The sequence below is a fragment of the Loxodonta africana genome, chromosome 6 (assembly GCF_030014295.1).
Source record: "Loxodonta africana isolate mLoxAfr1 chromosome 6, mLoxAfr1.hap2, whole genome shotgun sequence".
Taxonomy (NCBI): Eukaryota; Metazoa; Chordata; class Mammalia; order Proboscidea; family Elephantidae; genus Loxodonta; species Loxodonta africana.
This window is the reverse complement of record NC_087347.1, coordinates 58,784,695-59,073,052: the sequence shown is the minus strand read 5'-3', so window position 1 is coordinate 59,073,052 and position 288,358 is coordinate 58,784,695.

Here is a 288,358-nt window from a genome sequence, read left to right as displayed (position 1 = left end):
TCTTCAGATGGTCTCTAAATTCAGGTGGGATATACTCAAGGTCATATTTTGGATCTTGTGGACTTGCTCTGATTTTCTTCAGTTTCAGCTTGAACTTGCATAGGAGCAATTGATGGGCTGTTCCACAGTCAGCCCCTGACCTTGTTCTGACTGATGATATTGAGCTTTTCCACCATCTCTTTCCACAGATGTAGTCAATTTGATTTCTGTGTGTTCCATCTGGCGAGGCCCATGTGTGTAGCCACCGTTTATGTTGGTGAAAGAAGGTATTTGCAATGAAGAAGTCGTTGGTCTTGCAAAATTCTATCATTCGATCTCTGGCATTGTTTCTTCACCAAGGCCATATTTTCCAACTACTGATCCTTCTTCTTTGTTTCCAACTTTCGCATTCCAATCACCAGTAATTATGAATGCATCTTGACTGCATGTTCGATCAATTTCAGACTGCAGCAGCTGATAAAAATCTTCTATTTCTTCATCTTTGGCCCTAGTGGTTGGTACATAAATGTGAATAATAGTCGTATTAACTGGTCTTCATTGTAAGTGTATGGATATTATCGTATCACTGACAGTGTTGTACTTCAGGATAGATCTTGAAATGTTCTTTTTGATGATGAATGCAATACCATTCCTCTTCAAGCTGTCATTCCCAGTATAGTAGACCACATGATTGTCCAATTCAAAATGACCAATACCAGTCCATTGCATCTCACTAATGCCTAGGATATCTATCTCTATGTGTTCCATTTCATTTTTTTATGATTTCCAATTATTCTAGATTCATCTTTGTATATTCCTGGTTCTGATTAGCAATGGTTGTTTGCAGCTGTTTTCTTCTAGTGTACCCAAATATTTCCCCCAGAAAAAGTATTTTTTAAGAAAATATCTTCTTCATATTGGTCACATCGGTTTCCTCCCCAACTTCATTCTGGAACATATTTCATGAGTAAATAAACACCTTATACACATACAAAAACTGGAAAATGAAAAAGGAAGACAGGAGAAGAATTCATGCATTCAGTCTGTGGAAAGACCACAGATGTCTGGAAAAGGACATCATGGTTGGTAAAAGCAGAGGGGAACTGAGGGAAGCTTTCAGTGCTATCGACTGACACAATAGCTGCAACAACGGACTCAAATATACAAACAGGCATGAAGATGGAGCAAGACAGGGCAGCATTTCATTCTGTTATATGTAAGTTTACCATGAGTTGAAGCCTACTGGATGGCAACTAATAACAATAACAACAGCCCACTTCATTTTATAACCTATGTTTGATCTACTTACTATTTACTTAACTATAGTCCCTGGGTGGTGCAAACAGCTGAAGTGCCTTTCTGCTAACCAAAATGTTGGCAGTTAGAATATACCCAGAGATACCACAGAAGAAAGGCTTGGTGATCTACTTCTGAAAAATCAACCATTGAAAACCGTAAGGAGGACAGGTCTACTCTGACATACATGTGGTGGCCATGAGTCAGAATTGGCTTGACAGCAACTGGTTTGGTTTGGTTTAATTATGTTTACATCTACTCACCCACTATCATGAAACCTAATTTTTTTTTAAATTTAGTACCTTATTAAAACAAACTTAAAAACAAAAATCATATGTTAATAATAATAACACACTCAAAGGCATTGAATTGCAAATTAATACTATACAAGAAACTATAATAATATATATTCATTTACAACTTTTCTTTTTCACACTAAGAAACTGAAATACCCTCAGTTAGGTGTGGCTATGAGAATTGCCTTGCATGTCCCTATGGGATATCCTTTGCTTCTAATATTGATCAAGTACTTCTGAGTCTGTGTTGTTTGTCCTGTGTTGTCCTTTGCACACGCTGATTTGTGCTGCAATGTCTCTTTCTCATGTTCAAACCATTATTTTCAACAGAAAATTCCTATAATCTGCTTATGTGATATCTCACAGTTTATTTTTTAATGAGTGTTTGTTAATTCTATTGCTCTAATATGGATAGTGACTGCTACAAATTACATATTATGCAATTAATAGCTTCTTTTCTGCTTCTCTTTGTAATCTTATAGGCTTATTTCTCTGCCCTTACCTCCCTGTCCCTACGTATATCCGCTCTCTGATTTTTAATGACTGGATTGTGCTCTATCTTCAGCGTTTTCTATTCTTACAATAAAATGAAAATGTTGTTAGTTGTGGTCAAGTGGATTCTGACTCATGGTTACCCCATGTGTACAGAGTAGAACTGCTCCATGGGGTTTTCAAAGCTGTGACCTTTCAGAAGCAGATTACCAGGACCGATCTTCTGAGGCTGAACTACCAACCTTTCAGCTAGTAGTTGAGCACTTAACTGTTTGCACCACTCAGGCCCAATAGCTGGTTTTACATAAGAATTCCTACAAGAAATAGATAGCTCATGTACATTTGGATAATTCAAAAATAGTTTATTTTCCAAAGGGCTAATTACAAAGGTCTGACATAAGAATAGTGCAGGGATCCAGGCCTAATATTAACTTAGCTGTCAGTACCTCTAGAACTAACATGTCAGAGGGAGAGAAGAGGGGACTGGAATCCAGAAGAAAGAGAGTCTTTTAGAGAAGACTGCCTTGAGTGGTGCCACCTTGACAGTAAATGACCTTTATGTGAGGGACACACCCCTCAAGGCAACGTTAGAATGAAAAAAACATGAGGTAAATATCTTGATTCCTCTCTCTTCCCTTCCCTTCTCTTATTTCCCTCTCTCCCTCCCTCCCTCCCCCCTCGCCTTCATCTATTTTCCTGGTTTTTTACCAGGACTCCACAAAGACAGAATCCAACCCCAAACTAGTGGCAATGGTAGCCCTGTTGATGTAGTCCATAGATATCAGCCTCCCAAAGAAATAGAACACGATGGAGAAGGGTTAGAAATAAACCTAGAAATGTAAAGAAACCTGGCACAGTCTACCTTTTTTGCCTTTGAGTATCCAGTCTTGTCTTCTTTCTGAGTGAAAAGTTTGTGCTGCCAACATAAGGAAGCATGAAGTTTCATCAGCTACCTTATCATAAAAGGGAGACATAAATTAGGTCTTACTCCCATCTGAAACTTAAAACTTTAAACTCTGTCGTGAAAAAAGAGTTGTGCTGGGAAGAACTAATTAATAAATATGAAGTATAGCTACTGTAGCCCCTGCCTATGTCATCATTCATGAATTCATAGTTGACAATTACAGCTGCCTTCCACAACCATTCATGTTTCTGTTATACTCTGCTTGATTCAAATGAAACTCTTCACCTTTATTCCTGCAGTATTTGTGTCTCTACTGGTTCTTTGCTCACTGTGTTGTTTTCCATGACTTAATATTATGTACACATGGATGCTAAAAAGACACCCTTCCAAAAAAGGCACTAAAAAGATACCCAAGGGCATTCCCTGGATTCCAAATATAGTTTTCATTGGTCTCATTGAGTAGGGGTAATCCAAATTTCCCCCACTAATCAGTGTCAATTATCCTGTACAGTAAAATGACGCTTTTCACTACCTGTTGGTTCAGTGTCACAGGAGATCAAAATGGCCAGGGGTAGTCTCAGCTTCTACTACTTTGGAACTACGACCATTTCCAAGGAAATATTTTTTCACTGGGCAATAAAATCGCTAAATCTATGGAACCAAAGGTCTTCATGAAGGAAGATACCAATATCTATATCCATGTTTATATCTATATCTAGATGTAGTTAGGTCTAGATCTATTTTTTTTTTTCCTAGCAGTTATTGAAGACCAAGAAAGAAAGTCATTGTCTTAGAATCACAGGCTTGCTCATATTGCCAGTAGGAAATTTGGCACAATATATTGGCCACCGGCCTATGGCATATTTAGCAATCTGTAGGATAGCATGCTGGAAGCAAAGGTTTAATCTCTCAGTAATCACTTTAAAGTCTTCAGCTTTCCATTCCCTATCAAACATGTTACTTCTGAGAGATGTGATATATGAACTCCATGGATATGAATTTACTAGCACATTTTCTTTGTTAAAAATGGTGCCTGTAGCAGTGGGATGCAGACCTCAAATTCTTGTAAAAAGACCAGACTTAACGGTCAGACTGAGACTAGAAGGACCCCGGTGGTCATGGCCCCCAGACCTTCTGTTGGCCCAGGACAGGAACCATTCCCAAAGCCAACTCTTCAGACAGGAATTGGACTGGACAATGGGTTGGAGAGGGATGCTGGTGAGGAGTGAGCTTCTTGGATCAGGTGGACAGTTGAGACTATGTTGGTATCTCCTGCCTGGAGGGAAAATGGGAGGGTAAAGGGGGTTAGAAGCTGGAAAAACGGACATGAAAAGGGAGAGTGGAGGGAGGGAGTGGGTTGTCTCATTAGGGGGAGAGCAATTGGGAGTATGTAGCAAAGTGCATATAAGTTTTTGTGTGAGAGACTGACTTGATTTGTAAACTTTCACTTAAAGCACACACACACACACATACACACACACACAAAATGGTGCCTGTGACCTGAGGTGATTTTGTACAGGATTCCATAATATTGAATGTATTAGTTTCCTAGGGCTGCTGTAACAAAGTACATTAAAGTTGGTAACTTAACATGACAGAAATGTATTGTCTCACAGTTGTTGAAGCTAAAAGTATGGTTTTAGGGTGTCAGCAGGGCCATGCTGTCTCCAAAGCCTCCTGGGGAAGATCCTTTCTTGTCTCAGCCAGCTTCAGATAGCCCCAGGTGTTCCTGTAGTGCTTGCAGCCACACGTTGCTCCATCTCTGTCTTCACATGGCCCTCAGTGTGTCACTGTGTTTCTTCCCCTCTTTTATGAAGACATTACTCATATTCAATTAGGACCCACCCAATTCCAGACCACACATTAACTTAACCGACAACATCTTCAAAGACCTTGCTTCTAAACAAAGTCATATTCACAGGTACCGAGTGTTAGGACTTCAAGATATCTTTTTTAGGGGCACAGTTCAATCCATAACAGTGGTTAAAACATTCTGTAAGGCCACAAACGGTGGTGCTTGCAGAAGCACTGAAGCCCAAGAAGGCATGAAGATGTAGAGAAGAGAAAAAAGAAGAAATCTGGCACAAGTCACTTTTATTGGGAAGGGTTATTTCCCTGAGGGTTTTAAGATATACACATGTTTGTTCTGCCGAAAATATATGTCATAGTAATTTCTAGGTAACAGTAGTTTTTGGATTTTTAGATCTATCTGGTCAAGTACCATTCTATTTAAAAATAAGGTGATTTAAGCAGAATACCAAATTTTTATTTTTGTAAGACAATTATAGTCCTTCCATTTACTTTAGTCAATGAAAGAATATTTTATCTTTTAAATAGAAGAAAAAAAATCCCAGAATAAAAGATGATTACTTAAAGGGAGTAGTTTTAGCTTAATGAATAATTAGCTATAGTGTTATGACTTTTCTTATTTTGCTGCTAAATATTTAAGAAATCACAGACCAGTGCTACATTGTCATTTTAGAATCACTGATATCTAGCATTATTTAATTGTCCCATTGTCCCATCATACCCCCAACATCCTTCTTAAAATTAATAGTTCAGAGATGTTACTGATTGACATTGTACCCACAAATATGGCATGCATTTGTGTTGGGTGGTGAGAGAGTAATGGAGAGAGACAGAATTAGTTAAAGGAATATTAGAGCCTGTTAAGAAACTTCAGGATTTTGACTACTGTTTCAAAATCGATGGAGTTGCTGAATAATTGATATATCCTAAAATATCTTGTCTATTTCCTGTATAACTTAATAGTATAAGAAAGGGGGTTTCTTTCTTTCTTTTTTTTTACCACTTTTTCCTAAGCAAAATAGGATGTAAAGGAATACTGTGTTACTACCACATTTTCACTTGCCTGTCAAGTTGTATAACAATTTCAAATGTTAGATACATTATGGAGAAATAAGTATAGTAAAAATATATTTTCCACCATCCTTGTTCTGGTCCCAGTGTAGTGCATTGAGATAATTTGATATGAATACACTTTTTCATTATTGTTATTAGGGGGAAACCATCAATTTTACTTAATTTGCATACATGATAATATACAAGGGAAAAGGATATTCTATGAAGAATTACAGTAATAAAGAAAATGAGAAATTTTCTGAAATCCTAAAGTTAGAGCAAGCTTGTTCGTATATCCAAAGAATCCAAAAAAGCCAAAACTGAACCTGTTGCCATTGAGTCGATTCTGACTCATAGCAACCCCATAGGACAGAGTAGAACGGCCCCATAGAGTTTGCAAGGAGATCCTGGTGGGTTCGAACTACTGACGTTTTGGTTAGCAGCCATAGCTCTTAACCACTAGACCACCAGGGCTTCCATCCAAAGAAAAGGTTTTTTATATTACACTGAGTTTTTTATGTAAAACTCAGAAAGCTTTAGGATAAAATTAATATGGAAATTTTAGTTTTGAAATATCCAATGCTCTATTGCATAATAGTTAACTGATGGATAGGAAACTGTGTTGCAAATAAGAGATATAAAATATCTCACTTAAAACATATAAAACACAACCTCAGAAAATAGCAGTCTTGTCTCTGAAATTATCCTTTCTTCATGATCCAGTCTAACTCTCATTCTTTTGGGTATTTGACCAAAAGCAATGAAAATCTGGGGAAAAAAAGTTTCGATATCCTGTGCTGTAATTCTTCACAAGTCGGCGTCAAAAGCTTGGTGAAGACAGTAAGGGCTTTAGGGTTTGACAGATCTAGGTTTTAATCTTGCCTTCATCACTCAATAATTCTGGGACCTCTGGCAAGTTACATAAACTTGTTGAGAATGAGATTTATTATTTGTAAAATGAAAAAACAATTTCGAGTTTGATACCTAGTTCTAACATTCATCAACTATGATACTTTGGTCAAGCCATCTAACCACTCTGTGGAGCAGTATCTTCTTTTCAAAATGGTAATAATGATAGTATTTCTTGCCTGAGGCATACTTACCAAATGGCTATTAAGAGCTCCTTCCAAGATCCTGTATCTAATTTTATATTAATAATGTTACATGATTTTTCATAAAGACTGCCTCTCAAATTAAAATCTTCAGAAAATTTGTGTCTTCCTCTGTCTACTCCCTGGGGTAGTTTTAATATTACTATTCTTTTTCCTAATTACTATTACCTTTCAGGATTTGGTGTCATTATGTATTTTGTTTGGAGCAAAGTAGGTGCACAATGAAAGGTAGCTCCAATAATATTAGCAGTTTGTTATTGTTGTCATTCTATGAAGACAAAGTCATCTCTTTTGCTCTGACTGCAGAGTTTTTGCATATGCAATTTATGATACTTAAAGTTTTATTTAACCAAAGAAAGTTCCTAGTTCAGTTAATTCTCCTTTGGAAAAGTATTCTTTTGACATGACAGTTATGTATTTTGTTAGTTAATGAAAATAATAATGGTTATTTTCACTGTCATCATAGCTAGCACTTACTGAGTGCACTAAGCTCTTAGTGCTACTTATATTAATAGTAGATTATAGAGAAATAGTAAATAGTTTATGCTATTTCCTGACCTACTTTTTTTTTTTTAAAAACTTCATAATAACCCCCATGGAATTAACAAAGGAGTACTATGAGGATTATGAAACACATTCAAAATCCTAAAGCTTGAAGAGGCAGAGCTAGGATGTGAATGCAGGTCTGTCTGACTCTAGAGACCATATTATTAAAATACTACTCTCTAACGGTACTTAAGGAAACCCTGGTAGCATAGTGGTTAAGAGCTACGGCTGCTAACCAAAAAGTCGGCAGTTCGAATCCACCAGGTGCTCCCTGGAAACCTTATGGCGCAGTTCCACTCTGTCCTATAGGGCCTCTATGAGTCAGAATCGACTCAGTGGCAACAGGTTTTTAGTGGTACTTAATGTTCATGAAGAACTTAAATATATAAACATGTTACAGAGAAGAAATCATTCACTTTAGTTATAAAATATCCATCATTTTCTACTACTTTGCCTGCCTAGCATTCATTTACCCCTTCTTTGGCAACTCTGATTTCCGTTTTTAGCTGTATTTCATTCTTACTTTGGGTGGACTTAGGGGGAATGTCAATCAAGACATACTGCCCTCTGCTAGGGTCTTCGTTAGAGCGTAGTAAGGTAATGGGGTTTTTCTCACGTGAGGGGCCTCTCTGTCCAGATAAGTCTCAGCCATGGCCTTTAGATTCAACCATTTTGCCATAGAGATCAAATTTGCAAACCTAGGGCATATTGGAGGTTTGACCATCAAAAAGTAAGTTTTTCTGACAATTTTCAATGTATATAAATAAAAAAAAAGTGCTAATTGTAAAAGATATTCTGTAAACAAATTATTGTGGTGTAGAAGTGAGGATCTTCTGACAACTATTTTGTTAAAATATTGTTGCTTGAAAAGTTAGATGTTGAATGAATAAAAAATGTCATGGTTTTCCCTTACAGTCAAAAAGGTATAAAACTAAACACTAGAATGAGTTACAATCAGGAAGTAAAAGCTATCTTATATTGAAGACTTTCTTCCAGGGTGCCACATACTGTATGGATACAGTGCCACATTTAATGATACATTAGTTTCTTAAAATAGTATACAACCCCCAAACTATGCAGTAATCTCTGACTGATAACCTAAACCACAGGAGACTTTTAGAATAAAAGAGAAAATTCCTCCAAGTAATCACAGAGAATTTTTACGTCAGGTCTGGTTGATGTTAATGAGTAATGATACTGTGTGATGACTGAGCTTGGTAATTGCTATGGTCAAACAGTAGATTGCTGCAAGGCCTCTAAAGGAAGATGAGAGTGTCCTTGATTAAAGGAGGCAGGCTTCAGCAGATCTGCAAGATGCCTCCAACTGTGTGGGACTCCATAACCGTTCATGGCTGAGCTTCCAGTACATCGTGTAAAAGTTTTAGATAAAGAATTTCTGTTAACAAAGGGAATTTTATCCAGTAGCATATAGCGCTGACTTCTGGAGAGGTATCAGCACTTTTCAGTCTTCATTTTTCCCCTTCCGCGATATGAATTTATGTAGTAACTCTATCTATGGAGTATATAAGGAGCCCTGGTGGTACAGTGGTTAAGGACTGGGCTGCTAACTGGAAGGCTGGCAGTCGGAACCCATGTGCCACTCTGTGGGAGAAAGACGTGGAAGTCTGCTTCCAAAGATTACAGCTTTAGAAACTGTATGGGGCTATTCTACTCTGTCCTACAGGGTCACTATGAGTCAGAATAGACTGTCAGCAAAGGGGTACAGAGTATACTCAGTAGAGGGTTTTTTTTTTTTTTTTTTGTGGTCAACAACCGGACTGCTCCTCTATGCTATCTTTTACTGGCCATTAATGACTTTGAAAATGCTCACAAATGACTGATAAGCACACTGCTTTTGGTAGTATGCCAGATAGAATTGACCTAACATGCAAACGGTGATCTCCTAGAGATAGGTTTTAAGGGGAAGAAGAATATCTGTTTCACTGTGGCCTCAAATATTTCCTGTGGCTCTGGACATTTCTCTATGCTTTTGGCAAATTGCATTTTAAAACAATACTGCACGGACAAGACACAAAAAATGAAAATCAAGTGCAAGATGACTGAACACTAACAACGTTTTATTTTTAAATTTTTCTACAAATAACCTATAACTTACATTGAGATATTTGCTCACCTTTAGCTGTGCATAAGCATATAAGCTACATAATTTTGGTTTATATAACAAACTAATGGATCAAATTTGCAGATTATTCATGTTATTATATTTTTAAACGTGAGAAGTCTAAGGAAAATATAAAGTTCCTAAGGAAAGGTTGTATCTATTCTTATCAACATATGTATTAGTATTAATATATTTATGCATATAAACATCATATCAATATTTCTACAATATATTATAGGAGAAAAGAACAAGTTGTTACATGTTGAAGATAACATTTTGGTTTTAGTAATTTCTTTGATAAGGATTTATTTTGTGACCCCTAGTAAATAAAAAAAAAAATACACAAAAATTATTCAAAACATATCCCTTTGCATGTATTACTTGTATTCTTAGTACCTCCAGTTGCCCTGGTATCCTACATAAGAGATAGTATTTAGATTTGTGGATGAACATCCTATGTTTGTCATGGGTCTTTGAAGAACTCTCTACTTTGTAGAAATAGTGCCAGCGGTAAGCCTGCCCAGTTAGTAAATGGCCTACAAAGAAAAAGAAAATCTTGTAACTCCTCTAAGAGGATATATGTAGCCTGAATGGGTCATTATGAAAGAGAAGTGATTACGTTGGTCTCCGGAAATCACAGGTATGAGCAGAGAGGACTAAGTTAATAGGCTGTGTTAGAGATCTATTTTTCATTTGGTCCATAAATTCTGGGCAAATAGTCCCTGCAAGTTATAATTTAGAGTTTAATTATTACAAAAGAGGTTAAACAAAACATGATTATTTACTCAATAGGGCAGGCAGCCAATTGATTTCTCTAGTATTAACTTGTCTAAAAGAAGCTTTGGTGTACTTACAGCTAGCAAGCTATTGATATCTCAAAAAAAAAAAAAAATAGACTTGCTGTATTACACTGCATTATATGAGTTATTGTTACCTAAAAGTAAGAACTGAAATTTCTGGATATTACCATGGGCAACAGTAACAAGCCAAAAGAATTCAGCACTATTTATTCAGGGACAACATCCATAATATTTAATCGAAGAGTAATAACTCTTTTGTCGGTAAGATCCCTTATAGCTTCCTGATGCAACTTGTCAAAGAAGGTGAATTATCTCCCGGTTTTGAAATTGTAAACACATTGAGGTGTCACATCAGTAAGAATAATGACTGCTAGGAGAGTAATAAGATAAGCCAATGGGGTATTTTTAAGAATGGAAAAGTCAAGAGCAGTCCTCGTGTTAATGCCGAACTATTATTACTTCCATTTTTCTTTTCCCCGGTCAGTTTCCTAACTTAGGGCTTGTGATCTTTTATAAACACCTCATATTAGAATTTTTATAAAAAAATTAAATTTCACAGAGGCATTCTTTTAAGATTTTACGTGTGACAATTATCCTTAAATTGAAAAAAAAAATCCCAATTTTCAAGGTTTTAGCAGATATTCTGGAACAGCCAAGAACAAATTTTACCCTTAAAATGACTGTAGGTAAGTTGTGAAGTTATTTTTCTTTTCATTTTTATATCTGAGGTCATCTGACGAGAGTGCTTTAGGGGTTTATAAGATCTTAATATCATTGAGTCCAGGGGCTGCCTGCTTTGCTCAGAATTTATTCCTCAGCATCCCACATAGCACCTAGCTAGGTAGTGCATACTATGGGCTTAGTGCAAATGAATACACAAACAAAAGAAAATTAAGGTATTTATTAATTTGACTAGAGAGAATAATTTAAAAAAGTAATTTTTAGTTTTCCATTTATAAGACACTGTTGTATTTTGTATGCATTAAATTATATCATCCTCAAAATAGATCTGTGATTATTGCTATTTTAGAAACAAGGAAACTGAGGCAAAGAGCAATTAAGAAATTTGCCCAAACACACCTAGCCAAGTTAGTAAAACTTTTCATCAAGCCTAAGCCTAAACTGCTTCACACCCCCCACCCCGCAATCTACCTTGTAGGATTATTCTGAGGATTGAATGAAATGATACAGGTAAAGCATTGAACAAATTGCCTGGCAGGTATGAGCACTCAAGAAACATTTGTTCATTTGTTGTTGTCTCTCTCCAAGAATATGAAAGGAATGGGTAATTTTCATCAGTTTGGAGGTACTTGTCTGTAGCAATGTTCCCCTGACTCTTCTCCAACTTCTAGAACTTTCTAACTTTCTTGGAAACACTAGCTGGAGAAGAAGATAAGTTATTTTGTATTTCTGTTTTAATTTATTGTTTCCTGACCTGCTTGGAAAACTCAAGGGAGAATTGGAGATAAGCCTTGCTCTGCAGAGATTTGCCAACGTGACCCAAATAAGCCCTAATTTTTAATGGCGGGCCAGAGTCTCAGGATGCTGGGATATATGCCCTGATAAATCTGAGACTAGGAGTTATGAAGTCATATGCACCAGAATAAGAAAATAAATGCATTGTTTGAGGGAACAAGTCTTTCTTCTCTGAATGGTGAAATTATTATTTTTGAAGTTCAGTTGAAAACATACAATATTGAGTAATGTATTTTCCTGGTGACAACTTTTGAGAATGTCACATTTTACTAAAATTGCTGAGGCAAAACTAAAATTTATATAATATTTGTGATTTGGGGACATTATTAGATATTTATGGTGTGGTATGGGAACACATGGAAATTTTTTTAAAAGTTTAACAAGCTGAAGATATAGCCAGCTACAAGTAGTTTTTCTTCTTTATTTTTGTTTATATATTTATTATTGCTTAATAAATACTAATATTATGTCATAAGGAGTCCTGGTGGCACAGTGGTTAAAGTGCTCAACTGTTAGCCAAAAGATCGGTGGTTCAAACCTACCAGCCACTGCATAGGAGAAAAATGTGGCAGTCTACTTCCGTAAATAGTTACAGTTTTGGAAACCCTATGAGGTGGTTCAACTCTGTCTTATAGGGTCACTATTAGTCAGAGTCAACTCAATGGCAAAGGATTTGATTTGGCTTGGGTAATATTATGTCATTGTCATCAAATGAAGAGTGCACATTGCCATTAAAAGTGTTTGAGGAGGCCTAATTATTCTCATGTGTTTAAGGTAGTAATTACTAATTTTATGGACTAACTGTTAAATGTATGGGTTGTTTCTTCCTAGTTCCCTATGTAACTTTTTATTGGAATATTAAGTGAAGTAGAATGTATTGACTAAATCAGGAAAGATAGCTGCTCAAAGCAAAGGCTGTCTTGCCAAAGTAGATGACTGTTAACCAAGCCTAACAAAAATAACAGTTCAAGTGATGAGAACAGCAAAAATAAAGTTGATAAAGTGTGAAATTAAAAGTTAAGCTGAGTAGCTAAAATGGGCATAAATGGATTTCTTTTTAAATCACAAACTAAAACCAATTATGCCCATCAATTTGTTAACAGTAAACACATTTTGTATACTTCTGGTGATGCATTTCAAAATCTCCCCCTAAAAACTGAGAATGTAACTGTGATATTTTTTGCATCTGTTTCTGAAGCAAACTTCCAAAGCAGAGTTAGATTTTAAAATACAACGTAATTCACAGATTTCCTCATTTTAAGGGAAAGTAGACTCTCACAAACCTTCCACAACACCGTGAAGGCAGGGAGGAAAAGGAGGACACTCAGCTCTCTAATGGAGTTTAGGTGTTTTGGAGTCATACGTGGTGCCAGGAAGAGTGTTGGAAGAGGAAATGATGTGAGCATAACCAAGGACATGTTGGAATCAGTGTGGCAGCCTACTTCCTGTAGGGATTCATGTTGGAAGCACTTCCAATAATTCTCCATTTTTCCCATTGTGAAATGACAATGACAGAGATCACTAGCTTAAAAAAAAAATGACAGAGATCACTAGCTTACTTTATATAAATCACTAGTAGCTAAAGAGCTTAGTACAGCATAGTGGTTAGAACTGTAATAACTAGATGGGTTTCCTTGGAAAAGTTATTAATTACTTCCTCTGTGTCTTATTTTCCCTCTTTTATAAGCTGATGCTCATATTACCAATGTCAGTGTTCTGTGAGCCTTAAATAAAATAACAAATATTCTTTAGATTGTGTCTGATACTTGGGTGTCTTTGTTAAAATACACATATGCCTGGGATTTACAATACCTATTGGTATTGTGGAAACCCTGGTGGTGTAATGGTTAAGAGCTATGGCTGCTAACCAAAAGGTCGGCAGTTCGAATCCATCAGGTGCTCCTCCGAAACTCTATGGAGCAGTTCTACTCTGTCATATAGGGTCTCTATGACTTGGAATCAACTCGATGGCAGTGAGTTTGGGTTCTTTTTTTTTTTTGCATTGTGGATTAAACCTCTTCATGTATATTTTTTCTTTTTTTATTGTTGTAAAAATATAGACAATATGATATTTGCCAATTCAACATTTTTTCATGTGTACAATTCAGTGAGACAAATTACATCAGCCGTATTGTGCAACCATCATCAATATCAATTGCCAAATTTTTTATCACCACAAAAAGAAACTCCCTGTTCCCTAACAGGGATTTCCACTTTGCCCCTTCCTCCTACCCATAAAAAAAAAAAAAAAAAAAACCACTAAGAAACTCTAATCTTTAGACATTCTGGGTATTTCATATTAGTGAGATCATACAATATTTGTCCTCTTGTGATTGATGTTTCACTCAGCACAATGCTTTCCAGGTTTATCCATGTTGTAACATGCATCAGGACTTCATTTCTCTTTATGGCTTAGTAATATCCCATTGCATGTACATGCCACATTGTGTTTATACATTTATCTGTTGATGGACATTTTTGTTTTTCCACCTTTTAGCTATTGTGAATAGTGTTTCCATGGACGCTGCTTTTAAGTGGAATTGCTGAGTTATATAGTGCCAAACCGTTTTCCATAGCAGCTGTAAATTTTGAAAGAAGCTCCTGGGAGATTTTGTGAGTATAATTAAAGAAAGCATAAGGGAAAAAAGGTCATGAAAGTATTATTTTCACCTGTCCTTCACAAGGTGCGATACTAGGATTTTCACATGCCAAAGGGAAACTTTGATTTGAATCACTGAGCTCCTTTATTTGAGACTTTGATTTGAATCACTGACCTCCTGGTATGTTGTTGCCAGCACAGCAATCCTTCTGATTTTGTTGCCTTGCTCTGTACTACTCTCAATTATTCGCCATCTCTAGGGTCTCTATGAGTCAGAATCGACTCAACAGCAATGGGTTTGTTTCGGGTTTTTTAACAGTGTAGTAGTCATTGATTTGTTAACTATTGGTTATTTCTCCGTTCTCTAATTCCACTCTTGACTGAAATTCCTGTCATGTCCTTTAGCATTCACCTAATGGAAGCCTAGAATTTTAAAATATCTAACCTCAAATTAGTGACTCATGCAATTCCAAATTAATGAGCCAATCCAATTTCTTCACTTGCAAAAAAATTCCAATTTATTTATTTATGTGTAATGAATGTGTGAAATGATTCTTACAAATTAGGTATCGATATTTTTAAAGAAGGTGGGGTGATGATGTAAAATATAATTTAGATGTATTATAATCAATAAAAATATGCCTACAAATAGCTTAAGAATAAATTAAATTTGAAGAAGTGAGTTTTAAAAGAATATTTTGTGGTACATTTTAGTTTCATGCTTTTCTCTTTTTACTTATTAAAGTATGAAGGCTTGCATATTTTATTAGTAATATATGATGATTGTAAACTTTACACTTTTCTCTCAAAATGTTACTTTTAAATAATATTGAATAGAATTAAATACAGAGAGGAAGAGGAAGGCATAATATGTAGGTATAGTAAGAAAGATCGAGTACTTTAGGAATGGATACTTTTAAAAGCAAAAATTACACAATAATGAATCTTGCGAAGTGTGCAAGACTTCTCTACTGATACCATAAAACAATGTTGAGAGAAATTAAAGAAGACTGAAACCAAAGGAGAGATCCATCAAGTTCATGGATTGAAAGTCTCACTATTGTTAAGATGTCACTTTCCCCCCAAATTTATCTGTAGATTCAACACAATCTCAATCGAAATCTCAGCTGACTTTTGTGTAGAAACTAATGAGATAATTCTAAAATTATATGGAAATGCAAAGGACATAGGATAGAAAGAAAAAAAAAATGAAAACAAGGAGAACGAAGTTGGAGAACTTACCCTAGAGCATTTACTAAAGGTGACAGAAATTGAGACTTAAAACAAAACAAAACAAAACAAAAAACCTACTGCCGTCGAGTTGATTCCAATGCATAGCGACCCTACAGGATAGAGTAGGACTGCCCCATAGAGTTAATTGAGACTTAGGTATTGGGAAAACATAGATGGGTCACTGGAACAGAATAGAGGCTCAATGTATTCAGACTCCATGTATTATCAGTTGATAATTCAACAAAGTTGCTAAGGATTTAATGGAGAAAAAAAAGCTCCTTTCAACAAGCACCTACCCTTTCATGAGTGTATTATCTATTACCGTGTAAAAATTTTCACCAAAACAAAGTAGCTTAAATAAAACACCCAAACAAACCAACCAACCAAACAAAAAATCCATAGTTATCTCACACAGTTGCTGAGGGCTAGGAATTCAGGAGTAGCTTAGCTAGGTCCACTGGCTTGGGATCTCTCACAAATTTATAGTCAAGCCATCAGCTGGGCCTAAAATAATCTCTCAACTCAAATGAGGCTGGAGAATCCACTTCCAAACTCACTCACATGGTTTTTAACAGGCCTCAGTTCCTTGTGGGCTGTTTTCTGGATTATTTCCTCTCTTTTCATAGGGCTGCTCACACCATCTCAGCATGCTTACCCCAGAGTCAGTGATGAGAGAGAGAGAGAAAGATGATTGATAGATAGATGATAGGCAGGCAGGCAGGCAGGCAGGCAGATAGTGAAAGTCCAAGAAAGAAGCCTCAGTCAATTATAATCTGAGCAGGGAAGTGGCATAGCATTACTTCTGCTGTATGCTATTGGTCACAGAGAACAAACCTGGTTCAATATGGGAGAAGACTACACAAGGGTACCAGGAGGTGAGGATCATTGATGACCATCTTGGAGACTAACTACCACATGAAAATAAAGAAGGAAATTAACATGTATAAAGCACTCAGGATAGTTTCTGACATAGCAGAAGTACTCTACAAATGTTCCTATTCCTATTATGATTGAGCTAATTATTTTGATATTAGGTGATTCAATAATAGCTTCTGCCATTGAGTTGATTCTGACTCATAGCAACCCTAGAGGACAGATTAGAACTGCCTCATGGGGTTTCTGAGGAGCAGCTGGTGGATTTGAACTGCTGACCTTTTGGTTAGCAGCTGTAGCTCTTAACCACTGTGCCACCAGGGCTTCATGTGATAATTAGGGTATTATTTTTGTGTTTATGACACATTCGTAATCATATAATATTTTTCTTTGTAATCAGTTGAGGCGTGATTAGTAGTTAGATTCTGCTCTAAAATTGAAAGTTCACTGGATTTTATGTTTTTAATGCAGAGAAACCACTTTAGTATTTAATGTAAATTTCTTAGGGTGTCATTATTGAATAAATACAAGAACTGTCATTTCAGTGTCAATGTGAATTAGGAGAACTGCCCTCATAATTACAGCCTGACTGTGATTGCATCACGTTCTATGTTGAACCTTTATCCTTCTAAATTTTGTCAGGCGATGTCATGTGCCAGTTTCTAGTTTCAGTGTCAGCAAGTAGAGCCAGTATGCCAGGTACAAGCGAGATGATGTTTCAATACACGACAATTTGTATGCCAATGCCAGTGCTTTACTTCCTCTGGGTCAGTTCATCTTTCTGACATTGAGCTGTTACTAGCTCAGTGCTCTGCTGATATGAGGTCAAAATAAATGGAAGACATTGTAGATGACTTTTGCTGGACACATATCTTTGTGCAAAAAGTTGTTAACTTTATTGCTTCTCCCTTTCAAAGTCAGAATTGTGACCTCTTGGAAATTTTCATAGGTTGAATGAATGAATTTATAGCATATTTGAGTTTAATAGATCTACTTATAAAGGTAGGGAATCATAAAACTTTAGATTTGAAAATAGATAACTGGTCCAATGTTAAGGGAAGTGCGTTTGTCAGTGCTATAGTTCTATAGGATGTTAATAGCTGTTATATGATTTAGTACGAGACAGACTTTCATACACATGTTTTATTGGGGAATGCCTTTCAAATGAAGACAACATGAGAGGAAAGAAAATGAGGCAGAGAAGGAGGAAAAGGAAATACAAGACAATCCAATTCCAAACTGGCTACTACCCCTAAGAAAACCCAACTGGCAGCTTGGTTGTGCAGAATACCTCCAGAGAGGCGGAATAAAACCAATGCTCATTGAACTGTCCCATCTCCTGTCTCTCATTAGTCAAAGCTCATCCTGTCTGGTATTAACTCCTCCACACTTCTGACAGCATCTGGAGGAAGATGGAGCCTCCACTGGTATGCAATTTTTGCTACTGGAGTTGCTGTGACTCCTACGGTGATGCTTGTAATGGAGACGATGGAAGCCTTCTCCTCAACTCCAACATAACTGTCGTCTGTTACAAAACTGTGCCTTTAAGATGGTGAGGACTGTGAGAACTACTGCTTGAAACTGCTGGCTAGCAAGCAGTGCAATCAGGAGAAGCCTAAGAGGCAGGTGGTGCTAAGCTAGTCTATGGAATGCATAAAACCGGGTCTATACATAGGATGTGTATTTATTTATCTTGGGCAGGGAGATTCTACTGAAGTCAAAGAAACCAGATCATCCCATCCCCTAATCCTTATTCAGTCAGAGACAGGAAAATAAATGAGGCAATTGGCCATTTTGGAAAAGAAATTTGCAACCCTTGGCTTCTCAATCTCTTGAGTGTATAAAAGTTATCAAGTTGAAATAATTTTTAAGATAGAGCCATAAATTTGTTTTGAGGAGGACATGCTTCCTCCTTACCTCAGATATAATGATAAAGACAAAACTCCTTGAAGAATTTGGTCTAAGTATTGCCAAAGTTTAGAAGCTTGAGGGATACAAGGAGTTGTGTTTTCATTCTTGGAAAAACGAATAGTTTGTGGCAGTGAAGAAATGGACTGGGGTGGTTTGGAAGAGGACTCCCACAGATGGCTGGTCAAGAGGGCTGAGTTCTCATGAACTATTAAGGGGAGAAGGAGTGAGGAAAAAAAAAAAAATTCAGTTTAAAGAGTCTATTTGGGTCAGAAGCTGAAGGGAGTGTCACACATGTCCAGGCAGAACTTGCAATTCTTTCCGTTAGTACTGCAGATGAAAGATCTTAAGAAAGATTTTATATTCATTTAAATTTTCTCCTCCATGTGTCTCCAGTTCTGGAGGGGTTAGAAGCTACAGCTAGCTAGACTGGGTAAGAGGAGAAGCTGGCTTAGTTGGAATACGGAAGAATTTTAACTTTGAATTCACTCAAGAGTTTTGATTATTACTATGTTCAGATACATTAATTATAGAGTGAGACTGTTTTAGTAAAATAATTGGAGAATTTTGTTTACTAAGAGTGAATTTTTTTTTTTTTAAGAGTAAATAGATAAGCTATGGGGCCTTCCTAGATTTTATTTCAGGCAGAGAAGAAATAGTCTCACATATTCGAATCCACCAGGCGCTCCTTGGAAACTCTGTGGGGCAGTTCTACTCTGTCCTGTAGGGTCGCTATGAGTTGGAATCGACTCTATGGCAGTGGGTTGGGTTTTGGTTAGTGAATTTTCAGGGGCAGCCTTAAGAAAAAGGTAAGGTTGTGTGTGACACCTGCTTGTCAATGTACTGATTATGTAATATTTATTTTCTGATTTCCTGTTTGCAGAAGTGAGTTAAGAGGATCTCTTCTTTGTGATCCATTAATAATAAACTATCATCCCAAACATGGGCTACACTTACATGTTCTTTTTGCTTCACTATTGCCATTGACGATGGAGTGGTTAAGAGCTAAGACTGCTAACCAAAAGGTTGGCAGTTCGAATCTACCATGCACTCCTTGAAAACTCTATGGGGTAGTTCTGCTCTGTTGCATAGGGTTGCTATGAGTTGGAATCAACTCGATGGCATTTTTTTTTCCTATTAAAGTCTCTTTTAAAATATTTATGTCTGATTATGAGATAATTATCTATTATAAAGAAAGTTTAAAAACTATAGGAAATTTCTATGAAAAAGATATTTTAAAACACCCGCAAATAATGCAATACCCAGGAAGAATCACAATTATTATCTTGTTTTATCTCTATCTATAACTATATCTGAAGCTCTGGTGGCACAGTGGTTAAGAGCTCAGGCTATTAACCAAAAGGTAGTTCAAATCCATGAGTCATGCCTTGGAAACACTATGGGGCAGTTCTACTTTGCCCTATAGAGTCTCTGTCAGTTGGAATTGCCTAGGCAGCAATGGGTTTTTGGTTTATAGTTGTATCTGTGTCTATATCTATGTGTCTGTATATAATATACAGCTTTTTGGTACACACTATATTTTTAAACTTATTTTAAATATTACTTTTAAAATGTAATCATTAAAATTAAAAAAATGTATTTCCCTATAATGTCAATTTTAAAGGTTCTAATGTATTTTGATGAAATAAAAGAAGTGAACAGAAGATTTCAAAGAGCCTCTCCAGAAGACAAAGTATTATAATGACATGTGCAAAGAGCTGGAGGTGGAAAACCAAAAGGGAAGAACACGCTAGGTGTTTCTCAAGCTAAAAGAACTGAAGAAATAATTCAAGCCTCGAGTTGCAATAGTGAAGGCGATGCAGGAAGCATCAAAAGAAGATGGAAGGAATACACAGTCTTTATACCAACAAGAATTAGTTGATATTCAACCATTTCAAGAGGTGGCATATGATCAGGAACTGATGGTACTGAAGGAAGAAATCCAAGCTGCTCTGAAGGCATTGGCAAAAAACAAGGCTACAGCAATTGACGGAATATCAATTGAGATGTTTCAACAAACAGATGCAGAGCTGGAGGTGCTCACTTGTTTATACCAAGAAATATGGAAGACAGCTTCCTGGCCAAGTGACTGGAAGAGATCCATACTTATGCCTATTCCCAAGAAAGGTGATCCAACCGAATGTGGAAATTACAGAACAATATCATCAATATCACACACAAGCAAAATTTTGCTGAAGATCATTCAAAAACGGCTGTAACAGTATATTGACAGGGAACTGCCAGAAATTCAGGCCAGTTTCAGAAGAGGACGTGGAACCAGGGATATCATTGCTGATGTCAGATGAATCCTGGCTGAAAGCAGAGAATACCAGAAGGATGTTTACCTGTGTTTTATTGACTATGCAAAGGCATTCGACTGTGTGGGTCATAACAAACTATGGATAACATTGCAAAGAATGGGAATTCCAGAACACTTAATTGTGCTCATGAGGAAACTTTACATAGATCAAGAGGCAGTTGTTCGGACAGAACAAGGGGATACTGATTGGTTTAAAGTCAGGAAAGCTGTGTGTCAGGGTTATATTCTTTCACCATACCTATTTAACCTGTATGCTGAATAAATAATACAAGAAGCTGGAGTATATGAAAAAGAACAGGGCATCAGGATTGGAGGAAGACTCATTAACAACCTGCGTTATGCAGATAACACAACCTTGCTTGCTGAAAGTGAAGAGGACTTGAAGCACTTACTAATGAAGATCAAAGACCACAGCCTTAAGTACGGATTACACCTCAACATAAAGAAAACAAAAATCCTCACAACTGGACCAATGAGCAACATCATGATAAACAGAGAAAAGACTGAAGTTGTCAAGGATTTCATTTTACTTGGATCCACAATCAACAGCCATGGAAGCAGCAGTCGAGAAATCAAAAGACGCATTGCATTGAGCAAATCTGCTGCAAAGGACCTCTTCAAAGTGTTGAAAAACAAAGATGTCACCCTGAAGACTAAGGTGCGCCTGACCTAAGCCATGGTATTTTCAATCACATCATATGCATGTGAAAGCTGGACAATGAATAAGGAAGACAGAAGAACAGTTGATGCCTTTGAATTGTGGTGTTGGAGAAGAATATTGACTATACCATGGACTGCCAAAAGAACGAACAAATCTGTCTTGGAAGAAGTGCGACCAGAATGCTCCTTAGAGGCAAGGATGGCGACACTGCATCTTACATACTTTGGACATGTTGTCAGGAGGGTTCAGTCCCTGGAGAAGGACACCATGCTTGGCAGAGTACAGCGTCAGTGGAAAAGAGGAAGACCCTCAACTAGGTGGATTGATACAGTGGCTGCAACAATGAGCTTAAGCAGAAGAACGATTTTGAGGATGGCGCAGGACCAGGCAGTGTTTCGTTCTGTTGTGCATAGGGTCGCTATGAGTCGGAAGCGACTCAATGCGACCTAACAACACTGTATTTTATTTATGTACATCGTCTATACTTATTTAATATTTCCATATTTTGAGATATTTTAGTAGTTTCTATTTTTAAAATAACACTGACATGAATATTCTTGAAGATAAATTTTATTTTGATTTCTGCAGTAAGCTTTCTCTGAAATTTATTTCTACTTCCTATATTTGATGTTTTTATCCTTTGTTTTTACTCTTTGTTCATATCCTTGTGGCTTTTTCTTTGACCAGACCACTCATTTTGAATGAGGAGAACTCTGTCAGGTGCATGGAGTCATCCTGGATTCCATAAACACTTTACTTGATTGCTATTGGAATCCTCCTTTTTAACTGTAAACTTTAGGGTCTGCTTTTTGCTCAGTGATGCGACAGCAGTAGGTGACAGGGACAGAGTTGGAGTAGAGTATTCCTAGAAAGAAAATGATCTGTTTTTCAACTCTGAACTTCAACATTATGGACTGAAGGTCTATAATTTGGCCTTAAAAAAAAATAATAATAATTTGGCCTTACATCTCCTTAAAGTTCATGATTATGGATTCTTTCCTACTCTATTATCAATCAGAATAAACAAGAGGACTTTGGAAAAGCCAAGTCAGAGGAAAGCCCTAATACCCACAACTTTCTGTTTGTTTATACTTATGACTGACTTTACAACTCCTTGTCCTGTTACTTCTGTATGATGTTTATTCATAGAGATGACTTGGCTCCTATATGCCTTTGTTCTTCACAGATGTAATTTACGAGGCAAATGGAGAGAGGTAAGATGTAAGCCATCTGTATTTATGTGTTTCTCAGAAACCCCTAAATCTTCTCTTATATACTTTCCTTCCCTTTTATATTTGGGTAGTATTGGTTTGAGAAAAACAAAATCACAGAATACTGATTTTATATTGCTTTTACAAACATCTTTTACTCCGTACGTATTCAGTTAATATAAAATGCCAATTACCATATATTCAATCCAACCTATCCCTACATTCATAATTACGTTCCATTTTTTTGAATGACTTAACTGTTTTATGCATGAATATACGCTTTCCTATATCTAGAGATTGCCCTTGTATATCTACCTTACACAATTCTTTATTAAGCTTAGCTCAATAAAATCCAGATCAGAAAATGCAAAATGAAAAGTAGTTCTCTTATACACTTTATGTGTTATACATGTATGCATAAAGTATACATATATACTTGATTTAAATATTATGTAAATGAGGTTAAAACATTGACTAAATGGGATTTTATAACTACATTGGGGTATCACTACTTACATATTTTTCCTTTTAACTTAGATAATTAAAATTGCTTGAAATAACAAAGGTTTTCTCATTTATATCTTTGCTTATCTTGTGAAAAGAAGCTAGACCAATTCAATATTCCAGCAGTCTATCCAAAATTAATGATTGGTTGTTTTTGTTAGGTGCTGTCCAATCGGTTCTGACCCATATCATCCCTATGTACAAAGAACAAAACACTGCCTGCTCCTGTGTCATTTTCACAATCATTGCTATGTTTGACACCATTGTTGCAGCCAATGTGTCAATACATCTCATTCAGCGCCTTCCTCTTTTTATGCTGACCCTCTGACTTACCAAGCATGATGTTCTTCTCCAGGGACTGGGCTGCCCTGGTAATATGTCCAAAGCACGTGAGATGAAGTCTCTCCATCCTTGCTTCCAAGTAGCACTCTGGCTGTACGTCTTCCAGGACAGACATATCTGTTCTTCTGGCAATCCATGGTATATTCAATACTCTTTGTCAACACCAAAATTAAAAAGCATCAATTCTTCTTTGGTCTTCCTTATTCATTGTCCAGTTTTCATATGCATATGAAGTGATTGAAAATATCATAGCTTGGGTCAGGTGCACCTTAGTCCTCAAAGTGACATCTTTGCTTTTTAACACTTTAAAGAGGTCTTTTTCAGTATATTTGCCCAACGCAGTATGTCCTTGGATTTCCTGACTGCTGCTTCCATGGGCATTAATTGTGGATCCTAGTAAAATGAAGTTCTTGACAACTTCAACATTTTCTCTGTTTATCATGATGTTGCTCATAGGTCCAGTTATGAGGACTTTGTTTTCTTTATGCTAAGGTGTAATCCATACTGAAGACTATATAGTCTTTGGTCTTCACCAGTAAGTGCTTCAAATCCTCTCTGCTTTCAGCAGGCAAGGTTGTGTCATTTGCATATTGCTGGTTGTTAATAAGTCTTCCACCAATCCTGATGCTGCATTTTCTTCATATAGTCCAGTTTCTTGAATTATTTGCTCAGTATAGAGATTGAGTAAAAATGGTGAAAGGATAGACCCCCAACAAACATCTTTCCTGATTTTAACACACTATGCCATTGTTTTCTTGAAATGACTGCCTCTTGGCCTTTTTACAGGTACCTTATGAGCACAATTCAGTGATCTGGAATTCCCATTCTTTGCAATATTATCGAAAATTTGTTATGATTCACACAGTCAAACGCCTTTGTATAGTCAATAAAACACAGGCAAACATCTTTCTGGTATTCTATTTCAGCTAAGATCCATCTGACATCAGCAATGATATCCTTTGTTCTACATCCTTTGCTGAATCTGGCTTGAATTTCGGCAGTTCCCTGTCAATGTAATGCTGCAAACATTTTTGAATTATCTTCAGAAAATATTACTTGCATGGGATAATTTCCCCTTTCTGTTGGATCACCTTTCTTTGGAATGGGGACAAATATGAATCTCTTCCAGTTGGTTGGCCAGGTAGCTGTCTTCAAAATTTCTTGGCATAGATGAGTGTTTCCAGCATTGTGTCCATTTGCTGAAACATCTCATTTCATATTCTATCAGTTCTTTCATGTGATCTCCAGCATCGTTTCTATCACCAAGGCCATGTTTTCCAAATACTGATCCTTCTTTGTTCCAACTTATGTGTTCCAATCACCAGTGATTATCAATGCATATTGATTACAAAATTGATTAATTTCATACTGCAAAAGCTGGTAAAAATCTTCAATTTCTTCATCTTTGGCATTAGTGCATAAATTTGAATAATAGTCATGTTAACTGGTCTTCCTTGTAGGTATATGGATATTATCCTATCACTGACAGCGTTATGCTTCAGGATAGATCCTGAAATGTTCTTTTTGATGATGAGAGTGACACTATTACTCTTCAATTATCATTCTCGGTATAGTATACCATATGATTGCCTGATTCAAAATGGCCAATACCAGTCCATTTTAGCTCACTAATGGGATATATATTCAGCTCACTGCCTAGAATATTTATGTTTTATGCATTCCATTTCATTTTTAATGACTTCCAATTTTCCTTGATTCATATTTTGTACATTCCATGTTCTGATTATTAATGGATATTTGCAGCTGTTTTTTTTTCTCATTTTGAGTGCCACATCAGCAAATGCAGGTTCTGAAAGCTTTATTCCATCCACATCATTAAGGTTGACTCTATTTTAAGGAGGCAACTCTTCTCCAGTCATATCTGTAGTGTCTTCCAACCTGAGGGGCTCATCTTCCAACACTATATCAGACAATGTTCCACTGCTACTCACGAGGTTTTCACTGACCAATTTTTTCAGAAGTAGAATACCAGGTCCTTCTTTCTAGTCTGTTTTAGTCTGGAAGCTCTGCTAAAACGTGTCCACCATGGTTGACCCTGTTGGTATTGGAAATACTGGTGGCATAGCTTCTAGCATTGCAGCAACATGCAAACCAGCACAGTCTAACAAGCTGACAGACATGTGATGGTTAATTATGAGAAATTTATTAGTTAATTACTAATTAATACTGATGAGACCCTCAAATAATATTGTTAGTTGTTTGCTTATCTAATGTCAAATTTCTGAACATTTAGAAATAGCATTTCAAGATTTGTTTCTAAACTTTTCCTTCATGCCCAGTGGATAATGTTTTAAAATATGCTCTCTATTCTTAAATTAGGCTTTAACTATTTAAGTACCTTAATTTATTTTGATAAATGCTTCTGATTTTCTAAAATATAATGTTTTATAATTGTTTGTATTTAATACATCATAATTTGTTTTGTTTGTCATTTCTACCCTTCCTACAGATAAAAACCAAAAACCAAACCCTTGTCATTGAGTCGATTCTGACTCATAGTGACCCTAGGGGACAGAGTAAAACTGCCCCCAGAGGTTTTCCAAGGAGTGGCTGATGGATTCCAACTGCGGACCTTCTTTTTAGCAGCTATAGCTCTTAAAGCCATAGCACTTAAACACTGTGCCACTAAGGCTCCAGTAGTTTGTTTAGGTGGAAAAAACTGAAAAGTTGTATCTCAATAAATTTATTAGAATAAAATATTATTTTAATCAACTCAAATATTGCATATTGAGACACATTTCTTACTGGAATTTTACAAACCTACCCATTTATTTATTTATTTATTCCTTTCAACATGTTACTGAACATTTATATAATAAAAAACCAATTATTATACTTCAAGTATAAATCATGTTCTTCAAGAACGTGTAATTTTTTATCTACTTGATGCAAAACAGAAGGAAATATCATCCCCCAAAATATAATATTCAAGAACAGAGAAGAATTAAGAGTTGAATTTTAATTCCTGATTAAACTGTGGAAATCTCTAAGAAAGGCTGGTTCAGAGATTGACTGAAACAAGTTGATTGATGATTTATAGGGATGTAATGAGCTATATCTCTGGACATAGGGATTCTTCAGGTTAAAAAGAAAGCTGTTTTATCTGTGTAATAAAGATTATATGCAGTAATAGCCTATGAAGTGAGAAATATGGAAAACATACATTGAAAGAGAATGGTTAATTAAAACAAATGAATAGTAAATTGTTTATTTAATAAAATACTATGTTAATAAGTGTATGGTACTGAACTTTGATTTATAGATGAACAGTGTGTCTGCCAGGGTTACAGAATTTACATTACACATATTGTATATTACCAAACTGTGTTCTTTACATACTATGTTGAATATCTATCTCATAAATGGAGGTACACTTTTCAAATCCCAACACCATTTATGTTGCAAGGCATCAGGCAGGGTGTGATGGATTGTGATTCAGAAGACTTAGATTTAATACTAATTTTGTGATATAAATAAAACAACAGCAGGAACAACAACAGCAAGAACGACAAAAACCTAAACATTCTGATCACTGTTGATTTGAAGCCCCACATCATTAAAATGATGGGTTTAGTCTCAATAAGTGAGTTGAAAGAATGGAAAAGGAAAACTAGGTCACTATCTATACATTCTATCACCCAATAAGATGAAACCAATTGGGAAAAATTTTAGAATTAATTTTTACTAGCGAGCAGAATACGTAGAACGTCCACTAAAGTATAATTACAGCAATTGTTTCCTGCTAATCTGGTATGTGGTGCAGTTGCTGAGAGCTATGGCTGCTAACCAGAATGTCAGCAGTTTGAATCCACCAGCTGCTCCTTGGAAACCCTATGTGGCGATTCTACTCCATCCTGTAGGGTCACTGTGAGTTGGAATCATCTCAACGGCAGTGGGTTTTAATCTGATATGTAACTGGAAACAATGTCTACCAAATTACTAAAAATATGGAATATTTTTAATTACTATGTTTTATACTATATATAAAACCCTTGCCATCAAGTTGGTTCCAACTTACGGTGACACTATATGCTTCAGAGTAGAACTGTGTTCCATAGGGTTCGCAATGACTGTGATCTTTCAGAAGTAAATCTCCAGGCCTTTCTTCTATTATGCTTCTGGGTGGAGTTGAACCACCAGCCTTTTGTTAGTAGTTGAGCACAAACTGTTGGCACCACACAGGCACCTCATATTGTACATACACATATAATAATTTAATTTCAAATATAAAATACTGAATATAGTATGGCACATATAACTGTATTTTTCCCAGGGGAAAAAAAAAATACGTCTAATAATCATGAAAACATTTCAATAAAGAAGGAACAGTGAAAAAAAATACTAAAAAAATCATGTGTTGAAGCAGATTTGTCAAAAATTTTTCATCTTGCTCTGCAGACATAGTCACTGATACTGTCATTATTTTCTGACTCACCAGCTCTGTTGGGGAAAACGCTTATGCCCAAATCCTCATTTTTCAGAGAGGAGAGGGAACTTGCTGCTACAAAGGAAAGAAAATGTGGAAGAATATGATGACAACTTGTAGCCCTTTTCTTCACATCTCCACACTTATTCCTTCCCACAAGGTGTATCTTATTGACTAATGACCTTGGTTCAGGAAACTGGACATTTCTAAATTAGCTCTTCTGGATTTTCTCTTTAGGAAACCCCTGTACTCAGAACCACCAGTTCTGTGTTCATATATGTGAAAAGTAACCCAGGACAAGCTCTATCCCTGCAAGGAGAAAGCAATTTTAGAGCACTATTTTTCTTTTTATTCTTCTCTGACACATATGGGGTCATCATGAGTCAGAATCTTCTCGATGACAACTGGTTATGAAAGTGTGTGAGTTCTGTATTAGTTTCGTAGGGCCGCAGTAACAACGTACCACAAAGTGGTTGACGTAAAACAACAGAAATTTATTGTCTCTTTGTTCTGGAGTCAAAAAGTCTAAATTCAAGTTGTTTTACTTTCTCTGAAGCTCTAAAGGAAGGTCCTTCCTTGCCTCTTCCTAGCTTGTTGCTGTTTCTGGTAGTCCTTAGCATTCCTTGACTTGTAGATGCATCAATTAATTTCTGCCTCTGTCTCCACGTTGCTGTCTTTCCTCTATGTCTCTGTCTGTGTCTCTTCTCCTATTTTTATAAGGGCTAATATTGGATTAGAACTCACCTTATTCCACTATGACATCATGTTAAATAAACTGATAACATCCTCAAAGACCTTATTTTCAAATTAGGTCACTTTTATAGGTACTGGATTAGGACTTCAGCATACTTTTGGGGATATGCAATTCAATTCAAAAGAGTCTTTTTATGAATAGGTCAAGGACCTTAAGGTATGTAACTTAATGTCAAGATAGTGAGTCCATTTTTTACTAGGTTTATCACTTCCTCTACACTTCGAGTAATTTGTTTTTACTGTATCTCAGTTGTTCTCCACCCACTCCCCCTCCCCCAGTCTTTGCAATTTTTGGTTCACTGTTTAACATCTCTGTTTCTGTAAGCTGGTTTCTTGACACCTATCATAAGGCTTCTCTATTTCTGATATCCTATCTACTGCCTAGTAAAGCATATGATAATACAAGTATTTATGATCAGATGAATAGGAGATAGAGTTAATTAACTGTTGGGTTGGAAACACAGTTGGGGAATTATGATGTCTGCTTTTTGGCTTTTGGCTAAGATAAGGGTGGTAGAATTTATGATAATTGTTTAAATTCCTAAAGTGCTTTTAGAGATCCTTCAAGCTTAGTTTCTTCATTGATAGTTTTATATTGATTACATAGCCAAAACCAAAAAAAAAAAAAAAAAAAAAACTCATTGCCATCGAGTCGATTTTGACTCCTAGCAACACTATAGGACAGAGTGGAACTGCCCTGTAGAGTTCCCAAGGCTGTAATCTTCATGAAAGCAGACTGCCACATCTTTCTCCTGAGGAGTGGCCAACCTTTTGGTTAGCAGCCCAAGGCCTAAAAACTCTGCTTGGTACTTCCGATTTGAGCTCTCTGAAAGCCAAGATTCTTTGCACAGAACTTGATTGTTCAAACTGGAGACAGAGCAAGGTCAATGTGTGTGATTAAAGACTTATGGGGATCTTGCTCATGGGAGGTCTTTTGGAACCTCATTGTTTGTCTGTACAGTATTCTCTTTTGCTACACTGCATCAATTTAACAAGTAATTGCTGACAAGCTATGAGCCATTGTTTGGCTGGAAAAAGTCCTTGACTATCAGTTGGAGAGCTGGTAGTGCTGTGATGTTAATTTCAGCAAATTCAATATGAGTTTTAACTCTCCTACAGCGATAATAAGTATATGACACGCTGCCCCCCCAGGCATGAAACATATTGATTAATTGTTGCTTTGCACATTTTTTCCTTTGTAACCATGGGTCTGATAATACATGGTTTGTAGTAACTTGTTAGCACTGTTTGTTGATTACAGTGAGATAGATGATTTGAAGTTGGGCTCAATGAGATCCCTAGAGGACTCTTGTGGAAGCTGGTTATGTAGCAAGAATATGAACCACATGACCAGCCCTGAAGTTCTATATCATCTTACATTTGATTTCCTGGTTTTGAAGTGTTCCACGCATATGTGTTAATGGTTTCTGTCATGGATTGAATTATGTTCCCCCCGAAAATGTGAATATCAAATTGGCTGGGCCATGATTTTCAGCATTGTGTGGTTGTCCTCCATTTTATGAATGTAATTTTATGTTAAAAGGATTAGGGTGGGATTGTAACACCACCCTTACCCAGGTTACATTACTAATCCAACGTAAAGGGAGTTTCCCTGGGGTGTGGCCTGCACCACCTTTTATCTCTCAAGAGATAAAAAGGAAAGGGAAGCAAGTAGAGAGTTGGGAACCTCATACCACCAAGAAAGAAGCACCAGGAGCAGAGCACGTCCTTTAGACCCAGGGTTCCAGCGCAGAGAAGCTCCTAGTCAGGGGAAGGTTGAAGACAAAGCTCTTCCTTCAGAGCCGACAGAGAACAAAAGTTTTTCCTGGACCTGAAACCCCGAATTTGGACTTCCACCCTACTAGAGTGTGAGAAAATAAATTTCTCTTTGTTAAAGCCATCCACGTGTGGTATTTCTGTTATAGCAGCACTAGATGACTAAGAGAGTTTCCTTTTGCTGTTTTTCTCCACCTAAAGGAAGCATAGATCTAGCATCTATTGTAGTGCTTTCCTATCCATCTGAAATTTTTTACGTTACCTTTCCTACATCTATAGATTGATCTAATCTTGAAATCTTCATTTTTACTAGTGTAGCCCATTCTATGGAAAACAAAATAATATTTCTCATAAAACTAACAAGAATAGAAAAAACAAAACAACAACAAAAACCTTTGATCAACTGTGCAATTATAAAGCCCAAAATTTCTTAAACATGCCTAGAATTAACTTTTCTATGCTAAGACAGGAGCCCTGGTGGAGAGGTGGTTAAGGGGTATGGCTGCTAACCAAAAGGTTGGCAGTTCGAATCCGCCAGGTGCTCCTTGGAAATTCTATCAGGCAGTTCTACTCTGTCCTATAGGGTCACTATGAGTCGGAATCGACTCGACAGCAATGAGTTGGGTTTGGATGTTAAGATAACAGCATTAATATCAGAAGTCAGAACCTACAGACTTCTGCTAATTGGAAAACTATGTTAATTTGAAATTTTGGATATTATAACCTTAAAAATGGAAGAGTAGGTTGTATTGGTGCTTCATAAGACATGGATGTCCCATCCTGTAACTTCACCTCTTATAGTTAATTCATTCTGGCTGTATTCAAAAAATGCTCTGAAAGTTTTTGCCTTTATGCTGCCCACCACAAGGAGAAAAGAGTCTTCACAAAGCTTGATCAAAGAACTCTAATTGTCTACCTGTTAATGAAATCAATAGGGAATATTCTTAACTGCTATAACATTGGTTCAAAACTGTTAAATTGAAGTTTTTTCTAACATCTGGTTTATATATAATTTGAGTATGTTCATGCAAACTTGTATGCATCTTCACTTCATGTGAAATCTCCTAAAAATGATTGCATATTCTCAAATATATATTGAATTTAATTTGATCACAATGAATGTATATGTAAGAACATAAAAAAATCATTTAGGGTGTGAATTTATTCAGAGAAAAAGGAGAATGTTTAAATTATTGCAAACATTCTTAAGCAGTGAAAAGTAATGTCAATAAGTTTAGTATTGAGCGATTAATTAAAATAAGCTTAAAATTCATCCATAAAAAGACTTATTTCCTTTAGACATCAGTTACCTTCTATTTTTTTTATTTAGACCTTTTAGTAGTTTTATAAAAAAGCAGAACAATCAATCCAATTCTTTCAAGAATTGTGTAATTTAAAATACATTTTCTTTTATCAAATCTAGGGATTCATGTCAAATGTAAAAGGCTCTTATTGAAGTTTTCAAAGGAAATCCATTCATAGAGCAAGGATTACAAAATGGTTTAGCTTTATTTCTTATCATTTTTAAGAACTAAATTATCTTTGAAATTTCAATATTTTCCTATAAGTCCTCAGGCTCTTCCAGTTTCTAAATTTTTAGTGAGTGAAGACATTAAGGGACAAATGTCTATATTTTTTAACATTTCTTGAAAACTTACTTCAAAGTATGGAAGATAAATTGTGACTTCCTAATTGACATTTAAACCTATCACATACCCAAAGCATACGAAGTAACATTAAAGAAATAGAAACAAAAAAAAGTGAGTGTAAGTAAAACTAAGACTATAAGGGAGAACATTTCTTTTTTTAAATAAGAGAATTATATAGGAAATACCATTTTAAAACATTCAAATCCTGCTGTGTTTGAATGTCAAATTAATTTCTCCTAAAAACTCCATGTATATTAACTTCTATTTCAAAACTCAGTTAGTCTGAGTTGCATACTGCACACAAACAAAACCACCCATTGACCCATTTTTGTTGAGTCAGTTCTGACTCATAGCAACCCTAGAGGACGCAGTAGAACTGCCCCATAGGGCTTCCAAGGAGCGGCTGATAGATTTGAAGTGCTGAACTTTTGGTTAGCAAAGGAGCTCTTTAACTACTATGCCACCAGGGCCCCAAACAACACTAAGAATCCCCTAAAAGGGAAGGACATTTTTTCCTTTGCAGTTCACAAATTAGGTTCTATGAATTGGAATCCTATTTGATCCATCCAGAGACAGTGGCCCAGAATAGCTTCTTCCTGATAATACTTGCAAACTAGAGAGAGACCTGCTCAGTCATGCCAGCCAAGCAGAATCCTGAATGACAATGGACCCATTCCATTTTTCCTGCATACTCTGCTAAAGTGTTTGAAGAGTAACTGCATTTACTTATACCACTTTTTCTTCTCCTTCTCCTGCCCCACTCTCTCCTTTTCCTTCTTCTTCTTTGATATAGTTGTTGTTGTTGTTAGATTCCATTGAGTTGATTCCCACTCACAGCGGCCTTGTGTACAACACTGCCTGGTCCTGCACTATCCTCACAATCATTGTTAGGCTTGAACCCATTGTTGCAGCCACTGCATCAGTCCATCTCATTGAGGGTCTTCCTCTTTTTTTGCTGACCCTCTACCAGGCATGATGTCCTTCTCCAGGGACTGGACCCCCGATAACATGTCCAACATTACTGGAGAGGGAGTCTCACTATCCTCACTTCTAAGGAGCTGGACTTCTTCCAAGACAAATTTGTTCATTCTTCTGGCAGCCAATGGTATATTCAATAGTCCTCACCAATGCCAAAATTCAAAGGCATCAATTCTTCTTCAGTATTCCTTATTCATTGTACAAATTTTGTATGTATATGAGGCAATTGAAAATACCACGGCTTGAGTCAGGCACACCTTAGTCCACAAGGTGGCATCTTAGCTTTTTAACACTTTGAAGAGGTCTTTTGCAGCAGATCTTCCCAATTCAGTACGTTGTTTGATTTCTTGACTGCTGTTTTGATGGGTGTTGATTGTGGATCCAAGTGAAATGAAATCTTTTATGACTTCAGGATTTTCTCTGTTTATCACGATGTTACTTATAGGGTTGCTATGAGTTGGAATTGTCTCAAGGTCAATAGATTTTCTTTAGTATGGTTAGCCATAAATCAACATTATCCTTATTGGTTATTATTGTATATATATTTAATGAGTTCTGGCCAATAAGCTGTGTGATTTGCAAACTAAAGAATTTAATTTATCTGGTAGTAAATTCTGGATCTATCAAATCATTATAAAAGAATCCAACTTCAAGAGTGGAAGACATTTAACAGTGACTTAGTAGCGCTTGAGGGTCATGTGTAAACAAGGGTACTTAAGAATTCATCACTATCTGTGTGACAAGGAGTAGAAGCTTAAATTCATTTTGGTTTTGAGAAACCATTTTAATTCTCCTGGAATCCAGATTTCTGGCTTTCATGGGAGTTGGGTTAATCCGTAGAGTCCATAGCTCTTAGGTGTCCTTTTGAAACTTGAGCCCCTAAAAGACACTTTTGAGTCAAGCAATGGTCTAGATAAACTGGTAAGACCATTTTGCCTTGGGCATTGTGCTCTTTTGAAGAATTCACTCAGTTTCGGGAAACACACTCCAAGAGTCAGACTGGGAGCTATGTTTAGGGTAAATCAGTAATTATTTTAATTGTTCTTCAAGACAATGCTGTATGAATAGCCTTCCTAACCACAAATTTCTTTATCAGTTCTGTTCTGACCCATTTTCCCATGGCACTGATGGTAAGATTTGGTATAAGAGTGTTTCGAGGTTCTCTCATCTTTGACATATTTTTGATTTTAGTCAAAATGTTACCCTGATTTGCAAATCATATATTAAATAAACCAATCAATTTCTATTATTGGCTTAATATTATTTTTGCTTTAACAGTTTACATTTTCAAGACTCTATAATAACTTGTTATAACTTCTATTCCAAGCCTTTCTTAAGGTTCATTAGCCCCTGATGCTACCGGGATAAACATCTTGGTGTGAGATGAGAGGGTATGAATGAGAATGCAGGGGATTTGTAGGGTTTGGTTGCCTACTTACTGTACTGTAGTTTACAAATGTAAATGCTTCTAAAGAAATTTAATTCTGTCATTTTTGGAAGTTTTTACTCCTGTATTAAAAATGAATCAAACAAAAAAAGCTAATTGATATTATCGTTAGAATGCTTGAAATAGAATTATACATCAATAATAGGTAAGTGGAGCCCTGTTGGTGCAGTGGTTAAGGGCTGTGGTCTGATCTGAAGAACCAAGACAACTATGTTGGAAAGGAGAAAAGTAAAAGCACAAATGCATTGAGTGCCATTTAGCCATACACATTTTACTTGAATAATTTTTTTTTTCTGACTGAAAACTGGTTTTGTGGGATTATTTTCTTACCAAAAGAATAAATTATATAGCTAGCATTAGATGAAAATATGTATTCTCTCTGCTACCAACTTACTATATGAGATCTTGCTACTTAATTTTTTTTTGTATAACAGATTCCTTATAATTTAAATAAAATTAAAATATTATTTTCTATAGTAGTAGTCTGAGCATTCACTAAGATCAGAAGTATATATATTAAATCCATGATTATGAATATAAATTATTTTAGGTAAAATAATTTCTATAAATAATAGACAACCTTAAAATTTGCAAATTATAAAAATTTAAATTTTGTGTGATGAATTGAGTTCATCATCTATGTTAATATGAAGCTGAGAGGTGGCTATTGCAAGTAACCCAGAATACTCAGAACATCTTTCCTTGATTTTGAAAAAGCTATAATTGAATTGCTCTTGAAATATAATTGCGATACAAGCCATTTTCTGTGTGCACAAGAAACATTGACTCATAGTCAAATCACTTATACTTAGCCATATGGCCATGAGTAGCTTGCAGCTGACTATGTATTTTACATTACAATCAGTGAGGACACATTTTCAAAGCCCTCAAGTGGAAATTTTATTCTCTATACATCACATTTTTAATTTTGAGGTATCCAAATTCATATTTTAAAAAAAAAAATGAATCTTTCATCATATTTCCAAATCCATATTTAAGAAAAAATGAAACTTCCATTATATAAATATTATATGTAGTACCCTTCAACATGTCTAACCACTAAGAGAGTGAAATTTTACTGAAAAAGGGATGATTGAGGGGGATATTAGAGGAAACAAAATACATTTGATAGCGATTTGAACATAATAATCCATAGATCCAAGAATAGTTCCTATTTAAAGTGCATATGTATATAGCTTCATAAATCTAATTATGTGCTTATAGATTCTTGCCTTCCTAGTGATGGTATGCAATAATATATTTCAAGTAAGTTTCCAAGAAAAACCGTAACCTACTGTTGAAAAGAGCAGTGCTTATTTAAGTGCTGTAGTGTTTTTTTCCTCTTCCTCATAATTTCCTAGAACTATTATGATCTAAAGAAAATGTCCTAAATGGAGTTTGGGTAGGAAAAAAAGAAATTTGAAATGTTTGTTGGGGGTAAAGATTTTCTAAAATAAAACACAGACAATAAAGGACTATGGCACCTTACTTTTATCAAGTAGTTGTGTGCTGCAGTAGAAATCTCTAGAAGGGAAAGAGGGAACATGAAATGATTGGAATTAGTGGTTCAATTCCCTGAGTGAAATCCATGGAAGGCCTCATTTGGCCTGGTACCATATTCTGTACTCACACATGTGGGTAAAGGCAGTGGCTAAATAATCAATCTGAGCTAACGTAAATGGCTTTTTTGGGTTACACATATTTGGCAGAGGATTCCATGTTTTCCCATACCCTAGGTAATGATGAGGGAGGTTGCTGAAGAATGGGTCACAGAGATGCTAATAATATCCATGAATCCTAAGAGCACTGTAATTGTAATGTGGAGGCACAATGTTCAAGGCTTCTTATAGTGAATGGAAAAATCTCAAAATCTACTTCTCACTCCATAAGGGTCAATGAAATCAACCCAATTCTGATCCATTTCTGTTCTGACATCAGCTATATGGCAGCACTTTCTACTCTGACCATAACCACCCCAAGTTAGTTCAGACCTCACAAATTATAGAATGCAGTCCTCCCGACTGCCAAGTCTATCCAAGAATTCAGATGTCAGCCACAAGCTTTAGAGTTCCTGGAATACCCGTGAGAGTTCCTGCAATGCTGGCTTCAAATGTGATATTTTCCCGCTACGCTTCAAGGTGCCAGCCTTAAGGCTGGGAGTTCCCAGAGTACCCCTTACTTTTGACCTGCTGGCTCCCATTATTCCCTCAGATTTGGTAGTTAACTAGAGCAACTCACAAAACTCATAGAAAGTGCTATACTTAAAATTACAGTTTTATTACAACAAAAAGATACAAATGAAGATTCATAGGGCAAGGCCCAACTTGGAGCTTTCATGTTCCAAAAGGGAATGTGCTCATCTCCCACATGCATCTGTACCTTTCATCAACCAGGAAGCCCATGGAACTTCCCTATCCAATGCCTTTACTGGAGCCTCCTTACATAGTCATGATTGATTGAATGATGCCCCCTCCCTTGAGGTCAGCTAATATCATGAAGTCATCATTCTGGCATGGTCAGTCCTCACTGAGTCACCTCGTTAGCATAAATCCCAGTGTGGTCTAGAGACCTCATCAAAGACACTTAATCACTGGGGACATTCTAAGGTTTTAGAGGTGATTTCTCAGGAACCAAGGACAAGGACCGAATTGTTGGGTGAAGTTAATTTTAAACCCCACAAACAGTTAAATGGATAGGATCATAGACTTAAAAGTGGTTGTCAGCATCTAGGAGCCCTGGTGGCATAGTGGTTAAAGCACTTGGCTACTAACCAAAAGGTTAGTTGTTCATTCAAACCCATTAGCTGCACTGTTGGGGAAAGATGTAGCAATCTGTGTCCATAAAGATTAAGGCATTGGCAATTCTATGAGGCTGTCTTACTCTGTCCCATAGGCTTGCTATGAGTTAGAATCAACTGGACAGCAATGGGTTTGCCACCTTATTGAGACTGCTTACACCTTGACTAAATGGTAATGAATTTTGGGGTTTTCGGTAGATACTAGGCCAGGGACCAATGAGAAAAACCACTCTAGATAAATGTTTGACCCCAGGGACCTTTGAAGAGAAGAGGAAGGGGTAACAAAACCATACAGTGAGCATTTAACCAGAAGAAACTGTTTGAACAGGAAAAGAGTGAAATGCCATTAATTTGTTAATTACCAAACTGAAGTCCCCCTTTCCACACTTCTTTGTTTATACTGTTGAATATATATCACTTAAAAAATGTAAAGAAGTAGAAGTATGGCGTGACTTAAATGATTGTCCTTGTTACTGTATTCACCCTGGCTTCTATTCAGTCATTCTTTGCATTAGAGTGAAGGCATATTTTCAAATTACAAATCTACTCATGTCATCTCCCCATTTAAAATGTTTATGGTTTTCCTATTGTTTTTTTGATAAACACCAAAATTTCTTCACATTGCCTACTTGGACTCACAAAGTCTGGCCCCAACTTTTACATTGAGCCTTGTATTTCACACTCCTCTGAACCTTCACTTTAGCTATACTGAGGTTCTTTCAATCAAGCCCTCCATACCTGCTCCTAACAGGTTTTTATCCAGGGTGTACTGTCAGATTGGAATACTCTTCCTTCTTTCCCTGATTATTTTTTCATCAAATATTAATAAGGTTAATGTTCCTGATACACAGATGTTATTCATTTTGGTGGCATCATCTTCAAGTTTGATCTGACCATGTACCACTGCATAAATGGTATTATTTTGTACTTACAATCTCCTCTTTAAATTAAGTCAAATTTTAGTTAATGTATTTATTTCAAAAGGGACTATGGCAAAAGTAAAAACAAAGCTGATCAAATAAAATCACTTTCTATGAATAGAGTTAAATTGTTAAAAGTATTTTTAAAAATCTTAGACCTTTCTAGTGACACCGAAAGCTTAATCTTCTTTTATTAAGAAGGGAGATTAGGAAACAATAGAACACAGTACATTAAACTAAGACTTTCTTCTTGACAAGATCAGAAGATTTGAAATAAATAAAAGGAAGTAATGCTTTTCTAAGATTATCTAATTTTTAATTCAATTACAATTTAATTATAATTTAATACAGTGTCTATGTACCATGTGAAATAATCTTCTGTACTTCCCAAATTAATTTTTTGTAACTAACTGTACTGATGTTAAATATTTTATGAAAAACTATCCAATTATATTCACTATCTACTCTCCCCATTCAAATGATAACTTTTGTAGCGCTTATCACAGTTACAGTTTTATATTTATTTAGCAAACATTGTCTACTTCATTACATTCTAAGTAGAATAGTGATAGGAAAATTTTGTATTTTTTTACTCACTAATGTGTCCAAACCTGTCTTGGAAGAAGTACAACCGGAATGCCCCTTAGAAGCAAGGATGGCAAGACTGCGTCTTATATACTTTGGAAGTGTTGTCAGAAGGGATCATTTTCTGGAGAGGGACACCATGCTTGGCAGAATACAGGGTCAGCAGAAAAGAGGAAGACCCTCAATGAGATGGATTGACATAGTGGCTGCAACAATGAGCTCAATCATAACAACGATTTTAAAGATGGCACAGGACTGAGCAGTGTTTCGTTCTGTTGTGCATAGGGTAGCTATGAGTTGGAATGGACTCGACAGCACCTAACAACACAACAACAATGTGTCCTCAATTCCTAGGATAGTATATTTGCATAAACCAAACCAAACCTGGTGCCATCAAGTAGATTCTGACTCACAGCAATCCTAAAGGACATGGTAGAACTGTCCATAGGTTTTCGAAGGAGCAGCTGGTGGATTTGAACTGCTTGTCAATCTTACTTAGCAGTTGAGCTCTTAACCACTATGCCACATTTGCTTAGAAAACACAAAAGAGGTACTTGTTTAATTAATTATTGAATAAACAAATAAAGGTCATTAATTTATTGGCCATCAAAGACACAGACTACATAGATCAAATAGGGAAAATAAATAGTGATGGAAACGGGAACTCCATTAAGGGATGGTTAGAAGAATAAATGCCTACAGAGGAATAGAGTCTCAAAATAAGAAGGAGAAAGACTTACAAAAATAGCAAAAGGATGATTTAACGGAAGCCATGGGGTGTACCATTCACATGTTGCCCTAGTCTTCTAGTGCTGTTGTAACAGAAATGCCACAAGTGGATGGCTTTACCAAACAGAAGTTCATTCTCTCATAGCCTAGTAGGCTAGAAGTCCAAATTCAGGGCATCAACTCCAGGGAAAGGCTTTCTCTGTCGGCTCTGGAGGAAGGTCTTTGTCATCAGTCTTCCCCTGGACTAGAAGCTTCTTTGAGCAAGAATCCCAGGTCCAAAGGGCATACTCTGCTCTCCTGACACTGCGTTCTTGGTAGTATGAAGTCCCCCTGTCTCTCTGCTTACTTCTCTCTTTTATATCTCAAAAAAGATTGGCTCAAGACACGATCCAGTCTTGTAGGTTGAGTCCTTCCTCATTAACATAACTGCCACTAATCTCACCTTATTTACATCATAGAGGTAGGATTTACAACACATAGGAAAATCACATCAGATGACAAGTGGTGAACAACCATACAATACTGGGAATCTTGGCCTAGTCAAATTGATACACATACTTTTGGGGGACACAATTCAATCCATGGCACTTGTTATACTTAAACTATCATGATTCTTAAAGACATTCCAGACCTATGAGCAATCTTGATCTTAAAGAAAATTAATGGCATGAGAAAGTCATAGATACTGGCTAATATTTGTAAATCTTAGGGCAGAAAAGAGATGTAATTTTTCAGAAAATTTGATTTTTTGTAATTTTCCAAAGGGTTTAATCAACCAGATCCAAAGGATGCACTCTGCTCCTGGCACTGCTTTCTTGGTGGTATGAGATCCCACTGTCTCTCTGCTCTCTTCTCTCTTTTATATCTCCAGATACTGCCCCAAGACACAATCCAATCTTGTAGGTTGAGTCCTGCCTCACTAACACAACTGCTGCCCATCCTCTCTCATTAACACCATAGCAGCAAGATTTACAGCATGTAGGAAAATCACACAATACTGGGAATCATGAGCCAGCCAAACTGGTACACACATTTTTGGAGGGACATAATTCAATCCCTGACAGATCTGAAAGATAACCACATTGAAGTTGGAAAGTTGTAGCAGTAATTAAGAAAATATTTAATGGCAAAATGGATGAAGAATGGCTGTCTGCTGGAATAAAATATGATAACCATAAACTTCAAGCAATATGATATTGTGTTATTTTGACAGAAAACACTATAGGGAATTCCATGGTGTTGGCTAAGAAGAAAGTAGCAGTAACTTTCCTTCCATTGATTTAGAAGCACACAACCCAAGGAAGTAACACTGGTTCCCAAGGCCAGAAATTTATTCAAGGCCATGTATCTGCTTTATGGTCCCTTCCTTTTCTGAAGTTATGTCAATTAGCTTACACCACTTTCATGAAAATTACTACCTGTGAATAGTGTTAATGGTATTTTCTCTCCCGTTTTATTATGCTCTGTGAGTCTCATAATACTCTTGGTTTATCTCTATATCTCATGCAGTGGTGAAAAACTGTAGACGGTAGACACTCAAAAGATATGCAATCCTTTTAAGTTAAAACATTAAAATTACTCTTAACTTCAGACCTTTTGAAGAGGATATGACAGATTTTGCTTTTAGGGTCATAAAGAGAAACTTATATTTCTTTTTTTTTTTGCAAACTTTTTTTTATTCTTTTTTTATTATTGTACTTTAGATGAAGATTTACAGAACAAACTAACTTCTCATTGGTTACCAACCCCAGGACATGTCCACACTCTCCCTTCTTGACCTTGGGTTCCCTATTACCAGCTTTCCTGTCCTCTCCTGCCTTCTAGCACTTGCTCTTGGGCTGACGTGCCCCTTTAGTCCTTGGCTGAAGGGTAAATATCAGGAGTGAACTAAAAGGGTGTCTGGGGGCCATACTCTTGAGGCTTCTCCAGTCTCAGTCAGGCCAGTAAGTCTGAGTTTTTTTTGTGTGTGTGTGTGAATTAGAATTTTGTTCTATATTTCTTTCCAGCTCTGTCCAGAACCCTGTATTGTGATCCCTGTCAGAGCAGTAAGTGGTTGTAGCTGGGCACCATCTAGATACGCTAGACCCAGTCTGGTGAAGGCTGTGGTAGTTGTGGTGCATTAATCCTTTGCACTAAACTGTCCCTTATTGTTGCCTTCGTTCTCCCTTGCTCCAGATGTGCTGAGACCAGTGGGGTATCTTAGATGGCCACTCACAAGAGACACTTATGTTTTCTATAGGATTATTTTAACAGTATTATTATCTTACCCCCAAATCCCACATGTAGTATGTCTAGAAAATAGTAAGCATTTAATAAATCCCAGCATTTAATAAATACACCCTTAATGCATCAGTGGCAATTTGTTCCTGCTTTAAATGAGAAATTTATGCAATGGTTATTAAGATGACCAAAACAATTTCATGATAATCATAAGTCATGTCATTTACACAAAGTGCATATTAGAAGGAGAAATGATGTTTTGGTGAAGTAATTATAACTGTGACAATACTGATTATACTGTTCATTCCGAGTTCAGTTATCTAAGTTTCTTAATTTTAATATCATTATTACTGCAGGAGTAATCAGCTTTCATTTTAGAGAGTGTATACACAATTTTATTGATCAGGCAAAACTGTTACTTTTTGTAAAAGAAATACATAGCCAGAATACCTTTTGGGGAAATGTCATTCTTCAATAGATTGCTTTGTGAATAATTAACGGTCTCGTGAAGTACAATAAATTTCAGTACGTTTTTTTTATTAGAAAAACAAAAATATTTTAGTAATACATAGTGCAATCCATCCACTTTCCTTCAATTTTGACCATAAAAAATACAAAATAAGTAGATAAATCTACCTTTGATGAAGGAATAAGTACACATAATCACTGTAACTTAAAGCTCACACACATACTCATTTTAAATAAACATATATCTTCAGAGTAGAGTTTCTTAAATACAAACAGCACTGTATATTTGTTTTTCTCTTGCATCATGCCAAATTACATTATTAAACAAATGCAGACATAAATATATTTCATAAATGTAATGAATGTTTAGAGTCTAAAACCCAAGACCAAAATGAGTTTTTAAAAATATACACCTGTTTAGTGATAAAAGTGAGGAGCACAATTAAAAAATAAATAACCATATTTTATTTAGAAACCTTGTTGGCGTAGTAGTTAAGTGCTATGGCTGATAACCAAAAGGCTGGCAGTTTGAATCCGCCAGGCGCTCCTTGGAAACTCTGTGGGGCAGGTCTACTCCATCCTACAGGGTTGCTATGAGTCAGAATCAACTCGATGGCAGGAGGATTTTTATTTTATTTACGTCTGAAAAAGAGATGATTCTGAAACAGTGATTGCTTTGATCCGGTTTTAATTCTGTAAATGATCATCTATGTAAGCTGATTCCTTTTAAAGAAGCGAAATTTATAATCAATAAGTTCTTTAAATGACTAGAAAAGTAAAATCACCTTGAAACTGTGGGTCTCGATATAAATTCTTGGATTTTTAAAAAAATGATTTCAAATTTACAGAAAAGTTGAATGTGCAGTACAAATGAGTTTTTATCACCCCACCCTGAATCATTTGAGACTAAATTTCAGAACTGAAAGCCCCACGAAAAAACACTCTCTTATACAACCACATTGCAATCATCAAAAGTCAGAAAATTAACATTGATACGTTACTGCCATCTAATACTAGCACTGCATTCAGGTTTCACTCAAAGTCCCAGTAATGCCTTTAATAACAAAATAATCCAGTTCAAGACTATAAAATGGATTTGGTTTTTACGTCTTTTTAATTAATCTGTTTTGGCCTGGATTAATTTTTCAATCTTTCCCTGACTCCTTTGACCATGATGCCTTTGAAAATTACAACAAAGTTTGCAGAAAACCCCTCTGTTGATGTTTGATGTTTCCTCACATTAGATTAGGTTATTCATCTTGGCAGAGATATTACAAAAATGATACAGTGTTCTTGTTGCCTCCTATAAGTTGGCACATTGTTTTAATTTTCTGCATTATTATTGATTCTGTTTTGAGGAGAGCAGGCACTCTTTTCTCATTCCCAAATTTAGAGGGAAAGTTTTTAGCATTTCATCTTTGTGATGTAGGATTTCAGGCCTTTCTAATATGATATTTTATAAGATTATGGAATTTTTTATTGTATTGCTAGTATGCTAAGCATTTTTCATCATAAAAATATATTGGATTCTTTCAAATACTTTTTTTGCATTTATTGGGTTCATTGTATAATTCTTCATTCTGTTGAAATGGTGAATGGTATGGATGGGTTTTTCAAATGTTTAACTACATTTATATTCCTGGAATAAATGCAAATAGAATGTGGTGTATTGTGCTTTTTTATGTATTACTAGGTTCAGTTTCCTAAATTTTTGTTTAGAATTTTTTGTCTCTATATTAGTGAGAGAAATTGGCCCCAATTTTTCTTTTCTTCATCTTGTTGGGTTTTGGTGTGAACTTATACTAGCCTTATACAATGAAATTGGAAGGTTTTCCTCTTTTCCGGGGGAGTTTTGTACAAGATTAGTAGGATTCACTTAAGAAGCCATCTGGCCTCAAGTTTTCTTTGTGGATGGTTTGTAATTACATATCCAAATTTCCTGAAACCATATTGGACAGTCTCTTCATGGTTTCCAAAATGAAAGCAGATCCTGAGACAAAGACTTGGAAGAAGATAGTTTATTTAGTTAGCTACACCATAGAATAGGAGTGAAGGGCTGACCAAATTTGAGACAGAAAGAGAAAAGCCAGATTTGCATAATTAAGCCATTTACCACTCTGGGCACCTGGAGTTTATTCCCCTGGAGCCCAACAAGTAGGTGTGGAGAACACACCTCAGAATTACCTGCCAAAGTCCTGGACGTGAGAAATGTTCCTTCATTAGCTCCTACGTCCCATTGATCAGGTGAGCGAAAGAGCCACGTTGGATTGCCTAGCTTCTGCTGGGATGTGAAGAATTAAAAAGTCCAGGTGACACCAGGGCTAATGTCCCAAACATATAATACTTGAACTATTCCAGCTATCCCCAGGTGTCTGAGCCACACCAGTCAGTCAATAGTCATCATGAAGTAGAGATAACCTGACATCAATATATATTTAGACACTCAAAATGTCATTATTATTACTGTACACAAATCTGTATCATTTGGATTGAAACATATTTAATCTTTTCATTGCTCTTCACTTTCTTGCTTGCTTTTGTTTGAATAATAATTTCCTTTTTTATTTCTTTAGAATTCTTTTGCTGATTATTAATAATAACAATCTCATATTTAAAAATATCTTTATATTGCCTTTATTTTCCAGAAAATTATTTCTGAGTATTTAATTCCAGATTGAAAGCTAGATTTTCAAAGCACTTAAAAATGTCATTTTGTTGTCTACTGTGCTTTTTCCAGCTCAAATTTTCTTTTTCAGAGTAGTCCTTTTGAAATACCAATCAAAAGCTTAGGATTTTTGCCAGAACCTCTCCTTTCAAACAGAACCTGAAGGCCAGTTTTTGTTTTTTCTTTTTCCTCACCTGTAACCAAATGAGGCTGCCAAGAACTCTTCAACTCTTCAGCTTCCCATATGTAGTTTTTCCTTTCAGAATAGCCTATCGTCTTAAGAAGATTTGCAACCCAACATTGGATCTCCTTCTTGGCTTTCATATTCTTTAGGGAGCCTGCTAATTCTCCTTGTTTGAGGGTCACAAGCTTTCTGCTGCTTTCAGGTAGAGAATATATATATATTTCGCTGTTCTCAGCACAATATTGGTCTGAAACAACTAGTCACCGCTAGAGATGGAACTCTGAAAAGACACTTTAAAAATTTGTGTTTTGAACAGATCCCACCCCTAAGGATACACTCCAATCCAAAGTATTGAGAAACTTGTTCAAATTGGATAAAATATTGTTGTAACTGGGATTTTGGTGGACATGAATAGTTGTTGTTGTAGGTCCCAAAAAGTTGATTCTGACTCATAGCGACCCTATGTACCACAGAATGAAATGCTGCCCAGTCCTGGGCTCTGCTCACATTGTTATGCTTGAGCCCATTGTTGCAGCCACTGTGTCAATCCATCTCATTGAGGGTCTTCCTCTTTTCTGCTGACCCTCTACTTTACCAAGCATGATGTCCTTCTCCAGGGACTGATCCCTCCTGACAACATGTCCAAAGTATATAAGACGCAGTCTCGCCATCCTTGCTTCTAAGGAGCATTCTGGTTGTACTTCTTCCGAGACAGATTTATTCCTTCATTTGGCAGTCCATGGTATATTCAGTATCTTCTCCAACACCACAATTCAAAGGCTTCAATTCTTCTTTCATCTTCCTTATTCATTGTCCAGCTTTCGCATGCATATGATACAATTGAAAATACCATGGCTTGGGTCAGGCGCATCTTAGTCTTCAAGGTGACATCTTTGCTTTTCAACACCTTAAAAAGGTCCTTTGTGGTAGATTTGCCAAATGCAATGCGTCTTTTGATTTCTTGACTGCTGCTTCCATGGGTGTTGATTGTGGATCCAAGTGAAATGAAATCCTTGACAACTTCAATCTTTTCTCTGTTTATCATGATATTGCTTATTGATCCAGTTGTGAAGATTTTTGTTTTCTTTATGTTGAGGTGTAATCCATACTGAAGGCTGTGGTCTTTGATCTTCATCAGTAAGTGCTTCCTCTTCACTTTCAGCAAGCAAAGTTGTGTCATCTGCATAACACAGATTGTTAATGAGTCTTCCTCCAATCCTGATGCCCCATTCTTTTTCATATAGTTCAGCTTCTCGTATTATTTTCTCAGCATACAGGTTGAATAGGTATGGTGAAAGGATACAACCCTGATGCACATCTTTCCTGACTTTAAACCACTCAATATTCTCTTGTTCTGTCTGAACAACTGCCTCTTCATCGATATACAGGCTCCTCATGAACACAATTAAGCTTTCTGGAATTCCCATTTTTTGCAATGTTATCCATAATTTGTTATGATCTACACAGTCAAATGCCTTTGCATTGTCAATACAACACAGGTAAACATCTTTCTGATATTCTCTGCTTTCAGCCAGGACAAATCTGACATCAGCAACGATACCCCTCATTCCACATCCTCTTCTGAAACCAGCCTGAATTTCTGGCAGTTCCCTGTTGATGTACTGCTGCAACCATTTTTGAATGAGGTCCAGAAAATTTTACTTGTGTGTGATATTAATGATATTGTCTGATAATTTCTGCATTCTATTGAATCACCTTTCTTTGGAATGGGCACAAAAATGGATCTTTTCCAGTCAGCTGGCCAGGTATAGACGAGTGAGCTCCTCCAGCGCTGTACCTGTTTGTTGAAACATCTCAATTGGTATTCCATCAGTTTCCAGTAGCTTTGTTTTTCACCAGTGCCTTCAATGCAGCTGGAACTTCTTTCAGTACCATTGGTTCTTGATCATGTGCAACATCCTAAAATGGATGAATGTCGGCCAATTCCTTTTGGTACAGAGACCCTGTGTATTCCTTCCATCTTCTTTTGATGCTTCCTATATCATTTAATATTTTCCCCACAGAATTCTTCAATATTGCATCTCAAATCTTGAATTTTTTCTTCAGTTCTTTCAGCTTAACGAATGCTGAGTGTGTTCTTCCCTTTTGCTTTTGTAACTCCATGTCTTTGCATATTTTATTATAATCCTTTGTCTTTTTGAGTCACCCTTTGAAAACTTCTGTTCAGCATTTTTATTTTATTTTTCATCCTTTCGTCTGCTCACTTATCTACTCTACATTCAAGAGCAAGTTTCAGAGTCTCCTCTGACCTCCATTTTTGTTTATTTTTTCTTTCCTGTCTTTCTTCGCATATAATATCCTTGATGTTATTCTACAACTTGTTTGGTGTTCGATCACTAGTATTAAGTGCATTTAATGTTTTCTTGAGATGGTCTCTAAATTCAGGTGGAATATACTCAAAATTATACCTTGGCTCTCGTGGACTTGCTTTAATTTTCTTTGGCTTTCATGGACTTGCTCTAATTTTCTTCAACTTCAACTTGAACTTGCAAATAAGCAAATGCTCTATTCTGCAGTTGGACCCTGGACTTGCTCTGACTGACGATTTCAAGCTTCTCCATCATCTCTTTCTCCAGATTTAGTCAATTTGATTCCAGTGTGTTCCTTCTGGTGAGGCCCATATGTATAGTCATCATTTATATTGTTGAAGAAGTATTTGCAGTAAAGAAGTCTTTGGTCTTGCAAAATTCTATCATGAGATCTCCAGCATCAATTCTATGACCAAGGCCATATTTTCTAACTACCATCCTTCTTTGTTTCCAACTTTTACATTCCAATCACCAGTAATTATCAGTGCACCTTGATTGCAGGTTTGCTCAATTTCAGACTGCAGAAGCTGGTATAAATCTTCAATTTCTTTGTCTTTGGCCTTAATGGTTGGTGTGTAAATTTGAATAATAGTAGTACTAAATGGTTTTCCTTTTAGGTGTTGGGTCTTATCTTATCACTGACAATGTTGTACTTCAGAATAAACCTTGAAATATTCTTTTTGACCATGAATGCAATGTTGTTTATCTTTAATTGGTCATTCATGGCCCAGTAGCCCATATGATTGTCTACTGCGAATTGGCCAGTACTAGTCCATTTCAGCTCACTAAGGTCTAGGATATAGATCTTTACAGGTTCCATTTCATTTTTAATGACTTCCAATTTTCTTCAATTCACACTTTGTGCATTTCATGTTCCAATTATTAATGAACGTTTGCAACTATTTCTCATTGTGATGCATGCAACATCAGCAAATGAAAGCACTGAAAGCTTGAGTCCATCCATGTCATTAAGGTTTACTCTACTTTGAGGAGGCAACTCTTTCCCAGGTTGAGTTTGAGTACCTTCCAGCCTGAGGGGCTCATCTTCTAGCACTATATCAGACAATGTTCCACTGTTATTCATAAGGTTTCCACTGGTCAGTTCTTTCATATGTAGACTGCCAGGTCCTTCATCCTAGTCTGTCTTAGTCTGGAGGGCCCACTGTAACCTGTTCACCATAGGTGACCCTGCTGGTATCTGAAGTACTAGTGGCATAGCTTCCAGCACCACAGCAACACAAAAGCCACCACAGTACAACAAATTTATAGATTAATGGTGGTGCTATTATTTATTCTGTGTTTTAAAATTGTGAGTATATATCACTGGACAAAGGACACTGATTTGATTTATAAAACTAAATACAACATGAAGACTTACTGTGATTTAGGAGTTCATGAAATAATTTTAAGATTGTGAAATCATTGTTCTATGCCATTAGAAAAGATCATCTTCTTTGACCTAAAAGTAGCTTGTGAAGAGTTGACCATATAGTGGAAAGAAAGGAGAGGAATGATGACCAATTCAGCCAAATCAAATGATAATCAATGAAATTAAATAAGGTAGTAAGCAATGAAATTAAATATGGTACTATAAGATCACTTTTATATCTGCATCTTAGTTTTTTGGTTTTTTTTCTACAAATATCACTATTATTTTCTTTTATAAATGTGGTATTTTATGTTAATAAATAATGTTGAATGTGTCTTCTTTTATACAAATACATTCCCTGATAATTGTGCTTCTATTTGATTTGATAAAACTGTCTCATCTAACCTATTAGCTAATTAAAAAAAAAAGGAGTCAGGGAATAGGCTCATAAATTCTGATTTATTCATTCAAAAGAGAAGTGGTAGAAAATCTGATGTGGTATATGGATTATAATTAGTGTCTCCATACCCTTTGTTCTACTTAGTGTCTATGAGAACTAAATTATAATTTTAATTTGTTAACCAATCCACATAAAACTGAACTTATTTTCAGTATCACATCAGAATTTACAACAGGCCTTGATCTGCATGAAGAACATCATAACCCCAAATTTTTCATTAGCCCTATGGTGTAATTTCCAATTCAGCAGTAATCTCTTCAAACTAGTAGTTATTAACATTATATCTTATTCAAACTTACTTTTTTAGTTTGCCCTTAAGTAATTGAGGCCAAATAATGTCATGCAATTAAACAAAAAGGCAATGAAAGAGGTTATTGAAACAAATGGCCCTTTAAAATCACTGCTATGTATGTTTCATACTTTCAACTTGTGAATTCCTAGGAAATAGAAACTGAACTTCCTCTTTAAACTAGGTAAACATTTTTCAATATTCATTTTGATAGCATGATGTGAGAACACATCAATTTTTGAACATGAAATCTCTATTTGGTAAATATTTACATACTGACATTGGTTTCTTTTTAAAAAGCTGAATAGATTTAAGTACATAGATTAAGAAGAAAATACAAAGAAAGTATAATTGGTATACTGACTTTTCATTGTATACTATAAAAGTAGCATCTTGATAGACAGACTAAAAACAAACAAAATTATAAAAATGGTAGTATTTTTAAAAGGATGAGGAAGAGGAAAGTATTGCTTCAAAAGATAGAAAGTGGTCACAAAATTTTAAGTGGAGTGTCCATTAAAATTTGGGGGAAGCGGGTATTGCCTAGGAAAGATGTTATGGTTTCAAAACTCAGTTATCTTGAAACATTTAAACAAATTTTATATGATTCTGTTTTGGATACCTGAGTGGTAAGACAAAACTTTGACCTCTTCCTACTCCTTAAGTTTCTCTTGTTTAGTGACAGTGAAGCAGAAATTCTAATTAAACTAATTAAAATGCTGTTTGAGATGATGAATTTTGTTTATAGAAAAACTAATGAAGGTGCACTGGTCAGAAAAATGAATCATTGTCTAGTAAAAAATATTAAAAAAGACACATTTCTCTGTCTTGACACTATGCAGAACACCTTTCAAGAATTAAAATTTTTCCCTTCCATTTTAGCAGGTTTTACATTTACTCCCATCTGTTTAGAGTTGACATGGTGTTGATGTCTAATCGGCTAATGCACATTTTTCACATGTAGTTTTTCCTGAGTCATAAAGAGTCTTTAGCCAATAGCATCCTGGGTCACTAATGTTGTTCAGTCATTAGGCTTCAGGAGCAGTTCTCAGAAGAGAACTTGTGGTGGTCATAATTGTTGTGAGCCAAATATCCCCAGCGTCTCTCGTCCCTTACAGGCTCACGCTAGGATTGTACTGTCTCTTGGGTTTGGAAACAAGTTGGTACCTAGTTTGACCGTAAGCATTTAATTGCTGAAGACAGTGGCATAACTAGGGTTGATGTCACCTAGTGCAGTAACTCATGGTGTCAGCCACTCCCCCACGGATGTCCTCCCATACCAGACCATATAGGATCCTTAGTTTTTTTTTTTTGTACTATTGTTGCTCGTAAATCATAATTCCTGTATATCACTCCTTCTTTTCCTTTCCTTACTACTTCATTCTCAAAAAAGTTATTGAAATAAGTTCACAAATACTAATTATCACAATATTGTAGCTAAAACACCAGAAAATTTGGCAAAAACAACGACTATAAAAACTCTGGCAGCAATAAAAACATTTTGTGCTTCTAGTGCATGCAGAGGAAACCATGTGATTCCAAGCATCATCATAATTAAAGACAGTTCTGACCAGAGCGCATTAAAAGGTTCACAAAGTAAAGTAGTAGTTTTAGTCTTGTTGATATATTGATACATGTAAGCTGAATAAGGAAGACTGAAGAAGAATTGATGTATTTGAATTATGGTGTTGGCAGAGAATATGCAACGGACTGCCAGAAGAATGAACAAATTTTTATTGGAAGAAGTACAGACAGACTGCTACTTAGAAGCGAGGATGGCGAGACTTCATTTCATGTACCTTGGACATGTTATCAGGAGGGCCAAGTCCTTGAAGAAGAACATCATCCTTGGTAAAGTAGAGGGTCAGCAAAATGAGGAAGACCCTCAGTGAGGCGGATTGACACAGTGACTACAACCACGGGCTCAAGCATATCAGCATTGTGAGGATGGTGCTGGCATTTTGTTGTGCTTGCATTTTGTTGTTCATGGAGTCACTATGAGATTTCCACAAACCTTACTTCAGACCTGATTGGATCTGCATTTTGTTGTGCATGGAGTTGACTTGATGGTACCTAACAAGCTGAGCTTACAGAGAATGTTTTTGTTGTTAAAACTAACTACAGGCTAATTTATAAAAAATAATAAATTTCTACTGAAGCACTGCACAAAAATTTTATAGACAGTCAAGTTCGTGTCATCCCCTCTGATAGTGTCATCCTGTGCAGTCTGCACCCCCTGTTCCCCCCTAGCGATGCCACTGGCTTAAGCCAGAAGCTAGTATTTACTTGCTAGAGCAAGAACTCTTAGAGGCTTCTTTTTCCTCTGTCTTGGAAATCTATGTCATGTGCAATGGTGTCTACTCTATCATCCTGAGCTCTTGAGTGATTGCAATAAGCAAAGGTCCTGGGACAGATATACAACATGAACAAGAAATAAATCTTTGTAATTTTAAACCTCTGAGATGATGGTGGTTGTTTGCTACTGCAGCAATTGTCAGCTCAAGCCCCCGTCATGTATGATTTTCAAAGCAGGTTTATATCCCTAAGAGTACTGTACTTTGTTTGGCTGAGACATAGAGGCTTGCTGTCTTGATGGAATGATATTTTGTGCCAAGGGCTCCAATTTCAGGTAAATTTACTATTAGAAAAATCATCTATATATCCTTATTCATATTACTTCAGCTGCTTTTTTTCTGGAACCCCTCAAAAAGAGTTTTATTGTGGAATAATAGGTTCAGAGCAGTGTTACGTGGTTCACTTTCAGCAGCATCACAACTCATGAGTTTGCTTATTAAAAATGCAGATTCCCATAAACCTTACTTCAGACCTAATTGGATCTGAGTCACAGGAGAGTGGGGGAAGTACAGAAAATCAGCATTTTAAACAAGTTCTTTAATTGTTTCTAGTATATATGAAAATTTGAGAATCATAGCCTTAGAGAATATTTTATACAAAAATTTTACACAAAAAAATTATGTTTATTTCAAGTCCTGAAGTATCAGCCAATTCATGTGTAATTTCTAGTATTAAAAGGATTGATGGTTGACAAATTTGTAAAACTGGGATAATTAACAGTATTTTAGATGCCAAATGGGGCATTACTTTTTTTTATAATCTTGAACACTTGGAAAAATTTTTGCATCTGATTTAACTTTTGCTTACTGACTACATTGTCAGCTTGTGTCCTTCTACATCCAATCTGACCTAGCAGAGTTTACATGATGGATTCAGGTTTTTTTCACCTGTGAATTGTCAAATTCTCCAGAGAATCCTCTCATTTTCTTTGCATCAGGAATATCATAATAACTTTCCTGCATTCCCAGGGCTATTTTCAGGACTGCAGTATGGTGCCCTCATCTGAATTTACATTCGTTTACATGGCCAAATGTGAAAATTATTTTGTTCCTTATACAAATCAAGTCATGCTTTCATCAGAATTCTATTTCATTTTTGAAGATAGACACTACGTTACTGGCTCCACTGACTTCTATTGCTCTCAAAGACATCATTATCAATAGCATGGGGTTGACTGGTGAAATTTCATTGTTGGGGAAAACAAATGTTTGTGCTGATAAACTTCTTCAGTTTGGTTAGGATGCCAGGATGCATACAGATATAGTCTACTTACATACATTACATATTGCCACGCTAAACCAAAAAAATACCCATTGCCGTCGAGTCGATTCTGATTCATAGCCACCCTATAGGACAGAGTAGAACTGCCTACAGGATTTCCAAGACTGTAATCTTTACAGAAGCAGAAGGCCACATCTTTCTCCCACAGACTGACTGGTGGATTCAAACTGCCACTTTTGGTTAGCAGCTGAGAACTTAACCCCTGAGCAACCAGGGCTAGGATACTTTTAAAAGAGATAATCAATAGCTAAGTATTTATTTAAGCTTTACCTGGAAAAAAATCATTATGAATGATAGTGCTTCTACAAATATCCCCCAAATAACCATTCAGATGATAGTGTCACGCTTTATGGTGTAATAATATAATAGTTAACGTTACTGTTTTCTTTGTACTGTTTAGAATAAATTATCTCATTTATTCTTCACAATGACTCTATGAAGTAGGTACCATTACTACCTCAGTTTTATACATGGGCAGACTAAGGCTCAGAGAGCAAAGTAAATTTCCCAATTACTTTATGTTTTCACTGTTCAGCTTAGTATGTGGCTTTCCCTTTACCAGGTAATAAAATCAAAGAGGAATTATTTAAGTGTTAGATGGTATCTTTGAAGATTTATACTGTCAGTTTTAATGTCAAGCTACATACATAAAAATTATAAATTTTTTCTAAACAAGAAATATCGTACAAATACATCTTAGATAAAAATAGGTAAAAAATAAATTTGGCCAAGTCTTAAAGAAACATTGATCCTAAAAATTATTTCCATTTCAATAGAACCACCAATTTATATAGTTATCTTTGAAGCCTCAGAGGTAATTTTTCCAGAGGTAATTTTTATGTTCTGCAATACTCTTTTGGAATTGTGTGTATTATTATTTGTCTTTAGTATTCTTATTTAAAGTTTTATAACCATACACCTTCTCCCAAAATTGATTGTTTCTTGAGGATCGGACTCTGCCTATATCATCTATGGCCTGAAGGATGCATAAGATTCAAATACCTTTTTTCAACAACATAAATAGCAACTATACATGTGTACTTCACCAGAAGGAACACACAGGAATCAAATAGACTACATCTGTGGAAAGACATGATGGAAAACCTCAATATCATCAGTCAGAACAAAGCCAGGGGCCAACTTTGGACAAAACTATCAATTGCTCACATGCAATTTCAAACTGAAGTTGAAGAAAATTACAGTAAGTCCCAGAGGGCCAATGTACGATCTTGAGTATATCCCACCTGAATTTAAAGGCCATACCAAGATAAGATCTGACATGTTGAATGCTAAGGACCAAAGACCAGATAAGTTGTAGAATGACATTAAGGACATTATACATGAAGAAAACAAGAGGGCATTAAAAAGACAAGAAAGAAAGAAAAGATCAAAATGGGTGTCAGAAGAAACTCTGAGATTTGCTCTTGAATGTCAAGTAGTTAAAGTGAAAGGAAGAAATGATGTAGTAAAAACCTGAGCAGAAGATTTTAAAGGGCAACTCGAGAAGACAAAATATTATAATGAAATGTGAAAAGACCTGGAGATAGAAAATCAAAAGGGCAGAACACACTGGGAATTTGTCAAGATGAAAGAACTGAAGAAAAAATTCAAGCCTTGAGACGCAGTGTTGATTGAAGGATTCCATGAGGAAAATATGAATGATGCAGGAAACAGCAAAAGAAGATGGAAGGGATGCAGGGTCTCTGTACCAAACATTTTGGCTGATGTTCAACCATTCCAGGATGCAGCACATGATCAAGAACTTAAGGAAGAGGTCCAATTTGCACTGAAGGCATTGGTGAGAAACAAATCTCCAGGAATTGATGAAATACCAATCGAGATGTTTCAACAAATAGATGCAGTGCTGGAAGTGCTCACTGTCTATGCCAAGAAGTATGGAAGACAGCTACCAGGCCAACTGACTGAAAGAGATCCGTATTTTTACACATTCCAAAGTAAGGTGATTCAACAGAATGTAGAAATTATTGAAGAATATTATTAATATCACATGGAAATACAATTTTGCTGAAGAACATTCAAAAGAGGTTGCAGAGGTACTTTGACAGGGAACTGCCAGAAATTCAGGCCAGATTCAGAAGAGGATATGGAACAAGGGATGGCATTGCTGATGACAGATGGATCATGACTGAAAGCAAAGAATACAAGAAAAATGTTTACCTGTGTTTTATCGACTATGCAAAGGCATTCGACTATGTGGATCATAACAAAGTATGGATGACATTGCAAAGAATGGGTTTCCAGCATCCTTAGTAGTGCTCATGAGGAACCTGTATTCAGACCAAGAGGCAGTCATTGGAACAGAACAACGGGATACTGCATGGTTTAAAGTCAGGAAAGGTGTGCATCAGGGTTGTATCCTTTCACCATACTTATTCAATCTGTATGCTGAGCAAATAATTTGAGAAGCTGGAATATATGAAGAAGAATGTGGCATCATTAAAAACCTATACTATGCAGATGACACAATCTTGCTTGCTGAAAGTGAAAAGGACTTGAAGCACTTACTGATGAAGTTCAAAGATTACAGCCTTCAGTATGTATTGCACCTCAACACAAAGAAAACAAAATCCTCACAACTGGACAAGTAAGCAGAATCATGATAAATGGAGAAAAGATTGAAGTTGTCAAGAATTTCATTTTACTTGAATCCACACTCAATGCCCATCAAAACAGTAGTCAAGAAATCAAATGACGCATTGCATTAGGCAAATCTGCTGCAAAAGATTTCTTTAGAGCGTTAAAAAACAAAGCTATCATTTTAAGGATTAAAGTGAAGCTAACCCAAGCCGTGGTGTTTTTAATCTCCTAATATGCATGTGAAATCTGGATAATTAATATGGAAGACTGAAGAAGAATTGATGCTTTTTAATTATGGTGCTGGAGAAGAATACTGAATATCCCGTGGACTGCCATAAGAATGAACAAATCTGTCTTGGAAGAAGTACAGACAGAATGCTGCTTAGAAGCCAGGATGGTGAGACTTCATCTCACCTACTTTGAACATGTTATCAGTAGGGACCTGTCACTGGAGAAGAACATCATGGTTGTTAAAGTAGAGGATCAGTGAAATAGAGGAAGACCCTCAATGAGAGGTATTGATACAGTGGCTGTAACAATGGGCTCAAACACAACAACGACTGTGAGGATGGCGCAGGACTGGGCAGTGTTTCGTTCTTTGTACATAGGGTCTCTATGGGTCAGAAGTAACTTGAAGGCACCTAACAATAATAACATATATTTATTTAAGTAATACTGTAAATGCTGTTTTTATTTCTCTTACATTTAGGGTAGGAATTTCTGAGACAGAATAAAAATAAAGGACAACTAGTAGCAAGAATCTTGAGTGAGTGCCTCTTGTTTACAGTGCTCTTCTTTAAAAATATTTGCAGGAAGCTGTGCTCCTAACATGTTTTGAGCAATAATAGACAACTGTATTAGTCATGATTGCTTCTACTGTTCCTTAAATTAATTACAAAGTGAGATTTCTCTGAAAACCCATAAAACAGAAGGAGGACAAACAGTTCCATGCGGAGATATTGGTATAAGTTGTAACGATTTGTTTCTCTTCTTATGTTGTTTTAGCCAAATAAACAAAGAAAACTGGTAGAATTGTACTGCCTAGAAAAAGTGCCATGAGTTCTATTAATGAAACAATGCAAGTGATGTCTGTATATGAAGTTTTCCTCAGATTATGAAAATTTGATTTGAAAATTATCAACTTGCAAACTGAGATATTTGATCATTAACTTTTTAAAGGATCCATCACTGATTTTCTTTAAGTAGGCAAATTTCTCTTTCAACATTTCAATTAAAACTCATTTTCTTTCACTTTCCCAAAGCCACCTTTATCAATTTTTATGTAACTGTTTAGGGACAGAATGGATTTTACCAGGCAACATACACTCAAGCAGCTAATACATGCAGATATAAAACTTAAGAGTCGGTTTGTTTCTGTGTGGCACACTGTTTTAGTTATCTAGTGCTGCCATGACAGAAATACCACAAGTGGATGGCTTTAACAAAGAGAAATTTATTTGCTCACAGTCTAGTAAGTTACTAGTCCAAATTCAGGGCGTCGGCTTGAGGAGAAGTCTTTCTCTCTCTGTCAGCTCTGGAGGAAGGTCCTTGTCCTCAATCTTCCCCTGGTCGAGGAGTTTCTCAGGCACAGGGACCCCAGGTCGAAAGGATGCGCTCTGCTCCTGGTGCTGCTTTCTTGGTAGTATCAGGTCCCCCACTCTCTGCTTGCTTCCCTTTCCTTTCATCTCTTGAGAGATTAAAGGTGGTACAGTCCACATCCCAGGAAAAATCCTTTTACATTGGATCTGGGATGTAGCCTGAACAAGGGTGTTACATCCCACCCTAAACCTCTTTAACCACAGGCAGAGATTATGATTTATAATACATAGGAAAATCACAAAATGGAGGACAACCACACATGGCCTAACCAATTTGACACAAATTTTTGGGGGGACACAATTCAGTCCATGACACATACCTCACAAATAATGAGAACAAAAATGAGTGAACAAAATTAAATTAGCCCTACAATTTTAAGTTGAACAAAATGATATCTGTGAGATATTACACAGCGGTACTTTAAAAAAAAAAAAAAAAAAAAACTTCAGGAGTGGAAAAAATTTTAAAAGAAAATTACATAAATTTAATTGAGCTTCATAGACTTCTCTGTATACCAGTAACATATTTAAGCAATAGACTAAAAATCTTAAAATAAATCTAAAGAAATTGAAAAAGATACAGAGGAAAATCAGAGAAATACCACAGACCTTTCATAAGAAGCTCTGAAGAAAAATTACTGTATTGGGATTACTCCAGGTAGAATATTTGGGAGGGAAAGTCTAAACGACATTTTATATATGATAGAAGGACACACCAAGAATGGGAACTATTCCTTTCTCTATTTGGATTTTAGTCCTGGAGCAACATGATAAGTGATGAAAAAGGTTTTAAGGATTATATACGTAAGGGCATAGTTGAAAGAAATGGTATATTGGAAGAAAGAGCTAAGAGAAACAAAACTAACCCCCTGGCAATTATTGTAACTGATTCTATTTCATGTAGTCCTGAATCCATTCTTGGGACCCACACACATATCATAGTCTACAGCCAAAAATAGTTCATGTGGCCAATACTTCCATATCTTAACCTGGATTCCACATCTGAGCACAGCTGAAAGACTCCAGGTCAAATCCATGTGCTATTTCTTCTGGCCTGCTCTGCAAGGGGTAAAGGTGGAAAACACATACAACATCTCTGAGGAGATATGTCACTGAAAATATGTCTCCTGATACTTAATGAAACCATATTATGTGTGTGTACATACATAAACACAGAGACAATATTATATGGAGATTGGCTTTAGTTTTCATTAATGTATTTCTTTTATCTTTTGATCAAGTGTTGATTCCATTTATTTATTAAGTACCTGCTTAGTAAGTGAGCATATCATTATACGACCTGGATAGAATATCAGAGGAGTAGAAATGATACCTCTGTTAACACTTTCAAGAAAGAGGTCTTAATAAAATAAATATGTATGCAAGACAAAAATAGAAAGCAAAAGATAATAGATATAAAATGTACAAACCTAGAGAATTTCAGAATAAGTCCAAGGAGTACAAGTAAGAAAGAGGCCTTATGGGGAAGGTAAACAAAATTTGGAAGAGAGAGAAGAGTGTATCCAATGACCCTTGGGTAGGAATAATCAAGATTCCAAAATTAGGTAATAAGGTAATTGATTGGGGGAGGGCAATAAATGAGATAAATGAAAACAGATCAAGTTAGATACGTATCCAATGATATAGTGACAGAAGTAATCTCTGCTTTATTCTTCTCTTCAATATCCTTTAAAGTCAAATGTGGGTGGTTATGATGATGAAAGTAGTGACAATGAAGTGATGGATTAAGGGAATTTTTATGTTTAACATTGGCATTGAAATACAAAATGTACTTGGAATAAAAAAAAAATCCAAAGCATTAATTAGGAAAACTAAGAGAATACTGCAGTGTTGCCCCTCCTCTACTGCTTCCCTTGCACCCGACCTTGTGCTTTCTCTCTCTTTCAGCATTTTCATTGTTCTACTGTTCTGTTCTAGGATTTAACAATTCCAGTGTTACATTCTATTGTAGTAACTGCTGTTCAAACACTTCAAAAGAAGCAAAGTGGATTTGCTAGCCAGCTATCAAATGCAGAATTCACAGTGCTCATCTGGCCAGCTGCCTTTGGATCAGGCGAAGCAGGAAATGCAAGAACAGTAACGTGCAAGCAGTATGGTCACCAAGTTCAATATGAGAGCCTTAGTGTGTGGGCAGGTATTCAGAACTTGATTATATGTTCAAATAATAGCCCTGGATGGTTTTCAAAATAAGGTGAATGTAGATGCCTTCTCTATCAATGGAAAAAGCAATTACCAACTCTAGGACAACAAAAATTGCAAGGAATCCATCATTTAAAAATGAAGCAAATGGCATGATTTTGAAAAATAGATTTTTGTGTAGGAGAATACTTTTTTTATTGATGTTTGTAACACTGTCCTCTGGAATCTAATTACATTTTTTGGTGTTGCAATGGATATTACTTTCACTATCATTTACAATTTAATTGTGGTTAGTGTTTGGTAGTAATAGAAGTGGCTGCAAGACTTGTTGGGTTTCCTCAGGATAGATTAAGTCTAGGTTGCAAACGGAAGAGAACAAAGCCATGCCTTTCACTCAGTGGGCAACTCTATCACAGGAAGAGCCAATATAAATAAGACTAGTAGCATGGAGGACATAAAAGTGAACAATTTTAAATGTGAATATCCACCTAATTGTAGGGCTTCTCTCTAAATACTGTAGAGGTTTTCAAACAAAACCAAATTGTATTAAATTAATAAATATAACTATGTTACTATATTTGGTAAAATTATATACAAATTGGATCTATAGTTAAAATATTCACTAATATTTTGCTTTTTCAAAAGAAGTTACATAAACTTAACTCTGTTTTTGGCATAGCCATTTTTTTTTGCCTATAGAAAAATGCTTTCAAGTATTTTTACAAAATAAATAATTTTTATGTTAATGCTAAGAAAAATATTAACTTAAGTATATTTATTAAAGCTGTGGGCAAATGCTATGGTTCACATTAAAGCCATAATATTGCATCAAGGGCCCCACTGTGATTTGAATGCTCACATTTTTATTATGTCTCTTATTGCCACAGCAACGCATCCCATGGGTTTCAAGACTACTGTAATAATGTCATCCATTCTCAGCTACCTCGACAAAGCAAATAAAATGCCAAGATTCAACTTAAATAAGGTCCATTTTTTATGAGAAGGCTCTATCATAAAAAACCAAGACCAAACCCCATTGCCATCCAGTTGATTCCAACTCATAGTGACCCTATATGGCAGAGAAGAACCGCCCCATATCGTTTCCAAGGAGCACCTGGTGAATTCAAACCACTGGCCTTTTGGTTAGCAGTGGTAGCTCCTAATTACTACTCCATCAGGGTTGACAATGCCAATTCCAGGAGTGAGAATATGAAAGTATTTATCAAACAGAAGCACTATAGGCATGGTTTAAATAAAATACTAATGAGTATAATTCACTGTTTGTGCTATCATTGTATATGAATAAGATTGAAAGTAAATAATTTTTTAATTAAAACCTAGGGTGAAGTAATTTATTTACAATTCACACTAATGACCATGTTACAATCTTGGAATACATATTTCAAAATTTAATCAAATTCTTAACTTTATATGTAACAAATATGTCACATTTACATTACTCTCTTATTTCCAAAGGAATTCCTTAATTTTCAGACTGACTGCTGGTCATATTAATACAAAATAATAAATATGCTGTTATGAAAATAGTGTTCAAAATCACAGAAAATGTAAATATGGCTCAAATTGCTTAATTCCTCGTATTCATTTTATAAGCAAAGAATTTAGTTATATAATAAAAGATTCGCTGATATTATCACCTGTGTGTGTATGGCATTTCGATCAGTAGGTAATTCTGTTTTTGATTTTTCTGCCACCAACTCACAGTAAGTGGGGCTGTTTTCCTGGCTGTGCAACGCTGATCACTCTACCTCAGTACCCTCCCTCTTCTATATTCTTTTTATATATTCAATGCACACCTAATGGCATCAACTCCATTTTAGGAACAAAGGTTTCACAGTGGACAAGCCTTACATTTTAGTGTAGAGGGATAGATAAGGAACAAGCAAACACCTAGATGAGATAATTTTAGATCATGTACTCTTATTAAGGTGCTTACCTCTGTTCTTGATAAGGCTGTCAAAGGTTTAACAGTGATTTGAAGAGCTCCTTTAGATAAGATTGTGCCTTTCTGGGCAGCTAATAATTGATTCAAAACCAAAATATTGAAAAAGGACAAAGGAATGTGATGAATGGAGAATTCCAGAAAAAGAGACAACAAATACAAAGGCCCAAAGCAGGAATTAACTTTGTGAATACAAGATTTAAAACAAATGCTTTTGTGGTTGGTCCATGGAAAAATATATAGCGCTATGTAGGCCTGGTACTATAGGAAAGTGATTTCGTGCTAGAACATATTCCCTGACACTGATGGACAAGCAATCATTAAACTGGTCATCTGTCTACATCTTTCTCTTCTGTGATATTTCATTCACATGAATGCATGTTCTCTTGACTTCTATGCCACTTAGTGGTTAGTATCTCCATCTTCCAGAGGGAATATTTACAAAGGTGCAGCAATACATCAAGTAGTCCTCTTTGATAGACCTAATTGATAGATACTAAATTTAACAGTTAGTCAAATTATTTCTAGTTACAAAATTCACCTTTGAAAGTTTCCATCTATTCATATTCTTTTGCTCCTCCCCATGACTTTTTTCCTGCCTGCCTGCCTGCTCACCCATGGTCATATAACTGATTTTAGGCTTTCACCAAAAGGCTGACAGAAACTGAAAGATGAAGTGCATTTCAAATTATTACACATAAAAAAAAAAAAAATTCCTAGATTCTCCATTAAAAGATTAGACTGGGAAAGAGAGTTATTTGCATAATGTAGCATTTAAAATTTATTTTTAGATTCCAACAGATGATGCTATTTTTGAGCCCAATTAACATGACTAATGAAAAGTGGACTGCATTCCTTCACATGTCACACTTTGCTGACAGTCTTGGTAAATGGCCAGTGGACATCAGTCACTGCCAATCATATTTACTTAGCCATAAACAGGTCTATAACTTTCTTCTGTGTGGTGAGGCCCATGAATTAGATAGATCTTCAACTGCAGTAGGGTTAGAGGGAAGACCAGGAATACCTAGGCAGTTGGCTCCTTTTCTTCTTAATTTTTTTGGTCACTTCCTCGAGAGGTGGCTTTACATTGGCTACATTGTTATCTAAAATCCAATGTATTCAATGAGAATGAACAAAATACGGCTATGGGAATGGAAACATTGTCTCACCTGTTTAGGACTATTCTCGAGAGCATCAAGATCCCACATTTGAGTGAGGAAGAGGGACTTAGAGGTAAAGAGTCTTGATGTTATTTAAATTATTTCATCTGAATTTGGTAGCACTCAGAAAATTATTCTATTTTTTGTTGTTGTTGCAATGTCCATCTTCGAGTAGTAAGGACACAAATGTTAATCAGGTACGGTTTTTACCGGAGAATAGCCTCGGTTCTTGTCTTCAGAGTAGGAAAGAATTCAAACACTGAGGCAGTGTCAAGCAAGCAAGGAGTTTTATTAGTTAGCAGAGGGTTAATAGTGAAAGTACACTTGACCAGAAAGCGTCAAGCGGGTTGCTCAGAGGGAGAGTCTGAGAGCCCCCATAGTTGTTTTCTACCCTTTTTCTTTTATATCTCCCTGTTAACGTTTAACAGCCAAGTCAGGTACCCCTGTAGAGACTATTTCCTTGGCTTATCGTTTAATTACCTAGTTAGGAATCCTATCAAGTTAGGGACCCCTATAGGGACCGTTTCCTTGGCTTAACGTTTAACTATGTAGGGACCATTTTATTGAGGAATGTCACCACCCCCTGACTCTTCCTTCTCCGGAGTGCAAGCTCTCCCTCTCCCCCTTACATCTTTCCTATAGGGACCATTTCCTTGGCTTAATGTTTAACTGCAAACCCTGGTGGCATAGTGGTTAAGTGCTACAGGTGCTAACCAAAGGGTCGGTGGTTTGAATCCACCAGGTGCTCCTTGGAAACTCTACAGGACAGTTCTTTGGGACCATTTTATTTGAGGAATGTCACCACCCCCTGCCTCTTCCTCCTCCTGAGTGCAAGCTCTTCCCCTCCCCCTCCCCCTTACACAGTCAGTACCCTTATGTGGGACTAAACACAGAAATAAATAACAACTAAGGTACAAGAAAAAAAAAAATCAATGTATGTTCCATCATGTACAATTCCCCTTAATATAAATATAAAATTGTATATTTACTGTATAGATTGTCACTATGTAATTTTATCTTTATTTATTAGCATGTTAATAAAAATACTTAATGTTTATTACCAAGGATTAAAATATATAAACTACTTAAATTCTTAATACTTTTATTTTCCAATGTGATAAAACATATATATTATTTATAACACATGCTATGTTTTCAAAAAGTTCATAATATCTGTTTCTGAATCTAATTTTCATGGTAGAAAATTACTAAAGAAATATATACATATGACTTCATAATTTATAAGCTTCTCTAATGTATTTAAGAAGTTGTATATATACACAAACACCCGTAAAACAAATAGAATTATGAATTCAGGAAGCAGAATACAAAAAAATCTATATTATTTAAAAATGTATTTGAAATATTCATCACATTTAAGATATATAAGTCAACAAAATAATTCCCAATACATTTTTAAAATATATTGTCGTGTACATATTATTCACTGACAAATGCAATAAAATAGAAATTAACTACAAAAATATAGCCAGTTCCTTTTCAACTGGGAATTAGAGAATGAATTTCCACATATATCCTCAATTCACGAGGAAATAAAAATGGAAAAATAAGCTATTTAAAACTGAATTATAATGTAAATGCTACTGTATTTTACGCAAATAAGGGATGTCTTCTACATTTGTTTGCCAATTGTATCCTCTCCCTGCAAGGCATTTTTGTAAGTGCTACTATGCCAATTTTTTTTAACATGCTGCTGTAAAAAAAAAAAAAAAAATTAGCATAACACACTTACAAAATACCTCATGGGGAGAGGGTATGGTTGGCAAAGAAATGTAGAAGATGTGCGTTATTTGCGTAAAGATATGGTAGATATCAAAAAGTATAGGAAAGGACAGTACAGTTCTCAAAGAACAATATATAGGCTCAAAATCAGGAAGCTTGACAATATTAAACAAAAATGAAAGAAAAAACAACAAAACTAGTAAGAAAATATTACAGTTTACTAATAAAAATATGAATAGTTTATAAAATCAAATGATCGGCAATGTATGAGCTGTCTCAGGCAATGCAGAATTTTGGGTGATATAGTCTCATTTTAGAAGGTAAGCAGTCCTTGATACTAAAATCAGACAAGGACAGACCCTGGTGGCTAGTGTTTAAGAGCTTGGCTGCTAACCAAAAAATCACCAGTTCAAATCCACCAGCTGCTCCTTGGAAACCCTATGGGGCAGTTCTACTCTGTCCAATAGGGCTCCTATAAGTCAGAATCAACTTGATGGCAACAGGTTATTTTATATATATATATATATAAATATATATGTATGATATCTGTCCATATAGATAAAACCCAACCCAAAATAGATATATATATAGATATCTATACAGCTATAAATACATATATATAGATACATATATAGATTTAGAGAGAGTGTGTGTGTGTTGTTTGTGTGTTGTGTGTGTGCATTAAAAGCCATGTTTTATAAGAATAAGAAAGGATGAAGTTAAAATAGCTGTATCAGTTACTGATGCCACATTCATGCAACAAATCCTACAAATTCTTGGTGGCACACAAGAAGCGTTTCTTCTCAGATCTGCAGGTTGGCTGGGGATCAGCTGACTTAGAACAGGCTTAGCAGGGTGACTCTGCTTCATCCTGTGGTAACTAGTGTGAGTCTGCTCCTCATTGCAGGTCTGTGGATAAGCTGGTATGGTTCAGTTCCCTGATCTGCCATCCTCCTTGGAAAACATTCATTAGGGCATGTTTCTCTGAAGACAGAAGCAGAAACAGAAGCAGAAGCAGAAGCACAGAGAATAAATGAAAACACAAGACACTTCTTAAGATATCAACTCCAAACACTCACACAGTGACTTCTATGCACATGCTACTGGTCAAAATTCATATGCCCAGTTCGAAGTCAGGAGGTGTGGAAATACACTCCTCCAATAATGAGGCCATGGCAAAAGTGTAATTGAAGGGTGGATTGAAGATTCATGCCAACAATTCCATTGACTTCGAGTCTCATCATTAGAAAGCCTGTCAAAGGATTAGAATACACTAACAGATGGAGAAAGGAGCCCTGGTGGCACAGTGGTGAAAGCATTCAGACACTAACTGAAAGGCTGGAGGTTTGAACCTGTTGAAAATGGTTCAATAATTGCCAAATCAAACAAGCGCAGCAGAAGCATTGCATAGCCACCAAATTTGTTGCCAGTCAGATTTTGACAGGAGTAGGAAAGAGTTGTGCCCCCCTCAAAGATGGCAGCCGACTGTGCCATTTTGAATATGTGCTGCTTTTCACAGTCCTGCCAATAATCTAATCTTCCACATGGATTCCAAAAGTTTCAGTAGCCTGGAGTGGGAGATGTGACAGTCTGTTGATTTATCAAGAATCAACATGTGAAAATCAAAAGTTTTCTTTCATGCAAAAAATTAGATGATTCCTTAGAAAATATAGTCTAAACACAATAAAAAAGAAAAAAACATCTTTATAAAGAAAACTATAAAATTTAGAAAAGGTTATAGGCATCCTGGATGGGCTAGTAACCTAAAGGTTGGCATTTCAAACCTACCCAGCAGCCCTGTGGAAGAAAGGCTTGGTGAACTGCTCCCATAAAGATTACTACCAAGAATACTCTATGGAGTAGCTCTACTCTGTAATACATGTGTTGCCATGAGTCAGAATCGACTAAATGGAAGCAAGTTTGGTTTTGGTTTAATAATGGTCACACACAAACACATATAAGTTCGTATGCGATGAAAGTAACATTTCAAATGAGTGGGAAACCATGGACTATATAATAAATTGTAGTGGGCACAAATACAATGATTGATGGATGCTGACATTAGACTCTGTGACAGATCGTTTAAGTTTCAGAGTTCCCTGTGGGGTTGAATGAGACTGTGGGGCCTGCAGCATAGCTTGACTTCCTCCTCTGGAGATCCCTTCTTCTTTCCATTTTGTTAACAGGTGTTAATCCCTGATGAACATCTTGAACACTTACCTGACTCAGAGTCTGTTTCACTGAGAACTCATTCTATTACATGCCTACAGGCAAGACATACACCATATCGGGGATAAGACATATTTTCCCACCTTGAGGTCAAGAAATTTAGGAATGGCTTGGTCATTGAATAATTAGATATAAATTCTATATTTCACAAGCTAAATCACACAACTGTGAACCAAGATTGAAAATACTTGGTGTATAATTCTTTGTTTTCCTAAAAGTTCTCTTCCTTTAAAAAAAAAAAAATTGTGGTAAAATAGCGTATCTTTACACAAATAACACATATGTTCTACAATTATTTGCCAAACTTATCATCCCCCACAAAGTTTTTCATAAGCACTATGCCATTTTTTTTTTTTAACATGTTACTGTAAAAAAAAATGCACAGTGTGCTAACAAAAATACTTCCTGGGAGAGGGCAGAGTTGGCAAACAACAGAATACATGTGTTATTTGCATAAAAATACAGCATACACAACATAAAATTTGCCATTTTAATCATTTTCAAACTCATACTTTATGCAACCATCATCACTATAAGTTTCCAAAACTTTTTCATCACTGCGAACAGTACCCATCAAGCAATAATTCTCTATTCCTCCATCCCCAGGTGATAGCTGCCAATCTAGTTTCTGTCTCTGTACATTTGTCTATTGTAGATATTTCATATAAATAGGATCACATAATATCTCTCCATTGTGTCTACCTTATTTTATTTAGCATAATGTTTTCAAGCTTCATTCATGTCAGTTGTCCACGATGAACAAAATATTACTGATATTAGGAAAATATTTTCAGTAATACGTATTTTACTTATATCAAAAGTTTTAGTTAGAATAGTTTGCATTATATAATAATCTGAACATTCTCTTGCCAAAATTTACTTAGAAAGAAAACAGAAAATCAATAAATACTTCAATTATGGACTAACTATATCATAAGTTCTATTGTTGGTCTGGTCTAGAATTTAAATGTTTCTAATTATCTAATTTATAATCTTTTCCCACATTCATCTCCTCCACTTTAACAACAGAGGATGAAGGTCAAAAATAATTCAAGAGAGAGTTTTTTAATTAGCTTGAATAGTATGCAACTTGGTGCACTGACAACTCTCAGTTAAGAGAATTTAACAGGCTTCTTACAGGTCTTGTTATCTCTAGGAGTAAAATATCAGTATAATCTGTCATCTCCTATAGTAGTTCTTACCAGTCACTAATGCATTTAGTAGTTTGATATGCACTCCTTTTATCAATAATGTGTCTGGCATGACAGCCCAGCACGAAACTTGTTCATTCTTGGAGAAGTTCATGGCAGCTAACTTCGAGACACTACTGGTTCATACCAACCCTCTCTATGAAACACCTCTGAATTTAGAATTATGCAGTCTGACTTTTTGTCCTGGCTCTTCCTCTTGCTAAACAATATGATCTGTGATTTACAGAATCTACATTTTATTTATATAAATCTGCCTGGTTCAAAAAAAGGATCCTTTGTGACACAGTGGTTAAACACTTGGCTGCTAACCAAAACTTTGGTGGTTCAAATCCACTAGCTGTTCTGTGGGAGAAAAATGTGGTAGTATGCTTCCGTAAAGGTTAAAAAAACAAACAAAAAACAACAAAAAAAAATTGCCCTCCAGTAGACTCAAAACAATTCTACAGGACAGAGTAAAACTGCCTCACAGGTTTTCCAAAGAGCGACTGGTAGGTTCACTCTGCCAACATTTTGGTTAGCATAGCAGCTGATCTCTTAACCACTGTGTCACCAGGGCTCCAACCTTGGAAACCATGCGGGACAGTTCTACTCTGTCACATGTGGTCATTATGAGTCCGACAGCAATGGATTTGGTTTGGTTTTGGTGCTGAAAAGTACTTTCAGTGGCTTACAAAAATATATATAATAAAATAAGACAAACAATAGGTTAAAATAAAGCATGGTTACAATGATTACCTGAATTACCTTGAAAAACTACCAAGTCTATAATATATTGATTATATCAGTATTTATATCATAAAGTTGTGGCAGAGATTAAATGGACAAAAATACATTAAGAGCTCTCACAATTGTGTTCAATAAGAGTTAACTTCATTTTTTACTAGTTAAACTAAGCTATGTTTGGTTTTGAGCATTATGCTCTTTTTAGAAATATCTATATAAGATCAAATTGATGACAACAAATCAAGAGATTAAATAAGAACCTTAGGGGGCAGTGAGTTTATGTTAATGGAGGAGAAACAACTCAGAAAAGGAGGGTGAGAATGGTTGCACAACTCAAAGAATGTAATCGATGTCATTGAATGGTAGAATGGAAGCTGGTTAATTGGTGTATGTTTTGCTGTGTAGATTTTCAACAACACCACCAACAAATAATTTTTTTTTTTAAGTTAACTATCATGGCTATAAATTCATAAGGAGAAAGAGAATGACTCTTTTAAAGACTGTCAACTCTTCCTCTCCCAAATAAAAAAAAAAAAAAGCTAAGATAAAATAAAAGTAGAAGTGTAAATGAGATTAAAGGAAAATTTAATGCATTAAAAAATTTAATTTCATACTATATTATTAATGTATATGAAAAATGACATCATTGAATCTTTCTGTACCTTCTGTAAAAGTAGAAAACTGGAGAGGGTGATTTCTAAGCTCTCTGCTAAGTTTTTAGATCTATGCATGCACACACATACACACATTTTGTAGGATGATGTTAAAGTGTTAGAAAAGGGAATAGATCACTACCCTTTAGATTAAATATAAAAGACCAGGACAGGAAAGACACTGATCCTTTCATTGAAATAAAAAATACATGTGTATATATGTGTGTGTGTGTATAATTTTTAATTCTTGTTTATTAAGCAGGACAGTATGTATGTGAATATACATTTCACATTTCTTTAGTGTGAGAATGGTTGTGTGTCATGTTTTCCCTTTAACCTCCAAGTTGTGAATATGAAGATGGTGAGGAGGACCAAAAAAAAAAGAAAGGTATTTTGATCTTGCCCCAAAGTATACACACAACTTGGCACATGCGGCTGCGTGCCAAAGGCTTTTTAAAATCCTTTTTAAGAATTTGTGTTTAGGAAAATAAATTCTGCTTCCAGGAAAAACTTCGTGGAGCCTATTTTAAAATAAGCATCAGCTTTGTGGACACTTCTACCAGAGCCAAGAATCTTAAATCCCTGGTAGATGGCATCTTATGTTTCTGCTTTGATATTTCTAAAGGGCTTATACTTTGGGCTCAAACTCAGTTTGTATTTGTGCTGCCAGTAATTAAGATGTTGTGGTGTACCTCAAACTTTTGTCATTCAACAAATGTCATTTAACAGAAGTAGAACATCTAGTTGAGGTAGAATATTTAATATGTATGTGTGTTTTTACATACATATACACCCTATACATATTCTATAAAAATAAGTGAACTATTGGAATTAAAAAAATGATCATTTTTATTTGCAGCTTACCAGACACCAAATTCTGTCTAATAAAAATAAAATATATTGCCCTCACAGTAAAGGAAGAAATGCATAACAGTAACAATAACCATGTATTTTCAGTATGTGTTCATACTCACCTGATCCCTGTGCTTCCCTCTACTTGTTGGTTTTCTCATTGGGGGATATGGCCACAAACAAACATGTTTATGCTAACATCCTGAAAGCTCCCTTGCCAGGGAAGAAAGGGACTTGTACCATCAGCTCTAGTATGAAATATTCACAAGTAGGCCGGTGTACCAGCACTTGAGGGACTTTGTCCAACTTTGTGGGCAAATAACCTGCTACCAGATAATGGGAAGACTGTGCAGGAATGGCCATTTAGGGAGTCCTTTTTTTGAGCAGTATCTCCTGTTATATGACTACAGTGGTTGAACTAAATGCTTTTAGTCAGCAGGAAAGCAAATGAGTATCATGCTCATGAAATTTATTGTTCAAACTGGGACACTAACTGAAAATGAAAAGGGCTGCTATTTGAGAATGAGATTTTTGGCATGTGTAAACCAAGACTATAGTAGACCAAGAGGAATGTATGGTTACCTTATAAAAGAAAGAGAAAAAGAAAATTGCCATCAAGTCATTCCAATTCATGGCTACCCCACGTGTTACAGAGTAGAACAGAAAGAGACTAATAATGGTTTTGGGAAACTAAAGAAAATACATTCCATCTAAAGGGTTATTTACTTCAGCTGCAATTTTGACTCATTGTTCCTAGGTCTAATTTATCAAGAAAAACTGGAAATCTGATTTTTACATAAACTTCCAATTATTGCCATTAACCTATTCCATTTCTTTCATCAGCACTGTACTGTGCTGACAAATCTGTATTCAGCCTGTGAGCAAGTGTTCTGTTTCTAATCTAATACATTAAGCAAGATTATTTGGACTCTTTTCTGCTCTACTAACAAAAGTATCTAATATCCTCAGTACTCCTGTCCATCTCTACCCTCCATACGTTTTGATTTAAATCATAATATGCGTGTAAATCATAGTGTGTATATATGAATCATTATGTGTACGTAAACTTATGTGACAGAAATTTATTTTATTTTGTTGTAATGCATTATGGTCTAAAATATAGGGATATTATATGTCTGGCATAAAGCAATTTTTCACTCTCGGGCAAGTAGCACTGAATATATACACTCAAATACATGGAGCTAAGCATGAGTGCATGCAGTGCAGGACAAGCAGTAGGTATGGTCTAAAAGGAAAGAAAATTGTTCCTGATTACAAAAATAGTGGGCCCAAGAATCCTAATTTTAGACTCCAATCTCACCCATCTCTGATGATATCATAACTGGAAATGTGTGGATGGAATGTTTAATGAAAGAGAGGAGACCTCAAAATATGCATAGTTTTCTAAGAAAATTATTTAACGTCTGAGCACTCTGAATAGCAAAGGCTCAGAGGAAATCTCTTTTTGCTCTATCTGAAAGCAGCCTCCCCAAGCAAGGTATTTCATACTTCAGTTAACTCTCATAATTTATCATTCCCAAATAATATGTCTGAATGACATACTATAAAATATTTTCGGAAGGAAAAAGCTAAGGGTTTATCGATGGATTATAGAGGAAATTGGAATTTGTTTAGCTTACAGTGTATAGTATCACCTACATGTTAGCTTTTGAATTATGTCCTCTCTATATATTTTGAAGCATGTTGTTTATATGTTTTCCAAAGAAACAATTGTTGCTGGTTACAAAGGATCAGCCTAACCCACACTTGCAACTATAATGTGAAAATAGTATACAAAAAATAAAAACTACAGCCGCTCTTTCTATATTTGTAAAAGATTGTTAAAAATGATTACATATTTTACCCACATGACTTAGTATTTTAAGAAAGTTTATTTTTATGGCTGTATATTTCACAGTGAAAAGTGGTTCTTTGTAATTTATTATATTTTTACAACTTTACTTGTATGCTATGTTCATGTAAAATACAAGAACTTAAAACTTAGTTTGTACTCACTTGTTGTAGACACACAGTATCTGGTCAGCTTTTCTAACCTATCTCTAACATGTAAATATTCAAGCAGTTTCATTTTCATTAAAAAAAAAAAATGTTCAATTACACATTGATTTTATAAATTGGGATCTTCTTATGAAATAATTTGGGTAGAAGTAAGTTGTGTACACAGTTTAGGCTTTGTAGTGTCACACAGTTTTATTCTAATAATATTAATTACTTCAAAATATTAAGTAGGTGATGGAAAATGACTGATGTGCTAAAAGGTGCTCGACACCTGGCCTCTGTTCTTCAGTCTCAGCAAAGATTAAACCAAAAACTAGTTGCTGCTGACTTGATTCCAACTCAATGAGGCCCCATGTGTGTCAACAGAGAACTGTGCTCCATAGGGTTTTCGATGGCTGATTTTTTGGAAGTAGATTGCCAAGCCTTTCTCCTAAGGCCTCTCTGAGTAGACTTGAACCTCCAAAGTTTTGGTTAATGTGTCCCAACTGGATGGAGAAACAACTGAAAACCTAGACCAAAAAGGTTGATGCGGTTTTGAACAATGGGTATTTCAGTGGCAGCTAATGATGAACACAGACTGGATGGACCTCCCTAAATTTTGCAGTGTTGCAAACTTCAGGGCCTTTCACAACTCTGGTCATAGATTGGTAAGGAGCCCCAGTGTAGATGGAGGTAGAATGAAGTTTCGGAGTCAGAAATAATTTCCTTAAACGACATAAAATAATGTACCATTTCTTGCCCACCCAAGCTTGTGGAGTAAGTATCATAAAATTTCATGTACATGTTTTCCTCAGTTAAGGTATCTAACTTTTTTTTCAATGCTTCTAGTGTATTAAAAGGTATGAAGAAACTTTCTTTCATTTTTCCAAACAAAAGCTTTTTGAACTCCTCTAAGTTAAAAAATGCATAAAACACTCATGGATCAAGGTGCCCAAAAGAAAAGTAAATTTTTCAACAATTTTTTATTCATCTGAATATGTCATACTTTTACTTACTTTTTGTTGCTGTTGTTGGTAGCTAAAGTCAGCTCTTTTCTGCCAGAAAGAGATCTTTGTGAGGAATACTAGAACAAGGATGATAAAGTAAGAGTCATCTTTACTTTAGCTTTCTCAAATTTGATTACTAACCATGTAAAATATAGTCTGCTCATTACTCAAGGTCACTTGCACTCCTCAGTGTGGTACCTGCCCTTATTCAATCCTTTGCATAGTAATTAAAAATGTCAATATGCTGAAGTAAGCTTTATTTCTAGCCAGAGGAAAAAAATACATGAATTCATTACCATTTATTTTAAAGTCAGTCTGGTTCTATATAAGGTAGCTAGATATGCTGTGGTTTTAAATTATTTAAAATAAGCTACAGAAATGTGAGCTAGGTAGCCTCAGGAGATAGTGGGGGAGAAGGAGTAGAAAACAGGGAATCGACAACATGCAAAGGGGGAAATTATACTGCAAATTCTTACTATACCATTCAAGGATCATTGTTAGGAAACAGATTAAGGATGTTCACTCTTACTACATGTACTCACATTTTACAAATGTCTTAGCATCATAAAGACAGGAAGATAAACAAAAGGCATATAAAAGGGAAAAAGTAGAGAGTTTTGTCATTTTTATTCCCAGATGACGTGATGGTTTGTTGAAAATCCTATGGCATTTATAAATTAAAAACTCCTAAAACTAAAACCTAAAGTAAGCAATGTCTCAGTACAGAAAGTCAATGATATCATTTGTATTTTCATATGTAAGCAATGAATAATTGAAAATGAAAATAAAAAAAGTATTTATACTAGAATAAGTGGACAGATTTAAGAAAATGCGCAAAACTCCCACAGTGAAACTAGGTGATATTTCTGAAAAAAAATTTAAAAGACCTTAATAAATAGAAAAATATTCTCTGTTCCCAAATTGAAAAAATCAATATTGTTAGGCTGACCATTCTCCACAAATAGATGAATAAAATTAATGCAGTACCCAAAATAGGCACATCAACTCCATTTGGAAATGCTCAAAGTGATTATAAATTTTATATTCAAAATTACTAGAGTAGTTAATGTTGTATTGAAAAAGAAGAAAATAGTTGGAGGAATGAAGCTACTTAATTTTAAGATTTACCCTGTAAAGGTACAGTACTTCAGTCTGATATTGTATGAGAATAGACAAATATATCAGTGGAACAGCAAAGAGAACCCACAAATAGAATCTCCCATACGTTGTCAATTATATTCAACAAAGATGCCAAAATAATTCAATGGGAAAAATTCAATGAGAAAATTCAATGAGAAGTGGTGCTGGAAGAAGTAGATATCACATAAGAAAAAGTAAACTTAGACCTCCTAGCTCACACAACATACACACAATAATGTTTTAAGCTGTATCAAAGACCTAAAATTAAACATAAAACCATAAAACTTCTGGAAGAAAATACAGGGGACTATCTTTGTGGTCTTGGGTAGGCAAACATATTAAAATTTGTAAGTTACATTTCATCAAATTAAAACTTCTATTTATAAGAAAACAGTCTTAAGAACATGAAGGTATAAACTGGGAGAAAATATTATATTCATATAATATATACGAACACCATACACACACATATATATATATATACTTCTATTTGTCAAAGGATTTGTATCTAAAATATGTAATGGATTCTTACAAACTCAAAAGTAAAAGACAAACCACCCAATAAAAATGTACAAAGGTCTCTGTACGCACAGCTCAAAGAAAGGTATACATATAGCCAGAAAGTTCATAATATGATGCTTAAGATTATTAGTCGTCAATGAAATGAAATACCATTACATATCTAACACACAAACCGAAAAAAAAAAAAAATCAAACCCCATTGCCATCGAGTCGATTCCAACTCATAGCGACCTTGAGGGACAGAATAGAACTGCCCCATAGGATTTCCAAGGAGTGGCTGGTGGATTCAAACTGCTGACCTTTTGGTTAGAAGTCATAGCTTTTAACCACTGCAGCACCAGGGCTCCATCATATCTACCCTGATAGCTACAATTGAGCAGGATTGCACATTCTAAATGCTGGCAAAGATACAGAGCAAGGAGAGCTCTCATACATTTCTGGTGGATGTGTAAAATGTCCCAACCACTTCCAAAAGTAGTTTGCCAGTTTCTTGTGAAGTTATACATAGATTTCCTTTGTGACCCAGCGATTCTTCTTCAAGTGCAGAATAGATAGATATTTCTCTTCCATCATGGTTGGGGCTTTGTGAGGTGAATGAAATGGAGAATGGAGGAAGCAAGAGAATTGAGGGCATTTAAAAGATAGTGTCTGCAATAATGAACCATGGAATGAAAGCTACAAAAAAAAAATATATGTTAGTATAGTATATAGTGACTGCTGGTTTAACAGTTGTATGATTATTATTTTTTTATGATTATTATATTCAAAAGACTGAGAAGTGAATGAATCAATGGAATGGTAGTATTAGGGCAGGTAAACTATAATTCTAAGTTGTTGAGGTCAGAACATAGAGTGCTTGTGGTCAAGATTATGAATGTAAAGGAGATATTGGAGACAAGAAGGTTAGGATGTGATCAAGAGGTTGGGAACTGAGGTGGAATAAAATAAAATATCATATGATGGGAGGACATCAGGGAGTCATACGGCTAAGGTTTTGGATGGATCTTCCAGCAGGAGCAAATTAACCAGTAAGCATGACATGTACCAGTTCACAGTAAGCAAAGGTAGGCATGGGCTTAATTGTATTTACTTACAACATATGTGCACTGCAGATTAGTGGGTAAGCACAAGTAAGTCCATGTGCACCTAGCTTTTTGGATAATCCATTCCTGGGTTCCACCTATGTTATAATCACTATGGATAAAGTTAATGAGTAGGGAGGAAAGGAAATGAATGAGCTCTGTGCTAAAATCATTCAGTAATAGAAGAAGAGTAGTAAAAAGGGGCAGAAATAAGTGATAGTAATAAAAGGGGTAATGGATGGTAAAGTGCAAGGGCATGGAGTTTAAAAGAACTGCGTTTTCTTAAGAAGAAAAGCAGGTACCTTTTACAGTAGAGAGATCGAGTCCTATTTTGAGACCAAATGTATGTAAGCTGAGATGGGAACTAAAATGTCAGCCTTAGTCACTATTATGAAGGCTGGAAGCATTGAAAGTGAATGGTATACTTTTGGTATGAGGTTTAAAGATTGAAATTTTCCTTGAATCTAAAAATAGCTTATTTTAATTAGCAAAATGCTTATATTTTGAGCATTGTGCTCTTTTTTTAAATTAACTTTTATTGTGCTATAAGTGAAAGTTTACAAATCAAGTTAGTCTCTCATACAAAAATTTATATACACTTTGCTATACACTCCTAATTGCTTTCCCCCTAATGAGACAGCACACTCCTTTCCTCCACTATCTATTTTCCTGTTTATTAGGCCAGCTTTTGCTCCCCTCTGCCCTGTCATCTCCTCTCCAGACAGGAGATGCCAACATAGTCTCATGTGTCTACTTGATCCAAGAAGCTCCTTCTTCACCAGTATCATTTTCTATCCCATTGCCCAGTCCAATCCCTGTCTGAAGAGTTGGCTTTGGGAATAGTTCCTGTCTTGGGCTAACAGGAGGTCTGGGGACCATGACCACTGGGGTCCTTCTAGTCTCAGTCTGACCATTAAGTCTGCTCTTTTTATGAGAATTTGGGGTCTGCATCCCACTGCTCTCCTGCTCCCTCAGGGATTCTCTGTTGTGTTCCCTGTCAGGGCACTCATCGGTTGTGGCTGGGCACCATCTAGCTCTTCTGGTCTCAGGCTGATGTAGTCTCTGGTTTATGTCATCCTTTCTGTCTCTTGGGCTCATAATTACCTTGTGTCTTTGGTGTTCTTCGTTCTCCCTTGCTCCAGATAGGTTGAAACCAGTTGATGCATCTTAGATGGCCGCTTGCTATCATTTAAGACCCCAGATGCCACTCTGCAAAGTGTGACCATTGTGCTCTTTTAAAGAATTATCTATGTGACATCAAATTGACTTAGCAACTAGAAAGGTTTGATGGAAAGCTTAGGGAGCAGTGAATTTAAAATAATGGTGCTGGAATACTGTGGAAAAGGATAGCGAGAGTGGTAACACAACTTGAAGAATGTAACCAATGTCATTGAATTATACATGTATAAATTGTTGAAATGGTACTTCTTTTATTGTGTATATTTTCACCAAAAAAAAAAAAAAATTAAAAACAAAAAAGTGAATAGGAAAGAAGTAAAATCAAATAGTCTTGTTTTCTGGGTTACACAGATGTTCAAATAAAGACAGTTCAAAGCCTAAGGCATATTTCAAACTCCTAACAAATAAAAGTGTAGAAGAGAAAAATTTAAATTAATTTTGGAAACTAATATTAATAACCCCCACATGTCTGTCAGGTTTAAACTGAGTTTCCAAACTAAGAAAAACCAGGAAGAGGAACCTGGCGCTCTGCTTCTGAAAAAAATTATCCAGTGAAAACCTTAAGAATAGCAGTGAAACATTGTCTAATGTAGTACAGGAAGATGACCCTCTCAGATTGGAAGTCACTCAAAATAAGACTGAGAAAGAGCTGCCTCCTAAAAGTAGAGTTGACCTTAATGATGTAGATGGAATCAGGCTTTCTGGGTTTTCATTTGCTGATACGGCACGGCCCAAGAAAGGAAGGCACAGCTACAAACATCCATTAATAATTGGAACATGAAGTGTACGAAATATAAATATAGGAAAATTGGAAATCACCAAAAATGAGATGGAACACATAAGCATCAACATCCTAGACATTAGTGAGCTAAAATTGACTGGTGTTGGGCATTCTGAATCAGACAATCATATGGTCTACTATGCCAGGAATGACAAATTGAAGAGGAATGGTGTTACATTCATTGCTAAAAAGAACATTTCAAAATCTTTCCTGAAGTGCAACACTATCAATGATAGGATAATACCCATTTGCCTACAAGGAAGACCATTATTCTAATTTATGAATCCAACACTAAGGCCAAAGATGAAGAAATTGAAGATTTTTACCAACTTCGGCAATCTGAAATTGATCAAACATGCGATCAAGATGCATTGGTAATTACTGGTGATTGGAATGGGAAAGTTGGAAACAAAAAAAGAAGGATCAGTAGTTGGAAAACATGGCCTTAGTGGTAGAAATAAAGCCAGAGATCACGTGATAGAATTTTGTAAGATCAACGATGCCTTCATTGCAAATAACTTTTTCAACAACATAAACAGCAACTATTCACGTCAGCCTTGCAGATGGAATGCACAGGAATCAAATCGACTACCCCTATGGAAACAGACGATGGAAAATCTCAACATCATCAATCACAACAAGGCCAGGGGCCAAGTGTGGAACAGATCATCAATTGCTCATATGCAAGTTCAAGTTGAAGCTAAAGAAAATTAGAACAAATCCATGAGAGCCAAAGTACAATCTTAAATACATCACACCTGAATTTAGAGACCATCTTAAGAATAGATTTGATGCATTGAACACTAATGACCAGACAAATTGTGAAATGACATCAAGGACATCATACATGAAGAAAGCAAGAGGTCATTAAAAAGACAGGAAAGAAAAAAAAAGACCAAAATGGATGTCAGAAGAGATTTTTAACGTAGTTCTTGAATGTCGAGGAGCTAAAGTGAAAGGAAGAAAGGATGAAGTAAAAGGGCTGAACAGAAGATTTCAAAGGGTTCCTAAAGAAGACAAAGTATTATAATGACATGTGCAAAGACCTGAGGTTATAAAACCAAAAGGAAAGGACATGCTCAGCATTTCTCAAGCTCAAAAAACTAAAGAAAAACTTCAAGCCTCAAGTTGCAATAGTGAAGGATTCTATGGGCAAAATACTGAACAACATAAGAAGCATCAAAAGAAGATGGAAGGAATACACAGAGTCACCGTACCAAAAAGAATTGCTGATGTTCAACCATTTTAGGCGGTAGCACATAATCAAGAACCCATGGTACTTAAGGAAGAACTCCAAGCTGCACTGAAGACTGGCTAAAAACAAGGCTCTAGGAATTGATGGAATACTAATTGAGATGTCTCGACAAAGGGATGCAGCACTGGAAGTACTCTCCTGTCTATGCCAAGAAATTTGGAACACAACTACCTGGCCAACTGACTGGAAGAGATCCACATTTATGCAAATTCTAAAGGAAGGTGTCTTGGTCATCTAGGCCTGCTATAACAAAAATACCACAAATGGGTGGCTTTAACAAAGAGAAATTGATTCTCTCACAGTCTAGCAGACTACAAGTCCAAATTCAGGGCATGAGCTCCGGGGTAAGGCTTTCTCTGTCTGCCCTGGAAGAAGGTCCTTGTCACCAGTCTTCATCTGGTGTGGAAGCATATCAGCGCAGGGATCTCAGGTTCAAAGTATGCGCTCTGCTCCTGGCACTCCTTTCTTGTAGGAATGAGGTCCGCCTGTCTCTCTGCTTGCTTCTCTCTTTTATATTTCAAAAGAGATTGGCTTAAGACATTATCTAAACTGCCGCTAATCCATTTTATTACATTGTAGTGATAGGATTTACAACACGTAGGGAAATCACATCAGAGGGTACAATGGTAGGCAATCATACAATACTGAGAATCATGACCTAGCCAAGCTGACAGATTTTTTGGGGGGGCGGGGGGTAAAATTCAATCCATAACAAAAGGTGATCCAACCCAATGTGGAAATCACTGAACAATATCATTAATATCACATGCAAGTAAAATTTTGCTGAAGATCATTCAAAAGCAGTTGCAGCAGTACATCAACAGGGAACTTCCAGAAATTCAATCCAGATTCAGAAAAGGATGTGGAACCAGAGATACCATTGCTGATGTCAGATGGATCCTCGTTGAAAGCACAGAATACCAAAAGATATTTACCTGTGTTTTATTGATTATGAAAAGGTATTCGACCATGTGGATCTTAAGAAATTATGGGTAATGTTGTGTGAAGAATGGGAATTCCAGAACACTAAATAGTGCTCATGAGGAGCCAGTACATAGACCAAGAGGAAGCTGTTACAACAGAACAAGGGAATACTGCCTGGTGTAATATCAGGAAAGGTATGTGTCAGGGCTGTATCCTTTCACCTTACTTATTCAGTTTGTATGCTTAGAGAATTATCTGAGAAACTAGACTGTATGAAGAAGTAGGCAGCATCAGGTTGGAGGAAGGCTCACTAACAACCTTCGATATGCAGATGACACATTGCTTAAAAAACAAAGTGGATTTGAAGCACTTACTGGTGAAGATCAAGGACTGCACCTTTCAATGTGGATTACACCTCAACATGAAGAAAACAAGAATTCTCACAACTGGACCAATTAGGAAAATCATGATAAAAGATAAAAGATTGAAGTTGTCAAGGATTTCATTTATCTGGATCCTCAATCAACGCCCATGGTAGCAGCAGTCAAGAAACCAAAGAACTCATTGCATTGGGCAAATCTGCAGCAAAAGACTTCTTTAAAGTATTAAAAAGCAAAGATGTCACTTTAAGGACTCAGGTGCACCTGACCTAAACCATGGTGTTTTTAATTGCCTCATATGCATGCAAAAGCTGGACAATGAATAAAGAAGACCAAAGGAGAATGGGCACCTTTGAAATATGGTGTTGGGAAAGAATGTTTGATATATCATGAACTGCCAATAAAACAAACAGATCTGTCTTGGAAGAAGTACAACCAGAATGGTCCTTAGAAGCAAGGATGGCAAGACTTTGTCTCACATACTTTGCTTTTTTTTTTTATTTAATTTTTATTGCGCTTTAAGTGAAAGTTTACAAATCAAGTCAGTCTCTCACACAAAAACTTATATACACCTTGCTACATACTCTCAATTGCTCTCCCCCTAATGAGATAGCCCGTTGCCTCCCTCCACTCTCTCTTTTTGTGTCCATTTCACCAGCTTCTAACCCCCTCTACCTCTCTCCAGGCAGGAGATGCCAACATAGCCTCAAGTGTCCACCTGATCCAAGAAGCTCACTCCTCGCCATCATCCCTCTCCAACCCATTGTCTCTCACATATTTTGGACATGTTATCAGGAGAGTTCAGTCCCTGGAGAAAGACATTATGGTTGGTAAAATAGAGGATCAGTGAGAGAGAGGAAGGCCCTCAATGAGATGAATTGACACGGTGGCTGCAACACTGGCTCAAACACAGCAAGATTATGAGGATGGTACAGGAATGGGCAGTGTTTCCTTCAGTTGTACGTAGGGTTGCTATGAGTGGGAACTTACTCAAAGGCATCTAACAACAACATCTGAGTGAGTATGTCTGTGAAATACATTTTAATTTATCACAGGCATATTAAGTCTTACCTTTGAATTCAGAGTATGGAACTGCAGTGAATTTTTTAAAAAAGTTTCAGTACTACCGGCAGAAGAAAAATGACCAAAAGATTATTCAAATTGTATAATAAATGAAAGCTTGTTAATGCATTTAATTTCTACAAAATAATGCTTAAGGAAACATCCCCCCTATAATCAACATTAAGTAAAATTATGTCGTCTTTTTTTTTCTATGACTTTAAATTGATATTATGATTTACAAACTCAACTCATGTGAAAGAGTAGCAGTGAAATTTATATTGGCAAATGGTACAAGGAAAGAGAAGAATGCATAGCAAAAAATTGTGATTTTAGTGGCTTAGAATATTCTTGGTAACATTCCACAAAACTTTAATATTCACATAGCTGTCAGAACTCATTGAAATTTCAAAAAAGTTTTAATATTTCTCTTTGTGGGAACTGCCCTATTGTGACATAATACTTTGTCTTAGTCTAATTCCTTCTTTTGTGCTGTGAGTGATTTAAAGTCTGAAAAATCTGAATTAAACATTCAAATAAAATCCTGTATATGAAAATACTTGGAACTGAAAAAAAAAACTTGTCATACAATGACATATTATATAATACATGAAACCTCAGTTTGGGCTTTTTATTTTACAGTTGCTTTTGAGTGTTGTAAGTTAGCAGTTTGTTCAGTACCAGTGCCTTGATTAGAAACCTTCAGAAACAAAGCTAAGTTTTCCAAAATTGGCTCTGTATATACCATTTCATATTTCTTTTGCTATAATGATGTGTCTACTAATTTAATCTGTTGATCACAAGTTATAGATAATTTAATATAAGAATTATTAAAAACTTCCATTTCAGTTTTTTAAATATATTTTTAAATATTACACATTTAAATGTAGAAAAACAGAGAAATAATAATTTTTAAAGCATATTTATACCTATCATGGTTAAAGTTGTATGTCAACTCAGCTGGACCATGATTCTCAGTGGTTTGGCAGTTATGTAATGATGTGATCATCCCCCATTTTAATGATCTGATGTAGTCATCCTCCATGATGTGATCTGATGTGACCAGCCAATCAATTGTAAAGAGAGATTCCTTGGGGATGTGGCCTGCATCCAACTTATATGGATGTCTGTCAAATCTTGCTTGCTTGTTTGCTCTGGATCCTGCATCTGGCTTGTCATCATCTGACTTCTGGCTCTTGGGAGTTGAGGCAGCAACCTGCCATCTGACCTGCTGATTCTGAGATTCTCCAGCTTCTGCAGCCCTGTGATCCAGCAGTCAATTGTCTGATGTGATTCGCCAGCTTCCACAACCCTGTGGGCCAGCAGGCTATCATCTGGCTTGATGATTTGGGTTTATCAGCATCTGCAACCAAATAGCCCAGGCTGACACCTGACCCACGGATTTGGGATTTGCCAATGCCCACAACTATGTAAGCAATTTCCTTGAGATAAATTCTCTTTATATATGTGGAGAACCCAGTCTAAAGACAATACATAACCAAGATTAAATATTTTAATGTATTGACTCTAAATTTCTTCTTATGTGAAAATATGTATATATGGTTACTGATATAACTAAGTTCCCACTGGCAACTATTTGCACTCCCACCCCAGAAATAACTACACTTTTTAAGTTACTGTATATAATTCTAAGCATGTTTTTTTCTAATTTAAAAACACATACCCACCTGCCACACTCTCCCCCTCTGACCCCCTTACATATATGATTGTGGCTGTGTTTACAAATACATATATAGTATCATACTTTATAATTTTTGTAACTTTTTTCAATTAACATAACAGTTTTAACATTTATTCATTTTAATACACTTAGATCTAGTTCATTAATTTAAATGTTATAGAGTATTTACTTTATAAAGAAATTACAGTTTTTCCATTCCACTACTAAGGGGCACTAAAGTGTTTCCATGTTTTCATCATCGTTAACTGAACTATGATGTAGATCCTGGTATGTAACTCTTTGTTCACATCAGTGAGTTTCTCTAGCTGAGACATCTAGAAGTGGAACTCTAGGATGTGTGCATCTTCAGCTTTACCAGGTACTACCCAATTGTTCTTCAAAATGTTAATAATTTTTGCTTCCACCAGCAGTAGATTTCAGGCTTCAACTTTAAAGAATGTGAAATTCTTCATGTTTAATTGATTACCAGTTGCTGCCAACTCAATCATCTTTTTATCTCTGTCTCCTAATAAGTATGAAATTTTTTCTTTTTTGAGGGGAAGAAGTTGTATAGCTCCAGTAAAATAAATCTTAGACTAGATTAATATTTATCTTTCATGCTTATCTTATAGCAATTTATTTGAGGAATTATATCTTCTATTAAATCTGATACATTTTATTAATTATTGCTTCAAGTATCACTGCTTCTCTCCTCCTAGAACTCTTTTCATTCTATTCATCATGTCTTTTAGGCTTCTCTTTATTTAAATTTCCTTAGATCTACCTTCTAGTTCACTAACATTGTCTATCTAACCTGTGTTTAATCTATGGATTAAAATTCTGTTGCAATGACTCAATTATTCTTAATTTCTAGACTTTCTTCAAACTTGTCTTTATAATTTCATAGTTGTTCTTTATTTATGATTTTAATTTTTTATATTTAATTATTTAAAAATATTATTTTATATTCTCTATAAGATCGTCCTATTTTAATGAAATTTTATGGTTTTAAATTTCCTGTTTGTTTTGTCTGCTGATTCTAATGGCAAATCTTTACTCATATATTTTAGAGTTTGAAAGATTGTGAGTTCATCAAATTCTGCTCAGCTTTATATAAGCTTGTTTCCTTCAGGAGTTGTATCTGGCAGATGGCCAAGTTTATCATAGCCTGAGACCACTTTTATGAACATTTACCAATTTCTCATTTTGAGAACCACATAAAAATAAAGATTCTGACCTCAGGCCCACTAGACAGACCTTTTTCCTTCCCACATCCCAGGCAGACATAGAAGAGCATCCTTGCCATTTCTCCATGTCAGGTGGATCCTGGTTTCTAAGACGTCTGTATTTACGGCTGTTAAAGTTTCTGCCTTTAAATAAGGATCTCAGTTCCAGTTCTCACCCTGAATGGACTCAGGGATAATAATCTTGTGCCTGCATGGGCGTAAAATTCCAAGCTTATGATCTACTATCATGGATTGAATTATGTTCCCCCAAAAATATGTGTATCAACTTGGTTATGTCATGATTCCCAGTATTCTGTGGTTGTCCTCCATTTTGAGATTGTAATTTTTTTTTTAATTTTATGTCAAAGAGGATTAGGGTGGGATTGTAACACCCTTACCAGGTCACATCCCTGATCCAAGGTAAAGGGAGTTTCCCCAGGGGTTTGGCCTGAACCACCTTTTATCTCTCAAGAGATAAAAGGAAAGGGAAGTTAACAGAGAGGGAGAACCTCATAACACCAAGAAAGCCTTCCAGGAGCAGAGTGCATCCTTTGGACCTGAGGTTCCTGCACTGAGATGCTCCCAGGCCAAGGGAAGATGGATGACAAGGACCTTCCTCCTGAGCCGACAGAGAGAGAAAGTTTTCCTCTGGCGCTGATGCCCTGAATTTGGACTTCTAGCCTACTAGACTCTATGAAAATAAATTTCTCTTTGTTAAAGCCATCCACTTGTGGTATTTTGTTACAGCAGCACTAGACGACTAAGACGTCTACCAAGCATGACAAGCACTTAAACATATGTGTTCCTATTCCATACACGCAAACACATAGATATATATGTACCTAGGGCAGTTAGAGTTTTATCTTCTAGCTGTGAAAATAATTCTTTGTTTCTTACATCTGGATATACCACTTTGTTTCTTATGAGTGTGATTTGATATATTTTAGCCAATATTTCTAGAAGTTTTAGTGGAACGGTTTCTAGGTTAATTAGTTTCTTTTATATTTTTAAAGTACATTTAAAGTAGTATAAGCTTTAATACTTCTGTATTACTACATCAAAAGCTTGTATTTAGACTTATGAATGTTAAATTCAAACGAGGTACTATCTTAGGTGTAATGATTCTTCCAGGTTTTGCTGATACTTAAATTCTACTTTCTTTACTCTGTTTACCAGTAGACACTCTTGGTCTCGACTTCTGGATGTAATGTCATTTATTCTCTTACATCATTAAAAAAGGTTTAATATTATTGTTGGTTGATGTGTCCTAAAGTCCATTTAGGGCAGTGTATGGAATTTGAACTACTAAAATATTTGTTATTGCAAATTGTGAAATTATGCCTTTTCACTAGTTAAGTAATTTAAAGTATCTTCAAGAAATTGGCTAAATTTTGGATTGATAAACTAGAGAACACAATAACATTGCGCCTAATCTACTTGGTTAGCTGTCAATAAAACTGATGCTTCTATTAGAGTTACTTGGGATGTGGATGTCATATTTCTATCAATGTCTTCACTTGCTAACCTCAACTCTGATTTTTCTTCTTTTAGTTTAAAGATTCAGAGTAACTATATTTCGCTTACATTTAATGATTTTTGCTTGTATTTAATGATTTATATACTGTGTATGTGCTCTTTAGTTGACATCCCAGACTATATCTATATGCCTTCCATAAGTATTCCCCTTTTTGGTTAGGAATTTCTAAAAAGAAAACAAGTGCTATTGTGTGATATATCTCCTTTGTTTACATAGGGATTACTTTGCTTTATTGCTTTTATGAACTATTACTTCAAGCAGATGTATTACAAAATTAAATTTTCAAAATGCCCATAGGCATCCCGGTGCTACAAAGCAGATTAAGTAGTGGCATCTCAGTACTCTCAGACTGACTGATGAGACTAATAGAAAATTAAACAACCAGTAGGGTTTGCTCTATGCAATTTCAAAGGGAAAACTTTCAGAAAAGTCAACAACAGAGACAGAATTTTGATAGTCAACCAATGTATTTTTCCCTGATATGTGATGTATTCACTTACATTTAGAATACTTTTATTATATATATGTATATATACATACACATAGATGCACACTTACAGGCACATGCATTATCATTCCTGCACCGTAGTTCCTAGATACCTAGATGTTGGTATTTTTCTAGGGAAGTGAGTAAAGGAAAATGTTCTTCAGAGCCTCTTCTATATGAACTTTTAGTCTAATATGTATTGTATATAAGATGTATAAGTTAATATATGTTATTTTCCAAGAGTTCATATCTACATGGACAGTACCTTTTTTTGCTAGTTTTGCATATCTCTTGTCCATATTAACAGTTTATATCTCTTATGGACACACCTATACCCCATCATCTGGTACTCTTTTTAGTCAGCCTTTGAAGAATTATAGGTAAGTTTTCCAAACAGTATTCTATATGAAAGGATATTCTTTCATTAGCGACTCTGCTGACTTAATTTTTTCAGCTGGTCTTTAGACAGTAAAATTTATTCTCATAGAACCTGAAAGCATTTCCCTTGAGAACGGGAACCAGACAAGGATGCCCTTTATCACCGCTCTTATTCAACATCTTACTTGAAGTCCTAGCCAGGGCAATTAGGCTAGACAAAGAAATAAAGGGTATCCGGATCGGCAAGGAGGAAGTAAAGTTATCACTATTTGCAGATGACATGATCTTATACACAGAAAACCCTAAGGAATCCTGCAGAAAACTACTGAAACTAATAGAAGAGTTTGGCAGAGTCTCAGGTTATAAAATAAACATACAAAAATCACTTGGATTCCTCTACATCAACAAAAAGAACATCGAAGAGGAAATAACCAAATCAATACCATTCACAGTAGCCCCCAAGAAGATAAAATACTTAGGAATAAATCTTACCAAGGATGTAAAAGACCTATACAAAGAAAACTACAAAGCTCTACTACAAGAAATTCAAAAGGACATACTTAAGTGGAAAAACATACCCTGCTCATGGATAGGAAGACTTAACATAGTAAAAAAGTCTATTCTACCAAAAGCCATCTATACATATAACGCACTTCTGATCCAAATTCCAATGTCATATTTTAAGGGGATAGAGAAACAAATCACCAATTTCATATGGAAGGGAAAGAAGCCCCGGATAAGCAAAGCATTACTGAAAAAGAAGAAGAAAGTGGGAGGCCTCACTCTACCTGATTTCAGAACCTATTATACAGCCACAGTAGTCAAACAGCCTGGTACTGGTACAACAACAGGCATAGAGACCAATGGGACAGAATTGAGAACCCAGATATAAATCCATCCACTATGAGCAGCTGATACTTGACAAAGGCCCAGTGTCAGTTAATTGGGGAAAAGATAGTCTTTTTAACAAATGGTGCTGGCATAACTGGATATCCATTTGCAAAAGAATGAAACAGGACCCATACCTCACACAATGCATGAAAACTAACTCCAAGCGGATCAAAGACCTAAACATAAAGACTAAAACGATAAAGATCATGGAAGAAAAAATAGGGACAACCCTAGGAGCCCTAATAGAGGGCATAAACAGAATACAAAACATTACCAAAAATGATGAAGAGAAACCAGATAACTGGGAGCTCCTAAAAATCAAACACCTATGCTCATCTAAAGACTTCACCAAAAGAGTAAAAAGACCACCTACAGACTGGGAAAGAATTTTCAGCTATGACATCTCAGACCAGCGCCTGATCTCTAAAATCTACATGATTCTGTCAAAACTCAACTACAAAAAGACAAACAACCCAATCAAGAAGTGGGCAAAGGATATGAACACACATTTCACTAAAGAAGATATTCAGGCAGCCAACAGATACATGAGAAAATGCTCTCGATCATTAGCCATTAGAGAAATGCAAATTAAAACTACGATGAGATTCCATCTCACACCAACAAGGCTGGCATTAATCCAAAACACACAAAATAATAAATGTCGGAGAGGCTGCGGAGAGATTGGAACTCTTATACACTGCTGGTGGGAATGTAAAATGGTACAACCACTTTGGAAATCTATCTGGCGTTATCTTAAACAGTTAGAAATAGAACTACCATACAACCCAGAAATCCCATTCCTCGGAATATACCCTAGAGATACAAGAGCCTTCACACAAACAGATATATGCACACCCATGTTTATTGCAGCTCTGTTTACAATAGCAAAAAGCTGGAAGCAACCAAGGTGTCCATCAACGGATGAATGGTTAAATAAATTGTGGTATATTCACACAATGGAATACTACTCATCGATAAAGAACAGTTATGAATCTGTGAAACATTTCACAACATGGAGGAACCTGGAAGGCATTATGCTGAGCGAAATGAGTCAGAGGCAAAAGGACAAATATTGTATAAGACCACTATTATAAGATCTTGAGAAATAGTAAAAACTGAGAAGAGCACATACTTTTGTGGATACGAAGGGGGAGGGAGGGAGGGAGGGAGAGGGTTTTTTATTGATTAATCAGTAGATAAGAACTGCTTTGGGTGAAGGGAAAGACAACACTCAATACATGGAAGGTCAGCTCAATTGGACTGGACCAAAAGCAAAGAAGTTTCCGGGATAAAATGAATGCTTCAAAGGTCAGCGGAGCAGGGGCGGGGGTCTGGGGAACATGGTTTGAGGGGACTTCGAAGTCAATTGGCAAAATAATTCTATTATGAAAACATTCTGCATCCCACTTTGAAATGTGGCATCTGGGGTCTTAAATGCTAACCAGCGGCCATCTAAGATGCATCAATTGGTCTCAACCCACCTGGAACAAAGGAAAATGAAGAACACCAAGGTCACACGACAACTAAGAGCCCAAGAGACAGAAAGGGCCACATAAACCAGAGACCTACATCATCCTGAGACCAGAAGAACTAGCTGGTGCCCGGCCACAATCGATGACTGCCCTGACAGGGGGCACAACAGAGAACTCCTGAGGGAACAGGAGATCAGTGGGATCCAGACCCCAAATTGTCTGACTGAGACTAAAGGAATCCCGGCGGCCATGCTCCCAGACTTTCTGTTGGCACAGGACAGGAACCATCCCCGAAGACAACTCATCAGACATGAAAGGGACTGGTCAGCAGGTGGGAGAGAGATGCTGATGAAGAGTGAGCTAATTATATCAGGTGGACACTTGAGAGTGTGTTGGCAACTCTTGTCTGGAGGGGGGATGGGAGGATAGAGAGAGAGGGAAGCTGGCAAAATTGTCACGAAAGGAGAGACTGAAAGGGCTGACTCAATAGGGGGAGAGCAAGTGGAAGTACGGAGTAAGATGTATGTAAACTTATATGTGACAGACCAATTGGATTTGTAAACGTTCACTTGAAGCTTAATAAAAGTTAATAAAAAAAAATTTACTCTCATATAATTCTTTTTTTTAATTGATCTATTTCTGATCAATTTATTGGTATATCTGTTTTAATTTCAACCATTACTGCAATCATATGTACCATGGATTCTCATAGCTCTGTTTTGTAATCCTGGGCACGTTACTCAAACTCTCTGTCCCAATATCCTCATTTGTGAAATGGTAGTAGAATCTACCTTATAGTATTCTGGTGAGGGTAACTTTTAATATGTGTGAAGTACTTACAACAGTGCTTGGCACGCAGTAATCGCTGAGCAAATGTTAATTATTTTACATGTGTTACAAAAGCTAACATCAAATATGATATCACAAATTATTGTACATGTTACATTTTCTGGTATTCATTGGATTACATCCTTTCATTTCTACCTGTATTAAGTTTGGGAATCTCAGGATTGATCAAGGAAGAGACAGTAAGGCAGAGCCACTAGAGGTAGTAACAAACAAGCTTTTGAATTTTTTTTATACCTTTAGAGCCTACCTACTTTATATATCCCACAAAACTGTACTATATGTCTATTAATCCTATGTCTAAAGTAATTTGTGAGCCCTGGTGATGCAGTGGCTTGAACTCACCAGCCACTCCCTGAGAGAAAGATGTGGTAGTCTGATTCCTTAAAGATTTACAGCCTTGGAAACCCTGTAGGGCAGTTCTACTCTGTCCTATAGGGTTGCTATAAATCAGAATCAACTTGACAGTGATTTTTTTTTTTTTTAAGTTTTTAAAGCAATTGGATGTAAGAGGATCTGCCAGTTCTGGCCCACTTATAGGACAATATCACAAAAATTTTTACATTTGTCTTAGACATTTCTGTGTCCAAGATCGTTAATTTAATTTAGTTCTTAACATATTACATGGGTTATTGTAATATTTCTGTAGATGATTTTTTTTTGTCTTTCTTGAAGGACCAATTATCTGCATTATCACCATAATTTATTTCTAAAACACCTATCGATTATCAAATTATCATTCTTCAGAAGCTTCAATGGATTTGCCTTATGTGTTTTTTTTTTTTATACTCCAACATCCTGAGCAAGGTACACAAAGTTTTCAGTTGTATTGTGTTGAAGAAACAAATAAAAATAAAATCTCCTGTCAATCCATAAACCTCTCCAAAATATAATTTTTAAAAAAAAAAGTTTTGTTACTGAATAAACTGGACTGTGATGTGCATCATAAACAATTCACCAAAGAGATTGCAAATGCAGAAAAGAAGCTCACTCTTTTATATAGCCAGTCAGATACAACCAATTAAAAAAACCATTGCTATCAAATTGATTCTGACTCATGGTGACCCCATGTGCTATGGAGTAGGACTGCTCCATGAGGTTTACTTGGCTATAATCTTTATGAAAGCAGTTTACCAGGCCTTTCTTCTGGCAGAACCACTAGATAGGATATAACACATTCCATACACATTGTTGTCTTTATCCAAATGGAAAAATAAAACTTCTCATATCTTTATAACAAACAAGAGGTTATAACTAAACAATGAGATACCCAGGCTAAACCCTGACAGAGACAGGGAGACAGAGCACTATTCTCCTTGATGTTCATATTTCAAAGACATGGCTCCAGGTCCCCAAGAAAGGTATTCCTGGGATGAAAATCTGGCAAGAGGCTTATTTGCCTTTTAAGAAGATTTAAATACAAGGAAAGGATTTGCAGCTACAGGCTTTCTAAAAGAAATGTCCTAAGAAAAGGGCGAAGGGAAAAGTTTCATTTCTTTTGACACCAGGGAATATTATTTTTTTCTTTTTTTCTATTTACCCTTACACTTGCTGAAGTTTATAACTTTAGTATAAGCTTGTGGCAGTTTCTTATGCTTCCCTGAATATATATACTAATCCACACCATATCCCAATTTCCTGTACTTTCATGGCTTTATTAACACAATTCATTCCCTTATCCTGAAATATCCTTTTCTTTGTTTTTCTAGAAAAAAAAAAATTCTAGAAAGCAACTAGGTATTATTCAAAAATCGGGTCAAATAACACTTTTGCTTTGTGTATGTAATGACCAAAATATTGCTGTATCTAGTAAGAAATAGAAAAGAAAAACACATTAAAATAAAAAATAGTGTTTCCTAAATAGCAATATATCACAACATCATGGTAGCACACTTCCTGTGATGGGGATAAGTTTGATAGATTTTATATAGAAGATTGTAGGATATATTTTGACCAGACAAGGCAAATTTGTACAGTTACATGAGAAACAAAGATTTTAACTCTTATTCATTTTGACCTAAAAAATCAGGAAGTGAATATGTGGATATAATTGTTTGTGTGTTGATACAAATCTACCACATAAGGTAGCTGAGTAGACTTGAGGACAAAATATGGTAAAATGATGTATATATAGTTTGGTTGTCAAGCCTCCATAATTTAGAGGAGGAGAGAAAGTCATGAATCTACATCAACTGTGAACACAAGACCACAGGCAGCTGCTTCTGATCCCTATGGTGCCCTTCAACTTTCCTTCATCAAGAGCTTCAAAAACAGTAAGATGGATGAGGTGGGGACTTAGAGTTTCCCACTTTTTAGTGAGTCATAAAAATTGTCTCTGCAACATATTCAAAATTATGATAAATGTGCTGGAAATTCACTTTGCAGCATCATCAGCTACTTTTTAGCTGAGAGCTGTACGTGAGCCTACACTATCTAACTTTCTGGAAGGGCATGTTTGAAAGTGAAGAGTCATCATGTAACCCACCCTTCTCTTCACTTTCGACTAGCATTATGTCTGAATCAGAAAATTGAGAAGAAACCCTATATTTAATGTCCTAGAAAGACTTCATTGTTCAATAATATATTTCAGTTTATAACATTGTATAGGAAATTCAGATGTTTTGTTTTTTAGCCCTATGGATATTTTTAAGCATTAGTTGTCAAATGGCATGTGTACTATTATATATTTTTTTCAAATTATGCATAATATTTCAGTTATTTGAACCAGATTGGAATGAATTACTGAAAACCATGAACACTTTTTACAGTGGTTTGAGACTATGATCTAATAACACACGGAAGAGAATTTGTCATTGTTAGGTGGCATTGAGGCAGTTCCCACTCATAGCGATCCTATGTACAATAGAACGAAACACTGCCCGGTCCTGCACCATCCTCACAATTGTTGTTATGCCTGAATCCATTGTTACAACCACTGTGTCAGTTCATCTCATTGAGTGTCTTCGTCTTTTTTGGAAAAAAAAAAAATTTTTTTTTTTTTTTTCTACCAAGCATGATGTCCTTCTGCAAGGACTGGTCCCTCTTGATAGCGTGTCGAAATTATGTGAGGTGAAGTCTTGCCATCCTTGCTTCTAAGGAGCATTCTGCTATACTTCTTCCAAGACAGATTTGTTTGTTCTTCTAACAGTCTATGGTATATTCAACATTCTTCACCAACACCATAATTCAAAGGCATCAATTTTTCTTCAGTCTTCTTTATTCATTGTCCAGCTTTTGTATGCATATGAGGCAATTAAAACACCATAGCTTGGGTCAGGAAGACCTTAGTCCTTAAAGTGACCTCTTTGCTTTTTAACCCTTTAAAGTGGCCTTTTGAAGCAGATTTGCCCAATGCAATGTGTCATTTGATTTCTTGACTACGGCTTCCAAGGGCATTGATTATTGATCCTAGTAAAATGAAATCCTTGATAACTTCAATCTTTTCTCTGTTTTCTATGATGTTGCTTATTGGTCCAGTTGTGGTATCACACAGAAGAGAAATAGATAATGTGAAGTCTGGACACAAAGACTTGCATGTGAAGATACAGTGTGAGAGAGTAGGAAGTGTCTACAGACTTGAGTCCATATTAGGTTCCGGCACTGATTAGCTGCTTGCCCTTGGACTGCTGAATTTTATCTTTGGTGGATACACTTCTTCATCCGAGAAAAACTTGGATCCAAGAATTGTAGAGACCTGAAATGAGATTGTATGCGTTAAATGATACGTCAGTGCCTGGAGTATTTTAAGAACTCAACTAAAAGTATTTCCCTTTGGTCTAAACTTTCTGCTGGAAATATACTTAATGTTTTGTGCCCTTCCAACAGGGCAAGGTGGGTTTGTTTATGACATGATCACATACCTGTAAAATAGATGGTTATATATTATTGATTAGCCAAATTGCAGGTTATTCATTATATATATATATATATGGCTTATTTTCAAATTTTAGCTTTATTATTGGAGAAGTTATATCTCTATAATCCACTGCTATCAGGTGAATTCCAACTCATAATGACCAGATAGGGCCATAATGACCATAATGACCGCAGGTTTTCCAAGATATAAATCTTTACGGAATCAGACTGCCACATCTTTCTTCTGCAGAGTGGCTGGCGGAATTGAACTGTTGAACTTTTTTGGTTAGCAGCTGAGTGTTTTAACTGCTGTGACACCAGAGCTCTCCATATCTCTGTTATCATAGTAAAATATGAAAGAAATGATATTACCTGCCTCGTAGGGTGATTGTGAGGATCATGCTAATATATCTTTAAAAAAAGAAAGAAACAAACAAACAAAATAAAAGCCTAGAACATAGTAAGCGCTCCATAAAAATTTCTGATCAGGCTGTTCATGTTGTTGTTGATTACGATAATTTTGATGATGTTGCTGATGGTGATTATATGATAATGATGAAGTTATCTCTTTATATATATATATATATATACATAAAACATTGAAATGAGTTTATTGCAACCTCATTTTATTATGTATTAACTCTTGGAGGGGAGAAAAATTGATCGTGTATAAACATTTATGCATATATTAAAGTATCTCAGTAGTTTCCCAATAGATTCTCTCTTCCTTTTTTATTTTAGTGTGAATGTAAACAAACCGTCTGTTACCAAGTAAAGCAGAGCTTATAATTGGTAGAATGTATTTCCATGCTGAAACTTAGGAACTAACATTTTAATGATAACACCAAATGGAGAAAAAATTCAAGTGTGTAAATTCAGCACCAGTTTTATGCTGTTGGCAAAGTTGCTGATGTTTAATTGACCATTGGGAGAGATTGCTACTTATGCAATCGCACTAATAATGATTTTGCTGCAGCCAAATGAGTTTTTTGTCATATTAACCCCTCAAATGAAATTCTGCACCAGTTAACTTCTCTTATTCTTTCATGTATCTTTCATCATATCGCATAAAATGTGTTTCCATGGAAACAAAGAGCATTTCCCTTAGAAGGGAAGAGGTGAAAGACTCTTGCCTAATCCTATCATTATGCTTCAGGGACTACTTTATTTTATTACAAGTAAAAAAGCTGTACTCTGCAATTAAGAACAGGGCAGCTTAATCCTTGCAATGAGTCTGAACCAACAGCTGCTAAGGACTATTTTTATTAACTTCCCAGAGGATTTGTAGCTGTACAACTTCAAAGAGTGTTTCACAGTAAACTAAGTTGAAGGAAACATTTTAGTATATTTCAACAACGTATGAAAGGTCAGGAAAGCCCTTGAGGTATATATGAAATATTTGGTCATCTTACATAGTTATCAATAAAGTGACACTGTGTCATATCTGTGTTTACTGTAGACTGACTCTAGGGTGATTTTTTTAAATCAATTTTTAAGATGAATAAAAACATGCTGATAATGATTTATGGCTTCTGGTTGCTCTAGGCATAAATTTATGTATCAAGGGTCACAATCTTTTTAAAATGCATGAAAATTTTGCACATTCCTATTTTCGTGTATTGATTTAATAAAATTACATATAGTTTAAAAATTATGATCGGCAAGCCTGCATTCTTTCATCTGTGCCCTTTAAGTGTTGTCATACAAAAATCATCAATGTCCTACCTCAAATCTCTTACCAAGACTTTTAGGAATTTCTGTTTTTTATAAGCAGTTGCCTATTTTCTGCCTTTATTGTCTCCTAAACATGCATGGAGAGAAACATGGCTTCTGTTTTTTAAAGGAGATGTGAGCAATTTAAAAGTACTCCATTGAAACAAATCTACAAAAATAATAATAGGGTCACTTCACAAAATGAAACACTAGAAAATCCGTTTTGAGAAGGTAAAAATGCCTTTTAGAATAGAGAAATGTTAATAATTCTAAATAAGAATATTTAAGCTAGGTAATAGCGTATAAGATTTGAAGGTAATAAACTACTAAAAGCATAACACTGTCAGATTAGTCCTAAGTGTAAAATGACTAACGGACACTCAAGTGCCACAAATTAGTGATAATAATTTGCTTGTGGTGTGAGAGACCTGCAGAAATTGGTAGACAAATTAATATAGGGACATAACTAAATATAAATGTACATCGAGAAGTAACAAATGTATATCAATGCAATTTAAATCTATTATATTATTTTAAAAATTAATAGCATATTCAATATTAAACATTATAAAGCAAATAGAAAATGCAAAATATTTTATTCAATGAAGAAAAGCAAAATTCAACTAAATGGAACACAGTGAACAGATGTAACTATTATGTTTTTACACCAAACTTATATCTAAAATCATTATGCATGGTAAAGTGAAGAGTCAGTGAAAAATAGGAAGATCCTCAACAAGATGGATTGACAACAGTGGTTGCAACAGTGATTGTGAGAATAGAGCTGGACCAGAGAGTATTTCGTTCGGTTGTATGAAAGGTTGCTGTGAGTATTGACTGGATGGCACCTAACAACAACAGTATCTAAAGAAGAAATCAAACTACACAAAAATTTTGATACATTATCTCAGGATAACATCTTATCTAAAGTCATTCCCTTTATTTGATCATTAGATCCCATCTTCTCTTTCCTACTTAAAGGATTGGCTTCTATAATTATGCGTGATCCATTCTCCATTCTCTACTGGATCGTTCCTATTGGTATAGAAACAAGATGTTATTCATTCCATCTTTTAAAAAATACAAACAACAAATTTTCTTTGATTCTTTTGCAGGAAAACTCCTCAAAAAAGCTTTCTATATTTGTAGTCTCCAAATTCTTCTGCTTCCATTCCTCTTTTCAACTATCCAAAAACATGTTTGCTCCCTCCACCCTACCGAAACTACTCTTGAAGTCCATATTGTTAAGTCCAGTGGTCAATTCCCAGTGCTCGTTTAGTTGATCGTGTGCTCTATTTTAATATAGTTTATTTACTCTGATTTTAGACACCATACACCATTGCTTTTACTCCTACTTCATTAGACATTTTTTAGTTATTTATTTATTGCCAATTCATTCTCTTTTTCCAGAACTCTAATGAGGGATTTATTTGACTCTCCTTTATACTTCACCTATACTCTATCCTTTGCTGATCTCATTCAGTCTCCTGACATATTATCTCTATATCAACAATTTTCATATTTATCTTCAGTCCAGACCATTTTCTATAGCTCCAGTCTCATACATCCAACTGCTTACTTTTCAACTCTGATAGCTATATCAAACTCAGTACGTCTGAAACCCTACCCTACATCTATTCCTACAACAGCTGGACCCATCTTAGTGATGGTGATTCTGTCCTGTTGGTTCATCAAGGCAAAAAGCTTAGTGTCATTACTGACACTTTTTTCCCTGTCATCCCACATCCAATCTGTCAGGAAATCACATTAGTTCTTCTTTCAAAATATATGTAGAATCAGACCTGTTTTCACCATCTCCACTGCTTTGTTCAAGCCACCAGTACATTTTACGTGCCTTATTTGCATATTACCTTCCCAGCTTCCATACTTTCCCCCTGCGTGCATTGTATTATCAGTGTGATCTTGATAAAGTGTAAATCAGATGATATTATTTCTTGCTCAGAAATCCTGAGGGCTCCTCATTTCACTTGTTGCAAATGTTGAAGCCCTGGAAAGCCTTCATGAGCAGGTCTCTTGCTGCCTATCTCATCCCCTCACTTATTGCTCTACCTTAACGGCCACTATTCTCCAGTCACACTGGCCTCCTTTTTCTCCTTCAAACACATGAGGTCACTACCAACCAAGCAAGGACCCTTGCAGTGGCTGTTTCCTCTGCCTGAAATTTCCTTCTAAAGGAATTTGTATAATTTACTTTCTCACCATTTTGAAGGCATCTTCAAACTTCACCTTCTCATCGAGGCTTAAACTTGGCTATGCTATATAAAATTGTCACACAATACCCCTCCCTCCACCATTCTTTTATTCCTCCTCACAGGCACTGCCTTGTTTGCTTTCTTTTTCCGATGGAACTTACCATCTAATGTACTTTATCTTGTTTACAGTCAATCACCCCTAGTTAAACTGTTAATTCCAAAAAAGTGGGGAAATATGTCTGTATTGTTCATTGATGAATTCCAAGAACACAGAAGACTTCGTGGAGCCTACTGAACAGTCAATAAATATGTTTTGACTGGATGAATGGTTTTATTTAAATTGTTTATGTTTGTATTATATATAAATAATTATATCACATGCGTCCATGATTCTTTAATAAATACCAAATATACTTAATCAAATTTAAGGAATAGATAACTCTTTGACGGAAAATATTTTCTCCGATAATATGTTGTGAAACTAATAACGAAAGTAGGGCACACTTTCCGTGGTTATCTTGGAGGTGTTGCTGTTCTTTTCTCCCGCAGAACTGCTGGTGGGTTAGAACCGCTGACTGTTCAGTTAGCAACAGAGCTCTTAACCGCTGAGCCCCAAGGTCCTTCGTCTTGAAGATAGGCAAGCTCAGATCAGAGTTACTGTAATCCTTGAAATAATTTATATTTGTCGACCTAGTTTTAGCAACTTTGTCATTTTCTACACGATGTCACAATTTCTAAGGCACTCTTTCAAAATTGTTTGAATGGACAGAGTCCTTCAGGGTAGGGTTGGGGTTGGGGGTAAAAGCATTTCTTTCAATTTCACTGCGCATCCAAGGCACCGTTTGTATACCCAAATGCCACTGCAGCCAATAAGTATTCTCTGCAGAGACGCTCACAGGTTCCTTTTGATGATGTTAAGCATTAAATAGAAGCAAGTTTGTATCTGGTTATAGTTTCAGTGTTTGTTGTTCAATCTCCCTTAGTTGGATCCATTTTAAATTAAGCTTCTTATGTTTTCTTTTTTATCTTTTGCGTGGCAAATATACCATAATGTGAATATGTATTTTTACTTTTAAAATAATCTCACATTGTTAAAGTGAGTTATATATTCCCCTCACCTGTATTACTTCACCTATTTAAATACAGCAAACAGTTAGAAGCTTGTATCTTGGTTCCAGCAAGCTAATGTTCTCTAGATGTCTAGCACAGGGCTCTATTCACTGTGCCATCAGATCAACAAATCAGAACCCAAGGGACCTTTGTTATGGCATCCAAGCATTCTCTGTTACTTGGGTTTCTTCTACTACCTGCATATTGGGTGGTATTCTGCTTTGTTAAGATACCTCACTAAAGAAATTAAAGCTCACTGTCTTTGTATGTGAGGAAGCCCTGGTGGCATAGTGGTTAAATGCTACAGCTGCTAACCAAAAGGCTGACAGTTCAAATCTACCAGGCGCTCCTTGGAAACCCTATGGGGCAGTTGTACTCTGTCCTATAGGGTTGCTATGAGTCAGAATCGACTCGATGGAAACGGGTTTGGTTTGGTTTCAGTCTTTGTATGTGGCACTTTGTATCTTTGGGATCAAATGTGTCTATCATTCTACCTACCGGCATTCATTTCATTCCTTGGGAATACACAGAATAATTCTAACTATTCCTCTACGTCAAACCCTTGGAGACTATTCTCTTGACTCACTGATTCTTGCACTTCCTCAGCTAAACATCTCTAGATTTTTCCCCAAAATTGGAACATTCCTCAAATTTGATACAATTAAAAATTTAATATCCTTTGAATATTGTCAAATGGTTATCCACTGGTGCATCTTAATAAATGCATTTTCTTTAGTCTGCATTACTCTACCTTCTTCACAATGTTGTCGTGGAAATTGAAAAGCTTGTATAAAATACTTGAAATTTCTGTTTGGTGCCACTTATAAAGAAATTATAGCAAGCCCAGTGACTATAATCAGTGCCTTTAGCATTTAAGAAAGTATCTTGCTTTCTTTTATAGGGACTTAGGAGATCAAGATTCTAGCTCTAGGTCCTATACAGGGTAACTGTATAACCTCAGGCGAAGAACTTTAAAGTGCACATCTTTCACTTTTGAAATAGAGGAAATACTTGCCTTGAAAAAAAAAAAATTTTAACAGGGTGGTTAGAAATATCTAGAGAGAATATGTAAGAGAGGATAAATTAAAAAATATATAAATGTTCTACAAGTACAATAAGTTATTATAATTGCATAAGTTACACATGTATTTTGGTTTTTGACATTGGATTCTGATGCAGTAATGTTTCTCTAAATTCAAATGTGCGCTATAGCATGAAAATAATAAACTATGAAACTTGAAGGGTTTACCAAAGTTTAGCACAAATTTTAAGCACAAAATTAAAAAAAAAATCTTACTGTAACTTTCTTAGTAATTGTTTTAAAAAAAAAAATTCTATTGGAACAGCAAATTGCCCAAAAATACTGGAGAAATACAGCAAATTTACCATTGAATTCATTGAAAATGTGCTTATAATACAAAATGAGCTTTTTTTTTTTTTACTGATATTATAACAATGGAAAGAACAAATTTCATTGTGAATTATATTCAGTTCTGACCACTGTTCTACTTGTTCCTGATGTCTAGCAACTTTCCTTTTTGATTTCCGTAAGGTACCCCATGTCGTTATAATGATTTCTGTTCGTGCCTAGCTGGTTTACATTATGATTTTGACAAGTGCATCCAAAAAAGAGTACAAATACAGTGTGGGACATCATGTTTGCATGGACTAGGCATTTTATACTTACAAGAAACACATGTGATTGGGTACTTTAATTAATGGATGGTTAGTTGAGCAGTGTAGCCAGAGACTGGCCTGCAAAGCTGAAAATAATTACTATCTGGCCCTTTACAAAAAAGCATGTGACCCTTAATTTAGAAGACTAATTCATTATCAAATTGTAAGGAGATGCAGGCCTGGACTGAAGAGGGAGCCCTGAAAATTCACAAGCAGTTGGACATCTGTTATGTGCCAGACACTGTGGGGAAGCTACGAGAGATTTTCTGATTAGATTTAAGTCCTACAGATTAAAATTTAAAACCATGGCAATTTTAGGTATTTAATTATATGTTCACCAAGGGCCATTTCTTAGTCATCACCATCCCTTTGTAGTTGCTGAGTAATTAAGATAATTTTGTAGTTAGATCGTGTCAGGTATAAAAAGCCACAGAAAACTCAACGTGTTGATGTCTTCAGGAAATCCAGATTGTATCCTCCCGTTCACCAACAAAATGACCAATTAAATTTTAAATAATAGCTATACAAAACTAGCTCAAAATGTATTCTAATAGACTTGTTCCCTGAGCAGACTGTTATGATAGATTAATGTTAACTTAAGAGAAATTCTCTCTCTTTTCCATTAGGAAGCACACTGCTTTCCCACATTCAGGGCATAATTGAAATCATTCCTTTTCTATTCTAAAGATAACTTTACAGATTACAGATAACAGAGTCAGCCCTTAGAACTGTCATTAGTTCTGTCCCAAAGAGAGAGAACTAATGTGTCATTTATCACTCATGGCTCATTCACCTCATTTCAGGGCTTCTGAAGTCCTCTGCAGATATTGCGTCCACATTCACGGGATAATCTTGGAGATTTGTCTCTAATATTATTTTTGTAAGATAATACATGAGTTAGATGTAAATATAAATTAACATAATATATAACATTCAGTTTTGAATCCTAGAAAATGAAAATAACATCTCTTTAATGATTCAATACTTTAAGGAATCCATGACATTTCCTTGATAGCCTTTTCAGCACACTGTTCTTTAATAGTTTTATACTGAGATGTTTATTGCCTGCAGAATTTTCTTTTCTTGTTTATTGTGTATTATTTGGGGAGGGGGGGAGCTCTAAACCTTTTATTTTTTTCACAGACAAAACAAGATTTTCATTCCTAAGACTTTTTTGTGAGAACTATAATACCTCCAAGGTGATGGCAGATGCAGTCCAATGACACAATTTCTTGTGAGGAAATCCCAGTACCAATGGTAGGCTTTCATTTTCTTGTTGCTTTGTAGGGATCCATAGCTCAGACTGCACAGGGAACTTCCTATCCTCTCACTTCCACTTCTGTAGTTTCCTCCTCTCCCAGCACATTTCCATTTCTTCTTCCCAAGCAGTCTCATTTAATCATTATCAATGCTTTCCATTTACCAACAATGCCTCCAGTGCTATTTTCTTTGCCATTTGCTCAACTCTTCTACCTCTTCAAACACCTAGAACACTATTTGGTCTTAAGAATTTTTGCCTGAAAACACTCTTTGTCTCTTAACTCTAATTGTTTCTTTACCCCATGCCAGCAGTACTGTATTTGGCGTAGTCCTCTCATCATCTTCGCAGCCCTCTCAATTCCATTGACATACCACAGCTTCAGGGACTTCAACTACCTCTACCTACCTCTCTCATCTCCACAAATGCTACCATTCCTAACACAGCAAAGATCAGTATTTCCATTTTTTGCCTAGATCCCTTAGGCTTCAAACATTATGCAAGTTGTATATTATTATTATTATTTTTTTATATACCAGAGAATATTTTTAGGAAACTATTATAGCTCCAGAAGTTCAGAAATCAGCAATTTCTGAACAACTATTTATATATTAGGCCATTTCTTAAATATCTCCTGAGGACATATTATTTTTCACTAAATGGTAAATTACTTATCCTTAAAATTGCAAAGGACTTTTGCCATTAATTCTCCATCACTATAAAATAGATTTCTCAATATTTTAAAAATGGATTAGCTATTGTGGAAAACACTTATTTAATCAAAGAAAAAATTATTTAATAAGTCATCTTGAAAATTCAGAATTTTAAGCTTCAAATTAGTGAATAACCAGGCTGTCTTAGTCATCTGGTGCTGTTATAACAGAAGCACCACCAGTGGATGGCCTTAACAAAGAGAAATTTATTCTCTCGCTGTCTAGTAGGCGACAAGTCCAAATCCAGGACGTCAGCGCCAGAAGATGGCTTTCTCTGTCTGTCAGCTCTGGAGGAAGATCCTTGTCATCTGGCTTCCCTTGGTCTAGGAGCATCTCAGTGCAGGAACCTCAGGTCCAAAGGACGAGCTCTGCTCTCAGGACTGCTTTCTTGGTGGTATGAGGTTCCCAATCCTCTGGTCACTTCCCTTTCCTTTTTATCTCTTGAGAGATAAAAGGTGGTGCAGGCCACACCCCAGGGAAATTCCCCTTACCTTGGGTCAGGAGCGTGACCTGGGTTAGGGTGGTGTTACAATCTCACCCTAATACTCTTTATCACAAAATTACTATCACAAAATGGAGGAAAGCCATACAATACTGGGAATCATGGCCTAATCAAGTTGACACATATTTCTGGGGGACACAATTCAATCTATGACACTGGCAGTGAATATTTGGATATGAGGACTATAACATATTTTCAGTTAGAGCTCATGACTACAAATCAGAAAATTCTGAAGTTATATAATCATAATATATGGCAAGTAGAAGAACCACCCAACTAAAAATTGTTTGTTACAAAATTATCTTTTATGTTTGATTTTTCTAAATCTTGCGATTCTATAAACACATGACTTATACTTAATCATCCCTTGTGTGGTTCTACATATTAAAAATATAATACAGGCATTTTTCCAAAAGAAAAAACTTTTTATCACTTCTTATATGAAATGCTGGTGGTGCAGTAGTTAAGAGTTATGGCTGCTAACCAAAAGGTTGGCAGTTCAAATCCACCAGCCACTCCTTGGAAACAGTATGGGGCAGTTCTACTCTGTCCTGTAGGGTTGCTATGAGTAGGAATGGACTCAGCAGCGATGGGTTTTTCTTTTTTTAATGAAATGTATTAAGATTCCAGGTTTCAGTTCAATTTTAAGACAATTATGTAAAAGTGACTGATTTTTGAACATTAACTATACTGCTTATAAACAAGGACAATTATTTCCAAATCTTTTCAACTTTCTACGAAAGCAATGAATCATGATCTTTCTTTTTGGAAGGGTCTTCTTATTCTGTCTTCTGACTGAAAAATCTTGATAGTTTTCATGCAAGTTGTTTTGAAAATTTTTCAGGTGATGTTTGTCTTCAGGATAAATCTTCTGAGCTTTTTATTCTTTTTAATTCTCTCTGCTGCCATCCAGCTTTTAGTCCTAATCTCTTTTTCTTCTGCAGAAGTTATGCTTAGCACATGTGTATGTGTGCATACACACACATGCATACACACATTTGTCATTTCAAATTATTACAATTTAATGTTCACCAGCTACTTTCCAGAATAATGCATGGAAGAAAGGGACGTTGTCTTTATAATCAGGGAAATGGCCCTTATTTTAATTCCAAAGTGATATCTTTTACTCTATTACTACTAGCAGACTTCTTTACTGCTTAAAGTAGAGCCAAGAATTAAATTCACTGCTCATTCCTTATTCTCTAGGCAGTCAAAGAAAAATAGTTTCAGAGAATCTCTCTGTCTAATGAATTGGAGAAGGTTTGACTTACATTTCATTCTTTAGAAACGCAAGAATAATAAAATTTAAAAACTTGTATGAGTTATTAGAGTCAGGAAGAAGTATAAATCATAGTTATTTCATGAAAAGTTATCAGCCTCTTGGGGCCAGCTCTCAGCTTCAGTCTGAAAGCTGGATGCTGGTCCCTGAACAGCTGAACAACGATGGCATGAAGAAATATGGGGAGTGGGGATGCTTACTCCAAATGTTTCTGTCAGCATATGTTGATCTCTTCAAAGATGTGTGGTAAGTCTTTTGTAACAAAAGTCCTTTCACTTGAAAAGTACTTGGTATTGCATTTCCTTAGTGGAAGTGGATACGATACAAGGCTGCAGTTAACACAATAACAATCGCCTTCTAATTATCGATTTTCTTTGCAAAATCTCTATTTCATTTAAATCTATCTAACATTGTGAGGGGAATTTCCTTACATTCTACATATGTCATGCTGCTAACCTATTTAAGAACTTTTGATCACTCTGCTTACAGAATAATGTGAAATCCTTTGGCTTAGCATTAAGACGCCAAAATATAGATCCATACCTAAAACCCTGACTTCAGACTGTTTGCCTTACAATTCTTCTATTTAAAAAACAAAAACCTCACTGCTTTTTTTCTTCACAAATCTATAAAAAATTCTCATTGCAACCAAACTGATCCCCTCTTTTAAAGTTATGCTTCAACTTTTTCCCTCTTCTGCGTACTTTTTTGAAATGCTTTCTACCTTCTGAACGCATCAGAATCTGAACTCATCCTTCAAGGTCAACTTGCTCACTGTCTCTATAAGGCCCTCTAAGACTACTTCATCCTATTTATAATCAATCACAATTTCTAGTGACTAAAGATCACTTAATGTGTTCAAAACCAATATTTTTAAAGGTATGTATTTATGGAGTAGGAGGCCATCATCTGAATCCAAATTATTCATGTAGCAATTATTTATCCAGGAACTATTTATTAAAAAAAAAAATTATTAAGCATCTACTAAATACTGGTAATACCACGGGATGAATGAAGCAAACTAAATGCCTTCCCCTCATAAGCTCATATTATAATGAGGGAATAGACCAAAACACATTAGATTAGTAAATTCCATAATATAACTTTCCAGTTGATGTGCAGAGGAAAAAAGGGGGGAAGACAATAAGATAGGAAGATAGAAATCAGAAAGGTAAAGGCAGATTGGCTCAGTTCATGGAAGGCTTTAATGTCTTATTAGTGGACTTAACTTACTTACTTAGATGATAAAACACATCAGAATGTTCTAAAAAGAATTGTGACATTAAACAAACAAACAAATAAATGTTTTAGAAAAAGCCCTGTGGTAGGACTTGACTGATGTGGGAAATGACTGAGGTAGAGTAGTGATGAAGATGCTGCCAGAGAAGACTTAGTAAAAGCTAAGACCAATGGGACCTGGAAAATCCTTGGCTAGGGAGGATCAAATAAATAGTTTGAGGTAGTAGTTTTAATCTTACGTGAGGCTGGGAACAGTAATGGTAGTAACTGAGAGCAGAGGACTGAGGAAAATCTCAGAACAGAGGGGATGGAACGAGTAGATAATTGCATACAGGTTACAAAATGGGAACACATAAGCCAAACTTAGCCCACTGATTTTTTTTTGTTTGTATGTTTGTTTGGCTGACAATTATTTTTATTTGTTTTTAGATTAAGTATTTGTCTATTTCAAAATATCAGGAAAGTTCATCTAAAAAAAAATCTAGATTATTTTTTGACATTTTAACATAAAAAAAAATGTGTCCACTGGTAAGTTAACAATTAGTGGAGCTGAATAGTAGGCACCCCCTTCAGACAAGGCCTGGGGACTTTGGTTTGCACTGGCCCCTGTCCTAGACTTCCTAAGACTGAGGCTGAATCAGCAACCAAATTAACATTTCCCTGAACTTTGTGAATATCTCTACTACAGCTATGGATTACCGTGTCTACATTAGACTGTGAGCCATTCAGTGTAAGGGAATGTCCTTTATTTACCCTGAGTGTTTAACACAGAGCCAGGATCTTTGCAAGCCATTATAGGTTGGGTTTGTTTATTCAGTTCAAAAAGCCTTAGGACCTATATACTGGAAAGACTAATTATAGCCAAACCTGGTTTATTTCAAATCCCAGGTTATTTCGTTATTAGTAAGAGTCTTATTTTTTCAAAGCCTCATTTTCTAAATGGGTAAAATGGGGATAATAACCTTACCTACCTAAGAGGGTGTTTGTAAGACTTTATGGGATAATGTATTTTATGAGATAAATCTCAACACATAGTTTCAAATAATGACCATGAGGTGGTAATCATCATGTCAAGTAAAGTCAAATCCAGTATGTGAACAAACTGGAAATAAATAATGTAAAGAGCAAAACAGTATTCTTCAAAATTGCCAGTCCTCCATCTCCAGTTTTTACTCAAGTTTTCTCTGTTCATATATAAAGACAAAATGAATTCTGCTTGCTTAGGGACATAAGGAAATAATGTTCCTATGCTTAACTCTTCCCCATCTTATGAAAATCTTCACTATGGAATGGAGTGTGACGATATTGAAAAATATATCTGAAACAGATTGGAAAATTTTGTCACAAGATCACTTGGCTTGGTTTATGGTGAATGCCAGGGGCTTTTTTCCTACTATTTTATTTTGTTTGTATATCATGAACATAATTTAAAAATTCAGCAAATAAATAACAGATGTTGAAATTCAAAACTAATGTTTTAAAGGCAATACACAGCCCTCATTTATATCATTATATCGTCTTTACATACAATTAAAACTTCTGAAAAAACTACCCACATCGCCAAAACAGATAGTCCACTCTAATATTTATTTGAAAGACTATTTTAATATTTGCATAAAATAGTTGTTTTATAAGGAGAATATTGCAATGGGAGTTTGAAGGATATTGGGACATCTTATAAACTTGAATAAAAATCTTTTTTTTTTTTTTTTCCTAACGTTTCTTAATTTCATGAAACTGTTTAATCTTTGGTCATTTCTTGGTCTTTTTTAAACAGAGGTGAGAATATAGTTGATTTTGTTCCTTTTTCTAACCTTGATTACCAGACAAAACTTAGATTCTCTAAATCTGGAAACAAAAACCCATCGTTTGTAAATGAGTTTAATTTCAAACTTGACTTTAGAAAAGCAATCAAAGAGATTCTTTAAAAAGGTGCTGACACTGAAGCGCAAGGCTATTTTACCCAGGTAGAGGCAGCTGAATTAGACTCATTAACTACAATTGGAATTGAACAGCCACCTTGGGAAAGCTTGTTGAAGCGAAAATGAGTATAGTTTAATTTAAGGCAAGGTGTATCGGAACATCTAAAAGTGTAATGTGAGGCAAAGCATTTCAGCATAGCCTATTAGTCACACCAAGAAGCCTGTTTTAAAAGTCTAGACAGACAATAAAGATAGTTACCAGAGAAAATAAAGAGAGATTTGTAAATGCTCCTGGGAATTTCCTTTAAGGGGGTATGATTTAAACTAACCGTAAACCACCCCTCACACTATTAAATAACTTCAGGATGGGTTAATTTCAGTGGAGAAGTCACATTTAAATTTTTTCTTATAACATGGCCAGGGTATTCCTTAAAGCCTTATGTCTTTACCCTGCTGTAGACAAAGGAATATTTAAAAAAAAAAAAAAAAAAAACACTTAGGCTCTTATTTTAAATACTCTGTGGGATTTGTCATTTAAAGGGACTACTTTTCCCTGTCATCTTTGGAAACAAAAGATTTACCTGTTATTTAAACTTCTGCAAATCCAGATTTTTATGTATAAATTTTATTAATTTTTCAACTTTTTGCATCAAGTGTTATACCTAAGGAGACTATATAGGTGGATATGCATGTATATATGCATATATTAATCTATCCATTTATATTTTAGGACAAATTCTTGAAAAAGTTTAGACAAATAAAAGTTAATGGTCCTGTGCTTGTAAACTTTTTCTATCTCTTGCCACATGAGGTGCTATCATGGATTGAATTGTGTCCCCTAATATACGTGTATCAATTGGCTAGGCCATGATTCCCAGTATTGTGTGATTATCCACCATTTTGTCACGCGATGTGATTTTCCTGTGTGTTGTAAATCCTACTTCTATGATGTTCACAAGGTGGAATAGGCAGTAGTCAAGCTAATGAGGCAGGACTCAATATACAAGATTGGATTGTGTCTTGAGCCAATCTCTTTTGAGCTATAAAAGAGAGAAGGGAGCAGAGAGACAGGGGAACTTCATACCGCCAAAAAAGCAGTGCTGGGAGCAAAGTGCGTCCTTTGGACCTGGGGTTCCTGTGCAGAGAAGCTTCTAGTCCAGCGAAAGATTGATGAGAAGGACTTTCTCCAGAGCTGATACAGACAGAAAGCCTTCCCCTGGAGCTGACGCCCTGCATTTGGACTTTTAGCCTACTTTACCGTGAGGAAATAAATTTCTTTGTTAAAGCCACCCACTTGTAATATTTCTGTTATAGCAGCACTAGATAACTAAGACAGGGACTAAAGTCACACCTTGTTCTCCTGCAGATGGCAATAGATTCCATTAGCACAGATTTATTTAAAATCCTAATTTCTACTAAACATAAACATCCTCAGGGTCAACAGAAGAAGTAAGGTGAATCTTGCAGAGGCATAAAATTGAGTTGCAAGAGCTGTGAGACGGAATTGGAGCACATCAAGTAACTAGTGAGTGAGCCTCGCTAACCCTCTTCATCAACATCTCTACCTAACTTGTTATGTTTGACCTGTGTTTTGGAAAAATAGCCAATACAAAAGGATGAAACTCCAAGGATAACTGAAAGACATTAATTTGCGAGGTCAGGCTAGGAAAACAGAGCTTGTAAAACTTGATAAAAATGTGATTAAAGAGAGATCCAGGAAGTCATTTCTATTCAAAAACTTGAAATTTAGAACATCCCTAGACAATGCAACTATAAATGTCAAGGTTATACTTCAGAAGCAGGTGCTCAGTCAGAAGAATTAAAAAGATCAAAGAAGAGTTTGGATATTACAAGAACCAAAATAGCTTCAGCATTTTTTCCTGGGGATGCTGCCAGACTCTAAAGTCATTTAAGAGGGGAAAAAAAAAAAAAAAAAAAAAAACTAATCAGTTTATAGTATGGTAGCCTCTGGTGGCCAGAATATGTTATTACAATATTTCTCATATTTATATGTATTTAAAAAAAAAAAGACTATAACGAGGCTTATGTAGTACTCTGTGCATTCAGTTACCAAACCAGTTTAGTTGATTGATCTGATCACATAGATAGTCAGACAAGATACTCTCAGCAATTATTATGTGTTGGATAATTTTGGAAACCAAAAAGCAAAACCCGTTACCATTGAGTTGATTACAACTCCAAAAAGAATATATATTTATTATTCTATGCATTAGATTAGCATTCACCAATACTTCAGAAAATCATATATTTGAAAAAAAAGCCAAGAAAAGAGAAAAATTGATGGATTTAACGTACTCTTATATTTAGAGAAGGACGTAAAACCATAAATAATTATATTAGGAAAATATATTTATTTTATAACACACCTGTTTTTTACCTTACCGTGTTTGGCTAGAGAGAAATCAAGTAGAAACATAATAATAAATAAATAAACAAATAATACACTAATCAGAAAAGTGAATTTTTGCCAAAATTTTAGGCTTATTTTATAGAACACTTTAAAAAATATATTAATAATAGCAAATTAGTAAATGCATATGTTTTTCCAAAGCCAAATTGATATATGTGACTTATAATGTGAAAAAAAAAGTTTTTTTTAAATTACCCTTATCACTTTTTATTTCCACTTCCCAGAAAAAAACCCTATTTCAGTATTTGCCTTGCAACTGTTTCAGTATTTACCTTCAAATTTCAAAATAATACTTTTCCATTGTTTGTACAGGTTTGAATTTTTCTCCCCCAAATATATGTCCAAGTCCTAATTCCCTACCTGTGACTGTGACCTCGTTGGGAAATAGAGTCTTTGCAGATGTCATTAAACTAGGGATCTCCAGATGAGATCATTCTGGATTTAGGATGGGCCCTAATCCACTGACCAAAACTGAAAACCCATTGCCATCAAGTTGATTCTGACTCATAGCAAACCCATAGGACAGAGTAGAACCACCGCATAGGGTTTTCAAGGATCGGCTGGTAGTTCAAACTGCCAGCCTTTTGGTTAGCAGCCAAGCTGTTAACCACTGCACCACCAGGGCCCCAAACCAATGACAGATGTGCTTATAAGATACAGAAAAGGAGAAGCAAAGAGGCAGAGAGAGAAAGGCCATGTGAAGAAGAGGAAAAAATTGGAGTGATGAGTCTACAAGCCAAGGAATGCCAAGTATTGCCAGTAGCCATCAAAAATTAGGAGAAAGGCATGGAATGTATTCTCCCTCTGAGCCTCCAGAAGGAATCAACCCTACTGGCACCATGACTTTGTATTTCTGGCCTCCAGAACTGTGAAAGAATAAGTTTCTGTTGTTTTAAGCTACCCAGTTTGTGATAAGTTGTTATGGCAGCCCTAAAACAAACAAAAAAAATGTGTTACTGACAAGTCGATTTTGACTCATAGCAACCCTATAGAACAGAGTAGAACGGCTCCATGGGGTTTCCAAGAAGCAGCTGGTGGATTTGAATTGCTGACCTTTTGGCTAGCAACTGAGTGAATGCTTAACCACTGCTATTCTATGAGTTTTTAATATTGGGCATTGTCATGGCTTCCTGCTCTGGAAAATGAGGATCTCTCCCTTGTTTTCATCCTCACATAAATATTTCTTATTCCATCTACTCTAAATGTGGTTATATCACACTTTTAGGGGTAAGCTGACATTTATTGTTTAAACAATTTTGAGTGTGTAAATCTTTTTCATATAGGTGTCACATTGTATGCAATAATTCTATTACTACTTTTGTGCAATTTGTTTTTCTTTGAGTTAGTGGTTTCTTGGTTGTTATTAATTAATTTGGATGTTTTTTCATAAAACTCTTCTCAATATACTCAAACATATCTGGTAAACTACCAATTTTTTCCTACTCTTTTGCCTCAGTGGGCAGTTTGTCTCTAGAACTGTTTCATCTCAGGGAATTTGTTTTCATATCAACTTGGAAATTCTATTTGCCTTACTTAGTGATAGCCACCACCCTGGTATATCCCTGGGATATTCAAGGTCTCAGGAAAGTTATTATTATTTTTTTTTGGTGGGGCCTAAGTCTATATAAACAATTCAATTTAACAATATATTGTAGAATTCCTTGGCCCCTTTGCATTATAGAAGTTTATTGATGAATTTAAAATAATTGGTAGAGAAAACCATTACTCATGATTTTACATCATTTATCGTGTTGCTTGTGACTGTTGGCTTCCAAATACTATCTCAAAAGTTGTGTCTTAGTTAATGATGACTAAAAGCATGTATTCTCTGGGGAAAGCAGAAAACTGTGAATGATAATTTGTTTTCTTGGCATGTTGAATTTACCATTCAGAATTGTATAGTGACAATGTAGAAACACACATTTTCCAACCATATCTCCTCTTCAATTCTTTAGGAGAGAGCCACTTCATTTCAGAACATGATCTCCTTCAATGTTGACTATACCCCTGTCTTCCACCACTTTGGGTGAGGACCTCTTGGGGGACAAAACATAAAATGTCCATCTTTTATTCATTATGGTTTAAAACTGACCTGGGAGAGTACATCATCAACACATTCATGAAAGTAAGACAGGACATCAATTAAGAAGGTCTGTTAGAATTGAAGAGCAGTAGCCTTGCAGTCTGCAGATGAAATAGATACCACTCTCACCCAGAGGAGAGCCTGACATGTGTCATAGAGCTTGTAGAGAGAGTAGGGTGAATGTCCTAGGTGCCAGCAGTAGGAGACACACAGGGAAAGGACGCCTGATCCCACCTCTACTAACTGCAGGTACTTTCAGCAGAGGTAGCATCCCAGTCAAAACAGAGATAGATCAGACAAGAGCCAAAGTAGGATCTCACACACATAACTCCATTCCAAAGATCAACAGTGGACAATTGGTAGCCCAGAGCCCTGGAATTATATTGTGTCCAATGTAAGAATCCTGTAAAATTAGGATGTCTACAACAATTTGGCAGTCCAATTGCATGTACTTCCATGAAGTGTTTGATACTCCCCAGATGGCACAATCTTCTCACAAGGATTTTGTTCTGTAACTACCCTGGCAATTTGTAGCCTCAGGACAATCCCATAAGCATAGGTTCAAGAACTCGGAGTGTACAGTGGAATCTGTGCACAGGGAAGAAATGGTACTGGAGTTCATATGGGTCCTGGTTCAGACTCATTTCAGCCTACATAGGTGGTACTGCTGATTCTGACCTGTCTCAGTAATGGAGGAAGCTTTGAAACTTTCAAAGAAGGGATTCCAAAGCATAGGGTCCTTGATGTATGGGGCCCTGGTCGGGGACTTCCTTGTCCAGAACTAATGACAATACTGTGTCCCTCATTCATTAATGTAACTTAAGAGGTATCGCCATTGTAAGTTCAAAATTTTTTACTTCTTTTATATCCTTAGCTGGTAAATCAAGTCTAGTTATATATTTTTAGGGTTACCTTTCAGTCCTTTAGTCAATTCTGCTTTGTGACGAAGTTTCTGATTCTTGGTAATATTAAACTGTGTTCTAGCTGTTAGGGAAGAGAAATCAATACTGTACAAGAGGGAATGGTAACTAAAGTTACAGGGAGAGGAATATACATGAAAATTTCAGAAGATGATCAATGGACCAATAGTCAATAAAGGCAAGGCCATACACAAAATCATAGTTCGAAGCACAGGTTAATTTATAGTAAATCTTTTACTAGTCAGATAATTATTGGATCTAAAGGCAGAGAGTTAAAAATAAAAAAAAAATTGAAAAACATCTCCTTTTTTGCAGTCATCTTTAAGTAGACAATGTGAACATATCTTCAAATGGAAATAGCTGATTTATTCCCTCAGTCTCCCTGAAGTGATCAATCTTTGAGAGCTGAAAACAAAAAGCAGGTATAGCACAAACTGAAATAACTACAAGCTTTATTGTCCATCTCTCTTTGTAAGAGTATTTGAAAGCACAACACTCATGGAGGTCACGTTTATTTATATAACCAAAAGCATCACCATTGCAAACCGTGAACAAGTGTTGACTGCCATACCTACTTTATTTGACCAGAGTTCTATAATAGTGCTTCTCATTTTCTCTCGACATGTTCTGGGCTTTTTCTTCCCAGAAAATCTGCTGCCATAAGGTATCTTAGGACTATGCCCTGGAAGTGGTATCCAACGCCCCACCGTGGATGAATACACCTCCTTCACCATAAAAGGTGGAAATGCTTGTTATCAAGGAAATCATTCATCTCTCCTGGGTCCGCTGTAATATTAGTGAACAATGTAAACAATATAAAGGTGAATTAAGCTTCACAGAGAAGTAATAGAGGGTTAATTAATAAAAATATATTTCAGTATTAACAACTGAAATACAAATATAATTGCTAACATTGTAAGAAAGTTATGTTAATTTTTCCTCTGCAATAAAACCCTATCTGCTAGAGATTGAACTAAATGTATTACTTTAAGATAATTGTTTAAGATGTGATGTTATTTCACAGTATATTCCTGTTTTAAAATTAAACCTTTATTTTAGAGTTAAAAAAATAATGCACACAACCTCTTTTATAAACGCATAAATTGAAACACATTCCTTATTTTCTGTATTTTGTAAGTAAAAAAAGGCATATGCATTGCTTATTTTTAGTGTTCATATGTCTCGAACTTGCAAACAATATTATTTGAGAAAGACATGGGTGATAAAAATGTGACACTTAATTTTGATAGCATCAGACCATACACTGATTTGTATGTTTAGGAGCTTTACGTGGAAATTTAAAGTGACTTTCTGTAAAAGAAATCTGATGCACTCCAGGAGAAAATGTCTTAACAGAAAATTTTATATTCTTATTTGGAAAACCATATCTGGGAAACACTCAAAGCAGCCAGCTGTGAAGGCTTTCCTCACAAGCACAAATACAAAATTTTCTTTTCAAATGAATTGAAAAGAATGTACATTCTGAATAGTTATAAATCGAATGGACCAGAAGCTTTGGAAAAGTCTAAAAGGTCCATGTTCCATAAAATTATGCTCAAATATTTAGATCTGAGAAAAAGCATAAGCATACATAGGTATTTTTCCAAAGTTCATGTATACTATACATTTCATTTTGTATATAAGTTTATTTGAAAACACTTTTTGGAGATATTCTCTAACATAGGCTCTTTACTTTCACTTGGAATGTATATAAACACTTTTTTATATTAGTACATTTTAAAGGCAATGAGTGTATTAAATATATTAAGACATTATCCAGCTTTTAAGACATTAATATGAAAGTTGTATTTCTAGTAGCAGCTGAATAATTTCATCAAGCATGTGTATTTGCTTTTCCCTATTAATTAAAATGGAAAAAAAATATAGTGTTCTCTTTCCAGGCTATGAATAGTTATTTTATAAGATTATTGTCCCCAGGTTATAAAGATACATAGATGGTAGTAGAAGCACACACAACTTGATACTCAGGTAACTCATTGACTATATCCTATCTTTTCGTATACTAACCAATTTTTATTGAAGTATAATTCACACATGATGAAATGTTCAAATCTTAAATGCATCTGTAATCAATTCTCACAAATTTGTTACAAGTGCATTTATTTATGTAGCCTACACCCCTATGTAGATACCGAAATTTCTGTCTGCCCAGAAAGTTTTCTGGTTCTTCTTCCCAATAATCTCTCTATCAGTTATTTGGACACTGTTAAAGTTAAAATAGGCCACTGCTCAGTCTCATATCATATTGTCATATCATAGCATTATGAATAGTGGTCGACAAGACAAAACTGAGTAACTGCTCTTCTGAAATAAACATAATACAAACAGTTACAACACAATGAAGCCAAACATAAAGCTGTGCTTTGGTGAGTAGGGCAAATAAAATACCTTGTTCAAACTCAAAATTCCGTATCCCACAGAAATAAATTACTCCTGTTAGCTGTAGCACTGATTTGGTTCAGGTTTATAGAACACACATGCGTACATACACACACATTTGAATTGTAGATTGTTAAAGACGGAAGTAATTTAGAGATCATTTTGTTTTAAATCATTTTCCAATTTATGATACCCCTGCATCTCAACCACCTAAAACATCCCATATGCCTGGACCACTTCAATACCTCTGTGCTATGAAACATCATCCCCCAGTCATTCCAATTCATTAAAGTTAAAAAAAAATTCAAATTTTTCCTTATTTTGGGCAAAAAAAATCTAAGTTTCTAATTTGCAATTTCTATCCATTGACTTTCCTCTTGCCCTCTGGAGTCATACAGAATGAATCTATCCTTATTTCTATGTCTGAGGAAGTTGAAAACTATGACAGTGTTCTCTACACTCATGTTTTCAACCCCTGACAATATAGTCAAATTATTTCAAGCATTTTTCATATACGAATTTTTCAAATCCATCCCATAATTTATTGCTTTTATATGGATGGCAATGTTTACTTTGAGATGTGGCCTTCTCACCTATTCTCATTATTCAAATTTGTTGAGCCTAATGCACAGATATGCAACACTCAGCTTTCTATACTACAGTTGCGGGTTTACTAAACATTTTCGAGTGAACTTAAGTACATATATCTCCCATTATTTAGCTGCATATCTGATCAATAAGCTCAAATGGAAAATGAATTGGAAGGAGGCAGAGACTGAAAAATTGTTGCAATAATTCTGGTGGAAGATGACAGAAGGGCAAATAGAAGCTGTCTGTGGAGTCATTGCAGACATGTTAATAAACTATAACAGTTGGGCTTCATATTTGATTGGATGTGAAGATGGGTGGCAAAGGGAAAAAAATCAAGGAAGTATAGAGCATTTTCACAGTACAAAATGCTGAGTTGTTACCTCATTGAATCAATTACCTACCAAGAGGTATTAAAAAGATTTCAAGATTCACTTTCATAATACTCTGTTTTCTTATTTGCAGACCTTAATACAGAGGGTTGACTCTATCATGCTTTTCAGTTCATGATACATCACTAGTAATTGAAGAAAGGCCTCTCTTTTGATATGGTGTGTATATTTATATTTATATTTTTTCCTTTCCTCACATTCCTATTCTCCAATTCATAAACAACCAGTCTTAGCTGTATACATACCTCTAACTTTTTATGTGTCCTTGTGTTTCATCTGTCTCCTCTTCACTTATTGGTGAGGGAGGAAGTCCCACCCAAGGATGACAGGGATGGCCAAACACATGACACTCAACACTGGACAAATGAGATCAACAACAGTTTACTAGTTACAATATTCAGAGCCCAGGGGAAGAAGACATCCCATGCCATGCAGGACCACATAGGAGCAGCACTCTGAAGCAAAATGAACCACCAGGGGTTTTGGGAAGCACGCTTTGTAGTAAGAAGAGGGTAGGGTGTCCTCTGCTTTCCATGGGAGCATGTTATTGGTTTGTTTGAATCATTCTGCAGCTGCCAGGAATGTGAAAGCCATAGGTCGAGGGCCATTTGGACTACAGCTGGTCAGTTGACAGGAAAACTAGGTGGATGGGAGCCTTTCCCCCTGGGTGGGGTACACATCTTGTGAGACCAGGGGACCTCACAGTTGGGTCTTTGGGGCCCTGTGAGGCTCAAAGATGTCAAGGCAGCAAAATTTTAAGCCTTACAATTCACCTTGTAAATACATACTGTTGTCTTTTTGTGTGAGAAACTGGATTCTATTTCTCATTGTTGCTGTTTTAATTCAGCATGAATTTTTAGGAACTATCCGTGTTGCTCTTTATGTACTTAGTTTATTGTTTCTATATGCTGCTTGAAATGATTTACTTTTGATCTAGGTAGGACTTTGTATAAAGTAATTAGACTTTTCTGCTTTCAGGTAGACCAAATGGGGATTCCAACAAAACCCCACTTTGTAGTATGTTAAGAATGTAGTAAATATACCAAGCGATGTCTAATAATAAAATCAAATAATCACCTTTTTTATTTGATAGTTTCTTTAGTAGTCGCTAGTAATTTCAGACACCAATACCTTTATTTTATAACTGTATGTCCTAACAGATCATAATTAAATAGGCTGTAACTAATATAGTAAATATTTATTAGTTACAACAGTCTTGTAGATGTCTGGTATGCACGTTTGTGTATATATATATGTGGTATTTTTATTGCTTACTAGAAGCTGCTTCCATGATCTCATTTCTGATAAATGTCACATTTTTTTCTCCTTTGCTTTTCAGATCTGCTCTTGGTCAGAAAACACAAGTGTTCCAATTAGTGGCTGAAAATGTCAAAACAACCCTCTAAATTCAATAATGCTTTGAAAGCTCCAGGATTAACAAAAAAAAAATTATGTTGTCTTAAAATCATACTTTGCTCATAACTTACAAAGTTCTCTCACTTATTTCTCAAAGCAAGTAACTTCAGAAAATAAATTCACTGCTAATTTTCTCTAATAACTCCCTGCCGGGCCCTCTACTATAAGCCAATTATATTTAAGCTCATCTCTTATAAATGATGCTATAAAGTCAAAGACTAGTGGTACACTGAACCATTATCTAACATATTTGAGACTGTTTTAAGAGTTAATATTCATAATTAAAGGAAGGGCAAGTCTCAGCAGAAAAGCAAATAATAGCAATGTATTAGCAAACCTTTTAAACTGGTTTTATGTAGCTTAACTTTCAAATCAACATAAAATAGTTTTAGCAAAGAGAAAAAAAAAACCCCACAGAATTCCACATGTGAAATGGACATTGCCGGTTAGGCTCAGCAATACAGTACACCTGCAAAAGCCAGAAACTCTGTAAGACAGAAACGGTCAGAGAAGGAAAATTCAAACGTTTTCCATTAACAGAGAGTGACAGAAGAGTGGTAAGACTGCACCCTGACAAAGGCAAAAAACTTTTGAGATCCAGAAAAGCAAGGCAGTCCCATTGTGTCCTGGCTCTCCCAGTTTTCACTATACTAAGAAATAAAATCAGCCTTGCCATGAAACAGGCTGTGATAATAGACACTGATAAAACCAGCTGAAAAGTTAACAGCAAAGAGTATTTCTCCCAAGTTCATGCAGTAACATAACAGTGTCATAATTATTCTCTTTATTAGGGTGAATGCTGCTTTCTTATCAATGATGTTCCCAGTCCCCTACTGATACTCCTCAGACAAGATTACTGAGATACATAGTACTAAACTGCCCTCGCCTCAGCACAGTGACAAATCCAGATGTGAAATATTGTAAGACCACATACTAAGCATTCTATCACCTTTACAGAATATTATGTAGCCATAAATGAGTAAGAAACAAAGTTTTCTGAGACTGTGGGGCAAGGCTTTGCTATTAGGTGATAGCTGAAACGATTCTAACTGTACTACTTAAGAGTAATTTTGACAGCACCAGTGCTAATAACTTGGTATGTATCAAATGCTTACCCTGTGATCTGCACTGTGTTATACACAATAAGAGCTTATATACATCATCTCATATCATCCTCAGAAAAACCTATGAGGCAGTGACTACTATGACATCTATTTAAAAACGGAGAAAGTAATTTTTTTATAGGTTAAATATTTGCTCAGGTTTATAAACGGAGGTGGAGTCAAGGCCTTAACTTAGCTTTTCTCTGTTGCCAGACCTAGTAGGTCTTTTTATTGTTAATATCACATTTTATACACTACTGATGACTTCACTACCTTGAAGAAGTTTCATAATGCTGCTTTCGAAAGGATGTGCTAATAGTTGTAAAATAAATTGGCTGCTGTGAATTTCCTGATCAAGGGAGCAAATAAAAAATCACAAAATGTTCTGTTAAGTGCCAGAGAAGAATAAAATTAATGGCCCTCAGACATAATGTTGGAAAAAACAGTGTGTAGGGGGTTAGGGAGAAAGATGTAAGTGTGCCTGTCTGTGTGTGTGTGTGTATGTGTGTGTGTGTTTTGGAGGGTTTTATGCTCCCCAAGGTGAATCAGAAAAAGAAGAAAAGTGGTCATTGTATGGGAAGTTATTTGTCTAGGGTGGTATTTCTGCAAATGGGTTTTCAGAATAATCCAATGAGATTATGCATGGAGCTATGGGAAGAAAAAGTAGGTGAATATCTCTTTGGTCAAATTCAGGAAAGACAAAACAAGAATTTAGATTTTTCCAACCAATGCAAATGGTAACTTCTGAATTAGCAGCCCTTCTCTTATTTTACGTATAAGGAGAAATACATTAATATCTGATACTCTCATATTAAAAAGAATTAAATATTAAACCTCTATATCCATTTTGTTCTGTAAATCAACAAACACAAGCTCCATGTGGATACAAAAATCTAAAATGCTATCAGGATTTTATATAATTTATTTCAAAAGGTGGAAAAGGACTAATTTGATTAGCTTTTTAAAATTAGTAAGATATATTTACATCTTATGGGATTCAGTTAATTTTGCAAGCATAAAAACATGCTTGCATTTTTAATACATTAGTTTAAGTTTTTAGTTACTGCGTGACCTTGAATTTTCCAAGAAAATATACTTGTATTCTGATTCAAAAATAGAGTATTATAATGGTTGCAAGAGATTCCATATGTAGATCATAAACTCATAAGATCCAGTTGGTAGAAACGTGAGGCCTGTTGATAGCAAGTCCTCACTTTCAGACAGAGCAATGGAGATGGAAATCTGTCTAGCCCATTTTCATAGACTTTAAGGAATAAAAATTTTGCGACTGTATTCAGAATAAATATTAATCTCCAGATGTTTTAAAGATCCATAATAAAGCTAACTGATAAATAGCATAATTCAATGTCAATAAGCCTTTGAATCTACCTTGTTATACTTCAGTAACAAAATAACTATATAAAAAATAATCTCTAAATATGTAAATTATCTCAAGGAAGTATATGTACCATATTTTTTAACTTACCATATTACATTATCTTTATAGCATAGTGATGGGTTTAAATTAGAATATTTTATAATTAATTGAGGTATATTATAAAAAATATGAAATAATTAGTGATACACAAGGTAAGTGAAAACTATCTGTTTACTAGTTATTTTCTCAAATACCTTTCCCAAATCAAAGGAGGGAAAGGTAAGTTCTAGGTCAAAACTCTAAGGAGACAGACATTCCTTGCATGTATTCGCATGGTTATTTCCTCAGCAATTTTCTTTTCTTTACTATTTTCCTGAATGCTGAATAATGTTTAATGGGACTTCCACATTGATTTAAGTGCTAGAGCTTCTCTTTATTGGGAAATCTTGAGCCGCTATTACACAGGCAAGGAGTTTAGCACTGATAAATAACAACCATTTTCAGGTCTTTATTTTACTTCTTCCTTTTTCTGTAAAACACAAAGTCAATATTCATAAGAAAGCCTTTTAAAAGTTATTTTTTGTTTATATTTTAAATTTATAGGGCACAAAATTACTGTCTACATATTTTGCAATTATTTTAGGAAATGTTTAGTTACACGTACATTCCATTAAGCAGCTGTAAAAAGTCTAGTAAAACACAAACACTTTGTGATAATCCAATTTTTTGTAACTGGATTCCCCTTTGGCTTTTGTCTGTCAACAGTCCAGTACTCAAATGAGGACAAGCTAAAGTTTTCAGCTTCTGTTGGGTTGAGTGAGGGCTGGTGGTAGAGTAACAAAATAAGTCTTCTGGTAACTTGGTCGTAACTAGTTGGTTGTGTAAATATGTAACTATTTTACTTTTTATGAGGAGACCTACTGAATGAAAAGTACTGTTTTACATTAATAATGTGACTTTGCATTTCATGCAACTCAATAGTTTATCACATCATAGTCAATTTAGAGAATTTTATATAACTATTCTATCTGAAAAATGAAAAATACTTCATAAACTGATTTTCTATTATGGGTTACCTCATATAAAAACTGAATCTCTTCAAATATAAGTCCCAGAATCCCAAAGTACTAAGAATAAAAAGATCATACCCTAGACTTATTTAATAAAAGGTCTACTGATACTTGTTTCATTTAATTATGTTTGCTATATGGAGAACAAAGAAATACAGGTATAATCTCATTACATTTATGATTCAGTATCTTTGAATTTCATGGGAAAAAGAGTCAGAAAAATATTAGGGTCAGACAAGTTAGTCAGCTGGTTGGTTTGTAGTTACCATGCCTTTGGTGCTAATATCATGTACTGTACTCATCTCTGAGGATTCATGACAAATTCAGCACTAATATTGTGCTGAGGTTTAGATTTGTGTTTTCTTATTGGCATTCTTGAATAAATGATGTTCTAAATCCCATATAATTTTACCTAAAGGAAAATTCAAGTATATTAAAAGCCATCCTTGTATTTCCTAAACTAAAGGAGTAAAAAGAAGGGTAAATTATGCTTGCCTTGTCAAGAAGCATCATGTCTACTCACTTCACAACATTTAACTAGCCTCAATCATTTATAAAAGTGGCCTAATTTTATATGAGGAAGAGCCTCGACGAGATCAATAGACACAGTGGCTGTAACAAAGGGCTCAAACATAGCAATGATTGTGAGGATGGTGGAGGACCAGGCAGTGTTTTGTTCTGTTGTTGCACATAGGGCCACTAGGAGTGGGAACTGACTTGATGGCACCTAACAACGATCTTATACCAAGAGGTACTAAAATTTCACCCTATTAATTTGTACTAAGATTTACAAAAATATAGTCATACTATTAAAACTAGGCTTTTCACCAGATACCAAAAAGTGAAATGCACTTTAAAGGCAAACTGTATTCCATTAGAAAAAGTTCTACTTCAATCGCAAACACATATGAACTAAAGGTTTTATATGGTCATGGCGTAGGCATTCTGAGATAACAGATCCTTAGAATTAGTGTTTTCTAACATTAACGACCCCCACGTGTCTGTCAGTTTGTTGTACTGTGGGGGCTTGCATGTTGCTGTGATGGTGGAAGCTATGCCACCAGTATTCAGATATCAGCAGGGTCACCCATGGAGGACAGGTTTCAGCTGAGCTTCCAGAATAAGACAGACTAGGATGAAGGACCCAGAAGTCTACTTCTGAAAAGCATTAGCCAGTGAAAACCTTATGAATAGCAGTGGAACTCTGTCTGATACACTGCAGGAAGATGAGTTCCCCTTTTGAGGCACTCAAAAGATGACTGGGGAGAGCTGCCTCCTCAAAGTAGAGTCGGCCTTAATGACTTGGATGGAGTAAAGCTTTCGGGACCTTCATTCACCGAGGAGGCACGAATCAAAATGAGAAGAAACAGCTGCAAACATCCATTAATAATCGGAACCTGGAATGTACAAGGTATGAATCTAGGAAAATTGGAAATTGTCAAAAATGAAATGGAATGCATAAACGTCGATATCCTAAGCATTAGTGAGCTGAAATGGACTGGTATTGGCCATTTTGAATCAGACAATCACATAGTCTACTATGCTGGGAATGACAACTTGAACAGGAATGGTGTAGCATTCATCATCAAAAAGAACATTTCAAGATCTATCCTGAAGTACAATGCTGTTAGTGATAGGATAATATCCATATGCCTAGAAGACCAGTTAATACGACTATTATTCAAATTTATGCACCAACCACTAGGGCCAAAGATGAAGAAATAGAAGATTTTTATCAACTGCTGCAGTCTGAAATTGACTGAACATGCACTCAAGATGCATTGATAATCATTGGCAACTGGAATGAGAAAGTTGGAAACAAAGAAGGATCAGTAGTTGGAAAACATGGCCTTGGTGATAGAACCAATGCTGGAGATAGAAGGACAGAATTTTGCAAGACCAACGACTTCTTCATTGCAAATACCTTCTTTCACGAACATAAACGGTGACTATACACATGGAGCTAGCCACATGGAACACACAGAAACCAAACTGACTACATCTGTGTAAAAAGACAATGGAAAAGCTCAATATCATCAGTCAGAACAAGGCCAGCAGCAAACTGTGGAACAGACCATCAACTGTTCATATGCAAGTTCAAGCTGAAACTGAAGAAAATCAGAGCAAGTCCACAAGAGCCAAAATATGACCTTAAGTATATCCCACCTGAATTTATAGACCATCTGAATAACAGTTTTGACACATTGAACACTAGTGACTGCAGACCAGATGAGTTGTGGAATGACATGTAGGACATCATCCATGAAGAAAGCAAGAGGTCACTGAAAAGACAGGAAAGAAAGAAAAGACCAAGATGGATGTCAGAGGAGACTCTGAAACTTGCTCTCGAACATCAAGCAGGTAAAGCAAAAGGAAGAATTGATGAAATAAAAGCACTGAACAGAAAATTTCAAAGGGCAGCTTGAGTGGACAAAGTATTATAATGACATGTGCAAAGAACGGGAGATGGAAAACCAAAAGGGAGGAACATGCTCGGCATTTCTAAAGCTTAAAGAATTGAAGAAGAAATTCAAGCCTCGAGTTGCAATAGTGAAGGATTCTATGGGGAAAATATTAAATGATGCAGGAAGCATCAAAAGAAGATGGAAGGAATATACAGTCTTTATACCAAAAGGAATTAGTCGATGTTCAACCACTTCAAGAGGTGGCATGTGATCAGGAACCGATGGTACTGAAGGAAGAAGTTCAAGCTGCTCTGAAGGCATTGGTGAAAAACAAGGCTCCAGGAATTGATGGCATATCAATTGAGATGTATCCACAAACAGCTGCAGCGCTGGAGGTGCTCACTTGTCTATGCCAAGAAATATGGAAGACAGCTTCCTGACCAACTGACTGGAAGAGATCCATATTTATCCCCATTCCCAAGAAAGGTGATCCAACCGAATGTGGAAATTATACAACAATATCACTAATATCACATGCAAGCAAAATTCTGCTGAAGATCATCGAAAAACAGCTGCAGCAGTATATCGACAGGGAACTGCCAGAAATTTAGGCCACTTTCAGAGGAGGATGTGGAACCAGGGATATCATTGCTGATGTCAGATGAATCCTGGCTGAAAGTAGAGAATACCAGAAGGATGTTTACCCGTGTTTTATTGACTATGCAAAGGTATTTGACTGTGTGGATCATAACAAACTATGGATAACACTGCAAAGAATGGGAATTCCAGAACACTTAACTGTGCTCAAGAGGAACCTTTACATAGATCAAGAGGCAGTTGTTCGGACAGAACAAGGGGATACTGACTGGTTTAAAGTCAGGAAAGGTGTGCGTCAGGGTTGTATTCTTTCACCATACCTATTTAATCTGTATGCTGAACAAATAATCTGAGAAGCTGGACTATATGAAGAAGAACGGGGCATCAGGATTGGAGGAAGACTCATTAACAACCTGCGTTATGCAGATGACACGACCTTGTTCGCTGAAAGTAAATAGGACTTGAAGCATTTACTAATGAAGTTCGAAGATCACAGCCTTCAGTATGGATTGCACCTCAACATAAAGAAAACGAAAATCCTCACAACTGGACCAATGAGCAACATCAGGATAAATGGAGAAAAGATTGAAGTTGTCAAGGATTTCATTTTACTTGGACCCATAATCAACAGCCATGGAAGCAGCAGTCAAGAAATCAAAAGACGCATTGCATTGGGTAAAACTGCTGCAAAGGACTCTTTAAAGCGTTGAAGAGCAAAGATGTCACCTTGAAGACTAAGGTGCACTTGACCCAAGCCATGGTATTTTCAATTGCATCATATGCATGTGAAAGCTGGGCAATGAATAAGGAAGACAGAAGAAGAGTTGATGCCTTTGAATTGTGGTGTTGGCGAAGAATATTGAATATACATACCATGGACTGCCAAAAGAACAAACAAATCTGTCTTGGAGGAAGTACAGGCAGAATGCTCCTTAGAGGCAAGGATGGCGAGACTGCATCTTACGTAATTTGGACATGTCGTCAGGAGGGATCAGGCCCTGGAGAAGGACAGCATGCTTGGCAGAGTACAGGGTCAGCGGAAAAGAGAAAGACCCTCAACGAGGTGGATTGGCACAGTGGCTGCAACAATGAACTTAAGCATAACGACGATTGTGTGTTCGGCTCAGGATCGGGCAGTGTTTCTTTCTGTTGTGCATAGGGTCACCATGAGTCGGAACTGACTTGATGGCACCTAACAACAACAACAACATTAATGAATTTTTCATTGTCTTCTTTTCCCAAACTTTTTCATAGTAGAAGAATGACTTATGGTCCCACACCACACCCCCAAGAACGAAAGGATATACTTTAATTTCCATTACTGACTTTCAGAGATAAAAACCAAAACCAAACCCATTGCCGTCAAGTCAATTCTGACTCATAGCAACCCTAATAGGACAGAATAGAACTGCCCCATAGGATTTCCAAGGAGTGGCTGGTGGACTCGGTTAGCTGCTGAGCTCTTACCAGGCACTAAAATCACAGCTTGATTCCTATTTTCCACAACTGTTAAGTGGGCAATAGAGTGAATATTAAAATATGATTTTACTTAGTGATTTTTAAAATATAATCCATTGATATTCATAGATATGATGTGAAAATTATGTTAAAATTAAAGAATTATCAGCTCTAACATCCTACCCAAAATTCTGAATGTTTTGTTTCTTCAGACATGTGAAAGCAGAACACGAAAAGAGCAGTAAGAAAAATTAGGAATTAAATGGTAACGGTAAAAGAAAAAGTGTACCATTTTTTCTTTCTTACATCACTAATCAAATTTAAAAAGAAAATTGGCATTTGTAGTTTTCAAAATTATCTTTTTAATAGGAAAATTTTCACTGTTCTGTGCGAGAGTAAATTACCATTAAAGTAACTATTTGATCAATTTCAGTGTAAATGCACTCATGTATGATGTTATTTACACAATATGCTCAGTTTAGATATGAAGCTGATCTGACAATCTTCTAGTAAAGACCAAAGAATTATAATAATTGATTTCAAACAATTTAATAATTTCAAATGTTTGTTACATTGCTAATGCTTTGGAGTTTTGAGTACTGTGCTGTTACACTATATTTATAGATTATCTCTAGCTTTATAAATTATATTAGTTTCCTTTTGCTATTGCAACAAATCATCGCAGTTCTAGTGACTTAAAACAACACAAGTTTATCAATTTACAGTTCTGACGTTCAGAAATCCAACATTAGTCTTATACCCAATAGCCGTCAAGTCAATTCTGACTCATAGCGACCCTATTGGACAGAGTAGAACTGCCCCATAGGGTTTCCAAAGAGCGCCTGGTGGATTTGAACTGCCAATCTTTTGGTTAGCAGCCATAACTCTTAACCACTATGCCTCCAGGGTTTCCATTAGTCTTACTGGGCTAAAATCATGGTGCTTGCAATGCTGCATTCCTTTTGGGAGGCTTTCAGGAATAATTTGTTTCCTTGTTTATCCAGCTTCTAGAGGTCACCCACGTTTCTTGGATCATAAGCTCCTTCCTCCATGTTCGAAGACAGTACCACAACATCTTTCTGACTGCTTCCATCATCACATCTCTGTCTGACTACTCTTCTGCCTCCCACTTCTACTTTAAAGGGCCCGTGTGAATACATGGGGCCCACCAGGATAATCTCCCTATTTTAAAGTCAGCTGATTAGCAGCATTAATTCCTTTTTGCCATATGTTATGGATTCAATTATGTCCCTTCAAAATATGTTTTGGAATTCTAACCCTCATACCTGTGGATGTAATCACACTTGGGAGTAGGGTTTTCTTTTTTCTGTTAATGAAGCCATAAAGTATAGGGTGTGTCTTAAACTAAAGACTTTTGAGATATAAAAAGAGCAGATTAGACACAGAGACAAACCCATTACAAACCCTTTGCCTTCGAGTTGATTCCCACTCATAGCATCCATATAGGGGAGAGTAGAATTGCCCCGTAGGGTTTCCAGGGAGCAGCAGGTAGATTTGAACTGCCGACCTTTCAGTTAGCAGTCGAGATCTTAACCACTGCTCTACCAGGCTCCAGACATAGACACACAGAGACAAGCAAGCAAAAATCTGGGAAAGGTAGATGCCACCTGGAGATCTCCAAGGAACTCAAGAATGCTGGGGCTAGAGAAGCTGAGACAAGAACCGTCCCCAGAGCAGACAGACAGAGAGCCTTTCCCTGGAACTGGTGACCTTAATTTGGACTTCTAGCCTCCTGAACTGCAAGAGAATAAATTTCTGTCCTTTAAAACCACTCACTTGTTTTATTGCTATTACAGCAGCGCTAAGAAACTAAGATACCGTATAATCTAACATAGTCACAGGTTCCAGGGATGTGGACATTTTCACAAGCCATTATTCTGTCTATCCAATCATTTCAAAATTTTGGTAGAGGAAGAAAGGAACCAGTAAAATTAGTTAAAAAGAATTACTGTGGGTTGACTGGAAGGAATTCCCAAATTGTGGTACAGATTCAATAAAATCCTAATAAAAATCTCAGTGAGTAAATTTTGGAGAATGATAAGATTATTTTAAAATTAACATGGAAATAATTTCCACTTAAGATAAAATGAAATGTAGTATACCATAATTGTTTACATGTAAATTTAAGAAAGGTTGTGGAATACACTTCTGTTTTGGCACAGAATGGACAGATTTTTTTTTTAATCAGGTATATTATTTGTTCCAAGTCTAATATTAAAATATGGCAATAAATATAAATTTTATGTGATATTTTGGCATTCATTTTTTATGAAAAGTAGCTTGATTCTGAATATATTTGTATTTCTATGCAAGTAATAATTTAAATCTAGAACCATAGAATTTCAGAACTATAAAATACCCTAGGGGTTATTTGGTTCAGTTTTTCTTAGACTCACCTTTCTGGAAGCCTAGCATCATTGAGATATCTAACAGTTGTTTGTTATCTGAAGCCAAATTTATTTAGGAAACAGAATGTTAACAAGGTAAAATAATATTTACTTCTTCACTTCTTCGCTTCTTTAATGTGCTTAGATGAATTGTAAATTCCCAAGAGGGAGTATAGTTTGCAATATTTTTAAAACTCATTTGACTATCAAATGTCATACGGGTCTAATATTCTAAACAATGTATTTTGAGAGATGTTGCCCTGGAGAGTGTCCAATAAACACTTTCATTATCCATTTCAAAGTATTCTTTAGAGAGGCATCTGGACAGATAAATGAGAGATGTCCAGATAGAATTTAGCAGAGAAAATTGGGTTATCCTTTGTGTGATACAGCCAATTCAGGAAAAAAAAATCTGTCAAATGGAAAATTTGTCTAAGGCATTATCAGTCTCTTCTATTAAGTCATAGTCATCAAACACCTTTTCAATATCTTTCTACCCGTTATGTTGCTGTTCCTTTCCTCCACCCTTCAGATTCACAGTCTTTGATGTTCTCCCCTTTCTTTCCCATTCTACACCTTATTTCACAAAATAAATCTCTCACCTACTGCATCTCATTATTTATTACATAAGCAATATCTTTTTGTGGACCACTTGATTTGGGCTTTGTTCTGTATTATAATTCTGACAGCCATCAGAATCATTGCAAGGGGTGAGGGGAGATAGATTTGAGAAAAGGCCAAATCTGACAGTTTATACTATGCAGACAAAAACATCTCTTACCAGTTCTGTCTTGTCTGACTATATCAGAACATCAATGTTCTCATATCATTATCTGTTCCCAGGCATTGAGCCATGCATTGGAACCCTGGTGCCTGTCACACGGAAAGTACATAATGGATATGTATTGATTTTTTAAATCAGAGTAATGGAATCATAATATTTTTTTTTTCTTTTGGAGACAAGTGAATATACAGTAAAAAACAGAGTCATTGCTAATAGATATTTCTTGGAGCTAAGGTCAGGGAAATTTTAAAACTAAAACATGAAGAACAATAGATTGGTGAATATTCCATTCATTTTACATAGTCTTATAAGCTACATACACGAAAAATAAATTAAACAGCCATTTTGTTAAATAGATACTAAACCTGATAACCCACAAGTTCAAACAAACACCCCTTAAACTATTGCAGGAGGAATACCTACAGAAACTGTGGGCATCGTAACATGGTTGGCAAGAAATGGTGCATTCAAAAGCACTTCACATAAAATGGTATTTTCAGTTAAAATGATGTTTCCTGAATTTGCCCTTTCAAGATGCACTTCTGATATTCCATCATCAGTAATGTTCTTCCCAGGCACTTAGCAAGTGTCCTGAGAACCTCTTGTTTACATGAATTACACAGCCCATTGTTGTAGCTACTGTGTCAATCCATCTTGTCGAGGATCTTCCTCTTTTTTGTTGACCCTCTACTTTACCAAGCATGATGTTCTTCTCCAAGGACTGGTCCTGCCTGATAACATGTCCAAAGTACATGAGACAAAGTCTCACCATCATTGCTTCTAAGGAGTATCTTGATTGTACTTGTTCCAAGATAGATTTGTTCTTTATCCTGGCAGTCATGGTATAGTCAATATTCTCCAGCACCATAATTCAAAGGCATCGATTCTTCTTCAGTCTTCCTTATTCATTGTCCAGATATCACATACACATGAGGTGAGTGAAAATACCACAGCTTGGGTCAGGTGCACATTAGTTCACAAAGTAACATCTTTTCTTTCTCAGCCTTTAAAAAGGTCTTTTGCAGCATATTTGCCCAATGCAATACATCCTTTGATTTCTTCACTGCTACCTCGTAGGGCATCAATTGTGGATCCAAGTAAAATGAAATCCTTGACAATTTTAATATTTTCTGTGTTTATCATGTTGTTGCTTATTGGTCCAGTTGTGAGGATTTTTATTTTCTTTATGTTGAGGTATAAGCCATACTGAAGGCTTTGATCTTCATCAAGGGCTTCAAATCCTCTTCCCTTTCAGCAAGCAGTTTTGTGTCATCTGTATATCCTATACATCACAGGTTGTTAGCCTCCCTCCAACCCTGATGCCATGTTCTTCTTATAGTGCAGCTTCTTGGATTATTTGCTCAGAAGACAGATTGAATAAGTATGGTGAAAGGATACAACACTGACACACATCTTTTCTATTTTTAAGCTATCCAATATCGCCTTGTTCTGCTAAAATTACTGCCCATCTATGTACAGGTTTTACATGAGTACAATTAAGAGTTCCAGAATTCCCATTCTTCCCAATGTTATTCATAATTATTATGATCCACACTGTCAAATGCCCTTATTGCATAGTCAATAAAACACAGGTAAACATATTTCTGGTATCCTCTGCTTTCAGCCAAGATCCATCTGACATTATCAATGATATCCCTCATTCCCGTTACTCTTCTGAATCAGGTTTGAATTCCTGGCAGTTCCCTGTCGATATACTACTGCACCCATTTTTTAAAAATCTTTGGTAAAATTTTACTTTTGTGTGATATTAATGATACTGTTTGATAATTTTTGCATTCGGTTGGATCACCTTTCTTTGGAATGGGTGCAAATATGGATCCCCTCCAGTTGGTTGGCCAGGAAGCTGTCTTCCAAATTTCTTGGCATTGACAAGTGAGTGCTTTCAGCCTTGTATCCATTTGTTGAAAACTCTCAGTTGGTATTCCATCAAATTCTGGGTCCTTGTTTTTCTCCAATGCCTTTAGTACAGCTTGGACTTCTTCCTTCAATACCATCAGTTTTTGATGATATGCTATCTCCTGAAATGGTTGAGCATTGACTAATTCTTTTTGGTAGAGTGACTGTGTATCCTTTCCATCTTTTGATGCTTCCCTGCATAGTTCAGTATTTTGCCTACAGAATCCTTCAATATTGCATGCAACTCAAGGCTTGAATTTTTTCTTCAGCTCTTTCAGCTTGAGAAATGTTAAGTGAATTCTTCCCTTTTGGTTTTCTAACTCCAGGCCTTGGCATATGTCATTACAATACTTTGTCTTTCAGAGACACCCTTTGAAATCTTCTGTTCAGCTTTTTTACCTCTTCATTTCTTCCTTTCGCTTTAGCTACTCTATGTTCAAGAGAAGTTGCAGAGTGTATTCTGACATTCATTTTGGTCTTTTCTTTCTTTCCTGTCTTTTAAGTGACCTTTTTCTGACTTCATATATGATGTCCTTGATGTCATCCCACAACTCATATGGTCTTTGGTCATAGTGTTCAATGCATCAAATGTATTATTGAGATGGTCTCCAAATTCAGGTGAGATATACTCAAGGTTGTACTTTGGCTCTCACGGACTTGCTATAATTTTCCACAGCTTCAAATTGAATTTGAATATGAGCAATTGATGTCTGTTCTGCAATTGGTCTCTTGCCTTATTCTCACTGATGATCCACTGGGGTAGTCTGTTTGATTCCTGTGCATTCCATCTGATGATATACACATGTATAGTTGCCTATTATGTTGTTGAAAAAAGGTATTTGCAGTGAATAAGTTATTGGTCTTGCAAAATTCTGTCATACTATTTCTGGTGTTGTTTCTATCACCAGGGCCATATTTCCCAATTACTGAATTCTTCTTCTTTGTTTTCAACTTTCACTTTCTAATTACCAGTAATTATCAATGCATCTTGATTGCACGTTCAATCAATTTTAGACTACAGAAGTTGGTAAAAGTCTTCAGTTTCTCCATCTATGGCATTAGTGGTTAGCACGTAAATTGGAATAATAGTCATATAAACTGGTCTTCCTTGTAGGCATGTGGATATTATCCTATCACTAATAGCGCTGTGCTTTAGGATAGACCTTGAAATGTTCTTTGTGATGATAAAGGCAACACCATTCCTCTTCAATTTGTCATTCCTGGCATAGTAGGCTATATGATTGTCTAATTCAAAATGGTCAATACCAGTCCATTTCAGCTCACTAATGACTGCGATATTGATCTTTATGTGTTCCATTTTATTTTTGATGATTTCCAATTTTCCTAATTTCATACTTCGTACATTCCATGTTCCAATTATTGATGGATGTTTGCAGCTGTTTCTTCTCATTTTGAGTCACACTACATCAGCAAGTGAAGGTCCCGAAAGCTTTACTCCATCCATGTCATTTAAGTAGACTCTACTTTGAAGAGACAGCTCTTCCCCAGTCGTATTTTGAGTGCCTTTCAAACAGAGGGGCTTAACCCCCCACACTATATGAGACCATGTTTCATTGATATTTATAAGGTTTTCATCGGCCAATTTTTTTAGAAGCAGATCTCCAGGTCCTTCTTCCCCTTCTGTGTTAGTCTGAAAGTTTCTCTGAAACCTGTCCACCATGGGTGACCCCGCTGGCTGGTATTTGATATACTGGTGACATAGTTTCCAGAATCACAGCAATGTGAAAGCTACCACAGTACAACAAATTGACAGATGAGTCTTGGGATTAAGGGATAGAAATATTATTTTTCAATTTCTGCATTTTTTAAGTAATAAGAGTTGGTAGTTTAGAATCAAATGGCATTGTTCTAACCCTTATTTTAATAAGCTGGTGTCTTCAGTTTTGTTTCCCAAGTGAATGCATTGCTTTTGTTATAAGTGATAAAAAGGTTGAAAAAAATGTGAAGGATCACAGAAACAAATTAAAGGCTGCCAGGGTTGAATGGAGCAGAAAAAAGAAGCAATTGCATAGAGTTAATGCTGAAAAATAATAAGAAAAAAGGCATTCTCAAAGGATGTTCATAAAAGATTTGTAAAAATATTTCAAAGTAAATTTTGTGTATTTTCTTCTTCTTTACAAAATAACTTTATTTATATTGAAATACACCATTATATTATTTTAAAATAAATTGACCTGATGTTGAAACCTCTCAAACTAGTATAAACAGAATAAATTCATTAATATTGTGAATATTTAAATTGAGCTTTATATGGGGAGAGTTTTTTTTTTTCCAAAGGAAAATAATAAATTTCTTTACTTCTGTAATTTCTGGATTTTGAATTTTAGTGCCAGAAACAAAGAATTACTCAAAAAAAGATGGAGGCCTATTAAAAAGACACAAGAGCCAGCTTGAAGGGCCTTCCAATGGTCAAATTATGGGTACTTTCAGTGTTAAAATATATAATGACGGTAATAGATTATGGCACATTAAATTTAAGAATTGTTGAATAAATAAATGGGAAGAAGGGAAAGCTCTCCTGTACAGTAAACTGAGAACTAATACATACTGAATAGTATAAGCAATGAGGGAATGAAAAAATCCTTTCAAAATTTAATAAGCCCTGCAAAATGTTGTTGGTAAATTAAGCAGCTTCATAATCTGTGTTCATTTCAGCTATAATGGCACAACACTGGGGCCTGGCTCTGGTCTGGAAAAAACTGCCTGCAGGTATTGTACAATTTCCACATTGCAAGCTTTCTCCCATGTTAATAACCACACATGAACATGAGTAAAAATGATATCATTAGAGGGGTAACTGTTCCCTGCTGTACGCTATTTTATTGTATCTAAGCCTCAAACTTACACATAGCTGTCAGAAGTAACATGTTGCTTAAAGAAAAAACACTTTCCATCAGTGCCCTCACACTATAAATAAGAGCTTTCACCTAGATATCTGCTACAGTTCTCATTCCACTTAAAATAGAACATCTGATAAATGCTGTTTCCTTGCTGACAATTTTATCTCTCCAAAGAGTGAGCAAAAGTTGAAACTGTTCCTTTAGACAAAATCTCATACAAAAAAGAAAGCATGAAGCAGAAGGTGACATGGAAGTGATGGAAACATTTAGAGATACTAATCATACCATTAAGCTGATTGAAACAGCTGTGAACGGTAATATTAATCATTGTCAGGCTTGCACGGTAAACTTGAGGAAGGAATGTTCTTAAATTTTAAGAGAAATTTTCAATTTTATCCCGTCACAGGACATTTATCTCTCTAAAAACATGCACTTATGATATCTTACTTTAAAATTTGTTAGGCTCCCCGTAACTTGCAAGATAATGTCTGAAGTTATTAGCCAGACTCTTTAGGTACTTAATGGTACAGTCTTGCCTGGTACTTCATCTGTGTTTCTCATTAACCCATTTTACCCATTCCAGTCCCTATAAAAACACACATACATAATATTACCACCCCACATCACACAAATGCATACAAATATGCCCAAAAATTCATAAAATCTCTGTCCAGGCTTTTCATATTTGCAATTTTCTAAGCATGTCATGCCCTGTGACATCTCCACATCTGGGAATTTCCTCTGCTTGGAGTGTCTTCCCACTTCAACCTATCTGATTGCCAAATACTTTTTTTTTCCCCTTCAAGGCCTCTATTTCTGCTCTATGCAGTGTTCCTTGTTCTATGGTACAGTTAGTCACATCACTTTCTTGTTCCCATTACAATTTCTGCATACCTTTCTCAAGACTATCACATAACTTGTCTAAGAATTTAAACCAACTGATTATATATGTGTCTATCTCTGATATTATGAGTTTCTTACCGTTGGGGTCTCTGTTCCTTTTTGACTTCCCAATGACCTTACAATGTAAGGGGCTAGGTTCAAAGAATGTTTGTTGAAAATCAGACTCAAAATTTACATTTTAACAATATAATCACTAAAATATAATCTTCATGAAGACATAGAGCAATGCCTGGCACTCGCTTGGTGAATGGTAAATATTATTTTAATAAACATGTTGAATATTCACAAATGCTATCAAGAAGAGTAAAAAGAAAGAGGTGAACACCTATACAGACCATCAGACTTCTACATGGAATGTTTCAGCAAGCTCAGATTTTAAAAGGTCAAATTCAGAAGGTGAAACTAGCTGGGACAGAGAGAAGAGTGGTTATATCAAACTGTAAACTTTTGACAGGAATTCTAGTACTAAAGTAACTAAAACATATGACAAATATTAAGAACAATTTGCAAAGTAAAGGCCTAAAATGTTTGTTTGTTGTTTGTCTCAATGTCAAGATAGACACTGAGATCGAAATATTAGACTTTAATGAATCAAAGGTGAATGTTGTGATTGTGTGGGTGTTGAAAATAAGAGGAGTTTGAAAAAGTCTAGCAAAAAAGGAAAAAGACAGAAGACATAATAGTAAACAAAAGTAATAAAAAAAAAAAAAAGACAAGAACGGAGGAGTGAAGGAGGAACAGACAGGTAAAACAGAAAACACATAGCAAGATATTAGAGGCACACCTAATTACATTAATAATTACACAAATTTAAATACTGCAGTTAAAAGATAAAAATTTTAAAAAATTAACCTAAATAACATGTTGTTTATAAAAAGACACAGATAAGTTGAAAATAAGAATATAGAAAAGCTACATTATGTAAAGATCACTGAAAATAAAACTGTCCAAGAAAGTAAACTTCAAGCAATAAGTAGTATTAGCAATAGAAAGGAACATATGATGATGTAAAGGTCAATTCAATAGGAAGATATAATGACACCATGTTTTCGCAATGGAAAAAAGAAAGTTTCAGATATTTTGATATTTTTACAGTAATAAAATTAAACACACTGGTAAATGTAACATGGATGAATATTATTAACACAATATTGAGTTATAGAATCTGTCAGTCCATTTAGCTATTCTTCAAAAAGAGGTAGAGTTAATTATGGTGTTAGAAATTAAGATAATGATTGGCTTTGAAGATGAGGGTGATAGACACACAGAGAGAGAATATGGGGCCTCCTGCATTGCTGGTAATGCATTCTGTGTGGTGATCCCACAGCTATATTCCCTTTGTGATATTTCATTGAGATACACATTTATGAATTATGCTTCCTCATGTAAGCCTCAATCAAAGGTTTATTTTCAAAAAGTAAGCTGGTGTGAAAATCATAAAAAATTGAAGACAGCTTTATGAAAGATATAAAATAACAGAAATAATGTTAACACTCAACACCAAATGCATGCAATAAGAGTATTTATATTTGTGAAAATGGTTACCGGCAAAAAAAAAAAAAAAAATGGCTTACAACTTTTTAGCAAATGTCATGGATTGAATTGTGTCCCCCCAAAAATGAGTGTCAACTTGGTTAGGCCAGGATTTCCCATATTGTGTTATTGTCCTCCATTATGTGATTGTAATTTTGTGTTAAAGAGGATTAGGGCGAAATGTAACAACCCTGATCCAACGTGAAGGGAGTTTCCCTGGGGCGTGGCCTACACCACCTTTTATCCCTCAAGAGATAAAAGGAAAGTAAAGCTAGCAGAGAGTGGGGACCTCATACCACCAAGAAGGCAGTGCTGGGAGCAGAGTGCGTCCTTGGAACTTGGGGTCCCTGCAACTGAGATACTCCTCTACCACTGGAAGATTGATGACAAGGACCTTCCTCCAGAGCTGACAGAGAAAACCTTCCCCTGGAGCTGATGTCCTGAATTGGGACTTGTATCCTATTAGACTGTGAGAGAATAAATTTCTCTTAAAGCCATTCACTCATGGTATTTCTGTTATAGCAGCACTAGATAACTAAGATAACTAACAAAATAAAAAAATGCAAGCATGATCAATTATAAGATCCACAGTGTTCGTAAGTTAAAGACAAACTGTGGCCTAAAGTAGTACAAATAACCTTGATTCAGAGACAGAGAGAAAATTCTTTTTCAGCCTCAAAAAAGAAAAAAAGCACAATGAACTGAATATTACCTTCAACAATAACTTTAGAGTAAATATAGGAATGAAGTTCAAAATAATTCATAGCTCAAGTTATTAAAAACAAACAAAAACTATATTTAAGTGATACATTGGGAGAGGTAAGTAAATCACCAGGATAAAGCATTTAAAAAAATAAGCTTTTTTGGCCTATCTAGGGAGATATTTTAATACGTTGCTAAGAGAATGGAACATAATGTTCTTTTTACCCAATGTTTATAAAACTTCACTGTCAAGGTCACATTCCCTAACAAGTAGTTGGAATACAACTATTCTGTGATGCCGGTTTGTACAGGAACATATGCTACAACATCAGGGAAACAGGAGGTAAGATTAACCTCCCCTATGACATGTGAAGAGTCTCACCAGGACAGGTGCCTGACCAGAAGGCCACCACATAGCCACACAAAGGTAGACCAAGACAGCTCCTGCCAAGGTCCTCCTCAAAGAGTAAAAGCTTAGGGTCTGTCCCAGCATACAGATGAATTGGTGATAACGCCCTTAAAGTTCTGGGGAATAGAGGATGATTGCAAAGGTTTGATCTAAAAATACTTCTGTTAATACAGCATCTGTCTCTCCTCTTCCTCTGCTACCACCACACAATCAGCAGTTCCTAAGAGCATTTACTTTGTCACTCTCCCCGCTAAAAGTTTTACAGATATTATCCATTTGTACCCCAAGGAACCCAACAGGAAAGACAACAATAGTCACCAGACAATAAAGGTCACTGTGCCTGTACTGTGTTCAAATTTGTTCATAATTATTCTCTAATTTAATTTTCCCAATACATTAAGAATTACCTTAATCATATCTATTATACACATGAGGAGAATTAAACTTCAGAGAGGTTAGTTATACAGCTAGTAAGTTCAAGAACTAATACCTGAACCCAGGATCATATGATTCAACTTGCGCTCTAATCATTTAAACTGAAGCTATTGCTGTCACCATGTAATTGTTGAGAAGACTCAAGTTTAAAAAGGTGCCATAAATAGGCCAAAACAATTTTTAAAAAACCTGTTGCCTTGGAATAGATTCTGACTCATAGCACCCCTATAGGACAGAGTAGAATTGCCCCATTCGGTTTCAAGGAGTGACTGGTGGTTTGAAACTGATGATCTTTTGGTTAGCAGCCAAGCTCTTAACCACTGCACCACTAAAAAAAACTAGGGCTCCAAAATAGGCCAAATTCACATACAAAAAAACATGAAGTAGCGGTAAATTCGATTCTATTTGACTTGCAAAGTTTGGTAGCAGGGATATGCAAAGTCTTTTTAATATGCTAATATAAATTGTGGATCTCCAGGTGGGTGCTAAAATACATAGCCTATCACGAATGTTTTTGATAATGGAACTCTTTTTATTTCATACCTATTAACATCTCCAGGAATGATACGTGTGGCATACACACACACACACACATTTGCTTGGTAGCAATGATCAATTTGTCATGATTCTGAGAAAGATTCCTCAGCACGCAGATATCTGAATCATCACCTATTGCCTATTTTGGGCATTGTCAGTTCTGCTAGGTCTGTGAATGAATAAGCCTAGGTAACCTTCTAAGGAAACTTGGTGGAACAAGCCGTTAAGTTCTCGGCTGCTAACCAAAAGGCTGGCAGTCAAAACCCACCCCAAGACTGTGCAGGAGAAAGACCTGGCAATCTGCTTCCATAAAGATTGAAGCCAAAAAAACCCCTCTCTGTCAAATGGAGTCACTATGAGTTGGAATGCACTCGACTTGCAACTAACAAGTAACATTCTAAAGTATACAGGAAGTGCACAGCTAAAGAAAGCAAGAAAAAAAGAAGAGCTATTCCTCAAAGGAAACCCCGGCGGCATAGTGGTTAAGAGCTATGGCTGCTGACCAAAAGGTTGGCTGTTTGAATCCACCAGGTGCTTCCTGGAAACCTTATGGGGCAGTTCTACTCTGTCCTGTAAGGTTGCTATGAGTTGGAATCAACTTGATGGCAACGAGAGTTTTATTCCTCAAAAAATTGGCATATAAAAGAACACTTTTTATTAAAGAAGAAATGTTTTGGACTTTTAAATTAGCACCCTCAAACTTCATTTTTTTTTTTTTTAATTAAAAACGAGACAAATTGAGGAGATGTTATTAACTACTGAATTTTTTTTTTTTTTGAGTTTTTTTAGAGGAAATGTATCAAGTTAACTGTCCTAATCCAGAATTTATCCTAAGGGGGTTATCAGGTCTGCCTACTTCTTTGAGGAAGAAGGAGCTTTAGGGTTACCCACCTGGTCATATTGTGCTTGGTAAAATAGACGGTCAGCAAAAAAGGAAGACCCTCAACAAGATGGACTGACACAGTGGCTGTGACAATGGGCTCAAGCATAACAGTGGTTGTAAGGATGGCCCAGGACGCGCAGTATTTCCTTCTGTTGTACACAGGGTCGCTGTGAGTCAGAACCGACTCGACAGCACCCAAGAAGACTCAGTATAGATCAGCTACATGGGGACATAATTGAGCTATGTTGCATATATATTTTCAGTCTGAGGAAGAAAGAGCATGAAAGCTATTTCTAGTAGTTTAATTAATTTCACCAGAAGAGGAAGTTCTTGACAGTACTAATCATTCCCTTATTTCGTGTTCTGATTTTGGTATAAATAGTTCAATCACCTTAAGACATTTATTCTTTATCATTTGTGATTCCAGTAAAAATGTACACGCGTATCTATTACCAACACAGTTCCTGATAGCAAATCGAATGAGGATTCTCAGTACCTAGACTTCGAAGCCCATAGACCTCCTGGATTCCAGAGGAGGTAATATATAGATGTTGAATATCCACATCAAGAATGTAATTGGTAGCCTAGCTTCCTTTTCTCTGAGGAATCAGAAAATGTAAGTTCTCAGAAGCATATGATACAGACAAATAAGTCGCATAAAAATTTAAATAAAGAGGAGATAAATAAATTTTAGCATGTCCTGGAAAGATATTGAGGAGTATTCAGCTTACTTATATATTTCAACAAATAAGAGGAAGGAAACAAATAGGATGCCATGAGGGAAAGTCCTAGAGGATATTATGTTAGAGTGTATTGCCGGGAAAGGTTTTTCGGGAGAAATTTAAGCTGAGACTTAAAAGATTAGCAGAAGCCAATTATGTGAAAAGTGGGATGAAAATATTTTCATGCAGAAAGAATAGCATGTAGAAAAAACCTGAGTTAGAAAAGTACTTGGAGCGTTTAAGGACCTGAAAAAGACCCCGTGGATGAAGCACAATCAGTAGGGCAGAAGCACCGCGGCCAGGCAGGGGCCATGCATAGGGTGCCTGTTAGCTCATATAAAGAAACATAGATATTGTCCTTAAGTGGAAAAGGAAGCCATTGAACAGTTTAGGCACCACAGGAACAAGCAATTTGTTTTTGAAAATTACCACCTTGGTTGTTGTGTGGAAATTCGAACGGACTACTACCCACCGCCATCGAGTCAATTCCGATTTATAGCGACCCAATGAAATGGACCCTATCGAATGGACAGTGGCGAGATAATGAAAGATGAGCCTCCAGTTAGGAGGTTATTGCAGTACTTCCCATGAAAAATGATGGCAACTGGCACTAATAAGGAAGAAGAGTAATGGATGGTATGCATTTTTGTGAAATACAATAAAAATGATTTAGATTGAATAGATTAGACGTAGGGAGACTGTCAAAAGTGCCTCGGGACTGACTTGGGAAACTCCGGGGTTGGTAGTTTCATTTACTGATTTGGCATAGTCTTTGGAAGGAGGCTGTTATGCAATGGCAGGGGGAAGAGAGAAATCAACCATTCAGCATAGTTATATTAAGTCTGATACGTTTTAAAGAAAGCCAAGTGGAGGTTTGAAAAGCCAAACCTGTGTATGCTGTACAGCTTAGAAGAGGTATTTAGGCTATGAGAGGAAATTAAGAGATTTTTTTCTTCTGTTATATGATCTCACATATTTCTAAGCAATTTATTTTTTTATAATATAAATAATGTAACACAATATTATAAAATATATATATTATTTTAGCTCTTGCCAGTGAGCTGCTATATTGTGATTATAATGTTGAACTGGAAGAGAAAGACTAACATTTATTAAGTGTAGGCTATTTGCTAAACATTGTGATAGCTGCTTTGCTTTTTTTTTCCCCGTCTCTCAATAATGTAATACAACAAATTATTCACATTTTACGTATGGGAAAACTGAGATTAAGCAGTTAATTAAATTGCCCAAGCTCAGTTTATAAGTGTCAGACACCAGGTTTTAAACTCAAATTTTTGTGATTAAAATCTACAGTCTAAATACATATTTTTCCTTTTGTACTCAAATGTGAGTTAAGGAATAAAAGGAAATTATTCCCAGAATGGAGGCAAACACAGTGATGTTGCTATAAGAACACGTATTAACTACAGTTGGTACAGTAACCTTCCTTCTCCAGAAGCTATGGCTACTTCCCAGGAAAGCCTGTGAATATTTTCTCAGAGCAGCTGGAGAAATGGGGGTATGAGTTAAGTAGCCTTTTCATTTACTTTCAAACATGAGTATTTTCTAAAAATTCTAGTTTGCCTACAATTTCAAAATGTATAGGAAGTTTGATTACCATGAGAAGGAAAAAAAAAAAAGAAAGCTGTATCTTGATAGCCATTTGTTATTTCTAACCCAGGAACTTGGTATTTTGGAGGCTTAAATTGTTCCTTAAGGTAGGAATTAAGCATTTCATCAAAATTTTGGCACTGTTTACCATTAATATTACCTGGAGGCCTGGTATTTGCTGTCCTTGCTATTTTTGACAAGATGTGAGGGCAGTGAGAAACACTATCTCCTGAGATTTTTCCAAAGTGTGATCATGCATTTGTTTACAATGTGAGGGGTTTTATTCAGTTAACTTATATGATGTAGTCTCATTTGGAATATGAAGTGATTTTTTTCCTTCCCTATCTTTCTTTGAACACTTTGGGAAAACAGGATTATGGCATGAACATACTAGAGATATTCCTTTGTGTTCTTGCTGAAAGATGAAAATATTTTTTTTTTCTGAATATGCTACAACAAATTCTAAACATTCCCTTTGAAGTATTTTCTACTGTTTAACACAAAGAAGTTGACCTATTATACTTGTGTGTGCCATCTCTCTGCCTTTTCGTATTTCAATTAGTATCTGGAGTAGCAACAATGTTGAAGGTATTTTAAAAATTGCAATTCTTCTTGAAATAAAAATCCAGTTATTTTATTCTTTCTCATTGTCTATTGGAAAATCATTTTGGAACACTGAAGTTTTAGAATTAAAATTATATAATATGAAATAACTTCTCTTTGCTTTGAACCCAAAACCAAAACCCACTGCCGTTGAGTCGATTCCAACTCATAGTGACCCTATAGGACAGAGTAGAACTGCCCTGTAGAGTTTCCAAGGAGCATCTGGCAGATCTGAACTGCCAACCTCTTGGTTAACAGCTGTAGCACTTAACCACTATGCCACCAGGGCGTCCTTGCTTTGAACAGAGAAGAAAAAGGAGAAGGAGGGGGATGAGGAGAGCTTGAACTGTTTCAATGAGAACTTTACACCTTTAAGAGATTATGGAAACCTTCGTGGTGTACTGGTTAAGTGCTATGGCTAATAACCAAAAGGGCAGCAGTTCGGATCCACCAGATGCTCCTTGGAAGCTCTATGGGATGTTTCTACTATGTCCTATATGGTTGCTATGAGTTGGAATTGACTAGATGGCAAAGGGTTTGTTCTGGTTTTTAAGAGATTATATAGATAGCACCTTGCAGTTCAGGATTTTTTTTTTTTTAAAGAGTGATTTCAGAATAGTTCATAAAGATTAAACAATAAAAGAGAAAGCTGAAACAATTAGTGAGGAAAGGGGTTGTGTACCTTTTACAATGGTCTGTGGAATCAAATAGCTATCTTAACATATTCATGAATTACTGAGAATGTCAAGAGCCTCTTATTTGCTTTTTACATGTTCTTAAGGATCTGCTGACAATTCACAAATTTGCTAGCTGAAATGGAGAAAATAAAGTCTGTGAAAGAAAATAATTAGAACCAAGCTCATTTGAAAAACAAACATAAAATCAGCTATTCTTACCATGATTCTATAATTATAGACATTTTAAACAATACACAAATCAGTCTTAGCAGAAATACAACTGGAATGCTCCGTATAAGCATAATAATGATATTCCATTATATGGGTATATCACATTTTCTTTATCCATTCTTAAGTTAATGGACATTTGTCTACGGTGGCTTGCCTATTGCTGCAATACTGGAAGCTATGCCACTGGTATTTCAAATATCAGCAGGCTAACCCATGGTAGACAAGTTTCAGCAGAGCTTCCAGACTAAGAAAGACTAGGAAAAAGGATATGGTGCTCCACATCCAAAAAATAACAAAAACCTTGGCCAGTGAAAACCTTGTGGATTGTAGTGGAACATTGTCTCAAATGTATCAGAAGATGAACCCCTCAGAGAGGAAGGCACTCAAAATGCAGCTGGAGAAGTGTTGCCTCCTCAAAGTGGAATAGACCTTAATGACATGGATGGAGTAAAGCTTTCAGGACTTCTTTTGCTGATATGGCATGACTCAAAATGAGAAGAAACAGCTGCAAACATCTGTTAGTAATCAGAATGTAGAATGTAAGAAGTATGAATCAAGAAAAATTGGAAGCTGTCAAAAATAAAATGTAACACTTGAAGATCAATATCCTAGGCATCAGTGAGCTAAAATGGACTGGCATTTGCCATTTTGAATCAGACAGTCATACGATCTACTATGCCAGGAAAGAAAAATTGAAGAGTAACAGTGTTGTATTCATCATCAAAAAAGAATGTTTCAAGATCTATCTTCAAATACAATGGTGTCAGTGATAGGATAATATCCGTATGCCTACAAGGAAGACCAGTTAATATGATTATTCAAATTTATGTACCAACCACTAATGCCAAAGAAGAAAGAATTGAAAATTTTTATTAACTTCTATAGTCTGAAATTGATTAAACATGCAATCAAGATGCATTGATAATTACTGGTGAATGGAATGTAAAGTTGGAAATAAAGAAGGCTCAGTAGTCGGAAAATATGGCCTTGATGATAGAAATGATACAGGAGATCTCATGATAGAATTTTGCGTGACCAACAACTTCTTCATTGCAAATACTTTTTTCAACAACATAATTGGAGGCTGTACAAGTGGACCTCACTGGATGGCATACGCAGGGATCAGATAGATTACATATGTGAAAAAAGGCAATGGAAAGCTCAATATCATCAGCCAGGACAAGGCCAGGGACCGACTGTGGAACAGATCACCAATTTCTCATATGAAAGTTAAAGTTGAAACTGAAGAAAATTAAAACAATTCCACAAGAGCCAAAGTCTGACCTTGAATATATTCCATCTAAATTTTAAAGACCATCTCAGGAATAGATTTGATGCATCAAACCCTAATTACTGAAGATCAGACAAGTTGTGGGACAACATCAAGTACATCACATTTGAAGAAAATAAAAGTTCAGTAAAACCACAGGAAAAAAGAAAAGACAAAACTGGACGTCAGAAGAGACGCTGAAACTTGCTCTTGAATGTAGAGTAACTAAAGTGAATGAAAGAAATGATAAAGGAAAAGAAATGGACAGAAGATTCCAAAGGGTGGCTTGAAAAGACACAGTAAAGCATTATAATGAAATGTGTGAAGACCTGGAGTTACAAAACCAAAGAAGAATACACTCAGCATTTCTCAAGCTGAAAGAACTGAAGAAAAAATTAAAGCCTCAAGTTGAAATATTGTAGGATTCTATGAACAAAATATTGAACAACCCAGGAAACATTAAAAAAAAAAAAAAAGATGAAAGGAATATACAGTCACTGTATCAAAAAGAATTGGCCGACATTCAATCATTCCAGGAGATGGCATATGATCAACAACCTGATGGTACTGAAGGAGGAAGCCTACACTGTACTGAAAAAAAAAAAAAGGGATTGGCAAAGACCAAGGCTGCAAGAATTGATGAAATATCAATTGAGATATTTCTGCAAACAGATACAATACAGGAAGTGCTCACTTCTCTGTGACAAGAAATTTGGAAGACAGCTACCTGGCCAAATCACAGGAAGAGATCCATATACATAATTATTAAAGAGTGTCATTAATAACATACACAAGTAAAATTTTGCTGAAGATAATTCAAAAACATTTGCAGTAGACTAATTAACAACCTGCAATACACATATGACAAAACCTTGCTAAAATTGAGAAGACTTGAAGCCCTTACTGAAAAAGATCAAAGTCTACAGCTGTCAATATGGATTACACCTCAATATAAAGAAAGCAAAAATCCTCACAACTGGATCAATAGGAAACATGATAAACAGAGAAAAGATTGAAGATGTCGAGGATTTTGTTTTACTTGGATCCACAATCAAGGCCCTTGGAAGCAGCAGTCAAGAAATCAAACGGCGCATTGCACTGGGCAAATCTACTGCAAAAGACCTCTTGAAAGTGTTAAAAAAGCAATAATATCACTTTGAGAACTAAGGTGTGCTTGACCCAAGTCACGATATTTTCAATTGCCTCATATGCATGTGAAAGCTAGACAATGAATAAGGAAGACTGAAGAAGAATTCGTGCATTTGAATCATGGTGTTGGGGAAGACCACCAGAAGAATGAACAAATCTGTGTTGGAAAAAGTACAGCCAAAATGCTTCTTAGAAGTGCGGATGGCAAGACCTTGTTTCACTTACTTTGCACATGTTTTCGGGAGGAACCAGTCCCTGGAAAAAGATGTCATGCTTGGTAAAGTAGAGGATCAGGGAAAAAGATGAAAACCCTGGACAAAATGGATTGACACAGGGGCTACAGCAATGGGCTCGAACATAGCAACAATTGTGAGGATGGCACAGAATTGGGCAGTGTTTTGTTCCATTGTACGTAGGGTCACTATGAGTCTGAATCAACTCAAGTGCACCTAACAATGTATGGATTATCACATTTTCTTTATCCATTCATAAGTTAATGAGCATTTGAGTTGTTTCCACTTTTTGTTTATTGGAATAATGCCTCTATGTACTTTGTTACAAATTTTTGTATGGCTATATATCCTTAACCCTGGTGGTGCAGTGGTTAAGAGCTTGGCTGCTAACTAAAAGGTTGGCAGTTCAAATCCACCAGCCCCTCCTTGGAAACTCTATGGGCCAGTTCAACTCTGTCCTATAGGGTCGCTATAAGTAGGAATAGACTTGACACCAATGGGTGTGTGTGTGTGTATATATATTTCTCACGGGTATTATTGTGAGTTGATTTATGCCTCACAGAAAGATATACTGGAGTCCTGATCCTGTGTACCTGTGAATGTGACCTTGTTCAGAAATAGGTTCTTTGAAGATGTAGTCAAGTTATGATTATGTCATACTGATTTGGGTGGTCCTTAATCCTAAGATTCATGTCCTTATAGATCTAGGAAAATTTAGATACACAGATACACAGGGAAGAAGGTCATGTGATGATGGAGTTTTGGTATGCAATTGTTCATACCATTCCCTTTTTTTAATTTTATATATTTTTTATTTATTTTTATTTCACCTCTTTCACCTATTCCCTAATTTGGCCAGTGGTTACTTACTCAAGTTGATCTAGTATCTTTTTGACTTGTCCCTATCTTCTTTGACTGTCTCCTTATTTTCCAGCACACAAAGAAAGGATGTTTTATGGTCATCTTATACTTTCCCTGCCTCAGTCTTGGGATCAATACTTTCCCTGCCTCAGTCTTGGCATCATGCGTTTCTCCAAGGTGTCCTAGTTCTCTTTTAAGGCAGTTTAAGAATATTAAATATAATCTCTAAATGTAGAGAACTCTAATGGAATTTTCTTTCCATTTTTTCTTATTAAAATCTTTTAGTAAAGTTATTTCCTAGCACTCACTCCAAATTTATCTGTGCCAAAATAGGCCTTCTGACTACTGATTATTTTCCGATTCAGCTTAGACTTATCAACCTGCATTTCAAAAAAAGTCATCCCTAAAATAACCCATTAGCATATGTCTTTTCTGTGATGCCAGTTTTCAAACTTGTAACATCATATAATCTACTTCCTTTGTGGGCAAAGTTATCTAACTTAATAGGAAGTAAATAGAGGCTAAAGCTTCAAAAAGATACGTTTTATTCTTTTCAAGAAAAAAAAAATCAAAGAATGTTCTGTACCTAGAGAAATTCAACCTATAACTTTATTTGCTTTATAAATTATCAGCTTTGTGGAAGAGAATACACAAATATATTTACTTATGTCATAAAATTGGAACATTTAAAAACATATAAACTGGGAAAATAATGGAAATATGTTAATGTGGTGTCTAAATTTTATTAAACCTGAAAAAATAAGTCTTTAACAAGTTATTAAAATGCAGGAGTAAGTGATCTATAACATGTTCATATTCTATAAAATTTAGGATTTTTAAAAGTTCTTTTTTTAAATAAATGGAATTACATTGTCGACGTCCTTCAAGGCTGTTTAAGGTCATTCTGTCAAACGAGAGTTGGAAACTCATTTATTTTACACTTGACTTATCTTTGAGTTTTCTTTTAGTTTTTTGACCTAATGTTTGAGGTGGTCATTTCAGATAGATAGCTTTTCCCACATAAAACATTGTTTCCTTCATTTTGGGGTAAAACATTCTTTTCTTCATTTTGGAGTAAAGCATTCTTTTTTTAAATTTGGAGTAAAATATTCTTTTCTTCATTTTGGTGTGATTATTATTTTCTAGTATTAATACTTGGGGAGTTTAAACTAGCAAATAGAATTAAATTTCTTTTTCTAAAGGAACTTTATAGTTTTTCCTCAACTGCACTTGACGGTAACAAGTATTTATTGGACTTGAGACTCTAATGATAATTGTTGTTGTTGTTGTACCAACTCGTAGTGACCCTGTGTACAACAGAACAAAACACTGCCTGGTCCTGTGCCATCCTCACAATCATTGTTATGTTTGAGTTCATTGTTGCAGCCACTGTGTGAATCCATCACTTCCAGGGCCTTCTCCTTTTTCACTGACCCTCTACTTTACCAAGCATGATGTCTTCTCCAGGGACTGGTCCCCCGTGATAACATGTCCAAAGTACATGAGACGAAGTCTCTCCATTCTCACTCCCAAGGAGCAATCTGGCTTTATTTCTTCCAAGACAGACTTGTTCATTCTTCTGGCCAAACCAAAACCCACTGCCGTTGAGTTGATTCTGATTTTCTTCCGCTGCACCGTAATTCAAAGGCATCAATTCTTCTTTGGTCTTCCTTTTTCACTGTCCAGTTTTCACATGTACACGAGGCGATTGAAAATATCATGGCTTGGGCCAGGAGCAGCTTAGTCTTCTAAGTGACATCTTTGCTTTTTAACACTTTAAAGAGGTCTTTTGCAGCACATTTGCCCAATGCGATATGTCATTTAATTTCTTCACTCCTGCTTTCATGAGCATTGATTGTGGATCCAAGTAAAATGAAATCCTTGGCAACATCAATCTTTTCTCCATTTATCATGATGTGGCTTATTGGCCCAATTGTGAGAAATTTTTTTGTTGTTGAGGTGTAATCCATACTGAAGGCTGTAGTTTTTGATCTTCTTCAGTAAGTACTTCAAGTCCTCTTTACTTTCAGCAAGCAAGGTTGTGTCACCTGCATATTACAGATTGTTAATGAATTTTCCTCCAACCCTGATGCTCTGTTCTTCTTCATATAGCCTAGATTCTCAGATTATTTGCTCAGCATACAGATTGAATAGGTATGGTGAAAGGACACAATCCTGACACACACCCTCCCTCTGTTCAAACGACCGCCTCTTGGTCTATGTAAATTTCCAAGCTTTAGTAATTGATTTTTTCACAAATATGAAAATTAAAGTAAATTATTTCTAAAATAACTATTTCAAATGCAAGAGTTGATAGAAATATAATGGTTTTTATAGAATCTTAAAATTAACTTTGAAGACTTTCATTATTTTGACTTAAATTTTTCTACCACTTCATATTCTTTTTTTCACTCATAATCTACCAAAACCAAACCAAATCTACTGCCAGTAGAGTCAATTCTGACTTATAGAGCAGAACTGCCCTGTAGGGTTTCCAAGGCTGTAAATCTGTACAGAAGCAGACTGCCACATCTTTTTCCCATAGAGCAGCTGGTAGATTTAAACTGCAAACCTTTTGGTTAGCAGCTGAGTGCTTAACCACTGTGCCATCAGTGCGCTCTACTCATAACCTGCCAACCCCCCCAAAAGACCCCACTGCCATTGAGTCAATGCCGACTCATAGCGACCCTGTAGGACAGAGTAGAACTGCCCCACAGAGTTTCCAAGGAGGAGCTGGTGGATTCGAACTGCCGACCTTTTGATTAGCAGCCAAGTTTTTAATCACTGTGTCATCAGAGCTCCAAAAGGGGAAAAATTAAAAGATCTTGTACTTTAGAATCTCCAGGAAATAAACCCTGGGTTCAAATACTAAAGATGTGACATTAGGTAATCATTTAGCATTCTTAAAACTAAAATAATAAAATAATGATATCTATTTTTCAGGTAATAATTAGATTATTGTGGTAATATAATGCATGAAGCACATGGCCCATGGTATTTGCTCATGCATTCAGGTTATTATTAGTCAGTATCTTTCATATGCTGAGAGGTATTTCCTTATACAGGCATTGGCTTTCACTCTAATTCAGTTATGTAACAACGTTTACCTGTAATAATAATTTAAAAACTAGCTCTCCACCACGTCCTAGCACTTATTTTTGACTATTATAAGGTAACACCGACTTAAAATAAAACTCACATGCTCTTGAATAAAAAGAAAAAAATCACATGAAGAAATATATTACCTTGACTGCACTTTTAAAGCTTCTGTTGCTGCCTACTTTGTATATACTTTTGTAAATTTCTCTGGTTTATATGTGGTTTCTAAAACAGTGCTCACATAGCTGCCAAAACTAAACGATGCAAAGGAAAGGTCAGACTTCAACAGATAATTCCTGTTTCCATGGAAACTGACTCAAAGCTGTAAGTGCTTATAAATAATCAAGCGTTCAAAAACTTCATTGTCTTCCTTTGACAGTTATAGTAGTCTAAATCTTAACCTGAGAAAGGTCCAATTCATAGATTAGTCCTATCTGAGAAATTCAAAAATTGCTACTAATATATCTGTCTTTAAGAGGCACCTATCCATCCTACTTAGTGCCATACTTCTTGAAATAAAAAAATCCTCATTAAAATCACACATTTTCATCAAGGTAAATTACTTACCTGTTACTCAGGCTTTTTCGCCAACAGTCACAACTTTCATTTATTCTTCTTTATGGAAGAGTGAGCAATACTGAATGGTTTCACTTTGCAGCCTTTGAGGGTTTCTTTATATTGTTGAGGGAATATGTGTTAAACATGCTAGTCCTTTATTTGTATTTTTTAAATAATGACACAGGGAAACTTCACTTACACTGATGCCATGTGGAGCCAAGTAAGAGCCACTTGAATGAGATCAATCATGAATTAGAAATTATTTGGGGATACATTATTTTAGAGATCTACTCATTTGATAAAAGAACTGTTAGTAGCAACCATGCTGGAATTGAATTGAAGCCAGTTTCCAAATTAAATGTTTAATATCTGGAGCAGATTACTCATGGATGGCTTTGTCTGCTTCCACAGTAATGTTTTTATTATTAGACCTATATTGATGCAAGCCCCTTGTGAAAAGTTGTAAGTGGAAATCCTAATCACTCTATTAGAGTCTATTCCTTTCTCACTTTCTTTTTCAAATCCTTTTCCTTATATATTATTTTCTTTCCTTCTCCCTTAAGTTTGCCAAATTCTCTCAAGAATTTTACATCAATAACTACATTAAGTATGAAAAATTCATGAGGATATCAAAAATTATTCAGATTTTTCCAACTACATATAATTTTGCTTTAAGATGGCATCAAGTCTAACTTTGCTTGATCTGCCTTTCTGTAAAGACTCATTAAATACTTTTTTTGAATGAATATTAATAAACTTAAAATGGAAATAACTGAAAATATAATTTTTGTCAATCATTTTTAAGAGTTTGGTGAAATTTCTACTAAAAAATTTAGTTGAAGCTCAAATAAAAATCATAATTAGTTGCTTTTCAGTTGGAAATAGTTTAGAATAAATGGTACAATATGAGTAAGAAGACAGACAAATTCTCCACCAGGCTTACTGCTTGTTTCAGAGATTCTAGTTTTGTACAAAGAAGAAAAATGAGTAAGTTCTTACTTATCCTAGGCTTTTTTTTCCCTACCCTTACCAGAAAAATATATATATATGAAATACATGTGTGTATAAGAAACACATATATATCAGAAATATATATATAGTCAGAAACACATATACACATAATTTCGATTGATGATTCCACCAGAGATGTGACCTGTTATACCACAATTATCCCTCTGTGATGACTTCATATTGAGTAAGCCCTAGCATCAGGACAAATGATGAATTGTAGATGCCCAAGATCAGAGGCAGGGTTAAAATGTATAATAATAGTATTTATTATAATAAAAAAAATACTTAGTACAGCCATATTCCAGATAATAAAGGGCAAGCACCTAAACTAAGAGACTAGAGCTAGGATTAAAAAAAAAAGATGAGAGTGATATGAAGGTAGAATTCCATTGCTCAGTTCTCTTCTTTGCTTTGGCTAAACCTTACTCATATTTTAAAACCTAGGTAAACATTAAAATTCCTGATGAATTTGAAAGAATGAATCACTCTTATGAATCACTCTTTCTGTGTTTTTAAAATACATTGCTCCAAGTTCCAATATATCACTTATCAGAAGGTACAGTTAGGTCCTACCACATTCAACTCTGTAGCACTAGTTTGTTATCATGCCTGTCAAAAAACTGTCACTCAGTACATGTCTTCTGAGTTGAACTGTATCTTCCAGTTCTTTTTTCCCTTTAAATCCAGTATTTGGAGTTTGAAAATAAAATCTGTAAATATTAAAAGAATTGAAGTGAGTTGCTGACTGCGTTTACAATGGTCTTTCAAAAGAAATGGCCTATCAGAGAAATGTGTGACTAGTTCTTAACCCCTACCAAGGTCACAATAACAAGAAGGTTCAAGCTATAAATAATAGCTTCAAAACTGAGGATGTGACTTGGAGAAAGATTGTTTAACTACTTTTTGAAGGGTTCTTTAAAAATATGATTAATTCTCATCTGGAGGGACTATAGATCATTTTTATTAAGTCTTATGTATTATATTAAAAGTATGAAATAACAATGGCTATCTATTTATACAAACCATTAACTTTGAAAATATTCTTTTAGAAGGTTTCATGCTTGTTAGCTTAACATTCTTCAACATAGCTATTCATATTTTGATCAGTTTTTATTACTCCTGTTGTTTCTTTTTTATTGTTTTACCGTTATAAGTATGGTGGCACAGTGGTTAAGTGCTCAGCTGCCAAAGGAAAGGTGGATGGTTTAAACCCACCAGCTGCTCTGCAGGAGTAAGATGTGGCAGTCTACTTCCATAAAGATTACAGCCTTGGAAACTCTATGGGACAGTTCTACTCTGTCCTATAGGATCACTATGAGTCAGTATCAACTAGGAGGCAGTGGGTTAGGTTTGGTTTGGTATGTATTGGGTGTATTGCCAAATTGTGGTAGGGGCATGCTTGTCACTTGGCATTATTAGAGTGACAAGTGTATGTGCAACTTTCATTTTAGATTATTAAAAAAAAAATACTTTAGCTGAGCTGGGAAATATAAGAAGGGGCGTATGTTATCTACAACTTTTATGCTTAAAATGATATTCTCAACTTCAACTGGACTTGAAATGTTTCTCTAAACTACCATATATACTTGAAAAGCATAATAAATCAATATTTTTTGTGGAGAAAACAATAACAAAAATAGTAGGATTAGTGCTAAAGTTCAAAAAAAGAAATCCGTAATAATCAACCACTTCTGATGTCTATAATAGATGTTACAGGCATATTCATCTTCACTGAAAAAAGATTTCTGATTCACTGATCAATTTTCAAAGCCACAGACAGAAATTTGTTTCAATATTATAAAGAAAGAGGAGTGATTCCTTTGTAGTTTAAAAAATAAAATTAAGCAAATTTGATCCTTAAGAAATAAGCATGACACACTCAACAACATTTCAACTTCTTCTGGAAACTACTAAAAAGTCATTCCAAGTGTATTATGATATAGGAACACATTCCATCATATTCCTGTGTATGTAATTAGGCCAACTTCTTGTTATTTCATTTTCAGAGAGAGTACCTAATCTGTTTAGGACCATCTATCAAACTTTTATCATTGCACTGTAGTTCAAGGTGATTATATAAGGAAAACGGTACATCCTTTCTATAATTCTATTCCTACTGCCAGATTATCATATGCAAGATACAAAAGGTGAGACACAGAGAGATCTTGAGTAACTCACCAGTATTCTAAACTGAAATTGTTATCAGAAAAAAAGATGACAGAGCGAAAGGAGAAAAGATAAAGTGAGACATAATTCCAAAGAAAGAAAACAGTAAGTATTTAGAAAGCGATTGTTTTACTCAATTTTGCATTTTTTTCATGAAGGAATATATTAGTACTCAAAATCGTGTCTATATCTAAAATCTATATCTGCATCTATATATCAGAGCCCTCGTGGTGTGGTGGTTAAGCTTTTGGCTGCTAAACAAAAGGTCGGCAGTTCAAATCCACCAGGCGTGTCTTTGAAATACTATGGGGCATACTCTGTCCCATAGGGTTGCTATGAGTTGAAATTGACTTGATAGCAATGGATTTTTGTTTTAATATCTATATGGAGATCCATATCCATATCTGTATCATCTATATCAATCTATATATAAAACATCTTATCTCCTCTGTCTCTCATGTACACAGAACTAACTCATTGCTCACTCCCCTTCCTCAACATTTGATTTGTTTTTTGTTTTAGTCAACCATTATATGGTAAAACAAATATAACTATATATTTTTGCCTCCCCCTTTCATTCTTAAAGCAGTATACTAAGCACATGGTATACATTTTGCTCTTTTTTGCTTAGAAATGTATCTTGGAACACAGCTTACATATCAGTTATGACATTTAAAGAACTTGAAAGTCATCAGTCCTTACACTAAGAAAAAGCTAAACAAATCGCAACTTCAGAGAACTGAGGTTGTAGGTATAACAGCTACACCCAAAACTAGAGGGACAAGAAAATCCAGAGTCAGAGCCAAGACCTCCTTACCTGAAACAGAAGTCTTTAGAATTGAAGCTGATAGGGACACTTAATGATAATTTTGATGAAAGACTTGAGGCTAAGCTGTACTACCATGAGAGTGAGAAACTCCTAAAGCCACAATTGTAGGGAGACCCCATCCTTTTGTGGGTTTTAACTCCAGGAAACCCAGCAAATTCACACAGTGAAGATCTGAGAAAGATTCTGTTTGGTAGCGAAAAGGGAAGAAGAATAATTGTGCAATACATGAAGAGTATTCTTCACATCAAAGGCCTACTTTCCGGGGGAAAGACTGCCCTAGCCTTATTCCAGCTGGACAAGGGGTGTTGATTCCATTCCAGTCTACACTAACCTTCATATATCACCAAGGCAAGGATTAAAAATAAATTTTCCACTGTGGAAACACTTGTAAAGGTCACAACCCAAAGATGCAAGTGCACTAAAAGTCTGAAATTTAATCAGAAGATTATAGAATGCTCCCCCTCTTTAGTTCCTTACCACCACACAACAGCGTTCCAGTATATTAACAGTGGATTATGCCTGAAAGAAGTGCAAGAAATCGACCCTAGTTAAGAAGTTCTAGGGAAACTCAATGACAACTAAAATCTTGTTGCCATCAAGTTGATTCCAACTCAGAGTGACCCTATAGGATGCAGAAGAACTACCCCATAGGGCTTCCAAGGCTGTGATCTTTATGGAAGCAGACTGCCACACCTTTCTCCTGAGGAATGGCTGCTGGGTTCAAACTGCCAACCTTTACGTTAGCAGCTGAGTTCTTAACCGCTGTGCTACCAGGGCTCCTTTCAACAACAAGGGCTACATAAACAAGAAATCTAGAGAAATTAAAAGCCTGTGGCATCTAGAGTTACCACGAACCTTAAACACACCCCAATCCTAGCCAGATCAACATAAATTCTCACACTAAAGCTTAACTTAACTCAGTTCCTATCATCCTTTAAAACATGTTCAATTAAAAAAAATTGCAAGATATGACAAAAGGCAAGAAAAACAGTTTGCAGAGAGAAAGCAAACATCAGAAGCAGACTCAGATATGACACAGATGGTGGAATTAAAAAACAGGGAATTTAAAATAACTATGATTAAGATGTTAAGAGCTCTAATGGAAAAGTAGACAACATGTAATAGATGGGAAGTGTAAACAGAGATATGGAAACTCTAAGAAAGAATAAAAAGGAAATGGTAAAAATCAAAAATATTTTAACAGAAGTGAAGAATGCCTTTGATGGGATCTTTGGAAGATTTCATATAGCTGAGGAAATAGTGAACTTGGAGACTAGATAACAAAAGTTCCCCAAACTGAAATGCAAAGAGAAAAAAAGCATACATTGTTGGGCGGGGGGCGGGGGGGGGCGGGAGGGATGGGACTGAATACGAAGAGCCGGGGGACAATTTTAAATATGCGTCATTGGAATACCAAGAGAAGAAACAGTGTGGAACAGAAGAAACAATTGAAATAATTATGGCCAAGATTAATGGCAGACACCAAGCCACAGTAAGCTCAGAAGAAATTCCACAAAACAACACCTACCCAGAATCAAACAACACCTAGACATACCATATTCAAACTGCAGAAAACCAAAGACAGAAAATCTTGAAAGCGAAACGAAACAAAAACTCATTGTCATTGAGTGAATTATGACTTGTAGCGACCCGAGGAGGGAGTAGAGCTGCCCCATTGGGTTCCCAAGGAATGGCTGGTGGATTTGAACTGCCGACCGACCTTTTGGTTAGCAGCTGAGCTCTTAACCACTGCACCACCAGGGCTCATGAAAAAAAAAAAAAAAAAAACAGGAAGGGGAAAATCACCTCACCTATAGCGAAACAAGGATGAGAATTACAGATGACTTCTTATCAGAAGGACGTCTTGTTTTGACAATGCTATTCAACATCATACTGGAAATTCTTGTTACTGCAATAAGAATGAAAAATAAAATCTGACGGATTGAAAAGGAGGAAATAAAATTTATTTTCTGAAGATGGAATGGTTGTCTATGAAGGAAATCCCCCCAAAATAGACAAAATAACTCCTATTAAAGGAGCCCTGATGGCGCAGTTGTTAAACACTCATCTGCTAACTGAAAAGTTGGCAGTTCGAACCTACCAGCCACTCCACAGGAGAATGATGTGGCAGTCTGTTCCATAAAGATTTACAGCCTTGGAAACCGTATGGGGCCATTCTTCTCTGTCCTATATGGTCGCTGTGTGTCAGAATCGACTTGTCGGCAGTGGATAGCTAATGAGTGTAGCAACATTGCTGAATATAAGGTTAACAGAAGTTGAGTGCTTTCCTGTATGTATTTATATACCAACAACAATTGGAATTTGAAATTAAAACAAAATACCATTTCCAATAGCACAAAAATGAAATATTTAGGTAAAATATAGCAAAATATATACAGGATCTATATGTACAAAACTACAGCTCTGATGAAAGATATCTTGACAATCTAAATAAATGGAGAGGTGTTCTGCAATCATGTATTAAAAGACTCAATATTTTTAAGAAGTCACTTCTTTCCAACTTGAATTACATATATATTCAATGATATCTCAGTCAAATTCATTCTAAAATTACTCATATATATATATATATATATATATTTGAGAAAACCAAACCTGTGCTATCAAGTCAATTCCAACTCACAGTTACTCTACAGGACAGAGTAGAACTGCCCCATAGGGTTTCCAAGGCTGAAAACTTTATGGAAGCAGACCGTGACATCTTTTTCCCACGGAGTAGCTGGTGGGTTGACTCCCTGGTCTTTCCATTAGTAGCCGAGGGCTTAACTGCACCACCAGAGCTCCTACACAGATATACATATATATACTTTATCTAGCCTAAAACACTGTCAAATTTCTAAACAACGGTATTTTATAACAGAAAAAAAGGCTACCATTTTTCATTATATAGTACCTCCTAAGGTCAAGGATGTTAATACATGAACATATGTATGTCTTCCTCCTGATGACAGCTACACAATGCTGAATGTCTCAGTACAGTGTAGGTCCTTGTCTCAGCTTCTGAGTTAAATATGAGTTGTATAATTTAGCAAAAGCAACTAAATTCTGTCAACTAAAGACCTTTATTCCAACAAATATGTTCTAAGATATTTGCCCTTCCAGTACATTTAAAAAAGTATAATTCTTATTATGAAATAAATATAATAATTGTCCTGAGACGGAGGAGAACTTGAGGGAGAAGCATATGTGAATAATTTCGGATAGGCATCTATAAATTTTAATACAAGCCCTCCTTGTATACAGAATATTTTGTATCACTTCTTAAAATTTAAACCTATCTTTGTTGTTCTTTACCTTCTTTTCCTCACTGAAATTTTCTTAGTAAATACAGAAATATTACGTCCCTTTGGGGCACTTTAAAATCACAATTAATTATGCTAATTTCTCATACAGGTTGACCTAATTAAATGTAATTAGTCGATGTTGTTAATTCTAAACATGATCCTCTGAGCGATCTCACACCCTTTGGGTAAGCTAGGTAGAAAAGCCAAGTCCCCACTCATCCTAATATATTGGGACAACAATCATATTACATGCAACTGTTCAAATGGTGTGTTTATAGTCATTTACCAATTGATATTCCCTCTATCCATTTGTTTCAATAAAATGTAGATTTCTGGTGTACATTTTCTCAGATAAATGTTAAGTCTTTAGTAGTAATCAAATGCTTCTATTGAGATCATAGGATCATAGTCAGGAAACAAAAGCCATGATATATAATATGACTAAAATTATCTAAACGGAATATTTTGTAACCTTATTAATATTCTAATTATATCTGTAATATTGTTATGTATACTATTGACTCACTCATTCTTAGCTTTTTGATACTTTTATTCGCTTCCTTTTTCCTCTCTCCCTGTTCCATTTCATGGGGCATCATGTCCTCAGACTAGCACAATTAAATAGTACTTCTAAGGGTTCTGTCCTTGTTTCGTTTTCTCTTTATTGCTCTCTCAGGGTGCTTTCATTTTCCTGTAAAAATAACTTTAATTACTATGTATGTGCTGGAAAATGTCTTTATATCCAGTTTTAAACTTTACTTTGCATTTCAGACATATATCCAACAAACTGCTCAGCATATCAACATAGGTTATCTGCAATCATCAAACACTCCATACATCCAACATTATATTCTTCCCCTGTACTCACTCTCATACCTACTCTCATTGCAATCATTCAGGCCTGAATCATTTCTCACCTGGACTGTTTTTGTCTCTGGGCCTAAATTCTTACCTTCTACTTCATTATCTTTTCTAATAAAATAGCTTCTAGTAAATACCTGGGTTACTCAATTTGAAAGTGTAAACTTATTTGTGTGATGTCACTACACCCACCCTACTTAGAATCTAAAAATCCCTCCTCATCACCTGCAGAATAAAGTCCAATATCATCATCTGCAAGAGTATCTGTGTCTTGGTTCCCATCTGACCCTAATGCCCTAGCGGACTCCATTTTGAAGGGTATGCGCTAGTAATACCAGTACTTTCCTGGCAAAGACATTGCTGTTTTGAACTTCTATGAGTTTGTTGTGGATACTATCTTTAACGTCTGATATACTTTTCTCAGCTTTTTATTGTGTTTTTTTTTTTTTTTTTTAAATCCTGGTAATATATTATTAAATTATATGAAAAAATAGATTAAACAGTAAAGCTATACAGAGACTAAAAAGAGAAAATCTCTTTTATCTCATTCTGTTTCTACCAGAAATCACTAGTTAAGAAAAAAAAAAAAAGATGTATACCCTCCAGACTTTTTTTTAATGATAATATATATTCAGAAACTATATATGTGTACATGTATATGTATTATGGCAACCCTGGTGGCATAGTGGTTAAGAGCTGTGGCTGCTAACCAAAGGGTCAGCAGTTCAAATCCATCAGGCGCTCCTTGGAAACTCTCTGGGGCAGTTCTACCCTGTCCTATAGGATCGGTATGAGTCAGAATCAACTTGATGGCAATAGGCAATGGGTAATATGTATTATATATATATTTCAGCAATTGTCTGATACCTTTAATTAATTCATTTCATGGATGGAAAAAAATCTTCATCTGAGCTTTTTCTGAATCTTATACAGCACAGTGATCCTGATAGTATATGGTCCCTCTTTCTTTCCGAATAGTGATATTACTTACTTGTGATATAAAGCATTTCCTTAAGCTATTAAAAATTATATCAAACAGTTTATGTTCATTTTGAACTCTTAATATCACAGAGGGGGGACCCTACAGAAAAATATACCACATGATTTTTGTTTCTTTTTACAAGTGTTTTCTTTTTTTCTGTAGGAAACAAATGCTTATAGTAACTGCTAAAATTAAAACTGTAATGATTTTTAAAATTATATCAGTGACAATGGTAATATTTTTGTCTAAGAAGGAAACAAATATGACACAATTATGAAAACATAGACCACTTGTGACACAATTATTGTTCACTTTCCCTGAAATTTAACAGGTGACAGTCATTAATTTACCATTAGATATAAGTACTTCCCATGAAAAATTCTTCTGCTAGCCTTGTATGAGTCTTAATATTAAAAATACTTTATTGATGCCATTCTATTTCATAATGGCAAACATCTTTAAAAATCATGATGACTTCTGATTTTTCTTTTCAGGTAAGATGAAGTAGTTCACTGAAGGGTAATACTTCTGCTGAGAACAACCTAAAAAGCCAAATTGTGAGTTATAGCTATTGCATTGCTCAGAGGGATATTTATGCCTTAAAATGTCTATGCTATAAAAATACATACATATAGAGAGAGAGAGAGAGAGAAAGGAAAGTTTTCAACACAAGAGCCTAGAGAAAGAATAGAAAATCAAACTTAAATGTAATATTCTCAAAAAACCCTGAAAGCATGAATTATTGAAAAAAATGTACAGTGAAGAAAATTAAAAAGTCAAGCTTTGGCTCTTCAAAAGAATAGCCAAATAAATTAATCTCTAGCAAGACTTATCAATAAAAATATATATACTAAAACCTGACAAGGACATAATAAAGAGTAAGATAGAACAATTTCCTTCATGAGCATAGATGAAATATTCTAAACAAATATTAGAAAACTGAATCCAGTGATACATGAAAACACAATTTAAGCTTTTAACTCAATAACCTAGAGAAATAATGGTAAACTGAATGTATTCATAATAGACAAAAATTATATCTGTCTGAAAGTCTGTCAATAGAATGGATAAATAGTATGAGGTATTTTCATAAAATTAAATTCTGTACAAATATGATAATAAATAAACTATGCAATACATACATGTTGTTGTTAGGTGCCTCATAGTGACCTCATGTACCACAGAAAGAAACACTGCCCGGTCTTGCGCCATGCTGACAATTGTTGTTATGCTTGAGCCCATTGTTGCAGCCACTGTGTCAATCCATCTTGTTGAGGGTCCACCTCTTTTTCACTGGCCTTGTACTTTATCAGGCATGATATTCTTCTCCAGGAACTGATCCCTCCTGACAACATGTCCAAAGTATTTAATACACAGTCTCACCATCCTTGCTTCTAAGGAGCATTCTGGTTGTACTTCTTCCAAAACAGATTTGTTCATTCTTCTGGCAGTCCATAGTATACTCAATATTCTTCATCAACACCACAATTCAAAGGCATCAATTCTTCGGTTTTCCTTTTTCACTGTCTAGCTTTTGCATGCATATGAGGCTATTGAAAATACCATGGCTTGGTTCAGGCTTTTCAACATTTTAAAGAGGTTCTTTGCAGCAGATTTGCCCAATGCAATCCATCTTTTGATTTTTTGACTGCTACTTCCATAGGTGTTGATTGTGGATCCAAGTAAAATGAAATCCTTGACAACTTCAATCTTTTCTCCATTTATCATGATATTGGTTATTGGTCCAGTTGTGAGGATTTTTGTTTTCTTTTTGTTGAGGTGTAACATACTGAAGGCTGTGGTCTTCGATCTTCATCAGTAAGTGCTTCAAATCCTCTTTACTTTCAGTAAGCAAGGTTGTGTCATCTGCATACCGCAGGTTGTTAATGAGTCTTCCTCCAAATCTGATTGATGCCCGTTCTTTTTCATATAGTCCAGCTTCTTGGATTATTTGCTCAGCATACAGATTGAATAGCTATGGTGAAATGATACAGCCTTAACACACGCCTTTCCTGACTTTAAACCCCACAGTGTCCCCTTGTTCTGTCCGAACAGCTGCCTTTTAATCTATGTACAGTTTCCTCATGAGCACAATTAAGTGTTCTGGAATACCCATTCTTTGCAATGTTATCCATAATTTGTTATGATCCACACAGTTGAATGCCTTTGAATACATAAATTGAGCAAAATAAGCCAGGAAATAGTACAATACTGTCTTATTCTATTTACAATAAGTTCTAAAATAAGCAAAATTTATTATGGAATTAGAAATCACAATTATGTCTATCCTTAGAAAGGTAAAAGGTGTCACTTTAAGGACTAAGGTGCACCTGACCCAAGCCATGGTGTTTTCAATTGCCTCATATGCATGCAAAAGCTGGACAATGAATAAAGAAGATCAAAGAGGAATCAATGCCTTTGAATTATGGTGTTGGTAAAGAGTATTGAATATACCATGGACTGCCAGAAGAAAGAACAAATCTGTCTTGAAAGTTTAGCCAGAGTGCTCCTTAGAAGCAAGGATGGTGAGACTTGGGCTCACATACTTTGGATGTATTATCAGGAGGGACCAATCCCTGGAGATGGACATCAAGCCTGGTAAAGTAGAGGTTCAGTGAAAAAGAGGAACTCCCTCAATGAGATGGATTGACACAGTGACTGCAACAACGGACTCAAGCAAAACAATGATTGTGGGGATGGCACAGGGTCACGTAGTGTTTCGTTATGTTGTACATAGTGTCGCTATGAGTTGGAACAGACTCTTTGGCACCTAACAACAGCAACCACCATAGTGATTATAGAACAGCCCAGTGGGGTGCTTTCTTAAGCTGGTAGTTTTGTTAACTGTTGTATTGGTTGCCTGAATATATTCAGTTTATGAAAAGCTAATTACCTACACACTTATGGTTTATGAATTTATTTGTGAGTGTGTAATGTATATAATGGAGCCCTGGTGGTACAGTGTTAAAAGCTTGTACGTTTTAGTATTTTAAAACATAACATTTTTAAAGAATATATGGAACAAAAGGTATAAATATGTGGATAAATATCCTCACTGGGCCCTGATGCACAGTCTTGAAATGATCAAGCCAAGAAATAAAAAACATGTCTGATCTTCAGGTCTGAGGGGAAAAAAAAAAAAAAAAATCTGCCTAGCTATCTTTTATAGCTGGGAGTTGGGAGAAGAGCCACATAAGCACTGAAGTATTTTCTAGTATCAAAGAAGAAAACTCTGCCCTGCTTCAGATAAATAAATTAATAATCAATCAGACAAACAAACAAAAATGAAATAAAATTAAATTCAGCATGGACTGAAGTACGGTGGGAATTTTTTTTTTTTTTTTTTTTTTCAGTGCTGGTTAAGAGGCGTATGCTACTGGAGAAATGGTAGCATGCAACTGTTCCACATTCTTCCCAGATCTGGGAAGACAGACCTCAAATTTTCTATCACGTTTTAGAATAGTCTCTTTAGAGAGCTTTGGAATCTCTTTGACTCTAGCTTGGCCATCTTGGGAGATTTGCATAACCACTCTGAGAGGTGGAGGATTGAATAGAGAGGTACTTCAACTTTTTTTGTTACCGTATTCTGTACTATTTAAGTTTTTTTTAATAAAAATCTGATTATAGTTGAAAATTTATAGGCCAGCTCTCATTCTGTCACCCATTCACAGTTTGTTTCCCTTGAAAATGATAATTTTATGAAAATTTCAACTTTAGTACTCATGAAAATCTGATAAAATAGATGGATCAAGAAAATTATAAATTTGTATGCTTCTGAAGGAGGAATTTTACATGTTTAGGATATATATCAATATCTCCAATACTAAGGAACCATATCCACAGCATTTGCTCCAAAATGCCCCTGTCAAAATATTGTAGGAATTGGAAAACGTTACAAATATTTTCGAATCTGACTTTAATCAGTTGTGTGGCCTTGGGCAACTTGTTTGTCTTTCTGTGACATCCTTCTTCAAGCTGTGTTCATGAAAACCAAGGGACAAAGTGCCTCCCAGCTCAAATATACTTGAGAAATATTATGTTAAATAAAATAAGATGGGATTCATTGAGGGATGAGTTTTCAGAATGGTTAGCGTGCTAATTTGCAAAACAAACCTCTATCATAGGAATTTAGGATGCAACATCTCCCAGACTTACTTGAACTCTGTTTTTCATGGAACTTATTATCATTTGGAAGGTTACGTCTGGGGAAAAAAGTTTGCAAATCTTGTTTTAGTATAAACTGTATGTTGGTCTCTAAAGCAAATCATTCTAAAAATATTTTCTGCTTTTGATTACAGGCCCAAGAAAACTAGGAATCATTGTCAGATTAATCAATTAGACAAAGAATACAAAAGGATTTGGTTTATTTTGGCATTTAACTGAATGTTAAATTTTATACAACAGGGCAAAAATATCTCCTAGTTAAAGGACAATTAGTTTTCAGGGGCATCACTGCATTACGATAATCAATGACTACTTCTGAGAGAAAATACCAGTCAGTTAATCAACACTGAATTATTAATGAAGAAATTGACAAGGCGCTGAATTATATCCAGAGCTAAGGAAATTTGTCTACACCTCAAGTATAAGTTTAATGAATTGATTATCAAAGTGAATGTGGTTGTATTAATTACCCGTTCAAAGTTTTATTTTCTCAGATTCTTTATGATGAGATTAATTAACTTTACCATTGCTTACATTAAAGAGAGCATTCCACACACATGGTAGTGTGTTCGGAGACCTTAAAAGAATATACTTTGATTTAAAGGTGAAAACTCAATTTTTAAACGATTCCACTGATTAAAAGTATTTCTTTCAATGGATTTTTGTACTGAGGACAGTGATGCTGAATATTTGATTTTTGTTTTAATTCAGTGAATGCTGGCAATATTATTCCCTATTATTACATAGGAGATGACATAGATGGGAATTTACAAACTGGCAGCTTACAGAACAATTCCAGCTCCTAGATCAATTTTATTTGGTCTTCATATCATTCAGTTTTTATTTATTTATTTATTTTTATTGTACTATAGATGAAGGTTTACAGAACAAACTAGCTTCTGATTAAACAATTAGTACACATACTGTTTTGTGACATTGGTTGCCAATCCCACAACATGTCAACACTCTGGACCTTGGATTCCCCACTACCAACTTTCCTGCCCCCTCCTGTCTTCTCCTCCTTGCCCCTGGGCTGATGTGTCCATTTAGTCTCATTTTGTTTTACGGGCCTGTCTAATCTTTGACTGAAAGGTGAACCTCAGGAGTGACTTCGGTACTGATCTAAATGGGTGTCCGGGGCCATACTCTGAGGGTTTCTCCAGTCTCTGTCAGACCAGTAAGTCTGGGCTTTTCTTTTGGTGGGGGTGGAGGGGGCGGGTTAGAATTTTGTTCTACATTTTTTTCAGCTCTGTCCAGGACCCTCTATTGTGATCCTTGTCAGAGAAGTCCGTGGTGGTAGCTGGGCACCATCTAGCTGTGCTGGACTCAGCCTGGTGGAGACTGTGACACTTGTGGTCCATTAGTCATTTGGACTAATCTTTCCCTTGTATCTTTTGTTTTATTCGTTCCCCCTTGCTCCAGGTGGAGCGAGAGCAGTGACTATCTTAGATGCCTACTCACAAGCTTTTAGGACCCCAGACACTACTCACTGAAGTAGAATGGAGAACATTTTCTTTATAAACTATGTTATGCCAATTGAGCTAAATGTTCCCTGAGACCATGATCCCCACAACCCTCAGCCTAGTAATTCTGTCCCTCAATGAGTTTGGATGTGTCTATGGGGCTTTCATGACTTTGCCTTGGTCAAGTTGTGCTGATGTCCCCAGTACTGTGTACCGTCTTACCCTTCACCAAATTTACCACTTATCTATTGTCTAGTTACTGTTTTTTTGAAATGAAGGAGTTTTTAATGCCTCTTTTGGTTCTAGGTCTATGTCTCCCTAATTAATAATTTAAAAAGAAATTAGCAAACTCAGCTCCAATTTAAAGTGATTTTTGAAACTTTAACAGATAAATGTTACCTTCATTAGAAACTGTCAGCAGGTCAAAATGGTACTGCAGCAGTATACATACAGAGCAATTACACCTGTAAGCAAGGTTAAATTTATTTTATTAACCTTAATTCAAAATGCTAAGAATCTTCTAGCGAAGAAAAATTAAAAGAGTGTCTCATTAAGGAATAGAATAGCTGTTATCTTGGCTGCTAAGTACCAAATATTACTACAGTTTATGGAGTCTGACTAGCGGTCATAGCCAAAATCCAAAAACTAAACCAATGGCTTTGAGTCAATTCTGACTCATGGGGACCCCACATGTGCAGAGTAGATTTGTACTCTGTAGGGTTTCCATGGTTGTGACCTTTTGGAAGCAGATCACCAGGCCTTTCTTCCAAGGCACCTCTGAATAGTTTGAACTGCCAACATGTTGGTTAGTAGCTGAACACTGAACTGTTTGTGTCACCTAGGAACTCCAGTTCTGTAATCTTATGCAGGGTACATGGGAGTCCACAGGGACTTTTAGTCATTTTCATGGCAAGATGCATGCTCAAGACAGAGGCCACACTTCTGAGAAGTTTTCGGGCAGAAGGGCCATGAGCTCATAAAATTGTTGTTGTTGTTGTTAGGTGCAGTCAAGTCAGTTCTGACTCATAGTGATTCTATGTACAACAGAACTAAACACTGCCCGGTCCTGCACCATCCTCACAATCATTGTGATGCTTGAGCCCATTGTTGTAGCCACTGTGTCAATCCATCTTGCTGAGGGTCCTTTTTTTCGCTGGCCCTCTACTTTACCAAGCATGATGTCCTTCTTCAGGGACTGATCTCTCCTGGTAACACATACAAAGTATGTGAGATGTAATCTCCTCATCCTTGCTTCTAAGGAACATTCTGGTTGTACTTCTTCCAAGACAGGTTTGTTCATTCTTCTGGCAGCACATGGTATATTCAATATTCTTTGTCAACCCCACAATTCAAAGGCATCAATTCTTCTTTGGTCTTTCTTATTCATCATCCAGCTTTTGCATGCATATGAGGCAGTTGAAAACACCAAGGCTTGGGTCAGGCATACCTTAGTCTTCAAGGTGACAGCTTTGCTTTTCAACACTGCAAAAAAGTCTTATGCAGCTGATTTGCCCAATGCAATGTCTTTTGATTTCTTTTTTTTTAATTAATTTATTTATTTTATTGTGGTTTAAGTGGAAGTTTACAATTCAATTTCTCACATAAAAACTTATACACACATTGTTATGTGACCGTAGTTGCTCTCCCTACAATGTGCCAGCACACTCCTTTTCTCCACCCTATATTTCTAGTGTCCATTCAACCAACTCCTGTCCCCCTTGCCTTCTCATCTTGCATCCAAACAGGGGCTGCCCACACAGTCTCATATGTCTACTTGAGCTAAGAAGCACATTCTTCACCAGTATCATTTTATGTCTTATAGTGCAGTCTAATCTTGGTCTGAAGAGTTGGGTTTGAGAATGGTTTTAGTTTTGGGTTAACAGAGAGTCTGGGGTCATGACCTCTGGGGTCCCTCCAGTCTCAGTCAGACCATTAAGTCTGGCCTTTTTACTAGAATTTGAGGTCTGAAATTCTCTGTTGTGTTCTCTGTCAGGGCAGTCATTGGTGGTAGCCAGGCACCATCTAGTTCTTCTGGTCTCAGGCTGATGGAGTCTCTGGTTTATCTGGCCCTTTCTTTCTCTTGGGCTCATAGTTCCTTTGTGTCTTTAGTGTTCTTCATTCTCCTTTGCTCCAGGTGGGTTAAGATGAATTGATGTATCTTAGATGGTCATTTGCTAGCTTTAAAGACCGGCGTCTTTTGATTTCTTGACTGCTGCTTTCATGGGTGTTGACTGGGGATCCAAGTAAAATGAAATCCTGGACAACTTCAATCTTTTCTTCGAGCTTCAATCTTTTCTCCCTTTATCATGATGTTGCTTATTGATCAAGTTGTGAGGGTTTTTATTTATGTTGAGGTGTAATCCATACTGAAGGTGTGATCTTTGATCTTCATCAGTAAGTGCTTCAAGTCCTCTTCACTTTCAGCAAGCAAGGTAGTGTCATCAGCATAACGCAGGTTGTTAAGGAGCCTTCCTCCAATCATGATGCCCTGTTCTTCTTCATATAGTCCAGTTTCTCAGATTATTTGCTCAGCATACAGATTGAATAGATATGGCAAAAAGATGCAACCCTGACATACAACTTTCCTGACTTTAAAGTACCCAGTATCTGGTTGTTCTGTTCGAATGACTGCCTCTTGATCCATGTACAGGTTCCTCATGAGCACAATGAAGTGTTCTGGAATACCCATTCTTTGCAATGTTATCCACAATTTTTTATGATCCACACAGTCAAATGCCTTTACACAGTCAATAAAACACAGGCAAACATCTTTCTGTTATTCTCTGCTTGCAGCCATTATCCATCTGACATCAGCAATGAGATCCCTGGTTCCACGTGCTTTTCTGAATTCGGCTTGAATTTCTGGTAGTTTCCTGTTGATATACTGCTGCAGCTGCTTTTGAATGATCTTCAGCAAAATGTTACACTTACCTGTGATATTAATGATATTGCTCCATAATTTCCACATTCACTTGGATCATCTTGAAAAAGGGCATAAATATGAATCTTTTCCACTTGGTTGGCCAGGTAGCTGTCTTCCAAATTTCTTGGCATAGATGAGTGAGCACTTCCAGCACTGCATCCATTTGTTAAAACACCTCAACTGGTATTCCGTCAGTTCCTGGAGACTTGTGTTTTGCCAATGTCTTCAGTGCAGCTTGGACTTCTTCCTTCAGTATCATCAGTTCCTGGTCATATGCTGCTTCCTGAAATGATTGAACATCAACCAGTTCTTTTTGGTATAGTGACTCTGTATTCCGTTCACCTACTTTTGATGCTTCCTGCATAATTTAGTATTTTCGCCATAACCCAAACCCACTGCCGTCAAGTTGATTCCGACTCATAGCAACCCTGTAGGACAGAGTAGAACTGCCCTACACAGAGTCCTTCAATATTGCAACTCGAGGCTTGAATTTTTTCTTAAGTTCTTTCAGCTTAAGAAATGCCAAACGTGTTCTTCCCTTTTGGTTTTCTCTCTGGGTCTTTGCACATGTCATTATAATACTTTGTTTTCTCTAGCTGCCCTTTGAAATCTTCTGCTCAGCTTTTTACTTCATCATTTCTTGCTTTCACTTCAGCTACTCAGCATTCAAGAGCAAGTTTCAGAGTCTCTTCTGATATCCATTTTGGGTCTTTTCTTTCTTTCCTGTCTTTTTACTAACTTCTTGCTTTCTTCATGTATGATGTCCTTGATGTCATTCTACAACTTGTCAGGTCTTCAGTCATTAGTGTTCAACTCTTCAAATCTATTCTTTAGATTGTCTCTAAATTCAGATGGGATATACTCAAGATCATACTTTGGCTCTCATGGACTTGTCCTAATTTTCTTCAGCTTCAACTTGAACTTGCATATGAGTAATTGATGATCTGTTCCTCAGTCGGCCCCTGGCCTTGTTTTGACTAATGATATTGAGCTTTTCCATCATCTCTTTCTACAGATTTGATTCCTGTGTATACCACCTGGCAGGTTCCACATGTATAAACCAAAACCCGCTGCCATCAAGTCAATTCCAACTCATAGTGATCCTATACAGCAGAGTAGAACTGCCCCATAGAGTTTCCAAGGACTGCCTGGCAGTTTCCAACTGCTGACCTTTTGGTTAGCAGCCGTAGCATTTAACCACTATGCCACCAGGGTTTCCTCTACTTGTATAGTCACTGTTTATGTTGGTGAGAAAAGGTATTTGCAATGAAGAAGGCATTAGTTTTGCAAAATTCTATCATGCGATCTCTGGTATCATTTCTGTCACCAAGGCCATATTTTCCAACTATTGATCCCTCTTCTTTATTTCCAACTTTTGCATTTCAATCACCAATAATTATCAATGCACCTTTATTGCATGTTTGATCAATTTCAGACTGCAGAATTTGGTAAAAATCTTTAACTTTATCTTTGGCCTTAGTGTTTGGTGTGTAAATTTGAGTAATAGTATTAACTGGTCTTTCTTGTAGGCACATGGATACCCTATCTGACAGCATTGTACCTTAGGATAGATCTTGATGATGAATACAACGCCATTCCTCTTCAAGTTGTCATTCCTGGCATAGTAGTCCATGTGATTGTCTGATTCAAAATGGCCAGTACCAGTCCATTTCAGCTCATTGAAGCCTAGAATATTGATGTTTATGCTTTTAATTTTTGACAATTTCCAATTTTCCTAGATTCATACTTCGTACATTCCATGTTCTGATTATTAATGGGATTTTGCAGCTGTTTCTTCTCATTTTGAGCTGTGCCACATCAGCAAATGAAGGTCCTAAATGCTTGACTCCATCCATGTCATTAAGGTTGACTCTACTTTGAGGGGGCAGCTCTTCCCCAGTGGTCTTTTGAGTGCCTTCCAACCTGGGGGACTCATCTTCTGTCACTGTAATGGACTATGTTCCGCTGCTATTCAAAAGGTTTTCACTGGCTAATTCTTTTCAGACGTAGTCCACCAAACCCATCTTCCTTGTTAGTCTTAGTCTGGAAGCTCAGCTGAAAACTCTGTACCATGGGTGACCCTGGTGGTATTTGAATACTGGTGGCATAGCTTCCAGCATCACAGCAACACATAAGCCCCATAGTATGACAAACTAACAGATGTGTCAGGTTCATAAAATTAGATCCAAAATATTCTTTTGTTTCATCTGTACCTCATTTTATCCTCCACAGCCATGATTCAACACTTTATTTTTTCTTCGACTCTATGTCTACTTTCCTCTACCAAGTTATCATACTGCTGGATCTCTTTTCCTAATTCCCATTTATATTGCTTTAATTCTTTTACTTCAGTTAAGCAGAATTCCCAGGAATATTGTAGAGATCATTTGCTGTTCTTTTTTTTTTTTCTTAATCCAAGTTTGAACATCCTTCCTATCAGGAACATCCTCCCACCACTGTATGATTTTTAGTAGAAGGGACTCCACTTTGCACCATGATGCTGAAAGTTCTAAATCCCTCCTGAAACCCCCCCCCACACACACATGCACCTTCTGTCTACTTCTTGGCATCTAGGATGTGCATATGGACTAATGTGACCAATTGGATGTCTAGCCTTGGAATTTGAGTCTCAAAGGAGTAAGACAAAAATGTAAACATAACTGAGGAATTATGGCTTCAGGGGATAGCCTTTACTGTTGTCTAGTAGTTTTGGTGGTGTTCACAATAGCATCATAATTGATTTTCTTTTGTGGGCTGTGATATTGGCTCTATTCCTTGCTGCCTAGCCACCTGACTTCGTGCCAATTTTTGAGCAGGGTTCTCAAGCTTTTCCCATGATTCTGTGATCTATTAGATATCTTCCAATAAATTCTACTTTGTTTAATTTATTCAAGGTCTTTTTCATTTGCTTGCAACCAAGAACTTTAATATGAAAGATATCTTCACAGAGTAATAAAATTTGACCTGAAATCACCCCACACATTGAACTTCATTTAGCTCTGACAAGGTGAATTCAGAATCTTCTGCATGTCTGTCCACTAAAGAACTAGCAGCCAGAAGTTACGTATAAAACCCCAAAAACTGATGGGAAAACATGCAAGAAAAACTATTATTACTATATTGATTATTTTTCATTGCATAGAAGACAATCACAAAATCTCAGTGGAATACAGGAATTAGCATTTGTTTCTCATACATCTGTTGGTTGGTTAGAGTTTAGCAGGTCTAGGCTGGCTGGCTCTGCTTCAAGGTATGAGTCCAACTAGCTTTGACAACTCTCTGTGGATTGGGATCTGGTCTGCTTCACATTTATTCATTCTGGGGCCCAGGTCGAAGGGCAACAGATATCCAGGGAAAGCTCTTCTTACAGCATCAGCAGGAGCACAAGAGGTGATACATGATACCTCTGAAGGCCTAACCTCTAACTGTATCATTTCGTCTGCCCACATTACACTGGGAAAACAAATCACTTAGAAGACCCCAAAGTAAAGGGGCTGAGAAATACACTCCACCTTTAGGGGAAAGAATGGCAAAATTAACTGTCAAAGAACATGGATACACACACATACATTGTAAAAATGGCAGGGACAGTGTCTGACCTCTTCTATCTTCTCAAAGGGAAAACAGAATCAAGATCAACAGCCCAAGGCTGATTTCTATGAGGCAGAGGTCAGACACGTCCCCTCTCTCTGACATATTTACCAATTCTGACACCAACCTTCCCTCCCACAGCACTCACTACTTCTCTCCTGGGTTCAGTAATTTATTGCAATGGCCACACAGAACTCAGAGACAATACTCATGATTGTGGGGGGTTTTAGGGAAGTAACAATTCAGGTTCAGGAACATCAGGCTACAGTTCTGCCATCAGGACAACCTCCTCCAAAACATACTCACAGGCACTTGTCTCCCTGGCTCTTGGCCTCTGCCCAAAGGCACTCAGCTTTCTCTCTCCGTGGGTCAGGAAACCCACCATGTCATCTGCTGCTACCAGGTCTCTGGTGCAGTTTCTCTGCCACTGCCTCTCTCTCTCTCTGTCTCCTGGTCCCAGGAGCCTCCCAGTGCAGGAATCCTGGGTCCAAAGGACATGCTGGCTTCTGGCTGTTCTTCTTTGGTTGTAGTGGGGTCTTCTCTTTCCTACTTCTGGGGTGGTTCATTTCAAATCCAACAGGATGGCAAAACTGACCAGTCCCTTCGATGGGCCAGAATTACCGTATCTGCATAGACCCACCTAAGCGCTTGGGTGGGAGTTACAAGACCATGGCTAGAAAGGCCGCACAAAAGTGGTTATCACACAACATATATGTTTATAATATATCTGTAAGTTTTAAATACTATAAACTGTATAGAAATGTTTATCTATCTATCTGGAGCCCTGGTGGTGCAGTGGTAAGTGTGACAGCTGCTAACCAAAATATCAGCTGTTCAAATCCACCAGCTCTTCTTGATAACCCTATGAGGCAGTTCTATTCTGTCCTGTAGGGTCGCTATGAATTGGAATCGACTCGACAGCAATGAGCATCTATCTCTTTATCTCTATCTAATATATCATGGACTGCCAGAGAATGAACAAATCAAACTTAGAAGAAATAAAATTGGAATGTTCCTTAGAAGCAAAGGTGATAAGACTTGGGCTTGTCCTATAGGATTGCTATGTGTTGGAATCAACTCGAAGGCAACAGGTTATATATATAATGTTCTAATACATATAATGGCCAACTGGATGTCTAGCCTGGGAATTTGAATCTCAAAGGAGTAATACAAAATGTAAAAATAACTGAGTAATTATGGCTTCGGGGTAGCCTTTACTCTCATGCAGTGTTTTGGATGTGTTCTCAATACATATACATAATGCAAATACCTACACTGATGAATCCATTTAAAAGTTGTGTAAAACCTTTATTTTAAATTTATACCGATAAAATGTAGATGTCTACTTAAATATATATGTGTGTGTGTGTGTGTAAATATATATGTATCTGTGTGTATACTAAAGCCCACTGCCATCAAGTTGATTCCAACTCATAGTGACCCTGTAGGACAGAGTAGAACTACCCCATGGGGTTTCCAAGGCTGTAATCTTTACAGAAGCAGACTGCCATATCTTTCTCCCTCTGAGTGGCTGGTGGATCGGAACAGCCAAACTTAACTGCCAGCACTTAACCACTCTGCTACCAGGTGTCCTATATATACACCAAGGAGAGGTTAATTCTAGAAACACAAGTCTGATTCAATATTCACATCTACCAATGTGATCCATTGTACTACAAAAATAAAGAAAAAAGTACATGGCTTTATCTGATGTTTGTACATCTTGTTAAATGAGGAATGTAATTGTGAACGTGTTTTTAAAAAAGTTGGTTCCATTAGGTTTTTTTTTTGGCGTTTGATGGATAATTTAAATTATCCAGTTATATTAGGGTGTCAATACTCATGTTGCCATCTTTGTTAAAAAGTTTTAGGCTCAGAAACTCTTCTGACCTTATAAAATTCTTAGAAATGAAGACAAGAGAGAATGGAGTAAGGATCTCTGATCGTCAGCCTAATATTCTCAATACAACTGGTGTAACCATTTCTCTAGCTAATTAAAAGCAATCGTTTAGTTTTCCTTTTCATGTGTTATATGGAGAAGGATAATCATGGGTAAAACAGAATTTTGTCTCTTTCGTAGTAACTATACAAATTCATTTATACTATCTCAAAAAAACCAAACCAAACTCACTACTGTGGAATGGATTCTGACTCATAGGAATCATATAGGACAGAGTAGAACTGCTACATAGGGTTTCCTAGGTTGTAGTCTTTATGGAGAAGATAGCCAGGTCTTTTCTCCTACTAAGTCACTGGTGGGTTTGAACTGCCTACTCTTTGGTTATCAGCGGAGACACCCATACTACCAATCAACTATCACTTTAGAAAAACAATTATCAAATTGCAAAGCCCTCAAGGAAAAGAATGAGTCATGGGTTTATTTACTGTTATATTGTATCTTGCAAATTTTAATTAAATTATGAATCTTCTAAAGAATACATCAATTTTAGACTTGCTCACTAAATTTCAGTGAGCTCAGCAAGAACTTAGCTTCATTTTCGTTCTCTCCACTTAAAACTACACATACTGTTCAAAATATTCAAGACATCTTCAAAACAATTTATATTTACAGATTTTCCAACATTGTAATAAAAATAAAATTAATATCACTGCTATTAAAAACTAAATATAATTTTTAAAGTGCACTGAAAAATGAAATTAAATATTTTTTAAAACAAGTTTCATTGGAAACCACCTTAATTTTTGCCTAATAGACTATACTGATTTATTAAAATAGAAACAGTCAAAGATCTGAAAGGACTGAGACAGTAATTAATTTGATTTACAGACTGAACAGGTTTGGCAATTATGACTATGTTTTTCTTAAGAGCTCAAGCTAGTGTGAAGAAAATAGGACATTATCTGAATATAGTCACTGACTGAAACAGAAAACACATTAAATGACTTGTTTTGTTCTTTTTCTTTCTTAATTCACTGCTTGTGTACTGTTTGGAAAAATTACAATATTACACATAATATAGATATAATTTTCTGCATAGTTATAATGTCTAGAATTTTAACCAGCAATATATTTGCATGATATCAAAGAAAATCAACTATTTTACTCAATTAATGAACAAATAATAAATCCACATTTTGTATTACATAAGGAATGCTTACTTTGACAACAAAAATTATTTCTTTGACTTGCTGATTTTAAAATGGTATATTGAATCTTAGCAAAACATATTCCCAACTCTAAATAGAAACTAATTTCCGTATATTTAGCTGGGACATATAAATACCTGCAATTTTTTTTTTTTTTTACTTTGTTGGGCATTGCTATGTATTATCAACATTACATCTAAATATCATTATTCCAAATTACCTATATCATTAATAAACATTTGAGAAAATGTTTATTTTATTTTATGAAAACATTAAGCAATTTTCCATTTTATGATAACAAATGTCATAATAATAAGATTAATTTAAACAAATACGACCATAAGAGTAAAGGAAATGTGACCAATAAAGACATTAAAACATAAAACTTAGAGGAAATATATGGTAGCACATTTTTCTACATGTTGTCCAGTAGACCTTTGATATTTTAATATTTAATAGTCACAGATTCTAATATATATATATATACTATATATTCTCACATTAAACCATAGATTCCTTTGTATTCCCTGCTTAAATATACTATTGGGGTTCTCTATAGGATCAGCTTTTGAGTCGATCTTAGCAAAATAATTATTGGTTTAAAATTAAGATGTTGGATAAACAGAAAAAAATAAGTTAAACAAGAAGCCATACTGATAAGCCCTGTGTGAGAGAAAAGAAGTGGTGAAGTGTAAGTCACATAACATGTCAAAGAGAGATTAGAGGGAGGGAGATATGAATAGTCTGAATACAAGATATAAAATTTGGAAAAGCAAGCTGGGAGGAAATGGGTGAAGACAACCATGTATGTAAGTACTTTAATTGTTGATGGACATGCAGTGTAATCAGGGCTTTTAATTTTGCATCTAGAATTTCTTTAATAAATCTTATTTTATAAATTTGTGAAGGATGAGAACACGTACTAGTAACTGATAGGAAAAGCCATGGGATGGTGCATGATTTTACATCATCCTAGTGGAACAGCGGTTAAGAGCTCGGCTGTTAACCAAAAGGTCTGTAGTTCAAATCTGCCAGACACTCCTTGGAAACCCCTTGGAGCAGGTTCATTCTGTCCTACAGGGCCACTGTGAATTGGAATCAACTCAATGACAATGGATTTTTTTTGGGGGGGGGGAGTGGTTTACAGATTGGTTTGAGAAGAAACTATGAATCTTTTACATATTTATATACAAATGGCTTTATATGCTGATTTGACACACGTGAAGTTGAATTGGAGCAAAAATATATTATCATTATGCTAAGGGTCTCAATTTTTTTTTTTTTTTAAGGGTCTCGGGAAATCTGTGTGGAGCATTGAACAACAAAAAGTTGGGAGGCAGTTAATATTTTCTATCAGGCAGATGGGGAAATGGGCATAAATTACTGTTGTACTAGACAGTCTCTGGTGTGAAGGAATTCATGTATTTCTAAGTGGGCAACTTTCCCTAAAGAACTTTTTGAAGCTGAAAAGAAATATGATATAAACCTATGCTCTTCTTTTCCAGATACCTTCTTATAGAGACATTCTGGGAAAAGCTTTTGTACTTACACAAGGGCTGTGCTGCCCCCTTTCAAGAAAGAAAACCTGTGCTGAGAATCTTAAATTTCTCCACCTCAGATATACAATCATACAATGTTGTTCAGTAGAATATAGATAGATGGGGGATGATGATAGATAGATACATTGATTAAAAAAAAAAAAAAGATTGATAGATATAGGTAAAGATAGGCTTAGGAAACATAGATATAAGCATAGACAAACACAATATTCAATGCAATCTTTTTTATAGTGGGAGTATTAAAAGATCAAAACCAAATCAAAAAGAAAACAAAAGACTATAGCACTTGGCGTATTAACTGGCCATTACCATATAAGCTCTATGCTGTATCCCCAGTGCCTACGATTCATATCTGTCATATTGTAGGTACTCAAAAAACAAAATCACATCCCATTTTCTTCAGTGGATTCTTTTGATGATAAAGTTCCAAGTCTTAGTTATGACATTAGCATTCCTTCATCAGTCTAGCTGCTAATATTTCTGCAACCTCATGCTTTCTGCATCATATCTTCACACAAGTGGTTCTCATTCCCTAGCACGCCTTCTTTCTCTCCTCTCTTCATCTCTAGTCAAAAGCCTTTCCATATTTTAAAGCTAAAGCCAATGACCAATTCTTCTGTAAAGTCTTTCCCAGTACTTCATATTGAAAGTTATTTCTTTTCTGTTCTATCGTGTCTTTTGAACTCATTCACGATGTAATCATTTGCATTCCCACCCTCAGGTTACATTTGTGATGTCTAGCCATGATTGGCACACCCTGTAGACACAGGTCACTTATTCATCTTTGTACCTATATCCCCTACAAAATGGCTAACCCAAAAGGTTTCATTCAATTGAATAAATGCTGAGTGCATTATTTAGCAAAAATGTCATAGTGTTTTATATTCAAAATGAGTTAGCTGAATTGAAATATTTTGCAAAGCAGATGGATTACACCAGGTTGAATAAAGCTTATAACACCATAGAAAGCATTAACAATCTTTGCTAATTACAATCTGGTCAGCTAACTATAGTCATTAGTCATAAAATAATTTTATGAAAATGTTAAGTTCTGAAGCATAGCACCATGTTCTCTGGTGTGGGTGTGTGGTAGACTAAATAATGGCCCCCAAGTACGTCCACAACCTAATCCCTGGTACTTATAAATGTATTACTTTATGTGGTAAAGGGGACTTTGCAGATGTGATTAAATTAAGGATTTTGTAATGGAGAGAGATTATTTTGGATTATTTGAGTGGCCCTAATGCAATCACAAGGGTTCTTATAAGAGGGAGGCAAGAGGATTAGAATTAGAAAAAGGAGATGTGGTAATGAAAGCAGAAATCAGAGTGATGTACTTTGAAGATGGGGGAAGAGCCAAGTGCCAAGGGTTGCAGGTGGCCACTAGAGTGTGGAAAAGACAAGGAAACTAATTCTCCCCTGAAATCTCCAGAAGAAAGGCAGCCTTGGTAACACTTTGATTTTAGCCCTGTTAGACTCATTTCTCTGGGTTAGACTCATTTCAGACTTCTGACCCCCAGAATGGTAAAATTATAAATTTGTGTTGTTTTAAGCCACAAAGTTAGTGGTAATATGTTACAGTAACAATAGAAAGCTAATACAGGGTGTTTCTCATTTCTTGGCTAAGTATTATGGCATAGCTTTTATGCATATCAAGCCTACGAGTACAACTAATGTAGTTAACATATAAATTGTGATACACATTTTACCTTCTTCAGATAAAATACCATCATGTATTTTTACATGAATGTAAGTCATTAAAAATAGTTATAACTGGAATGAAGTATTTAGTTTGGTGTTCAGGCTCAGGAGTTGTGGTATTGACTTTTTGAGCTCAATGAGGATTTCAAAAAATAAAAGATTTATAGAAAAATAAACTTGTATATCTATATTTATCCATGAAAAATAATTGTTCTTCAAGTATTTCTTCATTCTTAGAGGCTGAGGCCTATAAATTTGCCTACAATTTGAAAATAAATGCATAAAAATATAGCCATTAACTCAGATATAAACTAATTATTAATGCATTTTGTATCAGTTACAAGCTTCCCTACAGATTTCAGACATTAAGTAGAGAATTAGAATATCCACCTATTGTTGTTCAAAGAAATGACTCAGATGGTATTTTCACAAAGCTTACAATTTTACTTACATATGGCATACAGCTTAATGATCCAGCACCTTTCATAGCAATCTGTATATTTCTATTACTTACACTTCAGTTTATGTGTGTGTATGTTTTAGATTATCACATTTTTTTCCTGTGGATTGGCTGTGGGTTCAAACCATGAACCTTTTGGTTAGCAGTCAAGCACTTTAACCATTGTGCCACCAGGGCTTCTTATTCCATAAAGTATCTGAAATTTGTAAATATATTGAGTTTTTTTTTTTTTTTAGGGGAGCAGAAGGTTTACCAAGTGTATTATCTTCACCTATATAGCCAAAATGCCATTGTATGTATAGACTTTTAGTTTAAAAGCATTTTAAGGAATCTTCCTTATTTTATAAACATAACCTGGAACACTAAGGCATACTTAATATAGCAGAAAATAGTCTATATACTTAATTGAATAAGTTTTCTCCTCTTCCGAGTCAGCAACAAAGAATGAATCATTGCTAGCCACTGTTGGGTCTTCTTTCTTATAAAATAAACTGCCTACTTCTTTCACAGTGAGAAAAGGAGGCTTCTCAGGGGCGCAGTGGTGGGGAATGATAACTACTATTCATTAAATCTTAAGAGGAATGAAGGAGGAAAGCCAATACATAATAAGGCAGGACCTTTCATTAGAAGATGTATCGATTCAAGGCTGGCAGCATATAGAATGAAACTATTACATAAAGTAACTCAATTATGCCCTTGTGAAAATACTTATTGTTTTAAAATAAATTAAGTATACTGGTTACATTTACCACCTCCAAAATCACACAGCTATCTAACTTTTCCATAAGAAATATTTTTTTTCATTACATTCAATTCACTTCACCAACTTTTCACTAATTTGGACATCCACCCTACAATTTTGGAAACCCCAGTGCCATAGTGGTTAAGTGCTACAGCTGCTAACCAAAAAGTTGGCGACTGGAATCCACCAGGTGCTCCTTGGGAACTCTGTGGGGCAGTTCTACTCTGTCCTAAAGGGTCGCTATGAGTTGGAGTTGACTGGATGGCAATGTTTTTTTGTAATCTTACAATTACTTTTCTCCCTTTCCGTCTTAGTTCCAACATTTCTATTCTCCATTTTTTTTCGTTCATTTTTTATTATAAAAGCAAATAAACACAAAATGGCTGCTGTGGAGTCGATTCCAGTTCATGGCAACTCCATGAGTGTCAGAGTAAAACTGCTTCATAGGGTTTTCAACTGCTGGGACCTTATGGAAGTAGATTCCCAGGCCTTCCTTTTGAGGTGCCTCTGGGTGCACTTACATCTCCAACCTTTCAGTGAATAGTTGAGCGCTTCACCATTTGTGCCATCAAGGCAGCTTCTCCTTATCATACTCACCTGTAAAAACCAACAATGAGTGTAATTCACTTCCCTGTTTCTGAACACATAGGCTCAGCATAGATTAAGAAAATCACACAACCAGGCTGACTGGAAATTCTGTGAAACTATAATCCCCAAACTCAATGATGTCCTCCCATCTTGTCATTGTACTTGCACGTGTCATTTGGGAAATGAAAGTAGTCTGGTGGGGAATTCCTCACCTTCCTATGGTCAATTCCAGAAATCAACCTGTGTCTGCACACTGCTACTCCTTTCTTCTGTCTCCACGGAGAAGGTATGTCTCCTCTTCCCAAAGACCAATACTTCTGTATTTACTTGTAATTTATTTCCTTTAATGTTATCAGGGGTTTTGCTCCATTTTGATTATCTCCTCTCTACTTTGCATTAATAATCCTTCTCTGTCTAGTTCATCATTTATTCAAAAAAAAAAAAAAATCCCTTCAGTTCACCCAACATAAATAAAATTGGATCCTGTATGGAGAAACAAACCCAAACAAACAAAAACACAAAAATTTTGATGGTTCTCACTGTGCTTTGACTACAGTACTTTATCTTGACCTACAGGGACTGAATGTTCTCGGACTCTCTTATACTCTCGACCTCACCTAATGCCATTCTGCCCCTTACTCACTATGTAGTTGCCACACAAGACTTTATATTCTTCAAATCCTGAAATGTTTCAACTGATGAACATTCCTGAGAGCTCCATTTGCTATGGGCAGCATTTCCTTTCCTGGGTAACCTGGAAAGCCGCCATGCTTGCTTCAGAGTCTTTCCTCTTTCTATGCCTTGCCACCTGCTGTGGGAAGATTCCTGTGGGACAGGGCTTGCCAACAGTGACTTTGTCACTTTAAATTCTGTCTTTGGATTGTGCTTTGGCAGGATATCCCTTAGATAATAACTCACAACTAACCTAGATCTCATGAAAAAAACAGAAAATCATACTATTTATGAATGTCATAATCTAAGAGCCACTGTGCCTTCATGATGCCAATCAGACATTTGGTTACAGAAGCCAGGACTATTTATAATCTGATTTCCATTCTAATTATACATGAATAGAACATAGGACTTTCCCTTGGCGCAAGAGGTGCAGAAGGAAAGGGATATAAGCCAAGTCAGGGTAAAGGAAGAGAGATGCCCTGAGCTGCCAGAGAATGCAGGAGCAGCTCTACAGCAGCCTGGGGGAGGCATAAGCAAGAGTCCATGTTTGCAAAGAAATAGCAAAAGGCCTATCCACATCACCTGCTCTACTCAAGCTGGTCTCTGTTTTCTTGTGAGCACAATGAACACCAAAAACGATGGGATCATTGCCCCTAGTCATACGTTGCATCTTTGGTTGCATCAGTGCAACCAAAGAAAAAGTAAACCATGAATAAGGAAAATAAGTTTTGGGGATTTACAAATAGGACAGAAGAATGCTGTCTTTCAAAGTGACCATTTTCTCTTCTGGAACTAGCTCTCTATTCGAATGCATGATTTAGAAAATTTTGAGAAATTAAAGGCAAATGATTAAGCAGCACACAAAAAGAGGCCTAGTGCAGTAATGTTTATTAGAAGAGGTAGAGGAGAAACAACATTAAGTGTGTGGACCTCCTGTTGCCCATGGCATTTTGGGTGACCACACAGGGAACTAACAGGACAGGACATCAGACTCTGGGTGAGGAAGGCTGATCCTTGAGCTGTAGGCTGCAAGATTAGTGAAGCATCAGCCACTTCCTTGCTGTGATCAAGCACTGGATCCAGCAGCAGTAAAACATGTACATGGCAAACACTTAGCACTATTCAACTATACAACTATACAGTTTTTATTGATGGAGGAACACCAGCCCACACTGATGTGATCACTGGGCTGGTGTACAAGGTTTTTTGTTTACCAAAATTGATTGCTTTAAGCACTTAGTTGTAACTAGTTTCCATGGAATGATGCAGGAGGCCAATTTCTTTTCATAGGAGAAGTGACTGCAAGGGAATTAGTCTTGGAGAAGTGAAGTTGCCAATGAAGATGGAAATTATGTACCAGTATCTATGCAGACCCCTGAGCTATTAAAATAAAGATGGTAGATTAGTTGGTGACCTAGAATACCTAGGGTTTGATTATAAAGGAAAGTGAATTATGATGCTCTAGTAAAATCTCAAAGAGCTAACCAGGACTCTAAACTTATAATTCGGGGAAATTTGTATTCACCAAAATAAGACCAAGTCAGCTTTTTGAAACGCTCATACAGACTTCCTTATGCAATGGATTGAGATGGCCTCATGGGTTCCAAAGTAACTAGGACACAGAGGACATGACACCAGGCTGCCCTAGGCAAGGAAGCATATGATTCTAATGTTGAAACATAGACTTTCCAACTTAAAAAGGTTTAACAAAATTAACTACAATGATGATGCTGATTATTATTTTTATTGTTATTTTAGTCTCACATAGCAAGAAGCCTAGAGGTGGAAGAGTTTCAGGGTCAGTTAACATAGTGGTTCAATGTTTTCCAGAAAGGCCCAGGTTTTTCCAACATTATACTCAGCCGTCCTCAGTATTTTGGTTTTATTTTGGAGGATGTCCCCTCATGTCACATAATGCCTACAGTGTTTCTAAGCATCTGAGTCTCACAAATAAAACGTCCAACAGCCATAAGGAGAAAAGAATGTACATTCTTTCATTACGAACCTTTCTAAAACTAAGACAATGCTTTCAGGATCCACCATTAAGCTTTGCCTCAAGTCTTGTTGGTCAGAATTAGGTCACATACTTGTCTTAAAAAAAAAAAAAACACTGATAAGCAGAAGGAAATTACCATAATTTAATTTTCATTTCTTTATACTGAGGTTTCTTCTAACTGTCAGGTACTTGAATAAAACTTGGGTTCCATTACAAAAGAAGGGCAGAGGTGTGAGGCAGAGGACAGCAGAGAAGGGCTATGGGGTAGCAATCAAATGTGTCTGGCACTGTTTTCATACTCAGTCAGTAACACATTCTACACTTTAAATTATTTACATATTCTCTTTAAAGTATTTAAAAACTACTTTTTAAAGTTTTTTTTCCTTTGTTTTAATACTCTAACCTTATAATCCAGTTGTTATATTTATGTCCTCTTAGTTTACTAAGGCATCCCCGGGTGATGCAAATTTTTAAGTGCTTGGTTGCTAACTGAAAAGTTGGTGGAAATGTTGGTGGCTTGCATCCATCCAGATGGGCCTTGGAAGAAAGGCCTGGGGATACACTTCTGAAAAATCATTCTCTGAAAACGCTAGGGAACACAGTTCCACTCTGACACACATAAGGTCTCCAGAAGTCAGGATCAACTCAGTGACAACTGACATTGGTACTTTGCTAAAGAATAATCATCTTGGAGGTGGGACTGTCTTATATGCTTTGTAATCACCACAACGTCTAATACAATGCCTGCAGAGAGAAGCCTCTCAGTAAGTCAGTGTTTAACTTTTCCCTTAAAGTGATTTACAGGTATGCCCCATTTTATACAAGGTAAGGTTCTCCAAAGTTGTAAGCATATAAATGTTAATAAATCAAATCTTTGTTTCCCTTATATGTTTTTATTTTAATTCCTAAAGCTTGTTTCACAGTAATATTCAATGGACAATGATGTGTAATATTTCAGATTTAAATCTCACTTTTCCTCAAATGTTTCAATCAAGCAATTAATGGTCTGAAGTAAATACTTGGATATATGAGGAAAATTCAATATTTAAAGGCAATTGGAATCTTTTTGCAAAAGAAAAAAATTCGTGTCATGAACATTGCACTGAAAGCAGTACTCATTAAAAAAATGAGTTTTAAATTTGGTTTTATTTAATTTGAAACACCTGCATTAAAATATCAGAATTACGTTTCCAAATGCCCATTTATTTTGATTCTGATGTGAGGGCTTATAAATGTACACCGGGGAGATAAAGTTACTATCCTATTGGGTAATGCTTAGAAACCATAATATAGACAAGAAAATTTAACACTTTTTCTGCCCATTTTCTCCTTGAATGTGAATGCTGTTTATAATCACATCACTTCTTCATTGTTCTTCTACCAGCAGACTTAAACAATTTCAGAACTGGAAAAGTCCTTAGCAATCCTTTATTGAAACGCAATATTCATCACAATATTTAAAGGGGACATATAGGTAGTTAGAGAACCCTGGTGGCGTAGTGGCTAAGCGCTACGGCTGCTAACCAAAGGGTCAGCAGTTCGAATCCGCCAGGTGCTCTTTGGAAACTCTATGGGGCAGTTCTACTCTGTCCTATAAGGTCGCTGTGAGTCGGAATCCACTCGACGGCACTGGGTTTGGTTTTGGGTTTTATAGGTAGAAAGTATTTAATTTTTTTTTTTAATAGGAAAAAAATCAAATTCACCTAGTACAAAACAAACAAAAAACAGCAGTATAATCATATGACAAGGTATACTAATTTTAAAAATTAAAAAAAAAATTGTTTTCAGAACTAAGACAACCATTTTGTAAATGTAATCTTATGTATTTGCAGGTTGTGGTTTTGCAACAGCAGCATATCAGAGTTTATGGGTTTTAAATACCTAATAAGATACTCCGTCCTATAGGGCCACTATGAGTCAGAATCGACTCGGAGGCACTGGGTTTTTTTTTTTTTTTAATAAGATACTTAAAAAATACCCCCCCAGTAGAAATATGTATTTGTGCTTATGATTCATGATGGAAAAGTTAAAAAAGGGAATGTAAATATTATGAAAACCATGTGTAAGGGTAAAAGTTTTAGGAAAAAAAGTGCAACTTTCCAAATACCTTGGAACTGAGTTACCGTGTTATGATAGTTTTGGGCTTCAAACACTGAAATCCCTTGCTGTCTTTTTCCTATTTGTAAAAATAACTTTAGAAGATCACGCGAGAAATGGACAGTGGCCAGTTAAACTGTTCTACTTAAAGAGGTTATTTAAGGAACTTGTCGACAATTTTTTTTTTTTTTAGTTTGCTGTTCATAGTTAAATAAAATGTATGTTTCTTCCATAGTCAGGTTTGATTAATCAGAGCTGACAAAATTTCTGTCCAAACAGTTGTTGTAATTTTAAAACCCAGCCAAAGGAGCAGATCATTCAGTCCTACACTCCACCCCTGTATGGGGCTTAGGAGGGGTGGCGTTAAGGGTAATAGAGCACATAAGGATATGTTATATATAAAAAAATGTTATATATATATATATATATATATATATATATATATATTGCTATACCAAGGAAACCCTGGTGGCGTGGTGGTTAAGTGCTACAGCTGCTAACCCAAGGGTCGGCAGTTCAAATCCACCAGGCGCTCCTTGGAAACTCTATGGGGGCAGTTCTACTCTGTCCTATAGGGTCGCTATGAGTCGGAATCGACTCAACGGCACTGGGTTACTGCTATACCAAAGTTCATATCCCATGGAGGAAAACACACACTGGCACTTTCAAAAAGGGTAGGGAGTTTGCAAAGACGTGCCACCATATTTCCTAGAGAAAACCTTGACTTCACCTTAGAGTTACCTGGGAGCCCTAAAAAAATGCCAATACACAAAATCTATCCTCAGATAGTCTGATTCAGTTTGTGCGTGGTGGGGTTTGGGCATACGTATTTTTTAAAAGCTCTCCCAATACTTATAATGTGCAGCCAGGATTAGAAGGAAAAACAAACATAAAAATGTTTCAGCGTGAAATCCCAGGTTTTCTCTGGAGGGATAGTATATCTGGCACAGTGCCTTTACTTCAAACCATCTCCAGGTTTTCTGAGCCATTTCTTAAGGTCTTTCTGCAACTCATGCTTTAATAAGGTCATGCAAGTAACTCAGCACAGGCATTCTTCACCTTGTTTGTGCAGTAGTGGGGGTAAAACTAGAAAGGCACTCAGAACCCTAGAACAATAACCATAGCATGGTGAAGTAAAGTGTTACACAGGGATACTCTAACGTACAGTCACTCCCCCCATCCTGCGTTGCTTTTTTATTTGGTTTATGTCTTTTCTAGTTCCAGAATGTCACCTAAATGCATTACCATTTGGATAATTTCATGCTATCCACCTAGCAGAGCACCATCACCCCATGCTTGGACAGGCTGCATTTTTGTGTTTAAAGAGTGGGCTTCAACTTCAGATTGTCTGGCTTCACAACCTAGTTTCAGGATTACTAGTCATGTTGTCTCAGGGAAGACACTCTACGTCACTGTGCACCAGTTTCTTCATGGGTAAAATGCTGCTGCCTGTATTTCATAGATTAGTGCCTACCACACACTCACCATTTAATAAATTTTTACCTGTCATTGTCCATGGACATCTCCTAAAAACCTGTATCCTCTTCCAGATTATCTCATGGCAATGCAACTCACCGTTCTCAGTTTTCTCCTATCTGTGTGGATGTTTCTAATTACCCCCAAGAAGATCCACCTGCAGAGTAGGGAAAACTACGACTTGACAGTTCACCTCCGTGCCTTGCGTTTGACTTATATTCCACTGCTACTCAGGCTTAGAAAGGGATTTTCATCTTTCTCTTATACCACATCTTGAGTTCTTTCTACCCTGTGGATTAAGGATTAAGTCCACCATGACTGGCTATTAATATGTGAACATGATCTTAAGGAATTCACTCTCAAATTTCTCTTTCAACAATGCCTTTCATTCAAACTACTCTCTTGCTACAGACTCAGAAATATGTTTCCAGATGTCAGACACCGTAATATTGACTCTGCTTCTCTGAGTTTGTGCTGTACCAATCCTAAAGCTCTCTGAGGCAAACGAATAAGAAAAAATCATGGATGATTATTCTTTGCTTTCTCAATAAGGGGAGCTTAGATGATTGACACACTTAATGCTAAACACAGCTGTTAGTTCATTACAGCCCTAAAATTTCTAGGAATAATTTAGAAGAGATTCAGCTTGAAAATATTCAACTGCTAAAATTTGGTCATTTTAATAGTCTCAATATTTAATAGAAAGTCATTATTGTAATTTCTTTCACCCTACTTATCAAAATGCAGATTAAAAAAGCAGAGAAAAGAGGCTTTTATTTAATTTTAACCTGAGTGAGCAAAATGAATAAAGTCAGAGTTCCAATTCTGGCTCATCTGCTAATTATCTGTGTAATTTCCTACGATCACTTTCAGTTTGAAAATGATAATACCTGATAACATGGAACTTTCTGAGGGTGAGATGAAGTACTGCATTTAACATGCTTGTGATAGTTGTTAGTATGTGATAAGTTCAATAACTGGTGGCAATAGGGTAATAATTACTATTATAATTATTAATATAGTAAATTATTAATATTAAAAATATAGTCATTATTTTTAGGAGGAGTATATAACCACCAACAGGAAGGGAAAAGTAGTTGTACTTTATATTCCTCACCTAATTTAGCATTTCCCACCTAATTTAGCATTTTCTACCTAATTTAGTAAACTAATGCTTTAGGTTGCTCTTATGTTTAAAATATATCAGCTTTCACAGTTGATTTATATTTGATTTTTTTTAATGTTAATTATCAAAGAACTTTCAAAAACTTTCAGTTGGACTTGATGTTTTAATGTGTCACAGATCTGAGATGTGGTCTATATCAAATGTTTTATTCGCTTTTAGATCACAGCACACTTTGACAAGCCAGTGAAATCTATTGACAGTCTCCCCAGGACAGTACTAATATACAAAAAAGGATTACTTGAAAGTCAGGATATGTACAGACTTCCTGAAGACTATCTATGCCTACATTAACAGTTTATAGGCTATAAGCCAAGAATTCCCTACCCTTTATAAACTGAGATATTTCACAAAGTTTTTTTTTTTGTAATTTAGGTTACCATGGCTCTAATTTTCAGTATTATGTAATTATGCAACTTTTCCTTTCTGAAGCCTTGCCTTACCTTGCTTCTACTCCTGAGGATAAGTTGTGTCTTTAATTCAGGACAAAACGAAGTCTCGAAAAATCATAATTATATCTTTATCTGTCTATCTATCATCTATCAATCTATCAACCAATCAATCTATCTATCATCTATCTATCTATCCATCAATCATCTATCTATCTATCTACCTACCTACCTACCTATCTATCGAATCTATCTATCTATGACCATAAGTAAAAGTCATGAAACTGTATAGAGGAAAACAGACTTAAATGTGTATGTTTTGTGTATGTGCGCATGAGCATTTTTGTGTATAAGATATATGGGGCAACTTCATACGAAGTCTTCATTTTTCCCCAAATCATATCTAATTTTAATATCGTTGCATTTATGAAGGTGATTTTATATGATATACTTTAAAAAATAGTCACAATGTAATCATAAAATTGCTGAAAATGATGGGTAATGAGGTAAACCTGCATACTAAACATTATATTATAAAACTAGAGTAGGTAGTCATGCAGGAATATACAAATATACAAACAATTCTACCAATATATGGAATTAAAAAAGGAGTCATTTCAAAGCACTAGAAAAAAATGGAACAAATGATACAATTAGCTAATTTCTCAGAAGAAAAAGTTGTTAGACACCCAGCACACATCATTTGCCAAAATTAGTAAGAGAGGAGCTAAAAATTGCCAGTGCTGAGAATAAAAACAGAAGAAAATATAGGTGAATATATAACCTTGGCTCAGGAATTACTTTCAGAGTAAAATTCTGAAGATACACACCAGAGGTTGCAAATTGGTGGCTGGCTGGGAAGCACCAACCTACGAGCCTTCTCGTTTACCAGCATAGAGTTGAAAAATGAATTAGGCAATATTTAAACATTTTAAGATTTCAAATACAAAGATAATTTTCTTGGAAAAGCTACTAGAAGATCTGTCAAAACCAGACAATTATTCCTATGGAACAACTGTCAGGTGGGGCCCCTTTAGAGGGGGAACAATTACGCATTAAATGGCATGCCTCATCTGCTCTGCTTCACACCTTTTCCCTCCAGCCTGTACTGGGTGCGCTTTAAAAACAATATTCCATAGAGATCATCTTTAAACAAGACATTATAAATCAACATAAAAACAACAAAAGACTAAAATACATTTTCAAGGTACATGATGTCTTAACATGCTTATGAAAAGAGTAATCCCAAATGATTTCTAAAATAAGTATTTCAACGATAACTATGAGCCCAAGAGACAGAAAGGGCCACATGAACCAGAGACTTACGTCATCCTGAGACCAGAAGAACTAGTTGGTGCCCGGCCACAACCAATGACTGCCCTGACAGAGAGCACAACAGAGAATCCCTGAGGGAGCAGGAGATCAGTGGGATGCAGACCCCAAATTCTCACAAAAAGACCATACTTAATGGTCTGACTGAGACTGGAGGAATCCTGGTGGTCATGGTCCCCAAACCTTCTGTTGGCCCAGGACAGGAACCATTCCCAAAGACAACTCATCAGACATGGAAGGGACTGGACAGTGGGTAGGAGAGAGATGCTGATGAAGAGTGAGCTAATTATATCAGGTGGATACTTGAGACTGTGTTGGCATCTCCTGTCTGGAGGGGGGATGGGAGGATAGAGAGAGTTGGAAGCTGGCAAAATTGTCACGAAAGGAGAGACTGGAAGGACTGACTCATTACGGGGAGAGCAAGTGGGAGTATGGAGTAAGGTGTATATAAACTTATATGTGACAGTCTGACTTGATTTGTAAACGTTCACTTGAAGCTCAACAAAAGTTAAAAAAAGAATTAGTATTTCATTTGTAAATGAGTTAGGTCTACAAAAGGAATTCCAGGCAGAAACGCAAATGTCAATGAAAACATTTTTAAAACATATTTGAACTCATTAGTTGTTGAAGAAAAACATTTAAAACCACATTGTTTCTGATTATCAGATTGGCAAAGATTAAAACTAGGTTTCTGTGGACTACCAAGCCCACCAACCCACTGCCGCCAAGTCAATTCTGACTTCTAGCGACCCTATAGGACAGAGTAGAACTGCCCCATAGGGTTTCCTAGGCCGTAAATCTTTACAGAAGCAGACTGCCACACCTTTCTCCCTCGAAGCTGCTGCTAGATATGAACTGCAGACCTTCAGGTTAGCAACCAAGTGCTTTAACCACTGCACCACCAGGGCTCCTTGTGGACTACATTTTGGTAATATATGTAAACTGTTTTTCACAAAACTCACAGTAATAAATGCTCTGACAATAGTAATTGACAATTTTATTATCACCATTAAAATAACAGTTAAAATAGTTATTGAAGAATGCAGCCATCTAGAAGGTGATACCTATTGAGAAGATAAAGGCCGTAGATTCTCTCCTTCGTTGCTAGAAGTGTAAATTAGTACTAACTTTCTAAGTAATATTTTGAATTTAACTTTATTTTATAACTTTAACTTAGAACTGTGGTTTCTACAGATTCTAATTTACAAAAATAATTGGCAATTATTCAAATTTTATGTAGAGAAATGTTTATTGAAGTATTGGGTATAGTAAATAAATGCCAGAAAACATATAAATGCCTAAAAATAACTGGTTGGTTAAATAATTTGTTCCATATACTTAGAATAAAATATAATATAGAATATGGAATTTCAAGGAAGTACATTTTATGCAAAATATTTTTAGAAATTTAGGGTAGTAAATTCTACTTTCAAGTTCTTGCACTGCATTTAGTAAAAGTTGAATAAACACATGTATATATGTTTGTGGAAACCCTGGTGGCGTGGTGGCTAAGTGCTATGGCTGCTAACCAAAAGGGCAGTTCGAATTTCGCCAGGCACTCCTTGGAAACTCTGTAGGGCAGTTCTACTCTGTCCTATAGTGTCGCTATGAGTCGGAATCGACTGAACAGCAGTGGGTTTGGTTGGTTTATATATGTTTGTATATCATATGTATGTATACATGTATATATGTATACACATATATGTATGATGTACATATATTTGATATATATGTATACCATAAAAGTTGAATATATATGTATGTATATCACATATATACAGATGTATATGTGTATATCAAACCAATTGCTGTTGAGTCAATTCTGACTCATGGGTGACCCATGTATTTCAGAATAGAACTGTGCTCCATAGTGTTTTCAATACCTCTGAGTTTTTGGAAGTAGATCTCCAGGCCTTTCTTCTGAGGCACCTCTGGGTGGATTTGAACCACCAACCTTTTGGCTAATAGCCAAGCACATAACCATTTGTGTCACCCAGGGCCAAGAAGATGACCTTTATGTAATATTCATTCTGCTGCATAGCATATTTTAATTACTGTGAAGTTACTTGAATAAATATATTCAAAATCTATCTGGCTTTTATCAAATCAAAAGTCAAAATGAATTTTAAATAAGATAAACTATTTGTATTTTTTTGAAATTCAATATTCTTATACTTCCGAGTCTTAATCAAAATTTTGAAAAATTACTGACTAAAATACAGAGAAAGTACATTCTGTTGTTTTTAGCTAAGTACTGGAAATCAGAAAAAAAAATTGAGCTTGCTCTTAACTTTTTATGTAGGTTGAGACCTTGTGTAATAAATCAATGTAATATGTATTGATATATATTTAGTTTCTTATTTCAATCATAAGTTATTTTGTGACATTAAAAGTTTGAAAAGACCAAAAGTTGTTATGAAATTTTGTATTTTCTTTCTTTTCATAGCTCTGTCGAATAAGCATTTAGAGATATTTTGTTTTTTTTACATTTCACTCTTTGTGAGTAATTTTTATTCCTAATATTATAGGTCTCTATTGTAGTGTAAACTTTTTCTGAACCTTTTCATCTCAGAAAAGTTTTATTCACTAAATCAACTATAATTGTCCACTATGTTTCAGGAAATGTTTAAGGGACCAGGTGTACCAGGGTGGACAGCACACAGTCTTTACCCTCCTGGAACCTATATTTTAGCCAAACGGGAGGCAGACAACAAGCTAATCAGTAAGTATGTAGTAATTCAGATTGTGCTAAGGGCCACCCAGAAAAATAAAAATATAAATGTCTAGTAGAGCGTGGGGAGTCTACGGGCAGAGTGATATTGCATATAAGGTAGTCAGAGAAGGCCTCTTTGATGGGTACCATTTGGAGAGAGACCTAGGAAAATAAAGGATAGAGGCCTGAGAATTTCTGGGGAAAGCGTGGGGTTACCACTAGTTTGGTCACAAGCACCATCTCTGAGACATGATATTTTCACTGCCTGTTATGTCAACGGGCAAGGCTTCTGACTGGCTGCAAACACCATCTGCTACCTCTCTGTCATGAAATAGCATCTATAGCTTATAAGAAAATGGTTAAAATATATGAAAGATAGAAAAATAAAAGGGAAGGGAAGAGAAGAAAGAAGTGAAAGAGTATAACAGGTGTTCTCGTAAACAAGGGTAGAGAAATAATAGAAACTGATTTTTTTGTTTTCTTTTGTTCATGTCATCTTTTGCTTTGCCATACACCTCTTCTTCTATCCCACTAGACTCAGTATATTCCAATAGCTTGAACCTTTACCAGTATGAAGGAAAAGAGAATGTTTAGCTAATTAGACAAACAGAAATGATTGGAAAGTACATCGATGCCAAGTTGGCTACTGTGTTGTGTGCTATCACTCTCCATCAATAACACAACTAAGCGTGGAAGTGAGTTACGTGTTCATGCCTTGTAATGCTGAGATGGTAAGAAAGATGAATTGACAATGTCTGTCATATCTGAGTGGAAAATAATATTTCATAATGTTGCTCTTAATGAAATGCTTCTTGTTTTTCTTCAAAGTAAACCTTGTGACTATCCTTGGACCACAATTAGTGTTTGAAAAGAAGGAAGCTGATTGTGTTATCTTTTTAAGCCAAACCTTGAAAATCTACTGTGCTAAGTTTTGACAGTATTGGAAAACTCATTGATCTTAAACTGACATAAAAGCCTACAAATATTTGCCAGTTGACAAAGGTTAATAGAAGATATAAACTGAAAATAATATCCTAAAAAGATACACAATTTGGGTAATCTTATCCTTCCCAGTCTCTTTCTTATGTAACTATATCATGGAAATATGTAGCAGTGGGGAGAGGGACAGAAGGGGAGAGTCTAATTAAATATTGTCATGCATTTCCAGTCACCTTTTTTTTCTTTCTGTCCTCTTTGTTTCAATTATCCAATATATAATTACTCTGTGTACCAGGCTTTGAGACTATAGTTGTGAATAAGATAGACGTGGCTTGTGCCCTCACAAATCTTACAGGTTAATGAAAAAATCTCTCAAGTAAATAGGCAATAGTTATATAATGTAACATAATCATTGATGTGGTAGAGACAGTATGGGGCATTGACAGCAGCAAGGCAGAACACTTATCTATAGTTCGGAAGCGGCATGGGTAAGAATACCATCTTGAAAGAAGGAACATCTAAGTTACAACGTAAAGTACAGGTAAAAGTTATTTAAGAGAAACAGCAGAAATAGCAAGTTCAAAGATTCACAATCAAAAGATAGTGCATGTAAACAAATGTAAATCGTAAGGGAAGGCTGGATTAGACAGTGGCTGAAAGATGTGATGGAAAGCAGGGGCCAAATCATAAAAAGGACTGGAAACCAAATTAAAATTTTAGGCAATATCTTCAGAAGGGCACCACTGAAGCTGTTGAGAGAGGAGGGAGATGCTGTAAGGTTAAATCACTAAATAGATTGTAGGAGCCCTAAACAAATCCTTCTTTTAATAATCTAGGAGAAAAGTGATGAAGAATGAACTAGAAAGATGATAGTAATGTTTAGAAGATAAAATTGATATGTTGCAGGCGATGGATTGAGTGGGAAGGTAAAGGAAAAGTAATTTATAAGAATGGGCCCAGATTTATGATTAAAGTAAATAGATAAAATTATAGAGTATTAAAAAACATAAATTCATCTTCAAACATGTTGAATTTGAGAAGTATATGAGATGGAGTTACCAACTTACTTTAGATATAAGACACATATTCAGGAGAGATGTAGACTAAAATACAATGAGTTTGGAAAGTAAATGGAAAATGAAACAGTGAGGATGGTGATAAATAAAGTAGTAGAACCACGATAGAGTTAGGACACACACACACAGAAAGAGAGATAAAAAGAGATTGGGAGAGAGGGTCAAAGAGAGGAAGGGAAGAAGGGGAAAAAAACTGGGAGTCTCAATAAGGTCAAAGAACATGTGCAACAAAAAAAAAAGCTAAGATGATTGAAAGGACAGAGGTTGAGGTTGTGGACACAGAAAATTGTCTGAGCTTAAAATATCAAGGAATCAATATCAAGTAATGAGAATCCCAGGTGTGTGGTTGTGAGAATGAGTTGTTTGAGAGATGTGGAATTGTAAATCACTGCAGAGGAAGCTGTCCATGAACTGAGAACTAGGGCATTAAAGGGGCCATTCATGGAAATCTTTCACAATTACGGCAGCAATGGGAGAAGACAAAAATGTAAGCCAGGTGTGAAAGTCTGAAAAAAAATGAATGGACCTGATCAGAGGGCATGTAAATGCCAACAAAGCAAAGAGGTAGAATGCGGTTTAGACAAATGGCGTTGAACCCTCAGAATTAGAGATTTTTATGTTGTGTATCTATTTATTTAACTTCTCACACTGTTTTCTCAAGAACTTTTCTTTTTTTTTTAAGTTAACTGAGCAATGAGAACTATAACAATGCCTAGTTAAATGATCGATATCCTTCCTTCTCTCTCCCTTTATTTTCTCATTGCTATGCCTGCTCTGAGCGGAAGAACTCAGGATAGGAGTTCATTTCACACCGAGCACTAGTCTGTTCTAAGGGACCATTAGCTCTTACATTGTTGTAGGTTGGGTTCTTCAAGATAGAAGATTCTGGGACAGAGTTTAGAGTGCAGAGTGTTTATTAGAGAATGCTGTGGGATTAAAACCTTTGGCAAGGAGAGGAAAGAAACTGGGTTAGGCACAGGGAGAAGGCAAGCTGTGATAGAGGCAGGATGACCTCAATGGACTCCATGGGGAGTTTCAGTGAAAATGGCCTAAAAAGTGGTCCTGCCTTGGACCTTTCCACCCTCATTGAGTTTGGTCTTATGATGTAAGCCATCCTAGAAGAGATATTACTTGGATCAAGTGAATTTCTGCCTCAAAGTGTGTAATTTAATATGCTTTGTACATAGCTGCCAAAATAAAATAGTTTAGTTATTGATACACTCTATCATAAGTGGATTGAAACATTCGTGTTCTGAAGTATGAATGGCTTATGATAAAAGTTATGAAACACCAATGTTATGTTTGGAAGTAAAAATATTAAAGGTTTGTTTTTCATGGCTTATATTTGATAAATTAGAAATAAAGTAGAATTAATGATTTGTAGCAAACAACCAGAGAGTATGTATAATGATACTACATGGATCAGTGAGTTCTATAAACTGAATGGAACATGGGAAGTTGATATATGCAGTCCTATTGGGTGTTGTGGCACAGTGGCTAAGAGCTCAGCTGCAAACAAAAGAGGTCTGCTGTTCAAATCCACCAGCCACTCCTCGGAAGCCCTCTGGGGCAGTTCTACTCTGTCCTGTAGGGTCCCTATGAGTCAGAACTGCCTCAATGGCACCTAACAACAACAATGACAATGGGGTTTTGATATACTATGAACAAGAGTTAATAATTATGTTGCTTTTAATTTGTATAAATCAAAAGTCCTGCAACATTAACTTTTTATCTTCTCTACTTTTTCCAAATGTAAACCTTTTAATCCACCAATTAAGCTATTCTGCATAACTAAGCAAAGAAGCAATTGTAGGTATAGCAAAAATAATTAAGGAATAGAGCATGTCTTGAAATCTGTCATGATAAGATTTATTTTGAACATTCATTATTTCTTCTGTGAATATGAAATTATATAGTGATGAGCAAAAGTAATAATGATAACATTTGAATTATTTTATGTCAATAAAAATGATAAGCATGGATCTACTCCCTTACAAACTTGATTATTTCAAATATTTTATAGTTGGTTTTGTTAGAGAAGACTTTTTTATAGGAATGAATGACTCAGACTGAACATATACTAAATGTATTGAAAGTCAGTATGCTACCCAAAAGAAACTTTGAAATAATGATCTGAGCTTCCAAAACAAATTATTCACACAAAAAGATAAGGCTGATCACAGAAACTGGAAAACGTAGACGGCCATGCTTGTGTTTTTTCTTCTGGCCTGAAATCACTCTTAGTTAAAAAAAAAAAAAAAAAAAGACCCAAATAATCTTGGAATGGTGCTTCTGAAAAATTGTTTTGCTACAAATATTTTAACTATTGTTTTCATCATCACCTCCACCACAATACAAATATTTGTGATTCAATGTGAATGGCGCTGAGGAACTGAAGACCTGAAGTAGCTTTCTAACACAGCAGAAAGCCTACGTGGGTTTCTAACACATCTCCCTACTTCTAATTTTTTCTATCTCTACTCTCATTCACATGACTTATACTCATTTCAGTTTATTAATTTATCCCTTCACTCATTCATAAAATATTCTTGCAGTATTTGGGCACCTTACCTAGTGTTGGTTATATTCTAGAGCTACGCTGTCCAAAAGAGCAACCACATGAGCTTTTTAATGTATGTTAATTAAAATGAAATAAAAATATAGTTACTTAGTCACACTAGTCTTATTTAAAATGATCACTAGCCACAGGTGGCCAGCATAGAAATAAAACCTTTCCATCATTGTAGGAGTTGTCTGGGACAGCTCTGTTCTGGATTCTAGGGATACAGAGATCAAAGTTGAAACCTCTACTCTCAAGAAGCTCACAATTAGAAGAAAATATGAGACAAAGTACTCTTGGATAACAAAGCATGGGCACCTAAATGACTCTGAGGAGGTACGTAGAGTCCAAAAAATAAAAAAGAGGGCTGACTTGGATTTAGTTGAGTGCTGAGGGGTTGAGGAGAAGGCATTCCAGCCAGAGAGAAAATCATTTGCAACTGCTCAGGAACAGCACCAAAAAAATATTGTTTGAAATGTCTAAATGTTGACTGACCTTGGATGAGGTTTTGCAAACAGGTCTCGGTTTGTTTTGTTTTTCATCTATAAAATGGGAATAATAGAAATAGTACCTAACTCTTAGGGTTGATGTTAAAATTTAACTATTTTATAAACGTGAAGCACTTAGAGCAGTTCCTGGCATTAACAAGAACCCATACATATCCATAATTATTACTATTAGCATTATTATTCTAGTTATTTTTAGAAGAATAATCAGGTACTTACTACAGAGTTAGAAGCAGAGACACTTCTGATCAGAATACAACACTCAGTGATTGTTAGGTAAAGTATTAAACTAAAAATATCCTAACTCTTCTCTTTCTTTTTGTTGGGTACAAGTGAAGGAAAAAGGAGGTTGCTGCTTCTAGAAATGCTGATGGGGGGAAAAATCACAAGCAATAAAAGAAAAATAAAAGTTAGCTGTGAGAATACATAAAGCCAGAATATTTCCTGATTTTTACATGTGAATGTGTACTTTTAACTTGGAATTATTTCTTTTTTTTTTTTTTTAATTTGACTCAAAAAAAAATATTGGAATTATGAAGCTAAAAGAAAACTGTTTCTGTACTATTTTTTGCTGGCCCAACAGAATCCAGGTTAAAAAACTGCCAAGAATATCCAAAGACAGACTGTTCTTATAAGAATTCTAGTCAACTTTTGCAGACTTGAAAGTTTTGGGTGGTTTGGCTAAGAGTCAACCAAGAATCAAACATCTTCAATGTTTTTTCAGACTGAACTTTTGAACCATTTCATGTTGTTCTTCCACTACTGCACATTATAGAAGCCAATCCTTTTTATATAAAACTAAGGTAAATATCAGCATTGGTTTAATTTTTTAACTAATTTCTTACTATTACATTAAGCTATGAAAGCATTGATATTTTAAACTCATCTGCTTCTAGTTTTAAAGTGACCAATTTAATTCTTTAAGCTATTTTGATCAGTGATGAATTTCACCAACACATGAAGCTGGGTATCCTTCCTTTCTCAGGGAGGGTATATTGTAAAAGTCTGTGGATTGACTAAATTTTTTCTTTTTTTGTAATTAACTTCAATCATTCTATTTGTGTGTGACTGAAAATACAAGAGCTCTGATTTTATATGCAAACTAACTTTTAGGGGACTAAAAAATAGCTTTGAATTTTCCTTTTGCCCAAATTGTTGGCAATGACTTTGCAAATTATACTGTAGCTGTTGCTGTTGTCATTTGCCGTGGACTTGATTCTGACTCATGTCAACCCCATGTGTGCAGAGTAGAATCGCTCCATACGGTTTTCAGAACTGCAACCTTTCAGGAGCAGATTGCCAGTCCTGTCTTCCTTGGTGTTTCTGGGTGGGTTTGAACCAGCCAACTTCCAGCCAGCAGTCAAATGCTTAATGATTTGTGCCACCCAGGGACCCTACTGTAGTTGAGGCTACTCTTATCAACTGTCTTAGTCACAATTACTCAGGACACAGCCCAGAACTTCTAAATCAGAATTTCAGATAATGGAGCCTGGTCCTTTGCATTTTAAAGAATTATGACAAGCAAAACTGATATGTGCACTACTCTTTAAGAAGTAATTTTCAACCCAGTGGACTAACTGCATTTCAGGATGGTAGAAAGAACAGTAAAAACTATTTTTTATGAAAAATATAATATAAAATGGAAAACACGAATATGTACCTATGCCCTTATTGTAATGCAATTTATGTAATAAATCTTAGGCAGTCCTACACAAGATTATATATTACATTAGTCACATATTTCCACTTATATGTTTGGATTTGACAAAAAACAAGACAACATTCAATTGAATGATGTTGACATGGTTTTAAATTCTTAACAAAACTAGTTGCGAAATTCAAATTTTAAAATGCAGACTAATGCAGGTTTGTTGTTATTGGTAATTCCATTACTCAGAGCAGCATTGGCTCCACAGATGGACTTTGCCAAAACTGTGTCACTAAGTAAAGTTCTGAATAAAGTTAAGAACACTGTACCCTCAATTTATAATTACATTACTTTTTGGTCACATGCAAAATGGAATTGTTGAATTAAGTTCTTCTCTGATAATTATAAACAGATTTCATCTACAAGAATGCTGGCATATTATCATTTGAAAATTGTGTGGGAAATGAGACAATTCTTCATTTTGTGGGAATATTTTGAGTATTGCAACTAATTTCCCTGGTATCAAATCACTAAATGCAAGTGTTAACACATTATTCATGTTAACAGAAACCCACGCATTTCCAAAATATCCCATGGAACTGGTACCACACTCTTTGGGAACTCCGTTGCCTTAAAGATATTCTAGCTAGGATCATCATGTATATTTTTTGTAGTAACCCACACTATGGTCAGCGTCTCTAATGGATCCTTAGGAAGTGTTAGGTAATTTGGGAAGTATCAATCCAGATGATCTCATATTGCAAATGAATTTGACAACATGTAATAGGTACAGCAGATGCTGTTGGAACCCCGTCTATATCCTCTTGGCATCCACCATTCCCATATATTTCACTGATGTGCTTCTTACTGCCTGAGTACTTTCTTGTGAGCCACACACTGTACAAGCTACAAAAGACAAAGATGAAACCCGTAGTGATCCTCAATCATTCACTGATCGATGGGAATTGAAGGATGTAAATGTTCTACCTTCCTTGAAGCTTGGATCGAACAACTTGAACATGTTCAATATTGTCTCAGAGAAGTTTCCCTCAAGATTTAGCCCTAGTTGCTCTTAGTGGTGTGGCATAGTGGTTAAGAGATACAGCTGCTAACCAAAAGTTCTGCAGTTCAAATTCACCAGGCACTCCTTGGAAACTGTATGGGGCAACTCTACTCTGTCCTATAGAGTCACTATGAGTTGAAATCTACTCGACGGCAGTGGGTTTGGTTTGGGTTTTTTTGGCCTTTAGTGGTAACCTGGCTAATTTAAACCCTTTTATTTATTACATCGTCTTCCCAGTTTTACTTCCCATCCCTTTAAAATAAAAAAAAAAAAAAACAGTGCTGTCGAGTCGATTCTGACTCATAGCGACCCGATAGGACAGAGTAGAACTGCCCCATAGAGTTTCCTAGGAAAGCCTGCAGATTCGAACTGCTGTCCCTTTGGTTAGCAGCCATAGCACTTAACCACTATGCCACCAGGGTTTCCTCCTGTTCCTTAACTGGCCTGTAAAAATGGTGTGGAATCAGAACTCCTTGTCTAACTTCACACTTCACAAAGGGGGAGGATAATTAAGATCAGCATCAGCCAAAAGCTGATTCCTATGAGGTAGACGTCAGACAGGCCTCTACTCTCCAACCTTATTTACCGCTTCTGACACCAGCTGTCCCTCCCGTGGCACTCTCTGTATCTCTTCTGGGTTCAATAATCATTGCAATGACCACATGGAATTCATAGACCATACTCATGATTATGGGGCTTATTAGGGAAGTAACAGGTTATAATTCAGGATCAGGATGAACTTGGAAGTAACAGGCACAAGTCAGGATACAAGTCTTCGATCAGGCCAGCTTCTTCTCGCCCATGTCCACAGGCAGGCAGGTCTCTGCCACAGAGCCCTGCTTGGGCCTGGTCTCTCACTCTTGGTTTCAGTCCTCAGTCTTGGCCTTAGCTCTTGCTTTCTGCCTCAGCACTCACTCTGGCAAGTGTTACAAAGTTCTTTAGCCCCATCAATAAGTGCCCAAAGGCATCCCACTCTGCCAATGTTCAAAGTATACACTCTACTCCTGGCTCTTCCCCTAACCTCTGAGTTTGGCTCCCTTTATGCCTAGCAGGATGGCAAAACTGACCAACCCCTTTTAAGAGTTCCCTCTACCTTATCTGCGTTAGCAGACTGTCTGATCCCCATGGTGGCCCACAAGCACCTTATTTGCATAGTACTACCCAATCATTTTGTGGAAATTATAAGACCATGGCTAGAAGGGCCATATAAAAAAAAATTCACTGCACCACATGGTGTTTTCTGCAGTTAACTCTTGCACTCAAATTATTTTCTTGGGCTATGCATCTGGGAATTCAGTTTAAGACAGTTGGGAAAGGATGGGATTTGGAATTGTATCACTTATTTTCATGTCAATGAGGACCCCATTGCTTTTGGGAAATGCAGTGGTGATAATCCATGACATGTTGAACGATGTAATTACTGAAGTGGATTGGGATAGAACATAAGTGGAAGGTAAGCACTAGTTTCTGCAGTAGGTTTAAGTGTCAGTTTGAAAGAGTGAGTTATGCTAATTATACAGATTATGAAGCAGGTAGTTGATTGTTAATGATCACAGAAGCCCTGAAAGAAGGAAGTAACACCATATATTAGCAAACCAAATAACTTAGAGTGCAGCATGAAACCCAGAAAGCATCTGAGGCAGCATTTCGGGACACCTTATTTTTTGTAGCTGGAGGCAAGACTATACTGAATATCATGGCTGTTATTTAATTGTAAGATGTGTAGACCTATAAATGAAGCTTAATTTTACTGCGTTAGCAGAAGCCCTGTGCTAAAGCCTGGTAAGGAAGGAAACAGAACCTAAGATAGGACATTTGGGGAGAGAAGCCAGAAATCCTTGAAACCTCAGGTTTCCCTGAACACTCTTTCTTGGCAGGCTGGGAGCTTTCATTCACTTTGCTAAAAAAAAGTCAGCCTCCCATTGACTGGAAATCATGAAAAGGCCTCACCTGAAGGTAATGTCTTGCCAAATGATTCTAGGTCTCCTTTGATGAGTCTCCTTCCCTCATTGCTTGGACTAATAGATAGGGTCAAGTCTCACCACAACTGTAGTGGAAATGCACAGTTCCTGCTATAAAAAGAAGATTATGCACCTAAAGACCTACAGACCCTGACTCATGTGTACTGGCAGGAATCTGTAGAATATGCCAGAGAATGGATCTTGAGGGTGCCGAACTAGGAAAGGTGAAATCAAGGGTGTTAGGAAAGATTTGTTGATAGTGAGGCACTCACTCATGATTTAGAATTTAATAATGCATTAAGAATACTGGAGGTAGGCACAATACATTTCAATAATTGCTACTTGAAGCTTTGAAACACCAAGTAAATGACATAGAGATGTCAGGACTGCCTAAGTAGAATATTGAGAAATCAGGCAAAAAGCCCAGAAAAGTGAGCATGTTAAAACGGATTTATTATTATAAAACCAGACAAACCACCAGCCGACAATGCACCGATGAGCTCAAGGAGCAATCTCCTTTTTAAGAATTAGCATTAAATTGTTAGGTGACATCATAAAGTCAGAGGCATCTGTTCTCTGTAACTTCTTCATTTTAAAAAGTGTTATCTATGGAAATAAAATCAGGTTTCTATCTATTTGTGAGGTAAATTTGATATAGATATAGATGAATGAACAGGTAGTTATTGAATAAAAAATCAAAATATTATTGAAACAGCATTTTAAAATATAGATCAATGTACAGTTATTGATTCCAGAAAATACAACCAAGTATCAGAATGAACATTCGGTCACCTCAAATTGAAAATTTTAAACGATGTATTATGGTGTTGGTGAAGAATAGTGCATATCCCATGGACTGCCAGAAGAATGAACAAATCTGTTTTGGAAGAAGTACAACCAGAATGCTCCTTAGAAGCAAGGATGGCGAGCCTCCTCTTACCTACTTTGGACGTGTTATCAGGAGAGATCAGTCCCTGAAGAAGGACATCATGCTTGGTAAACTACAGGGTCAGCAAAAGAGAGGAAGGCCCTCAAGGAGATGGACTGACACAGTGTTTAGTTCTGCTGGACGTAGGGTCACCATGAGTTGGAGGCATCCGGATGGCACCTAACAACAACAAAAACAGTTAATATGAAGTTAGAAAATATTTTCCAAAATGTATTGTCTAAAAATAATTTGATTTTTACAAAAAAGATTTCATAAACATACCTCATTCAGAATACACCAACAATGTTTTATGCAATGTTTCTATACAGAGTCTTTGATAATCTTTTTTCATTAATCCAGTAATAATTTACAAGTTACTTCTTGATCTGATATTTCTCTGTTTAATAATAATATCTGCTCTTATTTACTGAGTGTTTATCATATGCCAGGCACTTTGCTAAGTGTTACTCAGATTTCTTTTATTTAATCCTCACACTAACCTGCTGAGGTAGTATTATTATTATGTTAAAAAATTAAGATACAGAAAATGAGACTAAGAGAGATGAAGTAATTTGCCTAAGATTATAAAGCTGACTAGTAACCAAGGTTGGAATTGAATTTGGTGTCTGATTTCAAAGTTATTTAATATGATAGTTATAAAAATACATATTCTATGAGACAATGCCTCTGTATATATTAAAAAATTACATTTTCCAAATCGCTAGAGTATAAAAATTATTCAAACAACTATTTCATATGATTCATATGCTAGACTTTTCAACCTTTGTTTCAAATCCCATAAATTTGGATTACAGATAGTAATAAACAAATCAAATGACAGTGGCCTAAAAGACCGTCAGCATAACCTCTGAGTCTTGTGTCTCCTGCAAACCTGTGATCAAAATGCCTCAACTCCTTTCTCTCTTTGCTTCTCCATTTCTCAATTTTCTCTAAAAATAACTGTATCTTGGACTTTATTGTCTTCCACCTACTTGGTTTAAAAAATTCCTATCTCCTGTACTGACCTCGATTTTCCTTGCTTCAGTCATTCATATGTATTAGAGCCAATGCTAGAAAAATATCACTATCCCTTATCTCATTGCTACACTAGAATACCCCATGGGCCTTCTGAAACAAGTACACACTTCTTAATCTGCCTTATGGGCCTGGTAATCTAGACTTGGAGTTCCTGGTTGGTGCGCATGTTTAGGCACTGGGCTCCTAACTGAAAGGTTGGTGGTTTGAACCCACCCAGAGATACCTTGGAAGAAAGGTCTGGCAATCTGCTTCTGAAGGTCACAGCCATAAAATCTCTGTGCACAGTTCTACTCTGAAATGCATGGGGTCTCCATGAGTAGGAATCAGCTTTCAATGGCAACTTTTTTTTTAACATTTTATTGTTGTTTGGATTAAAGTTAGTTTCCCATTCAACAATTTATACAATTTTGTTTTGTGACATTAGTTGTGATTCCTTCAATATGACAGCACTCGTCCTACTTCTTCCCTGAATTGCCCATTTCCATTCATCCATCTTTCCTGCCCCTTCCTTCTGAACTTTGTTTTTGGCAAATGCTGCCCTTTTGATCTGGTATGATTGGTTGTTCTGAGGACCACATTCCTCACTGGTGTTATTGTTCACTTTATAGGCCTGTCTATTGTTTGGTTGAAAGGTAATTTCTGGGAATGGTTCAGTTCCAGTTTGAAGGGTGTTTACGGGCCGTAGTCATGGGGGTTCTACCAGCCTCTATCAGACCGGTAAGTCTGGTCTTTTTTATGAATTTGTATTTTGTCCTACAGTTTTCTTCCACTCTATCCGGGAACTTCTACTGTGATCCTGATCAGAGCTGTCAGTATTGGTGGCTGCTGGATACCATCTTGTTTTTCTAGTCTCAGGCTAGTGGAGGGTGTGGTTTATGTGGTTCATTAATCCTTTAGACTGATTTTTTCCTTGAGACTTTGATTTTCTTCATTCTTCTTTGTTCCAGACAGGAAGAGACCAATAGTTTTACATTAGATGGCTGCTTGCAAGCTTTTAAAACCCCAGTCGTTAGTCACCAGAGCAGGATGCAGAACATTGTCTTTATGGACTATGTTATGCCAATCGACCTAGATATCCCCCCTTCCCCCTGCCCCACCACTATACTCCTAATTGTTTTTTGGTTTAATGTATCCTCTCTTTAATTTCCACTAAATCCCAGCATGCTCTTCACCAAAGCACTGTTCACCTGTTTTGACTTCAGGGTTTGCTCAAAATATTTTTCTACCTGGAATGTTGCCTAATTCTCTAAATGTGTTAAATTCTATCCTTCTTCAGATTTGAATTCAACCTAAGCCCCCAAAAATTCCTCATTTTATGTTAAGCTATAGATAGTTTTTCCTGTTAGTTATGCTTACAATTAGAATTTATTTTGATTTTCTTCAGTCATGTGATTACAGATTCTTAGAGGTGGAAGGAACATAAGAGATTACTTAGTTCTACATAAATTTTAGGTGGGGGAATTGAGGTCCAGCACAGCAATACATAGGTCTGAACTTTAACACATTGCTCTCTCGTTTCCATATACATGCCTTCTATTTTTATTGCTTGTTTTACTAGTGTTTCTCAAAATTTTGCCTGTATCAGAAATATCTGGAGGATTTGTTAAATCACCATTTGCTGGGCCCCACCCCAGAATATTTGATTTAGTAGGTTTGGGGTAGAGTTTGAAAATTTGTACTTCTGAGAAATTCCCAGGTGACGTTGAAGCTGCTGATCCAGGGACCTCACTTTGAGAACAACTGACAAGATTTAAACTGATAGTATAACCATCTATTATTTAAAAAATGTAATAATTCTGTCCTCTTTTATCTTTTCCCTCTTTATTTTTTTAATTTAATATGGATAAGTATTATGTCAGGGGACAAAATAAAATGTTTTTGTTTTCTGTTATTTTTATGTTATTTGATTAGTTAAATATCAAACATGGTATTTTTTTCCTTTTATAGTTAGTTCAATGAATTTAAATACACTAATTCAATAAATAAATAAATAAATAAATTTAAAATTTTTTTTTATTTCAATAATCCTGGTAAGATGTTCTGTGTCCTTACATTAGCAGTGAAAAAATTCATTTATTTTATATTAATAAGATAGAACCCTGCCTGGGTTAAAAAAAAAAAAAAAAGTATAGAAGAGAATGTCTAGATAAAGGTCATTTGTCAGAACCATTTACTGATTCATTTTTCACTCCTCATGACCTGAAAAACTTCCAAAGGAATGTGATGTCGTACCTCTAAGGATTTTCTCAGATGTACAAATGCCAGTCACAGCAGTGCATGAAAGAATGGCTGAACAGAAATGACCTCAGGTCAGATTAAGAGGATGGCCTGCTTCCAGAATTTTCCATGGCTATATACCAAATCCATAAACCTTAAGTTTTTCTCATTAAAATTAAACTAACCAAACAAATGAAAAAACAAAAACATGTACTCCCCATACAACTCAAAACAGAAGTGCTTATCTTCAAGAACAGGTGACTAATACCTGCATTCTAACACTGTTCCTAGAAAAGCTGTATCTGATATCTGTTTGTTACTTTTGTTTATTTTTATTTCTACGTATGTTCGGAATGGTTTAGACATGCCATTGAAAACATAACCTCAACATCACCTTCTGGTATAAATGAAACCTGCCTAGGAAGTTGGAAAAATCAGCCTCTGCATATACACAGACACTGGAAATCTGAGATTCCTTTACCTATATATTTCATATCTCACCTTGAGATGGGGCCCTGGTGGCACAGTGGTTAAGTATTCAATATGTGATTAATAATTTAGAATTTTGAGATAAATATTCTGTTAAAAATAATTATGTATCATTGAGGGAAAAAGACCAAAGTCACTTGAAACTTATACCATCCAGCAATCAAGACCAATTGGAATGGATGTAACCATATTCTGCCATATTTATTTGGCAATCTAAGTGATATTCTGTGCTCAGCCTATATGCTGCTTGAAAAATCCATTAAGCTTATCTGAGAGTTCCAGGTAGCTGACCATTTCTTAATTAGCTAAACAAAGTATCATAAAACTCATGGCATTGGCAAGAAATGATCACATTTTTATTCCCTGGTTTGACCTTTGATTTAAATGTTTAAATGTGGTCTGTTATGTTCATAATGCAGTCCTTAAAATTCTGGCATTGCAAATGGTGAAAGAACACCAAAGGCACTGGAAATTATGGGTTTACTAACTTTTCTAAGGACAGACATTGGCAAGAAAAGAAGGTAGCCCATCCTGTAAATGAGTTTAGGATCAACAGTTTCAGGATTCCTGAAGAAGTTTTATTCTAGGAATGGACACATTTGTTGTCCAGTTGTCATGGTTTGTGTGTTATAGAGGACCTTAAGAATTTTTAGGGGGTTTGTTCTACATCAGTAAAATTAGACATGGAAGCTCCAGCTGGTTCTAATATTAGAACTGATACCTCAGAACCTCAGAGATGTTTGTATGTGTGTGTGAAAGACAGAAAAAGAGAGAGTCAGAGAGATTTAGGGGAAAATAGTGTGTGTGTATGAAGAAGATAGTGGTTCTGTGCAGGAAACACTGAGTAGAAAATCCCACTCAAAAAGAAATTATGTTTTAGTGTTGTCTTTTTTTGCTTATAACTTTCTTCTTTAATTCCCTACTTCTTCTTATCCCAATTATTCCTTAACATTTGACCACTAAAATTATCAAATGTAGACAAGTACATACTAGCACCTTCTACCTTCTAATCCTCTTGGACATCTGAGCAGTACATATGGTATAGAAATAAACCATTGCAGAAGGAAAGGACTTGGCCCACCTTCTCCAATATGTAGTATAGATACATTTGGTTATATACAGGTGTATTAGTTTCCTGTTGATGCTGTAACAAATTATGATAAATTTAGTGACAGTATGAATTTATTATCTTACAGTTCTGGAAGTCAGAAGCCTAAAATCAGTCTTACTGGTGTAAAGTCAAGATGTTAGCAGGGCTAATTCCTTTTTAAGGCTCTGGGGGACAATCTATTTCCTTGTCTTTGCTGGGCTGCCTATATTCATTGGCTCATGGCCTCTTCCTTCATCTTCAAAACCAGAAGCATTTTCAAATCTTTCCCCTTCTCTACTACTGCTTCTGTCATCACAGTGCTTTCTACTCTTTTACAGGCAATTCTTCCTCTTTCTCCTTTTTATAAGGACACTTGTGATTACATTTAGGGCCCACGCAGATAATCCAGGGTAATCTCCCTATTTCAAGATTCTTAATTACATCTGCAAAGTACCCTTTGCCATATGAGGTAACATTCATAGGTTCTGGGGATTAGGGCGTGAATACATTTGGTGACCATTATTCAGTTTATCACTGCTAGTTATGAGTAAAGTTGTTCAGTGGGCTTCTTCACTTATCTCTACTCTAATTTCTTCTCATAATATTCATATCATCTCTCCAGACTGGGAAATATACTCTCTAACTAGATACAAAGCTGATAAGCCAAAGGAAAGAGAACATGTGCAAAATTCCTCTTATGGGGGAAAGAAGAATTTATCAAAGGTTTTATTCTCAGTCACTATGAGTCAGAATTGACTCAACAGTATGCCAGTTTGGTTTTGGTTTTGGGTATCTTTCTAATTAATTGACTTTGAGAGTGTGGTATGGAGAATGGTAATATAGTGAATAGTTGGCAGTAATTTTTCCCCAGCCATGAAATAAATTTCAGTTATGATGAGCACCCACATTAGTTATTTAACATAAAATGCTCATTATTTTCTTTTTATTCTCCTTAGTACTCCATTTTCCTGACTGTATTTATAATCTTATTCAACCTTCATAATGTTATCTCATATTACTTGAAATTGTTGAATATTATGCTAAGAGCAAAGAAACTTTCTTTTCATGTAAAATACAGATGAGACTGACAATTTATTAAGAAGGTAACTTTAACATACTCAATTCCTTACAGATTGAAATAACATTAAATTTATTTTCAAAGTGTTAGCAATCTTTAATAAGAAGATCGCTTAAATAAGAATTTCTGTAAATTATATACCAATTTAATACATATTTGGCAAAGAGTTTTCTACTAAAGGCGCTATAGACAATTCATTAGTTGCTATTACCCCTGGCTACCTATCAATGCACTCTAAAGATGCAACTGAAATAGATGAAACACACACACACACACACACACACGCACAGAGAAACATATTTCATTGCAAAAGAAAACTTATTTCATATTTTAAGCATGCAGTCCTATAATAATTTTTCATTTATGCCTTTTAATGATTTCAGAAGAGCTAACACATGGTGCATTATGAAAAACAAAATGGTAAATAAAAAAGCATTAAAAAAGACAAAATATGAAAGCGGGTCTCAATTGTACGCTGAATAAATAAGTAATGAATGAAGATCAGTTTAGAGAATTTATTTTCCACTTTTAAGTCAGCATAAGGAACCATAGTATTTATTTCCTTATATAGCATTATATTATTGTTGTTGTTGTGTGCCATCAAGTCGATTCTGACTTATATTGACCCTATATAAAAAAAAATTAGAGTAAATAAGAAGTATAATTTCACTGCATTGGGAAATTAATATTTTAAGCTTCATAGCATGCATCATTACATTTCATAAATAGTGAGTTAACATCATTCTATAATATATTATGGTGGAGACTATGAGCTGTTTGCCAGATCCATTCCCTCTTTATATTAGGAAAAAATTTGCGCTTTTTTTCCAGTCTTCCTTTTGGTTAGCTATAGTCATATGATTATATTCTAGCTAGTGGAATGTGAAAACATGTTTACCACTTTAAAGAATTCTATATGTGGCCCTCTATTAGCTTCCGTCTTCAGTTGGTTGGATGCAGCTGGGCAAAATGAGCTTGGAAGCCAAATGTTGATGGTTACATAGCAGCAAGATGGAAGGGGAATACATCTTTGAGTAAGACATTGGAGAAGAGCAATCCACCAATCAGGACTTTTTGGAAGCAAGAAATAAGCTTCTGATATTTCTAAATAGAATAATTTGCAATAGTTTGCTTGAAATAAAAAAAAAATGCACACAATTAAAATAAGCATGTCTTCTATCTTAAAAAAAAATTAGAATTAATCAATTGACTATAAGTTATGCACCTGACTTGAATGAAATATAAAGCAGTATTTCCTTTGTTTTTATTAAAATGGGTTCATGTTAACAGACTTTAATAATTTTTTATTTTTAAAGTAATTTGAAACATAAAAGGGATTGATGAGAGCACAGAGGAAGAGGAACAAAATATTACAAACTAAAGAACGTTTTATAAGCTGCCAGATGTTTGTAATGCTTTATGAAAACAATAAACCCTACTCGTAACTCTCTCAGACTGCTTACATATAAAGCACTAATACTGCAGCAAGCCTAGGGTTATTAGTTTATAAAACCCACCACTCTGAATTCTCTTTATCTTCCTAAATTACATTCCCAGAGTGTACCTGGCAGAACAACATTCTCCCAATTTATACACAGACATAGTCTTTTTTAGGTCAATGTAGCAACGTAGATTTTTATCAAGTTTCTAACCAGTGAGAAAAGGGCTTCTTGGCTTAACTTCAAATGTTTTTGAGATGTTAGAAAGTGCACACACACACACACACACACACACACACAAAAAACATTATCAAGAAAAGCATAATAGGAAGTACATTTCCAACCTCATGATGCAAATAACTTAGATCACAGCTAGGAATTAATGGAGAATAATGAAAGCATTGGATATTATAAGCATGCAAGCCCAGAATAAGGCATACACAATTCATCCTCCTATTCTTTGAAATAAGTCAGTTTTGATTAAGCTTTGGTAAAAAACAAACTGATTTTGTAACAATACCAATTTTCTTGGGCTACATCTAAGATGTAAAAAATAATATAGCATTGCTTTCAATAGCTTAAATGGGAAAAAAAAAAAAGTTCCAGCTTCTAGTTCTGTCTTTTATCATTCAATAAGTTCTAAAACAAATAACTATCACTCATATATCAGTTTTTCTTACTGTGGTGGCTTGCATGTTGCTGTGATGCTAGAAACAATGCCACTGGTATTTCAAATATGAGCAGGGTCACCCATGATGGACAGGTTTCAGTGGAGCTTCCAGACTATGACAGACTATGAAGAAGGACCAGGTGGTCTACTTCTAAAAAAATTGGCCAGTAAAAACCTTACGAATAGCAGCATAACATTGTCTGATACAGTGCCAGAAGATGAGCCTCTCAGGATGGAAAGCACTCAAAATACGACTGGCAAAGAGCTGCCTCCTGAGAGTAAAGTGGACCTTAATGACATGGATAGAGTCAACCTTTTGGGACCTTCATTTGCTGATACGGCATGACTCAAAATGAGAAGAAACAGCTGCAACCATCCATTAATAATCAGAATGTGGAATTATGAAGTTTAGAAAAATTAGAATAGGTCAAAAAATGAAATGAACCACATAAAAATCTACTTCTGAAATTGACTGGCATTGGCTCCTTTGAATCAATCATATGTTCTACTACGCCAGTATTGAAAAATTGAAGGGGAATGCTATTGCATTCATCATCAAAAAGAACATTTCAAGATCTATCCTGAAGTACAGTGCTGTCAGTGATAGGATAATATCCATACACGTACAAGGAAGACCAGTTAATATGACTGTTATTCAAATTTATGGGCTGCACCAACTACTAGTGGACAGATGAAGAAATTAAAGATTTATACCAACTCCTGCAGTCTGAAATTGTTAAAACATGCCATCAAGATGCATTGATAATTACTGTTGATTGCAATGCAAAAGCTGAAAACAAAGAAGAAGGATCAGTAGTTGGAAAATGTGACCTTGGTGATAGAAATAATGTCAGAGATTGCATGATAGAATTGGACAAGACTAACAATTTATTCACTGCAAAAATTTTTTCAACAACATAAATGGTGACTATACACATGGACTTTGCTGGATGGAATACACAGGAATCAAATTGACAGCATCTTTGGAAAGATACAATGGAGAAGCTCAAAATCATCAGTCAGAGCAAGGCCAGAGGCCAAGTGTACGACAGATTAGCAATTGCTCATATTCAAGTTCAAGTAGAAGCTGAAGAAAATTAAAACAAGTCCACAAGAAGAAAATTAAAACAAGTTCACAAGAGCCAAAGTACTACCTTGAGTATATCCTACCTTAATTTAGAGACCATCTCAAGAATAGAGTTGATGTATTGAACATTAATGACCGAAGACCAGACAAGTTGTGGGATGGCATCACCGACATCATATGTGAAGAAAGAAAACGGTCATTAAAAAGACAGGAAAGAAAGAAAAGACCAAAATGGATGTCTGAAGAGACACTGAAACTTGCTTTTGAATGTAGAGCAGCTAAAGTGAATGATGAAGAAAAAGAGCTGAACAAAAGATTTCAAAAGGCAGCTAGAGAAGACTAAGTAATGTATTGTAATGAAATGTGCAAAGACCTGAAGTTAGAAAACAAAAGAGAAGAACAGGCTCGGCATTTGTGAAGCTGAAAGAACTGAAGAAAAAATTCAAGCCTAGAGTTGCAGTATTGAAGGATTCCATGGGCAAAATACTGAATGACATCAAAAAAAAAAAAACAAAAAACCAGTGCCGTCGAGTTGATTCCGACTCATAGCAACCCTATATCAAAAGATGGATGGAATACTCAAAGTCACTGTACAAAAAAGAATTGGATGACGTTCAAACATTTCAGGAGGTAGCATATAATCAATAACTGATAGTACTAAAGGAAGAAGTTCATGCTGCACTGAAGGCACTGGCAAAAAACAAAGCTCCAGGAATTGGTGGAATATCAATTGAGATATTTCAACAAACAGATACAATGCTGGAAGCGCTAATTTGTCTGTGCCAAGAAATTTGGAAGGCAACTACCTGGCCATCCAACTAGAAGAAATCCTATATGTGCCCATTCCAAAGAAAGGTGATCCAACAGAATGTGACAATTATCAAACATTGTCATTAATATTACACGCAAGTAAAATTTTGCTGAGAATAATTCAAAAATGGCTGCAGCAGCACATAAACAGGGAACTGTCAGAAATTCAAGCCGGATTCAGAAGAGGACATGGAATAGGGCATCTCATTGATGATGTCAGATGGATCTTGGGTGAAAGCAGAGAATACCAGAAAGATGTTTACCTGGATTTTATTGACTATGCAAAGGCATTTGGTTGTGTGGATCATAACAAATTATGGATAACATTGTGAAGAATGGGAATTCCAAGGTACATAATTGTGCTCATGAGGAACATGTACATAGACCAAGAGGCAGTTGTTCCAACAGAGCAAGAGGATACTGCTTGGTTTAAAAGCAGGAAAGGTGTGTGTCAGGGATGGATCCTTTCATCATACTTATTCAATCTATATGCTGAGCAGATAATCCAAGAAAGTGAACTATATGAAGAAGAACATGTCACGTGGATGATACAACCTTCTTGTGGAAAGTGAAGAGGACTTGAGGCACTTACTAATAAAGATCAAAGACTACAGCCTTCAGTGTGGATTATACCTCAACATAAAGGAGATAAAAATTCTCACAACTGAACCAATAAGCAACATCATGATAATGGAGAAAATACTGATATTGTGAAGGATTTCATTTTACTTGGACCCATAATCAATACCCATGAAGCAGCAGTCAAGAAATCAACAATGGATTGTACTGGGCAAATCTGCTGCAAAAGATCTCTTTAAAGTGTTAAAAAGCAAAGATATAACTTTGAGGACTAAGGTGCACCTGACCCAAGCCACAATATTTTCAATCGCCTCATATGCAGTCAAAACCTGAACAATGAATAAGGAAAACTGGTGAAGAACTGATAGTTTTATATTATGGTGTTGGCGAAGAATACTGAATATACCATGGACTGCCAGAAGAACAACCAAATCTGTCTTGGAATAAGTACAACCAGAGTGCTCTTTAAAAGCAAGCATGGCCAGATTACGTCTCACGTACGTTGGACATGTTATGAAGAGGAACTAGTTTCTGAAGAAGGATGTCATGCTTGGTAAAGTAGAGGGTCAACCAAACAGACAAAATCTCTCAATGAGATGGATTGACACAGCGGCTCAACAATCTGCTTAAAGATAGCAACAATTGTGAGGATGCTGCAGGACCGGGCAGTGTTTGCTCTCTTGTACATAGGTTGCTATGAGTTGGAACTGACTAGGCTGCACCTAACAACAACAACAAAAACAAAACAAAGAAACAATAAGAAAAAAGACCAAAAAAAAATAAAAAGCTGATATAATATACATCTAAAGAAAGAAGTTAATGTATTCTTCAACCTGATTTCCTAAAGAGTTTGCAAAATGCTGATTTAGTCTATCGAAAGTTGTTATTAACAACTGCATCAGGGATATGCTAATTGTGCTGTCTGGCAGATGGGATGCTAATGATTTGGCAACTGGCAGGGAAGTAGCCTCAACAAATTGCTTGTTACCTCATTGTGATTTTGAAACATCCTCTGGGGAATATTTGTCATTATACTCCTTAATGTTACATTATAACTCATAGACTCTGACATTGTTATTTAGCTGAGGCAGCAGGTTATTAGCTGAAGTGCTGTCAGCGTTTTATCTCTTGTATAATTCCAAAAAGCAAATTGATTAATAAGCTACATCATGAGAAAAGATCCCATCTCTCTATCGATGATTGACTTCAGCTACGAACCAAAGTATTTGTTTTAACAAGTTTAAGTAGTTTGACTTACCTATATGTACGGAGGGAAATGTATATCTATCCAAATGTTGGCTCCAAGACATATCTTTTTAAATCATGTATTGGCGAAGTGTCAATATCCAATGGGCTGATTATTCAGGAGAAGCAGCTGTCTAAATATAGTTGAGTAGCTCTCATTTGTGACTGTGCTGGCTTCATAACAGTATTACCACATCCAGTTGCTCAATAATTATTAAAGTCAATTATGAATACTGGGAATAGCAAATTGAAGAGGGCATTACTGAAGTAGCTGCTGATTTCAGGAGATATTTTAGGCAAATTCCAAAGTAATCACAATACGCACATTAGAAAGAAAGAAAGGAAAAGGATGAGAAAGCTTCCGAATCAATGGAAATAGTCAGTGGTATGCTGGAGTGAACTCCTACCAACTTGTGAGAGTCGATTGCTTCATTTTTAGGTCTTTTGTAAGCTGGTTGTTAAATACAGCCATAATTAAAATTAAATTACATAAAGTTTCAATTAAATTAATGATATTAAAAGTGTAATAAATACTCAAAATTTATCACTTCCTAGTTATTTTACTACATTTTACTTATCTATGCCTATGAAGTTATTCATGCCTACTGTGTATGTAACACGGAAATACTGAATAATGTAATGTAATAATGTGTAACCATGAATCTCTTACCAGGTCTGCATTCTGTAATGACTCATTGATAGCTTCAAATTGGCCAAAGTGCGTGAGTTTATACCACAGAAATAAGCAGATATTCACCTTGATATTTAGGTACTTGAAGATGTTCATTATTTTATTGCAAACCTAAAGGTCTGTTCCAAACACAGAGTCTGCACACTAAATTCTGTGTTGGTAAATACATGGAAATGCCTATAAGTGGTCTAACAATTAACAAGTACATCACGGAGTTTAATTCATGAATTATTTTGTAGGACATTCAGATAAGTGCATGTCTATTAGAATATAAAGTGCAGAGGTTTTCAACAAGTTGGGTTTTAATATAATACTGTAAAATAAAAGCAAGTCCAATAAAAGATAAAAACTGTACTTGGAAGATAGATAAACCCACTGAATTTCACAAACTATGGCAGCACCAATGACTCATTTTGTAATGAAAAAGTGTTTGTTAAAATGTTAACAGGGTAATTTAAATAGCTAAAATTGAAAATATAAAAGTGCCATTTGGGGTAGTACTTCTCTAATAGGCATAAATAAAAATTCTTCAGTCCTCACTACTAGGTTATCATTAATTTTTTCTTTTCACTAACCCTAATTATGTTTTAAATTCTGTGCATTGAGCCTACATGAGAATCTAAAATTCCTTGTAATTCTCCTTAAATATTGTTCTAGAAAGTTTGGTTTAAGTTATTTTAGTGCAATTCTGATTGTTAGCATCTCAGTCATCATGGGTCTTTCTATAGTCTGGGAAAGAGAGAATCTTACTTGTAACTTGCTGTTAAGGTTGATCATAAACCTGCTACACAGAATTGCACTCACTTCTCCTTCCTGTGAAACCTGGAAGTAAAAGTATTCCTTCCTGCCACTCCAAGGAATACTGTTAGTTCCAAATTTCCTGCCTTGCTCTCCTATAGCAGACTGCTGGATTTTTTCTAGCAACACTTTCCTTTTGAGTCAGTTTGATTTCCTTGAATTTCAAAATTAATTCTCAACTAACTTAGCCAAAACTATAATATTTATTTCTCTCATGATTTGTGGTGGTTAAGAGTTTAGCTGCTAACCAAAGTTCAGTAGTCAAATCCACCAGCCACTCCTTGGAAACTATGTGGGGCTGTTCTACTCTGTCCTAAAGGTTCGCAATGAGTCGAAATTGATTCAATGGCAATGGGTTTGGTTACTCGTTTTGTCAAGATTATTTTTAGTGCAGTAAGAGATGATCAATTAGGTGTCTGCTTTGTACATACAAAGCTGTTCTCTCTTAAACTTTCTCTTCGGTCACTAACAGAATTTTTACATTTTTCAAATTCTTCTCCATAAGCCTTGTTTTCAGAAGCAAATAATATAGATTACAGTCTATTAAAAATTTTTTTGACTCAAATTTTTTTAACCATATAAAACTAAGAAACTAAGAATAAATAATAGCCAGTTTTCAAGCATTGAAAAAAAAAAAAAACATACCATTGACTTTCAGAAAGTCTTTTGGAAAGTTCATTTAAAAATGCATGCAACTAGTAATAGACTTTTGAAGTGATCGTGATAATTAGTTAAATATTATTAACATACTGGATTTCCTTAAGTTAATTCATTGACAATGGAATCTTCCTATTTTATCCACTCCTCTGTTTTATGCTGCTGTTTTTGTTGTTCCAACTTTAGACGTTGCAACAGAAGACTTTACAGAGACTACATTGTTTTGGTGCAATGTTGTTTTGAAACCAGAGATAGAAATGCAAAACAAATCTATTTAGGATGGATTGTCAAAACAACATCTGGTTTTGACAGATTTTGCTTAAATTGCTGACTGTTTGGTATCTGAAAATATTTTCCTCTTAGTACTTTTTTGGCAAACTTAAACTTTGCAGCTGAGACATATCATAAATAAATGAAATCAACTTCATTCTGGCCTTTTGACCTTTATTAATGTGAATTATTAGAAAAACCATAAACAGAAGGAAAATAACTCTAAGCAATATATCCATTGCACAAAGCTCTAAATACTGAGTTCCAAACATGGAACATACACACAACACACACACACACATATATATATATAGTCCTGGTAGCACAATGGTTAAATGCTTGACTACTAACCAAAAGGTCAGCAGTTCATACCTACACAGCGGCTCAGTGGAAGAAAAGGCCCGGCAATCTGCTCCTGTAAAGATTGTTTTTGTTAGGTGTCATCAAGTTGGGTTCAACTCACAGCAATCCGACATACAATGAAACAATACACTGCCTGAGTCTGCAGCATTCTCACAACTGTTGCTATGTTTGAGTCCATTTTTGCAACGACTGTAGCAATTCATCTAATTGAGGGTTTCCCTCTTTTTTGCTGACCTTCCACTTTACCAAGCAAGCATGACGTTCATCTCCAGGGACTGCCTATGAAACCCTATGGGGCAGTTGTACTCTGTTACATAGAGTCACTATGAGTCATAATCCACTCAATGGCACACAACAACAACTATATATAAATATGTATCTATATATTTTTTATATATATTTATTATTTTATGTTGTTCTTTGTTTTTATTGTTGTGTTCCGTTGAGTGGATTCTGACTCATAACAACCTGTAGAGCAAATGAGAACTGCCCATGAGGGTTTCCAAGGAGCAGCTGGTTGATTTGAACGGCTGACCTTTTGGTTAACAGCCATAGCTCTTAACCACTGTGCCACCAGGGCTTCAGTTATAAGCTCAATGGTAGGGAAATTAACAAATAAACGCTAATTGCTCCTCATGTGAACTTTGCAAGAAATAAATGAGATAACTCATACGAAAAAGCACTAGTCACAATGTCCGGCATATAAAAAAGGATTTAGTCATCCATGATAATTATTATTTCTGTTGGATTGTTTAAATTATAAATAAAAGTGCACTGCATATCTGTATACATATGTGTTTGTGCTCATGTCAAATATTCTCTTTATTATAGCTTCCTAGAAGTGGAATCACTGGGCCAAAAAGTACTCTTTGACCTTTTAATTATTTTAATACCATTGAGTATGTTAATTTTAATTTATTGAAAGAGAAATGTCTGATATTGTACTTTTGTATTCTGCTCAACACACTACAAAATGTAATTTGGCTACTGACAATGTATTATGACCTTTTATAGTGCAAAACTTGTATATATTTCTTTGAAACTTTAAATACATGAAACAAAGCAGTAATGTTTTGTTTTGTGTTTTTTCCTTATAGAAAGCTAAATTGGTATAAGTGGAGGCATGATACAATGATCTTTTTTTTTTTTACATGAAATTGAATTATTTATGCATTTATTTTCTTAAAAGCCATTGCTATATCCTGAATCCGTGCAGAGAGCTTAGGATGCAAAGGTGACCAAGTTACCGTTCTCAAGGAACAGACAAGCTCTTACTTTGATGCAAATCTAAAGCATACTAAGATTCGTATGTTAAGGAGTCACCACTTAAGCCCACATGCTGCTCCTGAGTTAGCCTTGCCCTCTGTCAGAATCTATTTGCTGATAATATCATCTCTACGCAAAAAGACCCTTGCATAAACTTGTGCAACTTATGTGGTACTAACTTCTGAAGGTCACTGATATGCAATTATTGTGGGCATCAAATATTTTCAAAACAGCTTACTTTGTTCTTCAGTTTAAGTAATGAATTTAAATAGTAATTAGTGAAACTTATGTTAAGCACAAAGATTATGGGGTTAAAAAAATCATTTTTTTAGAGCATGTTTAAAATTATGTCAAAGAAGAAAATGTCGTAATCAGTTAGGAGTGAAAGAAAAGGAGTTTTATTGAGGAATAATATAGCTAAAACTGGGCAGCACTAAGTAAAAATACAAACGACTCCACTGTTCAAGTGAAGAGAAGGGTCTATATGCATACAGAACAAAAGAAAAGTAGAGGGTTAGTGATTAATTATAGGTAAGATCAGCTTCAGCTTGAAATCCTTTGAAATGTAAAAGTTGGCCACTTGGCTGAGAGGGAGTGAGTTACCACCTAGGTGAATGGCACCAGACAGTTTGGTTATACATGATTGCAGCCGTGAACACATTTTTCTCTGGAACAAATTGTTTACATCTTGACACAGTCTTCCCATGAGCAAATGGTTTACATCCTGACCTTCTGCTTCCTGGGAATGCATGTGGGCTCTGTCATTCTTATATCTGACATTAGTGCCTCCGGTTTGAAAGTTTCCCATTTACATTTTTACCTTTTGATCAAGCCTCCACTAGGGGGCCCTGATTATCCATGATTGAGTAGCCTTTCTTGTGCAAGAGCCTTGTTTTCTTAAAGAGCTTTGGTTAATAAAATGCATTTTCTTCACTTTGCTGAGCAAAAAGGCCTCATCTTCAGGGTGAGTAGGTTTTATGGGGACCATCTTAACAAATAAGACCGCATTCAAGGAACATTCCTCAGCCAGGACGGAATGATAGAGGTCAAGATGAAACATACCCAGGGAGACAAAAGGGAGGTGATTAAACAACATGATCATTGGTGAAAGCCTGAGGATACAGCATGATTTTATGTGAAGGAACATATAGTTTTGAAGTACAGCATTTCATTGATAAAATGTATCGAGCTAAAGCAAAACAGCGTTTTATAATTTACGTAATAAGTGGTGAGGAATATAAAGATTCCAAAATAAAGTAGTAGCAATTTTTCCACCAACCATACCAATTGGGAAACCAATTACTTATAATATCAGTTAAGGAAGGAATAGGATTGTTAAGGTGAGATGTTACACGTTGTATATGATTAACATAGAGAGTAATATTAGCACTATTGTCAGGCATATAGACCCAGCAATCAGATTTTATTACAACATGGGTACCTCCTTGGGCTGCAGTGAGAACGTCAAGAGCCATCCTATTCTGGAGTATGACTTTCTCACCATTGCTCTTTTGGTATTGATTTCTTGAAACTCATGGGTACTGTCATTTAGAAAAGTTTGTATATATTGGTTAATATTTCTACATGTGTCATAGCATCTTCAAGTCCTATCTGAGTTGTAAATACCGTTGCTAAATGATCAAGCCAATGAAATGCTGATTGAGATCATTGAGCTCTTAATATGGGTACATTAGGTGATGAAGGGAGTTCAGTTAAAATACATCCTTGAGTCCATCTAAGGCCCAAAGTGCATCTTCCAATCCAACCCGGGTGAAGCCAGGGCCAAAGGTTGGTTCCACATAGCCAAAATGTGTCATTAAGGGCTAATCGGTGACCTGAGTGTCATACCCAGTCAGTGGCAGACAAATTAGTAGCTTGTTTAAGGTTATAATTGATGCACATGCAAAACGCTGGAATCCATCCCATAGGTCTAGTGATGGCTGGGTTATTCATAAGGATGTGGCTAGATTGTTTCAGCAAAGGGGAGCAAACTGACTTATACTTTCCACATGTTGATATGGACCTACAATACAAAGAATACTGTCTGTTGATTTGGAAGATTCTTTAGCTAGCTCTTCTTGGGCAACTTTATTTAATAAAGTAAGTGTTGTGTTAATACTAAATGTTAAGTTATGGACTGGGTTTCATTCAGATTTGAAAAGAGGCTGTTTATCAATGCAAAATCTAATAATAGTATTCTCCTGTAGTAAAGAACTATTTCTCCATTGTTCTTGTATCCATAGATCAAGAGCAACCCAATCAGATGCCCGTAGCGGAGAGACCCACCAGGGAAGGCCAGACTGACTTGAGGTTGGGAGGGCACCACATATGCAACAATTAAACCTTTTAAAACAGTGAATATAAGCATCCGCCGGATATAGGAAAACATTAGTACAGGCATAGTATAACAAAGATAAAAAGAAAAAAAGATAGAGATGCATTTTCAGGCCTGGTCCAGGGTCTTGCCTCAGATGTTGTTTCTGGCTCCAGAGGCGTTTAAGTGTAACCTTCGATTATTTGGTTGGTTGGCTATTCCAAAGAGGAGTCTTAGCCTTTTTCAACTGTGACAGATGGATCCAAGGCTTTGTTCCCTCTAGTTTGGCTGCACATGGATTGATGAGGAAGACTAAGTATGGCTCCTTCCAATGAGGTTCTAAAGAATCTTTTATTTGGTGTCTCTTCCAATATACATATTCTACTGGGGCAATGTTAGGCAGAGTTCAGGAGTCTAGTTTCTGTTCACCATAGGCTTCTCTAACCTGTAAAAGATACTCTTTAAAATACTGAATTAAAGGTTGGCAATACCTCAGTAATTCAGGTTGAATAGTTAGTGTCGGTGCAGGCATCATAAGAAAGGAGCATCCTTCTCCCAGTAATTATTTTATAGGGGGTAAGCTGGTGAGAGCTAAATGTTGTGGACCTCGGATTTAAAAGAACTAAGGAAAGGACTTTAGCCCCGGATAAATTTAAAGTTTCACAAAGCTTTGCTATTTGGGTCTTTTATTATTCCATTAGTACTCTCTAATAGACCAGTAGACTGAGGATGATAAGGGCAATGTAGTCTTTAACAGATGGGAAAAATTTGACACAGTTCTTGGATGACTTGACCGGTGAAATGTGTTCACCAATAGCTACAAAGAGTTTTCGATGCTCTCCAGGTAGGTATGATGTTCTCAAGAATTTTTTTGCTACATAGGATGCAGTAACACGATAGGAGGGAAGGTTTCTACCCAGTGTGAAAATCTACAGATCTTTGCTAATACATATTTATAACCATTTGAAGGTGGAACCTGAATAAAATTCTAGCTGCCATTCAAGCATAGGCCTGGAAGGTAAAGTGTAGGAGTTTAAGGTGTTTCTGGGATTTTAACAAGGGCAAATAGTGCAATGGGTGGCAACATGTTTGGCAGCCTCGAAAAATGTTTCCCACCAATATTTTTTTAAGGTCTCAATTATTTTATCTCTTGTCATGTGGGAACCTTCATGTAAGGCTAGCATCATAGGAACATGTAAGAAATTGGGTAAAACGGTTTTCTTAATAGGCCCAGTCCACAATTTAATCACAGGATCTTGGTAACAGCCTACCTTCTTCCGTGCCTTAATTGTGTCTGTTTCAGCTAATTGTTGGCATTTTAAAAGTCTTTCTAAAGTTAATTCATGGAGGTTGGTGTTATCAATAGACATATTGGAGGGGTCTTTTTTTTTCTTTATCATAAAAGCAGAATAATTTGAGTGGCAGCTTGTCTGGCTACCATATGACCTTTAATTTCTTCAATTTGGGTACTCCTTTTGGCTGGTGAGCTTGTATTTTTATCACAGCAATTTCAGGGGGGAGTAATAGAGCATCTAGAAGGCCAGCTACTAAAGCTCCATTTTTTTAATACTAAAGCATTTCTGGAAGAGGTTAAAAATCTTTTGCTTCCATAACATGCCAAAAACATGTGCAATTCAAAAAGAGTATCTACTGTTCATAAAAATATTAACAGGTTTTCTGGAAACAATTCTGCAGGCTCTAGTAAGGGCAATTAATCTTGCTTATTGGGCTGAAGTGGCTTCAGGGAAAGCCTGACTTTCAAGGACGTCAGTAGAAGTTATAAGAGCATATTCAGCTTGATAGTGAGGACTAGGATTTAAATAGGAACCACCCACAAATAAAACTAAATCAGAATTTGTTAAAGGGACCTTTTTAAGTCTTTCCAAGGGGTTAAAAGTTACTCATTCAAGTCTAGACAATCATGTGTAGGATAGTTGTTCTCATTAGTTGCGAGAAGAAGAGTAGCTGTATTTAAATAGGCGACGAGTATGATCTAATGTTAGTTGCAACCAAGAGGAGAACTTTATATGAGTTGAGGCTGTTGACACAAAGGTGTGTTAAGACATAATTAAATAAAGCAGGCACAGTGTGGGGCACATAGACATCTGAAAGTCTTCCCAGCACTACATCTGCTGTGGTTTCCATGCATTTGGCAGTTAGCAGCCACAGCTCTAAGGGAGGGAGGGTATCCCATGGCTATAAAGTCAACCTGTAGCCTATAATCACCTACAGGTCTTTGTTGTCCTCTATATTTTTGAGTTAGTAGACCTAAAGTGTTTCCAGATATTTTATGTACAAATAAGAAAAATACATAGGTGGTAATTTGGAAAACCTAAAGCGGGTAGGCTTGTTAAAGCCCCATTTAATTGAACAATGGCTTTTCAATCTTCTGGTACAAATTGGAATGAATCAAGCTCAGAGGCTTTTAAATATTTGTACAAAGGTTGAGCAAACAAGAAAAATTAATAATCCAGGTTCAACAGTAGCCACAAAAAAAGAGTCCTAGAAATCTGCATACCTGTTTCTTTGTTTAGGGGCATAGAAAAAACAAAAATAGGTTTTTTCCATTTAAGATCAGTAGAGATGCCTTTTTCAGATATTAGGTGGCCCAAATATTTAACAGAAGGCTAAGCTAACTGTAATTTTTCTCTGGATACTTTATGTCCACAAGCAGCCAGATATTTTAATAAAGCTATACTGTCATCAAGGCAGGCTTTCTGGAAGGTAAGCAAACTAGCCAATCGTCAATGTATTACTGCAATGTAGATTTGTTTATATACATAAAGGCTGCAAATCCACATGCAGAATCTGAGAAAAATAAGGTGAAAAGTTCAGAAAATCCTTGGGACATTAAAATTCAGGTAAATTGTTGACTTTCCCAGGTAAAAGTGTAATAGATTGAATTGTGCCCTCCAAAAATATTTGTCAGCTTGGTTAGGCTGATTCCCAGTATTGTGTGGTTGTCCTCCATTTTGTAATCTGATGTAATTAACCTATATGTTGTAGACCCTAATTTCTATGATATTAATGAGGCAGGATTAGAGGCAGTTATGTAATTGAGATAAGACACAGTCTACATGATTAGGTTATATCTTGAGTGAATCTCTTTTGACATATAAAAAGAAGTGAATAGAGAGGAAAGTGGCCTCACTACCACCAAGCAAGAAGAGCCAGAAACAGAGTGTGTCCCTTGGAGCCGGGGTCCCTGTGCTGAGAAACTCCCAGACTAGAGGAAAATTGGTGACAAGAACCTTCTCTGACGGTGAAAGAAAGCCTTCCCCCGGAGGTGACTCCCTGAATTCAGACTTCTGGCCATCTAAACTATGAGATAATAAATTCCTGTTTGTTAAAGTTATTTCTGCTATAGCAGCACTAGATAACTAAGACAAAAAGCAAACAAATATTGACTTTAAGAATGCACAGGAATACTGGAAAAAGCACTGCAAAATAAGTTGCATCTGAAGGGACATTAAAAAAAATAAATAAGGAATAGGTACTACCTGGAATCCAGGAATAGCTTTATGGTCGATTGCACACAAATCTTGAACAAATCTCCAGCCCTTATTATTTGGTTGTTTAACTGAAAGAACAGGACTATTACAAGAGCTGATACAAGGGACAATTAAACCTTTAGAAAGGAAATCTTGTATAAGTAGCTAGTCCTTCTTTTGCCTCTGGTTTGAGTGGACACTGGGGAATTTTTGACAGAGGTTTAGATAAATCTATTTGAATTTTAATCGGTTCAGTTGACAAAACTCGACCTACATCTGTGGATGTTATGCCCATAAGATTTCAGGAACTATGGAAAAGATGTCATAAGTGAGAGGGCTAGGCTAAGTTGAATTTTGTAGAGGCATGACAAGTGCTTCCATATAGCAAATGGCTTCTTCTTCCTGAATATTGTCTAATTCAGAGCCTGTCACTGTTGGCTTAGGGATACGGACAGGCTCAATATTTTTTCCTTTTCATTAATTTGTAAATGGCAATTCCATTTGGATAAAAGATAGCTTCCCAATAGACTGATGGATGTATAAGGACTGAGCCAAAATGCTGTAAATTTTCAATAGGACCAAGAAATATCGGAACAAGTTGGAAATGAATCAAGGTTTGTTTCTCACTGGTTGCCCTAATACTTTTGAGGTTTTAGTACTCTGGGGCAGCAGCTTTTGTAAACAGGTGGGGTTAATAGCAGGCAGAGTGACTCTAGTGTCAATTAAAAATTGGCATGTTTTCTTTGTTAATATAGTAAAGGAGTTTCTCTGTGTGGATTAACAGCCTACACAGGGAAAGGCACTGTTTTGTTCCCAAATCCCCTCCATTCTGAATCATTTTCTTCTGACACCAGAAATGTCAAAGGAGAAAATATCATACTCTGTTAGGGTTGAAAGAAAATAAGTTTTAGTGAGGAATAATACAGCTCAAGCTGGGTAGCACTAAGTAAAAATAAAAATCACTCTGCTGTTTAAGGGGAGGAAAGGGGTCTATATACAGGAAGCACAAAGGAAAAGTAGGAGGTTAATGATTGATTATAGATAAGATCAGCTTCAGCTTGAAGTCCTTTGAAATGTAAATTCCAGCTATTTGTCTAGGAGGGAGTGAGTTACCACCACTGTGCGTGGGATCAGCCAGTTCAGTTATACATGATTGCAGTCATAATCACATTTCTCCTGGGAACACATTGTTTACATCTTGACACATTCTTCTCATGAACAAATAGTTTATATCCTGACCTTTTGCTTCCTGGGAATGCGTGTTGGCTCTGTCATTCTTAAGCCTGATGCGAGTGCCTCCAGTTTGAAACTCTTCTGTTTATAATTATGAGTAAAAATATATTTTGCCTAGATGAAAGAAACATTTCAAGGCTTTCTCTCAATGAGAATAAATTCAGACACAACATATGGTATGAAAAACATATTCAGTGATCATAGAAACTACACAAAATTGATCAGCGATTTTCTCTTCCTACTTAAAGTAAAACTTTTGTAAAAAGGATATATATGTTTTATAGTTCATTTGTTTTGATAAATTTTATAGAGTTAATTCAGCTAGTTATTCAGGAATCTGAGTATTTCAGATCTTTAAAAGCTGGTTTTGAAAGGATATTTTCATGGATTGAACTGTGTCCCCCAAAGATGTATGTCGATTTATCTAGTCCATGATTCCCAATATTGTGTGACTGTCCACCATTTTGTCATCTGATGTGATTTTCCTATGTGTTGTAAATCCTATCTCTATTTTGTTAATGAGGTGGGATTACAGCACTTATGTTAATGAGGCAGGACTCAATCTACAAAATTAGATTGTATATTAAATTCAATCTCCTTTGAGATATAAAAGTGAGACATAAGCAGAAAGACAGGGAGACCTCATACCACCAAGAAAGCAGCCCTGATAACAGAGTACATCCTTTGGACCCTGGGTGCCTGTGCTGAGAAGCTCCTAGACAAGAGGAAGATTGACCTTCCTCCAGAGCCAACAGGGAAAGAAGGCCTTCCCCTGGAGCTGACACCCTAAATTCAGACTTCTGGCCTAGTAGACTGTTAATGAATAAACATTTTTTGTTAAAGCTGTCCACTTGCAGTATTTCTGTTACAGCACCACTAGATAATTAGGACATACACACACACACACACACATATGCCAAAACCCATTGACATCGATTTGATTCCAACTCATAACAACCTTATAGGACAGAAAAGAACTGCCCCATAGGAGCAGTTGATAATTCAAACTGCCGACACTTTTGGTTAGCAGCCTGAGCTCCTAACTCCTGAACCACCAGGGCCCTGAGATTATATATATTATATAATCTTATATATTATATATATGTTAACCATAATTAGATAAAATGTGAAAAGACATCTAATACAAACAAATCATAATTTTACAGCCTACATTACATACAGTGTATTCAATTTGCAATTGCTAGCATTCTAATATTCAATAATAATACTTACTGAAAAACTAATAAGGCTTTCAGTTTCAATTCTGAATGTAAAAACTCCCAAGTTGCCACTCTCATTTTCTTACAACAGGAAAAGGCTGGATAAACTGAAAATCACTGATTCTTCTTTAAGCCATCAAATAAACAAGGTCACAGGGCAAACCACTAGATAAAATCTGTACAGAAGGCACATCTAGAGAGATATTGGTAAAAATCTACTTACTGGAACAGGTGCTGTTGGGGCCATAAATTGGTGGTTGTTGTTGTCACATGCTGTTGAGTTGGTTCTAATTCATAGCAACCCTATGTACAACGAAAGAAACAGTGCCTAACCCTGTGCTGTCCTCATAATCACCTGGACATAGAGATAACAGAAACCCTGACAAGTGGACCAATAAGCAACATCATGATAAATGGAGAAGATATTGACGTTGTCAAGAATTTCATTTTACTTGGAACCACAGTCAACCTCCTTGGAAATAGCAGTCGAGAAATCAAAGGATGTATTGCATTGGGCAGATCTGCTGCAAAAGACCTCTTTAAAGTGTTGAAAAGCAAAGATGTCACTTTGAGGACTAAGGTGCTCCTGACCCAAGTCATGGTATTTTCAATCCCCTCACATGCATGTGAAACCGGGGCAATGAATACAGTGCTAGGAACACTAACTGATAAGTTCAATGAATTGCTAGAGACTGAGTGCAGACTGGCATGAGAGTGAGAAGCTACTAGGGATTGCTGTTCATGGGGGGACCCTCATGGTTTTTTTAATGTTTCCTCTAGGACCCCTCTAGTTCTAACGGTGAAGATCCTAGAATGATCCCTGGGAGGGAAAGAGTAACTATTCTGAAACACATTTAGAAACTTCATAATAAAAGCCTACTCTCTATGGATGACAACTTTCCTGGAGCCTTATCTCAGCTGGGGGAATGGAATCCCTCCCACTTTAGGCCCTTCTAGCCTTCTTGTCGACAGGAATGGGAGCTTCAAGGAAATAGATTGGGAATGCTGCAGGCTGGGAAGAGAATAGGAACAGCGGATGAAACTAAACACTTGTGAACATTATGGAGTTTCTGGGCTGCACAAATGGTTAAGCACTAGACTACTAACCAAAAGACTGGGAGTTTGAATCTACCCAGAGGTATCTCGGAAGAAAGGCCTGGTGATCTTCTTCTGAAAGGTCCCAGACATTGAAAGCCCTATGGAGTAGTTCTACTCTGCACACATGGGGTTGCCATGAGTTGGAATCTACTTGACAACAACAGATTTTTGCGAAGTTCATAGCCCTGAGACACAAGCCCATTAATGGCTCACATTTAATCGGAAGATTCCAGGATTCTTCCCCCTCCAGCATACCTTACTACCACACCAACAGAGTTCTAGTATAATAACGATGGGTTACAATGGAAAAAGCAATAAGTTACACACTATCTCTGAGGAGTACTTAGAGAAGCCTAAAATCAAGAGAAGATTGGAAAACAAGAACACTAGAGGAATTTCAAGCCTCTCTAGAACCCATAGCTGGAGCCCTGGTGGTGCTGCTGTGGTTAAGAGCTCGGCTACTAACCAAAAGGTTGGCAGTTCAAATCCACCAGCCACTCCTTGGAAACCCTACGGAGCAGTTCTACTCTGTCCTATAGGGTCGCTATGCGTCAGAATCCACTCGACAGCAATGAGTTTTGGTAGAACCCACAGCTACGACAAACGCTAAAAGCAGCCTGATTCACCACCAGATTAACTGTTCACTTTTTTTTTTAATGCCTGCCCAGTGTCAGACACTTCCATGCAGGTACACTTTGGCTCAGCAGCATTCCAAAAGAACCAACGTACATTTGGGGGAGATGTTAGCCCCATTTTCCCTATAGCTGAATAAAATTTGACCCAACAATGAATTAGATAAATTTGAATATTTTTAATTTGATATAAAAATGTATAATGTAATATAACAAACAATAATAATATATTTCCTGATGAAAAGTTTATCATAGATCTTAGCATTGAATATTTGCTAAAGGCCCCTTTAGGGCAACCTATTTGAATAACAAGATATTTAAATCCCCTCAAATGTTTAATTTCAACAAATTTACTTTTCAACCAAAATTATTATAAATATTTTTCAAAGTTCTGAAACTCTTCAGTCTCAGTTGAGTTTTTTTTGTCATAGAAACTCCTTTTATTCATACTCTGTAATGACTCACCACAACCTGTCTGTGAATTTGCTGTATTGTGATGGCTTGTGTGTTGCTATGATGCTGGAAGCTATGCCACAGGTATTTCAAATACCAGCAGGGCCACTTACGGTGCACAGGTTTCAGTGGAGCTTCTAGACTAAGAGTAGGAAGAAAGGCCTGATGATCTATTTATGGAAATTAAGCAATGAAAACCCTATGGATCACAACAGAATGTTTTTCTATATAGTGCTGGAAGATGAGTTCCCTAGATTGGAAAGTACTCAAAATACACAGTGGCCACAATAGATTTGAGCATGCCAATGACTATGAACATGGCACAAGACCTCACACCATTTCTTTCTGTTGTTCATGGGGCTGCCATGAGATGGGGTCAACTTGATGGCAACTAACAAACTCAATAGTATAATGATTCAGTATCATCTTCATTACCAAAACAGGTGATTGCAATAACACATAATTTTTTTTTTTTTAATTTCACTAGAAATTTTCAGGTGATACAAGAGCAAAGCATCAGAAGAAAATGAACTATTATGACATTAGGCTTTTCACAGCAAATTGCATTGACTCACGTTTCCCACCTACTCAATAGAAGCTATTTAAAATCACCTTTACATGTCAGTGGAATGCTAAATCACACGCTATGAAAAGAATCATTAGAATCTACTTGAATAGAGATTGTTCTATTCAAAACTAATTTATTATGATTAAAAATCAACAAGAAGATATTGTATTTTCCTTGAACACCTGCAATAAGCACCTGATTCCGGCTCATAGCAGCCCCCTATATATATATTAAAAAAAAAAAAATTAGACTTTATTAAATTCACCAGACATCACACAACTAAGCGGGTGTCAAGTTTAATGAAGAAGTCACGTTTCTGCCAAGTTATATTTCTGCCATCATTGTTATTAGTCTACATTTTAGTTAACAAATGGCTACTCATCTTTTAGGACATTAAGTATTTCAGGTATATTTGCTGAGGTTTCAGAAAGTTGAAAAAAAGCTATGCAACAATAAATTTTTTTATATTTTTCAGGTACATTGAATGGTTGAGAGGAATATGAACTTCTAGCAGTGTTTTTCTAATTCAGACAACAGTTTCGTCTTATTTCTTTCCCTCAGTCCCTCAGGACTGGCATATTTCTTCTTTTATTCGTTATGGGCTACAGTTTACATCATTTTAAGATTCAATTGAGAATTCTTCAAGAGGAGGTTTACCTTTTACAGACATCTGAAAGAAGAGCTAGAGATTTGATCCAGTATCTGGAAAAAAAAATTGATTTCCCGACAGCCAGTGCCTTATAAAATGAGGATATTCTGTCCTAATCTGCAGTGAGAAATAACCTCCCAGTCACCTTACAAGTTATTTAATATTATCCTGACTAACTTTAAATAATAACAAAGACTACTGAAAATGACATTCCATGGGTAATAATGGCACGTATTTAAATGTCAAACTCCAAACAATAATTTTATTGTAAAATGGCATAAATCTCAGATGCAGGAAATAATTTAGTTACTCCTTCTGTAACTAATCAGAAATGAAGTATCCATAGGGTGACCATATGTCCTATTTTGCCTGGAGTTGTCCAGATTAATTCTAATGGCTCAGCATGTTTATTAATAGTGCTCTCCTAACAAAAGTACCTTTGATAGTTAGTTTTATGTATCAACTTGGCTAGGCTATGGAGCCCAGTTGTTTGGTCAAACACTAGTCTAGATGTTGTATAAAGTATTTACATGCGGTTAGCATTTAAATCACTTGGTCTTAAGTAATGCGGATTACCCTCCATAACGTAGGTGGGCTTCATCCAATCAGTTGAAGGCCTTAAGAGCAAAACTGGGAGGATTCAGCCTCTAGACTATAAGCACACATCCTGGCAGAAGTTCTGTCTCTACCTCATCACCTGACTTACCAATATGGGAAACACGAGTGCTGGAATTTCCAGCCTTTCTCCTGACCTACAGATTGTAGTTTTTATTTATGTTTTGTTTCCTAACAGAGCTCTGGGCTCACTTAGCTCAGGAAAATTTTCTGTTGCAGAGCTGAAAACTTAAGCAGCTTGGAGAATCTTGAATGCTCTCTTTAGTACAAGTCTAAATTCAAGGTAAAAATACAATGGTCTATGTCATGGATTGAATTGTGTCCTCCAAAAATATGTGTATCAATTTGGCTAGGCCATGATTCCCAGTATTGTGTGATTGTCCACCATTTTGTCATCTGATGTGGTTTTCCTCTGTGTTATAAATCCCAATTCTATGACATTAATGAGCTGGGATAGGTGGCTTTATGTTAACGAGGCATAACTCAACCTACAAGGTTGAATTGTGTCTTGAGCCAATCTCTTTTGAGATATAAAAAAGAGAAGAGAGCAGAGAGACAGGGGGACCTCATAACACCAAGAAAAGCACCACTGGGAGCAGAGTACTTCCTTCGGACTCAGGGTTCCTGGGCAGAGAAACTCCTAGACAAGGAGAAGGTTGATGACAAGGGCCTTCCTGCAGAGCTGGCAGAGAAAACCTTCCTCTGGAGCTGATGCCCTGAATTTGGACTTCTAGCCTACTAGACTGTGAGAGAACAAATGTCTGTTTGTTAAAGAGGTCCACTTGTGGTGTTTCTGTTACAGCAGCACTAGATGACTAAGACAGTCTATAAGCTGAACATAACTTGCTGATAGCTTATTTTACTTTTTAAAATTGTTTTATTGTGTTGCTAGCATTTAAATATTCTAGCATTTAGACACCTGACTGTTATTGGAGGCTTTCATGTTGCTGATGCTGAACAGGTTTCAGCAGAGTGTCCAGACTAATAGGGACTAGGAAGAAAAGCCTGGTGATCTATTTCTGAAATTCAACTAATGAAAACCCTATGGATCACAATAGTCTGATCCACAGCCAGTCATGGGAACGAAGCAAGGCCAGGCAGTGTTTTGTTCATAGTGCATGGGGTCATACGAGTTGGGGGTTGACTTGATGGCAACTATCAACAACAATAAGCATTTAAATATAAGGAGACATCACATTAAAAAAAAAATCTGGATTTTGAATTCTCTTTAAAAATTAAAAAATCTAGCAACACCAGGTCCATATTCCAAGATATATTGTTAACTACAGTCCCTGTTGGGCCTACTTCACCTGCAAACTTTGGCCTTGATTGATCCAGGAGGATTTGTTTTTGTATCTCAAAAGGACCTGTTTACTCTTAAGAAGTAGGCAGAAATGTGCTAGTAGTTGTTAGGTATCCTTGAGTCTCTTTCATAGCGACCCCATGTGACAGAGTAAAACGACCCCATATGGTTTTCTAGGCTGTAATCTCTATGGGAGCAGATCGCCGGGTCTTTCTTCCAAGGAGCCACTGGTGAGTTCTAACTGACAACCTTTCAGTTAGCAGCCAAGCGCTTAACCACTGCACCACCAGAGCTTCTTGACAGAAGTATAGAGGAATACAATTTTTTTCACCCCATATCCAAGAAAGAAGAAAGTGTCCTTGATATCTGAGCATAGTGGGAACATGTACCACTCATTGAATGAGCCACAATTAAATAGCCATAAATGGATTTTCATACATAAGCAAAGTGTTTACACATGAACGAGAATGATGCATTTTTGGAACTTTGCAAAATGGATGATAACTGAGTTCGATTACGGGAGGATAAAGGGCTGGTGCCTTCAGCAGTGGTTTGTACAGTAGATATGTTCCTGCGGCAAATAATGGAAATGGATGTATAGCTCTGGTGGCGCAGTGGTTAAGACCTCGCCTGCTAAGCAAAAGGCCAGCAGTTCGAATCCACTAGCTGCTATTTGAAAACCGTGTGGGGCAGTTCTACTCTGTCCTATAGGGTTTCTATGAGTTGGAATCAGCTTGATGGCAATGAGTTTGGGTGTTTTTTTTTTTTTTTAATCTATTAATGGAGTATTTTAAATTGAAATACACACACATATATATGTATATATGTATGCAGGTATGTAGATATATACATATATATATACAAAAGGACCATATATTTTTCAACATTATAACTTTTTTTGGAGTCCCTGGGTAATGCAAATAAATGGTTAACACTCTCAGCTCTAATAGAAAGGTTGACTTTGGAGTCTACCCAGAGGTACCTCAGAAGAAAGACCTGGCAAGCTACTTCTGAAAAATCAACCATTGAAAACTCTATGGAACATAGTTCTACTCTGACACCCATACAGTCACTGTGTGTCAGACTCAACGCTACAACAACTGGCTTTATAAAGCTTTGATCATTTTTTTAAAATAATTACCCTTGATGTGTTATATAGTATTTTGTCAATTCCCTCCCCCTCATATTTAACATATCTGACATCAGGATGTGTCTTATTGCTGTTGCGTGCATTAAAGTTAGTACTTCTTTTTCCTTCAAGAAGCTGTTATTAAATTGATGATATATCTTTAGAAATAAATAATTATTGTATTTAAGGGATGGGGAATTTATGTTTCCCCCAACATGTGGGTGAATAGAATAATCACATTATTTAGCATTTGGTGACTTTGACTGATCTCCAAATTTCTGATCTTTTTAAAGCCTTTTTAAATTTTTCTGTTATAAATCATGTCTGATACAACAAATTCCTCTATCGGAGCAAATATTTTATTATTATCTCCTGGAGAAATGAATTCTTCTTTGAGTGGGTCTTTTGCTTCAGGCTAGCTTGGGAGCCAAAATGCCAATACGGTGCCTAGATCTCATCTACCCATTGCCATCAAGTAGATTCCGACTCATAACCACCCTGTAGGAAAGAGTAGAACTGCCCCATAGGGTTTCCAAGGAGCGGCTGGTGGATTCGAACTGCTGACATTTTGGTTAACAGCCAAGCTCTTAACCACTTTGCAACTTGGGCTCTGGATCTCATCTAGAGGACACAAACATGTAGCTTAGATCAAATAATCTTCAGCAGAAAATAGAACCTACATACTTATTCTATTTTTAAAAACTGTTCTTTTTTCTCACTCAGGGTGGTCAAGTTGAGATCTACTACTATACATACCCTAGCAAGAAATGCCCAGGGATAACCAGTCCAATATGAACTATAAAATCCCTGAAATTAACTACAACTAAAGTCATTGAGAAAACGCTGGTGGCATAATGGTTAAAAGCTACAGCTGCTAACCAAAAGGTTGGCAGGTTGAATCCACCAGGCACTCCTTGGAAACTCTGTAAGGAATTTTTAATTTTATACTATGGCTTCTATTGTTCCATTGCCAGCTGTAGACGTAGAGAATTGGCCACTATTGAAATTATTCATGATAAATATTACCAGAGGTGATAATGCTTTTCCTAGAAGTATTTCTGGGGTAGGTTGTGGTACCAAAGCACTCCACATATTGTGCAGATGCCACAAGTGATACTGAGATTGTAATAAAAGAGACGCCCACCAAATACCATCTCGAGACCACAAATAGAAAAAGCAGAATGGTAGTCAGCAAAAAATCAGGCATATTTTTAAAATGTTGACAGATTAAAAGTAAAAAAGAAAAGGGAAGTGGCTTTGGGGGGATAGCGCTGTTAATATATACTAGGTGAATCGTGACAATTTTGGGAGATATCATGGAGTGTAACTAGAAGCCTCCAACCTTGAACAGGCAGTTTTAGTGTGATGCTCTCTATGTGCCCTCTGTGAAAACTAAGAAGTTGAAGCTAGGCTGGAATGAACATGAACTAAAGAACTCTCTCGCATCTTGTACAGAGGCAGTTCACATTGTGTCTCTGCTTAATGTAATCAGTAGCTCCTTCTTTATGAATTAAAAACAAGTCCCCTTTGCCTACTGATGTTTAAAAAGAGGAGGAAGAGAACCTTGTCTTTCTAAAATGTAATTACTTTTGGGAGTATGTTTCTTTCAACATTCTGTCCCTGGAAACATGGAAATGAAGGAGGAAAACTGTCGTGCTCCATTGATCCAACTGGTAACAATTTGAAATTAAGTTCTGAGCTAATAGGATTGGCCCCTAGCACCAAGTAAATTTACAACTGTGATTTCCCTATACGAATTCCACGTTCTTTAAAACTGTAAAACTCAAAAGAAGTTTTAAAAAGTTAAAAAGAAAAAATGAAAGAATTGGAAGGATTGTTTCACATTGGGGTACATGTGACTCAGAGAGCTTGAGCAAGCCTCACCGTGAGCCTAAATGAAAATTTCCACAAGATAATTCCACAGAAGAGTATTCCTTCATGACACTCCTCCCAGGAAAAATTGCCTGGTCAAAATAGTTTGGACATTACTGTATACTCTACCTCACAGCAATAAAATATGCTAATTTTAATCATGTTTATATTTGACTCATCTCCAAATATTTTTAAATACAATTCTAAGCACTAATAGATTTCTTTAGTCTCTCCTTCTTGAAAATATATTTTTTTCTTGATGTCAATGACACAAGTCTTTCTGGTTTTCCTCCTCTCTTAGTGGCAGATTCTTTTTAGACTCATTAGCTAGATTATTCTCTTCTCCCTGAACTGTAAACTTGGTCCACTTCTCTTCTTCATCTATACGTAATCCTCAAGCGATTTCAAAGAGAACTATATTTTAAATAACATCTATTAAAAATATGATGGAGCGAGTCATACATGTGGTAAATTTGGTGGTTAAAGTTTGATTAGGAATGGGACGTTTACGTAGTCTCAAAGAATCTCCCCACAAATGATTAATTTTAAAGGGAAAAATTGTAACTGTGCATTTGGGAAAAGTGGTGGCCACCAAATATTCAATTGATCAAAGTTGGCGTGAACAATATAGGGACAAAGTCAAGCTCAGTTCTCTCTGAAAGGAAACACTGAGAGGACACATCGTTTTTGCAATATATTCCTGCCAAGAATATATAACAAACAACAATGACAAAAACAAACCTGTTGCCATCAAGTCTATTCCGACTCGTAGTAACCCTATGGGATGGAGTAGAACTGCCCTATAGAGTTTCCAAAGAATGGCTGGTGGATTCGAACTGCCAACATTTTGGTTAGCAACCGAACTCTTAACCACTGAGCCACCAGGGCTCCAATATGAATCTAATTATGAGCAAAAATAAGAAAAACTAACCTGGGCACATTCCATAAAGTTATTGACTTATACAACCTTTAAAAATGACAGTGGTAAGAAAGACAAAAAAGGCTGAAGAATTTTTCTAGCTTAAAAAAGAATAAAGAGACTTGACAACTAACTAATGCGTGATCATGAATTAGATCCTACATTGTGGAAAAAATAGTCATAAAAATAATTTGTGACAATTTATGAAATTTGAATATGAACCATGGATTAGATAATAATATTGCATCAATATTAAATTTCCTGATTATAACTTTAATTTTTTTTTAACTAGATAAAGGAAAATCCTCGTTTGTAGACAATGTACAAAATACTTAAGAGTAAATGGGAAGAGAATCTCTGACTTATTCTGAAAAATTCATGAAAAATGCAATGTGCTTATATACACACAGACATACACACATACATATTGAGAATGCCTGACTCTTCTAGACAAAATGCGAAATGTATACAGCAGGTGAATCTTGGAAAAGTTATATAAGAATTCCCTGCTGTATTCTTGCATTTGTTTTGTAAGTTTGAAATTATATCAAAATAAAAATTTACCAAGAAGGAAAGAAATATTCCTCTCATGACTTTCTATTCCACATCATAGCCAATAAGTTGCTACATTATCTGGTGCCTGCTGCCTCCCCAGCCTCATTTTCCACTGCTTGCTTCCTTGTTCATTCCTCTCTAGTCACCCTGATCTTGCTCTCCAAACTCAGCATAGGCCTCCTTCTGTACTTTTATACTTGTTCCCTCAGTGTGGAATGTTTTTTTCTCTCCTTATTCAAATCTTCCCTTAAATATTACCTCCTCAGAGAAGGCTTTTCTGACTTCCCTGTCTATTACAGATCCCTTACCACTTTGTACTTCCTTAACATTATTTTTTTTCCAGCACATAGTACTAAGAAATATGAATTTCTGTATCTATTTGATTACAGGTTTATTTGCATTATTTATCTCTCTCTCTGTTGTTGGGTGCCTTCAAGTAAGTCCCGACACTTAGCAATTCCATGTACAACAGAACAAAACATGTCCTGGCACTGTGCCATCCTCACAATCGTTTCCATGCTTAAGCCCATTGTTGCAGCCACTGTGCAGCCACATTGAGGGTCGTCCTCTTTTTCACTCGCCCTCTACTTTACCAAGCATGGTGTCCTTTTCCAGGGACTGGTCCTTCCTGATAACATGTTCAAAGTGCCTCAGAGGAAGTCTCACCATCCTTGCTTCCAAGGAGCACTCTGGTTTTATTTCGCCCAAGACAGATTTGTTCTTCTGACAGTGCATGGCATATTCAATATTCTTCACCAACATTATAATTCAAAGGCATTGATTCTTCTTTGGTCTTCCTTATTCTTGATGGCACTGGGTTGTCCATTGTCCAGCTTTTGCATGCATATGAGGCTATTGAAAATATGGCTTGAGTCAGGTGTACCTTAATCCTCAAAATGACATCTTTGCTTTTTAACACTTTAAAGAGGTCTTTTGTAGCAGATTTGCCCAATGCAATGCATCCTTTGATTTCCTGACTGCTGCTTCCATGAGGGTTAATTATGGATCCAAGTAAAATGAAATCTTTGACAATGCCAATCTTTTCTCCATTTATCATGATGTTGCTTATTGATTCAGTTGTGAGGCTTTTTGTTTTGTGTTGAAGTATAATCCATACTGAAGGCTGTGGTCTGTGATCTTCATCAGTAAGTACTACAAACCCTCTTCACTTTCAGCAAGCAAGGTTGTGTCATCTGCATATTGCAGGCTGTTAATGAGTCTTCCACCAATCCTGATGCCACATTCTTCTTTACGTTGTCTAGCTTCTTGAATTATTTGCTCAGCACAAAGATTAAATAAGTATAGTGAAAGGATGCAAACTTGACTCACACCTTTCTTGATTTTAAACCATGCAGTATCCCCTTGCTGTGTTCAAACAACTGCCTCTTGGTCTATGGACAGGTTCCTCATAAGCACAATTAAAAAAAAAAAAATTAAGTGTTCTGGAATTCCCATTCACAATGTTATCCACAACTTGTTATGATCCACACAGCCGAATCTCTTTGTGTACTCAATAAAACACAGGTATACATCTTTCTGGTATTTTCTGCTGTCAGCCAGAATCCATCTGACATTGGCAATGATATCCCTGGTTCCACATCCTCTTCTGAATCCACCTTACATTTCTGGCAGTTCTCTGTGGATGTACTGCTGCAACGGTTTTTAAATAATTTCAGCAAAAATTTACTTATGTGTGATATTAATGATAAAAAAAATTATTGTTCAATAATTTCCACATTCTGTTAGATCACCTTTCTTTGGAATGGGTATATATATGGATCTCTTCCAGTCAGTTGTCCAGGTAGCTGTCCTCCAAACTTCTTGGCATACATGAATGAGCACTCTAGAGCTACATCTGTCTGTTGAAACATGTCAAGTGGCATTCCATCAATTCCTCAAGCCTTGTTTTTTGCCAATATTTTCAGTGTAGCTTGGACTTCTTTCAATACCATCAGCTCTTGATCATATGCTACCTCCTGAAATGGTTGAACGTCGACCAATTATTTTTGGTACAGTGACTCTGTGTATTCTTTCCGTTTTTGATGCTTCTCGTGTCATTTTGTATTTTGCTCATAGAATCCTTCAATATTGCAACTCAAGCCTTGAATTTTTTCTTCAGTTCTTTCAGCTTGAGAAATGCTGAGTACTTTGGGTTTCTAACTCCAGGTCTTTGTACATTTCATTATAACATTTTACTTTGTCTTCTTGAACTGCCCTTTGAAATCTTCCGTTCAGCTCTTTTACTTCATCATTTCTTCCATTTGTTTTAGCTACTATATGTTCAAGAGTAAGTTTCAGAGTATTTTCTGACATTTATTTTGTTTTTTTCTTTCTTTCCTGTCTTTTTAAGGACTTTTTGCCTACTTTAGGTATAATGTTCTTGATGTCTTCCCACAACTTGTCTGGTCTTCAGTCATTACCGTTCAATACATCCAATGTATTCTTGAGATGGTCTCTAAATTCAGGTGTGATATACTGAAGGTCATATTTTGGCTCTTGTGGACTTGTTTTAATTTTCTTTAGCTTCAATTTGAACTTGCATATGAGCAATTTACGGTGTTCTGCAGTTGGACCTTGACTTATTCTGACAGAAGATATTGAGCTTTTCCAGCCCCCCTCTTCACAGATATAGTCAATTTGATTCCTGTGTCCATGTGTATAGCCGAAGTTTATTATGTTTAAAAAAGGTATTTGCCATGAAGAAGTCGTTGATCTTGCAAAATTGTATCATGCGATCTCTGGCATCATTTCTATGACCAAGTCCATATTTTCCAATGACCAATATTTCTTCATTTCTAACTTTCACATTCCAATCACTAGTAAGTATCAGAGCATCTTGATTGCATATTCGCTCAATTTTAGAGTACACAAGTTGGTATAGTTACAGTTTATGTTGTTGAAAAAGGTATTAGTGGTTGGTGTGTGATTTTGAATATTAGTATCAACTGGTCTCCCTTGAGTCATACGGATGTTATACTTCTGCTGACAGCATCATATTTCAGGATGGATCTTGAAATGTTCTTTCAAATCTTCTCTCCCTCTAGAGAGATGTAAACTTTATTAGAGCAGAGACTGTTTTTTCACTAGGTTATCTCTAGCACCTAATAGTGATTAATATATAGTAAGTGTGGCATAAGTATTTATAAATGAAGTTTTTGTAAATAAAATATTTGCAATAGACATTTGCAAGTGAAATAAATTACTTTTAAATATGACATTTTAATTACCTCACAGGAGATGTTCAAGGAGTAAATATTGTGGAACAGTAATTTAAATAATTTTATTTATGTTTATAATTTTGTTAAATTTAGCAGTCAAAAGACTCAGAGTTATGAGAAAAAAAGTAATTACAGAGGCAACTGTAGACAGCAGCCTTATACCCAATTGGAGTTCTAAGATCTTGAGAATACAGTACCACTAAACCTAGCAGGTGGCAAAGTCTGTGAACTTCAATGTTTAACTCCAGCTTACCTTGCAGGTTTTCCCCCCTACTGTCTGTCCACTGAGTCTTCACAAGAACACTGTTTCTCAGACTGGTGAGCTTTTCCTTGCCTGGTTCTTTTGGCCCACACGGTTACCTTTCCTCTAATTCTTTCCTCTAGCAGTGTTGAACCAACTGAAATGGCACTTTTTCTGTGAAGTCTTTCCTGAGTCTTCAGGCAGTTGAATTATCTATTCTCAAAGGTTTCATAATCGCCTATGGGCATCTTCCTCATAGCACTTAACATATTATATTTGTATCATGCTTACAGGAGTGTCTTCCTTTGATGCAATCTCTTTAATTGTGGGAACTGTGCCTGATTCAGCTTTATAAGTGTCAACTGTAGCCCACCGATCTTCACATAGTATGTACATGCTTAGGGGTTGTTGCTTTTTTTTCCCCCAGAGTAAATATTAAATAAAACATTAATAAAATGACACATCATATATTGCTTTACTTCTTTAGATATTTGACAAGTTTTTATGTTCTCATGTTGTTGTTGTTAGGTGCCATCGTGTCCTTTCCAACTCATAGTCACCCTATAGTGGATCACATTATGAAGATAAATCCTCTCAATTGAAGACTCAGACAACTAAATTCCATAATCCACTTACGCAGATATTGTCCATCCAGGGCATAGTCAATAAAGCAGAAGCAAGCAAAAAGACCTCTGAGTTCCCTTAGGACATTTCACCAACTTATTGATAAACAAACATGCAATCTAGTCACAGCAGGACCTCCTGATATCCCCCAATCATTTATCACTATTCTGGATAAAATTCTATCACATTTGTTTTTGCAATTTGAAAGCAGAAAAACATTTAGAAAATATAGAGTAGTTGCTAGAACTAGGTTCACTAACAGTAGTTATGATAGTTAGCAGCCCCATGAAGAAGGAAAACTATGAAAATAAGCCTCGAAAAAAGTATAAAATTCAGTATTCTCATTTACTTTAGAAGTAATATTCCAAAATACATGATTAGTCCCTAAAGTAATGAATTGAGAACATTTAACTTAAGGAGTAGTTACGTAGAATATGTTTTAGAAATATTTCAGGTAGAATTAGAAAACAAAATGGTTTTGTGCTTAGGAATATATGCTACTATTTTCCAAAAATTTAACCCATTCTAAATGGTTCATCCATTACATAAGGCATTATTGTTGGTATTATGAGATTTCCCTGATCTATTGTCCCTAAAAAAAAGTGATGCCTTGGTCAAATATTATGGGAAGATAAGTATTTCCAGCAATACAAACTGGTTTCCTTTTCCTCATGACAAGATATTCATTGTGAAATCAAGGAAAATTTCAAGGAAAAATAGAACAATAGAACTAAAGTTTATTTGGAATAGTACCTTATTTTAAAAGAATTCATATGAACCTCTGTACAATTCATGCCTTTGAAGGGGACCATTTCAGGATAATTCAAATGCATCAATTCTTCTTCAATAGTCCTTATGTATGGTCCAGCTTTCACCTGCATATGAAAAAAAAAAAGAGGCTGAAAATACCATAGCTTGGGTCAGGCACACCTTACTTAGTCCTCAAAGTGACGTCTTTGCTTTTTAATACTTTAAAGAGGTCTTTCACTAACGATTTGCCCAATGCAATGCGTCGTATTATTTCTTGACTGCTGCATTTGAATTGTGGTGTTGGCAAAGCATATTGAATATACCATGGACTTTCAGAAGAACAAACAAATCTGTCTTGGGAGAAGTTCAGCCAGAATGCTCCTTAGAAGCAAGGATGGCAAGACTCCATCTCACATACTTTGGACATGGTATCAGGAGAAACTAGACGCTGGAGAAGCACATCATGCTTGGTAAAGTAGAGGGTCAGTAAAAAAGAGGAAGACTCTCAACAAGATAGATTGGCACAGTGGCTGCAACAATGGGCTCAAACAGCAATGATTATGCAGATGGCACAGGACTGGGCACTGTTTCATTCTGTTGTACATAGGGGTCGCTATGAAGTCGGAACCGACTTACCTCCACCCAATAGCAACAACAATTTCAAGATAATGAGCTATAAAATGGAAACCATTAATCTCTACCTAGTCTTTCAGTTAGAAAATTTTTTCGCTAGATGTTTGATATGCCAGACAACTACTGACTAATCCAGAAGGGAGTAATATTTTGGATTTCTTTTTAAATTTAGTAAAAAACCTTAAAAAAAAGCCTTATATTTTAAAAATACAGCATGGAGCCCCTGTTTCAAAAAAGGAAGATCAAGCTGTTTTAAGGTGTACAGTTTTCACATTGCATTTAAAAGCCACAGAAATCCACAAAATAAGCAAAGCAAAAATAAAAGTAGCATCCCTATCATAAGCTTCGTGTATGTTAAATGCTCTTATTGGGCTAAGGTGTTTTAATTAAACCTTTTTCTGTGTACTTTTAAAAAATTCTTTTGAATGCATTGATTAAAGCTCTTCTCTCAGAGGTTGGAGATTGAGACTATTTTTTACTTAACAGTCGTTACTTAAATTTTCTATACATGTGACAACATTCACTAATTACAAGTTCTATAACTCAGTGTTATTAAGTAGATATGTGGATAGCTGGTTGGGTGCACAGTATGAAAGAACAAAATAATAATTCTTTAAACAAGATAAATTAGATATGTGGGGAAATCTTTCTTCCCGTTAATCCCAGTTGGTTTTGCTTGGCTTATTTATCTGTCTATACTGGTTCCCTTTCACCTCTCCTTCACTGTTCCTGTCTTACTCTCAAAACCTGAGCACTTTATTAATAAAACAGCCAATTAAGCAATCAATACCATCAAACAATTAGCCAATTAAAAAATTTTACTACACCTAATTTAAGCATCCAAATATTCCAGTGTGGTTTCTATTACAATAAAAGCTCTTAAAAGCATAGTACATTGTGACATGAAATATTTAAACAAAGATAAGTTAAATATTTTGCCCAATATTACATAAGAATAAGAGGCAGAAAGCACATTTGCTTAATCACTCTGCTATACAGCATAGTAAAACACAGATGAATGGATGGTCAGTAAGGTTTAATTACATTAATCCCTAAAAGTGAACATAAAGCACTTAATTCATTAAAATTTCTGTTTATTTGGTCTATAAACCAAACCAAACCTAACCCATTGCTGTGGAATCTAGTCCCACTCCTAGTGATTCCATAGGACACAGTAGAACTGCCCCATAAGGTTTCCAAGGCTGTAAGGCTTCACAAAAGTAGACTGCCACATCTTTCTCCCTTGGAGCAGCTGGTGGGCTCAAACTGTCAACATTTTGGTTAGCAACCAAGTGCTTTAATCACTGTGATTATATCAACAAAAGCCAGAAAACTAAGATTCTAGTCTTTTTCACTGATACTATTTATGGTGATCACTTAGGTTCTTCAATTCTTTCAAACATTTTTTATTTTTTCCTTCTGCTACTCCTCTTCCTCTTTTTTCTCCTCTTCAGGTTCATGGAATTGAGTTAATCACAGCGCAGCGTCTGTCTCGGTCCATCCAATGCTCTGATTGGTGTTACATTACCATTTTGTCATCATTATCCATCCCCATATCTATCATCATCCTCCCTTAGGTTCACACTAGAATGTTTAATATATGCAAAGAAGCATACATTGTGGTTATGTGTATGGATTCTGGAGCCAAATAGTTAGGGTTTGAATCTACTAGCTGTGTGACCTTTCACGTCACTTAAATTCTATACCAGTTTCTTCTTCTGTGACATAGGTACAATAACAGTGCCTACTTCCTAGGTTGATCTGAGATTTATATTATTTACCTTTAAATATGTGTGTATTCATATGTATATATACAAATACACCTAAATATTTATTTTGTGACAAGTATTTTAGCCTAATTTACATACTCTTATATGTGTATGTGAAGGATCCCTGGTGACACAGTGGTTAAGCACTTGGCTAATAACGAAAAGGTCAGTGGTTCCAACCCACCAGAAGCTCTATGGGAGAAGGATGTGGCAGTCAGTTTCTGTAAAGATTCACAACCTTGGAAACCCTACGGGGCAGTTCTACTCTGCCCTATAGGGTCACCATCAGTGGGAATGGACTTGATGGCACACAACAGCAACAACATATATGTATTTCCTTGAAAAAAAGAAATAGCCACTTTATGCCTTTATGTGTTTGAAATTTACCTAACTAGCACGGTACTATGTATTACCTGCTCTTACTTACATTTCTCCCTCAACGCTATATTTTTTAGGTACTTCAGTGTTGCTTTATGTAAAAGTAGCTCATTGCTTCTGAGTGTTGAATAGTAGTAATTCCCTGTATGACTCCCCAACATTTTATATCTTCTTGTCTACAGGAATAGAAAGAAATAGCTAAATTAAGCATATATTCATCCACGTTTCCATACTGACCTGTGTGAGAGTGGGGTGTATACATGAAGAGAGTTTCTGCTGCATCATAAAGCACATGAACACTTCGTTTCGACAGTGCTGCTAGATTACCCTCTGCAACGGCTGTGGTGATTTTCCTTCTGCCCAGCAGAGCAAGAGTGTGTTTACCTGCAGCTTTGCCAAAACTGTATATTATTAGATGTTTTGCCCTTAGGACATGTGGTAACTTAACGTATTTGCTTGCATGATTTTAAGAAAAGAATCAAATTTAATTTTATCCGTTTAGTGAGCCCTTTCCCCAACATAGTTTCCTCACTGATTTGCCTTAACGACTTTATTATTAAATTCCCATAGACATGTCTGAATGTGGGAATTGCCTTCTGGGCTATTCTGTTCCACTGTTCTCTTTGTTCCTATGTGAATACCTTATTGTTTTTATGTCTTCCTTTTCACGATATCCTTTTTCTCATTTTTTTATGAAGCTTGTGTTTTCCAGAAATATTTGGAATAAATCTGCAATATTCTCCCAGTATTATGATTCGGTTTTGTTTGGGAAATGCATTTAATTTATAGATATAATGAGGAGAATTAATACGCTTAAAACATTATCTTATCCAAAAATTTGTTATTTCTCCTTATATATTCAGGCATTTACTTAATTTATTTTTTAAGCAAGAATACAATAGTTGAAGCATTCTTTGATCTTCTCACCTATCCTTTTGTTTTTTTTCTTCTCTCATCAGAGTTAACTATTCTAAATTAAATATCTGTCATCCCATGTATATTTTTATGCTTTTAATATATACCAAACCAAATTGAACCTGTTGCTGTCAAGTCAATTCCAACTCATAGCAACCATATAGGACAGAGTTGAACTGCCCCATAGGGTTTCCGGGGAGTGGGTGGTGGATTCAAACTGCTGAACTGTTGGTTAGCAGCCTAGCTCTTAACCACTGTACCACCAAGGCTCCTTTAAAGTACAGGTATGCAATTATCTAAACATTTTTAAAAACACAAAATAAATAAAATACTGCATTGAGACTTCACCATTAAATCAAAATCCCAGTGTGATATAGAAAAAGGAAAAAAAAAAAAACAACGAGTTCCCTCAGAGTTTATCTTCATCATAAGTGATGAATAGCAGGAAAAATTATAACTTATGATTGTTTCCTTAACTGAGCATGTGTTTTGACTTCATGCAAATATTGAAAAACATGTTTTATAAATCTGAGATCCACACAAACATAATGTTTAGATTTTGAATTTATAGAAGTGATACAGACAGAGTTTGTACAGATGTTGAGAAGGCTCTTATTTTCTTGCAGCATGGATACTTAGGAGACTCAGAGTGGTAAGAATTCAATGGGGAATAAAACAAAAGAAAGCATGGCAGAATTCAAGCCAAATTTACACTTTGATCTTCACCTAAATATTCTAGCAGTTAAGCACTATAATTCATTCCGAGGCAAAGACAATTTTTGGTAGTACACTGGAGTTGAAAACAATAAAATGTTTAACGATGTTGCTTCCTATTTTTTATTTCATTGCAACTGACACTCTTCTAAATGGTGACAAATATTACTGATTTCATCTTTTCTTGTCAACTAGTGACACATTATTTTGTCCCTTTACAATTTTCCCCTATTTTACTGAATGTTTTGTTTTTCTTCATGCGCTCCAAGTTATTAGGTATAACATCTTGATTTTGGTAGGGGACCAACTGAAGCTACAGCTTATGGGCTAGTTACTATAAAAATTGATAGCCCAAATAGCCAGAAACCGGGTAAGTCTAGTTATCTCGATAATGCTTTTCTCTGTACATCTCAAATATCTTTTTTTTTTTTTTCCTCTGCCAGCTTTAGTTTTCTTGCTCTTTGTCTTTTTCCTTCCCTTTCTTTTCTAGGTTCCTAAAGAAAATGTATACGGGCACCCAAAGATCTGTGTCTCACATAAGCTGTTGTTATTTTCCTATTAATATTTGCAATTTTTATAGTTAAAAAAAATAACATGACATTTTCCCCAGTGGTGCCACAGTAGTTGAGAGCTCGGCTGCTAACCAAGAGGTCAGCAGTTCGAATCCATCAGCCGCTCCTTAGAAACCCTATAGGGCAGTCTACTCTGTCCTATAGGGTTACTATGATTCAAAATCAATTTGATGGCAACTGGTTTTCTTGTTTGTTTGTTTGTTTTCTTTTTGTTGAATTGATCCAGTTTTTAAGCTAAGTACCGTTAGCATTACTCCGCTTCCATATTCTCTACCTTCCATAATAAAAGTCTTCTAGTTACTATTATGCATAAAAATTAATTAAAATTATGTATAATTTTAATTGCTATTATCACACACTGGAGCCCTGGTGGTACAGTGGTTAAGAGCTCAGCTGCTAACCAAGAGGGACAGTTCGAATCCACTAGCCTCTCCTTAGAAACCCTCTGGGGCAGTTCTACTCTGTTCTGTAGGTCCTATGAGTGGGAATCTACTCGATGGCAACAGGTTATTTTTTGGCTTTATTGTCATACACTACTGATTCTTTCATCTCTCCCCATTCTCTTAGGTTTGGTCTATATTATACTAGTTTTTTTTTTACAGTAAGGACACATTCAGAAAGTTTTTATTGCTAGCAAGCTTTGAGCTCTTATATATCCAAAATTAACTTTATTTTCTCTCACATTTAAATATTCATTTGGTTGTGTACGAAGTTCTAGATTTAACATAATTTTTCTTCCAGAACTTTGGAAGCTTTGCTCGATTGCCTTTAAAATTTCCTTTGCTTAAGCTGAAGCTTGATGTCCATTTGATTCTTTCCTTTGTCTGTAACCTATTCTACTGGCTGAAAATACTAACAATTCTATCTTATTGTGAAGTTCTTAAAAATCATGAGGAACTATGTGAGTTTGAGTCTATTTTTGTTCATCTTCTTGAGGTCTTAGTTGTTCGTTTTGAACTTTAGACTCATTTATTTGATGATTTCCTCCACTCCTCTCTGTTCTTTTTGGCTGGAACTTTCTATTAATCATGGATGTGAGATATATATGTATATTTTCCTAGTCTTCTACCTTACCGTCTTCACCTGTGTTCATTCTGTTTTCTAAATATGTACACACATATATACATAAATTTATTTTCATATGCAATAAGAATTTTGAATGATTTTTTTTAACTCTCAAATTTTTCAAAATATTTTTTGAAATCTTTATAACTATAGTTTTAATATATTCTATGGCTTTTTCTCTTTTAACTGTTTCTTCATGATTTAGTTTTGTTAATTAACTTTGGTGCCTCCATTTTATGGTTTAGATTGAACACAAGTATCTGAGAATTCTCAGTTGTCTCCTTATGTTTCTTGTAGAGGTGCCAGGTTGAACAGATTATTTGCTCACTCCAAATAAGAACAATTTCCCCCTGTTGGCTAGGACTAATTTTATTTATAGAAGCCTAGCTCTGTCATTTTCAGAGAAAAATTGAGATATGTGGTAGCGTGGGGTATGATGAGCTTATGTTGTAGGCATGCTGCCTCTCATGCCTACCTGGGACAGTCTCCATACCCACTCTGAATACCTCCTGGGTGCAATCTTCCTCTACACGAAGCTGTAAGTGTAGCTTTACTCTGGATGCAATCACATAAAACACTGTATCTTTTTCTTTCCTTCATTTTCTCCTATACTCTTTTCATTGAGATGGAGTTGTCATGGTCTCAGGTCTACCCCTCTTCTTCTAACATTCAGGAAAGGCGCATTATACAGACATGTCTATCACACTCTTTAGAAAGTAGTGTTTGAGGTTAGTCTAGGAGAAAATTCTTCCGATGGTAATCACTTACTATACATGGTCATTGGGACAGGTCCCCTGATATAATTCTGAATGTAATACTTACATTACTCAGATGATTTTCCGACTCTTCACTCTATATTGTTGACTTTCCACCTGTCATTTATTATGAGAACTGCTCTTTCCTTTGCTAGACTTTCTCCTTTGTATGGTTTTAGCTGAAGTTTTTCTCCTTTCTGGATTTTCTATGAGTCCAGTTCTGCCTTCTTTTTTGTCTTAAGGATTCCATAATTACTGGTCTTTTGGATGGTAGGGGAGGTGGCTATGTGAGCCATCCCCCAATGTGATTCAGATCCCCCCAGAGCAGGACTTTTGCCTGTCATCTCTAAACTCTCCTTCAGAAGATAGGCTCTTCCATTTTTTAAGAGCCCCAGTCTTTAGAAATTACCATAAAAAGAATAGTGATTCTAGGATACTGAAAGACTAGGAAAGAACTCTACTGATAACTTTTATTTTATCCTTGGACCTTTTCATTTGGAAGCATTCTCTTTGATCCTTAACAAGTTCAAATATTTTGATAGGTCTTGCCTTTTCTCTACAGATCAGGGGAAACCACTTTGACTTGAGAGAAATTGCAATGAAAGGTTAGCCTGTCTTCCTTTATTTTTAATGTAATATTTAGAGGAGGCCACCTTGTGGGAGGAAAAGTACAATGGAAAATTAACTAGTTTAAAACAGAATGAAGAATAAAACACTACTTCCTTCTGAGCTCACGTATATTTGAAACCAGATAGCTTCCCAAATTCATAATCTCTAGCAACGAACTTACATAAGAATTTATGTAACTTGGAGATCAATCCCAGACTTTGCCTTCAATGAGTTAACAGCTTTTAGATGTTCATTAGTGCAATACAATAATAGTTCCCCTTACAAAAAATAGGTGTAGAGGCAGGACCAAGATGGTGGAGTAGTCAAATGCTTCCTGTCGTCCCTCTTACAACAAAGACCTGAGAGAAAAAGTGAATCAATTATATACGACAGTCTAGGAGCCCTGATCATCAAAGACAAAGCTGAAGAGTCAGACTGAGGGTCAGGCGGAAGGAGAGACAATTCAAATGCAGCAAAGAAATGCCAGTCGTGAGGTTGCCGACACCCTGCTGGTTGGGTCAGCCAGTGAACAGGAACTGAGGCAAGCAGTAGCATTAGGGATGCATCTCATCATGTTGGGAGGGGCCAGGTGGTGGAGAGTCTGTACAAGCCTCCAGCTGGGTGGAAGTGGCACTGGATCTGCGAAAGTTAAGTGCAAGCATCTAACCTACCAAGCAGGGTCAAAATAACCCCTTCCCATCTGGGAGCTTCACAGCAGAGAAGTGCCTCTTTCCTGTCACACCTCCCCCCACCTTGGCTTAACACCAGTCTAGCAATATTCAACAACTGCCATGCCCCCTAAGCCGGAACTCAGGACAGATTAGGGATCAATGCCTCTTTCCCTAGGCACTGCATAAGGAGTCCATGTACTTTCAGTGCCCTTCACCCCTGCCTAGACCTGTGTGGGTTGATTCAACACCACATGACCTCATTAGCATAAAAAAAAACAGGGCATACACCTGAAGCCTATTTGCAACTGCAGCAGCCAAGGGGAAGTTGCAGATTCATGATGTTTGACACCATCATGCCCATTAAGCAGGGACCTCACCCACCCACATCAGGGGCCTGAGGGCTGGTGATGTCACCCACTCCACCCAGCCACCCAGGACAGGGGTCTGAGAATAAGAGGTGCCTCCCAGTCCCTCCAGTCAACACATTTGGTGCCCAAGGACCAGCTGCAGAACCCACCCCCCATGTGCTCTAGGGTACAGGGAAATGCCCTCCACCCAGCTACCTGGGGGCAGCCGTCAGCCTCCTGCCTTCTTCCACACATAGTCCCCTACTGCAACTAGATACTTGTGCCTGCTCTGGACACTTCTATGTAGCCCTGCCCATCTAGGACTGTAGGTGAGAGTCTGTACCACACACCTGGTGACCGATGACCTGGACAGCTGTGCTGCATCTGCACAACAAAAGTGAACAGACTCCTAGGCTCACATACTTAGTAGCTGCCCTAACCACCTGAAGACAGGACGTGAGAGCTTCAGAGATGCCAATAACCAAGATAGCTCACACACCCAGCCTACTTGGGCGTATCAAAACAAAACAAATCAAAAAGGCAGGACACAGTAACAAACATACAATAAATAAATATAATACCTTATTGATGGGTCATAGGCAACAGTCAGTATCAAATCACATAAAGAAACAGGTCAAGATGGCTCCAGCAAGCAACCGAAATAAAGAACCAGGAAACTTTCCAGAGGAAGATAAAGCCATGGAATTACCAGAGGTAGAATTCAAAAGATTAATATACAGAGCTCTCCAAGAGATCAGGAAGGAGATCAGGCAAAACTCAGATCAAGTCAAGGAACACACAGACAAAGCAATAGAGGAATTCAGGAAAACAACGGAAGAACAGGACACAAATTTAACATGCTGGTAGAAACGATAGAGAGACAACAACTAGAAATCCAAAAGATTAACAATAAAACTTCAGAATTAGACAACTCAATAGAATGTCATCGGAGTAGAATTGAGGCAATAGAAGTCAAAACTAGTGAGACTGAAGATAAATCCCTTGATACCAATTTATTTGAGGAAAAATCAGAAAAAAAAGAACTTAAAAAATGTAAGAATTATGTAGGACACTATCAAGAGGAAAAATCCACAAGTGATTGGGGTACCAGAAAAAGGGGGTGATAACAGAAAACACAGAGAGAAATTGTTCAAGATTTGCTGGCAGAAACCTTCCCTGATATCGTGAAAGACAAGACGATATCTACCTGTCTTCGTCATCTAGTGCCACTATAACAGAAATACCACAAGAGAATGGCTTTAACAAACAGAGGTTTATTTTCTCACAGTCCAGTAGGCTAGAAATCCAAACTCAGGGCACCAGCTCTCGGGGAAGGCTTTCTCCCTGTTGACTCTGGAGGAAGGTCCTTGTCATCAATCTTCCTGTGGTCTAGGAGCTTCCTGCACAGGAACCTTCGGTCTAAAGGATGCAGTCTGCTCCTGGTGCTGCTTTCTTGGTGGTATGAGGCCCCAGTGTCTCTACACTCACTTCTGTCTTTTATATCTCGATAGAGATTGGCTTTAAGACAACAATCTAATCTTGTAAATCTCATCAACATAACTGCTGCTTATCCATTTCATTAACATTGACACATATGAAAATCACATCAGATGATAAAATGTTGGATAATCATACAATACTGGGAATCATGGGCTAGCCAAATTGATACATATATTTTGGGGGGACACAATTCAATCCATGACATTCCACCCTTTAGTCCCCCAAAACTCATGTCCTTGTTACATGTAAAATATATTCAACCCATCAAATTGCAGCAAAGGTCTTAAATCAACTCCAAGCCCCAAATCCAAAAATTCTTCCTCATCTTTGAAATCTAGAATACAAGTTACCTGCTTCCAAAGTACAATGGTGGAACAGGCACAAGCTAGATATTTTATTACAAATGGGGGAAATGGGAGGGAAAGAAGGCATAACAGGCACCAAGCAAATGAACAGAACACATTACATTAACCCTCAAGGCTTGAAAATAATCTTCTGTTATCTGAGACCATTCATACAATAGCCCTACCCTCCAGTCTCTAGGTGTTGGCCACACTTTCCGGATTCTGAGTGAAGACTCCTGGGCCCTGGGCTTCAGTTCCACCTTCCAGGCCCACTGGGACAGCAACTCTGCTCCCTGGGCTTTAGGCACACCATTCTCCTAGTCCATCTGAGTAGTGACTCCACCCTTAGAAACTCCAGAGGCTATGGCACCACCCTTTGAGACTCCAGAGGCTGTAGCCATACCCTTTGAGAATGAGGCAGCTCGGCTTCCTGTGTTCTTTGTCTCTTCATCTTCTGCTTCCTGGTTTATTGGCCTCTAGGCCCTTTGGGCCTCTCCTTGACATCTGCCCTGCTGGAGCAAGTGTTCCAGAGCTCTATAGCTGCACCAGTAAGTTCCTGGAGGCACTCCACTCTGCCAGGAAGCCTCCTCTGCAAAGGCAATTAGCTCTCTTGCTCTGTGAGTCAGCTCCAGAGCTGTCTCACGCTGGTCTCTGGGTTCTGCAGCTGCCAGTTTTCTGCTGCTGCCAGTCCTCTTCCACTGCCGGTCCTCTTCTGCTTCTGGTCCTCTTCTGCTTCTGGTCCTCTGCTGCTTCTCACTATCTGCACTGTCTCTTGTGTAACAGTGCCTCTCATTTCCTCCTGAGTCCGCATACATTCGCAGTTTCAAAACTGCTTCCACATTTTAGGTACCTAAGTACCCCACTCCCAGTACCAAATTCTGTCTTAGTCATCTAGTGCTGCTATAACAGAAATACCACAAGTGGATGGCTTTATGAAACAGACGTTTATTCTCTCACAGTCCAGTAGGCTAGGAGTCCAAATTCAAGGCACCAGCTCCAAGGGAAGGCTTTCTCTCTGTCGACTCTGGAGGAAGGTCCTTGTCATCAATCTGTAAACTTTCACCTGAAGCACAATTAAAAAAAAAAAAAAAAAGTATATATCATTTATGCAAATCTATCCAGTGTCATGGGACCCAAATTTCCTATATGATTGTTGTTGTTAGTTGCCATGGATTCTATTCTAATTTATAGAATTCCATGTTTTATGGAGTACAGCTGCTCTATAGGGTTTTCTTCATCAGAATCTTTTCTGTGTGTGTGTGCTTCACATGAATGTTTACAGAACAATCAGTTTCTCATTAAACAATTAGTACACATATTGTTTTGTGATATTGTTTGCCAATCCTGGGGTGTGTCAACACTCTCACCTTCTTGACATTGGGTTCCCCGTTTCCATTCATCCAGTTTTCCTGTCCCCTCCTGCCTTCTCATCCTGCCTCTGGGCTAGTGTGTGCATTTAGTCTCATATAAATGGTTGAGCTATGTGTTGGTCATAATCTTAATGGAAGCAGATTACCAGGCCTTTTTTCTGTGGTACTGCTGGGAGAGTTCAAATCATCAACCTTTTGGTTAGCAGTCAAGCACAAAGTGTTTGTGCCACCTAAGGATATAAGCAAGCATATTAAGCTAACGCCAAACTTGCACAATGAAGGTAGGATAGGATTGGCTGAAAGAATGAGCTAGCGAGCACAAAAATCCTGACTTCCTGTCTACATCACTCTCTATCAGTGAATGTCAGTGGGGCTGGATAAACTACGTAGGAATCCTCTATCAGATGATCACAAGGAGGTAAAACACATTCATCTAGAGTCTTGCAAGATTCGCTAGGTGATTTTTATTCACTGTCTCCCCCATCTCCTAACCTGCCCTACAGACATAGGAGGGTAAGATTTGCCTTTCTCAATTATCTATTGCTTAAAAAAAAAACCCAGTAAATTATCCACTGAGTTTTTTTTTCTTACTCAAAATTTGAACATATTTATAAGACAAGTTTCTTCTAAATGATATATCCAAATTTAAATAATTAATAATTATATGACATATATATATGGAATTACCAACTTACATTCACCCATTGAGTTTTGAGCAAAGTCCTGTTACTCGTTCATGCTATCTGAGCTGGTTTATTTCAGAGCCTGTGAGCATGAAGTGACTAAACCATAACATCTTTGAATTATTGCCATTGGGGCTGGGTGAGGCATTACAGTGAGATGTCATACCTTCAGCGCTTTTTTCCATCAAAGGGAGAAGAAAAGAAGATCACTTTCAAGAGAGCTACAAAGCCTTGGGAAGAGATAACAAAGCTCCTGACAGCAAGATTTTATAGTTTATTCTCAGTCTAAAGAAATGTCGGGGTAAAGATAGCCTTTGAATAGCAATTTATTTCTTAAGGAGACTTTTCCCTTTACGTACATTCCTTTGCACATGCAAGTGCTCTCTTAAGGAAACTGCAACTCAAACTCTAAATACTTTGCTCCCTGAAAATAGGGATTAAATACTCTTAGCACAAAAAAGAATAACTTTCTATAGAATAATTACTAAAGCAGGCTCAAATGTAATCTTAATAGTGTTTTTGCTTGTTGCTTTAATTTTACTAACTAAAAGATCACATGATCATAAGTTAATGAAATAATATTTATTCTATTATCTTAAATTTAATTAAACAGTACCTAAGCATCTTTGGCAGATAAGAATACCACCCTACTTTACAAAAGCAATTTAACAAAATTCACTAAATTCTGTTTTTATTTACAACAGTATCTCTTCAGCTTCTCTCTCTCTCTCTTTTTAAATGGAGTCATAAGATTGACTTATACTGTGCTGATCAAAGAATGAAGTGGGGCAAGACTGGGAAAATTATCAGTGATTCCATAGAGCATAGAAAGGGGAAAAACTACATTGCTCAGCAAAAGTAAATTTCACTAAATAATCTCAAATGCAGTGTATGTTGAAACTTGAATATTCAATAATGTAGGCAGTTTTAACTGACTAAAGGTTCTACAATTTCACTACAAGTATTCTGATCACCTGTTGTGTTAGGTGTGGTAGAGTGGATTTTTGACTCATAGAGACCTCATGTGACAGAGTAGCACTTCCCCATAGTGTTTTCTTAGCGTAATTTTTATGGAAGCAGATTGCCAGGTCGTTCTTCTGTGGAGTGGCTGGGTGGGTTTGAACCACCAACCTTTTAGTTAGCAGCTGAGTGCTTAACTGTTGTACCATCAGTGCTCCTTATTCTGATAAAAAAAAAAATAACTAACTATAAATTAATACATTCTGGCATAGTTCATTTTTTCAATTTCAATAAAACAGCAGCACATTGAGATCATGTTGTTATAAAAACTGGTAATACGTATTTGTTGGGCACCTGCTTCCTCTCTAGTTCTATATATAACATACAAAGCATACTAATTGTCTTCTATTTTTTCATGTCTATTCTTTATCATATAGTGACTTTTAACAACACAAAGCATTAATTGTTCATAACAATTTTTAAATAAAACCAATGGGTTAATACACATATTTCATATTTGAGATGATTTACTTGATATCTAGATATCTGGATAGCAAATCAACTAAATAATAAAATAAAAGTAAAGTACTAACGTAAACTAAAAATCTCAAGGTAGAGGGGTGTGTATAAGCAGCAACATAACTTTGCCACAATAAGTGAAATACTTTTAATGAAACATGCTTCCTATTTACTTCATATAAATATAAAAACCATTGCCGTCAAGTTGGTTCTGACTCATAGTGACCCTATAGGACAAAGTAGAACTGTCCCATAGGGTTTCCAAGGAATGGCTGGTGGATTTGAGCTACTGGCCTTTTGGTCAGCAGCTGAGCTCTTAACCACTGTGCCACTAGGGCTCTGTAGTCTGTGTAAACATAAAATAATTTAATCTGAAAAGTAAATAACATTAATTCAAAGAAATTTTAGATAAGAAAAAGCCATACTCTTGACCAGTTGTTTTTAAATATTTGCTTCTACTTCTTCAATACTCTAGTCTTGTACTGCAGAGTGGTTAAAGTGACAGTCTGTTGCCTTGACCAACATTTGGGGGCCTGAGCAAACATACTCTGGATTTCTCTACTCCATAACCGGGGAGCACAGAAGCAGCCAGGGCTTCTTACATGTAAGCAAATGGTTGAAGCACTGAGGCACAGTCTCAACAGTTTAGGCACTGATTCAGGGAGTGCTAACCTCAGGCTTCACTAGAGACAGCAGTGGTTACATAGTTCTCTCACTAGTGTTTATGCCAGTGGGGGTGGAGTCCAGTGTCAAAGGATAAATATGACTTCCCCATCATCTGGCAAATGCCAAAGATTCAAAGTCTGTACTATGAATACATGTATGTGCACTTTGAAATTCTTGGGATATGAATAATAGAGTACCATAGCCAAAAGACTGTATACACTTTGCTGAAATCACAGATAAAGGTCTGAAATAACTGCCTTAGGCATCTGATCCTTGCTACATATTAATAGCATACATTATTATCTTTCCCACCAGAAAGTGTTTCCTTAAGAGGGTTTTTAAGCCTTTTTCATATTTGTACTACCAGTGTTTCATTATATTCTTGAATGCATAATAGATAATAAATGTTTCTTTCTTAAAAGAGTAGATTTTCAGTAACTTAGAGGCCCAGAACTGAAGGGATTTCAGGAACAGGGTAGATAGCATAAATGTGTGAATCCATCTAGAGTAATACCAATCAGAATAACAAGAACTAGATTCAATTTAAAAAGAGCATTCTATATCTATTACTCAATAACAAACCACCCCCAAACTTAGTGGGTTAAACACCAATTATTTTAACAAATAAATCTATGAGTTGTCAACTTGGTCTGGGTTCAGTTGGGTGGTTCTTCTGCTGGTATGTTCTGGGCTCATTCATGAAGCCTCAGTCCCCCGGCAAGTTGGCTGGGGGCTAGTTGTTCCCAGATGGCCTCCTACACTTGCATGTCTAGTCACTGGGGCAAAGGGGCAATTAAGTCATGTTTCTTCACTCTCTGTTAGGTTAGTACCAGTTTCTTTACATAACAACTGGGCTTTAAAATCAGTGAGTGTGAAGAACCACTTCTCAAGCATCTGCTTATCTTATGTTTGCTTATGCCTCACTGGCTAAAGCAAGTAGATTCCAACTCTTGATAGAAGAAACTACATATTTTATGACCACTTTTTCACTCTATCACAAAAAATAAGGAAATTTTTTGATGGTTCAGAAATTAAAACAGCCTCTGTCCAACACACACGCACACACACATACACATATGTGTGACCACATTCAATTTCTGGTCAGTAGTTTAATACCTCTGCTCTAAATAGCCATAATATTTTGAAGAATTATTCATCTGAGAAATCTTCTCTCTGTCCAACTTAAAATTTGCTATACATTGATACGTGAATGAGGCATTTTTCATAGTCTTTGTATGTTTCAGTAACTAAATCCTTTCAGATGGCACCTGAAAATCTCCTGCCTTATTGCATATTCTACTCTAGGAGGGTTGTCGTTAAAAGAAAGTATTCCCTTCTCAGTGTCATATGCTCATTGACACCATAAAATGTGACTCCCAGGCTTCTTCCTACTGCTGTTCTACAATGTCATCTTTTTGCTTTATAAAATGCCCAACTCAAATTATGATTTATCATAATTATTGTTAATAATGTACAGTTTTGCCAACCATGAAAAACACTCATTCAGTCATGAGCAGATGTACACCTGGCAAAATGAATGATAGATCAAATAATTAGGTATCTTTCTGTCACTCTACTAAAAAAGAAAAGTGCTGCATTTAGGATACATTCCAAGTTTCACCTTTTTACTTTTTTAATGCGTTTGCAATTTGAAGAAACAATACTGAATTTTCTCATGTGATTTAACAGATCCTATGAACTTTTATTTTAATTGGCTATTATATTCTTCTCAGTTCATACATCTGTACAAAACTATAATTACATTTGACAACCTGTATAAAGGAGGCAGCGCTGCCAATGAAAAACAATAACTTCAGTAATCTATATTTTTCTCTTTTTAAAAATAACCTATTATATTTTCACTGATTATAAACTTTCCTGTATAATTACGGTATTTAAATGTGAGATTTAATTATATTTGACATAATGAGAATACTTAATAGGCTGTTGATGGAAGTATGATCAACTTTTCAAATTTCGAGGACATGCAGTACAACCTGTGTTTCTTAATATTCAATACCTGTGAATCACCTGCCATCCATAAATCCTGGTTTTTGAAACACTGCCATGTATCAGTATTCACAAATAAGAGAATAATAAAAGAAATGAGTAATCTCACTACACAAAGTGACATTAAATGAGCTCTCTTTCTGAAAAGGACTTATGTCAAAAGGGATTATAAAGAATGATCTAAGGCCCAAGAAACAATGGCATTGATATTTTTGATTTAGATCTCCAGATAAAAGGAGTTACAAATTTTGGGAATATTTTACAATGACTTCAAATAGAGTTAAGGGCTAACTCAATTGTGCTGAAACAGGTACCAGCTAAGCACTATCACTAAGGAAAATTGCTTACTGCTCAGCAAATGCTGGGAACCAAGATGATGATGACACTGTAAGTTATATCCTCATGGTACAGTTATTGACTTGTAAGGCACAATATGATTATTTTTTACCAAAGTCTAACATGCACTTTCTAACTTTAAACCTCTTTTCAAGAAAAAAAAATCAAATGATAGAGCAAAATCTAAACTCTTCCTAAAGAATGAACAATATACCATCGCCTGAAAGTATTAAGTATATAAAAATACCCCTGTGAATGTGATATGGTACCTTTTTTTTCCAGTCTTATCCCTCCTCATTAGAGAGAAACTTGATGGAAACTGGCTTTCATAAGATTTTTCTCCTTGTACTAATATTCTTTTTCTTTTGTCATCATGGTTTTGTATATATATATATATATTTTTGTCTTATAGAGTTAATTTTTTTTTTTTTTAGAGTCACTATGTGTCAGAATTGACTCAATGACAACAGGTTTGGTTTGGTTTTGGTTTTATTCTCATACATGTCTCCTTATTCCATCTTTGCATCACACCTGATATCTTAACCACAGATTTCTCAGTCTCATTGGACAAGGACATATTTAGTAAAATGCAAGGCCAACAAAAATGAGGGAAAATGAGATCCAGAAAAAAACCCAAGATTGACAAAATAGCAGCAATAATTGATTCAAACATGCCAACAATTATGAAGATTGCACAGGACCTGGCAATGTTTTGTTCTGTTATACATAAGGTTGCCACGAGTTGTAGCTGACTCGATGGAAGCTAATAACAACAAATTTTGCTTACCAAAATTGGAAGGTGTGTAAGGGTGTATTCCTTTAGAACAATACCTTCCTATGACAAGTAAAAATGACAAGTAGATAATACAAATCTCTTGAATAACTGAATGAGAAGTAAAGAAAAGCAAAACTGTAGAAAAGTCTTGTTTCCTTTGCATCTCCTGTTTTACTTATCACCCCAAACCAAAAAGCTGTTGCCCTAGAGTTGGTTCTGAGGTACTGACTCGTAGTGACACTATATGACAGAGTAGAATTGCCCCATAGGGATCCCAAGGAACGGCTAGTGGATTTGAACTGATGATCTTTTTTTTTAGTTGGCAGCCAAGCTTTTAACCACTGTGCCACCAGGGCTCCACTCATCACCTCAGTATGTAATAAGTGTTTGGTTTAGAATTTTGTCTGCCACTCAGGGTTATTTTGTTCTCCCAAGAACCCATGCTCCTAATCCATGCTCTTCCCAATTGCTCAAATCCAACCAAAACCTCTTTTCTCTAAAAATACATGTGATACACTGTCAGTTTCAAACTAATATCTCTAATGAGTGAGTGTGGACAATGGAAAGGCTTAGTCCTTCAAGAAATTATTTACATAAGAAGAGTAGCTTTCACTTCTAATGGCGGAAGGAGAATGTACTCTGTTTTACATTCACATTCTGTCTTGGCCACAACTTACTTTCTCATGCTAATGTTTTAGTATCTCTGAGATTTCATTCTTAATTAGAAGGATGAATTTGAAAATATTATGCTGAGTGAAGTAAGTTAATCACAAGAGGGCAAATACTGTACGATCCCACTTATATGAAATATCTAGAACAGGCAAAAGTATAGATGCCCAAGATTATTAGTGGTTACCAGGGATGGGAAGGAGGGGAGAAGGGGGAGTCATTGCTTAGGGGACATTGGGCTTCTGTTAAGGATGATGGAAAAATCTGGAAACAGTGGTAATGGTTGCAAATATGATAAACATAATTAATGTCACTGAATTGTACATGTAAAAAACATTGAAACGGTAAATGTTTTGTTATATATATCCTTACCACAACAAAACACACCCAGACACACACACACAACAATACAAAAAAAACCAAAGTAGTCTTACAGAAAGAACATTTGTTGGCAATGAGTATTAACAACTAAGAATAGTGATTCCGGGCCTACATAGATATACATAGCTGAGAAAGAAGGAAGGAGACAGAGAGAGGGAGAGAAAATAAACATTATACATAGAGATACACCTGCAAATCTGCCCATATGCAGTGTCTTCTTTAATGCTGACCTAACATGACCTAACACTTTTTTCTTTCTGAATTATACCTGCTTGACTTCTTAATTCCTCTTAGGTCTTCCTCCCCACCCTGCATCCTTTACCACCCTGAAGGTTCAACCTAGTTAATTAATGATAAGTATCAATTTCCCAAGTGATGTGATGCAAATGCCTCCCAGGTAACTTCTAAATGTGCTTCCTTTTACAAAATGCATACTCCAGGGTGTCACAGACTTCACCATGCAATCATCAATTTTTCCAGGGCCACTCGAGAAATTTAATTTGATGAACGGCATGTTTGCATCATTAACATGTTCTGCCCAAGAGGAATTTCATTAGTCCCTTATGTGGAAAATAGGGCTACTATAAAAGTGATGGTACTACAATAGCAAGGAAAAAATTAGCAAGGAGAAAAATTAATTTTGAATAGTAAATTAATTAGGTACAAACTCTTTGAATATTTTTTACACATTACTAGCCTATGCAAATTAATCATTCCAATGGTCTAATTTGAAATAAAAATGGTATTGTTGATTTACTGAACTCCAGAAGGTTATGGAAAAACTGCCAGCATGTTGACAGAAAAAAAAGGGTTATTTACTTAGTAATAAAAGAGTTAAAGTAACTTCTAAAATTGTATTTTATTTACTTACATTTTATTTTCTGAGGAGTAGGTTGATATAACCACTATAATTTTGTAGTTCATTCATAAAGCATCATATATTTTATCTCACATGATCATCAAAATAACCCTGTGAGTTAAGTTTTATTGTTTCCATTTTAAAATGAGGAAACTAGGATTCTGAGAAGCTATGTGATTTGACTTTACAGGGTAATTCTCAGTGAAACTTCACTTTTAAAGACATATAAAAGATTATCAGCAACTCAAATGTAAGATAAAAAATAGACTTGAAAGTGGAATGTTTGCTTAGATTAAATGGAAAGTAATCATTTATTTGGAAAGGGATCTAACTTTTTTGAACACTATGCATAAGGCAGTATTTTATTATTGAAAAGGGAGTAAATAATATAATTTAGGTAACAGTTACTGCTTTTAATTGCTTTTTCCTTTCAGAAATATTACTTTTGAAAATAAGATTCAAAATTAAATTAACTTAAATGACGTGGAAACCCTGGTGGCATAGTGGTTAAGTGCTATGGCTGCTAACCAAATGGTCGGCAGTTCGAATCCGCCAGATGCTCCTTGGAAACTCTACGGGGCAGTTCTACTGTGTCCTATAAGGTCACTATGGGTCAGAATCAACTTGACGGCACTGGGTTTGGTTTGGTTTTTTATAGATAACGTTACCACCTTGGGAAAAAAAAAAAGCTACTCATTTTCTTTACTTTTTCTCACATGAATTCTTTCTTCTACCCAATTAATAAAATTTTAAAAAATGACAACAAAGTTGCGTAAATAAGGTGTGCCTACAATAGATCTGACTCGACGGCAGTGGCGCCTTACAATAGACCTGACTAGCAGTAATGCTTGCATAGGGAAAGAGAGGCAAGTAAGCACGAACCTATTTCTGTATTAAAAAATACATTTAACTTTAACCAGTTAGCATGAAGGAGAGATTATAAAACCCTAAAACAAAAACCATTATAGAAGACACTCATAGGCAGGTAAACTGCGTTTGTAGTTTGCTGTTTGCATTCAGGAACATGTGCTAGATTTTCCTGTGCTTCCTTAGAGTAGATAAATATCTCCACTTGCCAAATAAGTAGTATTTCCTTCAGTATCTTTGTAACTTGACTGAGGAACATTTGTAGAGAAACTAAGCAGGAAGTCCCACCCATCCTGCTGCCCCCACCCAAAGAAAAGTAAACCTCTGAACATGAAATGTAAACCACTATACAATTGCCAGGAAAAAGAATAAATGCTCCTTTTTGAACTTTCCTTTTTTTCCTTCAGGAATAATTAATATGCTTGAAAAGAATTAAAGGGAAGACAGAGGAAGCCACTGAGTAAATAGAGCTATGTTAAATTGTGAAAAAGGAAACTACACATGAACTCTAGTTCCCTAAAGACTGGAGAAATCAGGCCAGGTTTCAAGAGCTACTCAAGTTTTAATTTTTTTTCCTTCAAGATATAAACTCTATTTTGCAATTATACTAAATTTAGATACGTGCTATGTTTACACAATACTGAAGGAGCTAAAATAAATATAATAGATTAGAGCTGGAGTTTAAATTCAAGCTCTAACATTTTATTATTGTGTTCCCTTTGGGTAAGCTACTTCGTCTCTTCCTAAGCTACAATTACCCGCTTTATAAGACTAAATTATATGACCAAGTTATCCCATTAGTAAGAGGGAATGGCTGGACCTGAGCAGCCAAAGTGAATAGTACTGAATGTAATACGCATTTAAAAAACATTGCTAATTTTTTATTTGACTTTATAAATCTCTCTGTAGTTTTATTGTATTTCAGCAATTAGGAAACAGAAGCCATGATATCAGTGTTACGGTTTTTGCCTATTTTTTTTAAGTTCAGTGAAAAAATGGTCTTTTAAAAATATTTTCCCAGCCCTGGTAATGGAGTGGTGAAGAGCTATGCCTGCTAATAAAGAGGCCAGCAGTTCGAATCCACCAGCTGCTCCTTGGAAACGCCATGGGGTATTGCTACCCTGTTCTATTGAGTAAGTATGAGTTGGAATGGACTCTATGGCAACAGGGTTTTTGTCCATAGAATTAAATTAAAAATTAAAGCACTATGTTGTTGTTGTTAGGTGCCACCGAGTCAGTTCCGACTCATAGCGACTCTGTGCACAGCAGAATGAAATACTGCCCAGTCCTGAGCCATCCTTACAATCGTTGCTATGCCTTGATCTCACTGTTGCAGCCACTGTGTCGATCCACCTCAATGAGGGTCTTCCTCTTTTCCGCTGACCCTGTACTCTGCCAAGCATGATGTCCTTCTCCAGGGACTGATCCCTCCTGACAACATGTCCAAAGTATGTAAGACGCAGTCTTGCCATCCTTGCGTCTACAGCATTCTGGCTGCACTTGTTCCAAGACAGATTTGTTCATTCTTTTGGCAGTCCATGGTATAGTCAATATTTTTCACCAACACCACAATTCAAAGGCGTCAATTCTTCAGTCTTCCTTATTCATTGTCCAGCTTTCACATACGTATGATGTGATTGAAAATACCATGGCTTGGGTCTGGCACACCTTAGTCTTCAGGGTGACATCTTTGCTCTTCAACACTTTAAAGAGGTCCTTTGCAGCAGATTTGCCCAATGCAATGCATCTTTTGATTTCTTGACTGCTGCTTCTATGGCTGTTGATTGTGGATTCAAGTAAAATGAAATCCTTGACAACTTCAATCTTTTCTCCATTTATCATGATGTTGCTCATTGGTCCAGTTGTGAGGATTTTTGTTTTCTTTATGTTGAGGTGTAATCCACACTGAAGGCTGTGGTCTTTGGTCTTCATTAGTAAGTGCTTCAAGTCCTCTTCACTTTCAGCAAGCAAGGTTGTGTCATCTGCATAACACAGGTTGTTAATGAGTCTTCCTCCAAACCTGATGACCCATTCTTCTTCTTAGAGTCCAGCTTCTCGTATTATCTACTCAGCATACAGATTGAATAGGTATGGTGAAAGAATACAATCCTGATGCACACCTTTCCTAGCTTTAAACCAGTCAGTATCCCCTTGTTCTGTCCAAACAACTGCCTCTTGATCTATGTAAAGGTTCCTCAAGAGCACAATTAAGTGTTCTGGAATTCCCATTCCCATTCTTCGCAATGAAGAAGGAACAGGCAGTCTACTTCTGAAAAACATTAGCCAGTGAAAACCTTATGAATAGCAATGGAACAAAGCACTATGCTGTTGTTCAAATTCCATGCTTTATCAACTTTAGTGCACTGCTATTGGAATGCCCACCATCTTCTCAGGTTTGAAATGTTCTAACCTCATTTTTGTACCCATCATCTTAATTCATGAATTTCTTTCTTTCACATTTTAACAACTCCTCTGGGTTCTTCTTTTGAAAAATCTTTCAGGTTCATCCTGTCTCCTTCAGTCTTACCTGCTATCGCCCTATCCATTTTCATGGATGCCAAAGTGCACTTGGGAAAATTCATTACCACTTAAAAATTAAAAAAAAAAAAAAAAAACATATACACACACATAAGAATACCATATTTTTACACAAATAACGTGTGCCTTCTACATTTCTTTTCAACTGTGCCCTCTCCTGCTAGATATTTTCATAAGCACTGCTATGCTATTGTTTTTTCACATGTTGCTCTAAAAAAATTGGCAAATTGTGCTGATGAGAGTACCTCCTGGGGGAATGGTGCAGTTGGAAAACAAACGTAGAAGGGGTGCATTATTTACTTAGTTAAATTGGAATAAAGAATACATTTCTAATATGTGAATTTATGTTTACTAAATCATGTTAATAGTGATTCTAGAATCATCACCATTAGATGTAAAATATACAGGTAGGAAGTACATTGTCATTAAAACCCTCTTAGTAGTGCTAGCTGATGTAATAGGATAAGAAGAAAAAATGTAAGGAGGTAAAACATTATTTTTCACAGACCGTATGGTTGTTTGCAAAATTGTATGTAAATTAAACAAAAAACTGTTAAAAATAAAGAAATGTGTTGCTAATCAGATATGAAAACATAGTCTTAATATACAAGTTACATAAAATTTATCAAAACCAATGTCCAGAAATAAGTGTCTCTAAATATGGAATTCTATACTATATACATATTTATATTTCAATTCAGAAGTAAAATATTGTTTATTTAATGCATGACATTGAATATTCATCTGAAATAAAATAATCTTAGAAAGCAGCCCACTGACATATATAAATAAAGCTCAGGAGGAACAAAAAATTAAATATTAAGAAACAATCTTAGAAACCATTAGAAGAAAAAAATATGAATGACCTAGAGATCAAGAAATCATTTTTAATGAAATCAGAAGAGAAGAGCATATTTTATTTTAAGATCTTGTTAATGCTTAAAGTTACCATAAATATAATCAAAGGATAAATTATTTATACTGGGAAACATTTGCAATAACCAGATGATTTTATAAATTATTAAGAGACTAACAATCTAGTACAAAAATTAATATTATATATTTATTATTGACCCACTGATCCCTCTCTAAAAATATTTTCCCTTAGAAATAAAAAGAGGTATATAAAAATATAAAATACAAGGAAATGTATTGCAACAAGATTATAAAAATATAAAATAGCAAGTTAATTCTAGATACTAGGAGAATCATAAAATAAATTGTGGTGCATCTGTGCTATAGAATATGAGGCAAATATTGAGAAAAATGAACTAGATCCACATCAGTTAATTCTGAGGGATTTCAAAAAATAAGGGGAAAGGTGTTATAATACATTCTAAATTTTCTAAAACAAAAATGTCAACTGTCATATATGTATATATATTTTGTGTATGATTAGATAAACGTAAAGAAACATACCCAGGGACACACACATATGATTCCAAGGATGGGGTGTTCCAAGGAGAGTGATGAGGGGATAATTTAAAAGGATTTTAAATTTTGTTTAAAATAAAATAAGAAAAGCCAACATGGTGCTATAGACAGAAGCATCATGCCGTCCCTCTGCAGCAAAGACCTGAAAAATTAAGGAAAACAGATATAAATGTCAATCCTGAAACCCTAACCATCAAATGAAAGAATAAAGAACTCAATCAAGTACTGAATGGAAAAAGAAACTGATGAAGAACAGAGAATGAGGAAAGCTATGAAGTGGAGGTCCCCTACCAGCTTACGTGGCATAGATTCACCATCTTGGACTACAGACATCAAGGAATGCAGACAGGGAGTACAGGAAGGCAACTTTATGGAGCTCCCAGGCAGAGGCAGAGCACCTGGTAACCAGGGATACACTTTCCCACCCAACACCTTCTTCCCTGTACAAAGCCTCTACTGCTTTCCAACACCTGCTCAGCCGGAGATGCACCAGCTCACTGCTGCCCAGGTCCACCCACCCCCACCAGCTAGCACCTTCAGTGACAATTTGTTTGTTTTTTTGCTTTTATATTTTTGTTGTTGTTATTTATTTATTGGCTTTTTTTGTTGCTTCTCTCTTTCTCTCTCTCCCTTCCTTCCTTTCTTCTCTCCCACCCAGCTAGCCCTGTGCCATCCCCTCCCCTTCTTGATGGGCTGTGCCACACTCTTTGACTAGAGATCCATCAGCTCACAGCTGCCCGGGGTGTGCACTGCCCTTGCCAGAAGGCTCCCTCAGCACCATTTTTTTAATTTTATTTTTTTCTGGTTTCTTCTCTCTTCCTTCCTTTCCTTTCTCCCATCCACCTAACCCTAAGTGATGTCCATGCCCCTTCTTGGTGGCCTGTGCCACACTGCTCTTCTAGAGAGCCACTGGTGTGTGATTTCCCTGGGTCTGCACTGCAACCCTCTGGCTGGCTCCCTCAGCAAACTTTTTTTCTTTCTGATTTCTTTTTTCTCTCTCTCTCTGTTCTTTCTTTTCCTTGCTCCAGCCCATGAGCTGCCCGTGTCCCTTCTCAGTGGGCAGAGTTGCACCACTCAGTTAGAGAGCCACTGGTGCATGGCTTCCCAGGATCTGGGCCACCCCCAATGGCTGACTTATTTGGTGCCATATTTTTTTTCTTTTTTGGTGTTTCTTTTTCCCTTTGTTTCTTCTCTCTCTATCCCTTCCTTCCTTTCCTTTCTCCCATCCACTTGGCCCCATGTGCTGTCCCCATAACTTTTCAATGGGCCTTGCTCCTCCACTTGGCTGGGGGGCCACCAGCACGTGGCCTTCCTGGGTCTGCACTACCTCTACCAACCAGCTGGACCAGCTCCATATTTTTTTGGTTTGTTTGCTCTGCTCTTTTTTTTTTAATTCGTTTACAATTTCAATTTATTTTTCTTTTTTTCTGTTTCTTCTCTCTCTTCTTCCTTTCCCTTTCTCCCTCCCACCTAGCCCTGTGCACTACCCTGCCCCTTCTCAAGAGGCTTGCTGCACTGCTTAGCTCGAGAGTCACTGGCATGTGGCCTCCCCTGGTCTGTGCCACATTCACTGACTAGCTCACTCAGAGTCACTTTATTTATTTATTTTTGTTTGTTGTTTTCTTTTTTGTTGTTGTTTCTTCTCTCTCTCTCTTCCTACCCTTCATTTCTCCCACCCACTTAACACTGTGCAGTGCCTACCCACTTCTTGATGGTCTGTGCTGTACTGCTCAGCTGGACAGCCTCCACTACAGGGCCACCCACACAGGCTGTCTCCCTCAGTGCCATACTTTTTATTTTTCCTTATCTTGTCCCTTCTCCTTCTTCCTTTTCCCTCCTACCTAGGATCTGTGCTGCCTCCATCACTTCCTGATGGGCAATGCCATGCCACCTGGCAAGAAAGATGTCAGCTGGCCACCAGCCCAATTCTGCCCCACCCTCAATGACCAGCTCCCCCACAATGTATTTATTTTTGTTTTTTTATTTGTTTATTTTTATTTATTTTTTTTTCTCTCCCTATCCCCTCTTACCTTTCCTTCTCCCAACCACCTACCTCCATATGCCACCCATGCCCCTTCTTGACAGGCCTAGCTGCACTGATTGGCTAGACAGCCATCAGCACATGGCCTCACCGGGTCTGCCCCACCCTCACCTACTGAATCCTACTGCATTTCCATTTTATTTACTTTTTTCTTTCTTATTTTTTCCTGTTTCCTTAGTGTTTTTTTTTCTTTTTCTGCTTTCTTTCTCTTCTTTCATTCACCCACTTAGCTCCACACATCATGTCCTCTTCCTTCCCTCCTGCCTAAATGCACTGTGCTCCTAGCACCACACCCCTGAGGGGCACCAGTGTGGTCCCCTGAATTCTGCCCTGCACTGTCCCCTGCCCCACCCTGTTTGCCCCAGTTCATGCTGCAAACTACCCATCCCCACCCTTCCACTTCAGCTGGAACCACCCTGCTGCACCACAGCTGAGTGACCACCCCCCCCACCTGGAAGATGCAGTGAGACGTATCATGCCTACAGGTGAGCAAGCAACAAAACACGTGCAGCTCACTTGCAAAGACATAATAAAATAAAATAAAACAGCAGGGAAAAACAAACACATTTACAATGAATAAATGAAGAAAATTATTCCTGAATGTCTTGAAGACAGCAGACAATATCAAAACATAAAAAAAAAAAAAAGGACAGAATGGCTCCATAAAGCTATCAAAATAAAACACCAGGTGAACTTCCAGCAGAAGGAAAGGCCCTTGAACTATCTGATAGGAAATTGAAAACTCGTATTCAGGGTTCTCCAAGAAATGAAGGAAAATGCAGACAAAAATAAGGAAAAAATGGACAAAATCATGAAAAATACAGACAAAATCAGGGAAAACATAGACAAAAGAATACAAGAATTTAGGAAAATAATACAGGAACAAAATGTCGAAAGAAATAAACAACTAGAAATCATAGAAATACAGCAATTAGAAATCCAAAAGATGAATGTCATGGATTGAATTGCATCCCCCCAAAATGACTGTCAACTAGGCTGGGACATAAGTCCCAGTACTGTGTGATTGTCCACCATTTTATGTGATTTCCTTATGTGTTCTAAATCCTATCACTATGAAGTAATAGCATGGATTAGAGGCAATTATATTGATGAAGTCTACAAGATTAGGTAGTGTCTTAAGCCAATACCTTTTGAGATATAAAAGAGAGAAGCGAGCAGAGAGACATGGTAACTTCATACCACAAAGAAAGCAGTGCCAGGAGCAGAGAGAATCTTTTGGACCTGAGGTTCCTGCACTGAGATGCTTACAGACTAAGGGAAGAATGATGATGAGGACCTTCCTTCAGAAATGACAGAGAGAAAAAGACTTCCGCTGGAGATGGCTCCCTGAATTTGGACTTCTATCTTACTGGACTGTGAGAGAATAATTTTTTTTTTTTTTTTTTGGTTAAAGCCATCCACTTGTAGTATTTCTGTTATAGCAGCACTAAATGACCAAGACAATAAACAGCAAGATTTCAGAAATAGTGCAATAGAAAGTTTTGGGAGCGAATTTGAAACAATGGAAGACAGAATCAGTAAAATTGAACACAAATCCTTGGATGCCATTTGTTTGAGGAGAAATCAGAGAAAAGAGTGAAGAAAAATGAAGAAATCCAGAGAATGATGTGGGATACATTCAAAAGCAAAAATTTGCCTGTGATCACAGTTCCAGAACAGGGGGAGAAAATAGAAAACACAGAGAGGACCACTGAAGACTTTCTGACAGAAAAATTCTCTAATATCATGAAAGACAAAAAGCCAACCATCCAAGAAGCTCAATGAACCCCATATAGGATAAACCTCAAAAGAACATCACTAAGACATATAATTAAACTTGCAAAAAAAAAGGCATAGAAAGAATCCTGAGAGCATCTTGAAAAAAAATGAAAAGTCACACACACAAAAAAAGCAATAAGGCTAAACTCTGGTTACTTGGTAGAAACCACACAGGCAAGAAGGCAATGGGGATGACATATATAAAACCTTGAAAGAAAAAAACTGCCAACCAAGAATAATGTATCTTGCAAAACTTTCACTCAAATGTGATGGCAAATTTAGGACATTTCCAGAGAAACAGAAATTAAGGGAATATGTAAAGACCAAAACAAACTTACAAAAATTATTAAAGCCAGTCCTTCTGTAAGAAACCAACACTATCACACAACAACCTGAATCTAGGACACAAGAAAGTATCAACCAGATATTAACCTAGGTAATGAACTCTCAAGGATAAAACAAAAATAAAAGATTTATAACAATGAACCAGAGAGGTCAATCCGTACATGACAATAATGACAGAAAAATAAAAGAGGGAATAAATGGTGTAGGTATAGAATTTTCAAATGGAGAGAAAGTCAAGGAGATATCAAGTAATAAAAGACTGGTTTAAACTTAGGAAGGTAAGGGTAATTTCAAGGTAATCACAAAGAAATTTAACAAATCTGCTCATCAAAATATGAAAGAAAAACAAAGTCTCAGTAAATGCAAAATCTACAAAAACAAAGAAATGAAAAAAAAATCCACAAACAAAAGTAACTAAGTACAGAGAAGTAAGAGGAACAATAACAAAAAAAAGTCAGCACCCCCCTCTCCCCAAAAAAGCACTGGAAAATTATGACAATAAACTCACACCTATCAATAATCACATTGAATGTAAATGGATTAAATGCACCCATAAAGAGACAGAGAGTGACGGAATGGATTAAAAAAAAGGACCCATCAATATACTGTCTACAAGAAACACACTTTAGAAATGATACCTATAAGAACTTAAAGTAAACATCATTCTTAATAATAAAAAAAATAGGAACAAGTTATTATAAAGTCAGTACAAAACTGAGGATCTCTGTTGTAACAGACTATTCATTACTCAAAATCATAATAGAAGTTCTAACCAATGTAAGGAGACTATAAAAAGAGATAATAAATAATAGAAAAACTGCCATTTTTTCAGATTACTATTGTCTACCTAGAAAAACAACCACGATAAAAATAAAACATTAAAATTAATAACAGATTTCAGAAAGTTGTCTGGGCCTAGGATTAAAAATATATTTTCATACATATTCTATTTTTTCTCAACTTAGAATATGTAATAGAATAAGATCCCCATATTTAATATTAACAGAAAATAATAAAATATTTGGAATAAATTTAATATTAAATGAATAGACCTTAGGGCCATGAAAAAAGTTTCCTGAGTAATTTGTAAGACACATCAAGTCGCTGAGTACCGGATGCAATTCTGTGGAAAATGTAATTATCCTCATTTGAATCTATACATTCATTTCGATTCTAATCAAACCATCAGTAGGCTTTTACTTTAATGGAAAAATGTATTGTATAATTTCTCTGGAGGAAGAAATAAGAATAGACAAAACTATTTTAGAGTAATGAACAGATACTTTCTTTGCTGGAAATCAACTATAGAAATTAATCTTAAAAAGGTAACAATTTTGGTTTTTTGTGCAGGAACAAATAAATTGATCAAGCAGCAAGTGCAGAGGCAAAGCCTTGTGTGTATGAGAATCTACTAAAACAAAAACAAACAAACCCAGTGCCCTCTAGTCGATTCCGACTCCTAGCGGCCCTATAGACAGAGTAGAACTGCCCCAGAGAGTTTCCAGGGAGTGCCTGGCGGATTCAAACTGCCGACCTCTTGATTAGCAGCCGTAGCACTTAGCCACTATGCCACCGGGGTTTCCGAGAATCTACTGTATACCAAAAATGACATTTCAAACCATGAGTTATATTTTTAAAAAAAAGTCTGTTCAAATTAGCTATTGTTATAAAATAAAGTTTGATCCTACTTTATCACATATTTAAAAATTCCTATTATATTAAGTAACTAACTAGAAATACTTTTAATCATACAAAAGAGGAACAATTTAGTTTCCATTGAAAAAGTTAAAGCAGCTTAACGATATTCTAAATTTTTAGCAACTGGAACAGCATAGTCACAAACCAAGAAGAAAGCATTTCTAACAAGTTCCCAAGAAGTTGTACATAAGAATCACCTGCGGATCCTGCTAAAATGTAGATTCTAATTCAGTATATCTAGGGTGGAAATGCAAATTCTCAGCAGGGGCTTGAAACTGAATGAACTGGTTCAAAGCCCTGGAGAAAAAGTTGCCTGAGGGCATTGAGCAATGAGAATGGGTGAGCCATAAACAAAGATACATGGCCATGTCTGTTCTCACTAGCTGTCTTGGAAAACCTCAAAAACCTATTAAAAAGCCTGTCACAGATCACTAAACAGTGCGGCATAATTTATGTAAAATAGAGTCATATGAACAGACATGCCTATCAAACATATATAAAACGAGAACTTAAACAGTCATAATAAATCATTGCCAGAGGTTACCTCTGGTAAAGGAAATCTGAATGAGAGAGATATAAAAGGGGAGAATCAGTAACTGGAAATATCTTCTCATGCTTTAATCTTTCATTTTTTTTTTTTAATTTTTAAGGTGTATTCCCAAAATACTTTCATAGGGCACATGCTATTACCTTGAAGTTCTGGCTTCTTTTCTCTTTCTCACCTTTTATACCGACATATCTCTTTTGAAAATATTCTTTCATCAATCAGTTTAACACTAATTGGATTTTATGTTCCTCTTTCTTACCAGTTGACACAGTCACAGTAAAATCTATACCAAACTTGAAATAAATTTATTATTGAAATATTATATTATAACCTATTTATTTCAGGAGCAAAATTGTTTAAGTCCTTACTATCTATTTCTATTACATTTGATCCATAGAAAATGACACAATAGTTAAAAATTATGAGTTTTATTTTTATCATAACAATGTAAATGGAACTCGTTTGTACCACCGATTTGAAATTGTCATCCAAAACATTTGTTTAGCAATGAAATATTTCGATCTCATCACAAATGTTTAAAAAATTATGTAGCTTGAATAGACAAGCAGTCGCAACAAGGAATACCAGTCAGAAAAAAAATATTTGAAAACCAGGTTAAATCTTTATAGAAAATTCTCAAAGAATTCCAAAAGAAGATCCCATTCATAATTACACTAAACTGTTCTAGCTCACCATCTTTTTTTTTTTTTTTACAAATAAGACCGTGGTTTCCCTTAAATATTTCTCTTCTCTTTTTCTTAAAAACTTCAAAAATCTTCCCCCAAACCTGTCTGTGTGGGGCTCATGTGTTTTCAGCCTACCATTCCTTTTTATCCCTCTGCTACTCTCACTCTTTTGGTACTGAAGTATTTTCCTTCTCTTTGGCTTCTCTACCCAGCAGTCAGGATGAATCTTTTAAAACAGAAGTCAGATAATATCACTCCTTTGCTAGAATCAGTCTGTATAGTTTTTGCTCCATGACTTCTCTTGCTGACACTCTTTCCTTCACTCACTGGACTCCTATGTAAAAAGTATGCACTTAAAAATCCAGGGATATAACAATTATCATTACCAAAAAGATGGGATTAGCCAGGTGATCGGCAGCTCAAGTTCGAATGAAAACAAAATTTTTAGCCTATGTTTATTGTGACAATATCCTACTTTATTTTCAATCCGATGAGTGTTGACTGGTAAAAATAAGAATTATTGTAGCTATAAGCCAATGTAAAACAAGCTCTGATGGTGCAGTGGTTAAGAGGTTGGCTGTTAACCAAATGGTCAGCAGTTCAAATCCACCAGCCTTTCCTTGGAAACCCTATGGGATAATTCTACTTTGTCCTGTAGGGTTGCTATGATTTGGAATCTACTCGAGGGCAACCAGTTGACAGCAAATACAGAAACAAAATAAACCAAATATACAGAAGCTATTAAGAATTTCAGTATATCAATATAACATATAATTATTGTCTACATTTTATTTTAGATGTGTGAAGTCTTTAAATGATTCACTTATATAAATATATGAATGTCATTTGAATTACTAAGATAATTTAATTAGGCTTGTAATCAATGTTGGAAACCCTGGTGGCATAGTGGTTAAACACTATGGCTGCTAACCAAGAGGTCAGCAGTTCGAATCCGCCAGGCACTCCTTAGAAACTCTGTGGTGCAGTTCTACCCTGTCCTATAGGGTTGCTCTGAGTCAAAACTGGCTTGGCAGCAGTGGGTTTGGTTTTTGGTTGGTAAGCAATGTTTAATCTTTTAAGAAAAATTAAATTTCTAAGTCTTGCTTATAAAATGTTTAATAAGTTAATGTGAAACACAGTAAAAGTATTAGTGAGTGTAATGCACCAATTATCTGCCATAAGTTTAATGAAAATAGTTCTTTCTACTCTTTGCATAAACCATTATCCCTTTTCAGGGCTGAAACAAGAGAACATGAAAGGTAAAGGAACTATCCAAGTGAAAAACGACGTGCTGAATAAGACCATTATTCCCTTCTGATCTCAATGATTTATACTGTATTATTCCAGATAATATCTAAACTTAAGCTGGCCTCCCCACTTCGAACAATTAGTCTACAAATGGGGCGTAGGATGGATTAAAAGGAGAATCAATTGATATTAACAATTGAACAACGTAGTTCACCTCAAACACATTTTGAAAGAAATGGTATAAATTATGAAGAGAATTGCCTACGTGTTGGGGGATGGTAAAGAACAGAATCAAAGTAGACCGCAAGATTTTGAGCAGGGCCTTGAGACAACTGTACTATCCACAGAGTTTCTACAAGCTTTCTTTTCTAGTTCCAGTTGCCATCGATTTGATTCTAACTCACGGTGACCCCGTATGTGTCAGAGTAGAACTGTGCTCCGTAGGATTTTCAGTGGTTGATTTTTTGGGAAGTGTTATAACTAGGACTTTCTTCCAGGGCTCTTCTGAGTGGACACAAATATTCAAACTTTTGGTTAGCAGCCAAGCATATTAACCATTTGCACCCCCCAGGGACTACCAAGGTTCCCTTTGAAAGACTCTAAACGTATGGGTTAGACAGATAAGTCTCTTTAGAGCCAAATATGATGCTTAAGTCTGACAGTGCCTTTCATCCCCATCAAATACCCTTAAAATCACCATTTTGTACCTTTTTTTAACCTTACCCTCCATCCTTATTTCTTAACAATTACTTTTTTTAGTTTATACCTATCACTTATTTCTACCAGATCATTTTTTTGTTATACTTCTCTTTGTATATCTCTATCTTCCCTATTTGTCTTTTAATATTATGATTCTAGGGATCTTATCTTATTCACCTTTATACTCTTAATGTCACCTAGGACACTTTGAATAATATATCCTTATCCATAAGTTTGAAAGATTGACAAGCTGTCTGAATAATCAATATTCTTACATGTCAAATAAATTCTCCTTCACTTTGAAAGTTATGCTCTTCTTTGCTCTAATTTAAAGTCAAACAGGGATAAAACGAAAAAAGGAGAGACTCATACACCAAATTGAACTTCGTTTATTTTGATTTATTTAAATCAAATAATTAAATGTACTCATTCCAAAAATACTCTATTTCTAATAGTAAACTATTAGTAACAGTATATTCTGGGAGTATTCTAATAACATCATTTTAAAGCTTAAATGATCACTATAAGGAATCAATGTGGAAGCCGTGGTAGCATAGTGGTTAAGAGCTATGGTTGCTAACCAAAAGGTCAGCAGTTCTAATCCACCAGGCACTCCTTGGAAACCCTGTGGGGCAGTTCTACTCTGTCCTATATGGTCACTATGAGTCGGAATCGTCTTGACAGCAGTGGGTTTTGATGAGTTTTACAAGGAATCAAACATTCTTATTCTTGGAATATTTTAATAGTGGCATAATCTTGAAATAGTTCAATTAAATGATGTAACTATATACGTTGGCTCTTCCACATTTTAAAATTTAAATTTAAAAATAATCAAATTTAAATAAAAAGTAATTCAAACCACTAGCAGCCAGCTTTTCACAATTAAAAAAAAAAAAGGATAATTTTGTTATTTTGGCAACTCCTCTGAGTGACAGAGACATTGACTGAGTTTCAACACTGTCATAAAATACCCTATTATGTTCTTCTAGGCAATCAGATCTCTGTAGAGGCAGTTCTGAGATACAATGCAGCATGTGATGTGATGGAAAGAGTAATGATTCTGACCTTTTCACCTAAAGCAGCAATGCTGTCATTAGCTAACAGAGATAAGGCCCCCATTATCTCATCTTTGACAAGATCAGAAAACTCAGTTTTCCCAAATCAGTGACCGCAGGTGTAATCATATTTTTTAAAGTAAATTGTGATTTAGAGATAGATAGATACAGGCAAGATGATATTTATATTGCTCTTAGTGACTTTAAGGAGCCCTGGTGGCACATTGGCTAAGCACTTGGCTGCTAACCAAGCTGCTCTGTGGAAGAAAGATGTGGCAGTCTGTTGCCTTATAGATGACACCCTTGGAAACCCTGTGGGGCAGTCCTTCTCTCTCCTATAGGGTCTCAATGAATCTGAATCGACTAGATGGCAATAGGTTTGATTTAGATTTTGGTTTAGTTACTTCAGTAATTAGGATTCATATCAGAAATAATAACACTCTGACACATTCTAAAATGCCTCTGTATCAAATGCAAATAAAATGGATTCTCAAAAAATGAGGGGTGATATTAAGGCTAATTTAATCAGTGAGAAGGCAGTACATGATTCATTTTTTGAATTTTTTGTGGGAAATTGGTGACACATGTTTAAACTGTACTACTTTTGAGGACATTGCAAAACCTAAAATGACTTTTTAAAAAATAAAGAATTTAAAGCAGTAATTCTACCCCAGAGTGATATTTGGAACAAAATAATTTTGTTACTTCTCATTCAATTTTTTTTTTTTTAAATGTTCAATCTACCTTCATGGTGCCATTTAATTTGCCATATGTAAATTTTAATTTCTGGGTTAATAGTCCTGGAATTCCTTAAAGATTTTTCAAGAAAAGTTACAAGTTTATCAGCCAAGTGATTACGTACTAGTGAGTAGTGAACCAAGCTCAAGAACCTAAGTATAAAGACCCTTCAGAATATTATACACAAAATTATTTTTAATTATTTTACAAATAAAATTCATAGAAATTTGAGGTCTTCAGAGTGTTCATACAATACAGTGCAAAATACAGGGAGAGAGCCACAGTTTTTTCATCTTTTAACTTGGAGGTTGTATTACATAATGACTACCATATTTTTGGCTCCTATTTTTATGTTCTTCAAAGACTAAATTAGAAAAAAAAAAGTGGAAGAATAGCTCTACTTTTTCTACTTTTTTGGACAATATTGAGATCTATTGCATAACAGTACCGTATTTTAATCTTAAATTGATAGAGAAAATTTTCATTTTCTTAACCCAAACTATAAATTTCTCTGTTAATATAACATTTCTCCCATAGATATTGGTGGCATGAAGACCTAGCTAACCTTTTAGAAGAAGAATCAAATTCCATCCAAAAATTTAAGCTATTTGTCTTGACCTCTTTTCCTAACACATCTATGAAAACAAGCCAAAAGGAGACAAACTTAATTTTAAATTATTAAGGATAGAGTTCATGCAGTTTGTAGGCAATCCCTAAAGTACAGTGCTTCTGTATTTAGTTTCTCACCTTGTATTTTATCTGTACGAAGGCTTACACAGCCAATTTTCTGGGCATAGTTAACAGCCACAGATTCATTGGTTTTGAACACATAGTGTGACTCACAAGAATTACTTCTTCTGCATTAATCCGCTTCACTGTCATCTTTCCTATAACTGCTTGCATTTCTAGCCAAGTTCTTTATTGTTTTTGTTGTTAGTTGCCTTTGAGTCAATTCTGACTCATGGCGACCCCATGTGGTTTCCAAGGCTGTGCCCTTTCAAGAGCAGATAGCCAGAGTTTTCTTCAGACTTGCCTCTGGATGGATTTGAAATGTCAAACTTTCAGCTCATCCTCTCGGCTCAGAGTCAAGCATTTAACTGTTTGCACTACCCAGGTACTCCTTAGTTATTTGATGAGAGAGAGTAAATATGCATTAATTTCTTAAGCATAAGAAAATTTACTTAAGTTATGGAGAGGTGGAGGTGGGGGCAGTCACTCAATATAGTAATTTTAAAGAGTTGGCTAGGATAATGGAACAAATTGGAAGGAATCTCCAAAGGATTATGTACCAGGAGACTCAGAGGCAAAAATACGGCAGGGCGTCAGCGTGGATGCCATGTCCTCACTCCACAGCCATGACCCCTGACACTGTTAATATTGAGTGAACCAGTGGCTAGGAGGGTGACGGGCCTTTTATGCATCTGTAATAGTTGATAAAGGGAGCCCTAGTGGTGCAATGGTTAAGCACTCGGCTGCTTACTGAAAGACTGAGGGTTTGAATCCACAGACCCTGTGGGAGAAAGACCTGTCGACCTGCTCAGGTAAAGATGACTGCCCAGGAAACCCTATGGGACAGTTCAGCTCAGTCCTTTAGGGTCACTATGAGTTGGAATCTACACAACTGCAGTGGGTTAATAGGTTGAAAAATGAGTCCTGCAAGGATATTTAGGTGGGAATTAGATGTTTGACTCCAGAAAACAATTAAAATCCATTATACCAAGTTTTTATTTCTAGCTCTGGTATATGTTTCACAATTTAGTTCAGCCATTTAAGCACATTCAGTTTTGAGACTAAAAGTGTTTATCATTTGCATAACCTAATTTATAAGTTAAGTTCAGATCAAATTACAAAATGAGACAGTACTTTGTAATATAATCATAATAATATATCACTTTAAAAAGCTATTAATTTCCGATTGGGCAAAACTGGCAATAAAAAGCTGTATACTCATATACATTTAAAACTGCTTGGATATTTGAAAGTTGATTTCTCTCTGGACATAATATTTATTGCCCAAAAAAGGAAAAACTGGGTGATGCCCAGCTGTCTATCTTGTAACACACAGTAACAGAGAGTAAACTTAAAGAAATTAGTACATAGAATAGGTAAATTTTGGTTAGTTAGGGAAAGAATTAGGCCATTTCTAAAGAAGGCTGTCCTAACTGAAGCCTCACAGAAAAAAAAAAACTGAGTAAACAAAACGAGAATAGTGTTTACTTGTGTAAAAAAGAACCCCAAAAACCCATTGCCATGGAGTCAATTCTGGCTCATAGCGACTCTATAGGACAGAGTAGAACTGCCCCATAGAGTTTCCAGGAGCAGCTGATGGATTTGAACCACTGACCTTTTGATTAGCAGTTGAGTTCTTAACCAATGTGCCACCAGGGTTCTTTATAAAGGACCACTGAATTTTGTGAGAGGCAGGCCTTAGAATGAGGGCTTCTACTTTCTCTCATTTGACAATTTTTCTGCCACAATGTTATTAGGTCTGCTCTCTACTAGGAGATTTCTTGATTTTTTTTTTGAAGCTCAAAATGGATTTCTGTGGAAGATTTTAAGTTTATACTTTCCAGATCATGTGGAACCTTATTAATCATCTTAGTTCACTGAAATAGTTAGCTTTCCCTTGTGATATTCCCCTCCCCCTACCCCCTGGATCTTTTAGCATTTAAAAATACTTCTAGGGATTTAAGATAAGATCTGGGAACTCCTTTCCAGGATAAACAGCTCTTGTATAGGGTATTGCACTGGAGAGCTTCTCTTTTCTTGGTACCCCAAGTGTAGTTCAAATAACCTCAATGTGAAAGGAATCCTCCGAGGATTTCCAGAAGAATAATTATGTGCCTTAATTGTGATATCTCTTTCACTTTAGAGATTTTTGCTCACATTCTTGCATCTGAAAAAGCTATAGTCTCTGACTCTTTCTCAAGGAGTAGAATCAGTATTTAAGTAATCTTAAAACATTTTCAATATCCCAGGAATTAGGCAAAGTCAACCCAGTCCTTATATTGTTCAAGAGCTGCTCTTCCCCTAGTGTGTCCCCGAATTACTTCTCATTAGGCAATGTGATCACATAAATCAATTAACTCTGATGGTGATGACACAAAGAAGGGTCACTGAACTCATCCTGATTGCATGAGGTATGGGCCAAGCTCAGTCCAATTAAAATAAGCCCTGAAATTCACCGATCTAAGTAATCTTAGAAACTGACATTTAGGAAGGTCATTTTCTCTGAACTAACAAGTAACTCAATGATAAAATTTCAAAATCAGTTTTAATGGTTTATGAATAGGAAAAAAAATTAATTAAAAATTATTTTTATTTTTTATTTTGCTTTAGGTAAAAGTCCACAGAACAAATTAATTTCTCATTCAACAATTTATACAAAAATTGTTTTGTGACCTTCACTGCAATCTCTGCGATGTGTCAACACTCTCCCTTTCCACACCCTAATTCCCTGTTTCCATTGTCCATTTTTCTTTTCCCTTCCTGTCTTCTCATCACGCTTTTGGGCAGGCGTTGCCTTTTTGGTCTCCTATACGTGATTGGACTAAGAAGCTGGTTCCTCACATTTATTATTGTTTGTTTTAAAAACCTGTCTAATCTTTGGCTGAAGGGTGAATTTAGGGAGTGGCTTCAGCTTGGAGTTAAAAGGGTGTCTGGGGACCATAGTCTCTGGAGTTCTTCCAGTCTCTGTCAGACAAGTAAGTCTGGTCTTTTTTGTGTGTGTGCAAATTTGATTTTGTTCTACATTTTTCTTCCATTCTGTACAGGACTCTGTATTTTGATCCCTGTCAGAGTAGTTGGTGGTGGTCGCTGGGCACCATCTAGTTCTTCTGTGCTCAGGCTGCTGAAGTCTGTGGTATTTGAAGTCCATTAGTCCTTTGGACTGATATTACCGTTATGTCTTCGTGTTTCTTCATTCTCCTTTTCTCCTCATGGAATGGGACCAGTGGATGTGTCCTAGATGGCCACTCACAAGCTTCTTAGACCACAGACACTACTCACTGAAGTTGGTTGTAGAACTTTTTCTTTATGAACTTTGTTATGCCAATTGACCTAGATAACCCCTTGTACCACAGTCCCTGGTCCTCGGCCCCAGTACTCAGTCCCTCAAGGTGTTTGAAAGTGTTTATGAAGATTCTATGACTTTGCCTTGGTCAGGTTGTGCTGACTTCCCCTGTATTGTGCACTGTCTTTCCCTTCACTAAAGTTAACACTTATCTACTATCTAGTTAATGTTATTATTTAAAGTCAATTTTTTTGATCAATGGAAATGGAACACATTTAAAAATATCAAAACCTAGTCATTATGTCAACTCGGAAATATCATTAAATTCACTCACCTGTATTCCCAATAAATTACAAATTTATGTCTCTGAACCTAAATAATATCTTCAGAGTTTATACATTGTTTAATTCATTATAATTGTTCTTATTATAATTATATCATTATAATATTTTTGCTGTATCTGATTATTGCTTTTCATGAAAAGATGGCTTGTTTTCAGGGAGTAGGTGCCAAATCTTTACATTATTTATCAGTAAATGCTTTTCTGGTGTTGCCAATGTTTTTAAAGTTGTATAATTGGTATTACAGATTAAGTCACTAATTTTGCTTTAGAACATAGATTTTGGTTGCTTGCTTTGTTCATTTTTAAGAACCATATTGGTGTCTAATGAGGTCCTATGAAATATAATGTCTTATTTAGAATTGGTCATTAATGATGAAATTGTGGATTTTTGTTGTTCCTAAATGACCTTAATAACAACACCTGGAACAGTGTGTGTGGACAATAGATATAAGGAAAACTTACAATTCATATAAAAACAATTTCCAGAGTATACTATTCCACATTGTTATGCCATTTTGTTCATACTTCTAGTATGGAAAAACGGGGGAGAAAGCCACTTTACTGTAATTAAAAGAGTATTAATCATGGCATGCCTATTACCCATCTTGTATGTAATTGACAGTAATATTAAAAAAAAAAAATCTGCACATCTTCAAAGTTTATAAATTTCAAGAAGCCTTGCCAAAGTTCAGGAAATGGTACTGTCTTAGTTATCTAGTGCTGTTATAACAGAAATACCACAAGCAGATGGCTTTAACAAAGAGAAATTTATTCTGTCATAGTTAAGGAAGCCAGAAGTCTGAATCCAGGAGCAAGCTCCAGGGGAAGGCTTTCTCTCTGTCAGTTCTAGGCAAAGGTCCTTGTCATCAATCTTCCATGGTTGAGGAGCTTCTCAGCACAGGGACCCTGGATCCAAAGGATATGTTATTCTCCTGGCTCTTATTTCTTGGTGGTATTAGGTCCCCAAGTCTCTCTGCTTGCTTCTCTCTTTTGTATCTCAAAAAAGATTGGCTTAAGACAAAATCTAATCTTGTGGGTTGAGTCCCACCTCATTAAAATCCCATCTTATTAACATCATACAGATAGGATTTACAACACATAGGAAATCACATCAGATGACAAAATGGTGGACAATCACACCGTACTAGGAATCATGGCCTAGCCAAATTGATACAGATATTTTTGGGGGACACAATTCAATCCATGATGGGTACATAGTTTGATGCAATGATTCATCTCTTGGGACTGTATGGCCCCATTAGTCTATGGCTCTGCATCCCACAGGGTTACATTATTTCTTGAATATAACCCCTCATGTCCCAAACTGATAGATCTGTCCACATTAAAAACATTGCTGAGTGTGTTACAGGCTTTAAAAATCTCTCTTGACATCTGCAGTGAAACTAAACAATGGCTTATATCAAAACTTATTTCTAACTTACAGGTAAATCTCTGTTTCTAAAAATATTTATTTTCCAATAAAGTATAACATTAATTTCCATTTAGCACTTCAACAAGATTTGTCAAAAGCATTTCTATATTATATTAAAATCTTAAGCCTAAATTACTCCATTTGTTTAAATTTAGTCCAAATTTTTACATTGTTTCACAAATAATCAAACAAAATACCTTTTTCTGAATTATTCTTACTCAGTTATTATTGCACAGCCATTCAACTGTGTGGATCATAACAAATTATGGATTACATTGCAGAGAATGGGAATTCTGGAACATCTAATTGTGCTCATGAGGAATCTGTACACAGATCAAGAGGCAGTCATTCAAACAGAAAAGGAGGATACCACATGGTTTAAAGTCAGGAAAGGTGTGCATCAGGGTTATATCCTTTCACCACACCTATTCAATCTGTATGGTGAGCAAATAACCTAAGAAGCTGGACTATACAAAGAACAGGGCATCAGGATTGGAGGGAGACTCATTATCAACCTGTGTTATGGAGATGACACAACCTTGCTTGTGAAAATGAAGAGGACTTGAAGCACTTACTGATGAAGATCAAAGACTATAGCCTTCAGTATGTATTACATCTCAACATATTGAAAACAAAAATTCTCAGAACTGGATCAGTAAGCATCATCAAGGTTGAGGTTGTCAGGGATTTCATTTTACTTGGATCCACAATCAACACCCATGGAAGTAGCAGTCAAGAAATCAAAAGACACATTGCATCGGGTAAGTCTGCTGCAAAAGACTTCTTTAAGGTATTAAAAAGCAAAGATATCACCTTGAGGACTAAGGTGAGCCTGACCCAAGCCATAGTGTTTTCAATCACCTCATAAGCATGTGAAAGCTGGACAATGAATAAGGAAGACCAAAGAAGAATTGATGCCTTTGAATTGTGGTGTTGGCGAAGAATATTGAATATACCATGGACTGCCAAAAGAATGAACAAATCTGTCTTGGAAGAAGTACAACCAGAATATTCTTAGAAGCAAGGATGGGGAAACTACGTCTCATATACTTTGGATATGTTATCAGGAGGGATCAGTCCCTGGAGAAAGGCATCATGCCTGGTAAAGTAGAGGATCGAAAAAAAGAGGAAGACCCTCAGCAAGATGGACTGATGCAGTGGCTGCACCAATGAGCTCAAGTATAGCAACAATTGTGAGGGTGGCTCAGGGCCTGGCAGTGTTTTGTTCTGTTGTGCATAGGGTTACCATGAGTCAGAATCAACTCGAAGGCACCTAACAACAGTAACAACAACAGTTAATTTAGGATGGCTTGACCAATATGTCTATACTATTATAGATGTATGGACAGAGTACTAAAGAATATGTCATTGAATATATGGTTAATTAAAAAGTAGAATAAATTGTGTTTAATCAGAAGCTATAGATCTTATTAGAATAATATACATATATTAGGATAATTAAAAAGAATTCTTGAAAGAAGTGGAGTAAATAAGAAAGAAAATTTCATCATCTGTTAGCATTGTCTTGGAATGAAGAGGGAGAAATGGAAGCATATGTCTTAGTGTCACCTAGAAAAACAAAATCAGTTATATACATATATGTATACTGAGAGAATTGTATACCTACTTTTAAAATCAGCCAACGGAAACTCTATGAACCACAATAATCCCATCTACAACATTTTGTTCCATTGTGCATGGGGGCTGAGTCCACAGCGGCTAACAACAAAATCTAAATAAGGGTATGAAGGTTACAAAGGTTATGGCATTTATTGTTTCAACAGGCTTCCCATTTTAAGGCTAAGACCTTAGTAGAGGAGGAAAACCCTACGATTTGCAATGGGGGCTTTGAGTGGACGATTCAGAGAAACAAAACTGCTTATTTCACTGAACCTTTGACTTTCTGACATTCCAGAACAACCTTTCTACCTTTACCGGAAATGAAAACTCTCCCCTTGTTTGGAGACACTGTTGACAGATCACATGAGGCAGACGCCTCAAAGATGCCGCTTATTCTCTTCAATATCTGCTTTTCTACACAATTTACAGCTTATAGACCCTTGAACAGGACCAGCATCAGCACAATCTGAGTAGAAAAATGTGTATCCTGAATGAGATGAAAATAACGAACTGCATGAAAGAAATGTAAGACCTGCCAAGACCTAGCGAAAACATATTTTAGTAGATCTTAGGTGTTGAACCTGAAGGAGCAGAATGCAAGACTGAAAAGGAAAGGATTTATTAACTTGAGAACATTCACCCTTGTTTCAGGGTTCAGTGACCTGGCAAGGACACCTGGAACCAATTAAAGCACCATGCTGAGATAATTCCTTTGAAGTTTGTACACAATGATTGTTGTTGATATATTGTTGTGAACCATCCAGTCAGTTCTGACTTATAGCAACCCTAGGAACAACAGAACAAAAGACTGTCCAGTTCTGCACCATCCTCACAATCATTGCTATGTTTGAGTGTGTTGTTGCAGCCACTGTGTCAATCATCTCATTGAGGATGCTCCTCTTTTTTGTTGGCCATCTACTTTACCAAGCATGATGCCTGTCTTCAGGGACTGATCCCTCCTAATAACACGGCCAAAGTTACTTGAGAAAAAGTCTCACCAACCTCACTTCTAAGGAGCATTCTGGCTGTACTTCTTCCAAGACAGATTTGTTCACTCTTCTGGCAGTCCACAGTATATTCAATATTCTTTGCTAACACAATAATTCAAATGCATCAATTCTTCTATTTTTCTCATTCATTGTCTAGCTTTCTCGTGCATATGAGGTAATTGAAAATACCATCTCTTAGGTGAGGCACACCTAAATCCTCAAAGTGATATTTTTGCTTTTTTAACACTTTAAAGAGGTCTTTTGCAGCAGATATTCCCAAAGAAATGAATAGTTTGATTTCTTGCCTGCTGCCTCCCTGGGCGTTGGTTGTGGATCCAAGTAAAATGAAATCCTTGACAACTTCAATATTTTCTACATTTTTCATGATGCATAATGATAGCCTATAGTAAATGAGATGATGATGCTAGAGTTGCCTTGATAGAGTATTCAGAATTGTCAGAAAACTCAGGGATGTGGGAATATTAGAAGATATTTATTATGGAGGATCAGAGTGTCCACTACCTCACCACCTGTTTCTATTCTTCAGGAGCATCTGTAGGATGCTGTCTTCATTAAGGCAATAAGGAATGCATTGGTGATGTTGGAGGTGGGATGAACAGGCACATTTTTTAAGCTCGGTAGTATATTTCTGTGCAGGCTAGAAGGAACGGATAAAACTGTGCATCCCTTTTACAGAATTTCTGTCATGTTAGAGGCCAAGTGGCAGCACTTAACCATCACAGGAAAAGTAGATATAATTACTGTAATGGGCAGCAAGGTCAGAGTAGCAATCAGGGTGCCATGAACCTTAGGAATCTTTGGGGATGATTGGGAGATCATGGTGTTCCAATAACAGCTGATAGGGTATTATGTAACTTGCAAAATAAGAAAAAGAAGGGGGAAAAAAAGGGCATGCTGGCAAACAAAAGGCTGATTTCAGGCCACCAAAGTGGAAAATCACAGTTTTTTATCCAGGTTCCAGATACAAGTCCTTTTACAGATCCAACATCCATTGATTGAAAGGAAATACAGATCTCCTTGAGGAATGGCATAGCAATACCACTATTAGTATATAAGATAAACATTCTCCTTGTCTTTTCCTAAGGGTATCCATGACCATTAACTATTTACTGAGTAAAGTAAAATATCCAGAATTTTTGAAGGCTGTTTGTTGTGTATAGAATATAAGCTGACACTATAAATAGAGAACTCCAAATTCTATCCGGGACTGCTATTTGAGTGAGGGTGATAGAAGCCAGTTGATATCAGATGTCCTCATCCAAGATCATCCCACATTAGATCCAATGGCTCCTCAGATTTGCCCAATTATCATTTACCTGTTTTTCGAATTCATACATCATAGCAGCTGGCAGAGCCTTCACATTTATATACCTTGTTCCGTGAAGTAAAACCATTAAGATAGGAAAGGCCAAGTGAAAGTCCCTAAAACTGTCCCATCTTTCCTGGAAACCAATATAATTAATATAAAGGAATTAAAAAAAAAAAGAAAAAAAACTCAGTGCCTTCGAGTCATTTTTACTGTATCCCAAATAGAATGGCAGAAATGAGTGCTACCCTCAAAGTCTAAAAGGAATACAGAAGTAGTAGTGTCAATTATAATATCATTTGATTCCCATTGGCCCCTGCTACATCTAAATGGATGATGATGAATGATGATGGATTTCCACAATTTAACTTAGTGGTAGCCTTCAGCTCAGCTGCCAAGCCAATTGTGGTATCTACGAAAAGCCATCAACGTAGTCCTGACGCTTAGTTTCCAGCTATGAATATGGAGAACACTTATTTCAATTTCAATCAATAAAAAGATCAAAAGCAGTTCAGTTTTTCATAGGAAGGACAAAAGTACATATTCAGTGTTCTCAAGACAATTAATTATCTTACTGTCTGTCAAAATAATAGTGTACAGAGGCTTTGATAATATTGATATTGTGCAAAACATAACAATAGTTTTCCACTGAATGGAGTGACATATTAATATCAAATATAATGACTTTTAAACATAGGCCATTGCCAAAGATAAATACAGGTATTTCATAATAATAATGTAGTTAATATATCAAAATAAAAATGAAATACATAAAATAAATATATTTCATTTACTAACAAAAATAAACTCTGATAACAGAGTTCAAAATACACACAGAAACAGAATTATAGGGGAAAAAAGGAAATTTTACAATCATAGTTGGATATTTTAAAAAACCCTCTCAGCAAGAGATAGAGCAACCACACCAAAAATAAGTAAGGGCTTAGATACAATGCACAATACTATCAAGCACATTGACCTAACAGATATTTATAGAGCAAGACAATTATAGAACATGAATTCTTTCCAAGTGAACAGTGTGTTTACCAATATAGACATATGCTGGGCCATAAAACAAGTTTCAAAATATTTGAAATGATTAAAATCATACAGAGTACATTTTAAGACCACAAAAAAATTAAAGAAATCAAATAACAATAAAGTATTCAGTATAGTCCTCAATATTTAAAAATGACACTATACACTCCAAACAATCCATATGACAAAGAAAAAAATCACGAGGAAAATTAAAAAATATTTCTAACAAATGATAATGAAGTAAAACATGTCAAAGTTTTTGGATACAGCTGAAGAAAGGCTTAAAGGGAAATTTGGAGCTTTGATGTTATAGTACAAAAATATAAACATCTAAAATCAATGACCTCAGTTTCCACCTCAGGAAGCCAGGAAAAAAAAAAAAAAAAAAAACTAAATGGAAAAATGAAGGTCAGATCTTAAATCAATGAAATATGCACAATCTAAAGGTTAAAAAGGGAGAAAATTAACAACAATATAATTTGGTTGTTTGAAAAGCAAACAATATGATTAAAAGTCTACCAGAATCATCAAGAAATAAAATGAGAGAACACAAATTGACAATATCAGGAATAAAAAGAAAGCAGCTATTACTACAGGTCATAAAGACATTGTGATGGTTATGGTTGTGTGTCAGCTTGATTGGGCCATGATTCTCAGTGGCAATTATGATGCAGTTTGATAGCTATGTAATAGTGTAATCACCTCCATGGTGAGATCTGTTATGATCAGCCAATCAGTTGAAATGGCATTTCCTTGAGGGTGTGGCCTGCATTTTATATAGGTGGACTTTCTGGCAAAGCTCATTGGCTCTTCCTCACTCTGGATCCTGCAGCTGGCTCCTGTTCATACAACCTCATGGTCTTGGGACTTGAGCTAGAAGCTTACCCGCCAATTTTGCATTCATCAGGCCCTGCAGCTACATGCGTCAGGAGAAGCCTCCAGCCTTACCCATGGACTTGGGACTTTCCAGCCTCTACAGCCATATGAGCTGTAAGCCACTTCTTTGTTATCAATCTCTATACATACTTATATACTTCACTGATTTTGCTTCTTTAGAGAACCCTTCCTAAGACAGGCATTAAAGGAATGATAATGGAATATCGTGAATAATTTTAACCAACAAATTGGAAAACTTAGATGGAACGGGCATTTAAAAAAAAGTTTTATCAAATCTGACACAAACTGAAATAGAAAACATGATTAGTGATATTTATTTTAAAAATCAATTTCATCATCATAAAACCTTTACATGAAGAAAGCTCTAGTCCAGGTGATGTCACTGGTGAATTCTATGAAATATTTAAGGAAAAAATGAAGCTAATTTTATAAAACTCTTCCATAAAGGAAACAAAATGGAGCACTTCCCAAATAGCTTTGTAAGTTCAGAAAAATTCATGCTAAAACCTGACAAAGATATTAGAAAAAATAAAATTGCATCTCAAAATCCCTTATGAGCTTAGATGCAAAAATATTTAATGATATATTATCAAATAACTAGTAGTTAGTTGCCCTTGAGTCGATTCTAACTTTGTTAGCCGCCAAGCACATTAACTGCTTACACCACCCAGGGATTCCATATTACCAAGTAGAATCTGGCACTATATTCCAAAAATAATTCATTATAAGCAAGTGCAGTTTATCCCAGGAACACAAATCAGTTTAATAGTTGAAT